At 41.3% G+C, this 240,446-nt stretch overlaps 8 protein-coding genes across 10 annotated transcripts; 6 read left to right on the forward strand and 2 right to left on the reverse strand.

The window, feature by feature from the left end:
* Nucleotides 1-346: 346 nt before the first annotated feature.
* On the forward strand, nucleotides 347-10,761 carry pask (PAS domain containing serine/threonine kinase). Of its 2 annotated transcripts, XM_085389755.1 has the most exons (21): nucleotides 347-690; nucleotides 834-1,070; nucleotides 1,250-1,473; nucleotides 1,587-1,757; nucleotides 1,884-2,018; nucleotides 2,099-2,233; nucleotides 2,411-2,573; nucleotides 3,039-3,211; nucleotides 3,296-3,425; nucleotides 3,524-3,695; nucleotides 6,372-6,604; nucleotides 6,694-6,823; nucleotides 7,329-7,882; nucleotides 7,969-8,111; nucleotides 8,244-8,411; nucleotides 8,518-8,643; nucleotides 8,754-8,888; nucleotides 8,998-9,197; nucleotides 9,474-9,607; nucleotides 9,710-9,859; nucleotides 10,161-10,761. In XM_085389755.1, the coding sequence occupies exons 2-21, from the start codon at nucleotides 866-868 to the stop codon at nucleotides 10,328-10,330; spliced, it is 3,651 nt and encodes a 1,216-aa protein (XP_085245881.1). In that variant the 5' UTR covers nucleotides 347-690; nucleotides 834-865; the 3' UTR covers nucleotides 10,331-10,761. The 2 variants fall into 2 exon arrangements, with proteins under 2 accessions (XP_085245881.1, XP_085245880.1); XM_085389754.1 differs by having other exon boundaries at nucleotides 347-1,070.
* A 1,094-nt stretch (nucleotides 10,762-11,855) lies between these two features.
* mterf4 (mitochondrial transcription termination factor 4) lies at nucleotides 11,856-14,695 on the forward strand. Its single transcript, XM_085390117.1, has 4 exons — nucleotides 11,856-11,908; nucleotides 12,161-12,572; nucleotides 12,670-12,854; nucleotides 13,363-14,695. The coding sequence occupies exons 1-4, from the start codon at nucleotides 11,882-11,884 to the stop codon at nucleotides 13,741-13,743; spliced, it is 1,005 nt and encodes a 334-aa protein (XP_085246243.1). The 5' UTR covers nucleotides 11,856-11,881; the 3' UTR covers nucleotides 13,744-14,695.
* Nucleotides 14,696-14,840: 145 nt separating this feature from the next.
* On the forward strand, nucleotides 14,841-16,526 carry LOC146648200 (putative G protein-coupled receptor 148). The gene has a single exon (XM_085390118.1). The coding sequence runs from the start codon at nucleotides 15,100-15,102 to the stop codon at nucleotides 16,060-16,062; it is 963 nt and encodes a 320-aa protein (XP_085246244.1). The 5' UTR covers nucleotides 14,841-15,099; the 3' UTR covers nucleotides 16,063-16,526.
* A 1,258-nt stretch (nucleotides 16,527-17,784) lies between these two features.
* klhl24a (kelch-like family member 24a) lies at nucleotides 17,785-35,921 on the forward strand. Its single transcript, XM_085388663.1, has 8 exons — nucleotides 17,785-18,465; nucleotides 19,874-19,993; nucleotides 20,087-20,931; nucleotides 22,338-22,522; nucleotides 25,166-25,284; nucleotides 30,561-30,749; nucleotides 32,299-32,487; nucleotides 32,608-35,921. The coding sequence occupies exons 2-8, from the start codon at nucleotides 19,919-19,921 to the stop codon at nucleotides 32,806-32,808; spliced, it is 1,803 nt and encodes a 600-aa protein (XP_085244789.1). The 5' UTR covers nucleotides 17,785-18,465; nucleotides 19,874-19,918; the 3' UTR covers nucleotides 32,809-35,921.
* Nucleotides 35,922-41,169: 5,248 nt separating this feature from the next.
* Nucleotides 41,170-69,525, forward strand: yeats2 (YEATS domain containing 2). The gene is made up of 30 exons (XM_085389102.1): nucleotides 41,170-41,362; nucleotides 41,757-41,862; nucleotides 41,984-42,081; nucleotides 42,228-42,320; nucleotides 43,005-43,238; nucleotides 43,322-43,440; nucleotides 44,862-45,023; nucleotides 46,293-46,404; nucleotides 47,921-47,965; nucleotides 48,053-48,221; nucleotides 48,449-48,691; nucleotides 49,340-49,507; nucleotides 50,445-50,536; nucleotides 51,293-51,481; nucleotides 51,590-51,815; nucleotides 52,568-52,726; nucleotides 53,733-53,860; nucleotides 55,557-55,703; nucleotides 58,508-58,687; nucleotides 62,287-62,662; nucleotides 62,759-62,893; nucleotides 63,313-63,450; nucleotides 63,689-63,842; nucleotides 63,933-64,009; nucleotides 64,120-64,199; nucleotides 66,129-66,336; nucleotides 66,906-67,141; nucleotides 67,306-67,380; nucleotides 67,585-67,658; nucleotides 68,121-69,525. The coding sequence occupies exons 2-30, from the start codon at nucleotides 41,763-41,765 to the stop codon at nucleotides 68,227-68,229; spliced, it is 4,326 nt and encodes a 1,441-aa protein (XP_085245228.1). The 5' UTR covers nucleotides 41,170-41,362; nucleotides 41,757-41,762; the 3' UTR covers nucleotides 68,230-69,525.
* Nucleotides 69,526-70,720: 1,195 nt separating this feature from the next.
* On the reverse strand, nucleotides 70,721-77,546 carry map6d1 (MAP6 domain containing 1). The gene is made up of 3 exons (XM_085389497.1): nucleotides 76,513-77,546; nucleotides 75,512-75,839; nucleotides 70,721-71,371 (listed from the first exon to the last, which is right to left on the reverse strand). Exons 1-3 carry the CDS (start codon nucleotides 77,061-77,063, stop codon nucleotides 71,291-71,293), a joined length of 960 nt encoding a protein of 319 aa, XP_085245623.1. The 5' UTR covers nucleotides 77,064-77,546; the 3' UTR covers nucleotides 70,721-71,290.
* A 5,511-nt stretch (nucleotides 77,547-83,057) lies between these two features.
* Nucleotides 83,058-198,922, forward strand: ece2a (endothelin converting enzyme 2a). Of its 2 annotated transcripts, none has more exons than XM_085387946.1 (4): nucleotides 83,058-83,380; nucleotides 84,347-84,511; nucleotides 129,826-130,109; nucleotides 198,429-198,922. In XM_085387946.1, exons 2-4 carry the CDS (start codon nucleotides 84,352-84,354, stop codon nucleotides 198,723-198,725), a joined length of 741 nt encoding a protein of 246 aa, XP_085244072.1. In that variant the 5' UTR covers nucleotides 83,058-83,380; nucleotides 84,347-84,351; the 3' UTR covers nucleotides 198,726-198,922. The 2 variants fall into 2 exon arrangements, with proteins under 2 accessions (XP_085244072.1, XP_085244073.1); XM_085387947.1 differs by lacking the exon at nucleotides 198,429-198,922 and adding an exon at nucleotides 182,904-186,239.
* camk2n2a (calcium/calmodulin-dependent protein kinase II inhibitor 2a) lies at nucleotides 194,209-197,487 on the reverse strand. Its single transcript, XM_085390177.1, has 2 exons — nucleotides 196,698-197,487; nucleotides 194,209-196,147 (listed from the first exon to the last, which is right to left on the reverse strand). Exons 1-2 carry the CDS (start codon nucleotides 196,864-196,866, stop codon nucleotides 196,077-196,079), a joined length of 240 nt encoding a protein of 79 aa, XP_085246303.1. The 5' UTR covers nucleotides 196,867-197,487; the 3' UTR covers nucleotides 194,209-196,076.
* Nucleotides 198,923-240,446: the final 41,524 nt, after the last annotated feature.

The following is a 240,446-nucleotide window of genomic DNA, read 5'->3' on the forward strand; positions in this document are numbered from 1 at the left end:
AGTGTCCAGCTTCATGCCGACCACAGAGCTAGCCTTCCTGATCAGTTTTTCCAGCCTGGATGAGTCCTTCTTTCTATATATATATACATAGAGAGAGAGAGAGAGAGAGAGAGAGAGAGAGAGAGAGAGATATCTATATGTGTATATGTATGTGTGTGTGTGAGAGAGAGAGACCGTTTACGTGAAGCCCTTTATTTCGGTTAATCACACTCCACTTGAATCCAGCAGTAATTATTTTTGCGTGACTGTGCTGCCATGGTAACAAAGGCGGGCTGTTCCGGGTTAATTATCCAATGAACTTTTCCTGGTTCGTAGCTGGACGTTTGATTGGCTCCAGAAGACGTCCTGAAATCATCTACTCCACTGACGCTTGAAGCCCGCGGTTTACAAAAGACATTGTTGCATTGAGCGAAATAATATCACGTTAATAAAATGTACTTTTAACCGAGGCTGACTTGCTTAGATGCTGACGTCGACTCCGGGTATAGCCTAAAACGTCGGTAATTTAACACAAATCAGAACTGACCGTGCAGCAGTGAAATTGTTAGCAGCGCTAACAATTTCATTGCTAACTTGCAGTAGCAAGTTAGCAAATGGCTAGTTAGCCACAGTGCGCAGTGCAGGTAACGTTACCTTGTCAACTGGCATTAACTCAAACAGCCGTGCCTAACAACTAGGAAACGAGCTGAGGTGAGTCTTGAATGCTGCAGTATCTGAGCAGCATAGATATTATCAATAAATCATGTCCTGTTGCATAAACTGCAAAGTTAGCCTATGATATTAAGCTGTAATTGCTACAACCACTAATTCTCTGTCATTTATACTTGAGTCAGCTATTCTCAACGCGAGCTACAAAACAGCAACAATGTCGCTGTCAACTGAGAATCGTTTTGCGGCTTCGGGAAGCGTCGTTGTTAAAGGACAAACTATTTGTGTGGTTCCCGACTTCTCGTCTGGTCACCTGGAAGATGACTTTGACCTGAACAGGTCTTACCCGTGTACTCGCAGACCTCTGTACAAGGAGAGGCTTTTAGCCTTTCAGCGTCGTTATGATCCGGCTTCCCTGACAGGTAAATTTCAGCAGTGTTGATTACAACCAACAGAAATGCTGCGCTAATAAATTCATCTCAAGTCAGTTTTGATATGACGCCCCCACCCCCATCACTGACGGTTTTGATTGGCTTGTGTTCTTAAACTAAGGGGAATAAATTGTATTTAAATCAGCTTATAACACCACTTTTTCCTACAGGTGATCATTTTGACATTGGATCTTCTGTGGCCACAAAAAACCGCCAGATGTGTAGTTTGCTTCCATCTTCTCAAGCTGGTTCCTTGCCACACTTGTCTACTATGTCAGAGAGAGAGGAGATGCTCTTCAGTCAGCTAATGTCTGGTGACTTTGGCCTGCCGGGGTATCCCTCTGCCTTCAACCCAAACAAAGTCATTCTAACTGTCAACCATAAAACTAAAAAGGTACTGTGTTGTTGACTTAATGTGGAGGGAGGTTGCTTTGCAGCACAGGATAACCAGCATTTCAACTGTATGAATTGCTTACTTTATTAATTATTTATTTATTTTAATTTCAGGTTTTGTCAGCAAATGAACAAGCCTGCAAGCTGTTTGAGTGCGCAACTGAAGAGCTCATTGGAAAAAAGCTGCCCTCCCTCTTAAAGAAAACCAGTCAGGTCCTGGAAGAAGCACTGGAAGAGGATTTTCCACTAGTCGATGGGACTGTTGTAGCAGCGTCTGGAAAAGTGGTATGAAATTACTTAAAACAGCATGAGCCATTGAGTCAGATTTCTTTAATCTACACCATAGATTTATTCATTTCATTTGTTTTGGGTTTTTTTTTTTTTTTTCTTTGTTTGTTTGTGTTTTGGCAGGTGGATGCCCTGACTTTATCTGGAGAAATGCCAGTGTCTGTGTACACCTACAGACAATCACAGAATGAAGAGCACCTCCTTCTCGTGATGGAAAATGTAGAAAGGATGTCTTCCTTTTTGTCCTTCTCAAGAGATGTAAGTACACCCTTATTTAGCATTCTTTTACAAATGTAAAGTAATGCCTAGCCATAGACGTGTACATTTGTCACTTTCAGGGCAGAATCCTAACCTGTGATTTGGCATTTGCCCATCTCCATGGATACCATCATCCCGAGGAGTTAAAAGGAGTTTTTGTGAAGGAGCTAATCCCCTCTTTACAAATCCCCCTCCGCAGTCATGCACTGCCCAAAGTAAGCACACTTTTGAACTGTTCTGCTCAGCTAAGGAAAACTCGGAATTTTAACCTCTGCTTCCGAGACCCTTTTTATCAATGTGCTGCTCTGACATTTTGGCAGAATGGATAAGAAGAAAATTATATCCCTTTTTAAATATTTCTGTAGTACAATTTTTTTTCTATCTGCTTTCAGATGCTGAGGGTTCAGCGAGTGTGTGGTAGAAGCAGAGAAGGTGCAGCAGTCCCGCTGTGTGTTAAACTTCAAGGGGCGGTGCAGTGTGGGAAACCCCAACACCAGCTTAATGGGACTGGCTACATATACCTCAATGACAGCCTTGAAATGTCATCCTCATCAGGTAGTTGGCTTAAATTGTAGGACAAAGCTATGACCAATAGATTAAAAACACACTCACTGTTGTGCACCCAGTGGGTGTGTGGGTTATGCACCCACACACTGTGTTGTGCTGTACACTCCAATTAACATTTAAACTTCTTGCAGTCCAATAGAGGTGTAGGTTTTACATTTTGGGGCTTTTCCTGGACAATTTAAAGTTGGAAATGTACTAATATGGCCCTTACAGATCAGATGTGGTGCTTGCATTGACAGCTTTCAGGCAGCTTTAATGTTAGTGGCCTTTTTCATGCCGTGTCTGTGTCCACTATAGTGAACACCTGTTGTTTAGTATCCTCAAGTCTGATGTTTGTGTTTTAAGGCAATAAATTCACTAATACCCCCCCACCCCATGTCATCTGCTTTTATATATCACTTATGCTTTCTTTAACTAATTGTGCACTTTGAACGTACGCTTGGACTTTCACAGACGTCAATGTGGACAGCACTGTCAGCCCAGCCCTAGAATACTCTGGAACAGTTTGGGTGTTTGCTCCTGTCAGCGGTCTCCTTCTGCTCCACACTGATGGTTCTATCATCAGCATCCACAGCCACCTGGCCCTCAGTCTGTTTGGCTACAGCAAGGACGAGCTGCTGGGGAAGGTCAGCCAATGTAACCACTGAACGTGGATGTTTGGACTGAGGACCATCCAATCCTCATAGATATTGCTGTTTTGTTATCTATAGAACATCACTTTCCTGATGCCCGGTTTCTATGGGTGGATGTCGGACTCGGACAGAAAGACCAGATCCTTCTCTGATTCTCATGCAAAGGCCTCTAAAAGTCCTGCAGCATCCAGGATATCAGGAAAATATGGTGAGTGTTGGAATATGTAAGGTACTGATTTTTACCTGTCATGCAGTATTATTTGTTTGCACTGTGCATCACTTAATAGTTTCTTATTTCAATTTTAGACCCATCCTCACTAGTGGCAGGAGACATGGCCATGGTGCACCGAGCAGCTCTGGAAAGGACTTCAGCAGGGAGAGGCAGGATCTTCACTGGCACCAGCATGATGCTGGATAAACAGGGCAGCGCTCTGTCTGCCCTCTCCCCTCCTGCAGTCACCTCAACACGTGTGGTTACGTAAGTACGCGGGCACATTAAAATCGTCCAGCTCACAGGCTCCGTGATTTTAATGTGTATCAATGATTTTATCTGGTAAGTCATATCCGAGGCTTTTAGTAGCCTTGGATATGATGGTGATTAATTCTGACAGGAGGTTTTATGCCAGCAGATATTCAAATTCACTGTAGACTTTAAACAGAGTGGGTTTGTGTACTCTGAAATGCTGGACAGACAAAAGCTGCTGTTGCGACAATCAGGTGCCTTAAAGCCGCAGGCTGCATGTATATTTAATGTGCTTTGCAGTAAATCTGGAAGCACTCCAACTCACTGGTCAAGCCTGATGGTCTCACTGTGTCTCCAACTACTCAATAGACACTGAAACACTAATTACATTTTCCCCAGTTAGATCAGCTGTGACTGCTCATCGTTTCTGTCCTTTCTGCTGTTATTGTTTTCCCCCCCTAAAACTTGTATCTGAATTGGACTCGTAAAGCTTTTGTGACTGGAATGTTTTCCCCAAATTTCACAGTCATGATTGATTCTAGGGCTGAACGATTATGGAAAATAATCTAATTGCGATTTTTTTGCCCCAATATTGCGATTGCGATGCGATATGCGATTATTTTTTAAGATCTTTGTCTTCTGTATTATTAAACAAAGACAAGCAATACATCATATAGTATGGCCAATACTATATTACATTAATTTTAAACTGTTCTTTCCTGGAAGACAGACCTCTGTTATGATGACATGAGGTGATGCATGAATTGATGACTGACATTTTTATTTAACTTCTTCAATCACAACAGTATATTTGAACATACACAATAGTTTATTTTTAGCTTACAAACATCTGAGCATAAAGTGCTGACAAGGAACCCTGGTGTAAACATTAAAATGAAAGTCAGTACAATGTGCAGATTGCAGAAATATACATAAACAAAATCAGTGGCTTTACCACACTCAGTTTTTCGACATCTGTGAACTACTAGACAGTCATTCAATTAAAAAATAATATTAAATAAATAAAACTAATAAATAAAAAATTCACACATCTTACTGATCTCTGCAGTCAGTAACATTACACATAAAGTGCAAACATAATAGCAATTGTATAAACACACACACAAACACGCCTTTAAAATTTAAAGGCGTGAAATTGGACGGTCTAGCCTTCTGATTAGCTAATCAGAAGGCTAGTTCTGATTAGCGTCACCGCTGTCTCGGTGGAGTTTAATAAACTCGGCCGTCTGCTTCTTGCTATCTAAAATATAACCAGACACTGGCGTAAATTCTCGACTGTCTCATACTTCTGTTTAATAAGTTTTCTGTTTGACGTTTAGTCAGCTGTGTGAAAACCAAGGAGGAACCCACCCGGGGGATTAATAAAGTTTTATTTTATCTAATCTAATAACTTTAATCTCAGCCAAACCGATTTACTCACGAACAAACAAAACACTGAAAAAAGCCCAACAATAACATTTTTAGGTTGTCTAAGTGACTTATATATTACGTTTAACCCGAGCAGCGAAACTCCGCGGTGATCTGAAAATGATGTGCCGGGAGTTGTGCCGTTCTCGGCCGCATCAGTAACCCTCGAGCTCCCGGCTAGCTGTCGAGCTGGTGGGTAGCAGACGCCTCTGAAAACGTCGAAGCACTTTTGCAAATATGGGATATCTTGATAAACCGAGCAGATATTTGATGTTTACACAACTACTTTCTCGCCTGAAAATATTTTAAAAGTTTATTTTGTGACCCAGAAAGATTAGTATGAGTAATTTTAAAACTTAGTAGCGGCCGCCATTGTTGGAAACTGGAGTTTGGCTGGGCCGCGCTATGAATTCTGGGATATGGTAGTAATTTGGACAGCCTTCGGCGCGTCGCTGTGACGTAATCGGTCTACAAATGCGGCCTCAGGAGGATACAGCCCATGAATTTGGACATGTCCAGAGTATAATCGCAGCCTTTGCGGTTAGAAAATTGCACTTGATCATGTCGCGATATTATCGCAAATGCGATATATTGTTCAGCCCTAATTGATTCATGAATGATTGTGATGCTGGAATATCTCAGTGTGGGTTAAGTGTGTTAAAAGGCCTCTCGTTTGCCATCTGTTGGACAAATAATGTCACAGCATGCCTGGTATTTAAAAAATAAATTTAAAAAAAGTAGAGATTTCTAATATAGTGCCTCTTATTTAGAATTTGAAGAAATAGTAATGCATCGTTAAGTTGTTCCAACTGAATATTATTGTTTACCAACCTTTTATACAAAATATGTATTTCAGTACTGAGCTTTTATTTAAGCTAAGCATTTACAATTTACAGCATGCAGATAGAAACTTGCATAAGTCCTAAATCTTCAGCCTGTGGGGGAAATAAACAGGCAAAGACTTATTCACTCACTAAAAATGTAACTGCAGAGACAAATTAGCTGGGAGTTAAGGCATTCGTTCTTGTATATGCTATTACCAGTGCTTGTAAGGTGAAGTGCTTTGTGTTTTACACTTGCACCAACCCCAAAAAACAAGACATCCACAGCATAGATTGCAGTTTTGCGTATACATTTTTGATTTCCTAGGAGAGACTTCAGATACGTTTTCAGTAAATATTTTGCCACTGGAGTTTGCCTGTAGCTTTCTTGTGTTGGCATGGAAAGAAAAGAATTGGATTGAAACAGCCCGTCTTTCCTCAGGGCCAATAACACTGCAGAGCTGATGGAAGAAGCAGCTCAGGTAGCACCATGCTGTAGTCAGATAGACAGTGTGGATACTACTCAGGCACTCCTCAAGACATTTACCTGGGTGGAACTTCCAGATGACGACGCCTGCCGCTCTGTTCCCACTGAACCATCGCACCAAAAGAGAGAACAGCAGCTGGGCAGTGAAGTTCAGAAAAAAGATGAACCCGCCCCTGAGAATATCCCAGGTGTGACGTAGCTCTGCTGATGTTTTCTTTACATAAATGGAGCTCCGCTATAAATACAATGTACAATGAATGTTTTTCTTGTTCTGTAGACTGTCCTGCTGGGAATGAACATGCTGTTGATAAGATTAATGACAAACCTCCTGATGTAGGAAAAGATCACCGTTCATCTGCCTCTGTGCTTGAGGAATCTAGCTTTGAAGTAATCTCAATGGAGAGCCGGTGAGGAGAGATATTTTTCAGTTATGTGGGTAAGATGAGGCCCTGAAAGCCTCTGACGTGCCTGGTTGAAACTTCAAAGAATCTAAAGATGCTAATGAGAATGTCAGCGCTCGCAGTTACGTATATCATACTTTAAAATATTGCACAATGGCAGGAAGAAACAGACGAGTTTCAGCCTGTAGCTTAGAAATGCTGTCTCATTCATATTTTTGGCGTCTTTAGTGGGTTGGCACCTTTTTCAATTGTATAAGCCTTTTCAATTGAGTATGCTTCCTTTTTGTTTAGTTAGACTTCAAAGAAAACTGGAAACATTCATTTCACATATCATTTGCTATACTAACACCTGGATGTGTTTCTCTGTGTTTTTAATACAGTATTTGATTCCACTGTCAAACTTTTATTCATTTCTTTCCTTATTTCAGCTTTAGACGTTTCCTTCCTTTATGAATATATTTTTCATGTATTCATGTAACAATGTTTTGGTTTTTCTAATTTAATTTCCTAGGTCTTCTTCTGGCTTCTGTGAACACGGTGGTTCTGATCCAGCCCAAGCAGTGGACTCAGCCAGTATCTTTCTGGACCTAAACAGCAATGGTGATCTAGTTAGCCGGGCCCTAGCGGAGCTAGACCTGGGCGGTAATGTAGAGCTGCTCAGTGGTGGAGGAGGCAACAATGACGCCCCACACTCTGTGGCATCATGCGATACAGCTGAGCTCCTGCGGACTCCCTCCCCATGCATGGTGCTGTCTGACCAGGAAGCGGAGCCCAGTGAGCCTGGGGACGTTGCTGCTGTGGAGGCCAGAAACAAATCACCTGAAAAACTTGAAAAGCATAAGGATGAGCAGGTTCACTGGGAAGCTGTCTCTGCAATTCATCAAGGAAAGGGCCAAGAGGGCTGTGAACAAGTGAATACTGGGATTCAGTCACTAGCAGATATGCCTGCCACATCTACTCCCAAGAAACAGAAGGTGTATGGACACAACCAGTCCTCAGAAACCACATGTATAGTGGAGGGGCAATTTGAAGGAAGTGGATACCACAGAGACGGCACAAGAATAGGTTGGTGTTAAACTGTTTACTGTACTTTAGATTCCTCCTAAAAATCAAATGCAAAGCAACAAGTATTTTTCTCTGCTTGTGTGCAGATGTGCTGTGTGATGTGTGCGGGACAAACCTCCCAGACGGAAGCTCCATTTTCTGCATGTGGATGTGCAGACTTAGCCAGCAGGGGGCGATGTCACAAACGGATCAATCACTGCATGACCAAACAGCAGGCAGTCTAGGAGAGGTCAGTGGCTGTAATGATCTTAAGTCTAGGTCAATAAAGCATGGATTTTATCTTATTTATATTTTAATGTAAACTTCATTAGAGGCGGTTGTGTTTGTAACTTGGTGATCATTTACTCGTTTCTTCATGAAGAGGATTGGTGAGGCCAGTCAGGGGGAAGCATTGCGCTCCACCATGGACCTCGAGCAGTCTAAAGCCTGTGATGGACAGTTTGAAGAAGAGTACAAGCCGATCAAAGCTGTTGGTAAAGGAGCCTTTGGATTTGTCTGGAAGGCAGAAAGGCGCTGCGATGGGCAAGAAGTAAGAAAAATATTTGGTGGGGGGGGGGTTGTTGTTTGTATATGTAGTTTTTTTTGTTTTGTTTTTTGCAGAAGATGACTTTATGACCTACTTTAAAAACCTACAGGTGATTGTGAAGTTCATCAGCAAGGTCAGAATAGTGAGCGACTGCTGGGTAGACGACCCAATGTTAGGGCGAGTGAGCCAGGAGATCGCCATACTGACCCGAGTGACGCACCATAACATCGTTAAGGTCGCCGTGCGGTTTGCATCACATGACCCTGTCGCAAAAGTTTCCAAAATAATGTGTTTTAATCGTGAACTGTGTTGCTTCACATCATACACCTGTGTTGGTGTCACTAGGTGCTGGAGGTGTTTGAGAATGGGAGTTACTTTCAGATGGTGATGGAGAAACACGGAGATGGTTTGGACCTTTTTGAGTTTATAGACATGCAGCCGAGGCTCGATGAGCCCCTTGCCAGCTACATATTCAGACAGGTACACGCACAGCCAGAAAAATACAACCGTGTCAGGCGAGTGGGCTCATAAATGTGACATGAAGTATTGATTTGTTCTTTGTTAAAATGCAGCGTCTGTCTCTTCGCAGATTGTGGCAGCTGTCTTCTATCTGAGGACCAAGAACATCCTTCACAGGGACATAAAAGATGAGAACATCATAATTGACACATGTTTTCACATTCGACTGATAGACTTCGGCTCTGCTGCTATAATGACTCCTGGGAAGCTCTTTTATCATTTCTGTGGCACCCTTGAGTACTGCTCCCCAGAGGTGCTACAGGGAAATCCGTGAGTATACACTATCTGTTAATTCTTTTTCCTCTTTTTTTTTTTTTTAATGTATTTTATTAAATAGCATCCTTCTGTTTAAAGAAGTCACTTAAATTATTGAATCTGAATGCAGAGTCTAGTTAAGAGTTATTTTTACAGTCCTAGATTACATTTATGACCCATTGAACTCATGAATTGAGCTCTAGAGTATACAATTTTGAGAATATGCCATCAGCACTGAATTAACTTGCTAATAATTGTAGGCTTCTCTCATAAGTGGGCTTCTTTTTGTAGCTATGAGGGTCCAGAGCTGGAGATGTGGTCTCTGGGGGTTTTGCTCTATACGTTGCTTTTCAGCGAGAATCCCTTCTGTGACGTGGGTGAGATCCTGGATGCCAAACTAAATCCCCCGTATCATCTCTCTCCAGGTACACAGCAGCTGGTTGTGATTTCACAAAATATGATCCTTTGAGTTTATAGAGACAATTTTGTCCAGTCAGATTCTGAAGTTTTTCTGTGTATTCTCTCAGAGCTGGATGATGTATTACACGGGCTGCTTGACCCTAACCCAACTCACAGAATGGACTTAGACCAGCTGCTGCTGCAGTCCTGGATCAGTCAGCCCATTTCTCTATCAGAGTACACCTGGGCAGAGGTGGTTCCTGAAAATCTGAGCTGCTGTGAGTACTCTTAAATGGTACTGTTGGACTAGTAGATGTCAGACTTTTTCTGATATTCCACACCTCAGGAGGTGGAAACAGTTTATCCCGTACACCTCTTAATACTCATCACTCTGCAACAATAAAATAAGTGCATAAGCATCAGGCCACTTTGATATTTTTTTTCCCCTTGAAATGTAATACAAATTCAACTTAGTTTAACTTCATATTTTTCCTTTTCCACCTGCACCACAGTTTGAGAACCTCGTTGACAATCATTAGCTATGTTTTAATGTACTGGGGCCTCTGATCTTTTTATCAGGTTTACCGCAGCACCAAGAATCCAGTCCTAAGGCGTACATCGGGCAGAGCTCATTTTCAGGCAGTGGGGATGACACTCTGCCTGAGGATGACGAGGAGGAAGATGAGGACGAGAGGTTGGAGATCGCAGCCCTGAAATCGGAGCTGCATAAGTACCTCGTTGAGGATTAAAGACTCTGCTTAAACAAAGTGAAGCCTTCATGCGAACTGTCAAATCAACTTTTTTTTTATCTGGAGTCACTGAACAAAGATATAAATGTTGAAGAAAAATGAAGTGTGCCTCAGTGATGGGACGCTGCTGTCGGGACTAAATATGAGACAAACAGACTTCTGACTTAATCATGGGTCGGTCACACTGTGCTCGTTTCTGTGTTCAGGATGTAATGTTTTATTTATCTTTTTGCAGTTTGAGGAAAAATTAAAGCAGCAAAAAAAAAAATTTGTGACAGTTTAAAGTATCACCCAGCTTTACTACAAAAACACAACAACTATAAGCTGTTACCTCAGAGAAATCACACAAACTCATTAAAGTTAAAGAAACTCTTGATCCGGCTTTTTTTTTTTTTTTTTTTTTTTTTTTTTTTAAATAATGGGCAATTTATATTCATAGTTTTATTCTTGTATATTTTAATTAAAAGTGTAAGAATATCTGATATTTATCTATTTATTTTTATACATCAATAAATGTATTGCCACAAGCATGTTCTCTTCAGTCAGGTAACTGCTACTTAAATTTATATCCAAAACACTAAATGACTGCAGTACTTGTTGGGGACACATTTATTAGGTTCCCAGCTGGTGTTAAAGCTGCCAGATTAACAGCTGCTGTTATTTACAGGCTGCCACTTCCTTCACAGACTTTCACGTTATTTCAAAGTAGAGAGGAGGGTGGTACTGCAAATATTTCATCATGAGTACCTTACACTAGCTACAGACTGTCAGCTATCCCAATAAAGTTGAAGATTTATTTTCACTGTGAAGTGAAGATAGGACTTCCTGAAAAGTCCTTATAATAACACTGAACCATTTAAAAAGCCCAGACTTTACTTTTTTATGTATCCTGATTGCATTCACCATGCTGATTCTCATCTGAAAACATGTTTTGGAATTAAAAATGATTAACTCATGACGTTGATAACATGAATTGAGCACTATATCGTTACTCAGGGCAGGAAAGCACTGCCAAAAAGTGCCCGAAAGTCTCTATTTAGACTGTTGACTCTATGATTGTTGAAATACAATCTGTCAAATATGTCAATCACGAATTGTGTCAAGCAACTTTGAGGCACAATGCACAAGCTGCAATTAGATCCTGGTAAAGTGACGTTTGAAGGTGTCATTGAGTTTAAAAACATGTTTCCAAAAAGCACTGAATTTATTAGTACAGTCACGCAGAGCCATAAGGATAAAACAAGTAATTTCTTTATTTTATATATAAACCCTAATGACTGCGGTCTATAAACAGATAGAAACAAAGATATTAGACGCTTAAAAAACCCCATCGAGAATCACTTTTTGGCACGACACAGGCAATTTAATTAAGAAAATGTCTGTCTTATAAGATTTCTAAATCATGATCACACCATCATATTTGACTAGCCGAATATATACCAAAGACTGTAGAAAAAACTGTTTTCTACAGTCTTTGATATACATACACACGTAGCGGAACCTTTGTACTCTTTAAGTTGGAAGACGGAAATATTTCGATAACGGAGAAGCATGGGGACCCGTGTTGCTGTGAATCAGGTGAAGTATAAATACAAACTATTACGATTTAGTATCTTTTTCCTCGAAGTAGAAATAATTAGAGGTGCAACACTTTTAACTGAATGGACCCATCAGTAAAAAAAAAAAAGGAAAGAAAAGAAAAGACTGACATTTATAACCTTCACGTCTGCTAACTTGAGCTAATGATAACGGTGGAGTTTGTTAGCATATTTTCTGCCCCCTCTACCGCTGCTGTCTGTGAGGGTTTTAAAGGCGTGTATTTTTCCACAGGTACTACGGTTGGCTGTGAGAAATGCCACCATATCTACACTGTGTCCGCGTCAGTTTGGGAGATACTACCCCCAGTCCAGATGGTATTGTTCCTTCACCAACCAGGCAACGCAGCACAGTCAAGACTTGAATCCTCCGAGTGGGATCCCGGTCACTGAGCTGTCCCTGCGCTCTTTCATTGATATGGGCTTCACAGAGAGTCAGGCAGAGCAGATATACGAGTCTCTGGCCAATGTCAGAAAAGGAGATTCTGCCAAACACATCCTACCAACCCTCACAGCTCTGTTTGTCTTGGGTCTCAACCCGTCGAGTGTGAAGAAGTGCCTGGAGAAATGTCCTGAACTTTACACCATCAAAGAGGCACAGCTGCAGCAGCGCATAAGCAACCTGCGGAAAATAGGCTTAGTTGAAGGTAAGGTGTTGCCTTTGCGCAGTTTATTTCTACATTAGATCAGGCATAAAATTACTGAAAATATATGAAACCCGCATTTTACTCTATTTCTCCGTAGGCAGTCTTCAGAGGGTGGTGGCCCATTACCCCAGGATCCTGACTGTGCCTTCGAAAAGAGTAAAAAATGTGGTGATGTTTCTCAAAGAGAAGTGCCTGTTTACTTCCCAGCAGGTCACAGACATCATCAGAGATTGTCCAGCAGTGGTGCTGGAGAACTTGGATCAGCTGGAGTACAAGTTTCAGGTGAGCAAGTGAATTGCGTTTGCTGCTTTTTGTTAGGTTTTGGTTTGGATTCTCAAACAGACCTGTCCAAACAGACCTTATACTTGGGTTCTGTGTATTCAAATGTGTAACAAACAACGGTTACCATATTATTACATAAAAGATGCAAATGTGAATTCCTAGATGTTTTGAATAAGTTATCAAAGATGATGAGCACAGTGGGCTCAGTAGCTCCATTCCAGTAATAATAGACTGAATGTTATTTGTATATATATTTATTTATTTTTCAGATCTGCATTTTATAATCCTGTGAGCTCTTCTGCAGGTCTCTTTGTACAGTGCAGAGTGGGACAGTGTGCATCCGCATTGCACTTTCCCACATGAAAGCATACCGTCCTTAAGATCAGCTCAGAGTTTCGGAATAGGAGTATCTCCTGTGTCCACACTTTTATATGTTGTCCACTTAAAGCTGTTGTCAAACTGTGTACTAACTGTGTTGACCGGCACATTTTACCTCCTCTCTCCACAGTACGTCTACTTCAGAATGGGTGTCAAACAGGCGGAGATGGTGAAGTGCCGACTGTTTCGTTACAGTCTGGATGAGATCCGCTGTCGACACACTTTCTTGGAGCGACGGGGCCTCTATGAAACCCCGGACAAGAAAGGACAGACGACGATCATCAACCCCAATCTGGACAGCGTCCTTAATGTTGATCAGGACACCTTCCTTGCGCACGTCGCCCAGACATCAGCGGAGGAGTACGACGTGTTTAAAAGACTGGCAGCCAGGGAGTGGCAGGAAGGGGAGCTGCAGCAGGGCAGGACCGAACCTGATAGTGACGATGAGGATGACGACGATGACGATGATAGAGAAGCAAAAAGTGGATATGGGAAAAGGAGAAAGAAGTGACTGCTTGTTGAACCAGTCTTTGTTTTTTGCTTTTTAGGGAAGTTCCCTAGATTATTATCTAAACCACCCATGGGAACACAGTGAGAGCCTTTTGCTGGGGTTTATGTTAGTGGTTTCATCATGTAAGACGTGAGGACGTTGGTGTGAGACTGTGGGTCAGGTCTAACTTTGGGTGAGGAAAAATGTGTCACTAATATTTTTGACTTTCCTTCATTGATGGCATAAATTAAATGAATTTCAGAAGCTTGACTTGTGAGTCCTATTGAAAACAGGAGATGACTGCCAATCCCTTTAAGTGAGTTTTCGAATAAAGTCAAATAAATTCTTGAAAACCAATCCGATTTACTGGGCAGAAAACGCTATAAAAGCTACGGTGTGGGGAGCTCCACCTCGTTACTACGTGACAGCTGAGTGTTTGTAGCTCTCTGCAGCCCCTATACTATCTCTCTGAGTCAACAAAGGGTACATTCAGAAAGAGCCGTCCAGTGAGATGAGTGCTGCAGAGCACCGTTTTATTTATTTGAGCATTAACGGATGCACGCCACAGGCAGTTTTTTCCATTTTTGAGCCTCAGGTAAGATCACTCACCTTTTGTTCAATCGATAATTTGTCAATAACTATGTTTATGTAGTCATTTCTGGGTTTTGTTTTGCTCTTTTTGTTTAGTGTATACAAATTTTGGTTGGGAACGTGGTTATCACGGTTGTGGTGTTCAGCTTAGTTATTTATTTTTTGCTGAGTGAAATCATGATGTTGCACCTGATTTGTGAGATTGTACATGAAGAGAAGTTGATGTTCAGGGTCCATTGTTGAATATTCGTTCATATTCGAATTCTGCCAACAAGCTTCTGGCCGCTCATTTTAATTGTTAAGTAGACTAAAACAATTAGACTGGACTGTAAAATAAAAATGGCATGTTTAAAAAGCTGGAGCATTAAAGTGTTAGACATTACTGTTTTTTTTGTTTGTTTTTGTTTTTCCAGCCTGCAGCCCAACAAGGTTATCACTGTATCAAACACACACAGAGATATTATTCATGTAGAGATCACATTTGCTCTTTGCTGCTTGTGTGAAAATTTGCACGTTGCAGCTTTGACGCAAATGCATAAATATAGACTTGAACCATATTTGCATGTAGTTACAGTTGATTTATACAGTTTCTTACCTGCTCATCCAGTTCAAATTCGCTGGGTGGATTAGAGTGGAGGTGTATCCCACCTGTATTAAATGTAGTGCGCTGTGGACATTGATTTATGGTGTTTTTCTTTCACAGGACTTGGCTGGAGAAAGTAGGGACTGTGATCATAAAACACCCCTGTGTCGCCATCTGCACTTCCTCCGTGACTCACAGGTACAATGACATCACCGATACCAATTTCAAACATCACGCAGGAGTGGGTGGAGGTCCTGGAGAAATGGCACCTGGATTTGTTTTTGATCCCCACAATAGTCATCACTCTTGCCACCTTGCTGGCCAGCCCTGTTCTCCTGGTAAGCATTTTCCTATCCCGTGCCCTCCGCCAGGAGACGCGTTACCTGCTACTGGCCAACATCCTGGTGGCCGACCTGTTTTTGGTCCTCCTCAACTTGGCCACGTTGATTTGTAACGCCTTGAGAGCACCGATGCAATGGTTGGGTTGTGAGCTGGTCACAACTCTCACTGTCACCAGCTACTGCTGTGCCATTTACACGGTCACTCTCATGGTGGTCGACACCTATGCTGCTGTTCGCTGGCCTCTCTGTTACCGTGACGTTATTCCACCTTCCCGTACCTACTGCATACTGGTGGGGGTGTGGGTGTTAGCAGCCATATACCCTTTCACAGTGATGATCAAGACGCAGGTAGCGAGTGGGAACTTCCATGAAAAGCTACCCGTGTGTCTGGTCCTCATCTCCCTTGGATTCATTCAAGCCAGGAACATGACTGGGATCTACATCTACTTCTTCGTAGCTGCACTCATGTGTTCACTGCTCATTTCTTACTGCTACATTCGCCTCTACATGATAACGAGGACACAGGGAATCTGGCATAACCGCTTCTCCAGGGCCAGGGTCACCCTGCTGGCCCACGGGGTTCTGCTCCTGCTCTACTTTGCCCCCGGCTTCCTTTTTACCATAGAGCTCGTTCTAATAGACAGGAAAGACATACCTCAGGATGTTCGCGTGTGGGTCTCCACAGTCAATATGTGTGTTTTTATGTTGCTGCCCAGGGTATTTGCTCCTTACCTGTATGGGATCAGGTACAGAGAGATCTCAGACACAGTAATGCTGCTGCTGCTGCACCAGCACAGGAGACTCAGCCAGGCCACAGCTGCGTAAAGACCTGCTGTGTTTTTGAACAACTTCTAAAGGGTCAGAGTTTTATCTACATGATCTGTAAAAATGCCAAGAATCAAACTGTCATAGAGAAACGCTGCATTTTATTTTATAGTTTAGTCTGTAGGAGTTAGATTTCACCGAATCCAGAACTTAGACTCTGTGTTCCAGCTACATTAATAATGCAATATCGCCAATGTTTTATTTGTATAAAGCACTTGGATTTCTTTCTACTTTCTCTGTTTGTGTCAGGGGTTGAGAACTGTGTTGCTGCTCTGTGGATCTCGGTCAGAAGATGCTGAACTTCCCTGCTTTCATATTTATGTAACACACGATCCCGGGCCTCGGTTTTATGACTAAAGTAATAAAGCACTAAACTGTATTAGTTTTTTTTAAAGCCTTGTTTGTCTAAAGCTGGATATCTACAATGATCCGACATGGCGAGAAGGGTGATGGATAGTGGTGAGTCGAGCATCCTGGCAGCAGGCGGCCGTAACCAGTTCAGCAACTTAACAGCAGAGGGACACATTCGTCCCTTCGTCTTGTAAAGCACAACAGGATAGTAGATGTGTTCTTTCCTCATGGCCTGGATCCCTGCACTCTAAACAACCTCACACTGCCTTTCTACATAAGCCTCTGGACCACCTCTACCCCAAAGAACACTCTACTCTACTTAATCTTATTTGCCCATTTACATGGAACTGATTACACAGTGCTAAGTACAAATCTCTAATGACCTGATTTCCACAGAAATCATTGCCATTCAACGTGGTCTGATAAGACTACATTGCTTTTCATCCTGATGAACTCACACAAAAAGTCCCTGAGGGGAGGGGGAGGGGGTTACCCAAGCTATTGTATTGCTGCCTTATTTAAAGTGTTGAAAATAACTGGTTGACTTATAATTTGTCAAACATAATTGGCATGACACAACATAGAAACGGCAATCAGATTTGGACAAAGTCACTTTTATTTATACTCAACCAGATAAAATATCTCACTGAATTTAAGAATCTCGTTCTCACGAGAAAGCTGAGCAATAGGGTGTTAGAAATTACAACAAATTCAGCAATTCAATTAAAAATATTTGTACTAGAGAAAAGAGCTGGACTGATTTTAATGTAGAACACGGTACAATAACTTCGTCCTTCCTCAACTACATTTACACCAGCTGTGCCAAAATCACCACTAAATATATCCAGTGTCTCTTTAAAGCTTTCAGCCTCTAAATAATATATATATTATATTTGCAGGATACTGTGTGTATCAATATAAATAAGGTTACTATACATAAAAAACACATGACACCATCCAACAAGTGCTTCATCCTGTAGATGCTCCTGTTTATTTGTGGGGAATAACACCTATTTCTAGTCTTTTGACCATGGGAGGGAGACTTGTAAGTGTGAAAGGTACTGATGATAGTACTACTACACTATAGTGTAGAATACCGATATCACTGTATGCCTTTACAACCTTATCTTTTTTGATGTTTTTATTTGAATCTGTGTAAAGTATTTGCATATGTTTGGATAAAGTGTGCTTCAGGGGAACAGTAGCTCGCTTTTTGTGTAAATAGTAGGCACATGGTTCATATGGATTTGCACCAATGATAGCACACTTGGTTCTTCAAGGAAACCGGCTGGAAGCTCTGGGAAATATTTTGCAGCAGGCAAAAGGAAGTTGTGACATTCTTAATTCCGGCCAAGCTCCTCCTTCCTCACCTAAAAAAAAAGTCTGTTATGCTGCTTTTCGTGTTTTTTCACGTGTTCATGTTGTTTATACGGTTTTTCTGCATGTCCTTTATGGGTATCACTGTGCATTATATAACTGTGTAAATCCGCTTTCATATAGGTGTGTTTTACATAGCAAACATTTATTTAATGACGTTAGCGTCCTACACACTCGCGCGCCCTCTACATGTCCGTATAAACAGCGCTTAAAAACTGCTGTTATTTTCCGTGTTTTTTTCGATCGCCATCACGTCTTGACAGCAACTTTTTTTCCTCGGTAAAAGTTTGTTTGCAAACAAAGGGAGGCCACGTGGAGGACTCGAAGCATTTGGTAATTGTAGTTTTCTCCTTCTTCAACGCCCAATAACAAACAATAATCCGAACTACACAACCCATAATGCTCCGCGGCAGAGGGATGGCTATTTTTTTCCCTGGCAAATATATAAGGGTCTGTGTTTACAGTTAGCTAGTTAGAAAGTCTTTGTTTTTGTCATCGTCGCGATTCAACATGTCCCGGCTGGATATCAGCCTGCTTTATTTTTTATAACCATTCGACCATAACTACTCGAAAATACATAGTCAAACTTTTTTAGGATACAGATTTACTGTTCTACAAATTTGTTTACCCACTGGAGAGAGAGGAGGAAGCTTCATCTGGAACTTTCTGCATAAGGTATTAATTTCTACATTTTACTAAGTAAACATTTGTGGTTGTTAACTTTAGACTTATTTCTATTGTTATTACTTGATTTATTTTTGCTTGAGTCTGTTGTGCTATATAGAGTAAAATAACAGCCCAACATTAAAAAAAAAACAAAATTAAGTAGGTAACGGTGGGCACGAGGCAAGTTTCTTTTGTCTTACTAATCGAAGCACATAAAGTATTTTCTACCTGTTTAGCTATTTAACCACACACCTAAATATACAAGTAGATATATTTCTTACCGAGTTGAACCTTATTAATATTAAATTAACATAAAATAAACACATAATTCAGCATCTGTTACTATTTTAAATATCAAAAAACAAACTGAGTATTGTTGCAGCCATTTTTCTATGTAAATTTAGCTTAATTTCAGTACTAACAAACGATGTATGAGTGCATATTGTAAAAACTGTGGTGTTGTTGTTGTTTTTTAATATCTGCATCGTATTATGCATCTTATTATGTATTGATCACAAAGGATATCTGCGTCAGATACCTCTGGCTAAACCTGTCCTTTAATCTGGATGACGAGGTGCTGCCGCAGCTGCCTGTGGGGAACAAGCTAACGCACGTGAATGGGTTGAGTTGTTGTTAAAAATAGCCAGAGATAAATTACCTCACCGGAGCAAAAGCCAGGCATGCTCCCGGCTTTTAAAAATACAGCACGGCAATAGATTTAAAATAAAAATAAATCCTTTCTTGATCAGATATTCTCAAGAACTTTATGAACTTTATTTATACCTTGACCTAAAGATGCCGTCTACCTTTCAGTGTGTAACAAAACATAATTACTGGGACTCACTTGGTTGCTTTGTCTTTTCTTCTCAAAGAGGTTACTGCCAAAAATACTTTTAAAAAAGAAACTAGTATCCTTGACTTTGCACTTGTTCAAAGAAAAGCATCCCTGCCCCCACGCCTTCAAACCTGACTGACGTGTAGACCGTTCCAACCGTTGCTCAGCCTCTTTCCCGCCTGTGTCTCTTTGTTTCCCATCTTCCGTGTCATGCACTCCGCGCTCCAGGGCACAACTGCTTCGCAGACAAGGTGCAATACTGATTTGCGTTCTGCTGACATTGACTTCCTTGGAAATTCTTTTCTTAAAGTGTGACGTAAGACTTTGTTTTTGCCCCACTGACTTAAGAACTGTGCTTGTGAGGGACTTGCGTGATCTCCCCTACTTCCAAACACATGCTTTGTGGTTTTACTCTGTGAGGGCTTTGTTTGTTTGGTGACTGATCTCAGTTCATACTGTAGTAATCTAATTGGGCTTCTTGTTATATATTCACCACCCTTTTTCGAGTATCCCCTGCTGCGATTTCCTAAAGAATAACATGATAATAATAATATTTTTACATTACTTGCTCTCCATCCTCAGATATCTTTTAAAGTATAAAACAGACCTATATTGAAGGTGGCAGCCATGGTATTGATGCTGGGCAGGAGGTTGAACAGGGAGGACTCTGGGATCAGAGACTCGCCAGCTGTCAAACGCAAGGTGCAGTCAAAGAAAAGATACACAAATAACTAACATTTGTTCCCAAATCTTTTGTGGCATCTTATCAAACCACACGTCTTTTTGTCTCCCAAGGTGTTTGAGGTTGAATCTAAAAATATAGCCAACCAGGATGTTCTGGACTTCTGCTCCGGATCCTCACACTCAGAGGGCATTCTGCAGGTGTTCAATGAGTTTCGCGACTGCCGCCTTTTCACCGACGTGGTCATCAGTGTGCAGGGCCGTGAGTTTCCCTGCCACCGCGCTGTGCTATCTGCCTGCTCTTCCTACTTCAGAGCCATGTTCTGCAATGATCACCGCGAGAGCCGTGAGATGCTTGTTGAAATTAACGGCATCCTAGCCGAGGCGATGGACTCATTTCTCAACTACGTTTACACCGGCCGTGCCAAAATCACCACTGAAAATGTCCAGTTTCTCTTTGAAACCGCCAGCCTTTTCCAGATCACCACACTCCGTGATGCCTGCGCTAAGTTCCTAGAGGATCAGCTGGACCCGTGCAACTGTCTGGGCATCCAGCGCTTTGCAGAGGCGCATTCTCTGAAGCAGCTGGCCAGCCGCTGTCACAGTTACGCCTTGGCCAACTTCTCAGAGGTGGCTCTGCACGAGGAGTTCCTCGACCTGCGTAAAGAAGAGTTGGAAGAGTACATTAACAGTGATGAACTTTCTGTCTGTAAGGAAGAGTTTGTGTTTGAGGCAGTGATGCGCTGGGTGTACCACAGCGTGGAGGCCAGGAAGCCCATTCTGAAGGCTCTCCTCCACCATGTCCGCCTGCCCCTTCTGCACCCCAGCTACTTTGTTCAGACCGTGGAGGGAGACCAGCTCATCCAAACTGCCCCAGAGTGCTACCACCTTCTCCACGAGGCCAGGCGTTACCACGTGCTCGGAAATGAAATGATGTCACCCAGAACTCGTCCACGAAGGTAACTAAAATGTTGATTCCCAGGTATGAGGAAGGTGACTTGTGTGTGTGACAGTTGCATGAGTGATAAATGAACTGTCTTTTCTGCCAGCCTTTTTGAATTATGTTTCAAACAACGATGAAAGATGTCACCGTGATAGAAAACACATCTTTTTAAGCAGTTAGCCAATCTTTTATCCCACATTGCATAACTAGATTTTACGATATGCGCGTGAACTCAGTGCTCCTGCCCGTGTTGTTGTTGTGTGTGTTTCAGTGTGAAAAACACAGGGAGTGCTAGTGTGTTGAAAAGACAAGTGTGTCACTGAGTCAGCTGGGTTTTGTAGTCCTATTTTAAAATGGAAATGATAATGAGGGAGGCCGAGCATGTTCCTGTACAGACTTGATGTAAAGGAAAGAAAAAATTATGTGATGCAAGACATGGTAATCATGAAATGTTGAGTCTTGTTGTCGTATCACCAGTCTAACTCACCTCACCAGTGTGTTTGGGTTCTCTTTGTCCTCACCTGTTAACTTTGTACCTATTTACCAAGCAGCCCGTATGCCGTATGTGTTAACTTTTGTACACCTGCATGTTAAAGTCTCTGATAAAGGACAAAAGCAGGTGCTGACTAAAAAAGCAGGCCATATGGTAGACTGTACTGTCTCCTTTGTTGTTAGACCTGCCTAAAAAAAAAGAGGGAGCAATTGTAGTTGTCGGTTATAAGGCGTTGTGTATTTCAAGTGTATTGTTAGTTGTTAGACGCATCTGGACTTCTCCTCCCCCGGGAAGCCTCCAGAAAGAAACTGATCACATCCACACAGCTTAGACACAAAGCTAAAGTGCTCCGGGGCCAGACTTTCTCTTAGTACTTGAACCAGCCCTGGAACTGTGCATTTTTCTGACAACGTGTAAACAAGCCATGAAAGAAACTGCAAATACGCCTACTTCTCAACACGGTACAGCCCAATATCTGACATATGAATGGTAGAATGGTAGAACAAGAAAAGAGGCTGTAGTTAATTAGCTCTCCCATAGGAAATGTAGTCATGTCCAGGGCATGTGTTGAACAGCCAAAGAGGAAAGCTTTGTGATCATGGAAATTCAGCTTAAGCTTAGCCTCGAGTGTGTTTTTGTTGTGCCTGAGATTGATGCATTCATTGTAAGCTGAACTTTGCCTTGAAGATAAATGAAGGTAAATCCTGTTGAAACCTTTTATGTCCCTGCCCTCCAGGTGTTGACATGTGTGTTTATATATATATTCATACCCTTTTAATTAGACACCATGTCTGCAATGTTCATTCCTCCTTGCTGGCCTTTTTATTTAAACTTCTTTTTTTGTTTGTTTTTATCATTTCTGCACTTTCATTTGTACTTAATCTGTCATTTCTATGGCTCTCCCCCTCCCTCTGCTCTTTATTTTAAAGGTCCACTGGGTACTCAGAGGTGATTGTGGTGGTGGGTGGCTGTGAGCGGGTAGGGGGCTTCAACCTGCCCTACAACGAATGCTATGATCCAGTCACAGGAGAATGGAAATCACTGGCAAAACTGCCCGAGTTCACCAAGTCAGAGTACGCCGTCTGCGCACTTCGCAACGACATCCTGGTGTCAGGTAAGATCCAGCCCACATGCTACACTTTATTTGCATGGCTTTATCGAAGCCTGAACACAGACAAATTTTAAATACCATCTATCCAAGTTTAAGTTACTGCTTTCTTGACCTTAAACTACTCAGGAACTAATTGTTGAATGTGTTGTTTTCTCTTTTTTATTACTTTTCAATGTATTATTTTTGCTAGTGGACATTTAGAATTCAGGTAAGTAATATTTTAGTGCTGGGTACACATCAGATACAGTCGGTTTGTGCTTGACTTGCCATCTAATCTCTCAGCGGAGAGGCAGGAAAGGCCACGGTGACTGTTTGCCCTGTGTTATTTTTAAGGCCTCAGCCCATTCGAGTTGAAGGAAAATATGAGCGCAACATCTGGAGGCACTCTGCAGGCTCAGTGCTATGAGACACCCTCACTGGCTGTTTCTGTCCTTCTTTCTCTTCCTACTGACCACTTCCCAAGGTCACCAAATTGACACTAACTCTCCAGGTTTCTCTGAATCTTCTTCATATAAGGATGAAAAAGTCTGTTTCCATAGTTTTTTCTGCAAGAAGCTTTACAGTAAATGTTAATCTGAGGTATAGCCTTCATGGGCGCTTGGCAAGACTGCTGCATTTTTCAAACTGCTGCCAAGTGTGTTGCAAGTCTCCTTTGGTGAAAATACATCCTACATTAAATAAGATGTTTTTCTCATTTATTTTAACTGGTGAGGTCAGAGTAAAGGTATTAACAAGAGCTCTGATGTGCCTGCTAGGCCTTCTCATGCTCAAACATGCTTTATATGAGCTGCACTGCAGTAATGGATAAAAACATTGCTAGAGAAGAGGGGGAAATATAGAAAGAAAGACACAGAGAGAGAAAAAAAGAAAGCTCTCCCCTTTAGCAAAGAGTGCAGTGCTGTCCCGCGCCAAGTCCTCACGTGTGTGCTATCACTCAGCCTCCAAACAGCATGAAAACGTCAACATAGCCCTCCCTCCCCCGTGCCTGTCCCACAGAAGTACATGCACAACACTGCTTTATAGCCTGTTGCGATCTTTATTGACATACTTTCTGTCTTTTGTGTGTGTTGATACATTAAATCCCTCCTCCTCAACTTTTATTTGTCTCAGTCACATTCCTGCACATACCACCATTCTGCCTGCCCTTTTTCATGCACTGTCGCAATACCTTCCAGGGCCTCCAGTATGTAGCACAGCTGCAGTTATTTCTGGTCTTAAATAGGATATGGGTATAGAAAGTGTCCCTGGCTTCTCCGTCCTTGGACTTGAACTCTGGCCAGTACTGACCTACTTAGGTCAATAACACTCCAATAAACCTCCTACTGTATTATCAGCTAGTGAGCAGCAACACATGTTCATGCCACATACATGTGGCATACATGGATTGTATCTCATTGTCACAAGTTGCTTTTTCACGACTGGTATTCTAAGACATACTCTAAGAAATGCTTATTGGTATTTCAAAGACATGCAAATGTCACACAAATCATGTCTGGGACCTCCCAAAGTCATGGATTCTTGTGCTTTAAAAACAGTGATTAGCAGTGGCCCTCCCCATCTGCACCGGGAAGACATTACCTACCGGCATTTTTAAAGAGGAAAGACCCTATTCCAAAGAAACACTGCTTTTATGACTAGCTTTTCAAATGTACATGTCTGTCTTTGAAGGGATAAAGTCTCCATCATTGCAAATCTTTCAACAGCAGGTCTTCAGGAGCAGCACACTGTCTGGATTTTTTTCTTCCTGCAGACTGATTGAGCTGATACATGCTGCAACTAGCTTCTTTGGCTTCTTCTTAAATGATTGAACATTAATTACAGACAGACCTGCAGAGGACCCCTTTCCACCTTTGTTCCACTTTATCGTTGCTCCACACAACCACTGATCTGTGTGCTGTACAAAGTAAACAACCTTCTGAGCACTGCTGACACGCGATACATAACAGGTTGTTGGATAAAAGCCAGCAACCTGTTTCCTAGACCTGCTTTTTTTCCAGAATTGATAACATTACCTTTTTCTCTTCCAACTTTACTGTTGACACATATATATATATATATATATATATATATATATATATATATATATATATATATATATATATATATATATATATATATTTTGGTAGTTTATTAAATATTTAGGGGAGATTCTTTCTTTTTTCCTGCTGTCTATGTTTGGCAGCGGGGAGGCAAGAAGGGGCACAAGTTTGGGCTTGCTTGAAATGTGGCTGGGTCATGTCATTACATGGTCAAATGACGCCTTCTTCTCCACAATGTCACAGATGACAGATAGAGGATACGCTGCAGTAGTAGTAGATTGTTAGCAGACAAAGATCCTTTCATGCGTGTTTGCTTTGAAGGTAAATACAAACAAAAAATCTCTGGAACATAATTGCATGGGTATGTGTGCGTGTGTGTCAGAGTCAGATAAGACTTACAACACTGACCTAGTTAGGCGATAAGTTATTACTTAACACCCAAAGTGTGCTGCTCATCAAGAGTAGCGTTTTAAAGTTTTTATATAGGATCAACCACATTGTTAGACTAATAGTGAATAGAGTTATAAAATGTAGAGCACTCAAAGCTGAACTCAGAGCTGTCTTAACTGTATTCATGAGAGCTGTTTTCATTTTGTTGTTTTTTTAGGTGGTCGTATAAACAGCAGGGATGTGTGGATGTATAACTCCCAGCTCAACCTGTGGATCAGAGTGGCTTCTCTTAACAAAGGTCGCTGGAGGCACAAGATGGGTGTGCTACTGGGCAAGGTAAGGAGGGACATAATGCCTCTTGATGTCTGACTCGACTTAAGTTTCAGCATCAGGTTTTACCCAGTGACAGCACCACAGCAACACCGCAAGTTAGTTCATGATAGAGTGTGACGTGTCTGCTACTTGCAATTTTTCATATCAATTTCCTTTTGTTTTTTAAATGTCTTGTAGAAATTGTGAACGCTCTCTTAATGACATTTTCGTAACTTTTTCTATAACAGGTGACAGAACAGCTGTTGTTGTTGTTTTTTTCCAGGATGTCGTATCTGTCTGTCTCCAACATTTCATAGCTATTGAATCTTGGCTACATAGGAACTAACCAGCAACTATGCTTCACAGGAAAAATGCGATGTGTGTTTACAGAAACTTGAGTAATGGGTTCATCCGAGAAGAATAAAGAGAATGCGTAGCATCATCATTATCTTCCTTACTTCCTCACATAGTTTCTAAGATCAAGTCTTAGATAGGGGCTGACATTTACATGTCTACACGAATCTGTGGAATCTTTTCCGCGGAAGTTTTCAATTGCTGTCGAATTTGCATATTCAACGTAGGTCTCATTCCACACTATTCCGGGTCAAGTGATAGTTTTAGAAATTCCTAAAGGCATTGTATACTTAGGGATGATTGACATTAAGCATCTGGCCTTAAACCTGATTCAGTCAATAATTCTAAGAAAAAATTACAATAATTGTTATTGCAGTTCCATTTGATTATAGCCTGATTTTTGCTGTCACACATCCATGTGTTGCCTGAGGGTTTGTAAACAGCTGTTGCCAACTTGTCTCACAAACCCTGATACGCAGGAGCCTATTCAACAGACAAAAGTTTGTTTTCGTTTTTAAAAGAACCACAAGCTACTGTTTAGAGCTGACTAAACAGTAGCTTCAGCTACTGAAAGTCTGTAGCTGATTCAGTCATTTCATATACTTTACACATGTTATTTTGAAGATGTTATAGACATTCATAATCAAAATGTCTTGAAATGTAAGATTTCTTTGTCTCAGAGAGGTTTTTCATAGCTAGCACAGCCTGGCCACATAGGAATATTTATAGAGAAAAGTGTAGCTTACAGTCAAGCAATCAGTGCTGCACAATGTGCTACAGCATAACGCTCCATTACATCGGTGTCAATCCAGCATGTGTACTTTGAAAGTTGAAGTTCAGTAAAGTTTGTGTGCATGTGATGACGTGTGATTGCAAAGATTTGAGCGCTGTAAAAAACAATGTGTCACTCGCTCAGTGTATTTACCGTTTCTTATTTCCTTGTTCCAAAGGATTTTTAATATATTTGAGATAAAGTACAAAAGAGCAAACACCTACATATTTAGGAATTTCTGGAATCTGTTCCATGGAGCTTTTTGACTACTTTAAAATGACGTGGTTCAGTCATATGTCTCATTTTAGTTTTGCGGCTATGGTTTTCCATCGAGGCTTGAAGGAAATAGTTAAGAAGTCGTAAGGGTGTTTGGCATTAGATATCTATCTTTAAACCTGATGAAGTCACACACACTAAGTCATCTGTTTTTGTTTTTTTTGGCGATAGGCTGCTTTCTGCTGTCACATATCTGTGTTAACTGAAGGTTTGGTGTCATCTCACAAATCTTCGTATACAATCCTGTTAATACCTTCCACGCTGAAAGTAACTCAACTGTCAAAAAATATTTTGAATGATCTTTTACAGATATTTTCTTTTTAGTACAGCTATACATAGATTCAAGAGCTCCAAATGAGTTTGTAAAGACGCATTGGGTCCATACTATAATCTTCATCACACAAATATACTGTACAGTCAAGTCTGTCTTCATTACAGACGGAACTTGATAAGTGCTTCTGCTTTAGAGCCGTTACCAGTCCATTAAACTTGTATGTCTCCAAATTTATTCAGTGTCTTTTATCAGCGTTGGCATGTTCTCCTGACAGCTGCACATTCCAAAATAGGAATTACCGCAGTGGACCCAGGAGTTGCACGCATGCCTTAGCTCTGTGCATTGTGTTCAAATTCAGACTTGTGTAGGCGGACTGTTTTCCACACAGAGAATTGATCACTAAGAGAATCGAAAAAGAATTGAACCTCTAGTTGGACGAAATTTCTGAACTGTAGACATTTGTTGTTGATGTCGTCTAAAGAAGGACAGTTGTTTTGGTTCATGCATGCACATAAGTTCATGTTCAGGCCAATACATCACTCATATGCACTTTAGTGACAAATGATTACTCACTATTACAAACATCAAGTTAATGGACACGACTACAAGTATTCTTGGAAAGCTTTGAAATAGCGCTGTATTTACTCTTTCACAGGGGATGTGACTCAGGGACTTCTTATCGTTGGTAGGTCTGTAGTGCAAACATCCTTTTCTTATTTTTGGGACGTTTCTTTGATCTACACTGGATTTTACACGACACGCAAAATATTTTGTTGCCTTGCCACAGCAAACCACATATGTGCATTTGGTGTACGTGCTGCTGTTCTACAACAGTGTGGTATTTAGTTGGTGGTCATGGTGTGGCTTTAAGAGTCAGTAATTAACTACAAAGTGAACCATGCACACATGTGTGGTGAAAACATGACTGATATTGGTACATTAAAGGAAACCACGGTTAATGGTAAGAGTCTGTAGCTGGCTGGGCACTCCCATGCAAAACCTGTTGAATGAAAAAAGATCAACTTTTATACCAAAGTACAAGTTTTGCAACTCAAAACTGGACAAAAAAATGTAAGCGTATCTAAAACCATAGACACACGAATTACTCTGTGATGTATTCTCTTTTATCCTCTGCTTGTCGATGGTCTGTCAAGTAATTATAGAAAAATGCTTCTTAAAGCTTTAAAAGTTTTTATCCTTTTGATCGCTTTAGTAGCCGTCCTCCTAACTGAAGGTAAATAAACGTCTGTCAGAGATAAGACCTCTATTTATCATTTTTCAAATTACCTGAATGTATATTTATAGTACTATTTATATTATCATTTTACCTCAGAATCGTTTGGCATGTAGATCTGGAAGGTTTTTCCAGTTTGTGCCTTTTTTGTTTTGGTCTCATTCCAGGTTCTTATCTGGCTTTTTATCTCTGAGACATTTTGCCCCTTGACAATGTATCTTTCTGTTTGTTGATTTCCTCAGAATTCAGTTCCCCTCCCCCTGAGTTTATACCCTCTCATTTCCTCATTCAGCTTGTAATTTCCCCTTTTGGTGAAAAAGCACTGATGTGGCAGTTGCAAGTTTAGAATAACAAAGTACAAGCGTCTATAATGCAGGACCAGGTATAATCCTACTACACTTAAAGTTGATAAATGAATGTAAGGTTTGCTGAAGTGTAAACATCTAGAGGATAGCTGATTATCACGGGGATGGCGGTATAAGATCACACAGACACACACGTGTACACTTCTCAGTGTCCTGCAGTCTGATACGTCCTGTTGGACTGGTCTAGTTTCCATAGATATAATCTAAAATAGGTCACCACTTGTTTTCCTGTCCCTGTTATGGTGGCACATGGTGACGGCTGTTCACATCTATTATATGTTTCACTCTCTCTCTGTCAGTCTCTCTCTCAGACACACTCACACTCTTTCGCTCTTTCTATTAATACGCTCGTGTTTTTGTCCCCCTGCTGCAGTTGTTCTGTGTTTCTCTTGCTTTAACTACATCTTACCTTAGCACATGTTAAGGAAGCTGTTAATCATTTAACCAGTGGCTCAGCACTTAAATATGGTCATAAAACTAGCATGCATGTTCAGTGAATTACAATTGTGTCTGCAGATTTATGGATTTTGTTTAGCTCAGCATATTTTTATGACAGCTGCATACTTTAGGTCAGTATTCATTGGCTGTCTGCGCTGCCATTATGTCCTAGTATTGACAGACTTTCATGGTGTATCAAAAGCTGATGTCTTATTAAAAGAGTGCAAATACAGTGATCCAGTGCCCCACCCCCACTCCTTTCCACCACCTTCTTTAAACAATCTTGTGTCTGGATATCTTCAATGGCTCTTTAAAGCGCCAGCCCACCAGAATTACATAAGGAAGAACAAGATGCTTTACATTTGTTGTTGCTATTACTGTGGGCGCCTTAAAGGTGTGTATCTAGCTTTACATGTGACTGGATTGAAATTGTTGTTAATACAAATAGAAAGGAGGAAAAAAACAGCTCAACAAAACCAGTAGTTTAACAAAATCCTTTGTAAACAACTCCTTGCACTTGATTATATTTATCTCTCAGTAGCCTGTTTTCTTCTTTATCGCTCTTTGCTTCTCTCGCGTCTCTCACTTTTAGGAAAAAACAACCCACATTTACAGTTTATCAGCTGTATCAACATTAATTATTAAAAATAAACAAATTGCAGTTGGCGTGCATGCCCACGGTCTTATTCAGTGAGTTACAATGTGGCAGCTCAGTTATGTGATTCTGTCACTGAAAATACACGAATGCAGAGACAATACTACTCTGTAACCGCACGACTTATAAACAAGAATAGGGATTGTCAGTTTTTCAGTTGGAAAAACAATAGTGCTATTCAGCATTAGCTAGGCGTTTAATGCTAATAACCATGTGTCCCATCAGCTTCCGTCTTTTTGTTCCTCTTCTTTTCCTCCATCTTTCTTTGTTCCTGTCTCTCCTGTTTTCCTCTTTTTCTTGTCTGTACTTATTTATGTTTCCTATTTTGCAGAGAGGCAGGAACAGCCTGAAGGTTTTCTCTTGCATAACACCGCACTTGTAACCAGCAATGCTCCTCACTGTTTTCTTGACACGTGAGCCCTTTACAGAGGATGTTATTAGCATAACTGAAAAATACATCTGTGTCTTTCACAAAGTTGCTGTAGCATTTGTAGGGTCTGTCTCATGTCAACACAGTATCCCCAATTCTGTTGCTGTAGTTTGGAATATAGTTTATGCATAGTGATTGCCAGATTTGCTTCATCAGGCAGAATGAGAGTGTGGAAATTCAGGCTGTAACAAGTATGCTGTCAAGTTCAGACGTTCGTAGTTATGAAGATTTATGTTTAAAGGTTAACAGATGAACTGGGCTTTGCAGTAAGGAACTGATCATTGTGCCTATTCAGAAGAAGTACGTCAGCAACACTCTGCTCCTGATGAACTGGTTTTCTAAAGCTGACATAGAGGCTGTTGTTCATGTTCATAAAGTAGTGAATTTGAATGCAAACATCTTTTTGCTGTGAATAATTTTTGTTTCTCTATGCTTGAAATTTCTCTTACTTTTAATTTTGGCCCCTCATCTGACCCTCATACATTTGTGTGTCTGTCCACAGGTTTATGTTGTGGGTGGTTATGATGGACAGAGCCGCCTGAGCAGTGTGGAGTGTTATGACTCCTTCTCTAACCGCTGGACAGAAGTGGCTCCCATGAAAGAAGCGGTCAGCTCTCCAGCTGTGGCCAGCTGTGCTGGAAAGCTCTTTGTTATCGGAGGAGGGCCTGACGATGAAACCTGTTCAGACAAGGTGATAAATGGTTTTTCAGCACCCACACACTCAAGCACATAGTGCTCTTTTTTTTTTTCTTTTTCTTTTTTTGCCTGTCCCGTTTGGTTCTTTTGCCATCAGAATTGTTGTCTAAAGGCAAAGAAAGATGCCCAACGGATTTACTTTACCAAATGGACCATCCCAGCCTTGCTGTATTGGTCTATTTGATTCACCTTTGCTTTTATTGTTTATTTTATTTTCATTTGCTGAACATGGGACAGACTTGACTGGGGAAAAGAAAAGGGAGAAAGACAGAGGGAAAGAAAAAGAGCGGGTAAGAGGGACGGTGATAAAGGGCAAAAACCAACAAAACAAACAGACTAAGCTGCTCTCAGATAACTTGTTTTCATAATTACAGGTGTGCAATGGAAGTTTAAAATTCTGCTTTGTTTTGCTTTTTTTCAAGCTCCTTTACGTCACACAACATAAAACATAATATGTAAAGGCCTCATAGTTCTCGGTCGCTGCATGATTTGTATAAAGATCAGATTTCCCCTTTTTCCTGAATTGAGTTAAAGGGAAGGCTTAAATAACAATCATTTCTTACCAAGTATTTTAGCTTTCGTAATGATGGTTTTGCATAGTAGTAACAGGTACATCCTGTTTATTCAGGTTGGTCCTGATTTACCTTGTTTCACTCTGTTAATTGTATCCAGGCTTTGTTCTCCATGGAATGCATTAATTGTACTGTATTTCAGGTTTTATTTCATAGCATTTACTCATAGGAGTAAAGCTATAACAGCTTAACATGCTGACATATTCAGAAATGTTACAGTAGGAGAAAAATACAGTGGCACGTGATGACGGACCATTTTACCATGATAAACTTTCTGTGAAATGAATGCTAGGTAACAATAGCGATAACTTACTTAAGGATTAGGTCATTTGTCATCTGTCACGCTACCATGTAAAACAGATCGCCTCAGAATTTGGACTTAACAAGTACCTTGGAATAGTTTCAGTATGTTTTGAATGACAGGCCACATTGTTGGTAGTAAACAGGAAGACACTGGCTTTCTTAGGAATCCAAAGTTCCAACGAAGCAGTTTTTTTACGTCCGTGAAATAGCTGGCATATTTGTTTATGACTATGCAGAGTAGAAAAAACACATTCATGTGCAGAGGGGCAGCCTGATAAGACTAAGAGCCCATGCTGACTCCAGATTTTTGATCTGCTCATCTCTTGGGTCTGCTAACAGGGTCATTTAGATTGGTCCCAAAGGTCCTAATCTGTCTCAGCGAGACTCTGTGCTCAATGGAAATCCTTAGAGACCAAACTTTTGGGGGGAGGCTATTTTAAAGATAAGTGGGTGAGAGAATGTTTGGATTGTATGCAAAACCACACAGAGATGCACTTAATGTCAGCCCACAGAAGAGTCAGTAACCACCGAATGGGCTTTACATATTTTAGTTGTTACTGCTTTTGACAGCTGTTTTTCCACTGCATGGTATAGATTTTTCTAAGATAAAGAAAGATAAAGTTTCTTTCATCTTTGTAAAACACCACTATGTTCAAACGTATGTTACAGGTTCAGTGCTATGATCCAGAGACAGACTCCTGGTTGCTACGTGCCAGCATCCCCATTGCCAAGCGGTGTATCTCAGCAGTATCTCTCAACAATATGATCTATGTGTGCGGCGGTCTCACGAAGTCCATTTACTGCTACGACCCTGGAGAGGACTACTGGATGCATGTGGCTCAGACCTTCAACAAACAGGTTACTATCAAACACAGACGCTGAGTGCCCGAATCCACAAACTGACTTTAGCCATAAGAATATGAAGAGTTCTATACTTTGACGATGTACCCTTTAATTTCTGTCTTTCTTTAACTGTAGGAGAGCTGTGGCATGTCAGTGTGTAACGGAAAGATCTACATCCTCGGCGGCAGGGGGGAAAATGGCGAAGCCACAGACACCGTCCTGTGTTACGACCCAGCAACAGGCATCATGACGGGAGCATCCTCTATGCCTCGAGCCATCTCCTACCACGGCTGCGTAACCATCCATCGTTACAATGACAAATACTTCAAGTCATGACCAGGAACAGGATCGCACACACAGACACTCTCTCAACATGAGAGCAAACATTAAAGAACTCTCCAAGTACTCATACATGTACAAAGACAAAAAACTAACCACACCCCGTTTTTTTTGTTTTTTTAATAAGAGGCACATTTAATAGTTCTAACCACAGCATCAGTGAGCTAATTTATTTCCTCACAGCATCATGTAGCAAGACTCGTTGCGGTGCTGTGAATCTTTTGTTGTCTTAATAGCCTTTCTGTGGAAATCCTTAGAAGTTGATAATACTAATGGCTTCTCTGCAACCAGAGATAAAGTGGAACCAGATCAGCATGAGAGATGTGCTTTGGTGAAAATCAGTCTTAAATTACACTGTAGATCTCTGAAAACAAAGCGAAACAAAAGCATGGTTGCTTTTTCATTTACCGAAGAGTTTCAATTGAAATATGAGCTTCGAGATTCATTCTTGACCTTGAGATGAGATTAAACTACAAGCTCACTTACTCACCTTTTCACATAGCGTTCTATGAATAGATTGACACGTGTTAAAATATTTGATTTTGAGGTGTGCTCAAAAAAGTCATTAAGTGAAAACAAAGGGTGGTGCTCCCAATTACATTATTGAGTTTTTGCTAGCACTCATTTATCATACCTACAGACCATCAATATAAAAAATGTAACTTCCCAGCACTCTGCTTTCATTCCTGTGCAAAGTATAACCTCAAGATTTAGGTCGCTGATGATTAATGAGAGTTCTGATGAGCAAAAAAACAACACTGAAAATATCCGCCGAGAGCCAACAGTTGTCTCTGGAGAAACAAAAATATATCCAAAAATACTGATCTGAGTGATCAGGTCAGATTACTCACCTCGCCCCCCTGCACTCATGCAGTTTGTCTCATACAGTAAAGTTATGCCAAGCTCTGGCAAAGAACATAATAACGAACTGTGCTCTGTTGTTTGTTTTTTTTACCTCTTCTCCAATACTGAAAATGACCTGATAGAAATGTGGTAAGCAGTCAGCCAGCTGCTCTCCCACAGTATCATCTGTCATAAATACGAAGCTCTTTCACTCCTCAACCCAGAGCCAAGTTAAGAGAAGAGGTAAAGAGCAGAAGCTGTGAAAACATTGGACTCTTGCCACTGTTGGCTCTTCCCTTGTGTTTCCTTTTTTTCCCATCTCATCACCACTCACCATTAAGTTCCACTTCCCATATGTGTGTTTCTCTTCCTGCGCTCCAGCTGTGTCATCACCTCACTTTTTACAGTCAGCCATGCTATTGCCTTCTAAGCTGTATTTTTTGCTCCTTTTTAATTATTATTATTTCACTCATTATTGCCTTTTTTTGGTAAGTTATATTTGCCCGTGCCTATTTTTTTTATAATTGGATGTTTATTGTATGATAAGTAGTTATGTCGACGTTAGTCCATCGGTGTACTGGGCTTGTGGGGTGGTTTTGTAGATGTGAGAAGCCTTTTGTGGATCAAACTCATAGACTGCTCTGAATAAATGGTGTGCATGTCTGGTGTGTATGTGTGTGTGCGTGTGTGTGTGTGTATGTGCGTGCACGTGTCTGTGTGTGTAAGGTTATTGTGTGACTTTTACTGCTTGGTCTGGATGCTTTGGGAGCCACGCAGGTTTATCACAGAGTTGTCGTGCAATGCTGCCACATCTCACCTGTACACTTACATGTAAAGATGTAACTCGGGGTAACCATAGATACCTCCAGGTGTGTATGCGCGTATGTGTGTTGAATGGTCAGCTAAGGTGGCGGGTGCAGCAGTGCTGGCCCTCACACAGTTGGCGGGTTTAAGAGTCTTGAATGATGAGGATTTTGGATGGTGTGGCTCTTGGTCAGTAAAAGTCACCTTTTAATACAATTGGTGTTGATAGATTGCTGTGAATATACAGTTAACTTTGTTTTCTTTGTTTAACCTATATTTAAATGTATCTTTGTATTCTTGTTTGCATAATATGTTCTCTTGAGAGCCCCGATTGTGCACTTTGACAGAATCCTGTTAAATGTAGAACTTTATGACAATGATTTCCTTTTTTACTGTATCAGTAAATGTTCTTTGCTTTCATGTGACGTATAGAAAAGAGATTGAAAAGGGCCTGTCAGCTCCTGTTGACCACTGCCTCCTACGCTGAAAAAAACAGCAAATATTGCTGCAAAGGAAGCAGCGTCGTCATGACAATTTCAGTTGTCAAATTTTAGAGATTTGTGAATTTGGCACTCAGCACCATTACCTAATATCCTTTAAGAACAGCTCTGGTCATGCTTCACCTGTCAGGTATGATAACAAAAATATGTAGGGGGAAGTTGTTGGTTTTTTTACATAAACATTCTTCACATTCCTCCAAATGGAGGTCAGGTTAAGGAGCAATACAGGTGGAAAAATGAAGCACCTCCTGATTCACCTGCTTGCAGAAGTCAGGAGGAGTGACGGGTTCAGTTGAGGGGCAGGAAAGCGGAAAGGCTGAAGCATGGGAGTGATAAAGTGAGAATCTGAGTGTGTGTGCGTCTGTGATTTCACTGAGTATTTACTCTTAAGTAGGGCACAAACTGTCATGTTGTGCTGATTTATTGATTTTCATTAATGTCTTTCATGTATTATTGACTTTTGATAAGAATATCCATCATTTTGTTTTTTTTGTGTGTGTACTGTTTTGGGTTTTTTTTTAATCTTTTGCTTGTTGTGGTGAGTTGTGGGATTGCGTGATGCTGAGAACATAAAAAGGACGTGCAGCAGATTACACCCCAAAAAACTGAGGGTTACAACTTGCTCACCAGAGTTAAATGTTAACACAGATAAGAGCCACATTTGAGATCCTGAAGTCAGTCTTGTTGGAAAAGCACCACCTGTGCCTTGCCTTGATATCAAGAGATGTAACCTCTTAAGTGCTGCCCTAGGTGCCTTAGCGAAAGATTAATGAGTGAGCAATTACATCAGATAATTGTGATATACACTGCTACTATTGTGTGCATGATGTGTGATACTTTAACAACACTTTTCTTGTGCTCTTCGTTTTAAAAAAAATCTTTCAATTTTTGTAAACTGCAGTATGTTGAAATGTAATGGTTGAGTTGTTTATGAGAAACATCAATAAAGTTTTTCTTAATGTATCAACGCTTTGCTCTCACTCATTGTTAACAAGTGAAAGTCTACAAGAAAACAACGATGCACCTGTTCAGATGCTCATTAATGCAAATTCCCGCTGTGATAGCCTCAGTGTCCTGCTCTTAGCTGACAGGAGTGGCACCTGGTGTGGTCTTCTGCTGCTGTAGCCCATCTACTTCCAGGTTGGGCGTGTTCATTCAGAGATGCTCTTCTGCACAGGTGTTGTTTTGACTTACTGTTACCTTCCCAGCATCTTCAAGCTTTATGGCCATTGCCCTCTGACATCAACAAGGCCTTTTTGCTCAGAGAGATGCCGCTCACTGGATATTTTTGTTTTTTGGAGCTTTCTCTGTAAGCACCAGAGATGGCTGTGTGGGAGAATCTCAGTAGATCAGCAGTTTCTGAACTACTTATTCCTTTCTTGAACTTCAGCGGATCATTCATGGCAAAACACAGTGACTTGCTGCCATGTTAGGCTGATTAGATATTTGTGTTACGTAATGAGCAGCTGAACAGGCGTACCCGAGAAAGTGGCCACTAAGTAAATTCTCACACATGTTCATTGTGGATCATTTTCATGCCAGCAATGGAGGTAAAACTCCTCCAAGAGAAGATGTCCTGATATTTATGTTCCCTTCTCAAACAAAATGTAAAGTTTTCACTGAAATCAGAAGGCTGAAATGAAAAGCGATTCTTGTGGTCAGTGCAGCATGCAGTCAATGTGCCCCGAGAAGTTGTGTATTTTCTCAATCAAGCGATCGTGAGCACATCCGTTTTCACAACAGACTGGCCATAAAAAGAATGGAAACAAAGTGATTTATGTATTTCATCGAAACCACAACTATTGTCCCACAAATATCCATGAAGATGTCACAAAAGAAGAGATGCGCCATGTGGGTTTTGTTGCAAGTTGTAACAATCTGCTCCACAGAGCTGTGGACACTGTATTCACCAAGGGATGAGTCAATCATGCTGGTGAAGTTTTAATGAGTCATTGTGGTGAACAAGGGGACAGTGTTTAAAAGCAGCCGCACTTTTTAAAGTAGGATTGAGCAACCCATGCTTCATTATCAGGCCCTTTTTATTTAAGTCTCATGTGATTTATATTCTCCATATTATGCTTTGGTTTAATGAAAACCACAAAGAATCCTCTCAGAGATTGTTACCGTCTCGCTACATTTACCCCAAACATTATGGGAAAAATTGAAGACATGCCTTACCCATACATCTGTGTTCTGATATATGCAAAGAGCTCATCAGGGACATGCATTCTCAGACGGGATAATACTATACAGTTCATTAATCAGCTGTGATTATAAGAATAGAATAGAATAGAATAGAATAGAATAGAATTCAACTTTATTGTCATTGCACATGCACAGGTACAGGGCAACGAAATGCAGTTTGCATCCATCCAGAAGTGCTTTAGTGATATAGATATATTACAATATATATTAGCAATAATATAGATATGTGAGTATATTACAGAAATGGGTCTATTATGGTATGTTATAATGTACACGGTATGAAGTATGTTGTGAATATTCTATAACTATAAGTATGTACAGGCTGTAGTGAGTACAAGCTATGTACAGGATATGAACAGGATATAAATATGAAAAACTATACAGAATATGAAATGAAATAAATAACTTTACAGAATCTGAGATATACAGCTATACAGAAATGGGAACTATGCAAGTTGTAAACAGTTGTAGGATTAAAGATTATCGAATGTACAGAATGATTATTTACACAGAGCTATACAGTAGTGCAGTTAAGATAAGTGAGGGTGTAGATAGTTTCTACAGAGGCTATATAAAGTGCTAGTGGTTGTGAGTGGTGGTTCAGTCCATGTTATTATTGTGTTTGAGGGTACAGTTGTCCATTGTGGGTGTGTGTATGTTCAGTCCATGAGTTTAACGTGGGTCAGATGTCAGGAGGCAGAGTTCAGGAGTCTGACAGCTGTGGGGAAGAAGCTGTTCCGGTACCTGGTGGTCTTAGTCCGGAGGCTCCTGTGGCGCCTCCCAGAGGGCAGGAGGGTGAAGAGTCCATGCGATGGGTGACTGGGGTCTTTGATGATTTTCCCAGCCCTTTTCAGACACCGCTTCCTGTAGATGTCTTTTATGGCAGGAAGTGGTGCTCCGGCGATGCGCTGGGCAGTTTTCACGACCCTCTGCAACGCCTTCCGGTCCGAGGCAGAGCAGTTCCCGTACCAGACTGTTATACAGTTGGTCAGGATGCTCTCGATGGTGCAGCGATAGAAGTTCACCAGGATGTCTGAGGACAGGTGGTTCTTCCTTAGAGTCCTCAAGAAGAAGAGGCGCTGGTGAGCCTTCTTGACCAGCTTGGAGCAGTTGGTCGTCCAGGTGAGATCCTCGGAGATGTGGACTCCCAGGAACTTGAAGCTGCTCACACGCTCCACAGCCGTCCCCTTAATGTGGATGGGTGGATGTGGGTCAGCATTCCTCCTGTAGTCCACGATGAGCTCCTTGGTCTTCTCGGTGTTAAGCAGCAGGTTGTTTCTGTCGCACCACTCAGCCAGACGATCCACCTCCTCCCTGTAGGCGGCCTCATCGTTGTCACTGATGAGGCCAATCACCGTGGTGTCATCTGCAAACTTAATGATGGTGTTGGAACCATCAGCAGGTCTGCAGTCGTGGGTGAAGAGGGAGTAGAGGAAAGGGCTCATCACACAGCCTTGTGGTACACCGGTGTTCATTGTGATGGTAGATGAGCAGCGGTTATCCAGCCGGACATGTTGGGGGCGGTTGGTCAGGAAGTCCAGTAACCATTTGCAGATGAGGGAACTGATACCCAGGTCTGTCAGTTTCCTGATGAGTTGTGAGGGGTGGATTGTATTGAATGCTGAACTGAAGTCTATAAACAGCATTCTGGCGTAGGTGTTGTTGTTGTCCAGGTGTGAGAGGACAGAGTGCATTGCGATGGAGACTGCATCCTCTGTGCTCCTGTTCCGGCGGTATGCGAATTGGTGGGGGTCCAGGGTGGGGGGGAGACAGGATTTGAAGTGTGCTAGGACCAGTCGCTCTAAGCACTTAGTGATGATGGGGGTGAGTGCTACCGGGCGGTAATCATTGAGGCAAGATGGGTTGGAGTTTTTGGGTATCGGGACGATGGAGGTGGATTTGAAGCAGGCCGGTACCACAGCGTGGGCCAAGGACAGATTGAATATGTCTGTGAGCACTCCTGCAAGCTCCCCAGAACATGCTCTGAGAACACGCCCGGGGATGCCATCAGGGCCTGCAGCCTTGTGGACATTGATCCTGCTCAGCACCGCTCCTACATCGGTGGGGGAGAGAGTCATAGGTTGGTGGTCTGGCGTCACGTCTGCTTTGGTTGTGGTTGTGGGGTTCCCTCGCTCAAAACGAGCATAAAAGTTGTTGAGCTCGTTGAGGAAGGAGACATCAGAGGATGCGGGGGAGGGTTTGGTGGTCCTGTAGTCTGTGATGGTCTGGAGTCCTTGCCACATGCGTCGGGGGTTGGAGTTGGAGAAGTGTTCTTCTACCTTCTTTTTGTAATGGTGTTTGGCTTTTTTGATGCCCTTCTTTAGATTAGCCCTGGCTGTACTGTAGGCGTGTGCATCTCCTGACCTAAAGGCAGTGTTGCGGGCCTTCAGGAGGAGACGAACATCCCGGTTCATCCAAGGCTTCTGGTTGGGGTACATGGTGATCCGTTTCTGGGTGGTGACACTGTCTGTGGTTTTGGAGATGTAATCCAGTACAGATGAGGCGTACTGGTCCAGGTCTGTGTGGGTGAACATATTCCAGTCTGTGTTTTTAAATCTGTCCTGGAGCACTGCGTCTGTCCCCTCTGGCCACACTTTAATTGTCCTCACAGCAGGTTTCACACGTTGGATGAGTGGTGAATACCGAGGTGTGAGGTTTTTGGCTCTGGCAGCATGTTGTCACGTCAGTTATCCAGCTGAGTGGCAGCTAACATAAATTACTGAGGATGCCAACTCTGTGGTATAGTTGCAGGTCTGATCTGGTTTGAGTAAAATGCTTGGTTTAACTCCATGTACCAACGTGAGCAACACAGACCTACCTGAAAGTGAGACCATACGAAGGGATGAAGGGATACAACAATGAAGCTGGAACCGCTCACAGCCCACCTGCTCACCCACTGAGCTAAAGTGACACCCATATTAATTGAATGTTGACTGGAAAATACTGCAACTAGAGGCACATTTACACATTCACATGTGCACATCTCAAGGTCTCTCTTGGAAATGAGATTTTTAATCTCAATGAGATTTTTACCTGGATCAATAAAGGACTAATAAAAAAAATTCCAGGTCTCCAAAAAACCCCAATTTCAAAATACATTAAAAGCTGAAAGGTGTGTTTTGTACTGTTAATTAATGTACTTAGAATATGTAAATTGATGATCTGATGGGGGTTAATCTATAAATCATGACACTCCGCTGCCACATAACATAAGGTTAAAGTATCAGTATCGAGTATCATGTCGGTATTGACAATACTAGTGCTGTTTTTACTTGGTATCGGATCCACAGAAAATTTAACAGGATGTTGTTTGATCTTCTTCTCTGCTTCATTAAAAGGAAATGTGTACGTGATAGGACAATTCATTGCAAGAGCACAGCAAAATAATGTTGTATAACCCTGACAAGGTTATCTGTTTAATTGCCTTTATGATCACATGTTTACTGTGGAACTGATGTCTGATGAAGTGTGAAGCTCCGCTAAAGCTAAATAAGATGAACTGATCCCCTTCTTGTCTGGTGTTATTTGCCTTCTAATTAGTGGCATGCAGCCTGACAGCAGTTACAAGCTTAAACATGTTAGACTAATAGTGCCTATGATAGTTCAAATATAGCTTGCTCATACAAAGGGTTACTCAACCCTGTAATGCAATACCTCCAAAGAGTTCCACTGAATCAGACACTAAAAAACAAAACAAAAAAAACTTCCTGCAATGATAACACTGGAGTAAAATCCCCATAAAGTTCTTTAGAATAGACCATGATGGCTAGTTGTAATGAGGTTTGACAGGGTGGCATGCATGCCATCTTCACCAACATCTTGTCAGAGTAGTTAGTTTACTAAGGGCTTGTAAGACGGGTTACGCTTTTGATCATGACAATAAAACATCCTTTCCAGGGAAGCAGTCTTCTGAAAGGTGACAATACCTATCATTCCACGCCTCGTTTTCAATCCATTTGGTAGAACAGCGGTCCCTTGTGGCTGTTTGGCTAAACTGCAAGGCTAACTATCCACTATTTAGTTAGCTTACTTGTAGAGCTCGAGATTTAGCAATTCCCTAAACACGAGTGTGGTCTGAATATACTAAAAACGCAACGGATATGCTCACGTTGAATTAAAAAAACACACGCCTTTCAAAGAAACGTTGCTCCACATCACAGAGTACTCCAGAAAATTTGCATTTTGTACAGCCTGAACCGGTATGTATGTACAACTGTGTGCTAACGTTAGCTAAATTAGCAAGGTTAGCGGTTGCTAACGTCAGAGTGCTGCTGGCTGTATGGACGATATGTATATGTTTATTTATGATAGCGGTGGTGAGACACACTAAAATGCGATGTGCATTCGTGCTAAATGAATCTTAGACAATCGGTCGACGCTTGAAATAGCGTGGTAGGCAGTGGACATCCTGCTAACCCATGTTGGCATACCTGTTTGGCTAATCAGTACTGAGGTTAGCTGTGGGCATTGCTGTCAATTATCTATAGCTTCCCTGCTATGCAGCTAATCCTGTGCTAAGTGCAGAGCAAATCATGTACATCAGAGCATATAAGTGATTAGCTACACGTTTTCTAATTATACCCTTCTTTACAGGAAGCCATGTCGGGAATTAAAAGGAAGATAGAGGGCAATGATCCCGACTATGAGGACGTTTCTCTGGTCCAAAACAGTAAGAGAAACAAGGCGGCTGAACATAGTGGTAAGTTCATGCTCTGAACCCTGAGCCAGTACACCTGCTTTGCTTGTTGTGGTCAAAATTAGCTATCAGCTTTGTCCTGGTCTTGGAGATAAGTTCATTCCCTATTCCCTATTTTATCCAGCTCGAGAAGCAACAGTTCAGAAGATTGAAACCATCATCAAGGAGCAATTTTCTTTGGAGATGAAGAACAAAGAGCATGAGATAGATGTGATAAGTCAGGTATCCGGTGATACTTTCTTTTAAATCTGTTTTACTCTACTTTACTTGTTACTGCATAAAAACTTAACATGGACAATAACTTACAGGTCTTCTTCACGTTTAAGTGTAATACACAGCATGCCGGCTAACTGTTCTTTGCTTTGCAGCGTCTTAATGAAGCCAGGAGGATGATGGACAAGCTCAGGGCATGCATAGTAGCTAATTACTATGCCAGTGCTGGACTGACAAAGCTCTCAGAGGTAAATTCCCATTCATTTGCACACAGAGTTGGATGATACAGCCTCAAAATTGTAGTGCAATAGTAGTAGTACACGGTAAGTCAAATGTAGGCACACAAGTAGCCTAGGTATTGTTTCCCCTGGGAAGTAAAAATATAAAATAACACTTTAACTGAACAATTGTTACACTTAACTATGTAAATCTGAAAAATCTTTTCCACCTAAGATGTTGTTTCTTAGGTAGAGCTTTCTCTCCCCCCCCCCTTTGCTCTTCCTGTCATCTGGAGTGCACCTCCTGTGTGAATCAGTGATGCTTGGTGGAGTCTTTTGTTGACATTTAGGTTGCACATCACCAGCTCTTAGTATCGCCTCCTGTGTAGCCTGGTTGTACTTTATGGTGTTTATTTGCCTCAAGTGGTGAAACACATTTGTGGCTTCCATCTTCAGCTGGAACAGTTTCCTTGCATATTTTGCAAAATATTGTCTTTTTGTTCAAGGTTGTTGAAGTAGCTCCATTTTTAGGTACTAAATTGGCTCCTGAACATATCCCGACTGGTCTCATTGTTACATGCACTATGGATTATAAACACAGGGCATAAAACTTTATAGTGGTGTTATTGCAGACGGTAATAGCCAGCTGTCTACTACTCTATGTGGTGGTACAATATAGAAACATTGACCTAAATTTTCTTCTATGTCCCATAGCATACCTCCAAGAGCGACCCTGCTGTGCTGAACCATCCAGCCATCCGACGCTTCCTGGAGTCTCCTTCCCGTTCTTCTTCCCCTCTCAACCAGGGCTCTGAGACTCCATCGTTGGTTCAATCAGAGTCCGAGTCTCTCTCACAGCAAGGAGATGGTGCTGAGAGGAATGGAGAAGGATCTTGGAGAGAGGACAGCAGCAGGCAGGAGCGCAGACCCGGACGCAACACAGGCAAAGTAAGTTCACCTGGCAGAAATTGTGGAGTTCTTGACTGTTTGATGATCGGTTAATAAAAGCATTGCCGTTGTTGTTGCCGTAGGACACATTCGGTGTACCATCGTCTGCAGGCGCAGAGCAGAGAGTGACCTACCACTCTACTGGGGACGATGCATCTAGACTTTATGTGAAGAAGACAATCGTAGTAGGAAATGTATCCAAGTACGTAACCAAATTAAAAAATGTCTGTCATTTCTTTGGTGACTAATTACATTGTAACACACTTTTCAGATTAGAACTCAGAATTGAAAAGAAAGTGTTGTTGAAATAGATACTCTTCACGTGGGAAGCCTGGTGTTTTGTCTTAGAATTTCAGAAACACACAATTTTGAGAATAAATGAAATGTAAAAATTTTTAATAAGAAAGTCACTTAAGCTTCGGGCAGGTATTATAGAAAAGGCTGCCTACCTGCATTCAGTGTTGTCTATTTTTTTTTATTTTTAATCAGTCTTGGAGGAAAACACAAACTGCGATGGACTTGCTTATAAACTACTGCATGTCTCTTATTTTGAAAGTTCAGTTATCATTCATATATCACTCAGTTATACCACAAATCGGCCATCTTGAACCGCAGCTGGTTTAGGGTTCATGTGCAGGATCAGAAATTAAGTAGAAAGAGAGCTGATTTTATTCATTATTGGCTAAACATTAGAAGAACTGTGGCAGTCGGGGTTGGTTTTTCTTATTTTATTTAGTCAGCTGAATTTTTCTCATGCATGATTGTGCACTGAAGAGATGAGCCACAAATCAGTTTTCCTGCAAGTGTGGTCTTGAAGAAGATTGAGAATACATTTTACCTAATTTATTTTGCCCCTGGGTGGACAGTTTTCCGTTCCTCAAGACTGCACAGGTAAAATTACACTCAGTTAATAATACGTTGGGATCCCACCTGCCATGATACTCATGAGCATGTTGACCCCAGACCCCATATAAATAGATACTCACTTTTTAATTGTACATTACGTAACGTTTTAGCTCTTATGGGTCAGACCACACCTGCTGTTGAACTTGGCCTTCATTTTCATGTTAGCCACACACCTGTAGAGTTTCGTGACTGCATTTTGTATAGTAATGAGGCTTTTATTTTGACAAATGGGTGCCTACCATTCGTCAAAAGTGAGGTTTTTTTTGTTCCAGCATGACAGACAGACTCGAGCGGAAAAGGGTGCCAGCGATACTCATCATCAATGAAGCGCATATTAAGTTTAGAAAACTTTGAGATATTTTTTTAGCACACTTAATATTTTAGTACAGGTTTATTAATCAGAAAGGATTTGATCAGATGAGATTTTAAGTTCCTCCAGGCTTCCAACCGGTGTTTGATTTAAGACGGAAACTTTATGACAGAAAATTATTAAAGCGGTGTTGAAATTAGTCATGTAGCACCTCCTTGTCTGTCTCCTCTTTCCAAATACTTTGTAAAGATTTAAAGAAAAAAACACCCCTTCATTTTCAGTCTCACTTTACCTTCCTGCTCTTCATCTTGGGTGGTGTTTAACTCTTCTGTAAACCATCTATGCATTACCTCAATCCAATGTTTTCACTACCTCTGAGATTTTTCTTCTTTGTTTATTATTCTCAGGTACATTCCACCTGATAAGCGGGAAGAGAATGACCAGTCTACTCATAAGTGGATGGTGTACGTCAGAGGCTCAAGGAGAGAACCTAGCATCGACCACTTTGTCAAGAAAGTTTGGTTTTTCCTGCATCCCAGCTACAAACCCAACGACCTCGTGGAAGTCAGGTTTGTGCCAGTTTTAATGAAATGTGTTTTCAAATGTTTTTTAAGCAGTCATGCAGTTTCATGTACTAATGTTGCAGAATAAAAGAAGTTAGAAAGAATTTAATTAAAGAGAAGAAGGAAGACAAAAAGAAAGATTTGTTCTTGCAGTGTTTCGTAGCTCTTAGATAAAATATTTACTTCTAACTTTGTCGTGATAAATAAGTCCTTTGATCCACCTTTTTCCAAGCATCACTTGCCAAAACTGCAAGAATTATACAAACAATATTACATAATAATTCTCAGCTCGGTGAAAATCCTTTAGATCAACTTTTAGCAAACACTGCCCCCTCGTGTAGGTTTGATGATGCAGCGCATTCAACCCCTATCAGTCTCATCGCTTTGTAGAAAATCAATATTTGTCTTACCAAGCAGTAATCACTTCAGCAAAATCTTACAGCTTTTAAGAAAATTAAAAGATGACAAATTTGTTATGCAGATTGTACACACATCATTAGGCAACGTCATTTGCTGCACAGCGAGTCAGCCAGAACTCAACGTCAACAAGACTAATAGCAGGCACACCTAAGTGGTCCAGACTTGCCTTAGCCTAAAGCAGTTAGGTGTATAGATGAGCATCACACACTTAATTTAGCAATCATTCACAAGCAACAGAGGTTAGGTAGCCTTGAAATATGCACTTCAAATGTCTAATTGTTGGCATTACCCTCTAAAAATGGCTCAGGATTTAAGGTTGCCTGCAGCTTCTGAATAAATGATCTCTCTCATCAGTCAGCAGTCCTTATCCTCAGCTGTAGCTTCCCAGCTGTTTGAACTGACAAAGTGCTCACGTTGCTGTTGCAGCAGCTCACAAGCTCCCCCCATGTAACTCAAACCTTCACTCCCAGTGAGCCCTACGCTGATGCTCTCTGCTGACTCCCAGCACAGCCTGACTGTAGATGAAGGGATGAAGTGAAGTGGAAAAAAACACCTGCTTCACTTATAGGTTGCGCTTGAATACACACATGATACGCAGGCACATGCACATGCCCTTGCAGTCAGATCAATGTCTGTTATGTTGGGATGAGAATGTCAAGCTTCAAAGGAGGAGAACATGTGAGTTTTTCAAGTCATTGATTTTTAGGAGATTCTTAACTCGGTCCAGGCTAGAAAACAGATTGGTTTTTAAATAAAGGCATAGTGATTCATCTTTACTATATATTTTTTTCATCCTGACTTATATTTGAATTTTAACAGTGTTGCATAAGGCAGTTCAAATGTGTCTGTTCTCAGTGAGCCTCCCTTTCATTTAACGCGCCGCGGTTGGGGTGAGTTTCCTGTGAGGATCCAGATCCATTTTAAAGACCCTCGCAACAAACGTATTGACATCATCCACCAGCTAAAGGTCAGAATACTTTACAGACCACATCATCATTCACTTTACTTTTCTCGTTAGATGAGGACTCTTTGTCTTTCCTTGTGCCAATTTTCAGAGCCTATTGTAGACAAGCCAGTGGGTCTGACTTCTACTGCTGAATTTCACATATGTGTAAAGTGTACAGGATTTAGGCAGGAAACTTAAAAGGATTACATACATTCACGTCAGTATTTTATTTTTTGACAAATACACAATATTTGCAGATTTTGCCTCTGGACACCACCACAGTGTATTTAAATTCAGTCAGTGTGTGATTGAAGTGCAGACTATCAGCTTTAACTCAAGGGGATTTCCAAAGATATTGCATTAGCAGTTTAGGAAATAGTCATTTTTGTCCACAGTCCCTCAAAAAGAGGAAGACTCTGAAAGAACTGGACAACTGACTGACAAGCAGCAGAAAGCAACAATAAAACAAACCAATCAGAAAGATGGCAAAAATTCCCAAATCTATAATTTAAAGGTGGTGAACTGATTTGCATGTTGACATCATTGTTACATGATAACAATATAACATAAGAAAGTAAAACTCTTGAGGAGGTAGGTGTATCATTTTCAGCATCTAAAATCAAGACATGCATGTAGGGTTTACAACAAGCTGAAAACCAGTTGTTATACTCAGGAAAAAGAAGTGCAGAGTAGACTCCGCTAGAAAAAAATTCAAAGAGCCTGCACTGTTCTGTAAACAGTTCTGTGGATGAAATGAAAAATATGGAGAAGGAGAGCAACAACTCATGATCTGAAGCATACCAAATTACCTGCTGATAGAAGTAACAGGATGCATTCTGTGTGCAGGGCTGTGCTCTCTGCTCACATTCAGACAAATACTGCAGAACTCACCAGACAGCATTTTGCAGAGTAAATAGATAATGACCCAAAAGAGCAAGCAGCGCAAGTTTCTCAAGGCAAAGAAAACGTATTACTTTTAATGGCCAAGTTGGTCACTTGATCTCAACCCAACGATGCTTAATTTACAGTTATTAAATACAAAACTGAAGGCAGAGAGACCAACAAACAAGCAGCAGCTGAAGGTTTGTGCCGTAAAGGCCTTGGACTTCCTAAACAGTTCAATCAAGTCTTTTGATAAACCCCTTGAATACATCAATTAAAACGTTAACTGGGTCAACGGGTTTTATTTGCTGAGCTTCTACCAGTTTTATTAAATATTTTTTCATTTTAATAGCTGAGTGCTTCAGCAAGTTTTCTCCTGTTATGGCTTGCTTTTTTTGCCCCACTGAAAAGCACCTGTCTAGTATCTTTTTTTCAGTCTGCATTACAATCACGTTCGCCTTTTTAAACTAAAGAACTTTCATTGCTTTTAGAAATGCATAGTGATATAGTCCAGTTTGATTTCAGAGTAATTAGATGTTGACATTTCTTAAACAAATAAGTAATCATAGTATATTGCACTAAAATGTGTTTATACAGTTCAGTAACTCTGCTGCATAACTTTGCTGTCTATATCCTTTCTTCTGTTTTCCTACAGCTCGACCGAACATACACTGGACTGCAGACGCTCGGGGTAGAAACAGTGAGTTAGAAATGTTCACTTTGTTTCTTGCTATGACTTTTTTTCCCTTCAGAGCTTCACTCTGACGTTGATTTATATTTGTTCCAGGTGGTTGATGTGGAGCTTCACAGGGATTCTCTTGGGGAAGACTACATCCCTCAGCCTTCTTCCTCCAAGGTGACTCACAGAGCAGCCAGCCCCACTTTGACTGCCTCTCTGGCCCAGACTTATGGACGCTGTAGTTCTCCTGTGTCACATGACTCCAGTGTAGACAAAGGTACACCAGCAGATTATTTTTGCACATTTAAAATAATAGGGATCATGTACCTGAGGGTGTGTATATACTGGACTGCTTAACAGAAAAGTAGGATTGTTTATTTTCTCTCCATAAAACTAAACCAGAATAAACCAGTTTTCAGTGGTTTCTTGGCCTTACAATCATTTTATGTCAGCTTATTATCAAAACCAGATGATGTTCAATAAAAATTGTTCTTCCATCTGCAGTTTTCATAAAGACAGAGTCGGGGAGGCCTGCAGGTGTTCATAGCGCAGGCCTTGCTGCTGGTGAACACACTCCAACACGGCCCAAGGCCGGTGACAGAGTCACTCTGGGTTCCCATGGCAACTCTGCCTTCCAGCCTATCACAGCAAGCTGCAAGATTGTTCCCCAAGGACAACCACCCAGTCCTGCTGAGTCTCCTGGGAAATCATTCCAACCAATCACAATGAGCTGTAAAATAGTTTCAGGTACGTGTCTCCACCCACTGTCCTTGTAAAATTGTCAAATTGTTTCTAAAGAATCCAATTCATCATAAATAAGATGGTCTAAGTTTACACAATAAAGATGCCCTGTGATTATAACTTCTTTATTTCAGGTTTTGTTGAGGTGAAATTTGTAAATCACTAAGAAGTGTTGACAGCAAACGCCTCACTGACATTGAAGTTTGATGACATTATTTTTCCATTTGCTTGTAATTTCAACATATTGTTTCCCAGCACTGACACTGATTCTCAGCTTAGTGAAGTTGGTATGAATACATTCATTGTTAGGAAGATGCAGTACTGCTCAGTAGGGGTTGACAAAAGCTTCTTTTGTGTTCCCACAGGCGCATATTTCTTGCATTAGCCAAACAAAGTACATAAAAATAGAAAACCGCCATTATGTTTTAATTCAGATTTGGAAAACTGCTGATTATAGTTTCGAATGTCTGTAAAGGCAACTGTAAACAAAACACAGAGAATGGAAACAGTGGCAAAAAGGTCATGTGACATGAATTTTATCTTTCGATAACATATTTCAGAGCCCCTTTTAAAAATGAGAAAAAATAAGTTTCATAAAAAATTAAGTCCAAGAGAATTACTCATACAATAACTGCCCTACTTCCTCCCCCACAGGGTCACCCATCTCCACACCCAGCCACTCCCCGCTGCCCCGCACACCCACGACCTCCACCCCTGTCCATTGCAAGCAGAGCTCATCCTCTGTGCTCAACAATCCTTATATCATTGTTGACAAACCGGGCCAGGTTATCGGCATGGCTTCCTCATCCGCTGCCTCCACAGGTACACTTCTCTTACTCAGTGTTAAAGTGCTGCTTGAAATCGGAAGTGGACCTGGAGCAAAATTGAGAAGCGGTGTCTGAGCCGCCCACATGGGATATAAAAATGGCTGTGAAAAATCCGCTTTATAGCAGGACAGACGATGAACAGTGCCCTTCAGACTTCTCTGTTCTCTTTGTTTCTCTCTTTGCACTTTTTTCCCTCTTTAATCCCTTTAAAGTCTACTTTCTAACATTATGTATTCCCTCTTTGCTGTTTTCTTTCTCCCTACCTGCACTCCTAAATTATGACGTGTGGTGAGCCAGCAGGATGGTTGCTAAAGGAGAGGTTACCATGGTAACTGAGTCAATGTGTTTCATGGCCAGATTAGGGGGCTATTCGAGAAGACCCTGCACTCCAAACAGTTTTTTCCTCTCTATGTGATGTGTGTGTGTAAGTCCCCATAAAAAGATGAGTTTTATTGCCATCTGAGCATTTTGCGCATCATCAAGCAATCATCTTGCATGATGATAGTCATTGTGTTTACTTCCTCTCAGCACCAGCATCAGGTCATATTCCACTTAGGAGCTCTTTCCTGTAGATTGCCGTCTCACACCCACTCAGCCACTCCTACACTTCCTTCACAAATGCACTGCTCACCCAGATTCGGCAACAAGGTTAGAGTGTTCTTAAATTATGTTTTATCAAAGTGGATGAGATAGATGTGGGTGTTTTGGCTGATTCACCAGTCCTGCAGTAAAACAGATTTTAATGCAGTGAGTAAGGAACAAAACTCTGGTGGGGCTCAGCTCTGCGAGTCAGTCAACCCTGAGAGGAAACAGTCACCTGGCACCACAGTGGCCTCGATATCTCTCGAAAAGCTGACAGGAAGGGTGGTGAATCCTCACCCTCATCTGTGCTGTGACTTATTGTGTTTGTATGTTTGTTAATTATTCCACAGGAAGCCCATCCACTAAACAGTCTGCCACTCAGGGCACTCGCTCCCCAGCACCTAAAGTTCACACTGGCACCTTCCTGTCCTCAGGGATGAAGGTGAGTTGGTAGAGCCTTACTGGGTTACAACCTTAAACGTGACAAACATTATCCATTTTTACTGCCCTGTCCTCTAACTATGAAGACAGTCCTTGTATTATTTGTGTTTAAAGCAACATTAACAAAGCAGTGTGATATTAATAGTAAGCCAGGGTGCTATCTTCAGCAGCTGTGAGTGCCTTGGCAGCTATTTAAATAGGACATAGTTCTGAGGATGGGGGAGGGGGAGCTTTGCAGAGAGAATTGCACAGTTCTTTTTCACGCAAAATGTGTCATTAGCTTGCTTTAATGTCATCCTACTCGCACATGCTAATGATCCCTTTATTGTCCACAATGAGCGAAATATGATCTGGCCTAAAATTCCTGTTTTATCACATTGGAGCTCTGATTGGTTCAGATTCTTTAGTTTTCTCTGTTGTAAACTACAGACATCTGCTCTCACACTGAAAGGCACCCCAGATGAGGACATATGGGGAATATCAAAACATGGACCCGATGAATAAATGATGATGCTGATTTTACGAAATCTGTTTTAAGTAACATCTTTTCTTGCAGCACTGCAGCCTGCTGAAAAAAGAATAATCAGATCTTTCTTTACAGTCAGAGTGCATTGTATTAATCATTTATGTGATGTTTTCTTTTAACCAGACAATGTAATTGGTAACTGATATATAGCAGCTGCATTATGAACCCGCTGTGGTTTCAAAGCAGTGTGGAGTTGTGTTTCGAGTCCCTCTCTCCATGTTTCCCGTGCAGGTTATTATCAAGCAAGAGCCAGGGGAAGTTTCAACACAGCAACAGCCGATGGTTTCCACAGTAACCAGTCAGCAACAGCAAGCTAGCGCTACAGCAGGACACCAGTTTGTCGCAGTGAAGGGGGGTCACATGATCTCCATGTCGGCCCAGAAACAGACTGGTGGAGGGACAGGGGCCACTAGTAGCAAGGTCAGTTGTCACCCAGACAAACCTGCACAGACGCAAACCTGCAATGATAAATACGTATGTGTGTGGCCACAGTCATTTAAAAAAAATAGTTTCTTCTCTTTCTTCTAGATGTTGGGTATTCCTGTTAGCTCAGGGCTTCAGTCTTCAGTCAAACAGGTTGCTATCAGCAGTGGACAAATTCTGGTTGCCAAGGGCAACCCTTCTGTCTCCAAGGTGATGAGTGGAAAGCAGGTTTTGGCTCAGGGAGTTGCTAAAGCCATCGTCAGTGGAGCCAGTGGCATTTCTGGACACCAGGGTACCAAGGCGGCTGGTGGTTCAGGTGGCAAGAGTGGAGGTCAGAGATTAAATACACTCGCACACACACATAAAAGAACAGTTTCATTTTATAGCAGCCCAAGTTGTTGTTACAATTTCAAATCCCATCCTGGCTGTTAGTAGAATTACATGATCTTTGATCCCCAATTTAAAACCACAGTATGAAATACCCCCCGAATGACAGAATGGTTGCCCCATGCACTCAAACACAACATTACATTACATCGTAACCTAGTTGATTTCTGTATAACAGTGCCTGCTGTATCAAAAACGAATGATGCTACAATAGTGAAAAGTATTGTCATGTTTTCACTGTGACAAGTTTGGTATTAAAGGATTCTGGTGACATGCCAACTCCATCCATTCATCCATTTTCTTAACTGCTTATTCAGTTCAGGGTCACTGGGGTGCTGCAGCCTTTCTCAGCTGTCATAGGGAGAAAGGGAGTTATTCAAGTTGGACAGGTCGGCAGTCTGTCACAGGGATAACACAGAGACACAGACAAGCATTCACACTCTGTTCTGCTCTGGGTTTAACTTTGACTCTGAGGTGGGGGAACACTTCAATGGGGTCATCAATGTTTTTTTGTTTTTTGTTTAGTTTTTTTTGGTTGTGTGTTTTTTCTTTTTCCTTTTTTTAATAGTTGAATTACATTTAGAAACAATGTGTCTCTACCCTATATTAATATCATCTTCTTTATTTAAAATGTTTGCAGTTTTAGAGCTGAGTGAGTGATCATTATTATTTCTTTTATTCTGTGTTTGTTCCTAGTGATGGCTACACTTCAGCTGCCAGCCAACAACTTAGCCAATCTGGCCAATTTGCCACCAGGTACCAAACTCTACCTGACCACCAACAGCAAGAACCCCTCGGGGAAAGGAAAGCTGCTCCTCATCCCACAGGGAGCAATCCTCCGGGCCTCCAGTGGAAGTGAGACATGTTGCGTCCTATATTATTAAATATATATAATAATAATAGTAAATAATATTTTTATACAGCCACTGTTTAAAAAACCCATATCAGTTTCCATTGACATGGTATTGCTCCTTTTGTGTCAGTGTTTTAGTCACATGCTTTTCTCAATCCTATTCATGTTTATTAAGACCAAGCAAAGGGTTTGTTTGTTTAAACTGCTTGTAGTCAATCTTTGTTGGATGTGTCACCATGTTTTAATAGAACTCTGTGACAGTGTATCTTTGTAGCAGCAAAATGGAAAATGCAGGTTAGCGTTGTCATGTTTTATATTGCAAGGACCTGCAAGATTATAGTGTATTTCATGAATTAATGTAGAATAATTATTCTAAGTTTAATATCCCAAAGTATAGCTTTACCACTTAAATATGGTTTCCAGGACAGTCTCTGTGGATTACAGTATGTGGGTATTTAATATGCAAGAAAACCTGCAACATGTGAAGCTGCACAACATTTTCTAGCAGGTGTATAATGTCATAAATTACTAGGTGTTAGAAATAGGCATTTGCCTGGAGCGGGTAGCTTACTCAACAGTGTTGATAGAAACTGAAAACAATGCTTGATTTTGTTGGCAGCTCAGTATTTGGGGTCAGCATCCCAGGCAAAAACCTTTCACTGCGACATTTTCATCCATGCCTCCAAGTTGTAGACATCTGTATTAAAAAATATTTTGGCTTCCAGCTCGTCATAAAGTTTGGAAAAAGAAATCCACTTCTGAAGTGACTCTACAACTTGAGGCATGTTAGTGCCAGTTACAGATATTGGCTGCTGCTGGACAGTGAGTCAGTTACAGTCATCTGTTTTTCTGCTTAAAGACATTTGGATTTTCACAGCAGTAAGCCAACATTGCACTGCCCTGCTCTGCTTCACAATCGTGCCTTTGCCCTTCTTTGAAATGGCAGCACTGATACTCTGGATTTTTCATATGAAATGAGACTGATCTATGTGGATTTCTGTAATTTAGGTCAGCAGTCCCAGAACAGCTCATCAGCGGTCTCTGGGGGCTCTCACAACTCCTCCTCCTCTTCCTCTTCAAGCAATCTACCTTCCAACCTCTCCTACACATCTTATATCCTTAAACAGACCCCACAGGTGGGTAGACCCACTTTTTCCTTTACTAACGACAAATGCAGTCACACACTGGCACAACATAATTTGTGGCTCTGTATGTATCTCATCTTTGCTTATTAGAGTGTTCATATTTGACTGACCTGTTCTTAATTAGAGTGTGTGTGTGTGTGTGTGTGTGTGTGTGTGTGTGTGTGTGTGTGTGTGTGTGTGTGTGTGTGTGTGTGTGTGTGTGTGTGTGTGTGTGTGTGTGTGTGTGCACGCGCAGAGGTTTCAAATTTCCACATAGACACTGGGTCCTGCTTTCCTAATAATGATCATTCTTCAAGAGCCATCTTTTTTTTCTGTAAAATTTCATGTCAGTCTCTCTTATGAGCCAAAGAGCCGGCGCACTCCCACATTCTAATTAGGACCTAGAGGATCAATTGACCTAGAGGGCTAATTGAATTTTCCGTAGCTATTATGTTATAAAAAATTAAAATGTAATGGAAGCATTGTACTGCTTAAAATAGTCATACTGTGCACATCATGTAACCTTGTACTGTATGTAATTTAAAGTCTAATATTGGTGATATATTAAGCCTGGCTGATCCTGTGTGGGTTTACTAGGCTGACCTGAAACCAGTTTTTATGGCCTTTGAATACAATAAGTCTGTAAGATTTTAGACAAAGACAAATTTTGTTTTTAGTAGTTACACCACTGTAGTGACTGATTTTGTGTGCCTGTTTGTATCCAGTAACTGAACACTTTGTTGGTTGAAATAGGTGACTGGCCTGTTTACTGAAGAATATCCCTGGTCTTTGCCTCGAGAAATTCTTGAGTTGCTTTTGCATTATGTTTTGCCGTATATGCATGAACTGTCAAAGAATTACAGCCGTTCACCACTAAAAAGGTGCTCAAAAGTAACTGGACTGACAGAATCAGCATCACGTTTACTGCAAAGTTTGTACACAAACAAGGAATTTCTCTTGGTGTCATGGTTCAAATACAGAGGTACAGAGAGAGAGGCTAACAGATAGTTTTATGGCCAGATGATGCCTAGTTAATGTCCTTAGTTATTTCATGATGAATTAAACATATAAAATTTGTGGAGTTGAGTCCAGGCAATGAAATTGTATTGGACTGTGTCAGAAAACACCTGAAAGAGCCCGCCTACTTCTGGGGGGAAAACTTGAGACCAATGTGAACCAGACTCATGGGTAGTAAGTCAAAAAATATAGGAATTTGCAAAACAGATGGCCGGTGCTCCACAGAGAAAATGGATAATGACCTAAAGAATACTGCAAAAGCAACCTAAGAGTATCTCAAGGCAACGAAGAATAAATATTTATTATTTATAGAACAAGCTTTTCAGTTATTTAATTTAAAACTAAAGGTAAAAAGATGGCTGCAGTAAATGTCCAGGTGTTCTAGACTTCTGACTGCAAAAAATGTCATCCAGTCATTGAAAACAAGCGTTACACTGGAACATATTTTAATTTTCAGCATTTGAATGTGGTGCACTTTGTATAAAAATGCCTGTAAATCCTAAACAGTTAAAGCGGGACTTTTAAGCTCCTTGAATTAAAGCTGATAATCTGTACAGTCACACACTGATTTAAAATCCACAGTGCTGGCGTACAGAGGCAAAATTAAACAAAAATCATTGTCCAAAAACTCTTGGACCTGACTGTGTGTCATTAGAGCTGCACTTTAGTCATTCTTGTTCTGTTTTCTCAGGGTACGTTTCTGGTCGGTCAGCCCGCACAAGGTTCGGGGAAGCAGGGGAGTTCCGGTTCGGCAGGTCATGCTGCATCATCTCCTGCAACTGCTAGCCAGCAGGCTATTAGAGTGACAGCTGGACAGAAGGCAGCCATCTTGGCTCAGGTCAGTGTGGAGAGTTTACTGTAAGCTGTTCAGTGTGTAACACAAATGCTGCTGTAGTTACTACTGCTTCTGTGTTTCTTAGTTGTTTCTTTGACAGTCTGATTTCGACACAGGCTTGTCTTTTGGGTCTTCCAGTTCTGTGATAGTAGGACTCGTGTGGGGTTTGCCAGCTCTTTTGTTCCTGCTCTGCAGTCATTTTCCTCTTTAATATTCTTAATGAAATATTCATTCTTCTTCTCTTCTTTATTTTTATGCATTGCTGTATGTTACTTCACTGATTGCCTCCCTCATTTGACCACTAAATTATGACCGTCCTGCCAAATCTCAGATTTTGTGGTGGAAATGCTTTTGTATTTTCTTTGACAATGAAATATCTTCAGAGGTCTTTTCTTTTTCATTTGGAAGTATATGGATTAGTGTTGTGCTGGGAATATAATTTCATAACACAGTTCACGATCTGTCATCCACACACTGAAAGTTGTATTTTGCACATTGTTAGAGGGGCATGCTCATTTCACGATAGTGTATTAGAGAAGTATAATTGTTACTAGAAATGTCACTGCATACTCAGCGTTTAAACAATGCTGCCCTTGCAACAGAAATATGGCCCACTCAGCTAAATTTCTTTTTCAGTTTTATAAATGTACAACACCATGTAATTGTAGTTATCAAGCAAGGTGTTATCCAGCAGGACTGCAGTAGTTCTATAAAATAGACGGTTATATGAAGCCTGTGTCAGAATAAACTGGCATAACAGGACTCGGCCAGAGGATAACCACATCTTTGTACAGGATAAGAAGGCTGTTGTTGCTAGCTCTGCTAACATTAGCCACACTCCACAAACGAATTTGACCACCTAAGTAACGTTATACAGGCTGCAAGCTATGTGCGGATCATGTCTCTCCACGTATTACTTCAGCATTACATTAGTCTAATTTGTGCTAGACTCAGTTTAAGTCGTTGCATCGCCTTAATTCTCCAAAGTAAAACTTTCTAAACTGTCTAAAGATGTAAAACCAACGTGTAATAGATGCACACTGGCCCCGGGCTCATGGCACATTCTTACTGGCAATAAAATTTGCAGTTTTATTGGAGTTTAATCTTTAAAACACTGTCAGACAATTTTTGAAATGACCATTCAACCAGATCTATTTGTTACCATATTTAGTCTTGTGTGAGAGCGTTAGGCTCAAAATAACAACTTATGTAACATTGTTGTCAGCTGTACTATTTACTATTTTTTTATTGTTTGGACTAGAGTTAAACTATTTTATCCACGTGCCAGTTTGTTTTAATGTGACGTCTTTTTTAAAATCTGTGTCTGTGTTGGCTGTGTTTTGAAAATTGATATTTATTTAAATTATATTTTATATTTTTGAAAATTAATTAAATGAAAATGTTATCAAGCTTTTTACAATTTTCTTAAATACCAACAGGGACCATCTGTACAGATCGTGTCGCCCTCTTTAATCAATGTAAATTAATCACCAATGACATATGTGGTTATTATCCTAGGCTGATTTTAAGGTGCTTAAGAGAAAACATAATTTGTGCTTGACACAGACTTTTTTCTGTTTAAGGTATTGCGCCATCTTAATTTTAATTTTAAGTTAAAGTTTATATAACATCTCCAGACATAGATCCAACACAGATCCAACAAGAAACAGTATAAACGGTGGATGTAGCTACCAAGTGGTCATCCTCTGGTTTTTGAAGTTTTGTTTGGAAGAAACAAGATCAGCATTTTCACTTGGTTTCATCTTGGTTAAAAAAAAAAAAGTGATGAGGAGGGGCAGGTCCAATTGATGTCATAAGCCAATGAACATACCTAAAGAAATAATGCTCTTTTTCAAAACATAGTTTGATCAAGACTTTTTTTATTCATTGTAAACTGTAACTGAGTCCATAAACTCATCAAGAAAGTGGTTAGAGGTCAAGACAGAAGGCTTTCCCATAGACTTCTGTAGCTCCAGAGGTGTTTCTGCAACCACAGCTATCGCCATCTGGTGGCTTTTAGATACACTGCAGGTTGAATGTACTTCCTCACTGGCTTAATTTTTCCAACTGCGAAGCCACGTCCATGTTTTATGCTGTTCATGGTTATTAGATCTGGTATTACATCTTAACTCTGAAACACAGATTGGAAAACAAAAACATATTATTCAAAGATGGCACTCAAACACTACATATGAGTGTAGTTAGTTTTCCATTGGTTCCACTCACAATTTAAACGAGCTGCAACAGTGAAAGACCTGTCCAGGGTGCTGCTGGTGCAAGCACCTGATTCTCCCATGTGCTGCTGAGCTGGAGGTGGACAAGTCCCCTCATGCATTTTAATCAGTCTCACTTTATATAACATTATCATAGTTTTCACTTGGGTAAACACTAAGAAATGAAACTGCTGACTTCAGAGTTTTAGTCAGACTGGTGTAGTGTTAGTTATTTTACAGGGTTTTTTTCTGATTTAAAAAATGGCTTCCATTTTCATTTTCATATGAAATGGTCTATAAATACAATAATTACATTGTTGTATTACATTGGTGTGCTGCTCCTGAACAGTGCAAAACTCAATAATATCATTGGTAACAAATGTAAAAGTGATTCCTTACTATTTACTGGCAACATGGCTACTGTGGAAATAAAGAAAAAAGTCTATGTGTGTATGTTTGTCAGAGTTTAAATCTTTTTTCTTTTGATAGATTGTGAGTTTTCACCTCATGCCTCCTTGACAACTTCAGCATGCTGCACGTGGGCTGCTGCTGCTGATGTTCTAAGTGGGTAATTGCTCGTCCTCTAATTGACAGGTGGTGGGCAGCTCCCAGGGTGCACAGGTGAAGTTGCCTGACGGCTCAGTTAAAACAGTAACGGCAGCAGGAGCAGGCCACTTGTCCAAGCCGGGCACCACCACGTTAAGGATGACAGGTGGAGTCATCACCGCTGCTAGCTCCACGCCTGGCTCTGTCAGCAGTGCGAGCCAACAACAGGCGAGTTTCACAGCTTTTATTTACATCCCTTTTATTCTGCATGGCAGATGTCCCTATGTAAGAGTCACATTAAACTAGAGCTGGGCGATATGAGATTTTTTCATATCACGATATGTTTTTTTCATTTCAGGCGATAACGATATCTATCACGATATAAGCCAAATAACTATATTTGTAAGATTTAAATGTGCCGTTGCTCACAAGTAAAATGTGAAATAATCAGCAGCTTGTTTTTAAATATTTATTTCCCATAATAAGTTCAACAGGGTAGATGTACTTAAGGAACATGAGACTTTTTCAGATAAATAAAGGCAAATATTGCAAACTACACAAAAGGCAGCCGCTAAAGCGTTTAAGTTTCAAAATAGAACAAACGAAACAGACTAAATTGTCAATTCCACTTAGAAACAAAATATTAATTCTAAAAATAAATCTTAGTTTGTTTTACAGAAGAACAGACAAAACTGACTAACTTTTGTCAATATCAAATAAACTGAGAACTAAAAGGAAATTCTCAATCTCTCCTTGTTGTATAGCTTAGCTTTTCAAACAGTTTTAACAGTTACTTTAGTCTGACAAAAGCCGAATGACGAATTAGCGCTTCCAGTCAGAGACTGAGGCTACGTCCACACGTACACGGGTATTTTTGAAAACTGAGATTTTCCGTTTTCGTTTTAAAAAAATAATCCCGTCCACACATAAAGGCAGAAATGAAGGAAAACGCTGCTATGAACATGCCAAAGCAGCAGGTGGCGCTAGATTCCTAACCGTGCAGAAATGTTGGCCAATCAGAAGTCTAGAAGCCTCGGTGGGAAAAAGTAAACAAAGCTGCGGCATAGAAGCAGAACCGAGTCGTATGTGTGGAGGGACAGTAACTGTGTGTATATGTAAGCATTTAAACACTGCAGAGAGTAGAATTAACAGTAACAGTATTGTAGAAATTCATTTCACCGAAACAATAACGCGGCGCACAGTGTGACGCATGCACCAGTTTATTGTATTTCCAGACTTGCTTTCAGCACAATTTACAGTGCACGCTACTCTGTTTTTTGTCAGACTTGAAATAGCCGAAATACCTTCACACTACGGAACTTCTTTGGCTCTTCCGTTCGACAATCTCTCCGGCATTGGAACCATCATCGGTTTTCTCTTCGGTCACGCTCGGTTGATTTTTCTAGTCGGCACACTCATTTCCTCCATTACCCGCTGGCTGCTTCCCAAACAAACACACGTGCGGCTTGGCACTTGTGCTGTGCGTAGCAAGTCACACGACGTGACGCTGCGGCTGTGATTGGTTCAGCTCTGCGCTACTGAATTTGGATCGGCTGACCTTTTTTTTTTTTTTTTTTTTTTTTTTTTTTTTTTTTTTTAAGAGGACAAGAGCGGCGAGGTCTATCGCGATAGCTTAATTTCTCTATCGAGTAAAAGTTATATCGCGATACATATCGTTATCGTTCTATCGCCCAGCTCTACATTAAACCAAAGAGCTGTAAGCATTTCTTTTATGGTTGCAAGCTAGTTATGCTGTTTTTAATTACGCTGGATTTCATACCCACGTACAGATGAGGACACAATTATTAGCCTCCCTTTGAAAATGTATTTATTTTTCTAACACAGCTGGAAGGAATTTTTAACATCCTAGTTTTATTTTTTGGATGCTTACATTATTTTATTTTGTGCACAGAAAGAAAATTATTTCACCGAAAATTAAAAATTACCAGGGTCAAAATTCTCAGCCACACTGATGCTAATGGTCAGTTGTGACTGGATAACAGCCTGCAGTCACTTGTTTTAGCTTTGAAATCCAAACTCAAGTCCTCCTGAGCAATCCCAGCCCATTCCTCTTTGATGAATCTCTCAAGATCCTCCAGATTTGGTGGTCTGCTTGGTCTTCAGTTAGCCCCACGCATTGGAGTGGGCAGGCGAGCGGTGGCATGAACAACCATCTCTGTGAACACGATAATTTGAGAATGAGGGAACATAGGATTTTCAAATTAATACCATTGATCCATCTGCTAAAAGTCTGACGAGTTTGAAAAATGTTGATCTTGACTTCAAGGTTTCTGAAAATCTTGTAAACACAGTAATTCGAGGCAGGTGACAGCTAAGATTTTCAAACTTATACCAGCAATAGTTCTTATCTGCTGGGAGACTGAGGTTTAGCACTGGTGGCTTCTAGTATTTTTCTTGGTCTGCAAACTCGCAGTCCATTCCTGTGCAGGGTTCTGATGATTGTCCCACAATTCACGACTTGGCGAAGTCATTCACTAGTGTCCTGGCAGCTCTCACTAGTGTCCTACCTCTGCCAGGCTTGTTCTGTACTGTGAGGCTCTCTGAATTTACTGATGATACTTCTCCATCTCTTGCCTTGTGAGCACCAGTAATTCTTTTTTGCAAGTCTAAACTGATTTCTTTTGGGGTTTTTTGTTGTATTTTGGCATGATGCTTTCTCAGGTGAAGCTCAAACTCTTGCTTAAGTTTTTATATTGTGTGTAAACTGGAAGAAAGTCCTCATTTTTAACTTGCTTTTACAAGCTTTGAGCATTAAAGCACATCATTGCACATTTGTGGTTTGTGCTTTGGCTCAATTTAAAAGATCAGTTTTTGGGGGGTGTTAATATTGATCCTGGTATTTCTGCTATTCAGAGCAAATAGAAATAATTGATGCGTTCTAAAGGAAACCTTGCTATGTCCAAAAAGCATTTAGGAAAATTTAATTCCCCTATGGAATTAAAATCCATGGAGGAATTAAAATTTTTCAATTCAATAGGGGAGCTAAAGCTTTTATGCTCATCTTTAAATCTGGTATTATAGATACTAGAAGCACCCTGATTTTGCAAGAAATAACACATTTTTGTATAAGTGGAATTGGAAAAAAAGGCAGTAGAGATACACAGAAAACAAATGATCCAGCCTGAGTGCAGTGGCTCGCATGTGTAGGCACGCTGCTGTGTATATTCATAAGCATCGGTCTGAGTTAGGATGATTACATCTTTAGAGTCAGTAGCTAGGCATCATAAAACAGAGAAATTGCAACACATAAAAAGATTTACTCGGAGCTCCAACAAACAAGCCAAAGAGGCGGAACTTCTCTTTCTGAGGACTCTCTGTGAGGAAAAATGGACTCTTTTGTTTCTGAGATTCCATAAAACCAGTGACCTGATCAGCACAGCTCATTCTGAGAGCTGCGTGGCACTAGAAAACAAACATCAGCAGAAAAAAGAATACACCAACTCTCCTCCAGGCACAGCCACAGCAATCTTCTCTCACATATACACTACAGTGTTTTTGCAAATGGACTTGGACTGTGATATTTTTCATATTTATGAACACGTTCGCTGTCGTGCAGCTCCAGATAAGGTGAAATGCTGCTGTATATGTTTTTATACCTCACTTTATTAGCTATTTTGAAAGAAGGGATTTGTAAATAAGTGTGTTGTTTAATGAAACCATGGTCTGCCATCCATTGTGAAAACAGCTTGGACACTTGAGCTTTTGCTCACTTTGGTTAGCTCATTATCAGAAACGTTAAAGGACATAAAAGAGTCTGTGTTTGCTTATTTCCTGCGTGACACGTGTGTTTCCGTGTGTCCATGCAGGCCCTCGATGGTGGGAAGTCTGCTTCTCAGCATCACTCACTCCTGATGGCAGCCAACCAAGCAGCAGTAATCAACGCAGCAAAGAACACCAGCGCCGCTGGTGGGGGCAGCAGCTTGTCGAAGGCAGCAGTGGCCTCCTTGGTGAAGGGTGCTGGAAACCCTGCTGCGATCGCAAAGACTGCTGGAGGTTCAGCTGGTGCTGTAGTAACAGGTGCAAAGGGGATCACCAATATGCCTGTCATCAGCATGTCCAAAGGTGTGAGTACTGTTGTGGGTGTGCCCAAAATCAGCAGCAGCGGCGCATCCCTGGTTTCTGCAACTTCGTTAGTCAGTGGAGTGGCAGCCGCCGGAGGAAAAACTGGTGCTGCTCTCTCGGGTAGGCAGAAATAAGCCTGTTTCTGCATTAACTGTCAGGTTAAATGTTAATGCATTACTCGAATAAACAGAGCACCTATGTTTTTGTTTTGTAAAGGTATGCTGAAGATCCATTCTGGAGGTTCCAGCTCCCAGCAGACTGTCTTAACCATTCCTGCCAACCAGCTCAAGCAGCTGGGAGTTGGAAGTGGGTCCGGCGGACTGCAGACCATCTTCATGCCTGTGGGGAAAGGTGAAATAAACCCTCAACAAAACAGTGAATTCTAGATTAATAAACTGGGTCCTCCATGATAACACAAGATACTGCACAAACAAAGGTTGCTTTGTTAGAGTCTCACTTATTTTTAATAAGTTTCTGAGGGTAAATCTTAAAATATACAAAAAATATGCAAAATATGTTTTTCCTCATATGATTTACAGTGTGAGAACAGTTACTTTACGCTCTAAACTGAGTTTATGTTCCTTCGTTTAAAGATGGCAGAATGATTTATTTACAACACGCAGGAAAACAGATTTTCATTATTTCACAGTTTTCCTAAGTGCAGCTTCTGGAAGACCTGTCATCCTACCCTCTCATTTTTTCATCCACTCGTTAATCCCGTGTACCTAATGGCCCACAATCCATTCCTGTGTGTTTTACTCTGTTTGTAGTCGTGTCAAAGGGCCCAGTCTCCAGTACTCCTTCCTCCTCCTCCTCCTCTTCCACCACCCCTGGAGCACCTGGAGCTGGAGCCTCCCCAAGTCCTGCCAGCCAGGCCTCCCCCTCCCTTGCCCTGCCTCTGGTACAAGGTGAGGGGTCCATCCTCACTCCACCCGCTCTCCTCTTCTTTTCCACTGTACTCCCAAACTCCTCTTTCTTTGCGTATAAAATTATTTATTTTGCTTAGAAGCACATTAGGCTGTAACTAGTAAACTCAGATCCCATCCCTGTAGTCTCATCTCATCATTTTCTTTTATCTCCCAATTTAAAATATATAGTATGCATACTAATAAAGCAGCCGTCTCTAACACTTGCTTTCTTCCACAGTGAAGACGGAGCCAGGTGCTGGCACAGCTGTCACAGCTGGTCCATCACCCCCGGTGACTACTCCTGCCCCCGCTTCTTCTGTCCACGTTGCCTCTGCAGCTACCACAGTCAAACAGGAACAAGGGGCAGAAAACTCATCGCACGACCTCATCAAGTAAGGGCAGGGACCTGTTACAATCACATACAGTGAGTGTATACATGAAAGCTTCTTGGCACCTGACAGCTGTGATTGTCTTCTCCTCAGCACTGAGCATATAGAAACCATGATGCAGCTGCTGACAGCTGTGGTGAAGAAATTCCCTCTAATTGTGCCAGATAAGAGTAAGTGAGCTCGCCTTTCATTTGATGTATGTAAAGGAAAAGTTTACATCAAAAAAGGAAAAGCTGTCTAAAAATTTGACACACTGGTGTATTTCTGTTTCTTTCTATAGCCGAAGACTCACATCCGTTTTGTGCCTCGTCGTCAGAACAGTATTATTCCTGGAATATTGGCAAGCGCAGAGCATCAGAGGTGACCTTTTGTTTTGTGTTTGCTTTTGATGATAAAAATTAAAATTCACAGAAGTGCAGTATCTGGGCTTTCAATCAGAAAGCCTCATTAGAGTCAAAGTGCTGATGAACCAGCAGAGATGTACATGTTTTGTTTTTGGAGCTGTGCAGGCTTGGAGTATATTCAGGTTTTTTCTTGAAATTATGCAAATGTGTTAAAGTTTTTCTCTCTCTCTCTTTTTTTTAAGCTTTCAAGCTGTCTTTCAAATAAAGAACGCAGGCTTTTTTCTTTTCTCTGTATGGATTTCCTCAGATGAAAGTTTTATTTAATCCCATCTGGGGTGACAGCACTCACTTACTAGCGTTTGCTCTCCAGGTTCCAGCTTGAGGGCGTCTGTGAGTGATAATTTGCAGTGTCTGCAGTTTTGGTGCCTGTGTAATCTCTCTTCATGCAGCATCCCGACTCAGAGAGTTTTCTGCTTGCCTCATGTCTTTCTGTTAGGTCACATATATATCGCTGCCTCTTGTCTCCTGTCATATCTTCATCAGTAGCTCATACAGGCCAACCCATATTGTAGCAGTCTGTTCTCTTTTTCTATTGCTATAAAAAAGGATCCCAGACAAGCCAAGGCATAGTTATTTATATCTACAGGTCACTAATTTACACAGAGGACAGGGGACTCATCACACATCATTACACATTATGATGACAGGGAACGATTAAGTGGTGTCTACGGGCTGGAGAAAAACTGATTCTGCACAGCAAATCTGTGTGTTTGCTAATGAAATGAAAATCCTATATGCACATCATCCCACCTCAGCAACAATCTGGTAACACTTCAAGGGACTTCCAGGCCCAGCATGACTAACCATCTGGCAAAATGAAAGGAACGAGAGCCATAACTTTAATTTCAGTGTTCATCAGGACGGGAGGAAAACGAACTGCATCTACACACGTTACTCAAGATTCGTCCACTATATTGGTTGTGATCTAATCACCTGTTGCTAGGAAAATATGTATTCATAGGTAGCAGATTGCCACAGTTGCCTGTAGTTTTTACCCCATCACCCTTAAACGGTTGATGGGTATTGCCGTCACCCTGCCAGCCAGTCAGGCAACATGGACGCTTACGTTGTGAATGCAATAACTCGAGAACAGAGCGATGTTGAAGTTTCAAATTGATACCATTGATGTCTCTACTAAAAATCCCTGGCAAGTTTGAGTCTCAGTAACATCTACGTCAAGGTAGATGTTCTATTCAACAATATGTTGGCAACCAAAGCAATCACAAGGAGGTTTTTAACCAGCTGGTTGGGAATATACCTTTTCATCCTAGCAACAGGTGGTTGCCAGGGGTCTGTAGACCTGCCTGGTCGGGGTTTTAGCAGTCACTTTCCCTGCAAATGGAGCGTTGACTCGTGCCTTATTCACTTGATCCTACAGTGTCACATGCCCAGAATGGCAGCCAAGTTAATGCCACTTGCGTTCACATGTGGGAAAGACCTCAATAGAATAAAATAATAACATCAGATTTCAAAAGACGCTCAGAAAGTCATTTCTTTGCCCAGTTTAAGGATTAATAAGCTTCCCCGTGTTAGACTTCCCGCTAGCCTGCTGCTTCATTAAGGCGTCAGAACAGTGAGCTGGCACGATCAATGTCTATTACTCATCCCACCGGAGCATCGAGCAAAAAGCATGCTAATTGCATTTGTTCACACTGCTTTATAAGCGTTTTTTGGATGCAGTAGGCTGAAAGGAACCAAAAGGACACTTGCCTGTATGTTTATTAGGATAAGGAATATAAAGTATATGTGTGCCATCACACAGTCAAAACTCTTAGTAACCCCAGCTGTGTGTGCGCAGCAACATGACCTGTTTGTGGCTGTACAGCTTGTGATTGATTGATTTCTATTCTCTCTCATCATCTCTCTGGTTTTGGCCTGTGTGCAGCTTCAGCGAGCCGTAGCGGTGAAGCGGGTCGTCCAGGACGTGTTGGATCGCTCGCCCCGTCTCCAGGCCCTCACCCCGCCAAAGACCAGAGAGGTGGTTCAGTGGTGTCGACAGAGGGGTTACACGCCGCCTGACCCCGAACCCCCACAACCCAAGAACGATGACGAGTCCATCGAGGACATTCTCACTCAAATCGATAATGAGCCTGGTGAGTTTGTGCCTGTGTGGACTTGGTCTACATCTTCTACAGGAAGATCGTTTCACTCGGTCTTGTTAAAGCTCCAAGCGGATCAATATTTTCGCCTCAGTGTTGCATGTGTGGGTGTACTGTTTCTGCACCTACCAGTGGATCCAGTAATGCGTCTGCAGACCAGTTGTGTGCGAGGGCGGCCAGTGTTCAGCCTCAGTGCTTTTGTTCAGTTGCATTGTTTAATTTGCTGGGAACTCTTATTAATTCCATCTTTTTGTCTCTAAAGGATGGGTGATGAGGCCGTTTAGCTCACTGAGCCAAACAACATGATAATCGGTGTTTGTGTTCTACTTGTCTCTGTCTGTGCAAACGTCTTCATTTGTAATTGTTGCGTTGTTGAACTGCTAAAATGAGCAAAGATCTCACAAAAACCCTCCTTCACATGTCTAAGTTTTGCTTTACACCACACAGCCGCGTATCAAGAATCTGTAACCTGAGAGATGCACCGAAGCAGTCGCCGTTTCTGCTGATGCTGCGGCTTGTGAAATGATGTGTTAAATGAAGGGTACGTGTAAATGTTCCCGCAGAGTGCCCGTCGACCCTGAGTAGCAGCGAGGAGCTGGTGCTGCGTCTTGAGCAGATGCAAGCTCTGCTCAAGACTGAGCCAGAGGAGGCGGATGACAAAATAGTCGACATCATCACGGTGACTCCTCCCTGCCACAAGCTAAAGGTCAAAGAGGAGGAACAGGAGGCTGACCCGGAGCCCAAATTCTTCCTGGGCGCCAGCCTGTCCGATCAGTTTGTCAGTGAAGCAGCTCAGCAGGTTGGGACTCTCTCTGGGTTTGGTTTTGTTTTTTCCCCTAAGAAATGTGGAAAAAATGAAAAAATTCAATCAGTGATTTCTGATTCCTCTCCAGCTTTTAGCAGCTAACAGGAGGGCACACCACTTTCCCCCTTTTTTTATAAGATGAACACTGCCTCTTTCAGATCGGGGTAACCTTCCAGCCGGTGGAGGTGGAGAAGAATGTGTTCGCTCCAGTAATCGAAGCCATGATTCTAAAGGTTGTTCACTGTACACAAAACAGTAACTCATGAAAAATGTCAAGAAACACTTGACAAACAGTCTGAATATGAATCCTGAATGCTTGTTTCACTTAATCACATTGTGTGTGTGTGTGTGTGTGTGTGTGTGTGTGTGTGTGTGTGTGTGTGTGTGTGTGTGTGTGTGTGTGTGTGTGTGTGTGTGTGTGTGCCTGTACGCTGTAGGCTACAGAACAGTTTGCAAGTGACATCCTGAGAGAAGCGCTGGCTGGGGCCTACGCCAAATCCCCTCCAAACAGGTCAGCCTTTTTTTCCTCTTGCCTCTCTAGCATGCGACCTGCCTTAAAGCTCCAGTTTTCACTTTATTTTTTATATTTGGGCCTTTTGCAGCCAACTGAGTTAAAATAAAAAACAAAGAGTGAAGTAAAAAAAAACAACTTTTTTTTTTCTTTTGATGTTTTCTAAACAAATGTTAATATAAAAGCCTGGTGGTAGCTTGTATCTTTTTTTTCACCCTTTATCACAAAAATAGCTAAAACTGTGTGTTAGATGGTGCTAGAGTGGATGGATGCTCTGTTTTTTCAGTAAAAAAACAAAACTGTGAGTCACCTTTTACCAGAGGGCGATACATTTTAAAATGAAAACATGTCTGCATGCTCACTAAACGCCACAAACCAAGGGCTGTCCCAAACTGAAAGATACCTCAGGGTGGTGTTTCTGTTCCTCTTGAAGCCATTTCTTGGTTGCATTTGTGTTTGCAGGGCACCAAGAGAGATCACAGCCATGAACATCCACCAGGCTGTCAGCAGCATCCCCACCTGCGACTTCCTCACTAATACACACATGGGTTACCTGGCTAAGGACAACTGAGGCCTCCTCTACTTGACATCGACTGGTTGCTGACAATGAGACAAATCGACCGTGTTCGTGATCACACTCGGTCCCGTTGGCTCAGGTTGCACAGCAGTAATAATGTACTGTATTCATTAAGTTGACCATTGAAGGGCTCAGTTTGCTGCTCGAGCAGCTGCGTAGCAGCAAAGTAACAAATGTTTCTAATACTCTGTAACATCTTAGTGCCGGTGCATTGAAGCTTCGTGGGGCTCGTGTTATTGGATTTAGAGAAGCGATTGTGCTCTTGCTTACCTCAAGAAAAGATTATTTTAATGATGAAGTGTTTTCTGCCAGACAGCTAGCTAGTCACTGGGAAAATGAAGCCTGAGTGACTTGCAGGGTTAAATAATAAGATCAGACAGCTGTCCCATCTCCAGTGTACTGCATCTCGCCATCACAATCACTGAATTTTTGGAACTGGCTGAGTCTTTTAGCTCAGGTGAACCACAAATTTAGCTGTTCGGAAACACACTGAGTATTTTTCTATCATTTGGGCAGAGCATACACAGCAGTTCTGCTGAAAGTGGCATGGCAACCAGCATTCAGCTTTTGATGTGTTTCACGGTTACCTGGCAGAGGTAACGTCGAGCCTTGCAAGACAAACAAGCACGCAGGAAGTGTTTTCTAAGGCCCTTCAGATGGGCTAATAGATTCATCTTTTATAGTCTGAAATTAAAGGTGGATTATGCCACAGAGACACCGATGAACTAATATGATGCAGGAGACGGTGTAGTGTGAGAATCATTGTGATTTAGAGAAACTCGCTGTTAGTATTTATCTTCTGTTCATGAACCAGCCCTGGCAGCACGCTGAAGTGTTTTTAAGCATTGTGTGTAACAGCTGTGTTGTATCTTATCATGTAATGTATAGTGTATATGACCAGTATATGAAGTATGGTGTTTTCAGACACTGTTTATTTTTCTATCAAATCTCAGCACCTGCGATCAATTACACCCCGACAGTAGTGAGTGTGTGCGTTTGGATGTGTTTGCTGTAGTCCCCACAGAGGTCAGTGAAGTTGATGTGTGTGTCTGTGTGCGTGTTGTGCTGTTGTTTCTGTTTAATGTGCTGCTTTGTATTACGTTCATGTGTGAGAATGAGTGGATGTGTGTCGGGCTGAGTGACTCTGATGCCTGTTAAACCAAATCGTATTAGTGTAGAAGACACCTAAACATTGTATTTTCAATTTCAGTGCAAACCAAAAATATAATCAATATTCTTGTAATGAATTTTAAAAACAATTCTTGCAAACCTGGCTCGTCTTTATTTATTTTTCTTGTCTTTTTTATGTTTTTGATAAATGCAATCATACATGAACAGTGTGCTGAACCCAGGTTAGTGACACAGGTGCCTGTTACAGGCTACTTATCAAGTAAACAGCTAGTTTCTCAAATTACACACCTGTGCAAGTTTTTAAATGGTTATTAGTGAGACTAATGCAAATATGCTCAGTGTTTGTCTGGACTGTCCACAATAATATTATTTTAAAGGACTGATTTGACTCTTTTTATATACACTCTTAAAAGCCACTTTATTAGGTTCATTCTGGGTTTTACCAACTTTTTCAACGAGGTGCTGGAAACATTCCTCTGAGATTTTGGGCCATATTGACACGACAACATCACATAGTTACTGCAGGTTTGTCGGCTGTACATCCATGATGTGAATCTCCTGTTCCACCACATGTCAGAGCTGCTCTATTGGTTTGAGATGTGGTGACTGTGGAGGTCATTGAGTACAGTGAACTTCCTCGTTGAGTGTCAAACCATGTTGAGCCCACGTGATCTGTAACTTCAGTTTTCTATTCTTTGCTGACACAAGTGACACTCGGTGTGGTCTTCTGCTGCTGCCGCCCATCTACTCCAGAGTTGGATGAGTTGTACATTAGGAGATGCTCTTCTGCATACCCTAGTTGTAGTGGCTGCTTCAAGCAGTCTTGCGTTTTTCTTCTGACCTTTGACATCAAGAAGGTATTCTCATCCAGAGAACTACAGCTCACTGCATGTTTTTTCTTTTTTGGTCCAGGCTCTATAAACCCCAGAGATGGTTGTGTGGGAAAATTTCAGATCGGCAGTGTCTAAAAATACTCTTGCCAGCCTGTCTGGCACCAGCAGCATCACTAATTTTAAGTACCTTTCTTCCTTATTCTGATGCTCGATTTGAAGCTGCTCTCAGGAGGTCACCTTGAACATGTCTGCATGACTAATATGCAATGAGTGGCTGCCAAGTGATTGGCTGATTAGATATTTGAACTAACAAGCAGTTGAAAAGCTATACCTAATAAAGTGACCAGTGAGTGTAACTGCTCACTTTCTTGCTTTGAATTAGAAGTTGGGTTCAGTTCACCAGAGAGATTAACTGGCTCTTAACTGCAATCAAGAGTGAAAAGGGTAAACATGACTAACAGGGCAATGGGTGGAAGAAATACAACTGAGGAGGCATCTGAAAGTAACAACCTAGCTAATGATCTTTTATTGTCATTTATCTTACATCACTCATTTGCTCTTTTTCTTTAACAACAGATTTACAAAAAAATTGAGACCAACTAATACTTTTTCCAAACTGACAAACCAAATAGATGCTGAGGAAATAAATTATTTTCAAGCAGATTTCTAGCAACACCAAAGGGCAACACAGTAGTCTACGCGGGTAAAGGTCACTTCATCACTGGTGCACACTGTTTGTTTGTTTTTTTGTTTTTCTATGTTCAGTGAAAGGACCAATCAGCAGGCACACACACACACAAATTCACACACCAACACACAGAGCAGCCAGTTTCTTGTGCGTTTATGCAAAAACATCCAAAAAAAAAAAATCAACTTCATTACATGCGTGTTCATTTCCATTGCAACAGGGGCAGGAAGGAGTGTGGGGGATGGGGGGAGGAAAGAGCTGTCTAACTATCTCCATTTGGGTTGCTGAGTCCGTGGCTCCACAGCCTTCCCAACAATACATTCCCTTGCATAGATTCTTGTGTTGTGGAATGAAGTGAGGACATTTCCCGTGTCGACTCCTCAAAGCAGAATGGCAGCAGGCGTCAGATGTTGAAGACCCTCGAAGATCCGCTTTGAAAGACAGCAGAAGGGTTTGGAGGGAGTTTGGTCCTCACCAGATGTTCCTGCAAGACAGATAAAGAGTGACGGGTGTAACAGCAGTCTTCTAAAGTGGTCAGGGAAATGGGAGCGAGTGCAGCAGCTGTGATGCTCACGCCACACCTGTGAAATGAGAGGACACTGGACGGACTAAGCTGTCAAATAACATCAGGTCTTGCTGGCAGAGTGCTAGCAGTGTGGGCTGGGTTGCTTTTTTCCCTCTTTAGTGCTGATCTGTTCTGCTGATGACAGCTTCCCCCATTCCTCCCAAAAAAAGAAAATAAAATCTGGCCAGACTTTTAATCTGGGCTTCAGTGAATAAAACATGGAGACATTGACCACACTCTGTTCTCTCTAGCAATTAATAGATCTGCCCGTTATAGCGGGCCCAGACTTCTTCAGTTTCTACTTGCATATCTAGCTGAAGTGTGGCAGCTTTTTGTCGGCCAATCAGAGCACAAAATCTTTGGAGAGTCCTTCAGACTGTGGTCCCAGCTCCACTGTGAGTCTGACTATACAGCCTTGTGGGTGGCAGGGAAGGCAACACTTTTTGTTTAGCAAGTTGGATTGTTGTGTGACTGTTTTCAACCCCCAACACAATCTCTCTCTCTCTCTCACACACACACACACACACACACAAACACACACTGTCTTCTCTGCTCTGTGCAGCAGCCAGGTCTGCCTCTCTCCTAAATTAGATTGGTGCCAAACGAGACTGCAACCCAATGCAACATTGCACTTTAACAGATAATCCATCACACACTGCTCCCCTCCCCCCACATCTCCATCACTTATCTATCACACAGTGCATCATCCCCCACCCCCCGGTCTGAGTCTCTTCCCCCTCATTCCTTTTTTTGCCTTTCCCCTGGTTTTAGTACAATCCTCACTTCTCTATATAAACAGTGCCAAGTTGGCACCGGACACTTCCTCTGTAGTCCTGAGCAGCGTGGGAACGAGGATGACGTCCAAGTGAAAGAATAGGGGGAGACAGCTTGGCAAAAATGAGGGAGGAAAGAGAAAAATAACACATGTAGAACTGTAGAAACTTAGGGCTGACTTATGGGGGCGAAGCAGGGAAATGAATGGGGTAACGCTGACTGATCAGAAAACCATCTACAACTCCGACACACAACAACTTCAGATCGCTTTCCGAGCCTGTTAGAGGAGGTGGAAAAATCAGATTCCAATGCAGGGATTTGCCATCCCCCCTGCCAAATGAATAAATGGAGGTAACCGGAAATTTTAGGTTAGATTTTCCCAGCAGGCCATTTAATCCGCTTCATGCATTTTAAAGCCATTGACTCGACTGTGCATCTCTCTTCCTGCCATAGAAGAACGCAGCACTCTTAATACACTGTAGTCGCAAGTTATGAAGGATTGCCAATGACCTGCAAGGGAGAGAAATCTCAGGAGGCTGCTCGCTGCCTGTGAGCTAAATGTGAAATAACCAAGGATTTGTCACAAGCGCTCCTGCCGTGGTTTTCACTCTGTGCACTGGTGGTTTTGTCTTGCTTATCCCTGACACACACTGCAGATTATACAAGCCATCCTCACAAATCTGTTACACATACACACACATACACACGCTGCTGCAAACTAACGGGGTGTCAGGTTTAACTGAGGTTCATTCTCTCACCTCGATGCCTCCTCTCCCCGGGATGCGTTAAATTGGGTTTGCAAGTTCAGTGAGTTCAAGATGAACGCAGCGCTCTCGTCTTTAAAAAAAGAAAAAAGCATTGCTGTTTTGTTTTTTTACGTCATGAAATCTGAGCCAGCTTTTGTCTTTCGAGACGGATTTGATCTGTTATAGGTGAGGGGAGGGGGCACAAATTGATTTAAACAGTAATGAGAGTTTTATGGCTGCCCACCTTCTTTTTCATCAGGAGCAGATTACCATCAAGTTAACCGTTACATCTTTTAATGAGCTGCCGGTCTGCCTGCTGAATGAAGATGGTTGATGGTAATGCTGATCATAAAACACCAGATATGGACAAATACCAGCTGAATACTATGACCCAGTATAATGTGTACTGGAGTGGGATGTGTAATGCTTGGTCAGACACCTCTGCAGGGGGTTAGTGAGTCAATAAATGAGTCGGCAATGAGTGGGCCATCGGTAACCGGGGTGGATTATCTAATGCCGCCAGGCTGGGCTTGTGTCACACTGACAGATTGTGGTATGCCAGACAAAGTGCATGCAACGCTGAAAGACGGCACAATAAGAATGTACAGGAAATATCTACTGCACTCTTTCTGAAGCTTGGCCCACTGGCAGCAGCACATCTCTTCTTAATGTGCCCTGAACTCTCACTCCAACTGGGCCAGTGTTATTATTAGAGTCTGTGTCCTGCCATTAACATCCCATCCCTTCAACCTCCATTAGCATCACACAGCAAAACCGAGGTATGCTGCAGCTTAACGGACCAAGCTTTGTTCAGAAAGTGATGCAAATAACTGCAAAGTCGTATCGTTCTGCTCTCGTGCACGAATTGTTTTTTTTTTTTAACCGAGTCTCTCAAACAGTTGCTAAAGTGAGAGCCACGTGTTCGTTTCACCAGAAGAGCACGTGTGCCAGATCTCCCTGAAAACCAGTCGGCTTAAGATGTTACTGGGGCAGCTGTTGTAACACAGATGAAGATCTGACCGGGTCCAGCCCACAGCTGCCCAGATCTCCAGTGGCAGATGGCACTGAGTGTTGAGGGCGGAGGAGAAGGATGGCACTAAACTTCTGGAGATTCCCCAAAAACTGTCTCCCTAAGTATCAGCTGACAGCTGACCTGAGAGAGCATGCAGGCAGCAGACTCAGTACTTTTATGTCAGATATGCACCAGTTTTATTATAGTTATTATTATTTTTAGAGAAACTAATGAAGAAGTATGATACTTTAGAAATTATATAATGGAAGCATAGTGCTGCCTGTAACACATGCAGTAGAGTAGCATCACAGAATAAGTCTTGAACCACACCACTTAACCTTAGAATTCAGGTGTTTTCAGTCACATGGCCGCACCTGTGCACCTCGGCACGCATTTGGGCTTCGCAGACATTTGTGAAAGAATGTCTCGTTCTAAAGAGCGCACTGAATTTGAGCATGGTGGAGTAATAGGACACCACCGCTGCAACAAATCAGTACTTCTCGACTAGATATTCCACCATCAGGTGTGAGTGATATTGTTGCAAAGTGGACGCATTTAGCAACCACAGCAACCCAGAGACAAAGTTTCAGATCGTGTGAAGTGCATATAGGGCTGCTGACTCAACAGCTGCAGAGCTCCAAACCTTCTCTTGCATTAACATCGGCACAAAAAACTGCACACTGGGAAATTCATGGCATTGGTTTTCAAGGATAAGCAGCTCCTGTATGTGTAATGTGTAGTAACCCCAGTACTTTTGTTCATATACTATGTATGACCCAAAAAGTTTAATATTCAGTGTAACTCAAACATACTTTCTATACATAGCAATATAGAATATCAGTCAACAAATAAATATCAAATTTTCTCCCTAAAAATCTGCATTGTGCAGGCCTTATATGACCCTTGCTGAGCGTCACCTTATTATTTAGCTGTGAGTTATTCTGTATGGTTGTTGCTCAGGCAAAGCCCTATAAATCTGCAATCTGAGAGCATATGGTTATACTTGTATGTATATAATGTATATGATATCACTGGAGTTCCATTGGCTATCTAAAGAAGCACTGTGCTGTGTCATAAAGAGAAATAACCTCTTTTAATAACAGCAAAGATTAAAGGATCACACGTTTCATTGCAGCTATGATCAGCACTAATTTCTAGACAGATGTCAGTCAGTTAGCTGACTGAAATGGACTGCAGTTCAGAGAATTACACATGTAATTTGTTGTCCTCATCAACCCAGTTTTATTCAGGCCACAGTAGAGAGTGTAGCACCAGCACTGTTACCTAACACGGTACATGGCCTGTTTTAAACAGCTGGGTCACTTTGAGCCTCTCGGGGACAGAATGCTGTATCACTTTTCTGTGATGCCCCAACAGCAACAGGCCGCCGGGGAGATGAGTGAAGATGACTTTCAGGATGAGCGAGCCTGGATTTAAACGTGCAGCTCTAACAATGAACTGTGTGTGGTTTTCTTTAAACTTTAGACATAAAACATGGCTCCTTGAACTCAATGATTATGCGCCTACCTCTCCTTTGATTGTTCCACTGAGCTCAGTCCTCTCAGGCAGGATGCTCTGCTGGAGGCTGGATGGACTCTGCAATCTGTAGGCTTGAAGGGCAGTGGGGGCAGGCTGGGGGACAGCGGCAGGTTGGATGTTGGAGGCAGCGGATGGGATCACGTGTTCTCCTTGATGCAGACCCATGGACCTGCCAACCTCCCCCCTGTAGGCAGCCTGGTAGCTGGTTTCACGTGGGACGTGAGTGGCTTCTGTCCCAGGGCTGGAGTACTGAGCTGGGGGGGGTTTCCTCGCACTTTTGGCCGGTCGCACCCCCGCCCAAGGCCTGTACTCTTGCCTGGAGGTAGAGAAGTGTATTAGTAGAGTGACAAAGCTGGAGGGGGACGTCTGGAGCATGAAGTAATAACAAAGATTAAATTAATGGAGAAATTAGACAAAATAATGTGCTAGTAATCTTGAATTGGGCTTAATATATTCCAGTCTTTAACAGCTGATGCAGCAAACTGCAGAATAAGAGTCCTGATGAAACATGTGGGCGTTTATCAGTATCTTGGCTGTAATGTATGAATTCAATTCCCAAAGTGTATATACTAACTCTGCCTCGGGGTCTAAATGAACCAGAGGTCATGAAAAGTATCTGAGGGGGTTATATGTTTGTTTTTTCATCTTTGAAATGTATTCACATGAATCAACCTTTTAAAAAAATCCCATTTTAAAGGATTAAAAGCTAGAAAAGGTTGAAAAACACAGACCTCCACATACAGGGGATACAGTGCCAGCACAAATCCTACACCATACTTGCGCTGTACCATATACGAATATGAAACGTGTGAGAGAATTATTTAATGAGCCCTCGTCTCCACGCATGCTTGTTGGCTCGACCTTGGAAGTCGCTGAACTAGTAATAAATTAAAGTCTAATTAAGCATCAAAGCAGGCATGAGCACATCAGCGGCACACCCGCTGTGAACAGCGCTCGGTGCTGAAACAAGGTGAGAGAGGATCTCAGACCTGTAGGAGCTGGTTTTGCTCTCCTCCATCACCTGCTGCTCCCCCCATCTCTGCCCCTTGCCCCTCTCCTCTCTCCCCCCCCGGCTCTCCCCAGGCTGACCCTGGACGTGGTAAGTATTCACCGGGCTGTCCGACACACAGTCTGCCCTGCTCCCCTCGTTATTAATCCACGGGAAATTCTCCTTCCTGGGGATGGGCCATGGTTTGAAATCCTGCTTGTACTGCGTAACACTGGGGAAAGGTACTCCCGGGGGGTGGTAGTCTTCCCGGGGCTTGTAGCTGGGCTCCTTCCGTGACCTGAAAGATCCTCGGGTCCCAGTGCCATCCGCGGGCTCATGAGGGGAGCCTTTGGCACGCGTGTCCGGAGTTGGTGTGTAGTTATTGCCGGGTGCGCGCTCCGAAGCGGATACCTGCTTGGTGACGGACCGCACCTCCTGCTCGGCGATGTCCGAGTAGTTCTGGATGGTGAGCGGGACGGAGAGGTCCGATTTGTCGAACTGATTCCAGAAACGAGCCAGGCAGCAGACTCTGCTGATGCACGGCCAAGCCATACTCCCTCTAACTGCCGGAGAGGAGAACAGAAGAAGAAAGGGGGAGAAAAAGAAACAAAAAGACCTGAAAAAGAAGAGAAAAGCGATCAGAGGTTACATTCAGAGTGTCGCCCTCCCTCTTCGCTCGTTTCTGTAAAGCTAAGAGTGTATAGCGTCCAGGAGTCCATGTCACCCAGCAGAGGAGTGCCAACAGAGATGAACCGGTCTGTCGGGGACCGTCATTGAATATTCCTCTCACGTGGTCTGTGATAGTGCCTCCACTATGCAGAGGAATCTGTGGCAAATTATTCTCCGCATCTCCACAAGACGGATCCCGTCGTTTGCGCGGGTCTGACTGGACTGGACATGGTTATCTGTCTCCACTTCCTCACACGACTCCACTTCTCCAGCGAAAAGCTTGAGAATTGGCTGTTTTGCGGCTTCTCCCGTTACAAATCACTAAAATAATCGTACCTTGTTCACCGTGAGGTTACATAATGATGCAGCTTCGGTGTACGCTGCTCCACAGTGAGACTACACTGTTTACAATGATTTCTTGATGTTGTTATTTTAAGTCACGCATACACAAGTCCAACGAGCCCAGCTGGGAAATGTGAGGATGAGTGGATGGACTATTTTTTCAGATGTTTCTCAAAATGTCTCACAGTAAGTTCAGTTTAACCATGTGTTGCGTCAACCTGCTTCATAACCACTGAAGGGGAGCTAATCAAGTCACTAAATAAGACTTTCAAATGCATTTAAAGTGCACATAAAACAGCATTTACTTTTCTTTGCTGCCTGCAGACATTATAATGTAATATAAAGGAGACAAACGGGCCACAGAAGACAGTAGTAACATCAGTAACATCACGTTCCTGGTAAAAAACAAAAATATTAATGACGGTTGAGGTTTCAGGGTCCTGTGGAGACCCCTCTGTTCACATCTACACAAGGACTCCGTAACATTAACAATGCCTGCGTGTACATTCTGGACTGGGTCATATAAATGGGACACACAAGTTAAAGTGATAATGACATGACTCTGTTGGCAATTATATATAATTGCAGGAGAACAAGGTGTAGTTCACTGTGAATCAATCAATCAATCAATCAATCAACCTAACAATTTAAACATGTAACAGAATTTTTTGATCACAAAGTTTTCCTGTTCATTAAATCAATAAAATTACATAAATTGACTGAGTTAACACGTCTCCAGTAAAATAACATGAAAAAATTCACAACTATACAGCACTTATTTAATATATAATATTATTAAATACATTTTATTCTAATTTGTAAATACATATTAAAAATGAATACAATGAGTAAAAATAAGCTGTAAAGTAATAGGTTGTGTAATTTTACATATTTGTTTGTTCATTAACTGACATGTTGCAAATTGAAGTACTGTATCAGTGTGTTAATGCTGTATTACAGAAATACTATAAGATTATTTTTAAAAGTAAAACTCATATTTTAACAAGTATAACTCTGCAAAGGCTCATATCCATTAAATATACGATTTTATGTGAAAACATATCCTAACAATCAAAGTTCAGGTGATACCATTTGTAACGGGACACTGTAAATGCAATAACATTTTCTGGGAATCCATTAAATTTAAATGAGTGATCCTTTTAAGGTAAAGATAATAGTAAAGATATCAGAAATGTTTCTATAAAGTTACACCTAAAAATGTAAAAAGTATTTTTTTTATCATCACAAAACAATAATAAATTATAAATTATAAACCCAATTACTAGTTTTGCAATAGTATTAGCACTTTTTTTGGTTGATATATCATTTTATTACATATGGATTAAATTTCCAAAATGTTTTAGATAGAATTACATAATAAAACCCGACTAATAACAGTATACTTTTCTGTAAGTTTAAGTGTTTTACACACTTTTTATTTAACATAAAGCATACAAAAATTCACAGGATCTCTTGTAAATTAAAGCTACAAAACTATATTTTAAATAAATGTTTCTGCATTTTAGAATATGGTAAATTTGTAGTATTTAACAGTCTTGTTCAGTATGTTTAATATAATATATTATATGTTATAATATATAATATAATACATATGGGACCACTATGGCTTTATGGTGAAATGATGTAGGCAGGAGCAGGTGTACATTTAACCAGCGTGGGTTCTGTTCCACTCATGCAGGACCCTTCATCTTAGTGGGCAGCATACTACATGTGCCTTTTCCACAGTCAGCCTGGATTGCAGGTTAGTACATTAGTATGTGGCACTTAGAAAATGTGAGCCCACACAAATTTGTAATATTTTTGTGGGCTCACAGTTGACTGTTTCTGACCATTTGGCTGGAGCACTATTAACATTTAGCGCTAAAGCAAGAATTTATGTAATTTCCTCCTAAAGTCAAGTGCAAGTTGCACCATTAGCCTTATTATAGAGCTGCCTGAAGCTGATGGTGTCCACAATACATATAAGACTGGTGTTAATAATCCCATGGATTGTTTCAAATGATCAGTTTGGCTTTTTCACTATGAGAAAAAAAAAATGCCACTACACCCTTAATATGATGACTGTCTTTTAATTAAAAAAGAAAGAAAGAATTGCATTAATATAAAATAACTGTATTTGAAGTTATATTAGACGTTCAGAGACTGTGAGGGTTTACTCTGTTCATTTATGAATATTTGTCCATAATGGCAAAGTGGCAATAACAGTGAAAATCCTTTTCGATACTTCAGGGGTCGGCAACTCTAGGCATGCGTGCCACAGTTTGCACGCGAAGGGTTAACTGATGGCACGACCATAGCTGGACTGGCCATCCTGGGCATTTGCTCGGTGGCCCGGTGACTTTTTTTTTTCTTTGTAACGGTATAAACAATGAAAGGTGGTGGATTGGCCAGATGTTGGTCGGTGTGTAAAAATAACTCAGTTGTTTGGTGGTGGCTAGATTCAGTAAAATTAGCAAGTGGTGGAGGACAGCAGGTGGATGAGAGAAAGGGGAGGCAGGAGGAGGAGAGCCCTGAGGCCGGTCCGAGTGTCAGGTGAACTGCTCTTCAGGTAAGACGTTATGACCTGCAGTCTATCTGGGTCAGATATAAACCAAGTTTAGGTACTGCGGTCAAGTGTTTAACTGCAGTTTATTTTCGTTGTGCTGACTTTTTACAGTCAGTTACAATAACTGGTACTGCGTGCTAGCTAGCATGATGGAGTTTCTATACAGCTGGGTGGGTGCTGTGATGTTACTGATGTTGAACTTTATTTAATTCACAAGGTTAGTTAGTAGAGTTGCCAACCATCCCGTAAAAAGACGGAATCGTCCCGCATTCAGAGAAAATATTAGGCGTTTGGTGTTGAAAAGGGACAGTTTGTCCCGGACTTCAGCTAGAATAGAAAAAGACACAAAGCTGGAGTTATTCTGTCTTTAAGCTGCACAGCTGCCTCTTCTTCTCTCATTCTTCCCCCTCTCTCTCCTGTTTCTTCTTCAATCATGAACCTGATCAATGATCAGCTGATCGGCTTTTCTCTCTTGTTTGTTTATCGCCCACTTTGCGCCAGAAAGAGGAAACCAGCACATGTCACGTTAAACAACAGCTGCACGTTTAAGCTTGATCAGCTGTTGTTAGAATGTATTTAATATTACTTTGTAGTATCAGCTGATGTTTGCTGGAGCCACAGCTGTAAAAGCTGCTGTCATGATATCGGTTTGGTTATCTGGTGAGAGGGAAACATGAAGATGAAACCAGGAGATGTCCTTACTGAATCATCAGAGCTGAACAGGTGATGGAGAAACAGGTTTACCTTTAAGGTGACATGAATGAGTTGAAGGGAAGTTCTGAACTGTTTCTGAGAGACAAATAACACCAGGATCCTTTTCTAAGTAGCTGACAGCTGGTAACTGTGCAGGGGCGGATCTAGCAAAGTGTTGCCAGGGGCCCAGGTAGGGCATTAACAGGGAGAGGTGGGCACAAAGAAATACTTTCTTATTCTCATTTAAAATGTCTAGCTGTTATTAAATAATTATCTGAAGCTTACAACCAAAGTTTTTATCTGACGTAAAATGTATAGAAATCATACATATAACATTGAAGCAGCTGGAATCCATAGCTGCGCGTGTTCATGGAGCTTGCATTGTCACCTGCTGGACATCACTACCTGACAAGTTTAACTGTCTTCAGAACATTGCAGAGGCCTTATTGACAGTATTTGGCTCTACATATCTGTGTGAGCAGGTTTTCTCTCACATGAGTGTCCTCAGGTAGCCGTCTGAATGCTGGACACTTGGAGATCTGTGTCTCTGAGTGGGAGACCAGAGATCAGAGTGTATTAACAAACATGCCATATTGACCCAGTTTATTTTTCTTATCATTGTTGTGAGGAGACCATAAATAGCATTTGCATTTTCTGTTGTACAGTTCATTTGCTGATATGGAGTTCTTGTTATGGATAAAAAGTGTCTTTTTTTTGTTTCAAAATAGCTGATAACTATTCGCTGATAGCTGCCGACATCTGCGAACAAATATAATTCTATAAAGTGGTTCTATGTAGTATGTAACCGTTGATACAGAGTGTTATTAAATTTATTGCTAATGCAATCATATGGCACACTGACTTCTGAGGAAATTTTAAATGGCACTGCTCATCAGAAAGGTTGCCTACCCCCTGTTCTAGTATCTACGGGACTACAGTTGTTTAGAGTTTAGTAATTATAAAATACAAATAAGCATAAAATTAACTGAATGGGAAGTGCTGCACTCACAGCATAAGAATTTCCCTTTTTCAGCTGTTCACAGATAAAAATGAGACCTCAGGTTTGCCCACAACAGTTTAAGAACCACTCCAGTGAGTCTGAGACAGCAAAAGAAGCTCTTGATTATGAGGATGCGGGCCATGAATTTGTTCAGGTATAGATGCCACAGACTTTACAGTGTAATTTTAAGCAAATCACCAAAACAGAGACTGAAATTGAATGAGCAGGGTTATTGGGTTTCTTTCAGCAGGTAGTAAGAAGCAAAACGTTTAAGACAGCAGTATTATACTACCATCTGCAGGGGAAAGTACAACATTACATCTGCATAATGATGTAGTAGGTGAGAGGAGCAAGGAAGACTAATCAGAATTTCCCCAAAATAACTAAAACCTAATTTCTGTTTTCTCGGTAATTACATTAAAGGCGTATGCCTTGATGTGTACCATGATTTGGTAATCAGGGTGGAATAAATAACAACAAAAAGAAGACAAATGTCACATTGTTCAGCATTCTTCCTGTTTGAAATTATTCATTTCCAGGGAAACTGTTTTGATACAAGTGCAATTTAATGATTAAAACTTTCTTGCAGATGCAATCTTTTCTCTTTGTTTTCTTTTTGGTGGGTGCGGTTAGCTGTTTGACCAACACAGACAGTGTTCACGGGCAGAGCTGATAAACAAAAGAGCTGTGACTGGGCATTATTCTTCAGTACAAATGTATTCAGCTGAGCTAACTGAGAACAGAAAGCACATAATGTAATAAGAAATGTAGCACAAAATATGAATTTGGTTTCCATCCCTGACCTTGCTTTGTGTGTCCTGTGAGGAACTTCTCTATAAATTATTGCAGTTTTGTTAATGTGATCATTCTTTCTTTAAAAGCCACCTCATCATGAAACACTAGAATTGTTTTTTATAGTTCAACATATGAGAGTTGATAAGTAATCATCATTTAATCATCATCACTCATCATCATTCAAATTAAAGTTTGAAGCGGGAAAGGAACCAAATCACTTTTGGACTCATTTTATGCTGTGCGCACACATTTTCTCTTCCTTTAGTAGTTGGTTTAATTATAGAAACCAAGACTATAGAACAAATACCAAGTAGGTCTATGCATTCTTCTTTTTCTTAATTTGAAGAACAGTTTTAACAAACCGATGACTGTATAAAAAGTTTTTCTACATTTATTGTAACAAACGTAGATCGCTTGAATGCACCGTGGCGATTTGACAGATTTTACAAAGAGTACGTGAAAGCAACACGACTCTAGACACCGCACTGTTGAATTGTATCGCTCCGCCTCCTTTAAAGCGTTGACTCGTAAGAAATAGAAAAACTCAGAGACAACATTTTTCTGTTCAAGCGAATGAACGAATTATCAAATGAGGGAAGTTTAAGACGGGGCTCACTCTACTTTCTGTAGTACCAAGCTTTATTTTGATAGAAACGTGAGAGTGAAAGTGAGCTCACTCGGTCCTACGACTGTTGTTTCTGTTAACACGTGGATTCATTCCCACCCAGGAAACGGCCTTTTTAATTTTTTTTTTTTTACAAAGCTGCTGAAGTTAACGACAAAACGAGGGGAAAAAATAAGAAGGTAGGTAAATGACTATCGTATTTCGTGCAATCTTTTGTTGTCAACTACATGAACAAACTGAACTGGCTGCGAGAGGTAGTCCGCCGCATCCACGCATGCGCTCTATCTACAGTCGCTGAATAGGTGGCGAGGGAAGTTTAAGAGTTTGTCACAACATTGAAGTAGCGTCTGTTTGTTGTGTTTATTTGGCGTTGTTTCACTACAGTGTTGCTGTCTGCCAGGTCTATGCACGACCCTGCCAAAAAGTGACTGCAAGTGTTTGTATATGTTATTTTTAATGTCTAATAAACTTGTTTACATTAGTAAATAGGCTGTAGTAAACAGGATTTATGAAGGTGTAATATATAAAGTTAAAAAAAACAACTATTTTTCAGGTATCGTTTTGACTCTGATTTGTGTTCTGCATTATAATCAGTCCCGTTTTTTCCGAGTTAAAATATTTTTCAAAATATGTAATTCATGAGATTTTGACAGATTACAGGTCAACAAATCAGTCACAACAGTTTGAATACAAGTGTTGTGCCAAAAAGCGATTTCCTGTATTTGCCAAATGATTGTGGGAATTTAAACTTTTGTAAATTACTTGTTTGCCTATAATGTGTCAAAAAAAATATGTCAAACTCAAAAAGTAATGAAATAATTAAAGAAAAAACCTCCAGTAGCTTTTTTTTCTCTCATAAAGATGAGTCACAGTAAAAACAAATCAATTTATTTTACAGTAACCTGGGCAGTCTTAACATTTTGTATTATTTTATGTATTTTATTAGCTGATTAATTTCGCAGCCAATCATTTGGTCTGTAAATTGACAGAAAAAAACCCATGACAATGCTGAAACCACAATGAAATGGAAAAAGCACAGTGAAATGCATCACTGCACTGTAGCAAAAACAGATTTAGCGACACACAAAAGAAGTCTCGTTATAGTCTGACACAGTGTTATGCTACATATTTTTGTCATGCTCCAGAGAATATGGACTACCTGCCAGAAAACAACTCCAGGTACAAAGACGTCGCCTACTGGGATGAAAGATACACGATGGAGCAGTGCTATGACTGGTTGGGGGGTTTCTCCAAATTCCAGCACATTCTGGAAAGATTTGTAAAGAAAGAGGACTCTATATTGATACTGGGTAGGTAGTTTTCTCTATTTTTTGTATTATTTTTTACTTTTAACGTGTCCATTTGTTCGTTATTACCTCAATATGGTGTACATAGAGAAAGAAAAATGCCACATGAAATTTTTTTGTGGGAAGCGGAGCGATCGTCCTGGAGAATTAGAGGTCGGAAATCCTGATCTGAATGGCAGATCTGTGTCACATGTCGGGCCTCATCTCTCGCCCCCGCTTCTTGTCACCTCTCCGCTGTGTGCTGTCACATAAAGGGACAAATCCCTGCCAGCGTTTCTCATCAGGACTGTCGCATATCACCCTCACGGTTGTCATTACTGCCATTATAATCACTGTTATTAATTAAATCCAGCCAGGCAGCTGTTTGCATAGAAATGGAAGCGGCCTGAGTACTCTGACATGAAAAGTATTAATGCAGTTAACATGTGGCTGCATGAGAGGAAGAGAGTTTTTAAATCGGGTCCTTTACTTGGAGCTCAGTATTAACTGAAAATGGCCAATTTTCTTTAAACATCAACAACCATGATAAAACCCAGTACATCAGAAAACTGGCAAATCGTGCGGCGTCTGGGACATTTATTTTAGACAAAAAAAATCTCCAGTGTTTATAAAACGTTATATCATCACGCTGGTGTCTGTTACTGTGACTCATTTGTTATGTTGACAGAATCCTCGAAAACAATATAAACGAGCACAAACCTTCTTCTAATGGAGTAGATGATCTGATTTGATTTGCATACATTTGCATATTATTGTGCTGTGGTTCCTCACATTTACACCAAAATGTGAGAATCAAAAACGATCTAAATACACATGCTAAATGAGGATTTTCTTCCACCTGCCTTATGTCGTGTGGTGACGCAAAACCTCTGGGGTGTCCTGTGCTGTCCTCAACACCAATGCCAGCCTGTATTGCATTGTTACAGGAAATCACTATCATTCACTTAAGAGAGGGTTGGTTTTAATGTTGTGGCTGTTAGGTATATATATATATATATATATATATATATATATATATATATATATATATATATATATATATATATATATATATATATATTAGGGGTGCAACGATACTCGTATCGATATTGAACCGTTCGATACAGTGCTTTCGGTTCAGTACGCATATGTATCGAACAATACAAAATAAATTTTTAATTTATTTTATCAACTTTCCTTCTGACGATGCGCTCGGTGGATCTGCGCTCGACAGTGCAGCCTGGGCGGAGTAGTCGAACGCAGATTCACTGAGCGCAGGGCAAGCTAGCGAGACAGAAGTTAAGCTCTCCTTGCAACATGGACCTCCCCCACTCTCATTCAGATCTGGCCTTTGGAACTATTTTGGTTTTCATGTGACGTATGACCCTGAAGGTAAGCACGTCATGGACTAAAGTAAAACAGTATGTTGGATGTGCCACGCAATGCTCAATTACATGGGTGGGAGCTAGTGTGTTAGCACAGTTAGCTCGTTAACGTGTTGGCCGTCCAGCCCCATGCATAGGCGATCTGCGGTAGCTCGTTAATGGAGATTTGCCGTTGTGGCGTTAAGGTCATTTCAATGAGATTTACGCTGACAGCACTAGTGGGAACACAACAAATATGACTGCACATTTACACCGACATCATCCTAGTGCAAAGACAAGTGGAAGCAGACAAAAACAACAAGCAGGCATGCTACAAACTTTACCCGAGTCATTTAGACAGCCGTTAGCACATGATTATCCTTATGGGGACCTGATATGTTTAATATGCTGCTGAGAATATAGCCCAGAAGAAGCGTGTAGTATAGCTTTTATTTTGGAAAGAGCCATTTCTCTGTAATAAACTCTCTTTTCCAAAGATGAGTGATTCCTCAATCAGATATAGGGCTTGCAAAATCACTAGCCCGACGTACCGTGGCTAGCGATTTTTCCAGTCGGGCTACCAAAATCTATCTCTGCCCTGCCCGTCGGCCTATCGTGGGAAGGAAAAATATATGTCAATGCTTTTGCATTCTTTCGGAAATGTAGCTGGGTAATTATGTCGTTGGCATCGGTGAGTCACTGTCAATATGTGACATATTGAAATCGCGTTTGAATTTACGCTTGTTTTTTGCTTTCACTTTGCAATCGCGCGAACTGTGTATAGAGAGCGACAACACTGATTGGTGAGTGATGATAATTTGCGCACCAATTCCTCGACATCGTCTTATTAATCGTTAGCTTACTATGAAAACATGACAAGTGAAATCTCCCGCAGCAAGCTTAAACATGTGAGAGGTTGATCGCGCAGAGAATCGCTGAGCAAAAGTTATGTGAGTGCGTGTGTAAAAGCAGCAGGATATATATTGTAGCGGGTCAGGGCTGTTCGGGGTTCTGTTTGTACAGTTATGTTTTGTTTATGTTGCCATAGTGACGGGTGACGCCCTCTCGTTGCGACGGTGTGTCTTTCCGGGGTCAGAGGCGCCCTGTGTGTTGTTGTTGTTGTTGCTGTGCTGTTGGCGTTGAGCAGTTAGCTAGCGGCAGTGACAGGCAGTGTTCTTCTGCAGATGTTAATAAACGGCTGTGCTCCCTGGCTAGCTCACGGGAAGCAAGACCAAACGATACCTCCGTCTCCTCCTTGTCTGAGCTCGCCACATTGGTGTCAGAAGTGGGATGATGGTGGCACCCCATGTTCTGACCCGAGTGACTTTTCTCCCGCCGGTCGTGACCGGCCGGTGCGCCAAAAGAAGGCACCTGGACATTTGCAGGACTTTGTGTGGGATAATGGGGTCGTCGGGGACGACTGACCCCTTAGGTGGGGGCTATGTAGCGGGTCAGGGCTGTTCGGGGGTTCTGTTTGTACAGTTATGTTTTGTTTATGTTGCCATAGTGACGGGTGACGCCCTCTCGCTGCGACGGTGTGTCCTTCCGGGGTCAGAGGGCGCCCTGTGTGTTGTTGTTGTTGTTGGGCGATCGTGTTTCAAGAGTTGGGAGTTCGCCTTGTAATCGGAAGGTTGCCGGTTCGAGCCCCGGCTTGGACAGTCTCGGTCGTTGTGTCCTTGGGCAAGACACTTCACCCGTTGCCTACTGGTGGTGGTCAGAGGGCCCGGTGGCGCCAGTGTCCGGCAGCCTCGCCTCTGTCAGTGCGCCCCAGGGCGGCTGTGGCTACAATGTAGCTTGCCATCACCAGTGTGTGAATGTGTGTGTGAATGGGTGGATGACTGGATATGTAAAGCGCTTTGGGGTCCTTAGGGACTAGTAAAGCGCTATATAAATACAGGCCATTTACCATTTGTTGCTGTGCTGTTTCCGCGCTGAGCAGTTAGCTAGCGGCAGTGTTCTTCTGCAGTCAAAGTTTTGAGATGCTAGCCTGAAATTATGACTTGTGGATGAAAAAAAATGTTTTGTTTTTCTCAGTGGTGGAAGCAAGCTTCCATAATGAACTGAGTGCTAAATTTCAGTACTTGGACTCTTTGGTAAAAGGAAACAGGAGTAACCATCCTTCCTTTGTAAAGATATTTAGTATTTCGTATTATTTAGTGGCGAATAATCCTATCAGGTTGTGTTTAAAAACATTGCTGCAGGTCATACTAAATACTCATCTGAATAAGGTGGATTTTATGCTTTATTTTTAAGAGAAGCAATACTTGATTGTGTGGTTGGTGTGTTAAATGGATTTTGTTGGAGTAGCATTTTTGTAAGTGCCCACAAGATGTCACTGTTGTATCAAGATGAATCTACACCCCCACACCACCTGCAATACAGTTTTGTTTATGGTCCTGCTGCTCTGTCACATAAACATTTGAATAGCGAACACTGTGTTCTGGTTGTTCAGCATACACTTAAGTCAGCATAAAGAATGTGGCTGGAGAACCACTTAGCATCTGGCTATTAGAACAATTATGGTAGTGCTTTCTTGATGTTATGATATTTATTTGAAGCCAGAGAAATAATTTATGTTTGTATATATTATTTGCCCTTTTTACTGACTGAGAATACAGCTGTACGCTTTTAGTTGATGCACTAATGAATCTCTCTTACAAAGAAAGATTTTGGACAGTGTAAATACTGCAGATGAGTTTTGTTTGTTGTCTATCACCAGAATTAGTTTTAGTTAAAGTCCATCAAGCTGAAATTGCACCTTTAAAGTTGTTTGTTATCAGGCTGTTATTACTTCTGAGAGGCACAGAGGGCTGCTGTAAGCCTGGGTGATGCATGCACAGTGTGTTAGAGGGGTTTGTTGAATGTGTGTCAGGGAGAGACAGGAGCTTTCTGTTGTGTTTTCGGCGGAGCCAAACCTCCTAAAGTTGGGTACTCATTTCTCAGCAAAAGGCTTTGTAGTTTAATGGCCCCTTATTCAGATAAATTTGTTAGGCACGGAGGTTTTAGGTTGGATGCTGATGGCCTGTCGCCCTGCTAGTTAGACACTTCTTTTCTTTTTTTAAGCTATAAGTTAGAACTATAGTATTCAGCCTCATTTTGTTGGTGTGTGTCACAGCACCACCTACAGCAGAGGCGTGAGTGGGCTCTGAGGCTCTAGAGTCTGAGATATAAAATAGGTACTCTTTCCTCTTCTGCATTACACTGCACCAGGTAACACATTCTTCGTGCTGATTTAAACCCAAAGGAGAGCCATTATATCGCTTGGGAGCTCTCATGTCTCCGTGTCTGTTCTCTCGGTCTCATGCATTTTTATGACCCAGCATGTGTAGCGTCTTCTTCAACAGCACACGTGCACAGATGCTTAGCTATACAGGGAAGCCCTCATGTGTGGTAAAGATCTCTTAAATGCTCATACTGCACCGGCCACACTCATTTGTAAAGGCACTAAACCCATAGAGATTATCGGCTTCTGTAAAATGACACAAAAACCAGCGCATAACTTGATGTAGAGGAGGGCAGACTTAAAGAGAGATTCAAAATGCCGCTGTGGTTTTTGTGTGTTAATGAGTGAACAAAGGGAAATGGAAGGAAGGTAAATAACTAATCAGATTGGGGCCACTCATCTGTCTCAGATGGAGAGGTGATTTCCATTAAGATAGTCTGTACAGCACGGGGAGAGAAAGAGAAGAGGCATACAGAGGGAGATGCATGAGAGAGCTCTCGAACATTTTGCTGCATCCTGTTTGGCAGTTTTAATGTCTTTGTCCTTCAATTATCTTAAAAAAAAATGTATTTCACAGTATTTCATATTTATCTGTAGACTGTCTTATCACACCTTGTTGGAAATCTCTCTTTCTCTGTTTACCTGTTTGCTCCTTCTGTAGTTCTTTCACACGTCGCTTCGAAAGGCAGGCTTCCCAGCATCCTCTTTTCTTTTCCCACCTTCTTGGTAACCATAATTCTGCCTTTTGACATTAGTCGAGTTTGTAATAATCTCGTGTTCAGCAGTTCCTCTCATCTGAAAGTAAATGAATTAATATCAACCTGTGTAGTCAGACACTGGTGTGAGAATGCGGTCTACACTACATAAAAAGACATTTCGGGCCACGCCTCTTACTCTTTGAACTCTGATGTCTTGATGCCTGCGCAATCATCCAGGTAATAGCTGTGCAATCTGTGGTGTTTTACTTTTCTACTTAAAAATGTAAGTCTGGTAATATTGTGCATGATGCAGTAAAAAGACAAAAACCTTACCTTGCCGATAAACGTTGGTCAGGTGTGGTGGCATGAACCACAGTTAAGGATGTTTCTGCTTCATCTCATCCTCTTCTAGGCAACTGTCCCAACTCTGGATACCTAACAGTGAGCCGGCTAAACAATAACAACAACTCGTTATAAGCTAACATTAGCCAATGCTAGGGTAGAGTATCCTTAAAATCACACTTCTCTTCTGATAAACAGTTTGAATATATTCTCTTATCTTATGAGAGTTTCTGACTTAAGTTTCCAAGTCCCAAAAAAAGAAAGAAAACAGAATTGGATTGACTGCAATCTACTGACACCTAGTGGTGACATTTTACAAACTGTACCTTTATGAAAACGTTTTTCCTTTCTATCCTTCCGATCATATGCTTTTCTAACATTTTTCTTTCGAGGTGTCATGAACATTTATGTCCTCTAACAGTGTAGATACTGTTTTCCCGCTTTACATAAGAATACTCAAAATACAGTATTGATCCCGTAGTCCCTCATGATCAACAAGGCGGTAAGATCATTTACAATCACACATCCTGCTTGGATGCTGCATTGCCTACTTCAGACACCCACTTCAAGCACATTGACATTGTGTGTTGCTTCTGCTTTAAAATAATACAAGAGTTCAAAAACATCTCTATAAGGATGACCCCCAAGTAATAATGTACTTGCTGTGAAAGCACCGATATTGAAGCATGCTGGATTATGAATAGGGCTACAGTTATGAAATGCTCCTGCGGGGAAAAAACAGAAAAACTAAACTGAACCGCAGGTTCCGTAATTGTTATTTTTAAAGTCGTGTGTGGCCTCGTAATGTGTTATCGCTGCAGTCGACTGGCCTGGGGTGGTCTGTGTTACAGCGCTGCATCAAGCAGTCCCCGACCCCCCCGACTGACCAGTGTGTCACTTAGCAATAATACGAAGCAATGATCAGCTCACACACGCTCCACTTCACACACGGCTCCCTCTTTTACTGCCTGCTCCAGGCTGCTGCCAGTGATGTAATGACCCCACATCTCCTAGTGGTCAGTGTGCTCATGGCTCCTTCCCCAAGGCGAGAGATGATGATGTAATGGCTCTTTCATCCTCAGTGTGAGTGTGTGTGTGTGTATAGTTTAGATGTGTTTGTGGTAGTATCCCAAGAGTATCCATGCACCTACACAGAGGGCATGACATGCGATCTCCCCTCAGACTAAAAGCTGCCTCCGAGGGTCCGAAGGTGTACTTACATACTGAAGGCATGCATGTGTTTAAACATCAGAAGAATGTTAAAATGAAGTGTAGCAGGAGGAAAGCTTTGATGAAAACTTTACTTTCGTAGAATAACACACACACACACAACAAAAAATCTGCAGATTTTTGCTTTTACTATAATAAATGATCAATTGTTTCAACCAATTCTTAAGCAGATATGCTTATCACACACACACTCAAGCTTCTTGGTAGTTAGCTATTGTTGTTCTCAGTTGTATTTCATAGTAAACTACATATCTTTGTGTATTGAAGTGATAATGAAACAGCAAAGTTCTTCAAGAGGTCATCTTTGGGTTTTTGACATGTATACCACAAAACTAATCAATAGAAGTTTTGATCATTTATTATTAAATTTTTTCTTGCAAAGGTTTTTTTAAACCTTCTGACTTACTCTTTGTTTATTATCTGCACCTTACCTCATGTTTCATCTCCCTATATGCTCAGTGTTGCACCCCTTTTTTTTAGCCCATCCACTGACATCACTGCTCTATCATTTTTGGGTGCTTTTAGTTCCCAGGGGTGATGTAAGGGGTGTTTACTGACAAAGGAAGTATTGTAAGATTACCCGTGTGACTGTACAGTCAGCTGTTGAGTGACTATCTCTGGCCCCCTGCTTTGACTACAATGACGCTATGTCTTTATATACAGAACATTACTACACACAATGCAACCTCTTATAGTCTCCTTTCTCTTCTCATATTTTGTTCTACACCAGTGATTCTCAAAGTGTGGGCCCCATGGTGGGCCGCAAAGGTACTGCAGGTGGGCAGCAGTAATAACATACTAAAGTTACCCTCAAGTATGTACTGTTACATATTGATATACATTTATTTGTCTAGATAAAATGTACATCAAAACTGATGATAGGAGGTGGTGAGTTTGTGATGTTATGACTCTGACTTAAATTTACTGCTCATATTCGCACTGCGAATATGACTGGGTACCATTAGCAAACACTATTACTTACACTATTTTGTCTTCATTGTCTTACATCACCTTTCTCTACCTACCGTCACCTCACTTGTACTTTCTCTTCCCACCGATGTGCCTGTTTTCCAGTGTTTGCTGTTAGGATGGTCACACATTTGTCAGTCCAGTTCTACATATGGGTGCATGATTTGACTTGCTCATTCCGTGATTTTACTGAGGTGGTGGAAATTAGTCCAAAACCTGTAACCCCTTTGTGCACTATGGATGGGAACATTGTCATCCTGACAGTCAGACACTACAATTAGGATAGACATGTTTCGTTATAGAATAAAGGTGATGTCTAAGATCAGGAGTGACCTACCTCAAAGTTAACAGATGGATGCAAACCATACACAACTGAGCAATGCCAACCTGATATCCTCAGTGTGTAACCCCTGCAGTCCTGTGAAACAATCAGTAAATCTGCTGTTGAAAATACATTCTTCTGTATGGTACCCGCACATTCAGAGCTATAAAGTTATAGGTTTTCAGGATTAGATGTCAGTGATTGGAAGCTCCTTACAACGATACAGTTGGCACACGTGCATGCCAAGATTTAAAATGTTCTCTAAGGCCTGATGAAAAAAAGGTTTGTGGAGATTTCTGGCAAATGATCCAAAAAGAAGTTAAAATCATTTTAAAGAAATTTCAAACAACTGCCAATTTGTCCATTACTGAAGGAAAACCATCCTGTAAGGTGACCATCTGATGTAAAAAGAAATCCTGAGCCAACATTATTTCATCGCAGGATATGCAGGTAACTCTGTCTGTTGTTGAGCACATGCAACTAAATTAAGATGCTTGCATATTTGACCATCATAGAAAACATGGGAAAACGCCTTTTATGCCACGTTAGAGTTTTGTGTTTGAGCTATGGTAACAGTCTTCATATTTGGCTCAGATCAAAGATTCTGAAGAAGGTTTTCAGGAGAGTCTTTGATACTTCATTACCATGCTACCTCAGGAACTGGGCAGTCAGTCTTTCTTTGAATTCTGCATCCTGTCTGATCCCAACCCAATGTGATGCCATCTTCTAAGAGTTGAATATCAACTAGAAGTCGACATTTCATCATGTTATTGGTCAACTTAGGTCTAGCAGATGCACTATATTGCCAAAGGTATTTACTCACACATTCAAATCATTGAATTAAGGTGTTCCAATCACTTTCATGGTCACATGTGTATAAAATCAAGCACCTAGGCATGCGGACTGCTTCTACAAACATTTGTGGATGAATTCCAGCATGTTACTGTGCAACAAATGCAGTCATGAAATTTTCATGAAATTTTCATGAAATTGAAGGCCACACTTCATGTGGCCTTCAGATTAGCTCAAAAACAGTGCACAGAGAGCTTCATATAACAGGTTTCTATGTCCGAGCAGCTGCATCCAAGCCTTACATCACCAAGCACATTGCAGAGTGTTTGATGCAGTGGTGAAAAGCACGCCACTGGACTCAAGAGCAGTGGTGTTCTCTGGAGTGATGTATCACGCTTCTCCTTCTGGCAGTCCAATGGATGTGTCTGTGTTTAGCGGTTGCCAGGACAACGGTTCTGGCAGTGTGAAGTTTGGTGCGGGGGGATTGTGGTGTGGGGTTGTTTTTCAGGGGTTGGGCCCAACTTAGTTCCAGTGAAAGGAACTCCAAATGTTTCAGCATATCAAGGCATTTTGGACAATTTCATGCTCTCAGCTTTGTGGTAACAGTTTGGGAATGGTCCCTTCCTATTCCAACATGACTGCACCATGTCTGGTCCAAAAAGACACAGACGAGCAAGTTTGGTGTGAAAGAACTTGACCGGCCTGCACAGAGTCCTGACCTTAAACCTACTGAATACCTTTAGGATGAATTAAAGCGCAGCCTGGGAGTCTTCTCTTCCAACATCAGTGTCTGACCTCACAAACACACTTCTTGAAGAATGGTCAAAAAAGTCGATAAACACACTTCCGAAGCTTGTGGAAAAGCCTCCCCAGAAAAGTTGAAGATGTTGCAACTGCAAACGGTGCACCCACATAATAATAAACCATACGGATTTAGGACGTGACGTCACTCAAATATATATGTGGATGAAGGCAGACGAGCAAATATTTTTGGATATGTAGTGTAGGTAAAAGGAAAGGCATTTATTTCTATGGGTATCAACTTATTTTTTCAAATAACTTTATACAGAACCTGTGAGATGTAGGAGCATGTGGAGTAGGCAGCAGGATGTAATTTCAGCAGTAGCAGCGACGCCTTTAGTGAAGGTAATCATCATTTTTCTTCCTGTTGTATTAAAAACAGGCACACATTCAAATGAACAGACTGAAAATGCTGATGGGATGGAAAATCACTGGCATCACAGGGAGTGTGTGGTAGAGTAAGATCTGTGAAGTCAGGAGTTACTGTATGTCTTAGCAGCTGTCAGGAGATTCAGCTCATATCAGATACGCTTGTGCTCACAAGAGGTTCAACCCTCATTTCTCACTTCTTGCAGTTTTTGTATTGTTTGCCTGTTTTTTGGCAGCTGCTCACTTTTCCACTCGTCCTTCTTTCCTTTTTTTATTATTTCCTACCCTTCCTTTTCTCTTATCGCACCGTTTTTAAAAAAAAATGTTTATTTATAAGATTTTAAGTTCAAAGTTACATAACGTCACACCAGACAAAGGACATAATATTCAAAAACAATAACATTTAAGCACAGAAAAAAAAAGAAAAAACAGAAACCAAACAAAAAAATAAAATAAATAAAAAAAGAAATAAATAAAAAAAGAAAATACATCAGTTAGCCAGTACAAATCAAAAGTTCAAAAGAAACACCATTGTCCAAAGAAGATGATCTTCTGTGTGAGTTTAGACAGGGCAACAGAGAGTTCACCAAGACCAGAAGATGTGGGAAACATGTCCAGGAAGGAATCAGGGTCCAGCAGAAGTGCAGTTTCACACAAACGCAAAGTGCAGTCAAACGGGTTAAAGTTTATGTTGAATTCCCATTAATATGATTGAGAAAAGTGCCCCAGATTTCGACAAACTTAAAATGTGTGTCAGCCAAATGATAACAAACCTCTTCATTATACAAACAAGCAATCATCTCACGTAGCCAAACCCTGAACAATGGAGGAGATGGTGATTTCCAGGCTCTAAGAATAAGTCTTCTAGCTACAATCATGCCAAACATTAAGGCTTTCTGAAGAGGACGTCTGAGTGCCAATGAGGTTAGGGAGCAGCCTAGCACTGCAAGTACACCACCCGGCTCTAATTTTAAGTCATAAATCCGGTTATATATATTAAATATCTCTGCCCAGAAACTCCGGAGTGTGGGGCAAGATCAGAAAAGGTGACCAAGGGTTCCAACCATTGCTTTGCACCTGTCACACAAAGACGGAATAGACAGAAAAATGCTGCATAGCTTTGTTTTAGAAAAATGCAAACGATGAAGGACCTTGAACTGTATAAGTTGTAGTCTGGCATTAACAGAGCATTCTTTAATCTTCTTCAACCCATTGGCCCACAAAGCATCCGATATTTCCACTTCCAAGTCCTTAACCCAAGCATCCTTGATGTGGTTAGTAGGTGGTATAAGTGTAAAAAGTGTAGTAAATTGGCTGATTAGGTGTTTGGAAGTGGGATTTTTAATCAAATAATCATAAAAGTCACTATGAGCAGGGGGCTTATCCAGATGGGTAAAAGAGTGTTTAACAAAATTCCTAATTTGTAAGTATCTAAATAAATGAGCAGAGGGGAGCATAAATTTTGATTGCAGCTGAGCAAATGAAGCAAAACAATTGTAGATGTAGATTGGACCGTTTTTACATAGACGAGCACATGCGTGTGTGCACACAGCTCCCCCCCACTGTTGGAATAACAACAGCCGCAGAACTGTGAGGAACAGCTAGCTTTCAGAGCAATAACAAAACCCAGAGACAAGCCTCGACCATTTCACGCCTGCCCGTCCTTTTTATTGTTTGCAACCCTTCCTTCCTGTGGCATCTGAAGGTGGCGCTTGCCTGAGACGATAGGCTTGTATCAGCTCAGTCCACCCTGTCCCTTCCTGTCCTTACCTTAGGTTGTATTATCTGCATTTCATGTAATTATTAGTGACCTGATTCTGTGTTGAATGTTTAGTCCCAGAGGCACAGACAAGCTCTGATAAGTTTCATGTTAGTTGGAGCTGCTGAGCAAAGGCAGCAAAGGTTATTTTGTCTGCAGCGTCCTCTGGCCTCGCGCACACAAACACCACTGCAATGTTTTTCTTTAGATCAGCTGAAACATCTTCAGCAGATACAAAAACTGCAGAAGTAGAGGAGCATTCTCTGTGAATGGAAGGTGGTTTGAATGAATGACTGAATGAAAGAACGAAGGGGGAACAGAGGAGGTGAAGGCGAGTGTAGCTTGAGGCGTATAGATTCTTACCCCATCCTCTCTGCTCTCCCACTATCTTCCTCTGCTACCGAACCCTCCCCTCCTCTCTGCTTCTGCATTGGCTGTTTTCAGTTTTCAGGGAGCCCTCGCCATGCAGCAGTCAGTAAGTCAGTAGGGGCAACCCTCCCTCCAATCCACCCTTTCCCCTCCCTTCTTTTTGCTGCTGTAAGGAGTGGTGCTGTTTATGAATGAGCCTCGGAGCCGCAGAGTGTGAATGAAAAATAAGAGAGTGAGCAAGCAGATAGCGGTGCATGTTGAATGAAATGCAGCAAAAGCAAGGGTTAGGAAAATGAAGGAAAGATGCTGAATGAGAATGAGAGGAGTGGGGAGCAGTGAGGAGGTGCTGCGTTGGTGGTAGTAGATGATAGAAATGAAAAGAAGTGAATAGATATCGGAGTGATAGTTGTGCTGTAATTTTGTGTTCCGAAGCTGTCATTGTCCAGCCTCACAGGTATGCAGATCAGGGATGGTGCTAGGATGGAAGACACCTGAAAAAGGGGCTCCTTTGCCTGCGAGCCAATGGGAATCCTCACTACCAAGCAAACACATACATACACACACAAACACACACACACACACATACGCCAGCCTCTCTGCAAGCTGGTTCTCTGTGCTTTGAATAATAACGGGGTTACCCGGGTAACCAGGCAAGGATGATCGATGTGCCTGTGCCTGATAAACAGAGCACAGAGGGAGTCGCTTGTGCGTCTGTCTTTGTGTGCTGCAGATTTTCTTATGTCGCAGCGGCAGTTTTTTGGTTCTGGGAGGATACGAAGATTTTTTTATTATGAAATCAACGCCGCCCAATGATATTTTGTGTGTGTGTGTGTGTGTGTGTGGGAACAGCTCACAGGATGTATGTTTAAAGGTAGTGTGTTTACTGATGTTTAGCACTAAACATCCTTTGCGAGAAATGTGCGGTCACTCCCACAGACCATCCGTGGGGGTGATCACACACGGCGTCCATCCACTATCCTGACTCATTCACTTACTGTAATAATATGGCTGCTTGAAGTGGAGAGATTTCAAGGCTGTTACTCATGCACATAGAGTGCAAATTATACAGCAAACTAATGAGTCTACTTGATTCAGTCAAATGTGAACTGCATGCAAATATGATTTTACGAGTGCTGCTGTTATGAGCCACGGTCAGCCGGTCTGTTGGGGACGGAGGGTGTAAAAGATGTAAATGTGGTGAAGGTATAAAAGGAAAAGAAAGTGATACGCTCTTTTGGGGTCATATAGCAGAGGTAGTGGTAGTGATGAGGTACTAAAAAGGAACAATTTTTTACTATTTTAGTGCTCTGTTTGTGGCACAAAACCATGTTAGCATTGGTGCCACAGCCACACAATTGAACCAGGAACCTTTTGCTTGCAAAGCGAATTAGTTAACCACTATATTATAGAAGGCACTAACATTTGCAGGTGTCAATAATGGTAATACATTGTGATACATCACTAGTTACAAATACCTAAATAATGTTTAGGTAATAAGACAAACACAGATTGTATATTTAGAAAAAGTAGATGTGGTCAAAGTGATGTTGGTGAACATGTTTTGCAGTCGGGTTGGAGACACAAAGCGTATGATCATGACCGCACGGAAGCTGAGATTCCCAATTTTTACACTGGGAGATGCTCCAGCAGCTGGACAAGGTGAGACTTTCTGGAGAAAACAAACTCTGTGATCCCTTTTTCTTACTGCTTAGACTTTGAGCGAATACTGCAGGGAGTCTACAGCAACCATAATGAGCCCTCTTCACAGACACTTGATACTTGATTTTCACTCATCAGTCCTCTGGCCTTGATGTGTTTGAAGTTATGTGATCAACGGCACAAAAATTATATTACTGCTTAAAGTATAATAAATAATAAAGCTTCTAATGTGAACAACGCTTTGAAGCTGACGTTTAGTTGCTAGCGGACATTCCAAGCTCTTGTTGCCTAGGTAACCCTTAAATTTGTTTGCTGGTATTTTGTAATCACTCAAGTCACTTGCCTTAAAATTGACAAAAGTTGACAAAGGTGGGGACAGAGTCACTAAAAGTTGCTGATTGTCATTGACTTTCTGTGGCATCTGGTTGCCACATCACTGTGTAAATGCAGGTTAATACAGTTTAAGTGGGTGAGTTATTTGTAAAAAATCACCTGTACAGTTTAAGGTGGAAATATAGCAGTCAAACCATTTTTTTTGTTCCAGGTTTTAAACATTTCCACATTGAAGTCAAAGTAAAGATTTTTGCAGCCACCCTCAAGTGGCCATTCAGGGAACTGCAGTTGCAGCTGTTGGGAATTATAATATACAAACATGCTGTGTCTGTACTTTTTGCACGTTAAATAAGTAAAGATTTGGTGGCACAATACAATGAGTAATTCGGTCTCTACAGATGACAAACAGTCCTGTATTATTTACCTCTTTTTTTGCTGTCTAATCATGCAGGTAGATTTGCTTTACATGCACAAGCTTTGAGATGTATGTTTTAAGAAGTGCCACCACACAAAAACAATGACAGTGAATAGATTGTTTTTGTGGGGTTGCAGCATTGAAGGAATTGCATGATTTCAGCAGCACCTCTGCTATCTGGAAACAGTGTCCTCAATAAGCTGAGCAAACAGCAGGCTCCTGCAAACACACTCTCTATCTAATTGGTAGTTTTCCACTAAAAACCGTTCCCCACAAGGTCGATGGATTATCCAGAGTAATGGGCGTGCTTATTATAGATGGTTTGCTGTTACAGGAGATTGTTCAAAATGTTATTTTCGGTGCTGTTAAAGCAAAATTCTGTGTAATGCAGAGAGACACACATATGGCAGTTTTAATTCAGCTGCAGCCCTGTATGAGTGCCTGCAGATGTTCTTTGAAGCATTAGTGGATGGTGCTGCGTATTTCTAGGGGTGAATGTGTAAATTAAAGTGCAGGCTTTAATGTGAATTTAAAGAGATGGGCACATTTGCTGGTTTTATAACAAGCTCAAAACTGGAGAAGAATTTATATAAATACAGGTGACTGGGCTTCAAAAACACCTTACCTCTTTCTGCACTGCTCACTCCTGCATTGCTTAAGCCTTTTGTCCTTCCTCCCTCCCTCCCCTCTTGCTCATTTCTTCCTGTCCTCCCTGTCCCCACTCTGCCTCCCCCAACCTGAGCAGAGGAGGAGGAGGAGGTGGAAGGTAGAGTGACTGCTGAGAGGTGTATCTGCAGCTAGAGTCACCTCTCAAGAGCTGATGTGTCATGCCGGAGCTCGCTGTGCGTTGTGCACAAAGACATGATGACCTCACAGAAGGGTCATCTGAGTGCGTTCGTAGTCGTACTGCTCTTTTGTCATGAATACCACGAGGCAAACTTCCCTTGCTGTGACAATCGCTGTATGTTGCAGCACAAAGCGTCACTTCTCTGTGACCTTGTACGCTTACATCTGTGATTACAATGACGGCCTCTGTCTGGAGAACTCAGCACTGAATATTAAAGCAATGGCTTGGACTTGTAGGCACTGATGAAGACTTAGCAGTGCTCATTTTGGGCGTAACAAATGACAAAATGTACAATGCAGATGCGCAGGAGACATTAGAAATGGCACTCAGTGCTGTTCTTGTGGCTGAAAAGCATTAAAATGACTCACTTTAATGGTCACACACATTATTTTTCACTCAAGATAAGCTCTTTGGTGAAGTTAAATGAGGATGTGCTTGGATGTAATAACTCAGGCATATTCAGATGTGGTGATGCAGCACAAAGATCGCAGTTACAGCTGAGTACACTGTCTCCAGCAACCCAGGCTCGGTTTTGAAGTGTTATATCACACAGCCACTGCAGTGACAGCACTACTTACAATGTTACTGCAACAATATTATAAGGCACAAACTTACGTGTATATCCACTGCATGCTCTGAAACCACAAGCATGCATTTAATGGCACTGTTTCTTAGTACAAAAGCTGTACAGATGGAGGAGTAAAACTGATAAGGGTGTTTTGTCTCTGTCACCAAAGGAAGACAGAAAAAAAAGCATTTTGAGAATTTGATTTTGTTACTCGCTGAGAGATGCGCTCATCACTGTGTCTGTGTGAGTCTCGGTGTCACCATTATCCTATCATGACATAGCTCCGAGCAGGGAAAGCCCTATCTGCTAGGTAATAGCACTGCTTTTGCGTCACTGCTGTCCCTCTGGCTGTCACTGGTGACGCACTGCCACTGTGAGCCTGCTGCCGTAATGTTACCGAATTCAATCACCTGTGAGTGGGTGTGCTTTTGGCTACGTGTCTCTGAATTAAAGGACACTTCACAGAGATATTGGCAATGAACTTTATGTTGTTGGGTAATGTGCTCTTAAAGAAACATAAATGTTAAAGAATAATTGATGTGCTTTACAGCACTGTGAGGCCATAAAGCAACCTGATGTCTGTTAAATAGCATTTAGTAGAGCCAGCTAGACCATAGACGTAAGCATTAGTAATAACATACTCCAAGTCTATCTAATGATTTATTGGAATAAAACTAACAAAAAGCGTTACAACTGAGAGATTCTTACAAGTGTGGTGTGCAACACAGAAAATCAGTTAAAGATTTAAAATAATCATGTCATATTTGACCTCTGACCTCTCCTTCAAGGCCAGTAAATTGATCTGAAGGTCAATGTGATAATATTATACAGAGCTATTACTGCCGTTGTTTACATTGACAACATATAAATATATAGGGAATGATATATGGGACGTTACTTTGGACATCTGACCTCTTCTTCAAGGTCAAATAAGTTCAAACATTCATAAAGTCTCTTTTGTCTTTAAAGCTATGCTTAATTTGTGCTGCCGTTGTTTGTATTGGTACTATTTAGGAAATAATACAAGTATATGCGGATTCTAAGGGTGGTTTCACACCTGCTGTGTTTACTCCGTTTAAATTGAACTCAGGTTCCTTTTCCCCCTATGTGCAGTGTGTTTGTGCAGGTGTGTGAACCGCACCTAAACGACCATACCAAGACCCTTTGGAGGAGGTGGTCTCAGTGTGGTTCCACACGAACTACAGAGCGTTTTTTAAAGTTGTGAACATGATCTGACCCCGATTCAAACCCGACTACTGGATCTGCGTTACATCTTTGACCTAAAAAAAATTGTTCTGTAGCCACGTATGCTCTGTATTCTCAGTGTGGGACAGTACTATATATGTGCAAAGATCTATACGGGCTAGCAGCTAGCTGCAAAGTTTACAAACTCATCAACTGATTCAGACCAGAGTAAAAGAACTATAGGTGTGAAAACGCCCTAAATGTCACATTATAGTTTTCATCCAAATATCGTGTCATATTTGACCTCTGACCTCAGTTTTACCTTTCACATCTGCCTTATTTTTAAGTTGAACAAAGCAAACAAAATTAATATATACAAAAAAAACCAATGCTACTAGTACAACAGGCACTGGGAAAAAAGTGGACACTTTTCAATGTTTTTAACATTTGTTTTCACTTCAGCTCTTTTTATGCTATAGCTTCTCCTCTTCTGCTGGCTGATGGACCAACAACAGCACAAGCGAGAGCAGTTTTACCACATATAGTTAAGACTGTCCCCATCTGACAACAGATAGTCTCTGCAGGTAAATGGGCAGTCCGTAGCTGCTACCATTGCAGGACCAACATTTCCACATTAACCTCTCACTCCTTCCCTCTAGCATGTCAGCCTATAAGACCAGAACCGGTGCTATATTTTCCACATATGTCTCCAAATCCCCTCGTCATCCTTGTCCGTAAGACCATTAGTGCAACTAAGTCTGTAAATACAGCATTTTTGTTCTCATGTGCTTGTGTGTGTGTCGAACAGGATTTTTAGGAGACTGCTGGCGTTCTGCGATGCAGTCCTCAGCAATCTTACATAATGCTGCTTGTAATGCTGCAAGCACAGACTTAACAGACCTGCACCTCCACCTCTGCATCCTCATGTCAGCCTACATGTCTGTCTGTCTCTCTCTGCCCCTCTGTCCTCCTAGTTTGTGTGATGTGCCTGAATATCCATCAGTATATCTTTTTGTCTGCTAACATTTTTGCCTCTCTGTCATCGTGCGTCCACGAGTCTGTTTGTCATTTGCTAATTCTCAGTCTGCCTTGTTCGTAGACTCGGTGCCAGTCTTCTATCTGTGCTTTTCTTTTCTTTTTTCTCTAAATCTCTCCTCTCCATCTCTTACTTCTGACATACCATGCATAACGGAGTTACTTTAGCTTGGTCGTGATGTTCTTATGTAACTCTCCGTTCGCCTTTGCGGTCTCACTCGTCTCAGATGCACACATAACCGTGCTCTCTCTCACACACACACACAAAAGATGGATGATTCTAGATAAAAAAGAAAATTGCCGGTTTTATTCACTTAAAATTGAGATTGCAGTTTCCTCTTAGTGTTTAGTGAAAGTTTTTCTGGGTAATTTCTCATGGCCCTTATAACTCGACCAATTGTTTTTAAGTCTTCAAATTGTTGTTTACGGGGGGGAACTACAGTTTCTCATCAACATCAGAGTTTTCTTGATTGTTCTGTCTCTTTCTAACACATGCTAGTTCTGTTTCTGTTGCCTCTGACTGTGCACAGGTTATCACACTGTGTAATGAAGGATCGTCAGGGAGCAGATCTAACCTTCTCCTTCAGATGCTGCAGGATGAGGTTACATTGAGGTGTGAAGCATAATTGGCATTTGGATACTTAACTTTTAGCTCTGAAATGCTGTATAAATACATTATAAACCCTATGACCGCTCTTTCTGCTGTCACCATAGTGACACACTATGGAGAGTCTGAGAGAAATGTGAGACCTGCTTTATTAAAAACAGCCGCTCCTTATTTGTCTATGTTTATCTGGGTATGACTTCAGTGTGGTGGGTCTGGAAGTATCGAATAAGTTGTCACAGCCTGGTGAACAAATTCACCTTCACAATGAATTCTTATCACAAGTAACGTCTGTGACCACGCCTACACTTATGTAACTCGATTTCTGATTTTCAGTTAATGTCTTGTTCTCACAGTCGACTGCGTCATGTGTAGGATCTACTTGGTTCTTTTTTTTCTGTTAATGAAATTGTTAGAATGAATCTGAAGTTCACATACAGGTCAGATACGTGATGATAATAATAATAATACTAATAGTAATAATGATAATTTTCAGCTCCTCTGAAACGATCCAGTTAATAATTTTACATGAGATATTATGTAGTCGTGGAGATCTGATTATTCCACGCAATAATGTGACCTGTGACCTGCACCATGCTGAATTCCTCTCAAGGACGCGTGCTCTCGGTACCTTTTCTCTGCACTGGCTGTATATATTACTGTGGCTCTCAGTGTTTCGATGAACTGACCAGAAAGTAAATGCGGCTGTTTGTTGAGACAAGTTAAAGAGCAGAGGGAGAGCGAAATGAGATATGTGTGGCGAGAGATTGAATTGATTAATGGTGCAAGCCACTCAGTGTGTGGACTCTGGCCACCTGCACCCTCTGGTCAATCAATGCACATGACTGACTTCAACGAGCCTGAATCTGAGGCGCTCTTTGTGCTGCTCGGCTTGAAGCTTGATGTTTCTGGCATACAAATTGCTTTTAAACCCTTTTCGTTAGAAATGTTCATGCTACTCTTTCTGTCTGAATACTTCAATATCATATTCAGGGATTGAGCTCTTTGCATATTGACATGAGTACTAATTCGGATCATCTTACATATCAGCAGTTTGCTAATGAAATGTTTGGTAACATTACAATATATCTACAGGCTGTGCTATAAAACAATGGCTGAAAACAAATAGCTTTGATGACGTTTATTACACTAATTTCTGTTCCCCCTCTGCTTTATGGAGCTTTGAATTTCAGTTCACTGTTCAGCTGTACAGGCTGTATGTTTGTTGCTTTAGTGCACTCTTACCACTCAAATGACATAATTTTAATCTACAGAATTAAAAAAGCTACCATCAAACTGCAGATAAATATAGTAAGCAGCTAGAACATGAGGAAAAAACCCACAGCTCCATATGAAAGCAACTAAAGTTTCATAACATCAGCCTGTCTGGTTATATGTCACTCTTGTTTTCCTCTTGTTTTCGTAGCCACCTCATGGAAAAATGAGTTCCTTTCAAAGGGAAAACATGTTTCCTACCCTAGCTTAAATTAATAATGAAGATAATAATTACTTGCAGTCCGGTATAATGCATAAAGATTGAAGACTTGGACTCATGGCTCATCTCTATAATTGGATGCCAGAGAGAGACAAATGACACCTAAACAAAAGAATAAATAATTAAACACAAACTGAGCTAGAAATATTGACATTTCCATGTTAGAGTGGAACATAATAATCAAAGGGGTGAGGGTAAAGTGTCACACTGCTTGCTATGTTCAAATTACAATGTACCCTCTCTTATTGTGTTCCATAGCGTTAACTAGAAATAGAAATGCTCAGAGGAATCTCGCACATCGTTAAAGCTTGGCGTCTGTGCTGCGTCTGTAAGTCACGTGGTTTACTTTGGCTCGGTCTAAGTGCTAAAAACTGTAGTGATGAGTGAGCATGTGTTTTAATAGTGCGGCAGATAACTGGAGCAATCGTTCAAATTAGATACAACACGAATGTGTGTGTTTGTTCTACTGAAAACAATGAATTTAAAAGTATCATTAGCCATTTGAAGTCTGAAGTGAACACTGTTTTCAAAGATGGTTTAAACACAAAACATCGGATAGATGCAATGAGCTATTTATTATGATGATGTATGAATACTTAAGAAACTTTAAAGGTCTTTACCTGTTTTATGGACATGAAATTGATAAGTATGTTCATCTACATTAAACATGTCAACTGCCGCATTACACAAATATGGTCATTGGGGTGGCTGTAGCTCAGGAGGTAGGTAGCAGGTCATCTACTGATCAGAAGGTTAGTGGTTTGATCCCTGGCTCCTCCAGTCTGCATGCCAAGTATCCTTGAACAAGATACTAACCCCAAATTGCTCTCCGATACATTCATCAGAGTATGAATGTGTATGAATGGTAGTTAGAAAGCACTAAGAAACTTAGAAGACAGTGCTTGTGTGAATGGGTGTGATTGGGTGAATGTGGCATGTTGTATAGAGCGCTTTGAGTACTCCGGGAGTGTAGAAAAGCGCCATATAAGAATCAGTCCATTTACCATTTTCATCCAGTGAAACTCCTATACAGATTGAGGGATCATCCTGTTATCACCCATGAAATGCACAAGTAAATTTGGACATTAAAGAGAAATTTCTCCTGTCAAATCTGTGGAGGACCTTCTCCTCTTGCTTCAGCTCTTTCATGCTAGCACATTCAGGGTCGCCTGTCTGTGGAAGAAAGAGCTTGTGTTTCTACTCCTACTCTTAGATGGGGCATTTTGGGATTAAGTAAATGGAGGAGAATCGAATCAACCACCTTTATATGTAAGTTGAGCAACAGCTGTCGAGGCTGTGTGGCTGGCAAAGATGGACCCAAAAGCAAGACTCAGAAACAGGAGGGGTAAACTGAAAGGTACAAAGTACAAAATAACGTGAGCCAAAAACAAGGAAAACTGAACTTTGAATCAAAAGGGAAAACACACAGCAAGGGAGGACACAACAATGAGGGAGGACATGGCAATGAGTAAGGGGAAGACTGAGAGAACAGATGCACAGGGGATAATGGGGGAACAGCCGACAGGTGGGAGGACAGCTGACATTTTTATCAGATAACTAGACAGAGGAAGTAGAACTACATACAAAACACAAGAGACAGGATGCCACCAAAATAAAATGGCACACACTGACCTGGACAAAGATACATGAACATTACACATAAAAAAAGTCAAAATACGGGGACAAGATGGGCTAAACACCGAAACAGGACTAGGACACATAAGGGAACTAACATAATAAAATGAGAAACCTTGAACTCGAAATATAGATAATGAAACTCAGAAGCACCAGGTATTACTGAACTCAGAACATGATAGTATAGAGCATGTACTTAGTCATCACTGAAATCCAACAGATAGCACCAATAGTCCACAACAAATGAAACACCAGGTCGAAGACCCAAGAGCATGACAGGCCCTTAAACAGATGGGGTGTACTGTGGACAGGCAGCTGCTGGAAGATATAAGTGATGGGTAAGCAGTGGGAAATGCCAGGAGTCCATCCTGAAGATATGGCGTGACAAAAGTGCTACCTCTGAAGTGCCACCACGTTGGCAAAGTAGTATGAAATGTATATAAATCTGAGGAATTTCACTCCTAAAGTGGATCAAGTATAACTGACTTTATCTTAAAAAATAAAAATAATCTCTTGCTAGCAGTGGTGGCAATCATGAATATGGCTAATGCAGTCTGTCGTGAGAGTGTACTTTTTACTTTGTGCTGCACTATAACGGGTCCCCCATTTGGGGAGATTAACTAGCCCTATTAGCTGTGTGTATATATTGTCCACATTAGCTTATATAGGCAATCAGAGAGCAAATAGTCTGCAGACATAGATTGCAATTCCCTTTTTTTTCATACCCGAGTCTTGAAATACCATTTGCTTTTGCTCACACAATACAAAGAAAGAGACACTTCTGATTAGTGAAGTGAGACTGAGAGCAACAAACCCATGAGATTTGAGTCCACTTATCTTTTTAATGCAACATTGTTTGTCAAGACAATCCTTACCATCCCCACAGTGTTAAATCATGTTGGAGTCAGCGAGAGTACCAAGAGACAAACCCAAATCACCACTGCAGAGTCAATTGCTCTGCCTGTTGCCATGGCTACCTACTCCCCAAGATAATATTTATTTAAAAACACATTGTTACGCATTAATTTGACTGTTCGGCTGTAATTAAAAAAGGTGCTGTTTCTGTGTGTGAGCCTGATGAGTTGGACAACCAACAAGGACCATATCTGTGTCACATACATGTTGGTATTTCTGTGTAGAATGTGACTGAGAAAATAATTACGTGCAGTAGCAACCTCTCACTCGCAAAGTAACACACTTTAAAGCATGACCTGTTGAATAGTTATGACCAGGGGTCTGCAACCTTTAAGAGCCAAAGAGCCATTTGGACCCAGTTTCCACGCAAAAGAAAACACTGGGAGCCGCAAATACTTTTTGACATCTAAAATGAAGATAACACTGTATATATTTATACTTTATGCTTTGTGTGAACAACTAAAGAGTGTTGCTTATGAAATCCATGAGGTGCTACAGAGAAAATTACATTTTATTTATGTAATGAACACATTTTGAAATATAACAAAAAGGAAAGACACCCAGCTGAAAAAAAATGATCCATGTAGCAAAGAAAAACTGTTGTGTACTGCCACCCTTATATTGCCTTTGGGCTTTTGGAGCGTAGCAGAGCCTTGACCTGAATTTTAAGAAATAATTGGAAAAAAGCACTATGCTACTAAAAAACTGCAAAATAAATATTTGCAAAATTCTGCATAAATATTTATATATTTTATCATATATATTTATTTTACATGGTAAATGTATGCGGCGGGGCGTGGTCTGCAGTGCCGCTGCACGGGAGGCGTACACACCTGAGCGGCACCCGCAATCACGCCTCACTGCCTTAAAGTCTGTGCTCTCTTTGCTGTTGTGTTGTCGGGCTGTGAGCTGAAAAGCCGGCTGTATGCGTACAGCAACCGTGTGTGAAAAGTGGTCAATAAAGAGATGCCGAAAAGCATGCTCATGAAAACATCATCAGGTCTGCCGTGATATGTTTACAATGGGACTTCTGCTCCTGAACTTCTGCGCACAGTGAAGTCACTTTCATCTTTACGCAGGACTGTAAGCAGTCATCTGTGCGGCGTGAGCGGTGTTTGTTTTTAACATAGTTCGCGGTGGAGCTGCTGACATAATGTGGATCCGAAGATCCATAATTGGCCTACCTTGGGTTCAAAGTCTCAGTAAATGCACAGCGTTTCAGCGGGTACACCGGCTTCCGCGAGTGTGACTCTTATTTTGAGCGACGAAAAATAATAAAATATAATTTTATTTTTATATTTCAATATCACAATAATCTTCCAATTTAGAACTACAAGTTTAAAAAGAACTTAAAACAGAAAAAATACACTTCAGCTAAATACTTGTAATTTATTTTCCCAAACCACGCGGAGCCGCAGTATAAGGACTAAAGAGCCGCATGCGGCTCCGGAGCCGCAGGTTGCCGACCCCTGGTTATGACCATACATATTAAATCAATATTCATTCTCTTAAACGAGACCTGAAACTAGCAAACTATCATCCTGTTGGAACACCCAATTGTGTTTTAACCTTTTGTTGTTCATTTGAGGTGAAGTTGATGAATTTGGAGTTAGTCCTCTTTTTTCAGTATTTCATCCAGTTTGTACAGTGTACCAGTACCACTGAGAGCAAAACAACAGTGCTCTTAGGTTTGAAAATCTCATCTTTACTCCTCCAAACATGTGTCATAGCTCAAACTTTGTCTCAACTCATCATTTGAAGGCATTTGGCTTGTCCATGTGGGTGACTGTAAATGTAAAATTGGACAGTGACACTGGTTTTCCAGCAGTTTCATGACAGGCCTGGCCCTTAGTGGTTCCTGGGCTGTTCCTGAACATGCTAACCAACTTCATCTCATCTGAGGCATACAGTTTGGGTCTTATTCCAGACCTGAGTAAAGTGGTGACACATTCGAATAACTTGTACTTATGAAAAACAGTTTGAAGTGATGATCTTGGAATCTGTGATTGCTTAGAAATGGCTTCAAGAGTCCTTAAGCCTGTAATTTTCTTTGATCTTCGCTGATCTTCCCTTGGGCTTTCTTGTTGTTCTGAGCATTGGACAATCCAGTGTGTGTTGTCAAACAATCATTTCATACTGGCAAAGAGAAACTAACACTTGCAGTCAAGTGTGCTCACTAATGAGGATTTAATAGAACCCGGAGGTGTCAAGTTAAAAGACATTGTAGAACCTTCAGCAGATTTCTGTGAGTATATGCATATACATGCATACATTTTAACCTGTATGAAGACTTCTGACCCTGTGTGACCCAATTCTTTTTTTCTAAAGTCAGTAAACATGTATGTTGTTCAATCATTCACAGAAAGCATTAAAAGCCTAAAATTACCATCATATTCAGGTTCATGGTGAGTGTATGTAAACTGTAGACACTCTTAGACTTGGAGGAATGGTTTAATGCACTTCCACACTGACTTTACTTTTCACATATGGAGGCTAGGTCCATTTTTATATGCAGTCTGTGTAAAGGTTATACTAATAACATAGTGTCACTTATATGTTTAGTTAGTAGTTAGCTGGGCGTGTTATATCATTATCATTAGAGGTCTAATTGCTTGCAAATAAACACTCTGTTTAACGCATCCTTTGAACATTTGTACATCTGCTTTTAATGCAACTACATATACACTTCTCCAACATATGAAGAAATGCAAAGGTTAGCAGGCCTGTTTTGGCTAATTAAAATGCTATGCTAAGATTGCATGGCCACTAGTAAGAGGGAGGAGCTTTGCATCAGTTATTGGGTTCATGAAAAAAGGTTAAAAATGCAGGATGGAAAGAAGGAAAGGGATGAAGGAAGAAAGATTGGGAGAAAGGAGAGTTGAACTGCAGATTTTCATAAATCCCCTTGTTGGGAGTCTTTCCAGACCGCATGTTCCCATGCAGATTAAATCCAACACACACACGCAGACTACACATATTCAAACTGTGCCACCTCAACCAGGCCAACGGTGCTGTGTTATGCAATAGGCTGTCTCAGTGTGTCTCTCATGGTGGTTTGTCCAGATCTGACTCCGAGGTTTCCTCAGTCCCAGGAACAGGACAGAGCTCTTGGCTTAAAGAGCCCACGTCCCATTTGCCTGTGATGCTTTACACTTGGAGGATAAATGTGTTTCCTGTCACAGTTGCTGCCTGTGAAGCTGATTAGTGCTCAGCCCTTGACTATTTCCTGACGGGAGAATCTGAGAGTTTTGTACCACACACATTTACATTTTTAAAACATTGTCACATCCACTGCAGCATCTCTTTTCCCTCCCGTCTACTTGTCTGGAGTCATTTGCTTTAAATCTTTTCCTTACTTTCACTAAAGCTATTACCGTATTTCCCGGACTACAAAGCGCACCTGAATATTAGCCGCACAAGCTAAAATCAGGGGAAAATCCTGTTTTGTACATACATTAGCCGCACCTGACCAAAAGCCGCAGGTGTTTCAATGTTGACTTATCATATGTAAGAGAATATGCACAAAGGGAATTGTCAGGAAAGAGATGGCTGTTTGGAGACACACCCCTTTTATTAATATTTTGAAAAACAAGTTATGGGTACATATTTGCACATGTAGTACATAACAGTAACCTACAGCACACCAGAAAAATAGATTCGGACTACCTTTTAGGCTCAGGTGCAGTGACACGGCTTTAACAAGAAGAAAAGTCAGTCATTCACCATCTTTCTCTTCTTCCTGCGCTCTAAAACCACCAAAGTCCTCTTCTCCAATGTCGGAAACGAACAGGCTCAGGATGGCTTCGTCATCCACTCTCCGCTTCTCTCCTTCGTTGTCACTTTCAAAACCAAAGAAATCCTCGTTGTCAGTGTCAGAGTCGAACACCCTCAGAAGGGCCGTGGCGGTGTCCTCCTCTCCATCATGCAGCAGTCCAGCCCTTCAAAATCCGTTGGTGATCGTGGATGTTTTCGCACTTTTCCACGCTGTCAGAATCCACCGGTGGAGTTGAGCATAACTTGCTTTTCGCAAGTTTATCGCCGCTCGTCATCCACGCCTCCCGCTGAATGCGTAGCGCTACTTTGAAGTTTGTTTTTCGCGCTACTTCGTACGGCACTACGTTGCCTGGCGGACGGACATGTGACTAACATACCACTCTTGAACCCCGATCCTTCCGCCAGGCAAAGTAGTGCCGTACAACAGCGGAACAAACAAAACAAATCGTCTTACGATATGACAAAAATCATGGAAAATCCATAGAAAAGCCGCACCTGACTAAAAGCCGCAGGGTTCAAAGCTTGTGCAAAAAGTAGCGGCTTATAGCCCGACAATTACGGTAGTAAAATGTCTTCTGTCTCACAATCTCCCTTATTCCTTACTCTTTAAACAGCTTTTTGACTCTTGTCTCTACCTCTGTCTTTCTCCTTTTCAGTCTGTCCTTCTTAGCTCCTTTATTTCTTTTAAACATCTCATCACGACTCATGGCAACTGCTCTTGAGCGTGACACCTCTGTTTCTTTCTTTCTCCTGTGCATGCTGTGTGTTCTGGTCTGTGTCTATGCCTGTCTGCATGTATCTGTCTCTCTGCCTTTACCTTTGGCACACCGTCTTTTTCCTTTTTATCCCCTGCACCCTCCTCTCCTCAAGAGTCTGTAGCCCAGGTTACATAATACATATTAGATAGAGGTGGAGAGAGGACTGGTGGAAGTATAAAAGTGGAGGGGATGGAGGAGGGGAGGAAGATACTGTGCTTCTCTACTGCTGAGCCTGATGTGGTCATTTGTCTGAGCAATTGATGCGACACAGTCTGGGTCTTAATTTTTCTGGCCAGTGATCAGCTGGTGTTCGGTTTTTGTTTGACCGTGGGCTTTGTGGGTGTACGGACTTTATTCGCTTTTGTTTAGATTTCTCATTTCGCTTTTCAAATTAACCCTGCCCCACCCCCACACCCCTGCTTTACATGGCATGTATTTGTAAATCAGCCTTTGCTGCCGGTCCAGCTCATTTTCATCTTCAGGAGCTGACATCTGGTCTGCCTGTCCTCTCCTCCCCCTTTCCTCCTCCCTCTCTCTCTGTCTCTCATCCCCTCTTCATCTCATCTCTATCGTGATTACTCTTTGCCTCGCTGACCTGCAATGATGTAACTACATTTTGGAAGCAGACTTTTACCCTTGCCAAGCATTATATTGCGCCATCTTTCTGAGTACTCACCCCTCTCAGTCTCTAACCACCAACTCTTTCCACTCGGGCCATTTTTTCAGGTTTTAATCTCGTTCCCAGAGCATTTCCCAGCAGTGATTTGATATGAATGAGGAAAATGAGGTTGAAGGGGGAAGAGAATTTAGAAAAGTTCCCAGATGATTTAGTGTTTCAACTGTATGACAGCAAGAAACACTCCAGTTTAGTCATGAGTAAAGGGATGGTTAATTGCACCCAGCAGTTTCCTGCACCAGCCTTTAGGCATGGAACACCATCTCCACTGCTGTCACATATTGTGAAATTATTTAGGAGCCACTTTCCCAAATATGAATTCTCCAAATCTTAAACTCTAAGCTTTAGAATTAGTGTTAGGCTGTGCTGGCTTCCACTTTTCCATCAGGTGGTGATAGTTAGCTTGTTTAGCATGCATGCCTGCTATTTTTTGCTTCTATCCAACCAACAGACGTCAATAAGCAGAACACCTTTATCAAGAGGCTGCTTTAGACAGAGCGACCTGGCTATATTGGGCACTACCACACAAACATGTCAGCTGTCTATTACTGATATTTTAATAAGAGAAAAGAAGGACTCCAACAAGGCTTGTTGGCTTACAGATCTGCCCCATCTTGCATAAAGCTATTCAAATCAGATGAAGTAGGAGTATAGCTTTACACTATTTAGCAAGGAGCAAGGACAGTTGTCCAACAAGATGAAATATTGTAACCTGCTTTCAGTTTCTATATGGATGATCTCTCTAAAACATCAAACAAGACTACTGGATGTATGATGGGGAAAGACTTATTATTATCTGATGCATGCTGACAATTTAGTTGTTATGTCTCCTTATTGAGGGTTTGTAGACAGATGACAACTAACCACTTGATGTTAACTTGATGTTAATTTTCGATGCATAAAAACCCTACATTGGTGACAATGTGGAGTTAATAAGGCCTCAGTCACACAGGCTAGAGACCGGTCAGCCGTTGGTCATGTGGGGAAAAAAGTGACCGGTTGGGAGATGCCTCGCAAACTAGCATGGAAGAGCCTAACTTGTCTCCAAACACTGGCCAAATAGTTTCTGTTATGAAAATGTGAAAAGCACGATGCAAACTTGGCTTCAGACTAAAAGTTTGACCTTTGTGATGTACTGGCTACAATCTTGAGGCTTAACTTTTAATTTAATGGAAAAGCTTCTCCTTCTCCAGTTTGTGTTGCACTTTATTCAATGTTAAGATAAGATAAGATAACCTTTATTAGTCCCACACGTGGGAAATTTGTTTTGTCACAGCAGGAAGTGGACAGTGCAAAAGTTATGAGGCAAAAATTAGAATACAATAAGAATAAATACAGTACACAAATGTTCACAATCGCCTGGCTTAGTGAGTATTAACTCTTTGCGACCAATTTTACCAACTGTTTAGCAAAGTGTGCATGAAGAAGCCTCATTGATTTCCACTTGCAGCAACTGCCCAGTTATGGTTAAGTCATGGTTTGCAGTATGATACTAAATTTATCTTGCTATGTGACGGTGATCACTTCCACAAGGGAGGAATGGAAGCCAAATTTTCCTTCATTATGTTTAGGAGACCAAGTCTCTTTATCAGGAATTGTCTCTGTGATGATTCATAAATGTAGTGCCATGCAAAATCTATGCAAAAGCAAGTATGCTAGCTACAAATACTTTTTTTTTAGGTTGCTTGAAAAAATGAAATGATCTATGATTTTTGCCACCTTTGTCCCCATGGTCATTGTTGTGTATTCAAATTAACATCACAAATGAATTTAGAGTTGTATTGGTGACGACATCAATAAATCCATAATGTTTGGGGTTGTCTTTACTTTACCTCTTTTAGGTCACACTCATTCACAGTTTTGCTGAACTTTTCATTAACTCACTCAGAGGTGCTTACATTTCCCAGCTACCCATATCCCATATTCCCAGGTTGATCTGATATCCTCGTGTTGGTGTTGTTCCCAGATCATCATACTAAATGTTGTTCCAGGATCAACATTGCAAGTGACCAATCAGAATGTTGTGACGTCATACTTTTGCGACTTTGGGAAAAACCGGCGTAAAACAAAAAACTGTACTAAAGCTGCGTGAAACCGCCTCTGTCTGCCGATCAACGGACCCTGACCCTAAACCTAACCCTAACCGTAACCCTTTAATAAACAGTAAGCAGAATTGATATTGTCCTTGCAACATTGGAATTTCATAAATGCACGAATGGCTTGACGCGCAAAAGAATAACGTCACAACAATGTGATTGGTCACTTGCAATGTTGAACCTGGAACAACATTTTCATGATGGTCTGGGAACAACACCAACACGAGGATATCAGATCATCCATATTCCCATATCCCCCTGAGAGGCGATAGCTTCACCGTAGATCATCCTCCTGGGCTAGAAATAAGGACAGCTCAGTCAGAGGACTCCAGTGTGGTAACCTCCAGTAGCATGACATCACCATCTGATACCAACATGCTGGCTCAGACTCCTACGAAGCTTTGAATGTGATTGTCACTGACTCCCTGACAAAAAAAAGTTATGTCCAGGCTGATCCGCTGTTCATCCACAAATACCGATTTTAATCTGCATTCAGCATTATTGTTTCTTTTTTTATGGGTTTTCTCATGGGCATTTTGTGTTTTTTGTGTGCATCTTGTGTAATATTAGTATTACTGCTTATTGAGGACGGGAGGGGCTGCTTAGATGCTCTGCTTTTAGGAGGACAGGTTATTATAAAGTAAAGCTTTTTAATCTTTTTAATCTCTAAGACACATGCTCCTCTAACTCTCTCTCTCTCTCTCTCTCTCAGAATACCTTTAATTTCATCTGTTTTATGAAAAAATCCTCCTCTGTTTTTTAATATTAGCAAGAAATTCTAATTTATTATGAAGTGAAAATATTTATGTAATGATGAGCAAACAGTGGCAAACAAACTCGAAACGAGGCAAAGCCTTCGAGGCAGTCAGCTCGAGTTTCACTGCATCACGCTCACATAACATGACTCCTGCTCCTCCTGTCTTATACTAAACTCACAATTTGTAATTTGCTGCCGAAAGCAGTGCAGTGCCAGCAATGTACAGACTCTAATCTAACTTTTGTTTTAATTCATTACACTCAGGGCTTTTTAAATGCAAAGCAACAGACAGACAGTGATACCAAGGTGTATTCAGTGTGTATACATGTCCATAATAATGTTGCTGCTATATTATTACTACATCCTAAACATCTCCATCACAACAATACAAGATTGTAATAAATCAGTCCAGGCAGTATACATTGACCCTAGGGAGAGGAAATGGGACACAATTTCACCTGGTGTTTGTTTGTTGCATGGCTTCCTGCCACTCCAGCCTCCTCCCCCAGTGACAAACATGCTTGTGAGGTTAATGGGTCACCATAAAATTCACCATAGGTGTAGCTGTGAGCGTGAATTGCTGTGCATCTCTCTGCATCTCGTCCAGCTCAGTTTATCCCTGATAGGCAAATATAAGAAGATGAACAGAGAGATACTGCATGCATTGGTTTTGTATTGTGTTACCCTAGCTTGATTAGTGAGCCAGTCGCTAGCTTCTACAACTGTCATTTGTTCTCTCTCATAACAACAACAGGAGCTGTCTAAGAAGATCGCTGACACAAACACTATCTGTAAGCAGATAGTATATATACTAAGCACACTGACCACTTGCAGCATAAAATGAAATTAGGTATCTTAATGTTAATGCTGATAACTTTTTAAATTCTTTTCCCTTTGGACGCCTGCTAGACAAATAATTCATACAAACTATAGATTACCGTGACAGTCTGCTAGCTACCAAAGCACAATGCACAATCGCAATCGTCTTTGTGACCAATTTCACGCTACAGACTGCCAGCAACCACTCACAACCAGTTGGAGATGACTGGTGTTTTCCACATGGCTGCCAACAACTCTTTAGGCCTGCGTTACTGGTGTCTTAGTTTCATTGGTGATTCCTGATTGGCTGTAGGCGTAGGCCTCTGTTTCTCAGTGTTAGCCCTGCAACAGGTTGGCAACCTGTCCAGCATGTACCACACTTTTTACTCTATGACAGCCAGGATAGGATTAAGCCCCCACAATGAATTGGATAAGTGGAAGATGGATGGATATATTTATTTATGTGCTGTTTAACATTTTTTTACTGTATTTCTTGTACTTCATGATTTCATATCAGTTATTTTTTGTAGTTTTGGCGTCAGCCCATCCGTCAGCACAGCATCAGTGTTGAAAACATTGAAACTCTCTTGTAACCTACTCTCTGCTGTGTGTTTGTGTGTGGCAGACAGAGTGTGTGTGTGTCATTGGTAGCAGTTCAAGACTGGTGCCAGATTCAGCGCTTAGTCTGGCACTGCCTTGTCAAACAGAGCATGTGTGTGTTGAGACTTGGGACCTGTGCTGGCTTTCTCATCAAGTATGCAGTTGGAGTCAACGCTGCAGCAGAGATGCCTAATAGAGAAAACCAGGGGGGAGAAGAGAGAGTTGGAGAAAGACTCCAGAATACATCATACCACCCTCTCGCTTCCATCCCCTGCTCTCTCCTCTTTTTATCCTTGCACTTGTCAATTACGCCTTTTCACACTTTTCTATCTAAGCCTGCTCCTCTTTTACATCTCTTCCCTTTCAATCTCTACCCCACCCACTAAATTCCTCCGCTCTTATCCTCATTCATACCCCCAGCCATTCATATCCCTCACTCTCTCATTTCCACTAAAATGAATGTCATTCATAACTATCTCTCGATCCACTGCAGCCTGGAAAGAGCTGTTCAGCAGCCGTCCAGCTATCTGTGACACTCACAGCTCCTCTTGGAGTTCCTGTTCCCCATGCCCATATAAGTACTTCCTCAAGGCTAAGTTAGTGACATCACAACGTTGGCCTGTCATGAGCAGTTTTAGTAAAAGGTCACAGATATTTCTTCAGGGAGATTTTCTGTCATTTGTCCTGTGCGCTATGTATCGTAATGCGCTCTCCAGTCGGGAGATACCAGTGAAATTGATATTGTTTCAAACAAAGTCGGACTTCTCATCGTGTCCTCGTTCTCACCTCCTCCACTTCAAGTTCTTACTTTTCTCATGGACGAAGAACACTCAGTATCTGCCAAACAGGAAGTGGTCATGATTCAGTGAGAACAGATTATCCTGTGTGTTGTGTTGTTTTTGTACGCGTTTGTGTGTGTATCATGTTGTACAGTCCAATTCATGTTTATCGTAGCCACTTGTAGCACTGTCTTGTTTCACCCATCTTCTAATATTCAGAGCTTGAGTTAAATAAATATGGACAGATCTGAATCGCAAAATGATAAATAACAGTTTCCTCATGAAGTATCAGCCAAGCAGCTGGAAGATTTGATGAATCGGTGTGTGTGCGCGTGTGTCTGTCAGAGAGTGATGGAGAGTAGCAATGACGCATTGGCATATTGCATGTAGCAGCAGACCAGAGGAGGGGACGAAGCATCCAGTATTAATTACCATCTTCATCCACCAACCTGTCTCAGAGGCTGACTCATTCTTCATTAGCAACTTCATTGCTGTCAGCTGCTCATTGGTGTCTGCGAACCACACTATCATACCAGAACACACTGCAGTAACCATTCTGGGTAATGCTAAATGCAGCCTAGAGATTTGAAAGGATGGAACTGATGCTAAACAAAGACATTCTTTACGAACCAAAAAGTGTTTTTAATGCCGTGTCATGTTTTTTCTTTACGGCGTCACCACTGTAATACCAAGGCTGAGAATAAGGCTAAGAATACTGGTTTGAATTTGCCTTTTTAAGTAGACATCCAGTGTTCCTGATACACTTAGGACCAGTTGGGTGTAACACACTGTCGTAACACATTACGGTTCTAATTTCAGTAATCAGTGAAGTTTTCTTTGGGTTTGTTTTCAGCTTTGCATTAATAATCCACCCAGTCTAGGCACGTAGCTGCCCCGCCCTGATCCCGGTTCTGCTGAAGGTTTCATTCTTTTAAGAGGTTTTTCTTTCCCATCGACACCTAGTGCTTCCTCATATGGGATCATCTGATCATTGGGAATTTCTCTTACACTGTAGGGTCTTCACCTTACAGTATAAAGTGCCGTTATATAACTGTTGTAGTTATTTGGTGTATAAATAAAACTGAGTTGAAAGTATTATTCAGAATTTCATTAAACTTGCACACAGTGGTCACCTAATAAGTCTTCACCGGTATTGTGCAGACGGTCCGGGTCACACTTGTCTTTGCACGTACTATAACCTGTGAATTGCACCCTGTGATGGATCATAAGCTGGAAGAGTTACGTTACTAGCTACGTTACTTTTCTGGAGCCTCATCTTGAGCTCAGCTGCTTAGGAGGCTCCCTGGAAGCCCAACTCTGCAGATATGTCAACCATATATCAGTGCAATCATCAACTTAGAGCCGAATGATTTAGAGATTTCTAGAAGGGCCTTTGACTTGAATCTCATATTCAGATCAGGCTGTGACACTGTGACACTGCAGGGAGACATGCTATTTCCTCCTGCAGCAATCAATATGCTTGGTCAGCCATAAAGCTCCCACGGTGGACTGAAACCTGATCCATACTGCATAATCGCACCAAGGTCAAGCAAGAGAGCCATTTACATATAGACGCAGGCACCTTGAACTGACAAACTTGCGTGCCAACCGGGCAGATAATTAACCAGTCAAGTCAAGTTTCGGCCAGTATGAGTATGTGTAAGTGCAGTTTTGTGTGACAATGGATTTTGCAGTGGTGTGCGTGTGTGCATACATGCCTGTGTGTTTAAACCTGTGAATACCTGTGCTTTTTTGCCGTTTCATTTTCTCACAGACGCGGCCTTGGTAGGTGGCTAATTGAAAAAGCCTACACTGCTGTTACCTTTTCTTTCCCCTCACACATAATGTCTGCGCGCATGTCTGTGTGTGTATTTGTTATCTTTGTGTTTCCTGTTCACAGCATGTGCCAGACTATTTACCAACTTCACTGGTTTTGGCCTCATTTAAATAAGATTTTTTTTTTTCAAAATGTCATTGAAACGTTTATCTTGTGTCTGTGTTCTCTGTGCTGTACTTCCCTATTTTATAAGTGTGTGCTGTAGGTCACAGTACAGGTGAGCTGGACTAATCTCAGATTAAAGAGGATGAAAAAATTGAGTCCTGCAAACTTGATCCCACACACACACATGCACACCCTCAATTTCTTGCTGAATCACGACCTTCCAGTCTGCTGCAACGCCACTGACTGACAGATTAAAACACTGCCACTCAAGCAGCACAGCTGGGGACACACACAGGCTGAGGCTCTAGTGTAGCCTGATGGAAAAATAAATATTGATATATGTGCAACTGCAATTTAGGTGCACATAAAACCGTCTTGCTTGAATACTTAGTAAAAACAAACCAGATAGTCACCTGTGTTTAAAAAAAAAAAAAAAAAGTCTAGTATTTGGTTGTATGATTTAGAAAAAATCTATACAAAATATACAAAAATGGTAATGAAATTATATTTGTTAATTAGGTAATTCAATTCATCCATCCATTCTCCTCTGTTCATCCAATTCACAGTCACAAGGGGGCTGGAGCCTATCCCAGCTGGCATAAGGCGAGAGGCGGGGGTACACCCTGGACAGGTTACCAGCCTGTCACAGGGCTAGTAGTATTTTATATTCACAATTAACCTAATCCCACCAAGTGCATTATCTTTGGACAGTAGGATGAAGCTGGATTACCCAGAGAACAGCAATGCAAACTCACATCAGTCTTTATCATTGCTAGTACCTGATTGGACCCTGGTTTGCCTCCAGAATGGCCTGAATTATTTATCCTCAGAGATTTTTGTCCATATTGACATGACAGCTACAGCAGCTCCTTATTACAGTTCTGTTGGCTCGAATGTCTTTGTTTGTAGCTACTATCTAGCTGATTGAGTCACTGCGGAAATCTTATTTCTCTCTCCTTCTTGTTCCTCTCATATTTCCTCCGACAGACTTTTCAGTGCTGTTGTTTTGAGTGTTTTATTTCATAATTTGTTTCTGTTTTGTTTTATACCTGCTTCAATTCTGTTGCAAAGACATTGGGAGTTGCTATGATTCCCCATGGCAGCAAAACAGTTCTCTTGAACCAGGCTAACTCAGTGCTTAAGGTGGCAATAACCCTGAAAGACTTAAACAGACAGGAAATGTGGCCACATTAAGGTTACTTTTCTACCACTCATATCAAAATCACTGCAGTGTCTTTTCTCCCCAGAGCAATAGAAAACCCACAGCGTGGGTCCGCAAAAAATATTGGGTGCTGCATCGATGCCATCCATGGTAGGAAAGACCCGGATCTATTGGAGATGTGATGAGACACGTCCTTTCCCTTCAGAGGACATCCAGAGATCTGAATTTGTCACGCAGCTGTGTTTGTGACAGAGGATGCCATGATGTGATGAAGAGCGTGCTGTGATATGCTGCAGTATGTGGGCTGTTGATGGATCTTATGAAAGTTTCTTTTTTCATTACTTTATTTTGCAGCCACTTCAGTGGGATGAAAACTGGTAGTCAGAGAGAAGTGGACACAATAGACCCGCCGCATGAATAGTAAATTGTCATCGTAGTTATTGATCTACTCGCTTAATTGTGCCATCGTTTATTATGTTGAGGAAGGATCGGCTGTAGTTGTTGTCATTGTTGTCAGCTGATCTGCAGTGATACACCTGACTCATCCTGTGTGTTTGCCCCCCCCACCCCCCCGCTGGCTCTTGAGTTACACAGCGAGGGGAGATCACATTGCATGATTTGGGCTCACATCGTCTCTCTGTCTCACTCTTTTACTCCCACTTTTAGTCTCCCCTAGTGCCGTCTTCTCGCCCACTTTGTCTGACAGCTGCCCACCCTTTACTGTTAGTGCTCTCTCCATTGTTCTTGATCTCCAAACTTTCACCAGCACAGTTGGTTTTTTGGCTCTTATGTGACCCCGTTAAGCACGGAGAGGATTTTTAAATGTAGCCAGAAGAGCTGCAGCTTCCACCAATGAGTGTTTTTCTTGCGCAGGGTTTGGAGTGTAAAGCACTCGCACCTCCAGTTTAAAAAAATAATAATTTAAAAGTGCTTGTTGAAAATGCTTGACTCTTGGTATTGTATGAATTCTGGCAATAAGGCATAAATAGTAATATAAAGATGGAGGTGGGCGGCTATCGATAACTGTTAGTTCTGGCGAAATGAAGCGAGAAAAGATGGCTCTCCCTCCTCTTGTTGCCATTTACTAAGCTCCCCTTTCTGGTGCCTGTTGGTGGTTTTGGATCAGATAGAAGCTTTAGGCGACATGCCACAACAGAGAGGCAGATTCATACAGTGGAGTCCTTCCAAAAGTCCTCCATCACTCATACACACAGGCACATAGACACATGCAGCCATGCACACACGCGCACTCACACTCCATCAAACAGTCACACTATCACGGGCACACACTTAATTATTCAGTCGCTAATTATCTTGTATGCCCGGTTACATAACTGAAGTTGCTTTTGTGAGTGGAGCGAAGAAGACACTCGTGAGGAGAACTTGCCGGAAGAGCCGAGCTTTTGAGAGAATTTTATCTGGCTGCTGATGCAACTTTTCTGAAGCATCTGAAACTGCTTGGAAAAAAAGTAATTTCAGTGAAGAATATCTAAATCTGGGGTTGCTGCAGAGATGGTGTCAGAGATGCCAAATGCAACACACACACGCTGAACCACACAACTGTTTTCAGATTTCCACCTGATGACTTATTTGGCTGTGTGATCGTAAGAACACTGGGTTTGTACTTAGTTTGACATACTGAGACGAGCCTGGTTAGTTCACCCAGTTGTTGTTTTCTCTCCTTTGCTCATCCTCCCGCCTTCATCTCACACTTTCTTTAACATCTTGCTTTATCCATTTTCTCAACCCCCTCTTCTTCCCTTTTTCCTGCCACGTTTCTGTTCTGTTGCTCTTTCATGTTTTCCTTTTTATTGTGACCTGTTTTTCAGACGTCTCTTTTATCGCTGCCTATCCTTTAATTTTATTACTCCACATGTCCCCAGTGTCCTCATCTATTGTTGGCTGAAATTCTGTCCACCTTTATTTCACCTGTTTCCGCTGTTAATCTTCTCCAGTCTCATACTGTCTCGAATTGCAGCTGAACAAGCGTTAACAATCTGATGCTGTTGGCAACTGTCCTCTTACCTGTCAGTAAAATATAAATGGACCGGTGCTCAGTGAGGCCGCTTTTGTGCTCTAACTGAGCACACAAAGCACATTTTAACTGCAGGGCACATTCACCCATTCACACATACAGCACTTTATTCTATGCCTTTAAGCGCTTTCCAACTATCACACACACTCAAACTCAAACTGATCGACAGAGCTGGAGAAATTTGTGTTTCAGCATCTTGCCCATGGAATCAAGCCACCAACCTTCATGGTTAGTAGATGGACGACTTTACAGCCACATCCATCATGACATCACCTATTTTGTGGGCTACATTTTTGTGCCTTGATTTTGACATTTGGACTGGTACCATCTTGGTGTTTTGAAGCCTGAAGTGATCGTATCTAAATAAGAAGGTAGAGTACCAAGTTATAAGCTAGCTAGATTGGTAAGGAAGGTGCGTATAATAACTGTAGTCCTGGACAGATATTATGAAAGAAGAAATTGGCTAAAGAGACCATAACTGTGTTTTTATGTGTTTCATTTCTTCTGTAAAAATAGATATATTCATTCAGTTCAGTTCAATTCAGTATTATTTGTACAGCCAATAATCAACAATGGACGATATGTGCGTGCATGTGCAGACTTTTTGATGGGCAGAGCAATGTAATCATGCACAGACTGATTTGCACGTTTACAACACAGAAGAAGTCCAAACATGAACGAACTACTCCCCCCCCCCCCCCCCAAAAAAAAAAAAAAATTAGGGCTGTCAGCGTTAACGCGGTCATCACAATTAATGCGATTACAATTTTTACCACGCTCAATCCATCTGGAGCGCAGAATGAACAAACTTGGTACAAACTGCCCGAAATGCATTGACCGAGCCATTTCAGGGATTTTGAGTCAGTCTGCGCTTCAGATGGGTTAATTGTTAATCGCGTTAGTCGTGATGACGGCGCATTAACGCTGACAGCACTAAAAAAAACCAATGAAGTCGCCAATTTGGGATTTCTTTGGCTTTAAACTAGATGAAAGAGGTAAACCAAAGGATGTAACCAAAGTGGTGTGCCGCTTGTGTAGACGTATAGTGCGAGCAAAGTACTCAAACACGACTAACTTGCATGAGCACGTACGTGTCCACCATCTGGCTGAGTATGCTAGGCTATCACCAGCTTCTGCAGCTCCATCAACAAGCATTTGGGCGCACTCTGAGGAGGGTGCCTTTGCTCGCAGATGAAAGAGGGTGCTGTTAAAACAGCGCTATTATTATTATTATTTTCTGTTGAGTGTTTCTATTAGCACCATCGTTATTAGCAATCTTACTCATGAGCAAATAAATAAATAAATCGCCCTTGCAAAAACGATCGCCCATGGGCTTAGCCTTTCGGCGATAGTCGATATATTCGTCTAATTGCCCAACCCTAATAGAGAGCCTTTAGGGTAGTTTCACAAAAACATTTAGGTGCTGTATAAATCTGTCAGGTGGCAGGGAAATCCCTGATCTATTGGAGATTTGAGGAAAGAGGTGTTTTTCACTCGAGAGGATGCAGAGATTTGACCACAGATCTCACTACTTACCCACAAATAATACCAGTCACTCCCAGGGTTGTGGTTAGCACAGAAGATAACTGAAATACAACCCAAGTCTTTCTGGGCACCACCTCTCTTTGCACTCCTCTGTCAGGAACTGTAGATTTAAGGGAGCCCCCACACTGGATCTTTGCACCAAGCACACTACAGTACACAGGACAGACCAGCCTCTATAAAACTTTATGCACTTCACACTTTTATCTTTAATACTACTACTCTTAGAATATATACTTTTAACTTTTTGAAGGACTTGTAGACATTATATTTTAGAAAGCTGTTGAAGCTGTCTTAAGGGCACTAAAAAATCTTTGGTCTTGTGTCATCTGCAGCTACCTAAAAACTCTATAAAAGCTACAGAAATAAAAGATTAATCTCTCCACATATTTGTGTTTGAGTTTGTGTAAAAATGCTTCATCATATTGGCCTAAGCAGTCATGCATCAGTGAAGAGATAAGAGTAGGTGCTAACTTGGGCTATAGGGAAGATAACAAGAGATAATTGGTTAAAACAAGGTCCCATGTGACTGTCCAAGTTCATTAGTGTTTCAGTGCACACAGAAACCCACACACACGTGCCGGCTTCTCGTGACCCGATGCGACCGCTCAGTGAAAGTTAATCACCAATTATGCGCACAATTGTTAAATTTACAGTTGACTACCTAAGGGAAAGTTCTTCTCTGCTTCCATTTCTCGAGTTTCATTAAACTAGGCTAACGTATAACATGTTGCTTTTGAGTTGCAGCTGAGCTTTGTGAAGTGTCACCGTGGTTTCAGTTTACCTCAGGCTAGCCCACAGCCTGGGCGTGCGGGGGCGGCGGAGCTCGGTGTTGTTGCTCGAGCGCATGCGAACATCACCTTCTATCAGCACTGGCCACGGTCGCCTTAATGTGTCCAAACCAATCTGGGATATGAATGAATAGTATGCATGCCTCTGACATCATGGAGTTTCCACTGCTGTGCTCGGCTCACCTCAGAGATAGCAGCTTTGATATTTCACACCACTGGCTCGCTTGCAGGGGTTCCCCACCCACCACCCCTCCTTACCATAGATGGACTCTGGAGAGATGCTGTTTTTGTGGATGGCAGTAATCTTAAAGCTCAAAGGTCAAATACCCAACTGCCTGTAAACAAGTTACATATACATTACATATATATATTATAAAAGAGCCATATATTTTTGTTTTAAAACAGGCTCTAAATTTGAGTCTGAATCCATGTTGTTGCAGCATTTGCATTGGGAAAAAATTCTTTTGAGACTTTTTGTAATCAACAAGGTTTAGATTTACCAGTGCACGTTCTGCTGTAACAGCATTATGTGCAGGTTTGCGATAAATGAGGTGCACACCTGTGTAGAAACCTGTGGAAAATAACAGAACTGTTGCCAGGTGTTAATCATGCTTGTAGTCTGGTTCAGAAATGTTATTCCTGGCACTTTTTTCATTTTTGGAAAGCCAACTGTGTACAAGCAGAGGAATTCAGTGTTATTCCAGTGGATTACCTCTGAGGTTTCCTTTCCTGTGGTGTATCTCCACAGCTGTCCAAGTCGCGTGTTATGTTGTTTATTGAATATCAAAGGCTTTGTGAAGTCAAACAGGTGACCTGATACCATTGTTGTCTGATAGAAGGAACCACCTCCATGTTTGGGCAACATTTCTCTCAGTGCTGGCAGCTCGTTTACTTCCTGTCTTATTAAAAAAAAAAAAACACACACACAAACTTGTTTGTGTTGGATTACAGTTTATAAATGGATGCAGAAAAGCAAACAGTGGATGCACTTGAAGCAACAAACTGTTTATATATGTTGCAAACAGATGACTGTTGTACGCCACTGTTTGTTTTTGTATTTTGGATGGAATGGCATGAAACATTTTAAGTGCGGGAGGACTCAGATTTTCCATCACACACATGCACACACAGGAGGAGGTGAAATGACACCTCTAACTTTAGTCTCCCAGCCCGCCACTCTGAATAATCCAGTTAGGATGTACTCTCTGGCTATCAGGAGGTTTTAGCTGCCTCGCTTCCAGCCAGAGGAAAAACAGACTTCAGGCTGCAGACTGACCTAAACTGGCCTGATGTCCTAAATGAACCTTTGTCACATAAACACACATAGTACATGCACTCGCTAACCCCACCAACATCCTAATCTACTATTTCTTAACATTTTCAGGCTTGCCACCCACATCAAGAGAGCCATCATACTTTTTTTTTTTAATGAATGATTCTGCAGTAAGAAGGATTTGAGATGTTTTGTGAAATAAAGTTCTGCAATGTGTTCTTTTAATATTTGCATTTATTAATATGAGAACCAACAGCCTGAACTCTAGTTCAAGCCCGTAACTTTAAATGGTTTATTTACAGCCTCCCTACACACGGAATATAATAAAGTGGCAGTAATCCAGTCAGATTTCTCTTCTTTGGCTGTGTGTCTGCAGGCAGATCGAAGAGTCTGTGTGTTTGTGTAAAGGTCGGAGGTTGCAGGGGGTACCGGCTGATGTCACGGACCCAAAAAGAAAGTAGTGTCTTTGATGACAGCCTGGTAACTATAAATGTCGTGACAACCCGTAGGAATGAGCCGTCATGTGACACCTCATCTTTGGAGCCAAGTGCATGGAAAAAGAAAACATGCACACACGGCTTTGCCTTTGGGGAGACCCCTTTGGAAACAATGTCTGGCTTGCTTGAGGATTTGAGAGGGTGAGCAGAAGTGATTTGATCTACTCAGTAAAACACCAAATGCGGGCATGAAGCGAGGCTTTGTTTTTACTGCATAGTTATTGTGAAATTAGCCGTAATGTTTCCCAAATGTTGAAGCCACTTTTGTTTGTGCCTTCTCCGGCTATGTTTTTTTATCAGGTTGCTTTTCTTCATGTAGTCTGTTTTCCAAAGTTGTTGCCTGTTGCTTTTGGCAGAGGCAAAGGGAGATTAAACTTATCTAAAATAACCTGTTGAGGCTGCGTAATTCAACTCTGGCACCTCCTCTCTTATTCCAGTCATCCATAAAGAAAGTGTTCAACTATTTGACTCTGACCAGCGGTGTTGACATATTTTCCTCCCTCGTCCTGAAGCCAACTTCTCGGGGAGAGCCATCAGGGACTACATGGTTCCAGCTCTCTGATATCTGGAACACACACTCTCACGTCTTTCCCTGTGAATGCACACTGATCACAGGTCAGGTCTTTGGCAGTAGTTTCCAATCAGGGGTGCAAGTACTTCAGGGCTACTAAGGCAATAGTCAGGCAGCAAGAATAGCTGCCTGACTAGTCCTTCAGCTTATTTTCTTTTTTTGCCATTCTGTTGTAGATTTGCTCCTGTTGCATGACCCAGTTTTGACTGAGCTGTCCCAGCTGTCAGACAGACAGTGTCACATTACACTCTAGAATACTTTGGTATACAGAGGTCTTTATGGGCAACAACTCAATGATTTCAAGGTGCAGTGGCTGCAAATTGTCACCCCTCCACCACTTGGTTTTAGGCGTTTGTGCTGAAATGCTTGTGCTCCACTTTGGTCCAAAGGTCATTGTTCCAGAAATCTTGTGGTTTTGTTCAGACCCAACTTTGTAAACCTGTCTTGTTCTTTTTAGACAGAAGAGGCTTTCTATCCGGGACCCTTCCAAACAAGCCATATTTGTTCAGTCTTTTTCTAATTGTGTTGTTACAAACGTTAACATGCTAACTGAGAGCTCCACGGAGTGAGATGTAGCTTTTGTTTTCTCAGTTTCTCTGAACATTTCACGATCTGACCTTGGGACGAATTTGGTGGGACGTCCTCTCCTGGGAACACTCGCAGCTGTCTTGAATGTTTCCCACTTGCGAATAGTGTTTCTCACTTTATAACCCTTCCCATATTGATGGGCAGCAACAGTTGCTACTCCAAGTTTATTGCTGACGTCTTTCATCCTTGGCATTGTGTTAACACTTACCTGAGTGCAGCCGGTGCTTTCACAGGCTGATGGACAATTAACCAAGTACCCACTTAATTCCTGTGGAAGCAGTACTGATGTAGTTATTTTTTCACCCATTGCTTCGGCGTTAAACAAATAATGCCATGATGTAATATGTCATGTGATTTTGTAGTGTTGAAATTTTATTTGCCTAATTTTAGGGCCTACTTATATCCTGATATTCAAAACCTAAATTGAAAGAGCGTGGACTTTATTACTAAGCAGCAGGACAAGTCTTCTGTTAAAACTTTTAACTAATCACAACTGAATCATAGTAAGCTGAAAGTTGTCCAAACCCAAACATTTGATCATTTTTTTAGTCCATCTTACAGCGCTGAGGGGGACATGAGATGAAAAAGTTTGGGTACTGCTGATTTATATGAGTTTAGCACTTTATTTGGTGCAGGAATTTTCTTTCATTCCTGGGATTTAATGTAATTCAGTATAATATTCTTGCTATTTCAATTCTGACTTTATTGCCTTGGGTTTCACATCTTCTGTCTTCATGTTGTTTGTGGCTGTCAGTGTGTGAAAATGAATTCCAGCTACAAATATACAACATCTGCACATGTACTGCACACATACACACCGAAATAAATGGCAAATGTGTTTTTAGTGTGAGGCTGCAGACACTTGCACACACACTCAGACACACATGGGGTTTTTTCAGGCTGGTAATTAGTAGAAGCAGTAAGGTGATAACAAGCGCCAGCCACACGTTTGCAACCGAGGTGTCGATGCCAACATGCTGCTGGATATCACAGCCCCGCACTTTATCACACTTTCCTCCCTCCCCAGACGGATAACTCTTAAATACAGATGCATGCTCATGCGTGCTTTAAAAAGTGCAAGAAAATATGATCATGCTTGACACATCTTCAGCTTTACAGCAAACAGAACATGTGCATCAACATGGTGTATGTCCCCCACAAGTCCTCCTCCTACTCTTTTCTTTCCCTCCTTTCCTATCATCTCCACCCACTGCTCCTCCTCCGACTGCATGATTTGAGTCATATGATTCAAAAAGGTGAGAATCTACATTCAGCAGATTATTTTCATCTTGTTACCCTTACATTTCTTTTGTCCTCTTTCTTTGGATGCTCTGGTTTCGTGCACGTGGTGCTTGGTGACAAAGTTGAAACCTTGTAGCTGGCGATGATCTCATGAGTCTGACATCACTTCAGCATAAGCTGCACCCTCTGAACGCACATTTACATGACCGCCCTGAAGTGTGAGGTTTCATACTAAATAAGTTTGATGAAACAGAGACTTTGTGTGTGTCTCTTGTGCGGTGCCCTGGAAGGCTTTATGTAATTACATCATGCTATAGTGATCATGTGATTGTATAACTGCAACTTGAAAAATATATGGGTCATTTGAAACATCGGATTCAGACTTATCCTTTTATGTTCCCTTCTCCCCCGTGCCATCATCTCTCCCCTCCTGACCTTTCATCTCTTGTATGTGTCTTGCACTTTTCACTTGGCACTGGCTCACTTTGTTTTATTGCTCTTCCACAGGTTGCGGAAACAGCAGTATGAGTGGTGACATGTACAGCGCTGGCTATCATACTATTGCCAACATAGATTATTCATCTGTGTGCATCAGGACAATGAGCGCCAGGTACAGTCACTGCCCAGGTATGACATGGCATCAGATGGACGTGCGTCAGCTCTCCTTCCCGGATTCCTCCTTTGATGTCATACTAGAGAAGGCCACCCTGGATGCCATCATGGTGAATGAGAAAACGCCTTGGGAGGTTTCATCTCAAACTGCTTGTTCCATTCACCAAGCACTCACAGAGGTATTTTTGAAAAACTTTTCCTTCCAGAGGTTCGATATTTTGTGGGTTGAGGTTCTCTTGTTACGTCGGATTACTCACCAAAAATGTTTCTGCTTTCTGTTTGTGGGAACCTGAGAGTTTTTGTGAAAGCACATTTGTTTTCCCACCTGGTGCCTACTGAGAACTAGGGCTGCCACGATTTGTCGACTAGTCACGATTACGTCGACTATCAAAATCGTCGACGACTGATGTAATAGTCGACGCGTCGTTTGAAGCTTTGTAAGATCCCAAAAGACGCAGGAATAAGTGGCAGGATTTAAGAGTGTAATAACGGACTGAAACAGAAGATGGCAGCATTGCATGTACAAGGATGTCAGCTACCGTTAAACCCCGAAGAAGAAGAAGAAGCAGCTGTGTCCCAGAATTCATAGCGCGGCCCAGCGCAGTTTCCAACAATGGCGGCAGCTGGTTAGTTTTAATGTTACTCTTATTATTCTTTCTGGGTCACAAAATAAACGTTTAACATATTTTCAGGCGAGAATGTAGCTGTGTAAACCTCAAATATCTGCTCAGTTTATCAGGACACCACATATTTTCAAAAGCGCTCCGACGTTTTCGGAGACGTCTGTTACCCACTAGCTCGTTAGCGAGCCGGGGGCTAGGCTCACTAGCGCCGTGAGAACACCGGACTCCCCGCAAATCGTTTTCAAACCCACCGCCGTCTTTCGCTACTCAGGTTAAATATATATGAGTCACTTAGATAACTTAAAATGTTGTTGTTTGGCTTTTTTTTTTAGTATTTTATTTGTTCCTGAGTAAATCAGTTTGTCTGAGATTAAAGTTATAGTTTTTACACAGCTGAATAAACATCAAGCAGACAGCTGATTATCAGAAGTGTGAGATGCTCCAGAATATACTCCAGTGTCCTGTTATATTTTAGATAGCAAGGAGTTTATTAAACTTCACCGAAACAATCCACAAATTTCATTAAAATTTAATAAACTATCATCTTGTCTTTATTTTTAGTTAGCACAGACCTTAAACACTTAAAGCTGTAAGCTAATGATAGTTATATAAGAGCAGATGCTGCTGGTGCAATAAGCTGTAGTTTTGCGTCCAATGGATGATGATCTGATTAGTCGACTAATCGCAAAAATAATCGGTGACTAGTCGACTAGCAAAATAATCGTTTGTGGCAGCCCTACTGAGAACTCACTACCACTCACCACTGCAGCACTAGTTTATGGTACAGTCCAACCATCACGTGGTAATTTGCTTTCAGTTACAGCAGGTTTTTTTCAAACTTTAGAAAACATGATAACAGGAACAAAACAAGGATCTGTAAATGAAAACCATCAACATACTCAGATTTTTCAGATAATTTACAGATTTATTTACAGTTGTAAACAATAACCCATCAGCCTTTTACTGCTGATGGGTTATTGATGGGTGCAATTCAAACCAGAGACGCAAATCCCTTTTGAGGTTAAGTCAGGAAGGGCATCCTGGTTTAAAACTGCCAAATCAGACACATGGAGCTACCCACAGTGGTAATCAATTGTGACAAGGAAGCAGCATTCATTCATTCATTCATTCGAAATATCATGGTTTCAGAAAAATCATCAATTTGAAACAATGTATGTTTTCTGTAAGTTAATTAAGGTCAAAATATTATCATTAGTAGTATTAATGTTGACATTTGTAGCTGATGCATGGCAAAGTTAAAAAATCAAATGTAAATACGTCTAAACTGTATATTTGTCCGTTTTTACAGAGCTGTCCTTTGCCTGTTTTGCAGGCCACTAGTGTCGCTACACACCTATGATGGTTTGAGAGCTGTTTTACGGCGAGCAGCAGTACGGTTTATTTGTAAATGACTTTCTGACAGTGAAATTAGTGGCACTTTACATTTCCACTCCACAGCCCATCAGCGTAGTGGCAAGAAGCTGAGTGCCCTTCAGCTGCTCGCCTAAGCACTAACTGTCAATGTGACAATGACAATGTTTTGGTCATTTGCTGTGCTTGACCTTCGCATATTAAGACAAGAGAGCTCCACTATTAACTGAAGTAGGAAACTTGTGATTTCTGAATGGGGAAGAATTACTCATGATGTACTTACTGAGCATTTGAAGAACGGCTAAGTAAGGTATAATTCATTATTTATGTTAAAATGACAGGTGTATAGAGTCATACGTCTAACACACAGCCTATAATTACAGTAAATGTTACAGTGGAAAAGGTCACAGAGTGTGACTCATTTTAATGGAAGCAGCTTGAGAGCACTAAGTAAAAGTGATGTTAATGCAGCTTTGAAACATTTGCATTTTCTTGTGCAAAACCTTAAAATTACACACAAATCAACAATTTATAAATGAAAGTAGTATGAAGCTTTTCCGGTGACTATTACCATTAATATTTGCAGTTAATATCAGGGTCATACGTAGGCTGCTGATTTGAATTAAGCAACAATAAACGATAACTATTTTGACCGACATTAAAGTCATGTAGATTTACGTTTTGTAAACTATGATTATTTTACTGGACATAAATCAAATATCTAAGATTAAATGTAAACTCAAGAGTGACTCAGAATGAACTATATTACTGTCTGTAGGTGTGAATATTAAAAAACCAAGTGAGACAACATGGACGCAGGTGACCTCATCACACAGCCACAACCCTTCATGCTCGCTGTTATACCTCCTGAACGACAGCTGCAGCTGCTCAGACAATGCCTCCACATTGCACTGGTACAAAAGGTGAAAGCGTCAAAACCAGAAGCAAAGAAATTGCTTTTTCCCCTGACATATCATTAAAATAGCTGTAGAAACCAACACAGTTGAACAATCGTGTCTTCCACTCTGTTCCAACGGCGCGGCACACCGGGTTTACAAAACTCGAGAGGTGCACAGCATCCAGTAATGGCGGCTTGTAAAAGCGGCTGTGATGTCAGTTTCATCTCAGCTTTGTCGTACAGTGCCGTTTGCATCAGTGATGCTCTACTGTAAAACAATTCAACAACTCCAAAAGTAGCCAAACATTCGAGAGCTTTGCCATGTTGTGTTATGTGATTACTTGCAGCCCGAGTTACAATATGTGCTTAAATGAATTCATTTGAACTTGAAGTTTTTCTCCTAATCATCCATCCTAATAGTTACAGCAACAAGTGAGTGAAGTGCTTTAAATGATACACCAAGAAGAAATGTTATTAGATTAGAAGTATTTAAATGTCAGTTTTTTCAAGTTATCCCAATTTTTAATGCTTAAAGCTTAACCGAGGACAACCCTGACTTGTGAAGTAAACAAGGATATAGACAGTGCTGTCTGTGGGCCCAGTTTGTAGGGACGGTGACTTGGGTGTTTTCCTCTAACAGAAGGAAGTATTAAAGAAGGATCAGTGAGTGTGATTGGTGGACAGATGGGAGGATTTGAATTCCCTTCTAGAGGAGTGAAGCTGAACTCATGAAGACGCCTGTTTAAAAGCCATTTCAATAAGAAGCTCAAGTTCCCAAGCACCCTTTCTCCTTTAATTTTTCTCAGCTGCCTCATGCTCGTGGCTATCCCTCTGCTTCATGTTGGTTTACATGTATCTTTATGAACTTCTCTGTGATCACAAGTACACAGCAGTGTTTTTGTCTTCAGCACTAGTGTACGTTTGCCGTCTCACTCTGGCTTTTATGGGCACAGACAGTCACGATTCTTGTTTAGGTGTGAGCGTGTGTTTAGCAGGAATGTGGGTGGCGGCTTCAGAGCCTACTTTCAATTCTTACAGAAAGCATTTTCACAAAGCGGAAAAAGGGGACAGACGGAGGGAGACGCGAGCGAGAAAGAAAGGTGAGAAAGAAAAGAGGGAAGGTGAGAAAATGGTGAGCATAGGAGAGAGTGATGAAAATGAAGGAGATCCCTGAAGAAACTTTTGTTGAAATCACAGAAGAAAAGAAGAATTGGTGGTGGGGAGGGTGGGGGGAGTGGATGACAGCAGAGGAGAAAGGAATTGAGAGAGGGAGAAAAAGAGAAGGAGTGGGAGACAGAAACCAAGACTGACAGAAAGCTAATGAGCAGTGCGCCAGTGTGAGACGGATGAGAAGAAGGTAGCAAAGGAGAGGGAGAAGCTGAGGGGAGGGGAGGAAGAACAGTGCAGAACACTTTAATCTAAAGCCTGCTTTGAAAGAGATTCCCAAAGATTAATCGTGTTGAGTTAAAAAATAAAGAAATATACCAGAGAAAATTGGTGAATCATGTCACTTTACACCAGCGGACTGTTATTTCTCATCAGTATGAGAACAGATCGTATAAACACAAGGCTGAGTGTACAAAAGTTGAGGCAAAGTGCATATTTTGTTAATTATTTCAATAGTTTCTGTGTAACATCCAGAAAACTGGTCATGGACAGCCATCAGCCTCGTCGTGTGTGTGCTTGCACTTTGCGTGAGACCTAGCCCTGGCCAAACATTGATAAGCCAGACACAAGACTGTGCGACACGGAGTTATTAAATTCAGTTTTATTTACATTTTATCTACAAAATCACAGCAAAAGTTGCCTCATTGTGCTTTATATTGTAATTTAAAGACCCTACAGTAATACAAATAAAAATGGGACCTCCTTCGGGCAAGAGCTTTGGCGACAGTAGGAAGGAAAAACTCCTTTTTAACAGGAAGAAAACTCAGTGAGAAGGAGGCTCAGGGAGGAGTGGCCATCTGCCGTGACCAGTCAGGGGTGAGAGGAGTAAGTTTGGCGCTGTTAGCTCACTGGCCAGCTTAGATAAATTTTTAGCTACTCATCGTAGTAAATAGCTGGTTAGCCAATTCTGCTTCTTACTCAGTGTTGACACTGAGAAAGTCCTGTTTAAAGCATGTGCATGACTTCATATTTTTAGTAATTAATGCACTCAATTTCTAAGCAGTGCTATTTAGTTCTGCTTAGAGGTCCATTACACTCGCTGTATTGGTTGTTTCATGCAAACAGTGGCATCTCAACAGCTCTGTACTGTTCATACCAGGGATGAGTACTCGCTATTCTCGTAAATAAAAGATGTCGCCACTTAGATAAAACTTCCACATCACCAGAAGCAAAACTATCATATATTTCTTTCGAAGTTCTTTCCAGAAAGCCTCGTCTTTTCAGTCTATATGATCTCTGAATCTCTGAACTTCTCTGCAGTTATCATTAAAATGGCAGTAAAAACTGACATGATCGTACGCTCATGTAATTGACTTGGCTGTGGGGGCAGCAACAGCACCCTGTGTGACGTTATAAGCCAAAAACATGAAAGCGTACTGTAGCTTGCACCAGGGGATTTGATGTCAGTTTTGAAGTGCAGTGTGAGTATAGTGGGCCCATTGTTGTTGGCGTTAAAGGAAAACAAAGAAGAGGTTTAGCTGCAAGTGCATGTTGGTGAGCATGAAGATCACATCCTTTGGATTTTCATGGAAAATTTGTCCCAAATAGTTTTTATGTTTTGTTTTTGTGTTTTTAAGTCAGTGCATATCCTGTTAGAAGATTAGTGGAGGTTACATTAAAATGGTTTCAAAAAGCTTTATGCAACAAAAAGAATCCCTGAAGGTCAAAAAATACCTGAAAGCCTTGCAGAGAGATTAAATACATTAATATTCTGTAATTGAATGTCCAGTTACATTTTAACATTAAAATATATAACTCTTCTACTGGTACATGTAGAATTTGACTCTTTTACCAAAATCAGAGATCAACTCTTCACGTTAGAAATTGGCCATCCATCCATTAATGTTCCTAACGACTCATCCAGCCAGAGTAACGGGTTATAGGCAGTTTATCTTAGCTGACAGGCTGCCCGTGTGTCATGAGGCTAAGGTGGAGACTCCGTCAACCTTTCATGGTCACATAAGTACCTAATGTCAAGTTAATCTCACACACTTGTCTGTGGACTATGGGAGGAAACCCCAACGAAAAGGTCCAAGCTAAGAACTGTATTGCTCACCACTGTATCACCATGCTGCCCATTTGGGATTGTCAGCTGATCACAATTAAAGATAATCTTGGAGTTTAACACTGTTTGAGATACCTCAGGTAAAGGGAACATTAAAAGCCAAGGTTTAGTTTGGATGTTAAAAAAAGAACCTATCAAAAATAACTGCCCATTATCCAAAGGCCGTAACAAAAAACAGCACAAACACTACATTACTGCAAATGACATGCAAAAATATTTAGTTGACATGAGAATCACTCTTTCTCTGTGCAGCTGAATAGTCAAAGGTGAAAGAAGAAACACTGCATGTCAAAAGAAATGAGTTTAAAATGCATATTAGTATATTAATAAACAATTTCTCAAATCAAAGCTGAAACCCGCCCTTTTCATGCAATATTAATTATTTTATGTGAAATTGAAAATAACGATGCATAAGAAGCCTTAAGCCTTGGAGAAATCTGTGAAATCAGTTCCACCAGAAATCCCAGTCAGCAACACTTTCCCACACAGTTATCCGATGTAGGACACACGTACTGTATATAAAGCCATGACACAATACACGTAATAACAATAGAGTTTTATTTTTATTGCCATCATGGTGACACACAAACACAGTAGAAGCTGCAGTTCACTGAAGTGTGAAATTTATTTCACAAGCTGACACGCTCTGTGAATCACTCTAGCTGTTGCTATGGAGACTCTTTCATTAGATATCATCTCAGACTAACACTTTTAATTGCTAACCTTTAGTCCTGTTTAAAGAGGTAAAGACTAGTCCTTGGTTTCAATCAGTGAGGCAAGTTTACTTTAAGACATCTGTTTTGTAGCTGTCTTAAATGCAGTTTGTTTGCTCAAGGCACTGAAGCGGAGATTATGCAATGTCCAGAAGTTTACTCAAGTGCAGCTGAAAATTTGGTAATTCATGAGTTTGTTAATTCTGCACAGAATTGCACACAATAGTGCAAGAGATTTAACCAAAGTGTTTTAGCTTGTGGTTGATTTCAGTTTACAGGTTTAACCAGTCATCTTAAGTATGGATAGGTTTGTATTTGATGTCTAATTATATATGTTCAAAATGAATCATTTACACTTAACCCTTTATAGCCGGTTGGAGCGGGCACGCTCCGTTTTGCATAACTATTTTTAAATCCCGGTAGCACTGCAACCACATAAGCTAGCGCAATAATTGTTTTTGCATATGAAACCGGAGGAGTTGTACTTATCTTATGCCATCAGCTTGTCCTAAGTCACAGTTTCCTGCAAAAGCACTTGCAGCAACAAAAACATAATATTCCAGAAACATGCTTTGCCGATCCGATCAGCTGTTAGTAACACTTCCTACGTCCATCAGCGCGAACTATCGCATGTCCGCCATGTCCTGCCCAAACCAGAAGTGACGTCATTTTACCATCAGGGCCTTATGAGCCTATACTGGAGTTTTTAAAAGTTATGTTTGACTTTATGACTTTCTGTGTCGTTTCTGGGATGCTTAGGACTCAAATTGCACTGCTGGAAATAGTTTATTTTGATGTATATGCTGCTGTTTTTTTTGCAAATTTGCATTATAATATTTATTTTTGTTTTTCCTGCAGTATATAAAAATTGGTGTATTTCAAAAATAAAACTATGAAGACACTTAAAATAAATTTCCTTTGGTGGGAAATTATTTTGTGCAACTTTTTTGTATTTACAGTTTGAGGGATAAGCCTCTTAAATTTCTCTAACTAGAAATATATGTTAAAAAAACAAAAAAAATTTCTAATTTTTTGTAGTTTATTGCACTTTTTTGCAATTTATGTAATTACTATGCATTTAATGCAGACATTAAAATTTGGGCTATACTGGTTGTATTGATGTATATCAACTTGAAATGCTGCCAAAAATGGCACTACAGCATGTAAAAATATAATATAAGCTCTGGCGGACTTGGTTCTATGGTAGGTCTTAAAGGGTTAATGGTATCATAAGTAATTTTTTAGGTAATTTAATGGAAAAAGAAGGTTGTCCTCATAAGTATACATTGATTAATGTGTAAAAAGTGATGTATTTTCATAAACGTAAGAATATGCAGGGGCAGGCACCGGTTTGTGGAAGGCGCCATGTTCACTCGCCATCTTTAAAGTGGCCAACATGGACGTTGCTGTTCCGCCACAAACTTTGAAATTTTGACTTTATTCTCAAAATGAACAATAATATATTTTATTCTTAATGCTGCCCTAATACACCTTCATAGTGAGTACTTTATACTTTCATTTTAAAAAAAATTACAACATTTGCACAATAAAAACGAATGCTAAATGTTTCAAATGGATATATTTTGGACAACGATTCTAACGATTCTACATGTTTCGATGTATACTGTGCATGTGTTGCATGCTCAGTCTGCCTGGTATTGAAGCTGTCACAGATGTAAGTTAACAGTTATAACAGAAATGTGTCCTTCAAAGACTAGTGTGGGCCCTCGCTTATGACAGTAAGTGTTATGGAAAATTCCAGTCATTTCAGAAATGTAGTATCCAGTATGGTGGTTTACTGTGTTATAATTACCTAGACCGCAACACAAGTCTTAACTGAGCATTTGTTGTTAGCTCTTTCTGGCCTCGGCATCTTCACAGTCTCTTCCATCAGTCAAAGAAGTGTGAGTGATATGGTCAGAGCTTTTTCATTGTTGTGCTGCATTATGCGGTGCGTAGGTGTATGGCAAGAGTTAATGACAACTTTATTCAGCTCATCTCACACAGTCGGATGTGGTGTATCTCACATCTGTAGACCCAATTGTTTTAGTATGCAATTAATAATTTTATAAATACGTGTAGCACTTCTCATCTGCTTTTTTTCAGCTTGTTTCTAATCCTCCTTAGTCCGTCTACAAGTCTCTCTCTTAAACTGACAGGAGACGCCTCCTTTTCTTCTTGGTAATCTTACATAATCTAGTAGATTCCTGCATTTTTCATTGCACTTAGCCAGTGTGACAGCACTGATGGTTCACACTGTACACTGGGAAGGAGAGTTCTAAGAAACATGAACCTACATGGGAAACAACTAAATGACCTGTTAAATAGTAATCAAATTACAGTTACTAAGCAAACAATTGCCATTAGCCTCATTACATAAATTGATTTACAGGAAATGTTTGATGATAAGATTATCTTAAAAAAAAAAAATCAAACATCTGCAATCTGATTTTTACTGCACTACAAACTTCATAAAGTAAGTTTAAAAAGAACAAAGAACAAAAATTAATGATTACAATATCCACTAATATTCAGTTAAAAGGAAATAATGCACAGAGAGTGAGCTGCTATGTGGGAGGTTTGTGATCTTCAGAGTGCTTTTTGTTAGGTCAATGTATAGGACTGTAGGCCAAAGTTCATTTTTATTACATGATATTTAGTTTAAACTTTACTTAGGCGGCTCCAGAAAGTAGTTAAGTAACCTAATGTTCATTTACAAAACAATGTAGTAAGTCATGCAAATTTTTTTTAGAATACGCATATACTTATCCTCATGGACTGTATGTATGGTAGAGCTACCATTGGTTTTGTGATCAAACCAATGGTAGCTCGAGGATTAGTACTGTGCCCATCTCAATCCTTTGTTCCAGATTAAAGTGACAACATTTAGATGAAAATTTGGAGTGCTAAGCTATCAGCTACTGCGAGCACGCTTGCTTAGCAAGTCACATGGAGTGTAGAAAGCTTGTTAAAATTAACTTTAAAATCTTCTCTGGCTGCTCCCTTTAGGTGTCGCCACAGCTAATAACACAGTAGTCCTCTGTGTTTCTTCTGTCACTAAATCCATGAACCTCTGAGGTCTTCCTGTTTTCCTCCTGTTTGGTAGCTCCATCGTCAACATCCTGAGTCAACTGTCCCTGCTCCTCCCATGTCCAAACTCAACCTTCCTTTCTAACCACTCAACCTGAGCTGTCCCTCTCATTTCTAATCTTGTCCATTCTTGTCACCCTCAGTGAAAATCTTAGCGTCTTCAGCTTTGTCCCCTCCAGCTCAGCCTCCCGTCTTTGTGTCAGTGCTGCCGTCTCCAAACCATACATCATAGCAGGTCTCGCTACCATCTTGTAAACTTTTCCTTTCAATGATGTGTGTTCATTTCTGCTCTGAACCTCACCAGTTTGTAGGAACCGATGTTTGAGGAGTTTGAGGAGGACCCTAAGGTTGCTTCTTTCATACTTTCCTTTCTAAAATCTGCATATTTTAGCCAAATAGACAATTTTCTTCTACTGGTTTAATGTGGTGGAAAACCTTGCTGTGTGCTCATTATGGCAGACAGGCTGCTGTCATGACATCATCATAAGCTGGCTTAATGCAGAGAGAGAGAGAGAGAGAGAGAGAGAGAGAGAGAGACACATGTTCATTGACATTGATTGGTTGTTTCTGGCTCCCGCTGTGGACAGTTCTCCCCAGCTCCATTACCAGGAAGCTTGGACGGCTGCCGGGAAAACAACCCCAAAGGAACATTCGTGTTAGAGCGCACATACAACACACACAGACACACAGGAGCTTTATTCCTCAGTTTTATGTGCATAAATAATGCTGAATGCTCATTGTGTGCGTGCGTCTTTCAGTGCATGTGTTTCGATGTCGACATGTTTTCATTTCAGTTTGAACCTTTTGTGCCAGAGTAAAGTGGATTACACCAATCCACTTTACTCTTTGTCTCTTTCACACTTTGTGTATACCCTCCTGTATTTGTGTGAAAGGCAAAGCTTAAAAACAGACCAGAATGAAGTGCATGAACTGACTTTGGAAACTCAGATTTTAGCATAAATGTAAATATCAGTCCTACAAAGTCATTTTTATATGTGATTTCTGTTGTGCTTGTATCTTGAGTGTTTATTCACAACAAATAAGAAATTACAGTGAATCTAAACTTAGGTTTATCGTTCCTGTGTGTTCACCTTTAAATAAGTTATGACTACAGAGGGGGTTAATGAATTTTGAGCTTGGCTTCTAAGAATTTTTAACTGCTTTTCACTTCATGCAGCATCTTCACCTCACATAATATCGCTCTCTTCTGTCCTTTCAGCTCTCACTCTCACCTGATGCTAATTATTTTGGACTCTGCAGGTCTGTAAAGGTTTGGGAAGTAAAATTCAAAGCTGTGGTGATCAACGACTCACCATGACTCAGTATATTTAAAAAAATGGATTAATGTTGATAGTTAAAGTATATATTAAGTAAGTCACTGCTTGTATGTCTGTGTTTGTCTCACAACCCTCATGAGTCCCTTTCTCCGCCATCTTTTTTACACGTGTGCACACATGCGTGGTGTTTGTATATGCATTTCAGAAGTGCCCGTGCATCCCAAGCTGCAGCTTTGTGCATGTGCATGCTTGCCTGCTTGTGTGTTTTTGCGTCACTGAAAGTGGACGCTGTGTTCTTTGCATGACTGTGTGTTACTGTGTGTTCATTTTTGTCCAAGTTCTTGATGCACACCTATAACGTTTGCCCCTCCTCCATGTGTGATCAAGTCTTTTGGCCCAATGAGCCCTCTGTTCTCCAGTTCTAACAGACTGAAAGTAGAGCAGTGGAGCACACGTGAGGGAGTGGGAGCGTGGGTGATTGCAATTCTGTTTGCGCATGTGTAGAGATTTGAGCACGGGATCAAAGACAGGGAATGCATATGGATGTGCTTTTTATTTATTTATTTATTTATTTATTTATTTTTTATGTTAAGTTGCATTCTGTGTGTGCTTGAGCCACTCTAAAGATTAACAGAATATCTGTGTGCATGTATTTTCATACATATGCATGCACATGTGTGTGTCAGTGTGTGTGTGTGTGGGTATGTGTGAAGGGATGGACCGCTGAGCCGGGGCCTCCTGGCTCTCTAGAGATTTTCACCAGCTCTTGATGATTTGTTGCACGTGTTCGGTCAACATACACTGGCCACTCACAATAGCAGATGGCCTGCCATGCACACAGAAATTCACCAAGAATATCACATAAACGCAGTATAGAATACATCGGTTCTTTGCCATAATCAGTGTATGTCATTTACATTTATTAGATGTGTGTGTGTATGTTGGTGTTTTTTTTAAATAAGATCTGGGATTTCAAGTCATTATAATACCAGTCTGCTTAATTTAGGAGCATATATATATACATATACATATTTACTCATTACGTCCTTTTTTTTCTGTCCTGATTTCACCTCAAATCGTGTCCCCATTGTGCGGTTTGTGCTCGCTCTTTCTATCTGCAGATGCTCTTGTTAATCCAGCGTTATGGTTTTTACCAGCTGTGACTTGGGAAACCCCCGGAGCCAGGTGCAATCCCTGTGCTCCCTTTTGCACATATAGTCTTTCTTCTCTTTTACTTGGCTAAACTCATGAGACTGTTTCAGGTTTAGGTTTTCCATGCCTGTCCATGTGGAGCCTGTTTAATGGTGTGCTGACATGGTATGAACAAAGGGTTGTAAAAATACTTGTAAAATACTTGGCTTAAAGCGTGATGAGCCGTTAAATTGTTTTTTACAGTTGAAGAAGCTGTTGTATTGTATTGTAGCGATTGTATGGCTAACACTAGAGATTATAAGCTAACTAGTACAGTAAAATCATCAATATTAATATTCTTAAAATATAGTAGCTAACTAAACTTGAATACAATCTTGACAGTTATTTTCTGAAAGAACGATTAGCAGTTAAACTGTCAGCTGACAAAGCTGTCACCTAAAAGCAATAAACAGGGTAACTAACTGATAAGTTAGCATAATCAAAAGAAGAGCTATGAGTACCTGCTATGACTAATGACAGAGGCATAAAAAACAACTATAACTGAGACACGATGAGCTGAAAGTATAGAAACAATATTGCTAAGGCCTCGGACACACAGGCCTAGAGGCTGGTCGGTGACCCCCTGGCAACCTCCAATCACTAGGGAAATATGTAGAGTGGTTGCTCGCTGTCACAAGGTGAAATTAGTCACAAAATAGGTGCTGCACCAAAAATCCTTGTGATTGCTTTTATGACAGATTCTTTTGGATGCAGATTGCCCCAGTTGCTCGCAGGTTGCATGCAAGATGCCATCGTGTCTGCAAATATTTGCCAACTACTTGATGAGCGATAGTTAAGCTGAAAAACAAACCGGAAAAGAAGAATTTTCACCTTTAGATTAAAAGTTGTATCGCTGCAGTCAACATGTTTCAATATGTTCAAGTTTTACTCTGAAGGCAAAGGTGCATTACACTTTCACATCTTCCCTTCCATTCAGGGGGCAGTTGGCAGGTGTTTGCAAATAGGGCTGCCATGATTAGTCGACTAGTCACGATTACGTCAACTATCAAAATCGTCGACAACTAATTTAATAGTCGACGCGTCGTTTGAAGCTTTGTAAGATCCCAAAAGACGCAGGAATAAGTAGTAGGATTTAAGAGTGTAATAATGGACTGAAACAGAAGATGGCAGCACTGCATGTACAAGGATGCCAGCTGCCGTTAAACCCCGAAGAAGAAGAGGCTGTGTCCCAGAATTCATAGTGCGACCCATCGCGGCCCAGCTCAGTTTCCAACAATGGCGGCAGCTAGTTAGTTTTAATGTTACTCTTATTATTCTTTCTGGGTCACAAAATAAACGTTTAACATATTTAAACCATATGTAAACCTCAAATATCTGCTCAGTTTATCAAGACACCACATATTTTCAAAAGTGCGCCGACGTTTTCTGAGACGTCTGTTACCCACCAGCTCGATAGCTAGCCGGGGGCTAGGTCACTAGAGCCCGTGAGAACATCGGACTCCCGGCAAATCGTTTTCAAACCCACCGCCGTCTTTCGCTACTCAGGTTAAACATGATATATAAGTTGTATTAGATAACTTAAAAATGTTATTGTTTGGCATTTTTCAGTATTTTATTTGTTCCTGAGTAAATCGGTTTGGCTGAGATTAAAGTTATAGTTTTTGTGTGTGAGATATTCGAGAATATACTCCTGTGTCCCGTTATATTTTAGATAGCAAGGAGCAGACGGCTGCGTTTATTAAACTCCACCGAAACAATCTGCAAATTTCATTTAAATTTGATAAACTATCATCTTGTCTTTATTTTTAGTTAGCACATGCCTTAAACACTTAAAGCTGTAAGCTAATGATAGTTATATAAGAGCAGATGCTGCTGGTGCAATAAGCTGTACGTTTTACGTTCAATAGATGCATGATCTGATTAGTCGACTAATCGCAAAAATAATCGGTGACTAGTCGACTATAAAAATAATCGTTTGTGGCAGCCCTATCTACCACGCAAACTACCGGTGACTACAGCAATTACAATGCTAGCAACCAAAACAACTGCAAGGATTTTTTGTTTTGCAGCACCATAAACCTCTTTGTCACCAATTAACTATCAACTATCAAGCACAAACAATCAGCTAGTGTTAGTGCTAGAGGGTTGGCCTGCATAACCGGAGCTTTACGAAGGTTTATAGTCAAGCTGACCAAGAATTGTACAACATCAAACGGAAAAGGTGATGAGCACTATTTTAATGCTAACATGTCATACATTAATGCACCATACATACAAACACTGCATATACAATTGACTCTGTTTGGTAGATATTCTAATCTTTAGAAGTGTGTGTCTCTGTGTAAGAAGAGAGATCTTGTAATATGAAGGTATTTTACGTAATATGTGAACAGTTTTGAGGGCGTTAAAATTTAAAGAGTATTGAACAACAACATGTTGTGACAGAACTAAAGCTCAGCGTCCGTGAAATGGCTGTGACAGTTTGGTCAAACATCTCATTAATGGCAGCAAATATATTGAGGATGTGTAATCAAAAATGTTTTAAACACTCTAATAAAGTCAGTAAAACCTGATAGAAAATGCTAAACACAAAACATCTGAACCACAGTGAGGAACAAGCCCAAATCACGTAAACATGCAACATGTGCAGCTGCTGTTACACACACACACACACACACACACACACACACACACACACACACACACACACACACACACACAGAATGTCCTGCCCAGCTCACTGTTGCCTAGACAACCAGTATCGACTACAGAGCATGTTTCTATGGAAACAACGGATGCCTAAAGGATGAAGATCATTAATTGGAATAAGCGAATATAGGAGAGAGCGAAGAGGAAGACTGGGGACAAGGGACAGGAAAGAGTCAGAGCAGGATAATGAGAAAGTGAGTCTTGGTAGATGTGTGGTCAGAAACCCGAAAGACAATCACATGCACTTGGAAAAAAAACATTTTAGTTACCGTATTTTCACGACCATAAGACGCACTGTGCTAAAAGGCGCAGTCTCAGTTATGTGTGCCATTACTGTATTTAACACACACATAAGGCGCACTGGATCATAGGGCGCATACAAGTACCGTATGCGTATTTAAAAATAAAGCGGGAGCAAACCTGAGTTCGGTACCTTACTCACATTTTTATTACCAGTAATCGTCATCATCAACAACACACAAGCATACAAGTGTGCGTATTTAAAAATAAAGCAGGAGCAAAACAAAGTTTGGTACTCACATTTTTATCATCAATCAAACCCATCGAAGTCCTCATCCTCTGTGTCTGAATTGAACAGCTGCGCTAAATCTCCATCAAACATGCCAGGTTCACTGTCTTCACCGTCAGAGTCACTTTCCGTGCCGTGCGGCTCCTCGGAAATGATGCCGGCTTTTGCGAAAGCTCGAACAACAGTGCCAGCAGACATGTTAGCCCAAGCATCTACAATCCATTGGCAAATTGTGGCGTAACTCGCCCGGCGCTGGTTTCCACTCTTGGTTAAACTGTGGTCTCCATCGGTCATCCATCGCTGGATGTGTTTGTTGCCGATGTGTTTGCTGCAGTAGGAGCGGAAGATGGCCAGCTTTTCCTTATAATCCGCTGGAAGTTGCTGCGCTACCGTAGTCCTGGTCCGGAGGGAAAAATGGCACCGTTTCATAAAAAGTGAAAGTGAAACTGCTTTTAGCCGAATGGTGACCGTCGAAACGCTTCTCCCGCTCGTTCTTTGCTCGATGATCGCCTTATGTCCGCGGAAACTCAGCTGCGTCTTCTTGACCTGCCGGAGCTTGTTTTCCAGCTTCCTCCACTTGCGAACCATCGATTCATTAATCTTAAATTCTCTCGCCGCTGCTCGATTTCCATGTTCCTCCGCGTAGCTGATGGCCTTCAGTTTAAACTGTGCTTCGTAAGCGTGTCTCTTTGCCATTTTCAGGGTTGTTAAAACAACGATGTCCTGCATAACGCACATACCTGTTCTTTTATACAGGTATGTGCAATAAAGTCAACGCACACACTTCACCCTTTAGCGTTCTCATGGTGTTCTCTACTACGTCCTCCTTACAACACACAGGGCGCACTGCGCTATAGGGCGCGCCGCACTTTTTGAAGAAAATCTAAGACTTTTAAGTGCGCCTTATGGTTGTGAAAATACGGTACTGTTTTTAACTCTGCTTTCATTTGGTCTTTTTTCATCTTTCTGCTAGGACTGTGCATTTGTTTGCTTATCTGTGATAAGCATAACCAAGTAGTGAGTAAAAAGGCGAGGGAGGTGGGATCCATATTTAAAATGGATGAGTGAAAAATCAATGTAGGCCACAGTAAAGTGGAGTGGAGAACAGCCCATGAAGGTTAGTAGAGTACAATAATCTCCCAGTGTGAGAGTTGTTTTTCATTCCTGAGCCTGTTATACTGTACTTTACTGTTCACGTACACCACATGTGAGTTTATGTCCACCCCTGTCAGCACTACTTCACTACATTCCTGCGTCCTGTAAACTCTTCAGGCTCCTCAAGTCAGTGTCTGGAAGATTCTTCAGTAAGGGTGGGCTCTTCCTCTTATTCCAACTGCCTCTTTTATTCTTCCAGCACAGTGTGTTAGAAGGCAGTGCAGTCAGTACAGACGCTTTTATCACATTAAAGACTCAGAGAAACAGAGAAAAGTAAATAAATCAACAAAATGCTTTGTTTATACAGTTTTATTCAAACTTATTGCAGAAATTTGGGAGATCAAAAGTGTCTCGTGTCCAAAATGATAACAAAACATTTTTCTGACCTAAGAGGGCTGACAACCGATGTGGATTTTGTTTTCTTGAAAAAACAAATGTGTGTGTGGATCTGGGCTATTTGATATGCGAGAGATGTGAGAGAAGGCGTGTGTTTGCATGTGTTGGCATGTGTTCATTTACGTGTTTGCAGAAGCATGCATCTGTGTATGTGTATCTGACTTGTTTCTGGATTGATCGAACCGAGCCAACTGTGAACCCCTCCTCCCCACCCCACTTCCACACAGCAGATCAATCCTGCCATCGGTTGTGTCGCTTTCTCTCGTCTCCTTTTTTTCCCGTGTCTGCTGCTCGAACCTTTTACTGACCACTGAAAGCCAGTTTGGGTTGATGGCTCAGCCTTGTGATCTGTTTGTTTTCGCATTCCAGTCCCATGGCGGACACACAGATCACAGCTTCTCTCTGCTCAGAGTCCAAACAACATTAAGCTGGTTCCATTTCGAGTGGCCAAAACGACCACCTCACTCTCTAGCTGATGCACCAAAGCAGACAGCGAAGGCAACAGCCTGTTGCTGCTTAAAAGACTAGATGAAAGAGGGGGAGGGCATCGATTTGAACACTTGATGTTCGACCATTTTGCCAGAAATACACACGTTTCCTGAGGTGGAGATATAAAACTCCATCAAAGTCCAGCCTTATCTATGCAGCACTTTTAGCTTGGCTTTTGCTAATCGTCTAGTTCCTACTGCTTCTAATATAAAATGTTGTCAGATATCCAGGTGTCCTATTTCTGCAGTAAAAAATAATTTCCTGTAGGACTTTGCGTGGTGGTGGTGGAGGAGGTGGAGTTAATTTTAATTCAGATGTTGCTCGAGGGTTGAAGGATCAGTTTCAGTAGGTGTTAAACATTTACTGAGAGAAAAAAACAACATAAAGAAAGTTTCAGAAGTTTAAGTATTGAAGGAAACTAAAGAAGCAGAAACCTTTTAATCCTGACCAAACAGCTGAGTATGTGATATGATGCTCTGCCTCCCTGCCCAGATTCTGTAACACAGACTTTGTGATTAACTCGTACTGTCGAGAATAAATGTTCTTCAAAGAGTTTATCTATAACCACACGAGGCACTGCTGCTTTCACAGGTTGACGAGTAAACTAATGCTGGTAAAAGTGTCCAAACTAAAATGTCCCATTGATTTGACAAAAAAATCCAGGGGACAAGACACACTTCTTAATAGGACATATGCAAAATTTTATGCAAAGCTTTCAAAAAAAAAGTCCAGAGGTCAGTGTGTTTGTAGGCATTGCTTGAGGGGGAAAGAAAATTTCACTCTCTAGAAAACGACTTGATGGCAGTTCAGGGTAAGAAATGTGGCGATGTGAATATGGACTCGCAGGTGTGTAGCACAGATTAATGTGAGCGATGGATGCTTGAAGTCCCTGAAATATTTGAATGGCCAGTCTCTCTGCAGTGAGCGAACTGCTTCTCATACACAAGGGAGATGATGTTCTCTAAAACAGTCTGGATCAGGTGAAGAGTTTCAAAGATATTGAAGCTTAAATATGGAGAAAAAATAATAATGTCATCCCATGTCAGTGTGATATTCCACAGCTATGACAATCTGTTTAAAAAAAAACAAGTTTCTGTTAATACTACATCCAAAATGTGATGGCCTTCTCTCTCTCTTTTTTTCCTAATATGAACTTTTGAAATGCTTTTCTGCTGCAAATCCAGCTCAAATCCAAATCTGTGCCTCTCAGGAACCCAGAGCAACTCATAGTGCTGCTGTTTTCTCCCCCAAGCTTACTATTAATTTTTACAATCTATCTTGCTGTTATGCAATTGAATTTATTCATGATTATTTGTTGACGGGCCTCATATCGCTTCAAAGAATCCAACAGTTTTAAGTTGAGGAGGACTTTGAGTTAGGCAGGATAATACCTGGCATGTTCTTCCCAAAAGTAATTCACACAGATATGATTTAAAATGACTTGTGTGGCTCGAGCTGAGAAACAACAAATATAAGATGCATGATAACCTTATTAACCTATTGACCAATCGCAGTCCTGTTTTATTTGTTTTTTTACTTCATTCTGTCATTAAGTTTCTAGCTGGCAGCTGAGAGTTTTCCAGCTGCAGTGGGTTTTAATGTATCAACTTTATGTTAGACCTCCATCAAAAGACTGTTTCTGTTTTCCATCAAGTGCATAATCTTGTATGGGTGATAAACTAACAACCCAGAGGTCAACAGATTCCCTCTGAAACCAATCAACGCTAAGCATCTGTTAGCTCATGTTGACAGTAATTCCTTTAATGTCTACAGTGTCAGCTATGCCCGTGTCACCAGCTTATGATGAGCATGGAAGGGTTTTTTTTCTATATCTTTGCATGCGACTACAGTGACTGTGCATCAAAGGAATATAAGCAGTAATAGAAAACCTTATAGAAGACCTTAAATTGTCTTAGAAATGAACTTTTAAAGCAAGATCGGAATATTGTGTATGAACAAACAGAAGTTAATAAAGCTTACGAAGGATTTTTAAGAACATTTAACACATTACTTGATAAAAACTGCCCAGTAATTGAAATCAATAGGAAACACAATTATGCAGGAAGACCATGGATGACAAAAGGACTACAAAATGCCAGCAAAAAAAAGAATACCCTATATCGAGAATTCATAAAAAAGAGAACAATAGAAACTGAAATGAAGTATAAAACTTACAAAAATAAATTAACTAATATAATGAGATCCTGTAAAAGAGAGTATTACATTAAAAGGTTAGAACACAATAAAGATAACACAAGAGATATATGGAATGTATTAAACAGAATAATCAAAAATGAATCAAGGAATAATGATTATCCTGGGTACTTTATAGAAGGGACAAGAAGTATTAATAACATGGAAGAGATAGTAAATGGCTTTAATGAATTCTTCGTAAACATAGGGCCAAAACTGGCAGAAGAAATAAAGGTTGATGGAATAGAAAGGGACACTGGTGAAAATATTGAAAGGAATAGTAGCTCAATGTTTTTAAGAGCAGTGGAAGAGAAAGAGATTTATGACATAGTTAGAGGACTTAAGAACAAAACCAGTACAGACTGGAATGATATTGATATGGTAACGGTAAAGACAGTTATTGATGGTATCGTAAAACCATTAAAATATATATTCAACTTGTCGTTTCAAAAAGGAGTTTTTCCACAAAAAATGAAAGTTGCTAAAGTTATTCCCATTTACAAAACCAGTGAAAGACATCATTTTACAAACTATAGACCAGTGTCAATACTCTCCCAGTTCTCTAAGATACTGGAAAAACTCTTCATAAAAAGATTTGACAGTTTTGTGGAAAAATATGAATTAATGACAGATAGTCAGTATGGGTTCAGAAACAACAGATCAACAGCTTTGGCACTGATAGATTTAATGGAAAAGATAACGGAATGTATGGATAATAAGAGGTATGCGCTCGGAGTTTTCTTAGATCTAAAGAAGGCGTTTGATACTGTTAATCATGAAATTCTATTAAAAAAACTGGAAAAGTACGGGTTTAGGGGAGTGGTTTTGGAATGGTTAAAAAGCTATGTAGGGAATAGGCAACAATATGTACAAATAAATGAATATAAATCTAATTTGATGGATATAGCTTGTGGAGTACCTCAAGGTTCAGTACTGGGTCCAAAAATGTTTATTATGTACTTAAATGATATCTGCAGAGTATCGGAGATTTTAAAGTTTGTAATATTTGCAGATGACACAAATATACTGTGTTCAGGTGTGGAGTTGCCACAGGTTTTGGAAATGATCACACAGGAATTAACGATATTAAAGAAGTGGTTTGATATAAATAAATTATCATTGAATCTAGATAAAACCAAATTTATGTTGTTTGGAAACCAAAAGAAAAATATCGAAGTAGAAATATGTGTTGACAATGTATATTTAGAAAGAGTAAATGAAATAAAATTTCTTGGGGTGATCATTGACCACAAGCTCTGTTGGAAGCCACACATTACTTATGTTCGGGGGAAATTGGCACGGGGCATTGCCGTCCTGGGGAAAGCAAAGCATATGTTGGATCAGAAAGCACTGCACATTTTATACTGTGCTTTACTACTGCCATATATGAGCTACTGTGTAGAGGTCTGGGGAAACACATACAAAAGTAACACACAAACAATAACTATAATACAGAAAAGGGCCATTAGATTAATAAATAATGTAGGGTACAGGGACCATACAAATGCACTCTTTGTCAAAATGCAAGCTATCAAATTCCAAGACTTGGTGAAGCTTAAAACAGCGCAAATAATGTATAAAGTAAGAAATAAACTGCTTCCCAAAGAAATCTGTAAATTGTTCATAGAAAGAGAAGGTGGGTATAACTTAAGAGGGAAATGGAATTTAAAAATACAAAGTGCTAGAACAACTTTAAGAACTATGTCTATCTCAATTGCAGGAGTTAAATTATGGAACAGTCTAACAGAAGAAATAAAAGACAGTCAAAACATAAAACAGTTTAAAGTAAAATATAAAAACCTAATTTTAAATAAGTATAAGAATGAAGAAAACGGGGTTAACCCAGGACGGTAATGTTGCTGGAAATGGTGTTGCGGTTCTTTTTTGTTTTTTTTGTTTTGTTTTGGTTGTTGTTTTTCCATAACTTGTGTATCTGCAAATATACACATTCTGTATTTTTCATATGAAAGAAACTATACTGTGGTGGGGCTTGCTAATTTCTTGTTTTGATTTATGTATGTTATGTTTTGTTTTACTTCATATGTTTCATATGTTGTTTGTTTAATTTAAGACAAAAAAAATTAAATGAATGAGAGGTAAAACTTGAGGGGGTAGGGACAAATAAGTAAATACTTCAGCCTACTCCTTTTCAAACAAATAATGGAATGATATTTTGTAATGATTGTGAAGGCACATGTTTGAAATGTTTGAAATAAAAATGAACTGAACTGAACTGAAAACTATGTGTTTTTTAAGGACGTGTTTTTGTGTGTGTAGACAGAACTCCTCGTGAGTACGTCGCTGATTTCTCATCTCCTGGCCCTGCTAATCTCGCTTTAAGTTGACCTTCTGCAGGAGTTTAAGCTAACGGCGGCTCAGCTCCTTTACAGATACTACGTAGTTCACATCACCACATCCATAAGCACTCTCCCCCCCCCCCCCTTTTTTTTTTTCTTTCTTTTAAAGGTGCAGAGGAGCCTGAATTTATATAACCCCTCTCCTTTTCTATCTTACAGCTCATCCAAGTATATGACTGTAAATCATATTTTCATTTCACCTTATGAAGATAAACCCATCACCTTTTGTCCTCGGCTCTCTTTAATCTCATCTGTCTTCTTCTCGTCTGTCCTTTCCCCCCATCCCCCTCGTCTTTGCTGCATGGCAGATGCCCTCTGCAAGCTGCCAGATGTGCAGGGATCCCTCTGCTGAACAGCTGGTCACTACTATGAAGGACAGACACACGCACACACAAGTAAACCTGTTTTGACACACACAGATGTAACTCTGTGCCCTTCAGAATCACAGCTCCAGATGAGCTGACCAACTTCTTGGCCGTATGTGCTCACATGTCTTTTGCACGGAGAGGAAGCTCAGATCCGAGCGGATTATCTTTCCTCCTCTTTGCCGTGCTGCACTAAACCGCTTCACGGCAGTCTCCAGAAAATTATACGTTTATTTAACTGACACCTCCCATGCTAGCAGAAGTGTGACCTGTGACAGTGACTTATACATCGGCAGCACGGTAGCTTCCAACAGCTTGTCAGCCACCTCTTGACAGACGCTGAATTTCACACATACAGTATACGTGAAAAAGATGTCACGGTTTTTGGTGCGTGTCAGTGAAGTGAAGAAAAAAAATTAAATCAAAGTGCAGGAAGTGTTCTGATGTCTGCCATTACTCTTTGATAAAAAGGATGTGGTTGAGGAAATGTTGGGCAGCCGAAAAGTGTTTGCAATTAAATGTAGTGGTCTATTTATGCTCTAAATGTTTTAAATGATGATGTGTTACTTCATCTTTTACTAATCTTACAAAAGCCTGGTTTACACTTGCACCTCATAAGATTACATCACATTTATTGTGTCATCAAAAGTTGATAAAGAGATTCTTTTTATTCAGAATAATTTGCAACTAACTGAAAATGTAGATCCCAAATAGATCATAAACATAAACTTGTACAGATATTAGGCCTATATCTAGATCGATAAATGGCCGAATATGGCAGTTTTCTGTAAACGGGTAACAGATGCGTTCAGTCCTACTCAAGTTCTTGGGTGCTGCCTCATGGGGGAGTTTGTGGCGTTGGGCTTCTCATTGGACAGATGAGAAGTTGTGTAATACTCCCAATCAGTTAATTAAATCACCTCCTTCAGTACCACCACACTGAAATTATTTTAAACCTTTTATCCAGTCTTCTACAGAAAAAACTGCATTGCCTCAGGCAATTGTGACGATGCATAAAGCACAGTTTGCCTCATCTTTTTTTCCTCTGGGTTTGGTTATCAGATATTCTTTCTGCTCGCGTCGTGTGGCCTTGTCTCCTTTTTTTTCATACCTGCTCAAAACCTTGTTCTTTTCTGCCTTGCAGGAATCGTCAGTTATGGCTGAGTCATACTGAGGTGATTATATAATATAAGATCAAAGGTGAATCTGTGGACCTCACTGGCCACTTTGTTAGGTGCACCTTGGTAGTAAGGAGTTATGCCCTCTTTAGAGCCTACAAGGTGCTGGAAACATTACTTGGGGATTTTGGTCCATGTTGATATGATAGCATCACACAGTTACTGCAGATTCGCCAGCTTTACATACATGATGTATGTGTTCAATCTCATCCCAAAGGTGCTGCATTGGATTGGGATCTGTTGATTTTGGAGGCCATCTGAGTGCAGTGAACTCTTTATCTTGTTCAAGAAGCCAGTTTATATTTGCTGGAGAAGCTCAATAATCAGGTAGTCTATGGTGTTTAAACGATCCTCATTTGGTGTCCAAAGTGTGCCAGGAAAATATCCCCCACACCATTACATCACCAGCAGCAGCTCAAATTGTTGATGCAAGGCAGGATGGATCCGTGCTTTCATGTTGTTTATTCCACATTCAGACCCTACCATCTGAATGTGGCAGCAGCAACTGAGACTCATCAGATTGGGCAGTGTTTTTCCAACCTTCTGTTGTCCAGTTTTGTTTTTTTTGTCTTTGTTTCCTGTTCATAGCTGACAGGAATGGCAACTGGTGTGGTCTTCTGCTGCTACTGTAGCCCCTCTGCTTCAAGGATCAGTGTTGTGCATTCATAGATGCCCTTTTTTTTGCCCCTGTCTAAATCACGGACTAACAGTATCCCACAGTTGTTTATGTTTTTAAACCCATTTTGCACAGAGAGGCATTTTTAAAAAAATGGCCCACTGGTTCAACAGAAGAGAGATCTGAGAGCTGAACGCTCTACCTCCCATTTTACTTTTAAATATCTTAGGAACCACAAGGAAGCCAGCAGTGTAAGAGTGAAGAGCTCTATTGCGATGATACGGTACTTAAAGATCTGATCAGGCCTGATTATTCAAGACCTTGTATGTGAGGAGAAGGATTTTGAATTCAGTTCAACTAATAAGCTGTGCCTCATTTCGCTTTATCTGTACAAAATGACAAATCAGGTGACTCTTTGAGCACTTGTTGCATCCCAACTTGTTTGGAAGTGAAACATCACACAAAAGAAAGAATCCAGAATCCAAAATGTGAAATTTGCCAATTTTTCAGGTTCTGCATATAATTAATAATGTAACTATAGTTTCAGAAGCCATGTGCTTTATTATTAGGTTAAAAAAATCAAATTAGTTTCATCGTTGTCTTCGTGTTTCCAGTTTCAAATGGTGATGCTTTCACTGGACAAACACAGAAACCCTGAAGCACAGTTATTGGATCCTAACATTTGTATGTCTCACTTAAAACATGAATGTTATAAATCTTCAGCAATTTAAAAAAAAACAAACCCATCACCACGCTTTTACGGTCTCTCCATGCTGCAGCTGTGTGTGTATAAAGTTAATTATTCATTTTCTGTTTGCATATCTTTGCTATCAGCTTTGTTGATATTCCAGGCACTTTGTGTGTGTTTGTGTAACAGCCGTATTGTCGAAAGTCTGACTGAAGTTTTTGGTGCAGTTTGTCAAAGCGATTCACTGAATAAGCCTCAGACTTCATGAATAAGAGGCAATCTGCATGTGTGAGTGCGCATGAATCCATCTGTCCTATAGTGCTGCCTGCCAGTTGCTGCCCATATTGTCTGTCACTGACTGTAGTACACAACACGCTCCAAGGCTCTTTATGTGACAGTGAAATAAACTAACCCGGCGGGATGTGGTCCAGCTTCAGCTGTGGGAAAGATTAGAGAGCTAGATGGAGATGAGGGGTGGATGGTGCGTGCGTGAGGAGATGTTACGGGAAATCAAATGTAGTTCAACGGTAGTATGGTGTGTAATTTCTGGGAAACAGGCTTCCGCGTGGACATCTGCAAATTAGTGCATTAGGCTTGGATTTACCTGGCGGCAGCTTGTTCTGTCTCTTTGTTTTTTCTCAGTAGCAAACAAATTATGCTGTTTGCATCTCTCCTGTATTACTCTTCTTGCTCGTCAGGCTATGTCAAACGGCCTTCAGCATGATTTATGCAAGCCCCTGTTGTGATTTGACACCTCATCCTCGCTTAAAAACAAGCATGTAAGCAAACAAACTCACTGTGTTGACCTTGAAGCATCAGAAGTACAAGACCGACGCTTTCGGTAAGCTAATTGTGATTCTCACCTGAACCCAACGCAACGCTCGGATGTCGTCATAGACAAATGAGTCGAGGTCAAAATGTTCTTAACTCTTGTGTTTGGTTGTAGTCACAGCCATCTCACTCGTTATGTAATGTTTGCTGTGCACGGCCGTCAGTGAGATGAATGCCAATGAAGCTTCTCTCTTCTTCTCCACAGTAGCATCGTGTTTATTAAACCAACTTCACTTTATAAGCTAAGCAGAGGACAAGGTTTTGAATTATGGGGTGAAGCTCAGCTCACAGTCGGGTTGTGCCAGAGCTCAGGAAGCTCTTCAGATGTAAGATTGTGCCGAATTCGATGCTCTTCACTTTATTTTCTTCCCTTTTCCTCTCTCTCCCGGTTTCTGCCTCCTTCCTTTCCATCCTCACCTCCCTCACTCTGCCCCTTGTTCACCCGACTCCTGATTCTGTTCCAGGGCCTGTTTCCATAGCAACAGGTTACCATGGAAACTAGGTGACAGTGCTGCGCATCCCATCCTGCTATCGCCAGCCGAGAGGTGTTCGAAGTTCTTTTTCCTTTCTCCTTTTCTTGTCAAGATGAAAAGACGAAACTTTTCTCTGATGCTTTTTTCTTTAAATGAACTCGTGCATCTTTTCTCCTGCCGTGACCCGGAAGTTGTCTCCCTCTTTTTTGCTACGGTGAAGGATCTTCCAATTCCTTAATTGCGTCTCAAGTAGTTGAGGAGAGGGAAGGCTTTTGGAGGTGGTTAGAAATAATGAAACACGGGTGTGTTCTACACAAAAATCTTTAGTTTCTGTAGAGAATTTCTAAACTACCTTTTGTAGGTTCATCTACTGTTTAAATTTCTTGTATAGGTTTATATAAAGAGGAATTTTATATATATTAAGAGCTCTTGTTCAGCTGCTCATTAATGCAAATATCTAATCAGTTGATCAGACAGCAGAAGCTCAGTGCAGTTAAAATTCGATTTTTACAATTAAATTACACTTGAACCTTCCTCTTATCTCTTCCTGGCATCCCCTCTCCACTCCACACTGAGACAAGGGGGGAAACATATGAGTGAAGGAAGCAAGGAGACATGTTAGCTCACTGAAAATCATCCTCGGTTTGGTTTTAACTTGATGAGGAAACTGTAACCGTTAATACAAGTATGTCCTGTGTCCATTCACCACACACATCCATGCGCTTTAAATCAGCGTTCACAGTGTATTGCCGTGTATCGTTTTAAACACTCATATTAACTTTCTCAGTATGTTAACGTGTTAAAGATTGGACTTCAAATCAGAAGGATTGCCATGACTACTGCAACATGACTAGTTTTACTTTTAAAGGATCGAAGCTGTGTCCATCAGGTTTGCCTGACCTGTGAAGCGTCTATAGAGCCATGCTTACATTTTACAGATGCACTTGTTCTGTGATATTTTCATTCACTCCCCCCTCCTCTGACTCTCCACGCCATCTGAAGAAATGTTGACTTTTATGTTCCTCGGGATTGTGTACAGAGAGATATCCAAGGGCTTGAAATAACTGTACCACTTGACAAATGATGCAATTATACAGAAACAGCAAAAAAGTGGACTTGGCTTTTATGTTGTTTCAAATTTAGAAATAGACGAGAAGAAAGAGATAACAGCAGAGTGCTCAGGAGCTGCTCACGTGTAAAGGAGGGGAGGGGGGTGGTGGTGGGGCATGTTTTGCTGTCTTATATTTTCAGAGCAGACCCGTTGGGACTAGTGTATGTGTTCTTACTCGTACTGTATGGATGTGAAAATGTAGGTTTTGTTTTGGACACAGCTCGGCAGTGTAAGCAGTGTCCTTTTCTATTGTGGCTTTTGTTTGCTGCCAGATTGTCGCTCCAGTTCTTAATTATGAAAAACAACACCCTGGAGCCACGTTAAATTTTCACAAAACAATCAGAGCTCAATCAGATGGAGGGAGAGAGAGGGACTGAAAGAGGACTGACGGATAAGGAGAGAGCAAACAAACAGAAGGCACGACAGAGTGACGGAGCGACCCTGTTAAGCCTGCTGCTGAGGTGATATCAGACCCTGCCACTACCAGTAAATGCAATTTTATGCTGCTGCATTTAGATGTAGTACACGCTGCCATGCACAAATGAGTCAGTGGCTGAGAATATTTAAGCCACACACAAAAAAAACCTTGCATACTGAATAGTACCATAGCTGTGTGGCATAAAAGGGAAGCTTTTTGTCCCCTCTCTAATGCTGTAGCTGACCTGGTTTGCAGCACGTGACTAGAGGCTGCTGTAGCAGTCTACAAACTGCCTGCAGGATTGAATGATGGCACAAAAATAGCACCCGAATAATAGCAACAGTTCACCAGTACATGTGCAAGTCAGTACACTATTGAGTATCTGTTGAATTGGATGTGACATTTTAAGGTTGGGTGAAACAGCTCACAGCACTGAGCGTTTGGTTGCTTGCTGTGTGTGTGGGGGGTCTTTTTTTTTAACTGGGTGGGCTAAAAACAGCAAAAGGGAACGAGGTGTATTTTATTTTTCAAGGTTTTTTTTTGTTTTTGTTTTTTTAGCACACATATAAAATATATATCTTTGTAGGCTTTGATGTGTAGTGCTACTCGCTACAGCTTTGATGCCAGTGGCAAGATGCAAAGGGATTTGTTAAGTCCCCTTTGGGATTAGCTCTGGGAATGGCACTCTGATGTTGTTTGTCATCACAATCCATAGAAATCAAGTTAACATGCAACTGTGAAATTATGCAGTCAATGAAACTCGAGGCACATTTCACGATGTCCTGCTCCTGTCAGCTGATTTTCACTTAGTTTTGATACATATCTTGTTAATGCTGATGTATGTGTATATATTAGACTGCAGTTGCTCATTAGGCAAACGAAGCCATGCCATTTATTTACCTTCTTGAACAGCATACATTTACTGGTGAGTTATTCTCTGGATTTTAGTTTTAAGCCACATACTGATATTATCAACACTAACTTGAGACTAAAGAACAAAAGGTAAAGTGGTAAAGTAAAAGGAATTTAGGGATTAACAAAAAACAGTGCACAGTGTGCCATCAAAACCCAGTGACCTAACAAAATCCAAAGGTCTACAAAAGAAAATCCAAACAATGAAAATCAGCAGGTGAAACCCAAGGGAAGACACAGGAACAAGGGGGCAGGTGAGGCAATGACCCAACAAAGACTGAGGGAAAACATGCAGCCTGTATAGGAACTAGGAAAGGGCTAATAAGGCAAACAGCACAGGCCAGACTGCATTAGTTAAAAGTAGATTATTTCCATCTGCGGTCATTACTGATGATTGGTGGCCCTGTTATGACGTCTCTGGCCTCAGCTCTTTGAGGTTGGTGGGCCTCTGATGGTGCTTTGTCTCATCTTATCTTTTATTACTGTTCTTTACAGTCTATTGCTGTTTCACATCACAGCTGGTTGAACCTAAACATCTTCAGGTCCTCCTTGCAAAGTCTTTCCAGTGCTTTTTGGGGTGCTCTCGTGACCTCGTTCCCTGTGCCAGATCTCGGACTAGCAGCTGGTTTGGGAATCTGTCATAATCCATCCAACAGACATGACCCAGCCGGCGTAATCGGTTGGTCCTAGCCACGGTGTCAATGTTGGCGAACCCATCTGCAGTAATTTATATTTATCAACTGTTCTGGGACCTTCCTGCCCTTTCACATTCATACAGTGAAAGCCAGAGACTGGGAGAGCAAAAGCAAAACATCCAGACAGAGCAGAGAAGACGTGACAACAATAACAAAGTCAAGCAGAGCATGGACTGGGGTGTATGTGGATTGCAAAGCGGCTTGCAGCAATATGTACAGGTTAAGGCAGCCTCAGTGCTGTGCCATATATGAGATTTACCCGTTGTGCATACAGAAGGCCATCAGCTTACCCATCAGCTGTAGTCAGCTGGCACTGATTTGATCAGTTTCTCTGCTGGGATTGCAATATGGGTTGACCTCTTCTTGAACTAATGCTGTGCTTGATTATCAGGTATAGTACAACAACAGCCAGGAACATATGGACAAAGTAAAAATTAAGGATCATGTCAGAAATGATTGTACAACAACAACTTTGGTGCAAAGTTGTATCCATGCTGCCTGAATTTTAGCCTACATCCAAACATCTGTCTTGAGATCTCAGATGCAGCTTCAGTGTCAAATGCCTCTCAGGCAAAGGCTCATCAGTGGAGTGCAGCATTTCACCACAAAACCGCAATATTTCATAATGAGCTGCAGTTAAAGCTGTGACTCCCGTCCTATTTTAACTTTATTGAAACTCGAGGTAAAATAAGTATAGTGAACACAGCCGTAATAAGCCGTCAGCTGCGCTGCACAGAAAGGCTTTTTAGCAGAATAGAAATTCAGGTCACATCTCAGCAGTTTGCTTTGACTTTCCAACAGCACACACCCGCTTTCCAGTTGAAGGGTATGAAATATGAGTCATTGCGCTATGTGCATGATTAGATAATGATTATTGCCTCAAGTTTCTGTTTTATGTCATTTTACTCGCTCTCTTCAAACCTGAACACCGGGAGGTGTTAACGACTGAATGTTTTGATATGTATCGCACACAAATTGATTTACACCTTGTGTTCATGATTCAATTTGGTTTTTAATGCAATATTATGTCTGTATATGATTATGGCTGAAATATGTGTCATCAATGTCTTTCAGTAACTATTTCTAATTCTATTGCAGGCATTTGATAGTCACCTAAATGCCAAGGCAGGGCTGTTCAAGCTTTCAAAACGAATCATTTTTGGCATTTTGCACTTACCTGGCAACCACAGTGAGACAGTAATGTCTGGAGAGTTTGGCTCCATATGGGTTAGAAATGAGTCAGGATTTGAGCCACGCTTTGTCAGGTAAAAGCACCAAACCATCACTTCAAATTCTCCAGTCACAGTTGAGTTGCCTCCAAGACCACATTAATTGCTATATGTTGAAAGGTTATCATGTCGTTGCTCACCCCAGCTTTAAGGTTTACCAAAGTGACTGTCTATACTTCTATATAAACTAGTTTGTTTACATGTCTGAGGCTGTAATGTGCTGACAGATAGCATGTGGGTATCTGTCAGAGAATTTCCCAGCACTTCAGTATCTGAAAACTAATAATTAAAAATCTGGTGACTGCTAGTCGTTATTTTTCACCATACGCTGTCATATCTGATGCTGCTGTACAACAGTTGGGGAATTCCTCTGGCTGTTACACTTGGATTAAAGCCTCATTGTCAGTGACTCAGTCCCACTCCACTCACTTCAACATCAGCTCCTACAGCGACTGCCACTCTACTCACTGTGGGAGTCCAGTCCAACGACATGGAAGGAGAAAACACAAGCAACAGCCAGCAGTCAGTCAATCATCACGGGTTTGCCACTCCACCCTGCTAAGTGCTTCACCTATACTTCACACATCGCTCAACTGCTCTTGGCAGGATGCGGTATTAATAACAATCCCATGTGTCTTTACTGACACCAAAGGTTGTGTTTTGAAAGCAGCTGCCCAGACTGCTGTGATATGCTTTGGCATTGCCAACAGTGCCATCAGTCTGAGTTGTCACAGTGATGCCAACTCTCCTTTGGAGCCATTTACCCTCCAGTAAATGTTGTTTGCCTCAGGGCAGGCTGTTCCCAGACTCCCTCATTGGCCACTTGCCGGGTACATTATATCTCACTTCAGCAGTGTTGTTTTAGGGATAGGACCTTTTACTTGTTACATCTATTACGTGGTGCTGTTTGTATTGTAAAGACTCTTTAGCTCCCAACATATTATTTTTCAGTGTTTTGGTCAGATTCAGGAAAATCCGAGCAAGGACATCATCAAGAGCATACAGCCTTTCCAGTATATCCAGTGTTTTTTACTTTCTGAGGGACTCAGGAGTACAGCCACTACAACTCCAAAACAGCAAAGTTGAGGTAGTTCGGGCATCTGACGAGGATGCTTCATAGACACCTTCTGTGTGTCTGGGAGCTATTTCTGGCATGTCCTATTAAGAGGAGGCCTCTGGGCCGACCCAGGACTCTCTGCTGAGATTATGTCTCTCAGCTGGTTTAGGACCGACTCTGTGTTCCCCCTGGAAGAGCTGGAACGGGTGGCCGGGGTGAGGGAAGTCCAGGCTTCTCTGCTCAGACTTCTGCCCCCATGACAATAGAAAACGGATGGATGTTACTTTTACTTCACTGTCTCCAAATATCAATAAGAAAATAACAGTTTCTGATTCATAAACTACAAATAAACATCATCCCAAATCCTCCAGTAAAAACTGGACTACGAGAGGAAAAAACAGCCTCACATGCCCAGGGGTGTGGCCTGGTGAAATTTACCCCCTTAGCGATGCTGGCGACTTCTCCTTTTTTGGCCTGTGGCAGTAATGCTTTGAGCATCAATCACCAGTTTCTTATAAACCTAATGCAGTTCTTATCAGAGGTTTAATCCTTTACGAATGTGCTACATGTGTGTATTTATCTTTTTGCATCGCTAATAAACCACAATAATTTAAAGAACAGATGAAGTTTGATATCATCAAGTTAAAAATTCATAGAAAATACACAAAGGCAAGATAAAGAAATTCAGTTTTTTTTAAATCTTGCATGTTAATGTAGAAGTTTTGAAGTTGTAAGAAACATAAAAGGGTAAGAAGAAGGAGAAGAGTTTGGACTTTAGCCTGGTTTTGCATGCTGAGTCACACAGCAACAGCAAAATCTATGACAGAAACTAGAACAGAAAGAAATTCTCTGGACTCCTTATACCAGTAAAACAATAAGAGGTTATGTTATCTGGTCCCAACACAACTGAACTAATGAAAAAAGTGAAGGAGATTTTGGTCACTACTACAGTGTGGACACGGTTCAGTGAATAAGCCTAATCAGGAAATGAGAAAATGCATGTGTTATGGGATTATAGGGGCATTATTGTCAGACTCTTCTACGGTACACTTAAAAAGAGGCAGTTACAGTTACACATACAGTACGCAGCTATTAATTCTGCAGCAGGATCACGTATTTGATACTCGAATGTCAGACTACGTAAAAAGACAGGAGGATCGCTACCTACACTTCAGCACTTAAATCTCATCCTCTTTCCCTTTGTGGTCTACAATCCCAGCCACCACTTTTTGCTTCTCCCTCTCTGTAGTCATCACTGCATTAATGCGTTTGCAGTTACTCCTCTCCATCCTCACATACCGAACATTCACACAACACTGAGCTCGAACCTGTCGCCAGTTCCTCCCTGCAGCTATGACTGCCTGGCTGTGAAGGCTCTAACGCTTGGCTTGTGTTCTTGCTGTATAATGAGACAGTCAGGGAATAGTTAAAGAACAGTTTTATGCTTTAGAACTTAATGAGGCTCCGCCTGGTTTTGTATGAACAGCTGATACGTCACAAAAGAAATAAAAGCAGTTATTTTTTATGGTGGGTCCAGGGAGATCTGGAAGGTAATTGCAATGTTTTCTAGATCTTTATCCAAGAATTTAGATGGAGAATATTCTCTCATAGTGTCCGTAGTGCTGAGTGTGAACCATTCGTTGAATGAGAACCACACTGAGACTAGGGTTCGTAAGGGTTTGGGTCTATTTCCTTGCTTTCCAGTCTTTTTGTGCTGTTTGGAATTCCTCTAAATGTCAATTTCTGAAAGATAGTAGATTTGCCTGATGGTAATGCTTCCAGTGAAAATTTCAGGGCTGAGCTTGCCATCAGTGAGCCCTGAGTAACATTTGAACAGGATTAGTTCACAAAATATTGTTGTGTATCACTCTCTCCATCCTGTTAACCCAGATTGACTTCATGCTGACCAAAAAAGGTTGCAGTCTGCAGATGTTGACACTAATTGGCTCCTTCTGTCTTCTGACGTCAACAGAGACAGAGCTCCCAGCCTTGATGCGTTAATTGGTTAGCAGCATTTGGAGCTCAAAACCTTTTGAAGCTCGAGGCCCAGAAAAATGTTTAAATGACATCACAGACCCAGAAAACCCAACACAAATTTTAAAGTGGTTAAGACCTCAATCTCTCTGCTCCTAATTTTCAATTTATATTCCAAATATAATAAATAATATGCAGTCTGGACCTTTATTTAGACAGTTCAACTGTGCTTCAAGGAGTTACATGTTTTGATCAAATAAAAAGTTCCAGCTTTAATGCTTTTATTTGATGTTTACATCAATACAGACAAAACTTTGAGGAAGATTAAGTCCTTCTGTTACACTGTGCCCAAAGTTTAGGGGTTGAAAGTAATTGGGATGATACAATTTTGGAATGTTTTGTGGAAAATCCCTTGCAGTTCCTGAAGTCATGTCTGAAAATGAGTCAGTATTGACCTTTCACTCGACACACAATTTTAACCTCTGTCTCAGGCCCCAGTCACACAGGCCTAAAGACTGGTTGGTGGTCCCTTGACAACCACTGGTTGTTAAGGAAAAATAAGTATTCCCTGAGTGCTTACTTGCAGTGAAATTGGTCATAAAAAAAATTTCCTTGCAAATGCTTTGGTTGCCAGCAAATTGCCACAGCCGCCCATAGTTTGGATGGAAGATGCCAGCTTACCTGCAAACACTCACCAATGTCACTCTGAGCAGTAGTGGAAAAAGCGAGTGCTTCAAAGTTTCACCCTTAAAAATGGGTTGGTTGGTGCAACTTTTACTTTGAAGGCAACCATTCTCCATTTCCAGTTTGCACTTTTTGAAGTTTTACACACTTAGGCAGACTGTTTGTCTTTGCACCTTTCCTGCAAAGTACTGGTGACAAGTAGCAATTTGCCAGCAAGCCAAAGCAATCCCAATATCCCAACTGGTGTAGCCAACAACCTTTAGCAACCACTTGCCAACCAGTCAGGGAATAAATGTTTTGGTTTTTTTTAGCAAAAACAACTGAGGGCTGAGGTGAAAGTCCTCTGCTTAACCACATCTTACTTCTGGCTTGGATTTCTTTTGTGTAGTTCATACTACTCACCAATCTTATGCGAAAAATTAGTGATCGTCGTGGTATCCCATCGTACTACACCCCCTACACCCCTGAGAACCAAGCATAGAGGAGGTGCGGGATATGCTGAAGGATTATTATAGATTTATTTATTTATTTTTGTCCAGTAATGCCAAAAGCATGCTGCATGCCTGTGGTTTAAAAATGGCTTTTTCTCCCACACACTAATTTCTATGTCCATGCAAACCTAGTCAAATTAAAGCTGAGGGATTTTGATGTAGTATCTATTATCATGCCTACATGCTGGTGACAGCATTATGTTTTTTGTCTCATCTTTCAAAGTCTTCACTACATACAGATCTGGATAGATATAGATGCGATGAAGAACAACTAATGTGTATTTACCCAAAATACCCAAAGTGTGGACATCCAAGTACCGTTGATCATTACTCAGGATTAATATTTTAATGCAAAAATATTATACATTTTTATAGATAGCTGGGAGATGACCATAAACTGCATCTTTGACAGATGATGTTACATTGTTTCTGTCACCAGTCTCTTTCCTCTAAGCACAACTGCTGTAGCTGGAAGAAACTTAAGTACAGGAGCTGTGAGGAGGTGGTGGTGACAAAAATTTGCATCGATTTTTTGCTTAAGTAACTCTGAGCATAAGCTGCAGTTGTTATGTTATGATCTATTTGTTATGTAATTGAAGGTAATGAGGTAAGCAGACTGGCTTTCTTGCACCTAAACTTTAAGAATAAATTGGCTGCAGTTGTTTAGATTATATATTTTTTTCACGTTGTTATGGAAACTGCCTGCCTACGCCTGCTATAGTCCTGTGCTGTAAAGGAGTTTCTGCCTCTACTTCTCTCTACCAGAGCGGTATCTGTCCAGCACATGCATACATCAAATGGGCCATCACTGCAAGAGAGATGCTCTGCAGGATGCAGCATCTCTGTTGCAGTTTCATGTTCTGCTTTCTGCTTTTGTGGCACTCAAAGAAAAACCAGTCCTGTAACAGTAAATGGTCTAGTTTGCTCTAATTGACCAGTTACTCTGATTTCTCTGTTACTTTGATTTCTCTAACAGACAGCAGTATAATCGAATGAAAGAGGGTTGAACCTTTGCAGACATTCTGAGAGCAGAGTTTACAAAATGAACCTGTAAATGGCTATATTCAGAAAATAAAATTAAGAAGCAGAAACGTGATCCTTAATGGGATACAGCAATCCAAAATACAGCCAGTTGGTTGTTGTGCTGGCCAAACAGTCTGTGCAAATATAGCAGACGTATATAAAGTTGAAGAAGATGGATGGATGGATGGATGGATGGATGTTATTTGGTTGTAAAAAATAAACCCTCCATATTTTACTGAGGAACATGCTACGATTCCTGCTGTTCACAAATTTTACCCCATTTTACGTCAAGTTCAATTAGTTTAAAGGAGGAGGGATACAGTTCTGATGTTCAACTATCTACAGACATTATAAAAGAGAAAATTCTGTTGTGCAAAATAAAAGCAGCAGAGGAGGAGAGGCATTTCTTGGATGCACTAGCTGTGTAGTAAAGTCACCAAGACATTATACTTGCTAGCTGGACCGTACATGTTGATTTGTTCTTCATGAGTGAAGCGCACAACCAAAGTGTTTTTTCCTCATGATGCCTTCACTGTGGGCAGTCTTGATTCGCAACATCATTTGTCTGTGCAAATACTGTTCTGTCTGGTGCTGCTGACCTGGAGCAGAAGCAGCTTTGTTATTTGTTTTAATAAAGCTACAGTCACGGTCAGTTGTCCCAAAGACAAGGACCAGACCTATGACCACACACAGTTAGCTGCTGTCTTCAAAACCACTGCGATCTATCAAGACGGTGATGACACGGCAATAAGATGGAGAGTCTGCTATCAGCCAAGCTGGCAGTTACATATAATCTGTCACTGATAACACAGCAGTCAGCTGTCCTAAATCACTGAATATCACAAATGCTGCCAACTGCTAGAAATAAATGATCATGTTATGTATTATAGTAATTGATTTGTATTAATATTTATTTAATACAAATTAAATGAATAGTAAACAGACTCCAGCCAGCATCTCATGGATTTCTTCAAGAAATAGTGATCGCAGTAGTTCCAGACTTACAGGCGCTTACATAGCAATCTTGCATTTATACAGTGTAGGGATATAGCCACAGTGCAACCAGTTGGCAACCACCTGAGTTGAACCCCCCATTGCAAACAGATGTGTTGTAGGTGTGCGGTGCTCATCAGTGCAGATTAACTTTGATCAAATCAATAAGATGGTGTGACTGACCCATAAAGAACACTCAGGCGCTGTGCTTCTTAACGCTGTATCTTATGTTTATTGGGGTTAGGATAGCTAAACGAAGCAAAAGAGAGTCTAAATGTAGGGAACAGAGGAGCCTTTTCCCGAGCTACATCATCAGACACGATCATGTGTTTAGGAACTGACTCAGTCCAAATGGGTTCTGCACATCACTGATGGTCCTCTGTTAGACTTTGTGTGTCCCAACAGAGAAGCATTTGGGTTAAAGTTCAACTCTTCTTTTCTAGCTGTCATCGTAGCTGAACTAGAGCTGGGCGATATGAGATTTTTTCATATCACAATATGTTTTTTTCATTTCAGGCGATAACGATATCTATCACGATATAAGCCAAATAACTATATTTGTAAGATTTAAATGTGCCGTTGCTCACAAGTAAAATGTGAAATAATCAGCAGCTTGTTTTTATTTATTTATTATATTATTTATTTCCCATAATAAGTTCAACAGGGTAGATGTACTTAAGGAACATGAGACTTTTTCAGATAAATAAAGGCAAATATTGCAAACTACACAAAAGGCAGCCGCTAAAGCGTTTAAGTTTCAAAATAGAACAAACGAAACAGACTAAATTGTCAATTCCACTTAGAAACAAAATATTAATTCTAAAAATAAATCTTAGTTTGTTTTACAGAAGAACAGACAAAACTGACTAACTTTTGTCAATATCAAATAAACTGAGAACTAAAAGGAAATTCTCAATCTCTCCTTGTTGTATAGCTGAGCTTTTCAAACAGTTTTAACAGTTACTTTAGTCTGACAAAAGCCGAATGACGAATTAGCGCTTCCAGTCAGAGACTGAGGCTACGTCCACACGTACACGGGTATTTTTGAAAACGGAGATTTTCCGTTTCCGTTTTAAAAAATAATCCCGTCCACACATAAAGGCAGAAATGAAGGAAAACGCTGCTATGAACATGCCAAAGCAGCAGGTGGCGCTAGATTCCTAACCGTGCAGAAATGTTGGCCAATCAGAAGTCTAGAAGCCTCGGTGGGAAAAAGTAAACAAAGCTGGGGCATAGAAGCAGAACCGAGTCGTAAGTGTGGAGGGACAGTAACTGTGTGTATATGTAAGCATTTAAACACTGCAGAGAGTAGAATTAACAGTATTGTAGAAATTCATTTCACCGAAACAATAACGTGGCGCACAGTGTGACGCATGCACCAGTTTATTGTATTTCCAGACTTGCTTTCGGCACAATTTACAGTGCACGCTACTCTGTTTTTTGTCAGACTTGAAATAGCCGAAATACCTTCACACTACGGAACTTCTATGGCTCTTCCGTTCGACAATCTCTCCGGCGTTGGAACCATCATCTGTTTTCTCTTCGGTCACGCTCGGTTGATTTTTCTAGTCGGCACACTCATTTCCTCCATTACGCGCTGGCTGCTTCCCAAACAAACACACATGCGGCTTGGCACTTGTGCTGTACGTAACAAGTCACGCGACGTGACGCTGCGGCTGTGATTGGTTCGGCTCTGTGCTACTTAATTTGGATTGGCTGATCTTTTTTTTTTTTTTTTTTTTTTTTTTAGAGGACAAGAGCGGCGAGGTCTATCGCGATAGCTTAATTTCTCTATCGAGTAAAAGTTATATCGCGATACATATCGTTATCGTTCTATCGCCCAGCTCTAAGCTGAACAAACCTTTCTAAAAAGAACAAATGCAGCTGTTGTTAAGAAATGCCACCTCATGTGTTGAAAACGGCCCTAATCATACACCAACTTCTTAAACTGTCACTCAGTCATCTGATCTAAGTTCCTCAGTTGCTATTATTGTGTCTTGTAATATTTAGCAGCTTTCCTGTGCTACTGGCCCACTGAATGGACTGGACTGTGTTAGTGTGCTACGGGGACCTCCACCGGGCTGTCCTGTCCGCCTTCCAAGTCCCACGAGAGACCCCTTCAGCAGCCAGACACACTGGCCCATTTTACTTCCTTTTCAGCCTCCTTCCTTCTCTGCCTCACTTGCGGTTTCTGCTTTCTTCTTCAGCTACTGCCAGGTGCCTTATCCCTGGCTTGCCATTAAAAGGGAGAGGAAGAACTATTGATGGAGCTGTTTCTGTTTTGGCTCTTGGTTATTCAGAATATATGTCAGCGTGCATTGACGTTTACATTTCCTTCTGGCAGAGCAGAAAAAACGTTAGCTGCCGTGCAAATGGCATTAAAATTAAAATGTGTTGTGAGATTTAGCGAATAAGAAAACAGAGATGTAGAGGGTGTGAAAAGGAGTGAACCACAAAAACGAGGGGAACACCCTCCCTCCTCTTGTTCTGCCGTCTTCTAAACGTGTCACTGTACCAGGCGCTCACGTGTTGCTCCAGTTTCTCTGCAGTTCTTATTTCCCCGAAGCTTTACAATTTTTTTTCCAACTGTTCTGAAAGGCAGATGAGTTTATTAATCACACATTCGCTGACTCTGTGCCTTCCTATCCAAGTTTTTCTCAAAGTCTGCATCATTTATTTCATCATACCGAGCCAAGAATAGCAAACATCGCTTAATTAATTTAGCATTTTTGACCGCAGCAATGTTCTGCTGTGTATCTGCTATAAGCAGCGACCTCGCATGAGGCGTTTTTAGAGGAAGCTTTACGAAAATGAAACACAAAGCAAACGTTAATGCAGGCACACAAACGCAAGGGGAAAAGTGCATGAAAGGCAGCGCAGGGATGCTGGGAGCATAACAGTGGGCGGGTGTGGTTGTCTGATGAGTGTCTCCGTCTTTTTCCACCGGTGTGAAAAGTAGTTCAGTAATTAAAGCAAACCTCTGTCTGGTCCCCAGTGGAGAAGAGAAGGCAGGAAGGGTGAGGAGGCAGCAAGAGCTAAAGAAGAAATGGGAGATAAAAGCCCGAGATGGTTGTAGTGGATGAAAAGGAGAAGACACAGATGTTTTAATTTTAGCTCAGTGTGCCACGAGGAGAGAACGTGGCGTCCGAATTTGAAGATGCTGATTAATTAGACACGGGTCCACGCATTCACGGACACACACACACACACACACTAATGCTAATATCACGTCTCACAGCACGGATACGCCATTCAAATTTAGCCCGAAGACGAGTTTCCCTCATTTTTCAGCTTTCTTCAACATTGAAGAAGCCCTTTGTAAATGCATCAGCAGTGACCCAGTTCAGAGCTGCAGTTAGTATCAGATAATAGTGACTCCTTGTCTTTTATTGAACTCCTGCATACACCTAAAGTCAGTGCACTAATAAGGCTGTCGAGAAAACCTTCTGACACACAAGTGTGCTCACCAGAGTGATTAAAAAAAAAATGAAAGCCTTACATCTCAGATAAGTTTTTCTGTTTATTTCCACAGTAAATATTCAGTGTGCTTTTGCGTCGTTGGAGCTGTTTTCTCATATCAGGGCTGCTCGTTATCTGGACTTTTTTCACTTTCTCTCCTTGCCTAATGAAGGCGTGAGTTTCCCGTCGCCACCGCCTGGTGTTTTTGTTTTGAGAGGTGTCCCGCTTTGACCTACATATGTTACTGTGACCAGCACAAAACTTTCATCTCCATGGCAACACAAGGTATGAGAGGGAGAGATGCGCCTATTTGAAAGGCGTGCTCTTGTTGTTGTTGTCGTCGTCTTGCCACTGTAGCTCGAGCCTCTGCGAGCCCGCCGCACAACCTGCACTCAGGTTTGTGAAAGGTGTTGAGTCATTTTGGAATCGGCGCAGCTCTTTGGCAGCGCATCACGAGCTGGAAGTACACACGCACATGTAGTCGAGCACAAACAAGCAGTTTTGTCCCAGCAAGCTAAAGGGGGTGTGTGGATGTGGAGGGAGAGAGCGGAAAAGAGGAGAAGGTTTCTGATGTATAATTTATCTGTGTAGTCAACGGGTGGAGGAGGCGATGCGGGGTGAGGAGGAGAGGAAAATTCAGGGGAGGATGGGTGGGTGGGTGAAAAGGAGGAAGGCGGAGATGAGGATGGGGAGAGGGAATCCAACATTGTCACGTTTTCCTCTGTTATCTATTGTTGCTCCAAGTACTGTAAGTTTCCCGGTGGGAATAAGGGGCTGTGCAAACGTTAAAGGCGTAATCAAATTTCTGCTTGTTTATTGTGTCGTTTTTGTTCTTGTCATGTGCGCCAGTTCAACTCAGATAGAGCTGGACCTTCAGTCGCTGATATTTTCTGTTGTAGACAGAGTTTAAAGTTGCGCGTGCACATAAAACGAAGCTTCTTCGGGGCAGATGGTTCCTCATAGCAGCTGCACATTTGGCTCTTTAGAAGCAGGAGAGAAAGGGATGGATAAAACAGTGGATGGAGGGATGGAGGAAACAAAGCAGGCTGTTGCACCCCTGAAGGGAAGAGCAGATTTGCTTTGTTAGGAGACCCACATTGAGTAAGCCCCCCCCCCCCCACACACACACACACACACACACACTTATTTTCTCTCCTGTCCTTCTTTTCCTCCACGCTTCTCTCACCCACGCCCTCTTCGTTTCTTCAAGACGTTTACACGTTTTTGCCATCCACATGCTTGGCTGCAGGCTTCGGGTGAGGTGAAATGGAAAGGAAGAGAGGCAGTAGATTTCAAATGCACATTCCTTAAGGGAGGGGGCTGCAGAGCTACATGATCCCAGTAAACAAGATGGGAGGGAAATTATGAAATATGATGTGAAAATATGACCTAAATAAAAACTGCACCTCCTCCCTGCTTTTTTTAAAATATGTTCGCCCCACTTCAAGTGTGTTTGTGTGTGTGTGTGTGTGGTTGGCGTGCAAGTGAATTGTGCGGGTGTGTGTATGTGTTAACGGTACGTCTAAGGGAGACAGTAGGCTGTGGTCCATCCAGGTCTGTTGTCCAGAGATAGCGCTCTGTTGTTGTCTCTACCCACTGATCAGCTCTGCCTCACCCACAGTGAAGTGGGTGCACACACACTCAGGCACGCACAAAGCGCCACCTCCACCTCTGCCTGCCCCTCACAGTCCCACCCCCTTACTTCAGCTTCTACCCTCAGCTTGGAACAGATGGCGGCTTTTTTTTTACTTAACAAGCATTTTGAGATGAACACGTTAATTGACACTCAGTTTCTTTATTCAGCACGCTCTCCTTCATTTTCAAAATCTGGCCTCCTACTTTATCCACGGTGCAACAAAGTATAACTTTTTTGTTGTTGGTGAATTTAAAGGTTGAAAGAAGAAAAAAGATAGGAATATAATACAGGTGTTATCAAATGACAGAAGTATAAGTTGTACATATTCCTGTTTGCATGGTGTTAAATAAAATTTCACTTGTAGATTCCTTACTTTCACATCAACCCTTAAACATTCTAAATTTCATCTCTCACATTTTATAGCTTCCATATTGAGTCCACAGTTTTAATTTCTAATAGCAAGGAAAAACCTGAGAAATGGAGGTAGCATAGGATGAACTCCTCCCCCTTTCAGCTTCTTTTTATGTATGTAAACTCCTATGAAAGCAATCAGTATATTTCTAACGACGTATGAAAATGATCACAGCAGTATCTTATATGCACTGTTGTTTCAGTCATTTTTAGTTGTTTTTTCCCTCACAGACATACAGTTGTATACATTAATAAAGTTCATCAGCTTTAAATTATTTGGATGCCATGTCAATCCTACAGTCACCAGAACCATCTAAGCCCCCCTTTTTCTGCCGAAATCCATCATGGCATTGATTAAATAAGGTGCTGGAAAAATTCCTCAGAGCTTTTGGTCCATGTTGGACATTTTCAATAAAATCTAGAGGTGGGAAAATCCCAATTGATCAGCAGTTTCTGAAACACTCAGACCAGCCTGTCCGGCACTAACAACCAGGCCATGTTCAAAGTCACTGGAATCACTTTTGTTCCCCATTCTCAGTTGGAATTTCAACAGATCTTCGTGACAGTGCATTGAGTTGCTGAGATGTCATTGGCTGATTAGATATTTGCATTAACAAGCAGTTGAACAGATGTACCGAACAATCTGTCTGGTGAGTGTACATTTAAATTGCAAATGTAACGCCAAAGACAGCAGGATAGCCTCACACCAAGAAAGTTCTGAGTTTGAATTCACCACCTGGCCGGGGCCTTTCTGTGTGGCATTTCTATGTTCTCGCTGTGCCTGCATGGGTTCTCTACAGGTACAGTCCAAAGACATGCACGTTAGTTATCTGGTTAATTTGGTTGTAGGTGTGAATGGTTTGTCTTTCGGTGTTAGCCCTGTAATGGCATTTCAACCTGTCCAGGGTGTACCCCACCTCTTGCCCTGTGACAGCCGAGCTAATGGATGGATGGAAGCCATCTACACTCACTAAATGATTTGGGAATTGCCAATTTCTGTGTTGGTTCGTAATTTTTAACAATTGTTTTTAATTGAAATGTTTACTAGAACTGATAAAATGAAAACATGAACAGCTATCAGAAAGAGATTGTTGTTGATGCACAAGAACAAGAAAGGATGAAGGTTGAAGTGTGTCTGGAAAACAAGGTCATTCTGTGAAGTCGTCCTCTCGCATGCAACCCACAGTAGCTTGTAATTTGTGGTATTTTGCATCAGCTGCATTATGCAAGGGTGCTGCCTGAGTATAGAGACAGGACACAGGACAATTGCTGGCTAGCTGTGACCCACTGTTATAGTACTGGCACAAATTAATATTATAATAAATCTTCATTTGTGCAGACGTTTGCTTCCTTGCCTGCACCTCCGTTGAGTAATATCTAGAGAAGTTCAGGGCTCATGAGCAACTTAACATTTCCATCTCAGATGAACCCAGATTATGCAACTTAAAGATCTTGCAGAGTGAAATCACAGTTATGACCACCTGTCACCCTGTCCTCATCTGACCACCAGAGACCATCAGTTATCTCATATACAGTATCTTTAGGCGAGTCTGAGCTTAGCGAGGAGAGACAATGGAGATAACCGAGGATATTGCAGCCCAGTGAGGACAGAAAGACAAAGCAGTGAATAGGAGAAATTCAGAGTACGCACCTGGAGAAAGAAAGACTGCTGAGTGAATAAAATGTCATTCTTCTTGGCTCCACAGCTTATCTTCTCTCTGACTAATGTGGAAAGGTCAGGCAGGGACTTAGACTGACATATACAAAGTTAATATTTCAAAGGTTTAAATAAGTTGATCTGTTTCTTCCAGTACCTAGATTCTTCAGGTTATATGTACCAGACTAATTCTTGTAGTTATCCAGAAAAAGGTTGACTGGTAGTTCTCATATATATTTATTATATTTGTTCTTTTTTATTAAGAACATCTTTGTTACGTGCCCTATTACTCTCATGCAAGATAATTATAAGACTTAATCTCATAAGCAAAATATAGTAGTATGCAGTTCTAATGCATACAATACATATAAAACAAATAGTTTTTCTATTTGTTGTCGGTTGTATTTGAGTGTACACACTGGCATGCATGATTTGCATAGCAAATCTTAAGAAAACAGTGATGCAATCAGCCAAAATGTTGACGTACAGAGGGAACTTTAGCAGTCTGCAGTGTTTCTTTCTGTTTCAACCACTCTGACTGACAATTTTTGAACAAGATATTTTATTTGGGGGAAGAAACTTAACTACTGTCTGCAGATACAGCTTACATGGCGGCTTGACAATCTGTTGAGATTTTAGCAGACAGGTAACACAGAATTATATTTTTCCTGCTCTAAAGCCCTCAGTGATGTCGTGGTCATAAGGCAGTTTTATTAGAGATGCCATGTTCAATCAAACCTTCTTCCACACTTATAAAATCTAAAATATGACCACATTTTAGATTCAGTCCCCTTAAAATATTTAAGTTTCCAGAACTCTCTCACTGGCTCTTGACATTTTTTAATTGACTAAAACAAAACCTGCATTTTATTCTCAAATCTTAGATGTTAGTTTGGCTGCATGTCATTTAATTTCAGTTATTATTAAATAGCACCAATTCACAACAACAGCTTTATATTGGAAGGTAAAAACCCTACAAAATTTAAAGAAACAACAACAATTACACAACCACCTGTGAGCAAGCACTTGGTAGGAAAAACTCAATTTTAACAGGAAAACAGTCTCCAGTAGAACCAGACTCAGGGACAGGCAGCCATCTGCTGCTACTGGTTGGAGTGAAGGGGAAGAGAAGAGAGCATAGAGAGACAAGATAAAAGACACACTATGAGAGAAAGAGGATGAATTTAATATTTACTAATGATTAAATACAGTAGTTATGCATAACCAGACAGACAGGTAAAAGACCCGAGTGAAGAAGAAATGCTCATTGCATCATGGGAAACCCCAAAGTAAATACCTAATAAAATAGTTAAGTTACCATGTTTGTAAGATTTTTAGGACCAAGTAAAGACCTCAGTTTTATTTTAATTTAGACGTAGTAAATTAGATTTCATCCAGGCCTTTACATATTAGAATAGAGCTTTTCAAATAAAGAACCAAATGGGTCTTTGGTTGACTAATAGGCTAGGGTGAAAGATTGCAGTCACTCCTACCCCTCGACCTGTGCTTTGAGGATTCTGACAGTTTATAGCCCTTTTCCACTTGTACCTACTCGGGTCGGCTCGGCAAGGCTCTACTTGGTTTTTAGGGTTTTAGATGGTAGTACCTGGTACCAAGTACTTTTTTAGTACCTATTCAGCTGGGATCCCAAGTTGTCTGAGGCGATCCGAAAATGTGATGTAAACGGACTGCATACCACCAACTGGCTACTCAGTGGCGTTGCTCAATGAGTCATGAGAGCATCTCCTTCGCCAAAATCAAAACTGCCATTTTTGAAACCCGGCAACAAGGGAAATCACTATACAAAAAACAACAATGTGGTCCCTGAATATGACAAAAAAGCCATGAACCAAGCAGCCGGTGTACCATTGTCTCATTGTGGTTCTTTGTTGTGGCGTTTGTGTTGCATACAAATGATGTCACGGGACTTTTGGCTGCTAAACGTACGGTCGTGGCTATAACGACCTTACGCACATTAGGTGGTACTTGATTGTGATGGAAAACGGCCGTCGAGCCGAGTTGGTACTAGTGGAAATGGGCTATTAGTATGACTTTGAGGTGGCAATTCACTTAAACTAACATATTCATCCTGTACAGTTTCTGTATAGCAGAATAAATCAACATGTTAATCAATTATTAAATCATTTACTAACAGGGAATCAGAAGAGAGAGGCCTAATGTTAATAGAAGTCCTTTTTGAAGTTCATTGTACTTATAGGGTCAGTTTGGTTCATCAGTAAGCTTAACAAGACTACCTGGCCACAGTAAACTGTGCAAAATTGATCTTAATGGTGTTGCCAGAAATGTAAGCAGGTAATAGCTAACAAATTGTGTATGAATGTTGCAGGGATGCTAATTTTAGATTAGCACAATAAACTATGTGAATATGGAAAAGAGCTCCTTAAATATAAAATTTAGGTTAATCCCATTTTAGACAAAGCTGCAAAGACACTGGAGACAATGAAATGCATTTTAGCTCAAAACTTCCATCAGGACTGCCATAGCCAAAAGAAGATTATTTCCATCTGCTCTTATTTATATTTGGCACTGTGGCTCTGTCCTGATACCGCTCCACGCTTCAATGCCAATACGTGGAAAGCTTGCAGCGGGAAGAGCAAGAACAAGGAATCAGTTAAAAGCTGGTTTAAGTCAGGTTGAGCAGGGGTGCAGGTGGGTTACTCAGCAGCTTACAGATGACCAGATGTGAGTGGACTTAAGCAGCCTAAACATTGTTTTCTTCCTAGATTTATAAATTAGATGCATGGAAAGTATCAGCTGAGCCTTCAGCTGCATTGGGATCAACTGATATGCCAGGATTGTGGTGAAGTTTAACTTCATGGCCTGCGTGAACTGACGCTGTGCTCCATTTTCTTCTCTATGAACTCCCTCTAGGGAATGATAACAAAGAGATAAATTACCCAAAGGTGTCAGTGGGAGTACCTGGGAAATCTCATGGGAAACTTAACTCCGGATCTCATATTTCCTCTTTATACATTCAAGACACGTCAGGTGACTTGGACACAAGCTTCAACTGCCACGCTAAATAATTCAGAACAGGCTATGACCTGTTGGTGTGTGGGGGGGGGGTAGGTGTGTGTGGGTCCATGCGTGTCATTGTGTGTTTGTGTATCTCAGCTGTGTTTTCAGGTGTGTTTGTGTATTTTGGGGCAGCACTTCAGTAGTGTGTGAAAATGAATACTACCACAGTGGTTTCCCCTGTCCTCTTGGAGGAACCCTGTGTCCTACTTGGGATCAGCTTACAGATGTTTGACAAAGAGTGGACGGACTGAAAAGAGCCTCCGTGTTTTTCTGACTGCATTGTCATATAAATCCCAGTTTATCCATCTGTTAATTCCAATATGTGACTCCTTGTGTTTGTTGCTTTTTTCTCCACTTGTCCTGAAGAAATGAGATTCTGTTTTTGTGTGTGTGATTAACATCATGTCAGAGCTGCTGCCATGCACGAGCTGATTTGCATATAGACTTTATATAAATATGACTCAATTCACTCAGAGCATCATCCTCCTCCTCATGAGGATTTTCAGTGTATGCATTCATACAGGCCCATGCTGAGTGTGAGAATCTGGGTTAGTAATGTATCTTGTAAACACAAAGGGTAATTTGATGTATGACTAATGTATTACATTGTGTAAAATGACCTGAAACATCAGATAATTTATTGCCATCCTCTAACTGCCAGCCTCACTGTCAAACAGTGGGTATTACAGTAGTTATAGCTGACTCGTTTGCTGTAGTTCAGTGTCTTCTTGGGCTGCAGTGACATCAGTCACCTGTGACATAAGATTCTGGAGTTACACTCCAAAGGCACAGAGTGCAGCCATACATCTCAATGTCATGAATAATGTCTGAAGTGATGAAGTCAGGAGGATGTTAACTCGCACTGCAGTTCAGTGAAATGCGAGTCGCACTTTGGCGTAAAGTTAAATGTGACAGCCAAGGGACTTTCTGAGAAAACTGTACAGTATTAAAGGAACATTTATATGATACACAGGAAGTTTCCTTTGGCAACAGTTACTTCCAAGCATCAGCTAGGTCAGTGCGGGTAGTTCTGTTTGAAAGAGCAGCAAAAGCTCGAGAGGTGGAGGTGGCAAAAATCACAAGTTGCTTCAATAAATGTCAATTGTTTTTGATAAGTTGTACTCCATGGATTCTACCCATTTCTACAATATATTACCAAAAGTATTCACTCACCCATTCAAACCATTGATTTCAGGGTTCCAATCACGCCTATGGACACAGGTCTGTAAAATCAAGCACCTAGGCATGCAGATTGCTTTCACAAACATTTGTGAATGAATGGGTCGCTCTCTCAGGAGCTCAGTGAATTCCAGTTATGAAAATTTCTTGCTACTAATTATTCCACAGTCAAATGTTAGTGGTAATGTAACAAAGAGGAATGACAGCATCTCAACCATGAATTGGAAGGCCACATGAAATCACAGAGCAGGGTCAGTGGATGCTGAGGCTCACGGTGCGCAGGTGTCATCAACTTTCTGCAGACGTCCAAACTCCGTGCGGACTCCAGATTAGCTCAAGAACAGTTCATAATGAGCTTCATGGAAGGGGTTTCCATGGTCGAGCAACTGCAACGGTACTTGTGTGACTGCATTGTGACAGGAGTAAAGTTTGGTGGAGGGGAGATTATGGTGTGGGGTTGTTTTGCAGGAGTTGGGCTCGGTCCCTTAGTTCTAGTAAAAGGAACTCTTAATACTTCAGCATACCAAGACACTTTGGACTATTTCACACTCTTAACTTTGTGGGAACAGTTTGGTAATGGCCCCTTCCTGTTCCAACATCTCTGTACACCAGTCCACAAAGCAATGTCCCAAAAGACATGGATGAGCGAGTTTGGAGTGGAAGAACTTGACTGGCCTGCACAGAGTCCTGACCTAAACCTGAAAGAACAGCTTTGGGATGAATTAGAGCGGAGACTGTGAGCCAAGCCTTCTCGTCCAACATCAGTCTGACATCACAAATGCCCTTCGGGAAGGATGGTCAGAAATTCCCATAAACACTCATAAACCTTGTTTATATCATAATAAACCACATGGATTAAAATGGGATATCACTCAGGTTCATAAGTGTGCGAAGGCAAACGAGCAAATACTTTTGGCAGCATAGCATATTTGAGGTGCTCTTTGGAAGGGATATATATAGGCTTGAATATCAAAAACTCCAAGATACTCTTTTCAAAATAAAATTAAAATGTCTTTATTTTCACAACAAGGTTATGTAAAAACTCCAACGCAGTTTGGCACACAGGCCCACATCAGGGAATAAAATAGAGTCCATGAATCAACTAAATATTTTCTATTAATATTTCACCAAAAAGGGCCTTCCATGCGGTGTGTTCTACTAATAGCAAGCTTCCACCTAAGGGTGAAGCCAGTGAAGCCCCACCAACAGGAGATGTCTTCAAAGAGCCCAGATAGATAATAACATCAAGTCAAACATTCATCCAAATTCATTTCATGTCAAACTATAAGAACACAGTAAAACATTTACTGGGACCATTTGTGTTCTTGATAAATGTTTTGAAGAGAAACATGATTGAAACCAGTCATGTTTGTGTCCTAAGTGGAAACAGCTGTGAGCTAACATGTTCACCATTCCTACTGTGTAGACGGGGGGAAGGCAGCAGTGGTGTGTTTGCCATCTTGTTTTCATTTTTTATTTCTTGCTTCAGTTAACTCAGCTTTGAGAAACACTGAAGTCTGGATCCTGCGCTTCCCGACTGGCTGACAGTTATTTCAGCCTAGCTTAGTTTAGCTTTGTCAGGAAGACAACTAGTGCAGTTGCTTTTACCCAAAATGTTGTAAATCTGAACATAAAAAGGTTTCAGTTTTAAATACGTTTATCTTGTGTCCCTCATCTGGAACATCTTCTTCACTTTCTTGTTTCTTTGCCTTACATGACATATTTTATCCCATATCCAACATCCCCTCCACTCTTCCTCTCATTTTTCCTCTGCGTCACAGTGAAAAGTGAATAATTCATATATAGGCTGCATGCTGGTGGAGATGAATCATGTGAAAAGAGCAGGATACACGTGCTCCTCTGAGAGCAACTCTCAAAAGACCCCAGCAGTATATGAGGATTGGCTCCACACTCTGTCACAGTACTGTACAGACCTCAGCCACTCCATCCCAGCTTGCATGACAGTCACACGTGAGCTCAACACCAGCTTCTCTGCCCTCAGGACCCGGGCAAGAAGCCACCCAGAAAGACCACGAAGTAGCTTCTCTCTGCATTGTCTTTTCAGTAGATGTCTGTGTGTTCAGGCAGATATCATAACCTGTTTATCTAATAGTTGTTTTCATTCTCAAAATGAATTTAGGACAAACTCAGATCATTTTTAGGTCAAATTAAAAATCGGGACCAACAGGTTAGGTCCAAAGCTTTTTTTCTCCAATGGGCCGCATATTTCTGGGGATGCCCAGGCCTGTTTTGGAGCAATCTTTCTTGGGCTTATAGGAGAACACAGTTGACGCACACATGCACATGTACCATTAACACGAAGTCTCACAGCTAGATCTGTAAACACTGACAGTATTCAATCACACTTCACACCAGGGATGTCAACCTCATTTTACATTGTGGGCCACATTCAGACTACTTTAACCTTAAGTGTCCTGAACCAGCGACGCGTGATATTGTGTAAAATTACAGACTGTCAGACTGTCCCATCATTATAAAATATACAATTTATTTAATTAAACTTTTTATGCAAATCCCCTGTAAAAACAGCAAATAGTGAAAAATAGGAACTTTCTGTCACTTAATTGTTTCTTACTTAATTGAGGGGGGTTCTTTATCAATAGAAAAAGCTTTAAAGGTCATGAAAATATCCCCTCCTTCACATTTTCCAGAGCACCCCCCCACCCCCGGCTGAATCATCAGTAACAGTGTTGTTTTGAGTTTAAGAGACAAATTACTGAACTATCTTCTGATGTCATATCAGATAATAGATTTAAGAAAGCTGCTGCAGACTTGTAATATTTCTCCTGCAATCTGTTATTCACCCTGTTGACATGTTTGATTTATGGAACACAGAAAAAAAGCTCAGTTTGTGTCTACACAGAGTTCTGCGAGTTGTGTCTCTTTACTCCCACACACACTTATGTCTCTGGAGAAACTCTCTGCTAATGTCTAACTAAATGTGCGTGTGTGTCTTTATACTCCTGCTTGCCTGAGCTCTGCCTCTTGTGAAACTTGCCGTGTCCTGATGCACACGTGTATCCCTCGCAAAGGATAAACACGTGGTATGGTGAGAGAATCAAAGTAGCAATTATTCATATGCAGGGACCCTCTAAGTTTTCATCCTGTCACACTGTGTTATCAGACCGCGTGACTAAGCTGCAGCCACTGTAGACTGAGAAGCTCAGTGCTTAAAGTCTGCTCTGTCAGTTTGAGATAATTTGGTATTTGACAGATGTAACAGATGGGTGACATGTTAGGGGAAAAGCTTAACCTTTCACTCCTACAGTGTGATCAGCTGGCTCTATAGTGTCCCTTCAGAGGTAATGGTCACTGCACATCAATACAAAGTTGTTCTGAATGGTCACTTTTATCCTGCGATGCAACACTTCTGTCCTGATCACAGTGGCCTCTGTCTAAATGACACTATCCTCCACCCACAGGAGTTGAGGTGGTTTGATGAGGATGAAAATGATGTAAATCGTGCACTTTGAACTTCACAGTCACTGATCGTTAACCTAGCCAAACACATATGGGAGGTTTTGGACTCCCAAGACTCACATCATCCCAGTAGAGTCGAAAAGACTTGGAAAATCTCTAGCAGCGTGTGGTTGACAAACTTTACCGAGACACTTCTTTTTTTCTTTTGTGCCTGTCAGTGTAATTAAAATTCAAGGTGTATAACAAAGAAGCAGCAGCCACAGAGAGATGTTATGACTCAGATTTGAATTCACTTTAGAAGATTGCTTCTCCCACACCGTTACTTTGAGAAAAAAAAAAAGATTATCTCAGGTTTTATTTTCCAAGCTCCAGCCTTCTTTTATAATAACATTGTACCCATCATAGTAATGATGATCACTCAGTCAGATGCATACTTTCTAAACAAAAAACGAGGGTTTGTTTAGAAAGTCTAGCTTTGCAGAAAATGCATGTAATTGTCTTAGCAAGCCTACGCAGAGATGGGCATTATGCAACCACCAAGTCGCTGAGAGGCTTACAGAGTAAAACACCTTGTGCGCATTAAAGCAACCTGATTGGCTGATCCATCCAATAGTTTTTCTTTAAATCACAGAGACATGAATCTTTGAGAAAGTTATTTTTTAAATTCACAGGAATATTTCACTAGAATGCACTCAAGACACCATCAAAGGTCTAGTACACTTAGTGCAGCCTAAAGCAGTGCTCTTAAAGCGTTCTCCTCAATAGCGTTCCTGCTGCAGAGTACCTTGTCTTATCAACCAACTAACTAGATATCGGTCCACATTATGCCACGCTGAGCCCAAAGCAGCTGACTTCCTGTGAGGACTATGATTGAATCCTTGGAAGCTGTTCCTTTGCCTTTGCCTAAAGGTTTAAAGCATGTACCAGATAATTGAAACGTCCACTTTAAATATTATCATTATCTTTGTTGCATATCACTGTCCTGTCCCTGCCTTCCCATTGCACCTGCCTCTTGGCTAAAAACTAAATAATCCCACAAAATAAAATAATTCCAAGTTTTTCTATTTACATAAATCATGAAGATTCATTGCCCAGCATCATCAAATACTTATTAGTCAGGTGGTAGTGACCGTGTTGAAAATTATGATTATGATGTGTGTCTTGGTGGTAATGTAGGATGTGCTTGTTTGTCCCAATAAGGTTCTCCTGCTTTTTCTTTGCCTTCTTAGATCAGCCGCTGCCTGAAGCCTGGAGGTCGGTTTGTCTCCGTTACCTTCGCCCAGCCTTTTTTCAGGAAACGGCTCTATGCCCGTACGGAATATAAATGGTCCATCAAACATCAAAGTTATGGAGAAGGCTTTGAATATTTTGTGTATGTCATGACCAAAGGGGAGAAGCTCAGCCCGGAAGATGCAGCTCTGGAGAAAAAGCTGCTGCGGGATACAGAATCTCCACCAACCAGGATTACTACAATAACAAATGATGATAAGGAAGACTTCCTGGCTAATATTGACCTGTAGGGTGACTCTGATATGTAGGATTGCCTTTATAAGTAATCTTTATATTGTGATTTTTTGCAACGGGAAACTGTTAACCAAATTTCTGGCCTTACTGTTTTTATGTATTTATTAAGAATTTGTAAGGAGTAACTATTTTATACTGTTTGATGTACTAGATATTAGTTTTAAAGTCAAATTTTATCAAGATACCGATATATATTTGGATAAATGTTCTGCAAATGTAATTAAGATGTTGTAAAGATAAGAGAACTGCTGTATAAATGGTAATTGAAATCCATATTTTATCTAAAAGTTTGAGACAAAATCCTGCGTCTGACCAGATGTATTCACAATAGATTAGATTAGATTAGATTAGATTAGATTAGATTAGATTAGATAGAACTTTATTAATCCCTCGGGTGGGTTCCTCTGGGAAATTCGATTTCCAAAAAAGCACAGCACCGACAGAAGTTACAGAGTTACAGAATATTATATACATATATATATATATATACACACACACACACACACACACACACACACACACACACACACACACACATATATATAAATACAGAGACAATATAAATAAAATATACAAAGGGGATAAATAGAATAAATAGGAATAAAAATAGGAATAAAAATAAAAATACAAGTGAATTGCACATTTCAAGTATTGTTTAATAGTTTAATAGTTTAATAGACAAACTTGTGCCTTTTGTCGTTTTGAAAACATGATTAACAAATGTTACTCTTAATAAATTTCTCATTTGCAAAGAAAAAAAATGGCTAACTGATCTGTTGTCTCAATTCTTCACGGCTCAGATTCAACAAGGTGCTGGAAACATTCGTCAAATCCCATCTCAGAGTTGCTCTGTTGGATTGAGATCTGATGACTGTGGAGGCCACAGCAGCACCATCACCACCCTGAACTGTTAACAGAAGGCAGGATGGATTCATGCTTTCATGATGTTTACACCAAATTCTGACCCCACCATTCAAATGTCACAGTCGAAATCGAGGCTCATCAAACCAGGCAAAGTTTTCCAGTCTCTTATTTTCTAGTTATATTAAGACTTTTTGAACAACTGGCACCCAGTGTGGTCTTCTGCTGCTATAGCCCATGTGCTTCAGAGATGCTCTTCTGCATACCTTGGTTATAATGAGTGCTTCTTTGAGTTGTTGTTCCTGTCAGCTTGAAGCAGTCTGGCTATTCTTCTCTGACCTCTTGCATCAACGAGGCATTTTGACCCACAGAACTGCCGCTTACTGGAAACTTTCTCTTTCCCGGATCATCCTCCCCTATGTGGGAAAATCCCAGAAGAGTATTGAGTTGTCTGATATTTCAAAAATGCATCACATTCCCCAAAGAGGCAAAAAAAACTTGGCCTAATCTCTTTATGAGTTCAAACTTGCCTTCTCGTACATACAAGAAAAGAGTGGGAAAATCTTGTGATTTCCCAGATTCGGGCAGATTAAAGCTAGGACACGAATGATTTGGAGCTCTCACTTTTGCACCATTAAGTGTGATTTCTATCAAGAGTAAGTTTGCCTTTATTCCAAAGATTTGGACATTATGAGAGAGAGACAAGACAGTTGGACGCAGAGGAAACGCAAAGACAGTTTTATTGTCCTTTAGGTGATAAAATTTGATTAAAAATGTGTAAAAAATATAGATAATATGATCCAGTGATGACTTAACTGCTGTGCACACAGGTAGACTCACTGAATGTCTCTCACTGTCTTAGACCATATAGAAAGAAAATAATAGAAACAAATGTCTCTCAGTGAACAGCGATGATTGATAACCACCTTCACCTTTTCTCATAATTACAACATCAGGAACTTGTAATTACGAGAAAATTGTTATACTTGTAACAGAGCTGGCTTTCCTGTCATTATGAGATACAGAAGACACACTCGAATTATGTAAGATAAGACTTCCTATTTGAATGTGGAGAATGCGCTTCCACAGGAAACCAAGTAACCGTCCTGCCTCTGAGGCGGACTTTTGTTCATTTTTAACATGTTTATTGCTGCGTCAATTAGTGTAATTATGACATCATCAAGAAGGATTTGTTCATAGGTTAACTGTGACTCATGGTGCGACTTCTTTCTGTGTTAATATGTTCCGTCTGTGCTGCTACTACACCAGCTTCGGCTCTTCTTCAGTTCGTAATTGAAACTTTTATCATTTATAAACCAATTTCACATCCCAGTGTCATGCCTGTCTCGACAATATATCAGGATAGTTCAGCGATCTCTGCATTCTGGAGTGCAGTACTAGTCTGCCAATGTTATGCAGATTGCAAGACAAGCTGGCATGTCTAGACGTAGTGCATACCAACAGCAGCAACAGCCTGCATGTAAAGTAACTATTAGAGTCTATCAATATGTCAGTCACAGTCTCCCCTTTCTGTTGGGGTTGTTTGCATGAGCCCCGTGTCTGCTTTAGATTCCAGACAATCGCTGCTAATGGAGATATGCATATTTGACACACCTTTGTGCACATACAAATGTACATACAAGTAATAGTTTGCCCTGCGTGCGATTTGTTGAGGATACATGAGATGAAGTGCAGGTCCTATGATCTCTGCTGCTTAAATATAGACAGGAGAGAGAGGGGAGCGAGAGCACCAGGCGTGCAGACAGACAGGAAGGCTGGTGACTGGAGGGGGGGACCACATTAATAAAGTAGAAATCATTTATTTTTAATTCTCCACTGAGATCTAATTACTGCCTATTTTTAAAACGTGGAGGAAAAAAGAGGTGTGTGATTTTTTTTCTATGCCTTTGTGTTCAATCTGTTTTTTGTTGTTGTTGAGTATCACCAGTTTATTATTATTGTTGTTGTTTTTAATAAACCGTAGCTTTGGTTTCTGAGTTTGAGGTTACAAAACAGCCTCACCTCAAGCTTTGCTTCACAGCTTCTCTGGAGCTTTTCATCTTGTCATTCCCGAGGAAAGAGTTCCCCCGCTTGTTGATGAATTAACTGATTCATGATTGTTTCAAGTGTTGTTTCCTTGAATGTAATCACTCTTAACAAAATAAATAACATAAAAAATTTGTGCCATGGTTTTGATTTTTCCTTTCGAAACTTGTCTTCTTTTTGGTTGTTCTTTTCCCCTCAGGTTTCTTAGATGGGGTCTCCTGTCATTGCTGTTTGTGTCTCTGCCTTGTTTTGTTTGTCACTTTCTTTATGCATGTTCAGCTCTTTTGCATTTACTTGTTGCCTTCCTTGTTGTCTTCCTTGGCCTCATTGGTTTCTCCTCTGCCTTGTTTCCCTGGTATTTTTCCTTTTCCGAGTCTATCCTGTTTTCCCACTTGTGGGCTAACCTGTACAACACAGCAAGTTCAACATATCCAGGATATAAAAGAATTCATGTTAGCAGCTTAAGACGAGTCAGAAACATGGACAGGTCTACTGGCAGCAGAGCAGCAAAATTTGTAAAGGAAGAGCAAACTATAAGAAAAATCAGAAGAATTAAAAAATATCATGCAAGTATTAAAAAAACCACTAAAACAAGGTGTGGGTGATAGAAAAGCACTACGTGCACTGTGTAAGCTTTATCGTAATATGAAAAAAGCAATAGTTGAATTTTATTTTAAGCTTTTGTTGCACTGCACAGAAATATTGGTTTTTATTAACTTTTGAACAACAGGGAGAACTGGGAGTTATTGATGACTATAGAGGTCTTATGCAGGATTGATGGTACCCTGTTTGGCATAGAAAGTATAAATGATGGGGGTAGTAACCAAAGTCCCATTCAGACCACCAGACTTTTCCTTCATGGTGTTTTGAAATGTAAGAGGGCTGAATCTCACTTTGAAACCAAACTCTTAAACTTTTATTGGCTTGACAACAATTTGCTAGTACCAAGTTGCTTGCCCATGAGTATACCCAGTTGAGGTCAATTTTAAGTCATGTCTGCACATTCAGAATCAAGATATGCATCATCATAACTACATTTTATCATCTGAAAAGGGTCCACCTCACAAAAGAAGTGAGAATACAAAGGAAAGAGTCAGCACAAGTGTCTACATGTCATCCTCTTCCTTCTTAACATAAGCCTTATTTTCTGAACTGACGTCAGGGCTGTAACTCACAAATAGGTGCACAAACACTTATTGTTAGCAGATTAGACATACGACCCTTCTGTTTCTGAACAGCTGATGACAAAGCCGGCTAAATAATAGCTGGTTATAAGCTAACATTGTAGCAGCTAACTTTAGGCTCAAGTGTCCTAAAAATCACACTTTGTCTTTGATAACAGTTGGATTCCATTCCAAGTGTCTGAGGCCAACAATGTTCAAACCACTTCAAAGACCTTTTCACTAAAGCTGGCTAACTGTAGCTAACAGAGGCTAACTGCAGCTAACAGAGGCTAGCAGCTAATGGCGGTAACAACCTCAGTGGTTGCCAACAGAAAACTTCAGGATATCTTTAACAGCCACCATAACTAGGATTATCTAATTGAATTGGGAAAGGCAAGAAAGTAGAATTCAGCAGTCTCCAATCTACTGGTGGTGAGATTTAACACACTGTAACTTTAACAGTCCCAGGAGTGATAAAAAGCCGTGGTTGCGTGCACTTCCACCATCGACACTCTGTGGACTGATTTTTTAAAAGTTTTTGGAAGGTTTACATCGTGTTACATCTGTGCAACCAATGCAGCATTTCATAAAACATCATACCAACAGCCAAGCATGGTGGTGGCAGTGTGATGCTCTGGGGCTGCTTTGCTGCTTCAGCAGGACTCCAGCCATGAATTCTGCTCTCTTCCAGAAAATCCTGAAGGAAAATGTCTGGCAACCAGTTCATAAAGGTCAAGCTCACTTGGGTTATGCCAGGAAACACAACAGCAAGCTCTGAATGACTCAAAAACGCGGAGTTAAATAAGAGTGAGATACTTTGGCGTGACCTTAAACTGTCTGTTTATGCTTGAAAACCCTCCAATTTGGCTGAATTAAGCAATTCTCCAAAGAACAATGAAGACTTTAGCCAGTCACTGCAAACATTTGATTGAAACTCTTGCAGCCAAGGGTGGCACAAACAGTTACTAGGTTTGCAGGGGAATTGCTTTTTTGCAACAGAGCAAAGTAGGTTTGGATAACCTTTTTACATTATTAATAAATGAAATCATCCTTTAAAAACTGCATTTTGTATTTAATCGGGTTATCTAAGTCCAATATTAACATTTCTTTGATCTGAGAAATGTGAGTGTGCAAATATCTATATATCTATATATCATATGGTATCATTTTTTAGAAGTTAAAGTGGGTGTAACATTACCACCCTTGTGCTTTCTGTTACTTTTGGCTTTCCCATTACAACAAATACTTGCATACACTTAAAAATCTGGGTAAACCCCACTGGATAGTTGTCTGACCACTATCTGGTTTCCATGGTGACAAATGGCTGTAATGCCCTTGCTCTGTGAGCAGCAAAGTTCAGGTACGGCCTGGCACCTGTTCAATGTGCATAGCAAGAGGGTGCTTATGTAATTCTTAAATGGCAGCGGGTTTGATATTGACCACAGAGGCTGCTGTGGGGGCAGCAGCCAGCCACTCTGCAGCTCTGGGACATAACATTTGATGGATTCAGCACTCTGTGTGTGTGGAGGTTGGGTATGTCCCTGTTCATGGAGTTATATTTTCTGCTCTCTTGTCCCCTGCAGCATGATGCCATCTTCCCCACTTCTTTCTCCTTTGGGTTCAGTTTTCTTACTTTAGTTTGCTTCCCGTCCGTATACGAATAACTTCCTCCATCCTTAAATTTAATTTTCAGCTCTGTGAGTTGGAATGACTGATGTGCAGTAGCACAGACCCCGACAGTGAGATTTAAATCGACTGGGCTAGTATTATATAACCACAGAGTGAGGCAGAGGCCGTACACAGAAGAGGTTTAAAGATAAACATAAAAATATTCCTTCTGAAAAGTTTTTGTTTCTCACCCTGAGAAATCCAGGTGTCTCAAGCTGTGATTAAGTGAGTGCTGAGTATTTATATGTGTGTGTGTGTGTGTGTGTGTGTGTGTGTGTGTGTGTGTGTGTGTGTGTGTGTGTGTGTGTGTGTGTGTGTGTGTGTGTGTGTGTAAGAAAATGGAGCCGGACTTTTCTCTCCTGCTGCTAATTGTCCTCTATGCTCTGTTGCCCAAGGGCAGCAACAACACTAATCTACTGCACACTCAATGCCTCTCTGAATCTCTCATGTCTGTCTCTACCACCGCCCTGTCCTCTCTGGAAGCGTCATTTGGCTCTCAATGGTTTGGTGTGTGGGTGTTGTGTGGGAGATCATGCAAGTCAAACAGTCTACAGCATGCTTTAACACAACATATCTGGATTTTTTCTGCCACATTTTTGTTTAAGCAGAATCACAACACAACTTTGCTGCCTGCTTGTGTCCCAGGTAAGTTTTATTGGAACATCTCTGAACTCTGAAGTAGATTATTTACATCAGCAGAAGATCACACTGGGTGTCACACCTGTAAGCAACAAACAGGAAACTGAGGCTACAATTCACCTCGCTCATCAAAAGTGGGAAGCAGAAGGTAAAAACATTACCTGGTTTGATGAGTCTCGATTTCTGCTACGACACTCAGGTGGTTGGATCAAAATTTGGTGTAAACAATTTAAAAGCCTGGATCCATCCTGCCCTATATCAAAACTTCAAGCTGCTTGTGGAGGTTTAATATTGCAGAGGATGTTTTCTTGGCACAGTTTGGGCCCTTAGTACCAACTAGGAATCCTTTAAATGCCACAGCCTGTCTGAATATTGCTGCTGATCATGCTCATCCCTTCATGGCTACATTTTCTGATGCCTTTTACCAACAGGATAACAAACGATGTCACAAAACTCAAAGCATCACAAACTATTTTTTGGTGATGGCCGTGACCTCACTATACTGAAATGTTACACAGTTATCATGCAGTTTCACTGGTCAGGCCCTCTCAAGATCAAAGTGGATCAAAGTTGGAGATACAGCGATACTTATCGGTCAAGCCTGCTGTTGATTCTTCATAAGGCATATATCATACATCATCAGAGGAACAACAGCAGGAATGTTTAGCAATGATGGCTCATTTCCACTGTGTCTCACTGTGTTGACCAGCCTGCAGATGAGCAGGACCTCCCTAAGTGGCATCCATCCATCATCGTCTGTGTTCTCCGTACTGTGACAGGCCAAGATGTCTGCTGTGAAAAAGACCTTTCTGGTCCAGAGTGAAGAGACAAAAAGCCAGTGCCAGGAAAGACTCAAAAATAAAACTTCCTTTAAAATGATATTATAATTGATAATAACATTGGTCCAAATTTACCAGTTTAATCGCATTGAGAACAACTCTTTAAAAAGCCTTAAAACACATGATGACTTTGCAGTTGTTTCTGGTTTTTCTGCTTTTCCTAATATAGAAATAGCTTACACACTCAGCAGCGCCTGTAAACTTTCTTGCAGATTAGCTTGCTAATGGTAATACTAGCTCAGCTACCCCCCCTCCTGAGTTATGGGACCCTCACCTTGTAGGTCATAGCGGTATGTGTGTGTCAACTTTAACCTTTGCAGCTACATACCGTGGTTGCGTGCACACTGAACTTCCTTGCATAAGTAGGTGGTCTTTCTTGCATTTCAGGGACACTCCCTTTTGGTTTTTAACTCTAGTTGAAGTGGCTTAAATCACTGGGGTTTTTTTCAGATTAGTTTTTTCTGGCATTCAGGGTGTTCAGTGTTATCCTAATGAATAAAGTCTTTTCCTTTCACTTACACACAGTGTAGCCACTGGCTTCAGACTAGCTGCGGTAGCTGCATTAAAAGCAGCGTAGTCTAAGAGGAAATGACGCTGCTGCTTTCAACAGCACGTCTCGTGGGAGGGCATAATGGTATGGTATCTTGTGTGGCAGAATTATGTAACAGGAGGAGAAATATTAATGTATGCCCACTCAGGATGTTGGGGAAAGTGGCGTTTGTGTGCTTAAGGGATGACAACAGAGGGTCTGACGGCAATAACATCGACAGTGCTCATTCTGCATGTTTGTGGGGCTCGTGTTTGCATCCTAGCACAGAATGCCACGTCTCTCGTGACCCTAGCATTGCCTGCACTCCCAGGCTACCTTCTACATCAGCCTGAGTTACATCTGCGAGTCCAGCCAGCAGTCATGTGACCTCTGACCTTCAGAGTTGTAAAATGATGACTGGATGGAACTGAATGAGTGTGTCATCAGAGGGCAGTAGCTCACAGGTTCACTGAAATGTTAAAGAAACGTCTTATGCTGCAGTTTAAAGAGAACCTATTATGACTTTTGTTTTTATTCACATACAGTGCTGTGCAAAAGTCTTTAGCCCTTATTTCTTTATATTGTGTCAGGAAAATGCAGTTTTTTGAACTGTGTGCAAACATAGATGAAAATACAGTATATTAGGCAAAAACTGACTTTTTTCAATTCTAACAAGCTTGAAATTCAGTATTTTGTATGACCACCTTTAGTCTTCAGCAAAGCCTGACCTTTCTCAGCCAATATTTCTTGTACTATAGTTTCTTTAAGAAGTCTTCAGGAATAGCTCTCCAAGCTCTTTAAAAGACATTCAAGGTTCTTCTTGGCTGTTTTTCCACATTCTCTGTCAAGATGATCTCACACTCTTTCAATACCTTTGAGTTCCAGGCTGTGGGAAGGCCAATCCTTAACACATGAGCCAAGGTTTTAAAAAAGTTGTGGTTCATTACCATCACCAGGACCAAGGTGTGAAATCCCTGCCGCACCACAGCCTACTACCATTTAAGCTATTGAGGTCACCTGAGTCAAGGTGTGAGTGGGGGTTGAAAATGCCTGGAAAAGGATAGCCCCAAGGGGACAGCCCTAAATACCTGTGACTATGATCCAAAGAAGCTTCTTGGACGAGAGGCAAAATGTCTTCACGTACCTAAAGAAGTCCATCTGCCTTGTTTTGAAACACGCTGGGCTACCATGACCTGGATGACACCAAGCTAATGGAAACTACTGAATCTCAAAGTTTTCTTGGGAGATAATACAAGATGATTGTAATCAAAGAATAGATTACTCAGTGAAATAGTCAGTTTTGTGTTTTTAATAGTTAGGGAGGTGTTTCATGTTAGGAGAATCTACATATCTAAATTAAATTTCTATAGATTGATGCATAATCTGTTCAATTCCTGAACATGAACATATTTGATAATTATCCTGAACAACAGAATCTGAACAGCCACTGCAGCACCATTGATAGTCTGACTTTTAAACGATTCACATGTACAGAGACATGCTGATGACAGGGTAAGAGGCATGAAGCTTAATATCAGCCCATATATGTCAGTCTGGTTCCGGCCTGCCAGGACTGCCCATTACTGTGAGATGTGTAATTGTCCACGGCCTCAGTCAGCCACACACACACGCACACATAGACCAACTACAACAACAACATAATCAATAGCACTATTTGTTCATTCTGCACAGTGCTGATGTTGTGAGGACAGTCAATAATGTCGCTGATGGGAACGTGGATGGTTACACTCGTGACGCTTTGTCGACGCTCGTATATTCTTCTTTTAGGATGGAGTGCAATTAAAATAAAAATGCATGTGTTGTTGTTGTCATAACATGTAGCTGTTTATAGATCCGTCCTGGTACTCGATGTTTGAAACTGATGAAATGTATTATTGAGCTTGCATGATTTCCAGAAATAGAAGCTGGAGTGTGATTGGCTCTGTGTTCAGTTTGTTGTGGAGAGCTGATATTACCTGACCATGTTTCCCCGAAAAGATAAGCAATGTTGCTGGCACAGGATTCATTAGCAGCTCTTCCTGAAACATAAAAACAAACAAACAAACAACAAAACTATGATTCCCAAACAAGAATCACTGTTAAAATGAGGCTTTCTATAGGGAAAAGCTGTGGAGTGACTCCCAAGAGGTTCATTCTGTTCATCTGGACGTAGCGTTTTTCAATTGGAGAAATGTTCTCACTTTCAGCAAAATATGCTCAGCAAACAATTTATCAGAAGGTTGCCATGAATGGGTGCAGGAGCCCAACCAACTAAAAAGGAGTGCTAGGAAGTCCAAAGAGCAACAGTTCTTGAGGATTTAGAAGGTCTCAACAGGTGAAATCATTGGTCTGTATAGTCTAAAGAGCTTGAAGAAAAGCGACTGGACTTCTTTAATCTTTGTGAAGGCGTTTCACCTCTCATCCGAGAGGCTTCTTCAGTTCTAAAGTTTCAGTTCTTTTGTTTAGTATCTTCACGAAACTCAAAGAAGTCCAGTCAACCTTCTTTCCAAGCTCACTGATCCCTGTGTTATAGTATGTACGGCTGGTAAATAGCATAGACCACAAGCTTATTGTAGTGGCTGACTAGTAATGGAACAGTTAACCGATGATAACTGAGAGGTGGCAAAGTGATAGTTTAAATGTAGTTCACCTGACAGGACAATGGGGGCACATTGGATGAAGAAAAATAAATAAAAATGCTGCAACCAGTATTTTAAGACCATGACACTTATGATACCTGTGCGTCAGAGTTGGGAAATTAAAGAGAGCTTGAACATGTGATAGACTAATCAAGAGCTACTGTATGAGGGACACAGCCAGACTTTGATAGATGATCATGTAGCCAGTTGTAGCTCCCTAGGGGTTTTGGATTTAACGGATTCACTAGTGTAGGCCGGCACAAGAGCTGTTTTACAGCTCAGCAGCTGGATCACTGTTTCGCTCTTTAATCGAGGATCAGTATTTACTGTCACAAAGGTGATGGCTACCGATTGCACAAAAGCCTTTCGATTCCCAGTGCTGCAACGGTGTGCGTCGCATGGTGCGCCCTTTGTTTCGTTTATGTGTTGTTGTTGATTTTTTTGCCTTCTGCAGTGCGATTCACAGAAGCAGTCCAAGTTTGTTTGTTATTCTGCTCGCGCACACACACACACACACACACACACACACACACACACACACACACACACACACACACACACACACACACACACACACACACACAGAGAGTGTCTTGGGATAAAAGCCATATCAACGAATCGCATTAACATTTTCTTTCACCATTTATTAATTCACCAAATACAGTGAAAATGGCATCATAATATACAATGACTCATTCTTAGAATGTCATGACATTTTTGTTGCTTTTTTGCTTCATAAAACGATGTTTCATTATTGAAAATATTAAGGTTTCATGCACAACAAACCATATCCAGTTTCTTTAAAATAATGGTACAAAATGAACAAAAAAAATCAAAAAAAGAAAAGAAAAAGAAAAAGCAGAACAAAACAAAAACGGTAATGTCCAAAAATCGATCATATAACAACATGTTATTTGAGGATACTCGTAAACAGTGCAATATACTCTAAAACTGCCATTTTCTAACAAATTCATCAACGAAGCTCAAGTCACAGTATACGATTTCTTAATAATAGTTTAACATTGATGTGTGCAAAAACCCCAGACACATTCAGTTAGTCTTTAAAAAATGTGCGACATCTGATATAGAATGAGACCAGTCCAACTCCCCCCAAAAAGTCCTCGCTTTGCCTCTCTGAAGGCCAGTCTCATTCTGTATATCCTCTCCGTAATACAAATATTCCTGTTGATGAATTCTAAGACGATAGACTAGCATATAATTTAAATAACAAATATTTAGATATAAAAATACAAATATGACTTTCGTTAAAAAGAAGCGTGCCAGGGTAAGAGTGGTGGCACCTGCGTTGGCACCGGAGTGAAAGTTCATGCAAATAGATGGAGAGAATCTTTAAAGTCATCGAAGACGAAACACAAATATTTGCAAAATCTAAACAACCAAATTATAGAGAGCAAATGTTTTTTCCCATCAATTTCATGACTGTTATTTAAAACATTACTATAATGTCCGTGTTCCTGCTGGCCTCTGTAGATATCTGAGCATTTGGAAATGCAAAGAAAAGATTAATTTTTAAAGAGATATGTGCAGGTGTAAATCGGCTACATGAAGGTGTCAGCCTGCACCTTTCACCACTGATGGGTGATGCAAGAAGAAGAATGTAGCCTTGTTTTTTTCAATTAATCTGCAGCCTATTGTTGTTTAAGTGCCAAAACAGAAAATATTCACATTGCACCCTCCTATATATATCTATATATGTATTTATATATATATTTGTTTGTTTTTTTCTTACATACAACGTGTCTCCTCTATTTAGCAGACTGTAGAGTTTTGGTTGGTCTGTTTTCAAAAAGCATTAGCAGCAACAGGAATGCATTGGACCGGTGCTGAAAGGACAGCTCCCTTGAATGCACCGTCGCCGATTGAATCAACAAAGCAGAGCCTAAAGGAGGGAGGGAAGGTATTGGAGGGGGGGAGGGGGATGTCTCGGAGCTTAGCCTACCTACTGTACAACTTATTGAAATGGGGCTGGGATTTAGCTTCAGCCTCTAGTTGCAGTATTTTTGATGCTTACAGCGCTTTAGGGGGGGAAAGGAGGAAAAAATAGAGATGGTCGTGAATTAATGACAAGTTCATCCATCATTAAAGTCAGCAGAGGTTGAGATACAGAGCGGGGCCCGCCATCTCAACATCCTGCTGCGCAGCTGTAGTTAAAATCGGGATTCGTTTGGAGAATTGCCAGCAATCCCATGATAAATCTTGGTCTTTTATTTTTTTCCTCCCCAGAGTCTCTCTGTCTCTCTCTTTCTCTCTCTCATCTTATTCTTCCTTCCTCTTCCCTTCATCTCTTCTCTTCAGCCTTCTCCGTTCCCTTTTCTCTGCCTCTTTTTTCCTCTCCATTTCATTTCATCACCCCATCCTCGCTTCGTGCCGTCGTGATTTTTTTCCTCCCCGCACAATCCTCGAACATGCACAGCCGACAAGTGCTTCAAATCGGTGATCAAAATTAAAAAAGTCTGCAAGGCATCGGTCACGTTTAAACGCCGGGCGAAGACTTGTCTGTCATCCCCTTCAGGACTTCATCTATTCGGTCGTCCTCGATGACCACTGTGGAGGAGAAAAAGAGGAAGAGGTTGTTTACTCAGAGCCACAATCAGAAGTCACGATTTATTTTGGGGGGTATTGCGCACTAAATAAAAGTAAGTTTGGGCAAATGTGGCCCTTGTGCGCTTGCACGGTGAATTATTATTACTATCGCAAATCCCCAATCCCCGCACACACGCACTCGGTGAAAACAACTCATTCTCGAGCCATTTCTTTATTATTATTATTAATATTATTTAATCCCTTCGTTTAAACCCTACACTTGAGTCGATTGCATCACGGGGTGTGTCCTTGCATGAATATTATCGCTGGTGCGTGAATGTAAACAGTTTGGATGTCGTTCACGACCAGTGACACTTGTGAGAAAAACAACAACTGCGGTGCATTTTGCATCGAGCTGCTGGTAATCACGGAAGATTCTGGAAACGACAGTAATGTGGGAACTTAATTCCAAAGTCACTTAAAGCGCCATTCATACAACTAGCTCATTTTTGCGCAGCGTATATAATTCTGCCATTCTTTGTAAATGTCAAGCGTCTGAATTCGTTTTTACCTCTTTTGGCTCTGCCGATCTGCCCGAGCTTTGGGGGTCTTTTTGCCTGCGACGCTGCGAAAAAGGCGCTTGTGTCCTGCAGTCCGCAGCTAAAGGACATCTGGCTGACCTCGCTGTCCGCCCCGTAGCCGCTCATTTTCCCCTCGTTGTATGGCAGCACCTCAGACATCGTGGAACGACAGTGAAGAAGGGTCACCAGCTTCGGGAAGTTCTTTAATTTTTAAATCAAGCAAAAAAAGTTGTTGAAATTCTTCCCCGGTGGTGCCAGTACAGTTCCGTCTGAGAGCGCCGTCTCCTGCTGCGATCCTCGGTCTGCGTGGATGAGGGGAGCCGGTGCGTGAGGTCCGGGTGCTTTTGTGGTCTCTCTGTGGTCTCTGGATGTGTTGCAGCGGCAGCAGAGGAACCGAGCGTGACTGTGTGTGCGTATCTGTGTGTGCGTGTGAGAAAGAGAGAGAGATGTGTTCGCCTGTGTTGCTGGCTGATGTCTGGCGAGGGAAATGGGAGATCCCGGGATCATAAAGGAAACCCAGGCAGAACGGTGAAGTCATCCATCCGGGTTTGAAGCTGCGAGAGTGTGGCTGTGTGTAAATGTGTGTGAGCGTGGGGACTCCGAGGGGTAGAGGAGCAAGACTGACATCAACAGGCGAGAGACGAAACTGCTAGATACTGACACAGCCTCGTGAGGCTTCGAGAAGTGGACTTTTCCTAAGGATGTCTATTCATCCTGTAGACTCAGGAAAGCGCTTAATGTGGCACGTTATAGTCTGCATTTCCCTTCCATAGGTTACCTTTTTTATTGTTCTGCTTTTCGAAGGGGAATAAGTACTTTTTAATTTCAATTAATTTTATTTGTATGTACTTTATTAGTATAACCGTTTTATGTTTATTTATTTGGCAGGAACGATGGACAATGTATACCCTGTGCCAGATGCAGCTAGAAGATGTAAGATTTAGCTGGGTGGAGGCTTGCAATGCAATGTTCGACTGACAAAAATAAAATAATAAAAAACACTTTTTATACATAAAAACTTTAATAGAAATGACCCCCCCCCCTTTTTTTTTGATGTTAGTGCTAACAGTAACAGTTTTTATTCCATTCAAAATTCAGACTTTTCCACAAACTTGAGGGATGTTTGCTTCTTTTTACTACTCTCTGCCAACAAAATGAAATGAAGGTGTTACCCAGCAGATGCTCTCCAGATGCTGTTGGATGGTGGATAAAAATCTGACTGAACTTTTCTTTATTCAGAATTTCATCAGTTTTGACAAGATCCCCAAGACCACTGGCTACAAATGGAAAATGCAGCCCTAAACCATGACAGCACCTTCACCGTGTTTTACAGAAGGCTAAAGACACGCACTGTTTAACTTCTGGACTTTCTTTGTGCCACTGATGTGATGATTTGTGATGATTTCAACCAAAAAGTTCAAATTAGGATTCATCACTCCATAAGATCTGTTGCCAGTGAATTTCAGTCCAGTTCTTGTGTAATTTGTCATACCTGTCATGGTCCGGGTGAGTACGGGGTTTTTCCACTCTGCTGGGCTCCACCTTCAAGCAGAGACTCCAATCAGCTTCCACACCTGGTTCCAATCAAGTCACCAGCATATAAGACCAGCATTCACAACAGACCTCTGCCAGATCTTCTGCTAACTCACGTTAGTGCTAGGCCGCCAAGCCCTTGTGAGAGCCCTACTGCTTTTCTCCTCACCGTGTTTTCTTTGTCATAGGACCCACCTGGCAGTCGCACTTCCCAAGCTAAACTACTCACATCTCCACCTGGACGCTGGTTCTGTCATCTGGTTGCTTCCTTTCCATCATTGGACTACACCTGCCTGCCTCCCTGCCAAGTCCCTCACTCCAAGTATATTCTGGATCCTCTCTGGACACTCCTCACCCGGAAACCCTTGGACACCCCCTCCTCGCATGACACTTTACCCTGCGTAAGCCCTAACCACCATAGTCTAATCCTTCAGCTGTGTTTCACTAGACTGCCACTGACTACTTGTCTCCTCTCATTATGGTGACTGCGTACCTCCATCCAAGCCGCTGCCCCTTTTTCCATTCCCAGGATCCATCCATGAAATCTAGCACCTAGTCATAGCACTCAGAGTTTCATGTTCATAGTTTGGCCTCACAGTTCTCAGTTCATAGCTTCCACAGTTCATAGCATTCTCCGTTCATAGCATTCATAGTTTCCTGCTTTGTAAGTTAACTAGGCACTGTAAATAAAGCACTGTGTTCACACCCGTTTTGCCTCCCTCTGTGTCTGCATTTGAGTCCACACCCACAGCCTGGCCATCTCGGCCCTAACAATACCTCAGTCTTTTCTCCTTGCTTCCCTCCCTCATATACTGTTTATCTGCTTTGGTCCTCAGCATGAGTCAGTGTTCAGTGGCTTAACAAATAGAACAACATCCTTTGAAAGTGTTTAGCTACAAGCGCTGGACTGAAAATGAGTGAAAAAGTAACCAATTTTCTAAGAAAAACTTTGAAAGACTGTCACAAAGCTTAGAGAAGTAAGTCTGTCTTCTTGGAAGTGAAACAAGTGCTAACCATACATTGCTTTATTCTGTGCACTTACCTCACATCCATGGCTAATCTACCACCTAGTCTAACATGCATGTATTTGTACAGTTGGAGGGAGCCGACATACCCAAAAGAAATCCATACAGACACAAGGAGAACATGCAAATGCCACACAGAAAACCCAAGCCAGGGATCAAACCAGGAAACGTCTCACTGCACCACTGTGGCGTCCAAGCTTACACAACCCTGTACTCCCAGGCAGTCTCTCATCCAAGCATCAACCAGTCTCGACCCTGCTCAGTGTCCAAGATCAGATCAGAGATCAGGCATGCTCAGGATGCTGTGGTCATAAACCAATTATTCCACTGTGCTTTATTCTACTGCAATAATTTATCTGCTGTGCTAGGACACATTGGCAACTGTGCTAAACTTGGTCTGTACAATCATACGGTTTTAAATATATCTAAATTACAGTGAGAGCGCTCTAACAGCTCCGGGCACAGGTCTCAAAAACTAGAACAAGCCAATTAGATTATGGCGAATTACACTGGACCACTATTTTTCATTGTCTGAGCATATTGACGACATCATTAGAAAAGTCACAGCTGTGGCCAGAAAATTAATTTTTTTGTGTCACTTTGTGAGTTATGAGAAATGTCGCGGTGCTCCAACAGCCTGTGTTTAGTTCAGTACAGGGCAGACGTAGTGTTAGGACATCTCAGCAGCAACACTGAAATGTTCTTTTTTTGTGGAACTTAACTATTGTTTACTCAGTTTATTAATACGGCAATAATGTCAGGTCAGTTTCGATCAAATACATACAAATGTCACATGTTTGTCAAAGAAATTTGCAGATAATTTTTGGTTTAATCTATTTTAAAAGCTGTAGTAATAAGATCTGTATAACCTTACACCTACAGAAAAGATTTTCCACTTTCCCACACTGCCTTCTCCGAGCCAATCAGCCCCCATCTTGCCTACTTTAAATCTCAGCACTCCTCTGTCATTCTGCCTTTCAGACTCTCATTGGTGCAAGCCACCTGCTCCCCACATCTGCCTCACCCCGGTCACTCAGAGCCCCATCCAAGCCTCCATCTTGGTCCAGTCCTAATTCCTGTCACCCCTCTGCTCTGACGGGCCATTGGAGTATAATCACGTTCAGTTCTTCCAAATAACCTCGCCTGATTGAACTGGCAGTTTGCCAGGAGAAAATAAAAGAATGACTCAATTCAGCACCATGGACAGAGACAATATAGTTTAACATTTAAAAAAGGTTTTAAATAGCGTTATTGTTTTTCCCTGCTGCATATGCTACGCCTCTCTGTCCTCAGAGCATATGGTATCTTAGAGAGAGCTACAACAGTGATCTGACAGAAGGATTATTTTTGCACCAAACCTGTTTCAGCAACTCGGGCCAGCTGACCTATCTATAAAGAGCCAATAACCTTTCATCTTTTTTAGCAGCCTGTCTGCATAACTGACCAGTTTGAGGTGCCAGCTGACAGTCTTGAGGTGAGTGGTGCTGGCGAGGCACCTTTGGGGATAAGACGTGGAATGACCACAGAGTGAAAATTAGCTCAGAGCGTCTGGCAGGACCACATAACCACGTGCAAAATATATTACTGAGCTCTGAGAACATTTCTTTATACTAATGAAACGTGCAGCCAAGCTCTTTGGAGCCAGATTCAATCCAAACAGTCGTCTTTCACTGATGGCAAAAAAAGCTGATGGGAAAAAGTTGCAAGTGACCGAGAAGACATACAGTGCAGCATGTATATCTGCAAGTAATTATCCTCAAATATGTGATTGTGATTTTTCTCTCGCGCTCTGTGAATAAGGACGTGAATCAGAGATCATAAATCTGCCGCTCAGTCGCGATGTAATTCCTCAGGGATGACTCACAAAACTCCTCCTGCCCAATAAACTGCAGCCTCCAGCTGTCAACAGGCAGAGTTGTTGATTCACGGGTTCAAGCGAGGGCCAGGGATTTCACATGATGTCATCCGTTGGCGACAGATTTGGAGGGAAAATCTGGCCTGCTAACCCACATAGTACCAGGTGATGCTTCATGTTCTCAATTTAGGGCAGGAACATGCATATGTTTTACAAACTGTCACGCTTCCCTTTATTGCTTTCCCCCCTTATTGATGCACTGCCTTGTACGCACCATTAAACCCTTCTCAGTTATGTGCAGAAATTCTTCATTTGAATTGTCTCCGTTTAACGCAATTGATGTTTGTCTGTGGTGTGATGTCTCCTCCCCCTGCCCCGTTCTTTCCGTCTTCTCAGGCTTGTTAGGAGGCAGCGGTTGTCAATGACTTGGCTCACTCAGTCAGTCTCATCTCTGACAAGTGTGCCCACCCTTAAGAAGCACTGCTTCCCCTCCCCATCTTTCCTCTTGAGGAGACCGAGCTCTGCTGAACTTGCACACACACACACACACACACACACACACACACACACACACACACACACACACACACACACACACACACACACACACACACACAGTTTGTTCACTAGGAACACTAGCTGAGGAAAAACAGCAATAACAAGCCTAGAGCTGAGAGCCAGGATCAATTCAGCCCTTAGGATTTGTGTTTGTGTGCGTGTGTGTGTGTGTGTGTGTGTGTGTGTGTGTGTGTGTGTGTGTGTGTGTGTGTGTGTGTGTGTGTGTGTGTGTGTACTCACGTCCTAGCTGGGGACAAATTGTTCCCATCATGTAAAGCACTACATTTAAGGTGTAAGACTTTGTGTGAGGTCAGGATGGACAACAGCTGTGATCTTTATGAGCTTTAGAGTAGATTAAAATAAAAGAAATAATATAAGTCAATGAAAGTGAAGTGATGGAAATATGACTGCCTGCATGTGTGTGAGGGAGCAGGTGCATCTTTCAGGAAAGCTTAAAATGTAGCTTCGAGGACCAGCAGAAAGAAAAGCCATACACACACCATCTGCACTTGCTGACCAAAGGAAAGCGCTGCGTGTCTCTGCACTCCTCATCATGAAGATTAATGCTGTTTGTTTTCCTGCATAAATATGCTCCAGTAGATTGCAGGAACATTGGCAGGGCTCCTGCCCTTGGATCAGCGAGTACACAACTGAAACAGAAAGGTTCACAGCTGTCGAGTGCAGCACGCTGGAGCCACAGATGCCACGCTGCACTGCTTGCCGCCACCACACCTCATCTACATCAGAGGTGAAAGCTTAATCACAAGTCTATGTTTCGTGTTGTTTAGTACTGTGTGTTGTTTCATAATCATTACTTCATCTAATGTTGACTGTGTGCCCCCTTACTAATCTAGCACACTCTTACTACTCTCAACAACGTCATTTCTGATCTTAACAGTTTTAAAATTATTTTCATGTTCAAGAAAACAGTTTGAGATGATTTGAGCTTTGTGATGTGGTGTGTTATCCTGCTGGATGCAGTCATTAGAAGATGGGTACACTGTGGTCATAACGAGATGAACGTGGCCAGCACCGATACTACGATTAAATGATGCTCAGCTGGAACTAAGGGGCCCAAAGCGTACTAAGAAAATATTCCCCCAAACATTACACACATTACATCACCGCTAGCATCCTCAACCTTTGATACAAGGCAGGTATAATGCTTTCATGTTGTTTACGCCAAATTCTGACCCTGCCATCCAAATTTAGCAGCAGAAAGTGAGACTATCAGGAGATCTTTTCCAGTCTTGTGGTGAGCCTATGTGAATAGTAGCCTCAGTTTCCAGTTCTTAGCTGACAGGCGCGCCACCTGGTGTGTGGTCTTCTCACGCTGTAGCCGATCTGCATTAAGTGTGAAAATTATGTTGTGCGCTCAGAGATGCTCCTCTTCTCAGTTGGTTGTGTGGGAAAATTCCAGTAGTTCAGCATTTTTCTTCCCATTCTGATGCTCAGTTTGAACTTCACCAGGTCATCTTGACCATGTCTACATACCTAAATGCATTTAGTTCCTGCCATGTGATTGGCTGGTTGCATTAACAAGCAGCTGATCATGTGACAGAACAGTAAATGGCTTTATAATGTTTAATTTGCTGCGGTATTTATATTCGATTGTACTGTAATGACCAGCAGGACACTCACAGAAATATTTATTAAACCTGAGGAAAATGCAACTACAAAGTTAGCATAAAAAACCCCAAAGAAAATGGGAATGCAGTACTTTACTCTTATGTGAGTGAGTTCGGTAAAACCAGTGTTAAATACCCTAACTCTTTAATCTTTGGACTGAAGGAAGAACAACACTCGGTGTTTAATGCTCAATCAACAATCTCTTTATTCCATAGAACACTTTGAGCATTACGTCCGGATGGGAGATTTGCACAGGAGGGTGTCCGGCAAAATCTTGCAGTGTCTGACCGTTTCTCACATTCTTATAGCTTTGGCCCCCCTCCAAACTAAGGATTCACATTCTTGACCTTGACTTCCTGTGCAGTATAGTTGTTCTTTCTACAATCAGAAAAGCAAGGCCATGATTCTCTGCAATCAATCAGGAGTAGAATGCAACTTAAAACTATATAATGGTTTCACAATCTTTAATAAGAGGTATAATGTGGCCTATAGCCGTATAATGATTCAACAACTCTTTGATTAGAAGTATAATGTAGCATAAGATAGTGTAATAATCTCACACCAGACAGCAAAGTTACACTTTATCCATATCTGTTTTATCAGAGAAGATCAAATGATCTCACTTCAGCTATTTGTTTTTGCTGCAAAATAAGATTGTCAAACATAATGTATCCATAAGACAGTCAGTCTACTATCAGTCTTGATATTGTCTTAAATTGAATGAGGTCAAGTTGGAAATTACATGCATTCTGTTTCTGATAATGTAGCAATCAACTTTGATTAATCATTGAAAACTGCATATCGGTTGATGTCTACAGAGACAGAAATTAACTTGACTCAGTTTTATATTAGGAGGACGCTTTGTCAAGCTGAGTGTTCAGTGTTGGATGTTTTTTGACTGAGTTGATTTATTTAAAAATTTTCAGATGTTATCTCAGGCTGCTGGTGCATGAGATGAGCCCCCTTGTTCATAGTATTCTTAGAGTACTTAATGCATTTTAATCTATATCACTATATCGCTGGGCAAAATATCATGACACTTTTTTTACCCCTCTAAAAACCAGTGTAATCCTCTCAAACTAAAACTTTAAAGTAAACCAGTGTTTTCTATTGGCCCAGTTTGTATTTTCCTATGATACCATCCCTGTCCTCCTCTTCTCAGGGAGAGAGCACTCGGTTTGTTGATGTGAGGAGAAGTTTCGCAGTCACACTACTGTCAGAAAATAGGTCACTTATCCCACGTTTCACTGCATGCCCAAAGCAGATGGGTGACAGCAGTAATTGGCATCAGGGACTACAGCATGCTGTGGTGGCTCTCTCTCTCTCCTGAGATACTGCATCTCTACCGTTCCCCTGCTGTCTGTTGGAGTGTCTGTTAAAATCTCGCTGGCACCACTAAAACAGAAATATTTTTTTTAAAAAACAGCCCCCAACCCTACCTGTTCTTATGTGAAGCACGGCCACATAAGGTCATAGTGTATTGTGATTTTTAAAGAGCTATCAAAACTTTGGTCTTCAGAGCTGGAGGTTTGCCATTTTACACTCTACTGTGCTAAATGCAGCACTTGTCTCCATCTGCTGCGATCTGAACGCTTTCTGAGAGAAATCCAAAGCATTTCATTGTACAAACGAAGGATGAATGTGAACCACAAAGAAAACCCAACACTGGTATGTTGCATACCACAAACTGCAAGGCTGGTGCTGTATTACCTTGTAAGGTTCTTCACTGTAAATCAAACACAAACACTAATGAATGAACCGAAGATTTGACATGAAGGTGTTAGATGAGAAGTCAGGTGGACACTCTGAGTGAACTCATTACATCTGCTCCTAGGTGGGAGACACATCTGAGCTCCAAATTTGAAAGCAGCTGTGAAGACATTTCCCTCAAGACCACGTATGTCAACTTCATTTGGCTAGATCGTCTGCCCTCTGTGAAAGTCTGAACCAAATTTGACAGAAATCCATTTTTATAGTAAAATAATTTTGGCCTGTAGTGGATCAACAGGACAGATGATTGTTTGATTATATATATTCATGATAGCTGAGATAATGCTGAAAAGGGTTTCACTTGCCTGAACCACCTCCATGTACCACCCTCACCATCGCCACCAACCGACATTAACACCCATGAAGAAGAGCCAATTAGAGAACAATAATATCATCTAAATTGTTTGTCAGCTATCAGAATGGATTAAACAGGATCTTGCAGTGTACAATAATTGCATTTGACTTGGAAAGCCTCTACTAAAATCAGTGTCTCGGGCAGCACCTCAAATGAAGAAAGATTGACACCTAGTGGTCAAAGCAATGACTGGAAATTAAAAAAAATGATGACTTGTATTGACAGGTGGGTGAGCTCTGCACAACTTGCAGCAAATGAAATTATTTTCATACTATAAATGACAGTTTTCGTATCAACAATTTTGCTCTGAAGTCTTGCTATCCTCTGTTAAACAGATCAGATGTCATTTTTTCTCCCATGCCCTGAGAGGTTGCAGTAATAGTCTGGTCCTGTTGAACCACAGCTGCCATTCTGCTGAGAGATCTTTTTATTTGTCCAGCTTATGACCACTGAAGAAGATTTATTGGATCCACCTGCCCCGTTTCTTCTTTGACCTGAGCCTGATGCTGCACTTTTCATCTTGTACATGCCATCTTCCACCTCAAACACACACACTAGTTAACATTTGTCTTTCTGTGGCAATGCTTGGGGAAAAAGCAAAAGGTTGGAGGTGGCGTGTCACAGACACTGCTGGTTAGGGGTGACAGAAGTAGTGTGCTTGATGACTCACTATATGAGAGTCTTTTCAGACACCAGGTGCTGTAAAAAAGCATTTATGTTTTTAAAAAACCCAACATGAACCCTACCTAGGGCAGGGCAATATGGCCAAAAATATATATCATGATATACATTTGATAATTTGCAATAACGATATAATTGACATTAGACAAAATACTTTACAACTCCACAACTTTATTAGTGCAAAAATCCCATCGAGGTATTTTCACTTAAACAAGCAGCTGTTTTTTTATGTGCATTAAAGCTATATAAAAATTTAACAGTGCTAATTCCTTGCTGACAGTTTAACCAAAAGGCATTTCCTTTTTTTTTTTTTTTTTCTTTTTTTTTTTTTCTTTTTTCTAAATGACATCAGAAACAGCAGTATGCGACATTACGTGATGGCAGAGCTTCAGTTCATCCTTTGTCATTTTTTTTTTTTTTTTTTTTTTTAATAGATAGGACAGGGGGAATGAATGAGAGAAAGAGGGGGAGAGAAAGAAAGAAAACCAAAGGGGAGAAGAGACGGTGAGAAGGGGGGGGAAGAGAGAGAGAAAAAAAAAAGAACTCCTGGGTCACCTGTATGGAGAAAAAAAAAAAACAAACAAAAAAAACAAACAGAGGAGACAGCAAACAACAAAGAGCAACATAATAATAGAGAAAACAAAGCACCATCACAATAAACTAGCTAGTCATAGATATCAATATTTACTAAATAATAAACAATATTGTGCAGCACGCAAGATAGACAGCGCACAGTGTGCTTTGAGGCAGCAGCCAAGAAAGCTTTAGTCCGCGTCTGTGAATACCCATGTGTGCATACCTGTGTGGATCAGCATGCTTGCATTCCAAAGGTTTCTCCATGTAATGATCTGCTAGGGAGTGTGGGGGGGCCTCAGCCCCGTCCTCCAGGGTGTGAAGCGGGTATGGAGGAGATCAAAACTCCAGACATCCAGAGGCCCCCAGAACACAAGAGACCATGGAAGACCAACAGAGGGGCAGCCGCGCCACTGTTCCAGTAAGAGCTGAGGAGAGTCCCAGATGAGGGCTCGCCCAGCAGCCGCGGAGCAGAAGTCAGGGGGAGTTGCAGTGACGCGCCCGTGAGCTCCGCCGGCCCCCAGCTGTGCCTGAGTGACCGAGCCCCAGGCCGAGAGGCCGGGGGCACCCCACCTCCAAAGGGGCCCGAGCGAGCCCCAGGCCCCAGGCCCCGACAAGCGGCCGCCAAGGAGTGAGCCGGTGTGTACCCGGAAAAGGCATTTCCAGTGGAAACTGGCGGACTTATCCTGAGCACAACCATGTATAATATCCATTCGCACCAGAACCTCTCACCATAATATCCTATAATTGGACACAGTTGTAGCGTGATGACTGGCAGGGGGAGATCTCACCCTGTGTTTTTCTGCCTGTGGTAGAGGTGGAACCAGATCAAGTGGCGCCGATTCTTGAACAGCCTCAAGTCAGAGCTGGATTGACCTTCTGTCACCAGGTACTGATGAGCCCGCTGTGGAGAAACATCACTGATGATGTTCATGAATTCCAACCTGACTCTGGTAACCTTAATACAGTACAGAAAAAATGTCACAATAATAATGTTATGCTGTTATTATTATAATAATAAGATAAACCAGGCGTCGGCAACCCTGGGCACGCGTGGCACAACTGGCACGCGAAAGGTTAACTGATGGCACTACCATAGCTAGACTGGCCATCCGTCAGCCACCAGTCCCAGAGACCACATATCAATGGCTTCATTAAAAGCAATTTACAGCAAAACCTCTGGGGTCGTGTCTGTCTGGTAGAGAGTAGAATTCAAAAGGGCCAGAGCCTCATTTTAAGAAATATCACTTGACATCTGCAGCATTCATTCTGCTGTGGCTAGTGTGCTGCTCCAGTCTGTTACGGGGGTGGGGGGCATCATCAGAAACAAGGACGCAAGGAAAGGGGACAAACTAGTGAGGAAAGCTGGCTCCACAAATGAAGCCGCCACACATGCACACACGCGCGCACACGCCCACAGGACTCAGATCAACACACGATCTGCTCTACGATCTGTGCCACAGTTAATCTCACTGCAGTGCTAATTTGAAAACTCTCACATATTTGGACAATCTATAATCTTCTATAACAAAAACATACAAGTGTTCATTGAAGTAAACACACAGAGCAGTAGTGGATTTTTTTAAATGTGTTCTCTTTATTTTAATTTGTTGCTAACTGCAAGGTTTTTATTTGTAGTTTTTGTAGTAGGAAGCACTACAAAAACTACAAACAAGAAAATTGCAGTTAACAAATGCAGTGCTCTCCACTATGTGAACCCATCACCTGAATTTTTAGATTTTTCAGTTCAAGCCAATTAAATCAAATCCAAAAATTCAACCCCAACAATCAAGTGACCCCCTATGAGCAAGCACTAAGCAACGATGGAAAGGAAAAACTCCCTTTTAACAGGAAGAAACCTTTGACAGAACCTGGCTCAGGGAGGGGCAAGTCTTCTGCCATGACTGGTTGGGGGGGTGAGGGGCAAAATAAAATTGAACATAAAGGAGAGCACAGCATATTTATGACAAGTTGGTGGACTGTGGCTGGAAAACATTATTACTGTTTTTAATAAGTACCTGGTCCACATCCACAATTACAGTAGGGCTGAAGTAGATAATAGCATGATCCCACAGAGAACAGCGGGACATTCACTTCAGCCGAAAAGCTTTGAGATGGACCAGCAAGCTGCAGGAACAACAATGGCCACTATGGCAAAACCTAAACCTGCTTGAAGTAGGTGTTTGGCACCACCATGATACCATGAACCATGGGTCTTAACCTCCTCAGGTTCAGGAGCATTTCTAGTTATTACATTATCTGCCAGTTCCACTTTTGGCTGATGATTTTCCAAAGTTTTGCTGAGTTCTGCAATCTCTTCTCTAATACTTTCATACCCTCTTTTGAGTTCTGTGTTTTCTTCCCTAATATTTTCGTACAGTCCTCTGAGTTCTGCATTCTCTTCTCTAATACTTTCGTACCCTCTTTTGAGTTCTGTGTTTTCTTTCCTAATATTTTTGTACCGTCTTCTGAGTTTTGCAATCTTTTTCCTAAAACCTGTGTGCTCTTTGCAAATCTCCATCACAACTTCCTGACCCTGCAGCCTGAGTGATTCAATTTCACTATCGCTATTAGAAGATAAATTATTTAATGACTCCATTTCCTAAAACGTTTAAAACAAAGAGTCAAAAGTTAAATACCTTCTCTGAGTTATTTAAATGCAGAAGTATTAGCTTTGTTAAAAACAACTGGCTTTCTGAAAATGCTCCAATGTAAACTGTTAAAGGAGCTCCTCTATTTAAAGACTTTTCGACTGTGACATCACTGTGACATCACAATGATCCTTTGAGAAGTTCAAAGGTTCAATGGAGCGCTGGGATCATCCCGCGCATGCTCAGATCATACACAATGACATCAGAGGAGCGCTGGGGATCATCCCGCGCATGCTCAGATCATACACAATGACATCAGAGGAGCGCTGGGGATCATTCCGCGCATGCTCAGAACATACAAAATGAAATGAACTTCTTTTTAAATACTTTTCCATCTAACAAAGGTGACTTCCCTCTAACAAAGGTGATTTTTGTAACACCTGTTATATACAGTTCAGTATATAGAGACACGAGACGACGAGGCTCCAGTTCCATACAGTGCAAAAGAACAACAATAAATATAGGAAAAATAAGAATAAGTTTTTGGTGTGTTTAAAAAAGGAGCAAGAAAAAGCAATAACTCTATAAGCAATGTGTGTGCGCGTTACCGTTCTCACCTCCGTACGGGCGGGTACATGCAAAAAAGATTTGTATGTGTAAAAAAGATTTGTGTGTGGACTTAGCCAAAAAGTACATGTGAAACTCGAACCGGCAACCTTCCGATTACAAGGCGAACTCCCAACTCTTGAACCACGACCGCTCCTGAAATAAACAACATGACCACAATTTGAGCCCATAGATGAGAAGCAAAAAAGAGCCGCCAGGTGCTAAAAATAAACCTTAGACTCAAACGTTAGAACAGGCCTTTCCCCGCAGCACGCCGTTGAATAAATACTCACGAAGAAAACGGCGGCCGTTACAACTTATGTATCGTTTCATGCATCGGTTAAAACACTCAACTCCAGGTACACGATGCCCAGCTGAGTCGAGCTGCCCGAGATTCACAGAATTTACAGAAAATTTATATCGTTATCGGGGCTATAGATGCTTATATTGGGATATGTGATTTTGGTCACATCGCACAGCCCTACTCTGAGGTCATAGCAAATTAGAACAAACATCCTAATGAGTGATTTTGTAGATATACGTTCTATTTATAGAGTTGCTAATTGTTTTTCATTATTGCAGGCCAACAAGCCTATGCAATGGATGGCACAAATCCTGACTGGGTTCCAATGCTACATATGGGGCACTGCGAAATCCCTGCTTCAAACTACACTCTACATAGCATACCATATGCCAATCAGATTAGTTCTTCCATGTGAGGGTGAAGAGGTGACCCTTTTGGATAAGATAGTGAAGGTTTCTGCGTTTTGGTGAATGAGTGAGTGGTAGTAAAACCAGGGAAAAATGCTCTTGTTAAATACTCTTAAAAGTCTTGTGCTGTGTATGTACTTATAAGTTTTCAAAAGAGACAGGAAATTACAGAACGCTAACAGTGGGTGATATTATTTAAACGTTGTCATGATTTTATGTGAACATTTTGTCATTTGTAAACTATACATTGATTCTACATTGTAACTGATGTGATATTCTACAAAGTGGTTTTAATTAAAAGGCAAAAATTAGTTTGTTTCTTTATTCAACTTTTTGAACAGTGTTACTTAGTAAGCACATATTCAGTAAATGCAAATTATTTACATGGCAATGCGCTTCAGACACAAATGTAGACCCCCTAAATGAAACATTATGGGTTATTCAGAACAGAACTATGCTTGGAGAAATATTTTCTCATCCGTTGAGACGACTCCTCCACAGTAGCAGGTGGAATTTTTCTTTTCTGAGGATGGCTTCTTTTACCTGTCACTACAGATGGTCTGTTTGTGTTTTGATTGAGAGCCTTTTTCGGGGCAGCTGAAGAGAAGTCTATCTTATGGCCAACCTCTGACTGTATCATGGTCATATTGCCCAGCAAAACCCAGTATGCAGGTTCATCTGTAACAGTCCTTGTGCCATGGATCAACACTGTTGCTATACGTTAAACAGAAGAGGGGTGACATGGCTGCAGGTATCCGGGACTCCGGGCACACAGGTGTAGTGGGTGGTTTCAACCTTCCCTGTGATGCTCACAGTGACCCATGCCTGCAATGCTGGTTCATTCAGTGCCGTGCAGTACCTGAAACACACACAAAGTTAATTTAAAGACAATACATGTAATTTTTTAAAAATCTTTTTATGTATCCATCTATAGAATGTTGCATGTTATATTCTAAATCTGCCTGTTTTGTTTTTGTTTTTTTTAATCTGCCAGCAAAAAATTAACCTAAATTATGTAATGCAAGGATGTAATCACTTTCAAGAGGGAGAAAGCATAAAGTTAGACTTTAAGTGACAAATATGAATCACTTAATATGACAAGCAGATTCTGCAGGTCATTAATCAATGTATAAAACAAAAAAAGAATGTATTTTTAGTGACACAGGACATAAACACGGAAGCAAGATGTATAATTAGGATTATTTATAATAAATATAAATTGATGATTGCAATTTCTTTAACCATAGAGAATGACTAAATGCGTCAGGACAATGTCACATCAATGCACTGAACTCACTATGTTATCCATCTAACAGAGCCTCCACATGTTCTCACTGTAATTTCCCCCTCATTAATGAATTGATGCTTGCACTAATCTGAAAGTAGGGGAGGAAATTAAATGCATTTTACTTGCAGTACTCAAGCTGACTTACCTTTGTTTGAATGACGGCGTATTGACTAAATCCTCCTTCTCTTGTGCTGTTTTGTAGCAGTGTACACACCTGAGACTGTCACCTGTCTGTCTGTTCTGCACTCTCTCTCTTTTTCTTTCTCTCTGATTGTGTAATAAAAGTATGAACATGTGTTTATAAGTTACACTTGTGTTTGAATCCTGCAGCTTATCACACATTTGATTTCCATGTGTGACAACTGCAAGTGTCCAGAGTGAGGACAGACTGAGGGACCCACTGCTGCACATCATCTGTGAGGCTTTGCACCCCTGATGATCCACCAGGACAAACTCAGCAGTGTGTGAGGAAGAGGAGGAGGAAGAACCCACAGCAGCTGACAGATGAAGAGAATAGACAGACTGTTCCCTGTTTGTGAAGGACTGCTAGAAAAGTTTAAACTAACTGTCTGTCCTGAATCAATCTTATTAGGTAATGTTCCCATAATTTTATCATTCAAACAGCCTGTTTGCTTTCATTCGTGGCCTGCCATGTACAGATCATTAAAAAAGCTGATATATAAAATCACATATAAAAGCAAGTGGAAACCTACCACAGCGCAAGTTATTAGTAAGTTACTACATCTTTCTTCAAAAATAGATAAACAGACCAAATTTATCCTCCACATGAGATGGTATTATAGTCCGTGTGCAGATGGGTGACTGCACTCCAGAGGAGATCCTACCTTTTATACAAACTGCTGTATACATTCTTTATTGTGCTGGTCTTTAAAATCGATATAAAACACAAACCTGACTTCAGTCTTTCTTTCCCTGCTTTGTCTCAGTCTGGCGTGAACAAGCAGATGCAATCAAGTTTTAATTCACTGCACAGTCTCAGTGTTTCTGGCCACCATCCATTAAGCTGTGCTTGCATGAAGCTCACCATGTTTATTAACAGAGGCGATTGATTGATAGATCATTTATTTCAAGCATATACGTACATACATACAAAATAGAGCATATATACGAAAAGGAAAATACTGTCCTGTAGTACAACCAGTGTTCAAAAAGTAGTGGGAAGAAGTAACACACGTGTTACCACCACCTTCACATATTTATAGCTCAGTCATGTAATTGTACAGCTGCTTCCAAATGTTGTATAACCATGAGAATTTATTACATTGGACTGCATGAAAACCATATCTTTACACATTGATTTTAATTTCTGAATATATTTGTCTTGTCAATGAATTTTAAATTTAAATGTAAAAATTATTTTCGTCCGTTAGTCGAACCTCGGATACAGGAGGAACAATGCGGTTTTCGTCCTGGTCGCGGAACACTGGACCAGCTCTTTATCCTCTCCAGGATATTTGAGGGTGCATGGGAGTTTGCCCAACCAGTCTACATGTGTTTTGTGGACTTGGAGAAGGCATTCGACCGTGTCCCTCGGGGTGTCCTGTGGGAGGTGTTGCGGGAATATGGGGTGTCTGGCCCATTGCTACGGGCCATTCGATCCCTATACAACCGTTGCAAGAGCTTGGTTCGCATTGCCGGCAATAAGTCGGACTCGTTCCCGGTGGGTGATGGGCTCCGCCAGGGCTGCCCTTTGTCTCCGGTTCTGTTCATAATTTTTATGGACAGGATTTCTAGGCGCAGCCAAGTGGCGGAGGGCTTTCGCTTTGGTGGCCTCAGAATCTCATCTCTGATTTTTGCAGATGATGTGATTCTGTTGGCTTCATCGGGTGAGGGCCTCCAGCTCGCACTGGAACGGTTCGCAGCCGAGTGTGAAGCAGCGGGAATGAGGATCAGCACCTCCAAATCTGAGGCCATGGTTCTCAGCCGGAAAAGGGTGGCGTGCCCACTCCGGGTCGGGGATGAGTTCCTGCCCCAAGTGGAGGAGTTCAAGTATCTCGGGGTCTTGTTCGCGAGTGATGGGAGAAGGGAGCCGGAGATCGACAGACGGATTGGGGCTGCAGCTGCAGTAATGCGGACGCTGCACCGGTCCGTCGTGGTGAAGAGGGAGCTGAGTGTAAAAGCGAAGCTCTCAATTTACCGGTCGATCTACGTCCCTACCCTCACCTATGGCCACGAGCTGTGGGTAGTGACCGAAAGAACGAGATTGCGGATACAAGCGGCAGAAATGAGCTTCCTCCGAAGGGTAGCTGGCCTCTCCCTTAGAGATAGGGTGAGAAGTTCGGCCATCCGGGAGGGGCTCAGAGTAGAGCAGCTGCTGCTCCACATCGAAAGGAGCCAGCTGAGGTGGTTCGGGCATCTGACAAGGATGCCCCCTGGGCACCTCCTGGGTGAGGTGTTCCAGGCATGTCCCACCGGGAGGAGGCCCCAGGGCAGACCCAGGACACGCTGGAGAGATTATATCTCTCGGCTGGCCTGGGAACGCCTTGGTATTCCCCCGGATAAGCTGGAGGAGGTGGCTGGGGAGAGGGAGGTCTGGGCCTCTTTGCTTAGGCTGCTGCCCCCGCGACCCGGCCCCGGACAAAGCGGATGAAGATGGATGGATGGATGGATTTTCAATAAAGACACTAATGTGTTTGTCTTATAGAGGTTTAAGTTGCAGAGAAATGCCGTTAGTGTTTGTTCAACTATTGCAGGACAACCACTGTTTAAGTGAAAAGATAAATGTTATGACATTCAATTTGAATGCACATGTGGTAAAACATATTTTTGTTGTAAATCGAGTGAAAGGGTTTTCTGTACTCATTCATGTGCTTTCTATTATTTTATGCATCGCCTTTCTATGGCCACATAAGCCTCTAATTTTGGAGATTTTTAATCCAAGTTTTTACCCATTATAATTATTTAATTTCCTTTTTCAGTAAATGAATCATTTAAAGTCCAGTTTGTTTCTCAGTATCGTGTATCTGGTTTAGTCACACATGTGGAAATGTTCTTGCGTCTCTCATTATTTTTGTAATAATCAGGAAGTGCAGATTACTGTCACCATTTCCTCTGTCTGATGTGAATCTGCAGTTTATCACCGGAAGGTTTCTCTCGCTGTTTGAGCTGTTTTTTTCTTTTTAAGTAAAAGGACACATACATTACACAATTTGATGACCACAGTTGAGTCCATGTTGATTTTTAAATGCACCTCATGTTGTTTGAAGATTGAAGGTTTCCAGCGATTATTTTCTTTGTTGACAGTTAGTTTCCTGATCAGTCGACCTTTTGTTTTCTGTTTAACTTAATAAACAATGACAAAAAAAAATGCTTGGAACCAAAGCCTCTGTAATGTTCTCCAGCCGTCTAAAACCAAAAATATTCCCTTTGCTATAATCTGTGGAAAATCACATATCTGACAAACTATCAAATGTTCTGTTCATCAAAACAGCTGATTTAATTCCTGTCAATTACCATGTATTATTAGACTACCGTATTTTCACGACCATAAGGCGCACTGTGCTAAAAGGCGCAGTCTCAGTTATGTGTGCCCTTACTGTATTTAACACACACATAAGGCGCACTGGACCATAGGGCGCATACAAGTACCGTATGCGTATTTAAAAATAAAGCGGGAGCAAACCTGAATTCGGTACCTTACTCACATTTCTATTGCCGGTAATCGTCATCATCAACAACACACAAGCATACAAGTGTGCGTATTTAAAAATAAAGCAGGAGCAAAACAAAGTTTGGTACTCACATTTTTATCATCAATCAAACCCATCGAAGTCCTCATCCTCTGTGTCTGAATTGAACAGCTGCGCTAAATCTCCATCAAACATGCCAGGTTCACTGTCTTCACCGTCAGAGTCACTTTCCGTGCCGTGCGGCTCCTCGGAAACGATGCCGGCTTTTGCGAAAGCTCGAACAACAGTGCCAGCAGACATGTTAACCCAAGCATCTACAATCCATTGGCAAATTGTGGCGTAACTCGCCCGGCGCTGCCTTCCACTCTTAGTGAAACTGTGGTCTCCACCGGTCATCCATCACTCCCAGGCCGCTCGCAGCCTTACTTTGAACGGGCGGTTCACACCGATGTCCAGCGGTTGGAGTTCCTTTGTCAGGCCTCCCGGAATGACAGCAAGCTCACAGTTCATTTGCTTCACTAGTTTTTTCACATCGGCTGTGAGATGGGCACGCATAGAGTCACAGATCAACAGCGATGGTGATGCGTGGAAAAAACCACCTGGTCTCCTTACATACACCTCCCTCAGCCACTCTTTCATCCATCCAGCCCTTTTCATTTGCCTTAATGATGATTTCTGCTGGAAACTTCTCTTTAGGCAAAGTCTTTCGCTTAAAAATCACCATAGGCGGCAGTTTCTGTCCATTAGCATGGCAGCCAAGCACAACAGTAAAAGAAGACTTTTCATACCCCGTTGTGCGTATCGCTACCGTGCTGGTCCCCTTCTTCTCCACAGTGTGACTCACCGGGATGTCAAAAGTGAGCGGGACCTCGTCCATGTTTGTGATGTGGCTGGGCTGGATGTTTTTGTCGCCGATGTGTTTGCTGCAGTAGGAGCGGAAGATGGCCAGCTTTTCCTTATAATCCGCTGGAAGTTGCTGCGCTACCGTAGTCCTGGTCCGGATGGAAAAATGGCACCGTTTCATAAAACGAAAGCACCAAGACGGACCTCCTTGGAAATGTTCAATGTTCATCTCTTCAGCTAGTGAAACTGCTTTTAGCCGAATGGTGACCATCGAAACGCTTCTCCCGCTCGCTCTTTGCTCGATGATCCACCGCTCGAGTCTTTCCTCCAACTCGAGCCACCTCGCCTTATGTCCGCGGAAACTCAGCTGCGTTTTCTTGACCTGCCGGAGCTTGTTTTCCAGCTTCCTCCATTTGCGAACCATCGATTCGTTAATCTTAAATTCTCTCGCCGCTGCTCGATTTCCATGTTCCTCCGCGTAGCTGATGGCCTTCAGTTTAAACTGTGCTTCGTAAGCGTGTCTCTTTGCCATTTTCAGGGTTGTTAAAACAACGATGTCCTGCATAATGCACATACCTGTTCTTTTATACAGGTATGTGCAATTGTCCCGGTATATACGATCAACGCCCACACTTCACCCTTTAACGTTCTCATGGTGTTCTCTACTACGTCCTCCTTACAACACATAGGGCGCACCGCGCTATAGGGCGCGCCGCACTTTTTGAAGAAAATCTAAGACTTTTAAGTGCGCCTTATGGTCATGAAAATACAGTAATCTCTAACACAAAAATTATGTTCCTTAGAAACAGGAATGATGGTTACTGTATCGGTTGTTGGAGAATGTAACTTTCCATTATGTTCTGTGATGAAGTCTATGTGGTCAGGTATCTTAGTATAATCCATGATTGTTGAGCCATCTGTTTGGGAATAAAGACTTGTTAACCTTGAGTGCTGCTCTCCGTGTCTGTCTCTGCGCTTGGGTTCACGTTTCGTACCGTCCTCCGTGCCTGCCTCAGTGTCTCCTGCTCTCGTCCCTGGTTGATGGTGTCTCTAGCTTCACATATCCCAGAACAAAATCGCAGTTTGATCCCCGGCGGTTGTGTTGCAGAGTGGGGAGGAATGATTAGACACATGAACGGGTTGGTGATGTACGGACGCACTCGTGCAGTATCACAGTTCCTCTCTCAACAAAATTAGTTTTGATATTTGTGATTTCCACATGTTACTCTTGATTTTTACCATATTTACTAATATTAACATAGAAAGTTACAAAAATTACTTGCTGAGAAAATAATTTCAGCAAATTCTTGCTGTGCTCCACCCTGATTGCACTAGTTTATTTTAACCAGACTTATGAGGCATGGAGGTTTCAGTTCAAGCTACATTAACTAACCACAACTAAAGGGTTAGGGTAGCTACATTAACTATAGTTAGTTAATGTAGCTAACTATAACTATAACTAAACTAAAACACAAGCGGTTCATTAAAAGACATGAGGTTTTTTTTTAACTTTATTATTGCTCAGTAATAAGACAAAAGTATTTATTACCTGAGTACGAGATTCATAAAAATACACCATAGCATTAGTTTAGTTTGTTTATTTTTAGCAAATGCATTTTGCAATTTAGAATAAATCTGCATTCATGTGCAAAATTTAGCATTTCCCAATGAGATTTAGAACATGCAGTGCCCTCACAGAAAGGGCCAAACAATTTCAACAACAGTGAGAGGTTCTGAATCGAGGTGTTTTATATTGTAAGGTAAAAACCTTACAAAATTAAAGCTCCAACCCAAACAATCCCCCACGAGCAAGCACTTGGCAACAGTGGGGAGGAAAAACTCCCTTTCAACAGGAAGAAACCTCCAGCAGAACCAGGCTCAGAGAGGGTCAGCCATCTGCCGCGACCTGTTTGGATGGGGCTGATGCGAGACAGAACCAACACTGTAGGATTTTAAAATTGTTGAAATCTTGTGAATTGTATATATCATAGTCGAAATCATAGCCTGATTTCGACTATGATTTTGTAGGGAAACAATGTTTTCAAAAATTGCCCAAAAGAACAACAGTTCCTAATGGTCTTTGAAGAGGATTGTTCAGATGAATTGTTGTTATTCTCCGTATCAACAAAAACCTTAATCCTCTTCTCCTTCATCTTGTTCACTTCAGATATCAACGTTCTTGCTACAGTATCTTCAAAGTTTAACTGCCTGAATTCCATGGCAGTCTGTACCATCATTTTAGACTTATATGTCTTCTTTAGACTCTTATAAACGGCTCTAACAAGTTTGCCTAAAGATTTTGGAAGTTGTGCGGGTAGTTTACCCACAGCCATTTCAATGACGTTTTCTAAAATGGCAAAAATGTTGACCTGCTTTGTTGCTGTGCCTGTCTTTAAGGCGATCATGTTGTTCAGCCTAACAAGAAACTGAATTATAAAGTTTCTTTCTTTAGTTTCTTGTGTCCTTTGCCCTGGACTGGGGATCTGTTCTTCAGACGTTTCAGCAGGACTGGTCTGATTTTCCCCAACAACAGAACCCTTTATCCTTTTCTCCTTTACCTTATTGATCTCTGATATTAAAATTCTTGTGACATTTTCTTCAAATATTGACTGACAAAATACAATGAAAAATCGTAGCAAGTCCTTGGAGTTGTACATCTTCTGCAGTCCACGGAAAACAGACTTAACCACCCTGTTTATAGATGTTGGCAGTTCTGCAGGTAATTTCCCTGCAGTTTTTTCTGTGACTGTTTTGATGAGTGAAAACATGTCGATGGGTTTTATGACTAATTTAGTTTTTGTTGTAATGGTGTTTGAAAGCTTTACAACAAACTGAACGATAAAGTTTTTTTCATCCATTTCTCGTCTCTCTGCCCGTGTACGGGTCATAAAGGCGGATTTGAAGAGAACTGTCTGCATCTCCTCTTCAGATATTTCTATGGGCCTGGTTTCCTGTGGACTGTCTGCTTTAAAGGAATCCATTTGAGTTTTTTTCTGTGCTGTTCTCTGATCCCGTTACTAGTGTCTCTAATAACTTTTGTTTCTAATGTCTCTGCAAAGCAAACCCTCGGTGTTGAATTGTGCTATACAAATAAACTTGCCTTGCCTCCGCGCCTATTTATGAGCTGGTAGGACCAGATCAAAGCTGAAAATGTATCACGTGAAACTGACGTCAGCTTTGGAGTGTGATGTCACTGGAGAGGGCGTAGCGACTGTTTTTATGTGTTGTCGTTAGCAACAAGGACGGTAAAACCATCGTGTCCGCTTGTTTATTTCCCTTTCACAATAAAGCTCAAGATCCTGTTGAGACTTTTCAAAATAAACTGAATCACATGAAAGAGTGTTTACGGATGAGTATGGGCACAAATTGTGGTCATAAATATGTTGTACTTGTAAAAAAGATTTGTATGTGTAAAAAAGATTTGTGTGTGGACTTAGCCAAAAAGTACATGTGAAACTCGAGCGTGTATGAACACACTGCAGGGTTGACATCACAATGCAGGGCTGTCATTACTACCTGCATTTACACCTAAAACAGGTCTGTGTGTGACATCACCATGCCACTGTGGCACTACCATAGCTAGACTGGCCATCAGTCAGCTACCAGTCCCAGAGACCACATATCAATGGCTTCATTAAAAGCAATGTCCAGCAAAACCTCTGGGGTCGTGTCTGTCTGGTAGAGAGTAGAATTCAAAAGGGCCAGAGCCTCATTTTAAGAAATATCACTTGACATCTGCAGCATTCATTCTGCTGTGGCTAGTGTGCTGCTCCAGTCTGTTACGGGGGTGGGGAGCATCATCAGAAACAAGGACGCAAGGAAAGGGGACAAACTAGTGAGGAAAGCTGGCTCCACAAATGAAGCCGCCACACATGCACACACGCGCGCACACGCCCACAGGACTCAGATCAACACACGATCTGCTCTACGATCTGTGCCACAGTTAATCTCACCCAGTGCTAATTTGAAAACTCTCACATATTTGGACAATCTATAATCTTCTATAACAAAAACATACAAGTGTTCATTGAAGTAAACACACAGAGCAGTAGTGGATTTTTTTTAAATGTGTTCTCTTTATTTTAATTTGTTGCTAACTGCAAGGTTTTTATTTGTAGTTTTTGTAGTAGGAAGCACTACAAAAACTACAAACAAAAAAATTGCAGTTAACAAATGCAGTGCTCTCCACTATGTGAACCCATCACCTGAATTTTTAGATTTTTCAGTTCAAGCCAATTAAATCAAATCCAAAAATTCAACCCCAACAATCAAGTGACCCCCTATGAGCAAGCACTAAGCAACGATGGAAAGGAAAAACTCCCTTTTAACAGGAAGAAACCTTTGACAGAACCTGGCTCAGGGAGGGGCAAGTCTTCTGCCATGACTGGTTGGGGGGGTGAGGGGCAAAATAAAATTGAACATAAAGGAGAGCACAGCATATTTATGACAAGTTGGTGGACTGTGGCTGGAAAACATTATTACTGTTTTTAATAAGTACCTGGTCCACATCCACAATTACAGTAGGGCTGAAGTAGATAATAGCATGATCCCACAGAGAACAGCGGGACATTCACTTCAGCCGAAAAGCTTTGAGATGGACCAGCAAGCTGCAGGAACAACAATGGCCACTATGGCAAAACCTAAACCTGCTTGAAGTAGGTGTTTGGCACCACCATGATACCATGAACCATGGGTCTTAACCTCCTCAGGTTCAGGAGCATTTCTAGTTATTACATTATCTGCCAGTTCCACTTTTGGCTGATGATTTTCCAAAGTTTTGCTGAGTTCTGCAATCTCTTCTCTAATACTTTCATACCCTCTTTTGAGTTCTGTGTTTTCTTCCCTAATATTTTCGTACAGTCCTCTGAGTTCTGCATTCTCTTCTCTAATACTTTCGTACCCTCTTTTGAGTTCTGTGTTTTCTTTCCTAATATTTTTGTACCGTCTTCTGAGTTTTGCAATCTTTTTCCTAAAACCTGTGTGCTCTTTGCAAATCTCCATCACAACTTCCTGACCCTGCAGCCTGAGTGATTCAATTTCACTATCGCTATTAGAAGATAAATTATTTAATGACTCCATTTCCTAAAACGTTTAAAACAAAGAGTCAAAAGTTAAATACCTTCTCTGAGTTATTTAAATGCAGAAGTATTAGCTTTGTTAAAAACAACTGGCTTTCTGAAAATGCTCCAATGTAAACTGTTAAAGTGTTAAAGGAGCTCCTCTATTTAAAGACTTTTCGACTGTGACATCACTGTGACATCACAATGATCCTTTGAGAAGTTCAAAGGTTCAATGGAGCGCTGGGGATCATCCCGCGCATGCTCAGATCATACACAATGACATCAGAGGAGCGCTGGGGATCATCCCGCGCATGCTCAGATCATACACAATGACATCAGAGGAGCGCTGGGGATCATTCCGCGCATGCTCAGAACCGTTCTCACCTCCGTACGGGCGGGTACATGGACGAGGCAGACGCTTGCTGACTGGTGATGATGGCGGAGGACGAGAGTCCTGAAAAAAAGACAGGATGTCAGAACTGCAGCACACAGGCTGTGTCCCTATTCAGGGTCTGCACGCTTGAAGTACGCGCGCTACGCGTACTACAAGTACGAGAAGTGCGGAAGTGAGAGGCTTGTGAAATGGGACGGTATACGCTTCGTCGCGCTGTTCAGGTTGCCTAGCAACCATGATACTAACCGCGAGACACGTTACATACAGCATTGTATGACAGAAATGAAGGAGAAAAATGTTTTGTTAGTCATTCATTTTTATCATGACATCACTTTGATTAGTTGCGTATCTGAGGCTGAGACCATGGGATCTTGTACTCAAAGCTTGTTCTTGTGCTGCCATGATTAGTGCCTCTGTGCTGTCTTTCAGTCCAGCTTTGTCCAGCCACTGGTAGGATTTCTGGATATCAGCCACCTCCTCTATCTGCCGGTGGTACATACCATGCAGGGGCCTGTCCTTCCATGATGGTTCCTCGTCTCCCTCCTCATATATATATATTTATATATATATATATATATATATATATATATATATATATATATATATATATATATATATATATATATAGTGATCGATGTAGCGGTTCCGAATGACAGCAATATCAGGAAGAAGGAACACGAGAAGCTGGAGAAATACCAAGGGCTCAGAGAAGAGCTCGAGAGGATGTGGAGGGTGAAGGTAACGGTGGTCCCCGTGGTAATCGGAGCACTAGGTGCGGTGACTCCCAAGCTAGGCGAGTGGCTCCAGCAGATCCCGGGAACAACATCGGAGATCTCTGTCCAGAAGAGCGCAGTCCTGGGAACAGCTAAGATACTGCGCAGGACCCTCAAGCTCCCAGGCCTCTGGTAGAGGACCCGAGCTTGAAGGATAAACCGCCCGCAGGGGCGTGCTGGGTGTTTTTTTATATATATATATAGTGGGTGTATATAGTGTATATACATATATCACTGACCACTGACTTTCAGCTTGTTGTGTTTGTGGATATATGACTGACTTTAATTATTAAACATTCGCACATAAATAAGTGACGTCATATTCAGTACTTTTGACAGTTCACTCTTCGGCCGCTCCATCTTATTAGGGAAATTTCATATACATAAATGTAATTTCAAAACTCAGCCCCATCATTTAATTTGTTTTTGATTGAAATTGAATATTACTTAAACTTTCTTAAATTAACTTCCAATAAAAAAGGTTTATCATTGATTGAAATTCATTCAGAAATGTTTAACGAATGAGCTGTCACAACTTTCTTTTTTTTTTTTTTTTTTTTTTTTTTTTAAATGACATCAGAAACAGCAGTATGCGACATTACGTGATGGCAGAGCTTCAGTTCATCCTTTGTCATTTTTTTTTTTTTTTTTTTTTTAAATAAATAGGACAGGGGGAATGAATGAGAGAAAGAGGGGGAGAGAAAGAAAGAAAACCAAAGGGGAGAAGAGACGGTGAGAAGGGGGGGGAAGAGAGAGAGAAAAAAAAAAGAACTCCTGGGTCACCTGTATGGAGAAAAAAAAAAAAAAACAAACAAAAAAAAACAAACAGAGGAGACAGCAAACAACAAAGAGTAACATAATAATAGAGAAAACAAAGCACCATCACAATAAACTAGCTAGTCATAGATATCAATATTTACTAAATAATAAACGATATTGTGCAGCACGCAAGATAGACAGCGCACAGTGTGCTTTGAGGCAGCAGCCAAGAAAGCTGTAGTCCGCGTCTGTGAATACCCATGTGTACACCTGTGTGCATACCTGTGTGGATCAGCATGCTTGCATTCCAAAGGTTTCTCCATGTAATGATCTGCTAGGGAGTGTGGGGGGGCCACAGCCCCGTCCTCCAGGGTGTGAAGCAGGTATGGAGGAGATCAAAACTCCAGACATCCAGAGGCCCCCAGAACACAAGAGACCATGGAAGACCAACAGAGGGGCAGCCGCGCCACTGTTCCAGTAAGAGCTGAGGAGAGTCCCAGATGAGGGCTCACCCAGCAGCCGCGGAGCAGAAGTCAGGGGGAGTTGCAGTGACGCGCCCGTGAGCTCCGCCGGCCCCCAGCTGTGCCTGAGTGACCGAGCCCCAGGCCGAGAGGCCGGGGGCACCCCACCTCCAAAGGGGCCCGAGCGAGCCCCAGGCCCCAGGCCCCGACAAGCGGCCGCCAAGGAGTGAGCCGGTGTGTACCCGGACGCCCACCCCCAGACACAAAGAACCACCAACACACCGACACCTGAGGGAGTCCGCCACCGGCAGGGGAAGTGGTGGTGGGTGGAGATAGGCCTCCAAACCTTGGAGGGCCTGAGGTGTCCCCAGAGAGGTGGCGTCTGATACCCAACCTGACATATAGACACAGACATACAGGCACACACAGACACAAACATCCATTCCCACCCTCATGCTCTCATATGCACTCACTCCACACTCAACCAACGTGGAGACAGACATAAAGAGACGCTGTACACACAATCACACTCCCCAAGCGTACTCTACAAACCGGGTCTAGGTACCCTTGCCCCTGGAGGGGGGAATTGCACCCAGACCCAGGTGGTGTTACCCTTTTCCCTGCGGTGGGGAGAGGCAGACCACCCCGACTCCGCAGCAGCAGGGAGGCCCCACACCCCAGACCGCAGTCGGACGGCCAACTCCTCCTACTAGCCCTCCCGCTCCAGCAGGCCGCAGAGAATGGGGGTGGGAGAAGACTCCAAACCTCCCTCCACCCGCTCATTGTAGTGTTGATGCATATGTGTTCTAAGGTGCAATTAAAACCCAGGAGGGCATGGAGCTACCTGCCAAGGAGCAGCAGGTAAGCGCATAGTCCCTCCTGCTAGCCCTCAATGACTAAGTGTATTTAAAATTGAGAGGTGGGCAACGACGTCAGGGGTGAGGTATACACCCTGATGGTGATTTGGACTCCGTGATTGTGCCCACCCCCAAGATCCTATATGTATGTGTAATGAGAGTGTGAATAATGTGAATGTCTAAGTTGTGGGATAAAATTGAGGCAGAGGCAGCCAGAAGGGGACGGGGGGGGGGGGGGGGGGGGGGTAGCCTCCTCTGCACCCTGGTGACATACCCCCACTCCAAGGCCCTGCATGTGTGGGTGGTTGTGGAGGAGCGGGAAGAGGGAGGCAGCTGGAGATGGGGAGGGAAGGAAGGGAGGGGCAGGTAACCCCTCCCTGGGGCCAGCTCCCCCGCTGACCCCAGTAGGCACTCCCACCCTCCGCGACCCGCCAGGGAAGGGGGGCCCAGGCCCATCAGACCGGGGCCCAGTGCAGTAGGCTGTCACAACTTTCAAGTACAAAGTTGTTATGAAGTCTGTCACATCCCCCCGCTTTTTTTCTTTTTTCTCCTTTATTTATTTATCGTTCTTATTTCATTGTACTGTATATTGTTACTCTTATTTGCCTTGTATGTCTACTGTACAAACTGAACTGGAATGACTGACTGTTCGCTTTATAAGTTCAATAAAGTTTGGGGGGAAAAAAACAAAAAACCTCTTCAGCCGCTTCCTTCTGCCGTATTTTGCGGCAAAATTATCCACACCCACCGCCGTGCTATGAATTGTGGGATATATGTACGGTGGCCCCTAGAGACAAAGCACGTACAAACTCCAAAACACTTGCAAACTCCAAAACACGTACAAACTCCAAAACACTTGCAAACTCCAAAACACGTACAAACTCCAAAACACTTGCAAATTCCAAAACACTTGCAAACTAAAAAACACATGCAAACTCCAAAACACGTACAAACTCCAAAACACTTGCAAAATCCAAAACACATGCAAACTCCAAAACACATGCAAACCCCAAAACACTTGCCAACTCCAAAACACATGCAAACTCCAAAACACATGCAAACTCCAAAACACATGCAAATCCCAAAACACTTGCCAACTCAAAAACTATGGAACGCCAGGACTGCCATAATGAATTAATTAAATACACCATTAAATAATTAATTAAATGTGGCAATAATTAATTAAAATTGGAATTAATTAATTAAATAAATAGTTATGACACATGTAATTAATTATTGACACATTTAATTAATTATTTATGTATTTCACATTTTAATTAATTATTGACACATGTAATTAATTAATTATTGACACATTTAATTAATTATTTATGTATTTCACATTTTAATTAATTATTGACACATTTAATTAATTATTGACACATTTAATTAATTATTTAATGATATATTTATTTATTTCATTTTGGCAGTCCTGACGCCTGGCTCTCGTCATGAAATAATTTTATCTGTCAGCCTCACCCATCAAACTCAGGGGGCGGGGTTAACGCTGCCCATGCAGCTTCTCTAACATTTGATTGGTTGCCGTGCAAAGTAAGTCAAAACAGGTCGATCCTAGAAAATCGATTGCTTGTGTAGACTTGGGGCAGCCAGTTATCCCAGAATGCAGATCAAATCACAAGCAGCAATGGTGGTGGTGTAGTTTTAAAATACCCCGTTTTTCTGTCACCAGCTACACTTTTAACAGTGTTTTAGCCGCGAATGTCGCGACGTATGTCTGGTCAGGTTGTCAACATAGAACATGTTTGCAAAAGTGCTCAGATGTTTTCAGAGATTTCACTAGCTCTGCTAACAATTAGCATGCAGAGTGCACCGAGGGGGTTACGTTAACCGGTTTGTTTACATATTCCACTCTCCGTGTTCCACATGTTGCATTCGCAGATTCTCATTTTCACCGAACGATCGTCTCTTTCCGCCTGGTCTTGTGTCTCTGTGCTTCTGTAACATAAAGAACGAGCTGACATTTTTCTCACGAAACCAGCGATCAGCTCAACAGACCCTCACTTTACCTGCATGCATCCTCCTCCTCATCTGTCAGCTGTTTAACACCTGCTGCTAATTCAAGAAACACGCCTACGTTACCTGGTGATAGTCACAGTTTAACTGGGCAGCTGGTACTCGATATAACGCAATGTCAGCGCATTTTTCTGCACAAGATAAGTAAATATAGTGTTTTCCCCGAGCGCAGAGCTGCTGGAGCTCGTTTCCTTACAGAGCACTTTATAGGCGAACAGCTTTATCAGCGGCTGATGTCCAATCACCGGCACACAGCTTTCAAACCTCAGCTGAGTTTTAGCTCTCAGTGGTTAAACGCTGGACTTCATTCACTCAGGTTCTGTCTGTCGGGTCACGTTTACTTCGCTGTTTTATTTACAACTGAGCAAATCGGTTTGGCTGAGGTTAAAGTTACGTTTCATAACTGCATAGTTTCACAGACGTTTAATGGTTCACTGGCACATGTGTTAGACTGAACTATCATCTAAATATCATCTGTTTTTTAATAGTTATTCAACTGTATTCTAAGCACCAGCTGTCTGTTAGAATGTGATTTTTTTTCTCTCTCTGTTGGCAGAGGTATAAAAATGCGCAGGAAAATCTGACGTGCATGGCAAACTTCACCGACGATATTTAGGGAGGAATAAACACACATCAAACATAAATGAACCATTTGCCTGTCTCCATAATTGAGAGAATTTTCTCTTCTTATGTCAACACTCTCTCTCTTTTTTTTTCTTTTTTTTTTGCTTTTTCGGTCATGTTATGTTTACCTGTCAAAGGCTTGTTACAAACTATGAAACACATTGTGCAGACTTCTGGATGTTAGAAGAAAACGAATACTGCTCATGAATGAGACTAAAGGCAGGAAGGTGTCCTTTAAAACTAAACATGTTAATAGGACCTCCCTGTTTATATCATAGTTTAAGATATAGCACGTGTATTTCAGTAATAGCCTGCTGAGGCCACTATACGTGCTGGCCTCATATCAAATGTGAAGGCAGACTGAGTCTATGTTTGACGTTTTTTATATCTAATCTTCCTTTTCAAACATTTAAACAGCAGCGAGTCTGCAGCTGAGGGAATACAAATTCAAATTGTCGGAACAGGTTTGCTCGTTTCTTGGATTCATTTGGTGATTTATTAAATGTATAACTGTTATTCTAATCTGCTGCTGAGTCTCTTACACTTTTCTTTATGCTGTATATTTTCACGTCTCTGGAATAGTTGGCAGTTAGATAGTCAGCTGGGAAACTTTGTGTTAACTCATGGAGCTGAGGATATCGTGGATATGCTGACCTCGCTGCGTGGTGTACAGAGCGAGGTCAGCATGATTAATATTCACAATAAAAATATTAGCCGAACATCATGAAGTCTGTATGTGTTTCATAGTGTCGAACAACCTTTGTACAGTTAAAGCCAGCAGTTACTACATGACGGAAACACCAACGTTATCTCTTTTATGTGTTTATACACAGGTCACGCTGATTACTGAACAAAAACCCAAAGATCAGATGTTAAACAGATTTATTTGCTCTCTCTCCTCCTTAAACATGTTTTTAATGTTAGTTATAATTCAGAATTGGCGACTGAAACACGTAGGACACATAAGAACATCAGGAAATAAAACATCGATAAATATAACCTCAGTAAAAGAAGTCAGCGGGGGTTACTACAGCTGTGTACCGGGGCCTGCGCTTTGTCGGTGGGATTGCTTGCGAGGCGAGCGGGTCTATCCCACGCTTTGCCGTGAGACTGGGCAGACATCTCCGAAATCATCGAAACACTTTTGCAAAGAGGCTGTATCTTGACAAACCGACCAGACACATGAAGATTAAACCACTACATTCTCGGCTAAAAAAATATTAAAACGGTATTTGGTAACACACAAACAGGGTTTTTCAAAGCTCAGTTCTGTTAGCTTCCACATGCCGGTTGTTGTGTGCTAGAAACAATGGCCACCAGGCCAAAGCAATGGTTTTGACTCGATCAGCGTTAACCCCGCCCCCTGAGTTTGATGGGTGAGGCTGACAGATAAAATTATTTCATGATGAGAGCCAGGCGCCAGGACTGCCAAAATGAAATAAATAAATATATCATTAAATAATTAATTAAATGTGTCAATAATTAATTAAATGTGTCAATAATTAATTAAAATGTGAAATACATAAATAATTAATTAAATGTGTCAATAATTAATTAATTAAATGTGTCAATAATTAATTAAAATGTGAAATACATAAATAATTAATTAAATGTGTCAATAATTAATTAATTACATGTGTCATAACTATTTATTTAATTAATTAATTCCAATTTTAATTAATTATTGCCACATTTAATTAATTATTTAATGGTGTATTTAATTAATTCATTATGGCAGTCCTGGCGTTCCATACCCATCTGGTCTGTCCATGTTACACAGATGCTCCCACAGTGCTCCACTACAGGTCACTCCCCCGGATGTGTTACATTCTTCTCTTGGCAATGTTTGCTTTTCCTCTCATAAGTCTATAAATACCAAAATAAGATCTCTCTTTCAGGATGCAGTGGTCTCTGTTCCATCAGCCATATTTTATTGGGCCAATTTTGTAACAGATATTGAATGGAAAAAAGTTTGGACTTTACCACAAAGGTTTTTCTTGACAAACAAAATTAAAGAGATTTCTTTTAAGTTGATTCATAAGTTTTACCCTACCAAACAATATTTGTCCAAATTTATGGCTGAAATAAATGTAAATTGTACCTTCTGTCAAGAGCAACCTGAAACAGTTTCTCATCTGTTTTGGTCATGTAAATTTACATGTAAATTCTGGAAGGATTTCCAGAATACTGACTTTGTTCTCCCTAATCTTCAACTGTACTATAAGGATGTTATCTTTGGCTATTATAATTTTAAAGACAAGGACAATGATGCTTTCTTTTTTATAAATTTGGTTTTATTTTTGGCAAAATTTCATATACACAAAAGCAAAGTCCTTGGCAGAAAGCCTGAACTTCTTGTATTAAAAATGGAACTTGCACAATATATAAGGACAATCTCCTCATCAAAGAACACTAAGGCTCTCAAGACTGTTAACATCTGTAACCGATTGAAACTGCTAACTTTTGGCTCTTGCAAACTTTTGTTTATTTATGTTCCCCTTAATTTATTTTATTTTTTGTACTCACTTTTGTCTCACTGTCCTTGTCACTCTTTCTGTTCCTCATTGTACTACCACAATGTCATCTTTTATGTGATCCCTGTTTTACTTGACTGTATGTCTATAATGTGATAAATAAAGTTAAAAAAAAAAAAAGGCTGCAAACCCCAAATCCGGTCATTGGCACTTCCTGGCTTGTGTAGTTACTAGGTAACAAAAGCTCAACACTGCCCCTAGCGTCCTGGAGCACTTCCGTTGTGTTTTTGAGTTTGCATGTGTTTTTGAGTTTGCAAGTGTTTTGGAGTTTGTACGTGTTTTGGAGTTTGCATGTGTTTTTGAGTTTGCAAGTGTTTTGGAGTTTGTACGTGTTTTGGAGTTTGCACGTGCTTTGGAGTTTGTACGTGCTTTGTCTCTAGGGGCCACCATATATATGGGACCACGAAGTGTGCATCGGACTTTGTCACTACCCGATAGAAGAATGGAAGATCATCTATTCAACTGAAAAAGTCGTTGTTGCAGGTGACTTTAATATGGTACCAGATGAAAAACTGGATAGATTTCCAACTAAATATAACTCTTCTCATTTTAACCAAATATTAATGGATTTCTCCTGCACCCTCAACCTAATCGATATCTGGCGTAACTTAAACCCAGAAAAACTGCAATACACCTGGAATAATTCTGAGCGCTCTCAATGCTCAAGACTGGATTATTGCTTAATAACTGGTAGTCTCTTCCCCCTATCATCCAACTGTAAGATTCTTCACTCCCCTGTTACTGACCATTGTGCCATAACACTTTCAATCTCCCCGGATAATAGATTATCAGAACCGAAGAATTCTCACTGGAAGTTTAACAGTAACCTCTTACGAAGCTCGTCTTTTTGTATAAAAATTAAATCATTGATAGGAGAGGTAAAAGCAATGGAGGATTTTTCTTCTACTAGTAAATGGGAATGGTTGAAGTTTAATGTCAGAAAAATTGCTAGTGAAGAAGGAAAATTAATGGCTAATAAAAGGAGACAGAAACAGGCTGAAATTACTGCACAAATAAGTTCATTGTGCAATTTATCACATCTGATAGAGGAAAACTCTATAGAACTAAACCAGTTGCAGTACAAACTAGATGAACTTTATATAGACAAAGCAAAAGGTGCCTTCATTCGCTCAAGGGCTAAATGGATTGAGGAGGGGGAAAAGAATTCTTCTTATTTCTTTAACCTGGAGAAAACTAGACAAACAAAAAAAACTATAATGAAGTTACAAATTAATAATACCCTGACTGAAGACCAACAGACTATAAACAACTATATCACAGAGTTCTATTCAGCCCTCTACACTACAAATTATTCCAGTTCGGAGACTAATTCTTTTTTTAGCTCTATCCATGGAAAAATTCCTCAAATTGACTCACACTTTAAAAATCTCAATGAGTCTGAAGTCACTTTAGCTGAATTGGATGCTGCTGTTTCCCAAATGGTGAATGGTAAATCACCAGGTCCCGACGGAATCACGATTGAATTTTACAGATATTTCTGGAATGACATTAAAGATCTATTACTAGAGGTATTTAATGAATGTATAAATGATCAGATGCTATCTCCAACTATGAAACGAGGAATAATTTCTTTACTTCCTAAACCAAACAAGGACCCTATCCTTTTAGATAACTGGAGACCTATCACACTTCTTTGCTGTGACTACAAATTATTAGCTCATGTCTATGCCAACAGATTAAAAACAGGAATAACTCAAATAATAGATGAGACACAGTCAGCCTTTATAAAAGGGCGTCATATCCATAATCATACCCGTTTAGTATTAGATATGTTGGATTACAATCATTTAATTCCTCATGATAGCCTTATTTTATTTCTTGATTTCTTTAAAGCTTTTGATTCTTTGGAGCATAATTTTTTATTTAAAGCTCTGGAGGCTGTGGGTTTTGGTCCCAGATTTGTTAGTGTAATGAAAATGTTGTACAGAGATATAACAAGTAGTATTGCACTCAATCAGGGGTTTTCTAATAGTTTTAAAATTCATCGTGGCATTCGGCAGGGATGCCCTATTAGCCCGTTATTGTTTATTGTTGCAGCAGAAATGCTTGCCATTTATATCAAACTCTCTTCAGATCTGGAAGGCATAAACATTCTTGATAAAGAATTTAAAATTAGTCAATTTGCTGATGACACTGCCTTATTTCTAAGGAATGTAAATATGGTCTCTACTGCAATTAATAAAATCCTTTCATTCTCAAAAGCATCCGGCTTAACACTAAACCTTAAAAAATGTGAAATCTTAGCTGTACACAACTGTAATCAAGATACTATTAACAATATACCAGTAAAAGAGGAGGTAAAATACCTTGGTTTAATAATCAGTAAAAATACTAATGATCGAGAGAATAATAACATAACTCCTAGATTAAATGTAGTTAAAAAAATATTTAATCATTGGTTAACACGTGATTTATCCATATTAGGTCGTATCTTACTGTCTAAAGCAGAAGGACTTTCAAGACTCATATACCCCTGTTATTCAATTTTTACATCTCCTAAAATGATTAAACTGTCCAATTCTATTATATTCAGCTTTATCTGGAAGAATAAAACACATTATATACGCAAATCACAATTAGTTAAAGACTATGAAAATGGGGGCTTGAAAGCTTTAGACTTTGAATCTATTATTGCTGCATTCAGGCTCAGATGGATAAAAGACTGCATTTCCTGTCCTCAATCTATGTGGTACCATATTCCAAACAAACTCTTTAATAAGGTCGGGGGGTTAGATTTTTTGCTCAGATGTGATTATGAAATATCTAAGCTTCCTCTTAAGTTGTCTAGTTTCTATAAGCAAGCTTTGAATTTTGGGAAACTAATTTTCACCCACAATTTTTCACCTCACAATTCTGTGTTGTGGAATAATAGGGTTATAGTCATCAATAAGAAGTCCTTATTTAAATCAGACTGGTATGATAACGGTGTATGTTTTGTTGTTGATCTGCTTGATAGAAATGGAAACTTGCTATCTTATGAAGAATTTATTGATAAGTATAAAATAGAGATTTCATTTAATAATTATAATAAGGTTTGTAAAGCGATACCCACACCGTTGTTAAATCTTATCGTAAATACTTTAAAGTATTCATTAATAAGAACATGCTTACCTTCACTGACGATAGGTAATACCTCAATAAAGGACAAACAATTTAATAATAAGTTCATCTCTAATACCTTTAAGCAAATAGTATTCTGCAACTACAATGTCAATGTCAGACATGACCTTGATAGCATATTGAAAGACAAGTCATTTTCTTTTTACTTAAAATACCCACTTGCGCCTAAAATGAAAGAAACACACTTCAGAATCATATCAGGCATTTATCCAGTTGGAGAATTCCTGCATAAAAGGTTTAATTTTGAGGCCGACTCTTGTGCTTTCTGTTCTTCCGATCCAGAAACACTAGAGCATCTATTTTTCACTTGTCAGTATGCTAATGCTTTCTGGTTTGAAATACACTGTTGGGTTTCACTCAGAATTTCCAATGTACCTGCCTTCACATCTAAGGATATTCTTTACTTTATGGACAATCTGGATTCTGAAATCTCAGATGTTGTCAATTTTGTAATAGTGCTATGTAAGTTTTTCATTCATTTATGTAAGTGGAAGAATGCCTCTCCTATGTTTACCGTCTTCTTGAATTACTTTTGTCAATACTTTAAGTCACTTAAGCTTATTTCAAATATGAACAAAAAAACTGCTGTACTATACTGTAAAATCAAAAAATACTTGCTCTTCTAATTTTCTTGCCTGTGTCAAAAGGTCTATGTTCCTTATTTCTTTACTCTAGAAACTTTTATTTTCTCCCTGTAAAGTTATGATGACTTGCTTCACCATCTTTATAATGTAAATTGTTACAATTCTGGTCTGTTTCCTTGACTTGTTTTGTATATGGAAATTTGTTTCAATAAAAAAAAAAAAAAAAAAAAAAAAAAAAAAAAAACTTTGTCACTACCCGATCCGTACCGGAAACCCGATCGGTACCCCGCATGCGCGAAAGGTGTCTACTTCCGGTCGAAGCATTTTACGATAGTTACATGTCAGAGTATCTGTTAAGATGTTAAGAATAACAAGTATCTCTTAAAATGTTTCCGATAATGAAACATTTAATATAATGTAGACAAAAACAAAAACAAAAAAAAGATAGTGACAGATCGGAACTCCCGATCCTTACTGCGCATGTGCAAAGTCGGGCCGTACAAATCGGGTCTACCCGATCCGTACCGCGCATGTGCAGGGGTTTTCTTCTTCTTCTATTCGTTTAATGGCAGTTTACTCCCCAGTGTAAGAGGATACCGCCACCTGGTGACTGAGCGAATGAACCCTATTGTAAACTGAATTAGCGTCATTACAAACGTGTGTTGAATTTGATTTAGTGATAGTCGAATGTGTTTATGCTTGTCTGTTTGGAGAGGATTGTTGGAATAGTTATGATGATGTCCGCTATCACTGTCAATTGCCAGTAAACACTTCATCTGGCTGCTGAATCTTCACGTGACATATTACAAAGTCTGTATTATTAACTCTGTCATTAGGCACCATTCTTCTTATTTTATGGCGCTGTTGTTCAATCGGGGGACGCTCTCTGTTGAGGAGAAAAGCAAAAATTTGTTGCGGATACAGATTATCCATTGTTTAAATGTCCTGGTAGTCAAAAAGGAGGCAGAGCTGTTGAGAAATGCTAAGAGCTAACTGGGCGCTAACCGTGTCATTCAAATATATTGAATGTCGCAATGTTGGCAAAGAGAGGAAGTGACGTAAGATTTGCGCATGCGGGGTACCGATCGGGTTTCCGGTACGGATCGGGTAGCGACAGACTTGTCAATACCCGATCCGTACCGGAAACCCGAATTTTCAGAAATGTGAAATATTCTGAAACCTCTTTGTCAACATCATCATCCGAAGCCTCTCTCTCTTCCAAAACCAATTGGATGGCCCTCGCAGCAGATAATCTTTTGCCATCTTGATCAGTTGTGATAAAGAACCACACTGGCAAAGTCTTATTTATAGTATTATGCCGCTAATTTGCAGGTGGGACAGGGTATGAGAGAATAAAATTTGGATCCGAGGCCGAGGGCACCCCACCCCCGAAGTGGCCCGAGCGAGCCCCAGGCTCCAGGCCCCGATAAGCAGCCACCAAGGAGTGAGCCGATGTGTACCTGGACGCCCATCCCCAGACACAAAGAACCACCAACGCACCGATGTCTGAGGGCGTCTGCCACTGGCAGGGGAAGTGGTGGGGGGAGATAGGCCTCCATACCTTGGAGGGCCTGAGATGTCCCCAGAGAGGTGGCGTCTGCTCTCATATGCAATTACTTAACACTCACCCAACGTGGAGACAGACATAAAGAGACACTGTACACACAATCACACTCCCCAAGCGTACTCCATACCCCAGGTCTAGGCACCCAGACCCAGGTGGTGTTACCCTTTTCCCTGGGGTGGGGAGAAGCAGACCGCCCCAACTCCGCAGCAGCAGGGAGGCCCCACATTCCAGACCCCAGTCGGACGGCCAACTCCTCCTCCTAGCACCCCCGCTCGAGCAGGCCGCAGAGAACGGGGGTGTGAGAAGACTCCAAACCTCCCTCCACCCGCTCATATGTAGTGTAGTGTTGGTGTATGTGTGTTCTAAGGTGCATTTAAAACCCAGGAGGGCATGGAGCTACCTGCCAGAGAGCAGCAGGTAAGCGCATAGCCCCTCCTGATAGCCCTCAATGTCTACGTGTATTTAAAATTGAGAGGTGGGCAACGGTGCCAGGGGTGAGGTGTACACCCTGATGGTAATTTGGAGTCCGTGTAGCGTGCCCACCCCCAAGATCCTATATGAATGTGAATGTCTAAGTTGTGAGATAAAATTGAGGCACAGGCAGCCAGAAGGGGACAGAGGGGGGGGATGCCTCCCCTGCACCCTGGTGATACCCCAAGGCCCTGCATGTGTGGGTGATTGTGGTGGAGCGGGAAGAGGGAGGCAGCTGGAGGTGGGGAGGGAAGGAAGGGAGGGGCAAGTGACCCCTCCCTGGGGCCAGCTCCCCCACTGACCCCAGTAGGCACCCCCATACTCTGCAACCCGCCAGGGAAAGGGGGCCCAGGCCCATCCGGACCGGGGCCCAGTACAGCAGCACCACCTGGCCCCACAGAGCCCGGGACAGCCCACCCGACCCCACCACACAGAAAAAAGCACCCACCCCGTCATCCAGTCATCTTCCAGACTACACGAGACAATAGACGCCCAGGCTGAGATCTTCCTCCACCTCTCCTGTATCTCCCCCGCCTGCAGAGTGAGTTCCTGAAGAGAGGAGAGCTCCTGCTCCTTCTGCATTTTTAAATAAAACATTTTCTTAGTAATCTATCTGAGACAATAACCAGGGCCAGACCGTTTCTGACACCTCCATCATTTTTATTGTGCAACAACATGATCTGATCTATGATCTGTGCCCCAGTTAATCTCATGCAGTGCTAATTCGAAAACTCTCACATATTTGGACAATCTTCTATAACAAAAACATACAAGTTTTCATTGAAGTAAACACACAGAGCATTTTTCCCCCATGCCCTGAGAGATTGCAGTAATAATCTGGTCCTGTTGAACCACAGCTGCCATCTGCTGAGAGAGCTTTGTATTTGTCCAGCTTATGACCACTGAAGAAGATTTATGGGATCCACCTGCCCGGTTTCTTCTTTGACCTGAGCCTGATGCTGCACTTTTCATCTTGCACATGCCGTCTTCCACCTCAAACACACACTAGTTAACATTTGTCTTTCTGTGGCAATGCTTGGGAAAAAAGCAAAAGGTTGGAGGTGGCGTGTCACAGCCACTGCTGGTTAGGGGTGACAGAAATAGTGTGCTTGATAATTCACTATATGCGAGTCTTTTCAGACACCAGGTGCTGTAAAAAAGCATTTGTGTTTTTAGAAAACCCAACATGAACCCCTACCATCTTTAGAGTTCTGTGAAATGTGTGCCTGTTCGGGCCAAGACAAAACTACTTTCCTGATGTTTAAGATGAACAGGTGGTCACCAAGTCTTTACAGTCACAGGGCGCATGCGCATGCGCACGCGCACGCAGCGACCGGCAGTGAGTGAGAGCTTGGCATCCTAAGTTTGGCATCCTAAGTTTTTAAGTTTTTACCATTTCTTTTCGGTTCTATTGCTGGCATGTGTTTTGGTTGAAAGAAGTGACAGTTTTCTTACAAAGTGACACACGCTCCACAACAGTGAGAACGTCATGGATTCTTTCTTCTTCATTGTGGTTGGATTTCTACTGTGCTGGCTTGTTTCCAATGAGGTGGGTGAGGCCGTGAGTCAGCTGAGGATTGTTTACTCCCGCGACGAACTGTTACAACTTAACTTACCGTATGATGGTAAGGACCTCACCTCATGTATGTATGAAATCTCAAGGAGGGGGAGTATGCTTGTATGTGAACAAACGTTACTGTAGCGCTGTGACTGTTAGAGAGTGTATTTGTACACCAGATGTTGAACTTTTATCCGTGTCACTGCGCCCTTTTTATCTCCCTCGTGAGTTTCCACAACTTTTTATTACCGTAGTTTACATTCACCCGAAGGCTCACCCCGCCTCCACTTGCAGCATCATTTCAGACGTAGTGCAGAAGCTGCAGGCGCTTTCTCCTGATGCACCAAACTTTATAATGGGGGACTTTAACCATGTCTCCCTTAAATCAACTTTGGGCAATCTGTATCAATATGTATCCTATCCTACCAGACGGGATAAAATGTTGGACCTTTGTTACGGATCGGTGAAGAATGCTTATAAATCCCTCCCGCTTCCTCCTCTGGGATCTTCTGACCATAACTGTGTGCATCTTCTGCCCATCTATAAAACTGTCTTAAAACGAGAGAAGACAAAGACTAAGGATTTTGACATATGGTCAGAAGAATCTGTGCTTACCTTGCAGGAATGTTTTAAGTGTACAGATTGGGAAGTTTTTATTCAGTCTTGTGGAGAAGATCTCGACGCTTTGGTGGATGTTACTAGCTCTTATGCAGTATTTTGTAAAGACATGATTATACCCCGTAAGTCTACGCTAACAATAAGCCATGGGTCACTAAAAGCGTCAAATCCTGTTTAAGGAAAAAGAGACAGGCCTTTAAAGAGGGGGCTGTTGCCGATTTTCAGACAGCCACCAAGGAAATGAAAATCGAGATCTTGAAAGCAAAACAGAGCTACAAAAACCTTCTTGAAAGCAAATTTGCTGCAAAAAATTTTGGGTCTGCCTGGACTTGTATGAAAACCATAGCAGGGTTTTAAAATCCCCAGAGCAGCAGTCAGGTCATTTTAGATGGTTTTAATTAAGACAGAGATTTTGCAAATGCTTTAAACATGTTTTATGCTCGTTTTAGTTCTTCTGATTTTAGCGAGGATATTTTGGAACTGAAACAGAAACTGTGAGATACTCAGCACTTCATCATTGAACTCAGCGATGTTAAAAAGGCCTTTCATACAGTCAATGTGAACAAGAGCCAGGGTCCTGATAATATTAGTGGCTGCCTAATTAAATCTTGTGCTGATGAACTCAGTCCTATATTTCAGGTTATTTTTAACAAATCCTTGCAAACACAACATGTGCCCTCTCTTTGGAAAGAAGCAGTCGTGGTTCCTGTCCCTAAATCTAGTCGTCCAAAAATTCTAAACGACTTCAGGTCTGTTGCCCTCACTTCAGTTGTAATGAAAGTCTTTGAAAAAATCATCAGAAATGTGATTATGAAAGAGACTGAACATCAGCTGGATCCCATGCAGTTTGCATATAGGCCCAACAGAGGAGTGGAGGACGCACTTTTGACTTTACTAAATCTAATTCTTAAACATGTAGAGAGTAAAGGGACTTTTGCAAGACTTCTTTTCATTGATTTTTCTTTGGATTTTAATACAATACAGCCCCATATTTTAATTAAAAGACTTTTAGAACAGTTTGAAATCAGGAAAAACCTGGTGGGCTGGATTTTAGATTTTTTTAACTGACAGGTCACAAAGAGTGAGAATAAATGGGGTTCTGTCTGACCCAGTGTTCTCCTCCACAGGTTCTCCTCAAGGGTGCGCCCTATCGCCCTTATTATTCACTCTCTATACAAATATGTGTCAGGGCAGACATGAAAACAGGGTCATTATTAAATATGCAGATGACTCTGTTATTGTCAGCTTACTGAAAGAGGGTGAAATTAACCACGGTCCAGTCATTGATGACTTTGTTCAGTGGTGTGAGGAGTCTTATCTCCAGCTGAACATATCTAAAACAAAAGATATGGTGATTGATTTTAGGAAACAACAAAATGGGCACGGAGTCACTTTAATTAAAGGTCAGAAAATAGAGCAAGTACAATCATATAAATATCTTGGGACCATAATAAATGAAAAACTGAACTTTGATCAAAATTGCAAATCAGTTTGTAAAAAGGGTCACCAGCACCTTTATTGCCTTAGGACACTTGTTCATTTCCACATTGACCAAAAAATTTTAACTTTGTTTTATCGTTTTTTTTATTGAGTCTGTTTTATCCTTTTGTTTGGTGGCATGGTTTGGTCAGACCTCTGTCACAGAGAAAAATTCTCTAAATCAGATAGTGAGATGGTCCAGTCGTCTGATAGGTGAGCCACAGTCTTGTTTAGCCTCCCTGTACTCTAAGCAGGTACAGAGGATGGCTTTATCAATCCTTAAAAATGGTTCCCATCTTCTAAGGGGTGAATTTCAGCTTCTTCCCTCAGGACAGAGGTTTCTATTTCCGAGATGCAGGACAAAGCGTTATAAAAATAGCTTTGTCCCCGTTGCTGTCACTGAATTAAATAAGAACTGTTTTTGATTCGAAATATTAAAATTACTATATATGTGCCACAGTGAGCTTTATATATTTACTAGGTATGTGTGTGTGTGTGTTTTTTTTTTTTTTTAAAGGGATGCCAAATGCTGTCATTTTTCTGTAAAGCAAATTTACCTTGTCTTTGGGTATAAATAAAGTTACCTAACCCTTGACCTTGACCTTATATAAGATGATGCGATCTGTACATACTTGAGCTTAATCCCGTGTGTCCCAGAGCTTTGAATCAGTCGACTTGATCAAGTGGAAATATGTAATGGGAAACTCCTGTAGGAGGCTTAATTCAGCATGTGGTTGACCGAAGCCTCCAGGGGAATAACTCTTAGTTTTCCTGGAGCACTGACTTGGATCCCCTTTAGCCTTCAGAGCTACTTTAATTCTACATGGCATAGATTCAACACGGTGCTGGAAACATTCCTTAGAGATTTTGGTCTAATGATATGAGAGCATCCTGCAGGTGCTGCAGATTTGAGTAGCTGATATAAGGCAGGGTGGATCCACGCTTTCATGTTGTTTACACCAAATTCTGACCCTACCATCTGAATGTCGCAGCAAAAATCACAACTCATCAGATTAAGTCTTTTTCCTTCTCTTGTCCTACTTTGGTTGTTTCCTGCTTCCTTGTTATTTGTTCATAGAATATGCACCCAGTGTGGTTTTCTGCTGCTGTAGCCCATCTGCTTCAAGGTTGGATGTGTCCATTCAGATGCGCTTCTG

Source organism: Rhamphochromis longiceps, linkage group LG18 (genome assembly GCF_057381845.1).
Source record: "Rhamphochromis longiceps isolate RC_006_pf linkage group LG18, R_longiceps_female_GT1.1, whole genome shotgun sequence".
In the NCBI taxonomy this organism is placed as follows: Eukaryota; Metazoa; Chordata; class Actinopteri; order Cichliformes; family Cichlidae; genus Rhamphochromis; species Rhamphochromis longiceps.

Bases quoted from the DNA above. Each gene is read 5' to 3' on its own strand.
- pask (XM_085389754.1), top strand. From the start codon at position 866: ATGTCGCTGTCAACTGAGAATCGTTTTGCGGCTTCGGGAAGCGTCGTT. The intron at 2,234-2,410 runs GTAAGCACACTT...ATCTGCTTTCAG, and splicing joins GCAGTCATGCACTGCCCAAA to ATGCTGAGGGTTCAGCGAGT. The intron at 3,212-3,295 runs GTCAGCCAATGT...TGTTATCTATAG, and splicing joins AGGACGAGCTGCTGGGGAAG to AACATCACTTTCCTGATGCC.
- mterf4 (XM_085390117.1), top strand. From the start codon at position 11,882: ATGGGGACCCGTGTTGCTGTGAATCAG. The intron at 11,909-12,160 runs GTGAAGTATAAA...ATTTTTCCACAG, and splicing joins CCCGTGTTGCTGTGAATCAG to GTACTACGGTTGGCTGTGAG. The intron at 12,573-12,669 runs GTAAGGTGTTGC...ATTTCTCCGTAG, and splicing joins GAAAATAGGCTTAGTTGAAG to GCAGTCTTCAGAGGGTGGTG.
- LOC146648200 (XM_085390118.1), top strand. From the start codon at position 15,100: ATGACATCACCGATACCAATTTCAAACATCACGCAGGAGTGGGTGGAG.
- klhl24a (XM_085388663.1), top strand. From the start codon at position 19,919: ATGGTATTGATGCTGGGCAGGAGGTTGAACAGGGAGGACTCTGGGATC. The intron at 30,750-32,298 runs GTGATAAATGGT...CGTATGTTACAG, and splicing joins ATGAAACCTGTTCAGACAAG to GTTCAGTGCTATGATCCAGA. The intron at 32,488-32,607 runs GTTACTATCAAA...CTTTAACTGTAG, and splicing joins CTCAGACCTTCAACAAACAG to GAGAGCTGTGGCATGTCAGT.
- yeats2 (XM_085389102.1), top strand. From the start codon at position 41,763: ATGTCGGGAATTAAAAGGAAGATAGAGGGCAATGATCCCGACTATGAG. The intron at 45,024-46,292 runs GTTTGTGCCAGT...GTCTGTTCTCAG, and splicing joins AACGACCTCGTGGAAGTCAG to TGAGCCTCCCTTTCATTTAA. The intron at 53,861-55,556 runs GTGGGTAGACCC...CTGTTTTCTCAG, and splicing joins TCCTTAAACAGACCCCACAG to GGTACGTTTCTGGTCGGTCA.
- map6d1 (XM_085389497.1), bottom strand. From the start codon at position 77,063: ATGGCTTGGCCGTGCATCAGCAGAGTCTGCTGCCTGGCTCGTTTCTGG. The intron at 75,840-76,512 runs GTCTGAGATCCT...CTCTACCTCCAG, and splicing joins AGCAAAACCAGCTCCTACAG to GCAAGAGTACAGGCCTTGGG. The intron at 71,372-75,511 runs GTAGGCGCATAA...TCTGTCTTGCAG, and splicing joins GTGGAACAATCAAAGGAGAG to GAACATCTGGTGAGGACCAA.
- ece2a (XM_085387946.1), top strand. From the start codon at position 84,352: ATGGACTACCTGCCAGAAAACAACTCCAGGTACAAAGACGTCGCCTAC. The intron at 84,512-129,825 runs GTAGGTAGTTTT...GCTCTTCCACAG, and splicing joins GGACTCTATATTGATACTGG to GTTGCGGAAACAGCAGTATG. The intron at 130,110-198,428 runs GTATTTTTGAAA...TCTTTGTCATAG, and splicing joins TTCACCAAGCACTCACAGAG to GACCCACCTGGCAGTCGCAC.
- camk2n2a (XM_085390177.1), bottom strand. From the start codon at position 196,866: ATGTCTGAGGTGCTGCCATACAACGAGGGGAAAATGAGCGGCTACGGG. The intron at 196,148-196,697 runs GTAAAAACGAAT...TCTCCTCCACAG, and splicing joins GATCGGCAGAGCCAAAAGAG to TGGTCATCGAGGACGACCGA.